At 42.5% G+C, this 288358-nt stretch overlaps 1 protein-coding gene across 2 annotated transcripts; it reads right to left on the reverse strand.

Annotated features, from left to right (window-relative positions):
* Positions 1-27723: 27723 nt before the first annotated feature.
* LOC126237284 (uncharacterized) lies at positions 27724-210250 on the reverse strand. 2 transcript variants are annotated; one of them, XM_049947230.1, is made up of 9 exons: positions 210119-210250; positions 149272-149385; positions 144440-144614; positions 93191-93310; positions 92965-93109; positions 50216-50323; positions 49793-49943; positions 49580-49704; positions 27724-28365 (listed from the first exon to the last, which is right to left on the reverse strand). In XM_049947230.1, exons 1-8 carry the CDS (start codon positions 210121-210123, stop codon positions 49593-49595), a joined length of 930 nt encoding a protein of 309 aa, XP_049803187.1. In that variant the 5' UTR covers positions 210124-210250; the 3' UTR covers positions 27724-28365; positions 49580-49592. The 2 variants fall into 2 exon arrangements, with proteins under 2 accessions (XP_049803187.1, XP_049803186.1); XM_049947229.1 differs by lacking the exon at positions 27724-28365 and adding an exon at positions 44610-46123.
* Positions 210251-288358: the final 78108 nt, after the last annotated feature.

Genomic DNA, 288358 nt, shown 5'->3' on the forward strand with positions numbered 1-288358 from the left:
AGAGTCTAGAAATACAAGCAAGAGTAAACAGGAGGAGGAACAAGAGGAAGCTGGAGGAGGAGTTTGCAGAGGATGAAGATAATCCAGCCTATGGACCTGGAATGCACTAAAAAGTTAATCCAATCTTTGTCGCTCGATTCCCAAAACTTTTATCTTCTCATACTAATTACATGTTTTCTAAGGATCTTCCAAACATATTTGTTTCAAACTTTCAGTAAATGTTACACAGTACCTTCTGCATAATTTAACACAGCCTTTTTCCAAAAAACTGTATATTTTTGAATATATAAATAAAAAATTGCAAAAAAAAGTTGTGAATTTTCATTACAATTGAAAAAAATCATCTTTAATAACTGAACTAAAATTTTGTAAAATCCCTGTGTTAAGTTGTAGCCCATATTCCAATAAATAATCTGTAAAAAGTTCAACTTCCTACCTCAAATACTTTGAGAGGAAAGATGTAATTTATAAGCGTTATTTTAACATTGCAAGTATAGGGCATTCCGGAGCCCCTTAAGTTTTGCTAAACGTTTTCTGCACTCAGATTTAAAATGTCCTTTTTTGTGACAGTAATAACATTCAACGTCCTTTCTAGTGACCATGTTAGATGCACTGTTGTTACCAATATTTAAAGTGAACTTGTGTGTTTTGTCTACATTAACTGTTGCGAGGGCTGTTGAGTTTTCATCATATTGTAAAAGTTTTTGTTTTTCTTTCAATAACCTTACAGTCAAATTGTCGAACGTTTGTTAATCTTTAGCACACGAGCCCCAGGCAGTTGAAAAAATTGCAAACTTTGCTAGCAGACCTCCCAAAATTTTAGCAATTTTGCCAGCTTCTGTACCAGGTTCCCCAATATCAACTAATGCTTGTGCCAAGGACTCAACTTGGTCCTGAGGTAGTGAGTATACAGTGTGAATCGCCTAAAACTTACACCACAAATATTGCGGAAATGGCAAGTGCTGTTGATGTGAGGTTTTCACAGATTAAACTGATAGTCAGGAGCTCGTATTGTTAGCCAATAAACAAATTGTAATAATACTTAACAGTGTATTCCCCGCCGACATTTGTTTTGCTGTTCAACCTGCTAGTTGCGAGGTATGACGTCGTTATGTTTGCTTATATTTTGAGTGTGTGTTCCTTCAGTACATTGCGACTTGCTTGTCAGTTAACAGGTCGTGAGTGGATGATGTAATTTACAAATGCAGATAAAGCCGATATGCTCATGCTGTACGGAGAGCACAGGAAGAATGCAATTCGTTCGTGTACAGTGTTTGCTGCAAGATATCCCAATAGACGCCTTCAAACAGTTACATGAAAGTGGTAGTGTAACACCTAGACAATGTAATTGAAGGAAACAAGTGACGACAGAAGAGGGTGAAATTAATGTTCTTGCAGCTGTTGTAGTTGATCCGCATGTTAGCTCCCACCTAATCGTATGAGGAACTGGCATGGGTCAGGCAAGTGTCGTACACATTCTCCATTGACATAGGTTCGATCCCTATCACATGTCTCTCAATCAAGAGCTGTGTGGAAATGATTATGAGAATCGTGATAACTTATGTACTTGGGCTTTAAGACATTATACTCCAGATGTATCATGTATCTTGTGTAGTGATTAAGCCACACTTACCGATTATAGCTGTGTAAACCACAGAAACATGCACTATTAGTCTGCTGACAATCCCCGTTGGCTTTATCATGTGGAACATTAGCTTCCATTGAGTGTAAACGTGTGATATGGGACAGTGAATTATTATTTCGTAGGCTAGTTTTACACAGACACAACACTGAACATGCACAACTATGGCAGCCTCCTAACAGACCATCTTTCACAGATGCTAGAAGACGTTCCTCTGCAGACTAGGAGGAAACTGTGGCACCAACATGATGGCTAACCAGCCCATAGTACACGAAGTATTACAGTGTGTCTTCATGAACTATTTCCGAATTGTTGGATTTGATGATGACGTTCTGTACCTGGGCCAGAGCATTCTCTGGATTTGCAGCTTGTAGACTTTTTTCTGTGAAGAAAGCTGAAGGACGTTACCTACAAATGTTAGGCAACAATGTATTATTGCAGCCTGCTCAGCTCTCTCCACTGAAATTAGAATGTGTACAACAGTCATTCCATGCCAGGCTCTAAGTGTGTATTGCCACTGCTGGTGGTGATTTTTAGCACAATCTGTGAAGGTCGGTTGACTAGTTACTGGTCAGAAGCCACATAACTAGAGTGTGCTGCAGCAGGCATCGTACAAGTGTCAGTGTGAGAACTTTTCAAAATATGATATCTTGTAAATGACGCACTCTAAAATCCTGCAACAAACACCACTGACATTCTAATTTACCCCACTTTTAGTTTGTTAATGTCACTAGGCATTGTTCCATTTAAAAAGTGAATGTTTGCAGAAAAAATAAACGTTCTAAGTATTATTTCAATCTATTTATTGGTTGCAGTGCAAGTTTTAGGCAATTCACCTAATATAATGTAACGCAGTGTGTTGTGCAGACATTAGCACGGGCATATTTTTGATAAGTTCCGGGAACTGTTTAAGAAGTTATATGTTTGGAGATTCACCTGTGATAGCATGTCTGGAGATTCCCCTGTATCAGTGATACAGCATAATTTTCCTTGGCTGATTAAATTAGTAGTAGGATCAAGGAGACAGTGATGCTAGAGGACTGATAGAAGTCCAAAAAATGTGAAGAAATTGGACCCAGTGGTGGGGTGTCCCATATCTGCCACTTGAACTTACATTATAGATCTAGCTGGAGAAATAATGTTACACAGACATAAGTTTTAATCAAAAATCCATTGGAGGTGAAAAGTTGGTGGTCATCACGGCTACTGCATAGCAGATTAGTATGTGGGTACCCACATCGTCTCTTCGTCATCCAGGTCCCACGATGCACATGGAACTATCTCAGCGATAGTCATGAGTAGTGTAGTGATGAGGTTTTCATCTATGTTTATCTAATCCTCAAATGACACCTGCCCTTTAAGTCGATTCCATTCTTAATCATTAGGTGAAATATCGTCATCTCAGTGATAGTCATGAGTAGTGTAGTGACGAGGTTTTCATCTATGTTTACCTATTCCTCAAATGACACCTACGCTTCAAGTCGATTCCATTCTTAATCATTAGGTGAAATATTGTCAGAATGATCATTTCCACCATGATCATGGAGTTCATTTCCAAATCTGGCTTTCCGGAAACAGTTCCGAATGGTATCATCTGAAACACATGAAGCTGCAATGTAGAGCATTGCCCGTCAGAGGAAACAAATTCATTAATAATGTCTCAAAGTGTTCTTTGGCTCCGGCAGTACAACATGAAATAAATGGCAAGTAAAAATCTAACCTTTAAAATGTCTATTTTAATTTCTTCCTTTTTTTTCGATGTTTACACATCTGATCGCATGTTGCAAGAGCATTTTGCGATAATGCAACCTGAAATTATGTATTACTCCAAGGTCAAGTAGCTGGAGCTGACACGATTTTCGCATCGACACATCGAAGCCAGCTTTCGAAAGCTTTTGTCGTAATCCATCATTTCTTGTTACCAGTATATTTTGTGGGAAATGTGACATTGTTCTCAAAACAACGGGGCTTGGCAAATTTTCCGATCGTAAGTGGGGGGGAGTTTCTCACTCCCATCGCTGTTAGCACATAACAGCACTGTTACACGTTGTTTATTTTGTTTTCCTCCGTGGCAGTTCTCGCCTTTGAGTCCGCCCCTAGTAGCTGAGTGGTCAGCGTGACGGAATGTCATACCTAACGGCCCGGGTTCGATTCCCGGCTGGGTCGGAGATTTTTCTCCGCTCAGGGACTGGGTGTTGTGTTGTTCTTATCATCCTCATTTCGTCCCCATCGACACGCAAGTCGCCGAAGTGGCGTCAACTAGAAAGACTTGCACCAGGTGAATGGTCTACCCGACAGGAGGCACTAGCCACACGGCATTTCCATTTCTCGTCTTTGAATGCCATTGTGGAGTCAGGCATTACATTGTAAAACAAGCCCGTCTCATCTGCATTGACAATGTTTTCAGGAGCATATTGGGATGTCAGTTCTTTCAAACGGGTATCCTTCCAATCTCGCACTGTCTCAGGATCGAAATTTTGCTTTAGCCACATACATTCTGACAGCTGATGCCATGTCTTAGCTTAAATTTGTGCAGTCAACCTGATGAAACACTGAAATTTTCCACACTTGAGTCGAACTGCAAATTCATTTGCATTTTCACAAAGCATTGGGCCAAAAATAGGAAAGCCTTCTGCTCTTGCCTGAACCACTGCAACAATCAATCTTCCATGTCTTCATATTTCCCGCTCTGGATGTGTGTCCACTTACTAGTAGAAATTCCGAACACACATGCTCTATCTTCAATTTACTTTGCCACTATAGAATTCAAACTAGATGTAGAAATTCCTAATACCTTAGCAATATGCACTCTCTTTCGATTACTGTTTTCCTTCACAACTCTCAAAATTCGTAGATTTTCAGCGATAGTAATGCTCTTCTGTTTTCTTCATATTACCGATTCTCAAAATAATTAGAAATACAGTATTATAGCCTATACAGTACGAGGTGTGATGTGTTTAGGGATTCCCGCGTGACATGCAACAATTCTTGTCCAGTTGTGCCCTAGTTCGGCAGAAGTTGCGTAATTTCGGCAAAACAAACGAGTGCTACACCTAATACCAATTTTCCCTATGGCTATCACCACGGCCGTAACAGTAAGCTTCATACGTTATACTGTACTTTCCAGTACTGTACAGTCTTTGTGTAACACCTGGTTTTTGTGATGACTCTATTATTGCAGTTTATACTGTTGTTGCATATCTGTCAATCTATAAAACAATCTCAAGTCTGTCACATTACAAAAGTGTTTTTCTAGCTGGCAGCTGCGGTGCCGAATTAATAGATGGAGCTTAGGCCGGTGTTATACTATCAAATTTTCTTTGACAATGATCTTTGACGTGGCGCAAAAGGGGGTATTACATTGTCATCAAATATTTCGTCAAACTTCCTTCATAATGGCCGACGATGACTCAATACTATTCTCTGCAACTCAACTTTACTTACGGCATCGGCGATGTAGTGTGCTGATGTTGGCAACACTCATCTTCATTTAATGCAAATGTTTTGTTATGAAATGTTCATTTTACGAGTATAACTAATTTACTTAGCGGACAGGGATACATGCAAGAATCTGTCAACCATAGAGCAAGAACAGATTTAATTATGTACTTCGTGGTGAAATGAATTTCCAGTAATGAATGGTCATTGCCAACATCAACACACTACACCAGCAATGCCATAAGTAAAATGATACCTGGTCTGCAGTTGCGTGCACTGCAATTGCAAGAAAAGCAGAGGAAAAGGAAAGGTACTTAATTGAAGCCGTGGACTTCACGGCGAGATGCGAAAGATATACGACAAAATTTGCTACGGGAACTGCAAGTCGAGGACGTAAAGTCGCATGAAAATCCCTTTGGAAATGGACGAGAATAAATTTCAATATGCGTTAAAGAAAGTGGCTCCTCATATTATGAAGCTGAACACTTTCCTCAGAAATGCTACACCCCATAAGACAGACTTACTGTAATACTGCGATTTCTAGCAACTCTAGTTTACAGTACCGGTAAAGCGCTCTAATGCTGCAGTGCACATTGACGAACATAATACCATAAACGTTTGAAGCTATTTGTAACGCACTGAAGGAGAACTATGTGAAGGCAAATAAATTTAATACATGCTGCATTCATGAAAAATTTTTATTTCCACAGAAGTTGTAGATTTTCTGCTTTATATTCTCGGGGGTGTATCCTGGCCGTACTTCAGGGCCAATGGCATCCGCAATTTTTTATTATAGCTCTCACATTTTATTCTGTTTTTGTACTCCGGATGTAGTAAGCTACACAGTGCTTCATCTGCCTCGGAATATTTCTATCAATTTCGTTATATATGCGACGCACCATGCAAATTTTGGTAATATTGATAAACATTTTGTGTCAGACAGCTGCAGCGATGCTAGCGCTCCAAGCGACTGATTTCTCCATACAGTAAACATAAAATGAACGCTTCCTTTGATTAAATCTAAGGCGAGGCGCTAGATTTGAGCAAAGAAATTTTGACCAATGCTAAATTTGACAAAAGTTTCTTATTACAGTATCAAATTTTATTATAGTATAATATCGACCTTACCAATCCACTTACCAGCAACCCACTCTGAAACACTGCACTATAACTTGTGCACACTGTGGCTATTTCACTGGTAGATGTATAAATAAATAACGTATAAGTGAGAAAAATGTATACGTGAAAAACATATAAATGAAGTTTTACTGTACTTTGTGTTTTGTCTTCTATAGTATGGTGAAAATATGTTTGGATGTAATTTAATGCAGTTTACAACATTATTATGAGGGGTATTCAATAAGTAATGCAACACTTTATTTTCTCAGCAAATTTGGCTGAAAAAATGTGGAATTTGTTGTTTGACATCATGGAATATTCCTGCTTGAGCCCCTTTAGTTTCATGAAGTTCTGATAGGTGGTGGCATTATGTGTAGCTTTCAAAATGGTATCTGTAATAGAGGTGTGTTCCAAGCAGGAGGTGTCATTGAGTTTCTTTTGGTGGTAAACCAGAGAACTGCAGATATACATAGGCACTTGCAGAATGTCTATGGAGACCTGGCAGTGAACAAAAGCATGGTGAGGACAAGTAGCCTGTCATCATCGCGAACAGGTCACGCAAACCTTTCCAGTCTGTCACGTGCTGGCCAGCTGCACACAGCTATGACTGCTTCAATGTTGGAATGTGTGGACCTCTCATTTGATGTGATTGAAAGATCACAATCAAGTACCTCACTGCTCAACTGGATGTCTCTGTTGGCCTGTGTGCCAGAAAGGTGCTCACAAAACTTCACTGGACTGTTCTTCCTCTCCATCCTACAGCAAGGATCTCTCACCTACTGACTTTCACCTGTTTGACGCAATGAAGGATGCACTCTGTGGAAAGCATTACATGGATCATTGAGAGGTTATTGATGAAGCAAGACATTGGCTCCAAAGTCAACCAGTAGAGTGGTACCATGCAGGCATACAGGCCTTTCCAAAAAGGTGGCATAACACTGTTACATTGAACGGAGATTATGTTGAAAAACAAGGTTTTTTAGCCAAAAGTTTGGAGGATAATATAGTGTAGCGTAATCCTGAATAAAACCAATTTGCTTTCAGAAGAAAAGTATTGCATTACTTATCGAATGCCCTTCATGCCTTTGGGACTTCAGAAGATGACTGAGTAAAAGCTACAAGACATGCAGAAAAATGACACTCATAAGTAGATAGAGCATCATTCAAATAGAAAGATTTCAAAGGTGGAACAGAAGAAGGCAGTATGTTCTCCAATAGTTTGCAGCAGTAACTGCTAGAATGCAGATGAATTTCCACAAGGTGCCACAACCATTAGCTAATATCCATTCCCAAACTGTGACAGAAGTTTGGCCACACATTTGTCTCTGCTGTACATATTTTCTGTTAAATCTCTTTCCACTTGGGCGACATACATGGGCTGAACCATTTGGAGTGGTAGAAAATACCTTCTTTTCCATAAATATAAACTTGGTCTCAGCATGAAAGCGGATCCTGTGCGTCAGTGTGAAATTTAATCTGGCAGCCCGATGTTGGGGCCTGAATTTGTGCTGGGCTAGTTTAGTTCAGGTATGTGCAGAATTGGAGTCCATGGCACAATTAAATTTTGTAACCTGTATGCATTGCTTGAGCATGAAATTACTGATACCGCGTAGCTATAGAGCCTAATAAGTAAAATGCCTTTTTTCTAGTGAGAAAGAACACTAGCAAAACAAACTCTGCTACATCACATTACTGAAACTGGTGTTCCATAGAGTTAGAATTTCTAGTTGGTGACAAAGTATAAGGTCACTGACTGAGATATGAGGTTTCCAACTGTGCAATGTTTTTCTGAACTGTTCCAGTGCACACTAAATTTAGACCAATTCTTCAAAAATGTGAACTTTGGCAACATAGAATGCTAAGATTTGAGTCTATTGCAATGAAAACAGTTGAAATTCTGAAATACTTTATTCCTTATGCCCCTTGAAATAGGTGATGTTAAGTGCGTCATCTGTAAAGAATGACCATGATAATTAACAGAAAAGGAGTTTTAACATTTTACAAGCATCAATGCTAACTGCAAGTAAATGAAGTAATGTGACACAATTTCTGTTATCAAGCAACATGCTCATCAATTAATTTAGTTGTAATGTAATCAAAGAATAATTATAGATGTCTGATTTTAACATGCAAAGTATTTCCTAGATATGGAAATAGCTAAATAATTTAACAGTTTTTGGGCAACTGCTTCCAAACATCGCCAAAAAGTATTAAATGCTTCCTTTCAACACACCTGTAGAAGCAGCTAAATGGAGAAAATAATAGCAGTAATCGTAGTAGTAATTGGATTATCTGGTAGCTTCACAATCAACAATGGTATTTCTCTAAGTAAGAAATTTGTTGCAATAGTGAAAATTTCCAAATTACTTTGACTCGGGGCTATGGCGGCAAGAGGTGGATTCATATCCTGCTTACATGAGGCTAGCATAATTTCCATGTCAGAAGCTTCCTGGTAATCAACCAGTTAATAGACAGCCAGTTTTTCTTCACTGTGTCTAATTTATAAGCTGTTTTAAATGTTAGTGTCAGAAATTAACTGTAATCGATTAACAACTAAAACTGCCAATAAACTGATCTTTGTGGCATTTCAGTCATTGATATGTGGGATTTGTGGAGGTATTTAGCATATAAAATGTATGTACTACATAGTAGGCATGGCTGCTGAATGTCGATGCGATTGAATAAATTACAACAAAGCCTGGACATGAGTGCATTGAACAGGTTAAAACCCACTTCCAGGAAGTCAAGGGTCAGATTTCTCATACAGTATCCAGACTTCTCCTGGTCAAACATAATAATGCAGCCGGTAAATGTTGGATACTGTGGTCTGGTGTACTAACCTAATTTAATATGTGTGTGGTATGGGTTTGAGTCCCACTTCAGGTGCCCATTTTTAACAGGCATGAACAGATCTCCTGCACCTCTGGTAATGCCATGTGAAGACCATTAAGCTGTACCATACTTTTGCTCTGAATTAAACATGACATCCCTTCACTACCAACTAGAGCAGAGGTGGTTTAGGATGGACCATGACAGAGGTGGAAGTTGCTGCAACTCTGTCACCAGCATGCTTTCTTGCACTAGAAATTTTATTATATTTAATGAACCGATGATCATTTAAGGTCACAGGCTTTTATTTTCAATTGAAATGTTGAAAATTCTGGTGCTAGACTGGGATTCAAATATGGATCTCCTCTTTTGTGGTATTTGAGCTTCACAGAATGATAGCCTACTGTTTGATCGTTTCATTGTTTCACCCTTTTACAAACTCCTCTAGTTCTTCATGACAGGCATGTATTGAGATTTGAATCCTCCTCGAACACAAAAATATTCATAATTTTATTTTAAGCCCTAGTATGTGAGAACCACTTGTATGAATATCAAGAGCTCAGATGGCAACCCAGTTCTAAGCAAAGAAGGGAAGGCAGAAAGGTGGAAGGAGTATATAGAGGGTTTATACAAGGGCGATGTACTTGAGGGCAGTATTATGGAAATGGAAGAGGATGTAGATGAAGATGAAATGGGAGATAAGATACTGCGTGAAGAGTTTGACAGAGCACTGAAAGACCTGAGTCGAAACAAGGCCCCGGGAGTAGACAACATTCCATTAGAACTACTGATGGCCTTGGGAGAGCCAGTCATGACAAAACTCTACCATCTGGTGAGCAAGATGTATGAGACAGGCGAAATACCCACAGACTTCAAGAAGAATATAATAATTCCAATCCCAAAGAAAGCAGGTGTTGACAGATGTGAAAATTACCGAACTATCAGTTTAATAAGTCACAGCTGCAAAATACTAACGCGAATTCTTTACAGACGAATGGAAAAACTGGTAGAAGCGGACCTCGGGGAAGATCAGTTTGGATTCCGTAGAAATGCTGGAACACGTGAGGCAATACTAACCTTACGACTTATCTTAGAAGAAAGATTAAGAAAAGGCAAACCTACGTTTCTAGCATTTGTACACTTAGAGAAAGCTTTTGACAACGTTAACTGGAATACTCTCTTTCAAATTCTGAAGGTGGCAGGGGTAAAATACAGGGAGCGAAAGGCTATTTACAATTTGTACAGAAACCAGATGGCAGTTATAAGAGTCAAGGGGCATGAAAGGGAAGCAGTGGTTGGGAAAGGAGTGAGACAGGGTTGTAGCCTCTCCCCGATGTTATTCAATCTGTATATTGAGCAAGCAGTAAAGGAAACGAAAGAAAAATTCGGAGTAGGTATTAAAATTCATGGAGAAGAAGTAAAAACTTTGAGGTTCGCCGATGACATTGTAATTCTGTCAGAGCCAGCAAAGGACTTGGAAGAGCAGTTGAATGGAATGGACAGTGTCTTGAAAGGAGGATATAAGATGAACATCAACAAAAACAAAACGAGGATAATGGAATGTAGTCAAATTAAGTCGGGTGATGCTGCGGGAATTAGATTAGGAAATGAGACACTTAAAGTAGTAAAGGAGTTTTGCTATTTAGGGAGTAAAATAACTGATGATGGTCGAAGTAGAGAGGATATAAAATGTAGACTGGCAATGGCAAGGAAAGCGTTTCTGAAGAAGAGAAATTTGTTAACATCGAATATAGATTTAAGTGTCAGGAAGTCGTTCCTGAAAGTATTTGTATGGAGTGTAGCCATGTATGGAAGTGAAACGTGGACGATAACCAGTTTGGACAAGAAGAGAATAGAAGCTTTCGAAATGTGGTGCTACAGAAGAATGCTGAAGATAAGGTGGGTAGATCACGTAACTAATGAGGAGGTATTGAATAGGATTGGGGAGAAGAGAAGTTTGTGGCACAACTTGACTAGAAGAAGGGATCGGTTGGTAGGACATGTTTTGAGGCATCAAGGGATCACAAATTTAGCATTGGAGGGCAGCGTGGAGGGTAAAAATCGTAGAGGGAGACCAAGAGATCAATAAACTAAGCAGATTCAGAAGGATGTAGGTTGCAGTAGGTACTGGGAGATGAAGAAGCTTGCACAGGATAGAATAGCATGGAGAGCTGCATCAAACCAGTCTCAGGACTGAAGACCACAACAACATGTGTACACCGAACCACTAGTGAATAACAATTTTCATTTTTAATGTCTCTTCGAGTGTTGTCTACAATAATGATAGGTGCCATTATTTCTAGTCAAACATGTGCACATCTCACTAGTGGTGAACAAACAGACCATACCTAATGTATATTCACAGATAGGAAACAATGTCATTAAGTGCCAGGTTTAAATCCCTGTCAGGCTAACAAGGAAAATTGTATCATGATTTCAGATTCAAAAATATCACTATTGGTGAAAAAATTAATAGCTAATGTCTCATTTTACTTAGTTAACAATCTGATTATGTGCTGGGTTCGAAATTTACATCATGGCATTTCAAATTTAAAAACACACACACTTCGTTGCTTGTGAATGAAACTATATTAAACGTCTTTCATAGTTAGTTAACAGGGAAATAAGGGTCTTGATGGGATTCCCAGTTCAGTACAACAATTTTCATCATTTATTTTCATGTTTAGATTCCTTTACTGATACTTATGAAAACTTTGGTATTTCATGTCTCTTTATCCCTAGGCAGCAATGGCAATTGTTGCTGTAATTGAATCTCGGTCAGGCTAAAAGATTTGCTTAGTTAACAAATGGCTAGGGTTTTAATCCAGCTCCAGAACAATTTAATATTATAAATCATGCCAAAGTACTACAATATAACTGCAATTATATAAACAAATAACATATTCCATCCAAACTAGCCCTTTCATTAGTCAAATTATCTGCCCATATTATGATATAGTTATCTGGCCTCCTAACAATGCCTTTAATATGGAAATAATTTGATAACCCATTTGTATCCCACAAAACCTGTTATTGCATTACTTTTCCAATACTTGTTGTGTAATGTTGTTGAGAATTTTTTCTGGCTTTAATAACGTAATTACCAGAATAAAATGTATGATTGTAACACATCTTTTGAGTTAATTTTGTTGACAATAACATCTTGTAGCCAAAGCAACTGCTTATTTATGATGTTAGCTATTGCGTATAACATTAAGATTATGAATATAATAGGGAAACATTCCACGTATGATAAGTAACATTAAGATTATTTTTACAAAAGATCTTGATGAATACACCATGTACTCCTTACTACTTAGAATCAAAATATACAACAAGAGAAGCAAGATAAAAATATAATCACTGTATGAATTAATTACCACATGAGGCCAATGACAAATCAAGCAGTATCAGACTGATCACATCATGGACCGCTTTGAGAGTAATGGCAGAACTCTTTCACACAGATAATTATGTGAGTTTTGCGTATAAGATATAGGTAGTTCCTGCACAAATACTTTATGTATGAGCTCTTGGTGCTGTGTAGCATTAGATACTTATACTTTAAAAAATGTTCATCAGGCCACATTGTCTCCTACTGCTGAACACTATTGTTTCTTTCTCAGTGTCATTTAGAATTCAGAATAATAGAATAACCTGTGAGAAATCCAAACTGGTCTATCATAAGATATCCTCCCTCCAAGATGTAATTGTTGAGTCACATAAGAAATATTCCTTCAAGCAGCTTACTGAGTGGCTAATCTACAATTGCAGGGGTCTTAAATGTTTTATTTGAGTTTTTGTTGTTGTTGTGATCTTAAGACCTGAGACTGGTTTGATGCAGCTCTCCATGCTACTCTATCCTGTGCAAGCTTCTTCATATCCCAGTACCTACTGCAGCCTACATCCTTCTGAATCTGCTTAGTGTATTCATCTCTTGGTCTCCCTCTACGATTTTTACCCTCCATGCTGGCCTCCAGTACCAAATTGGTGATCCCTTGATGCCTCAGAACATGTGCTACCAACCGATCCCTTCTTCTAGTCAAGTTGTGCCACAACCTCCTCTTCTCCCCAATTCTATTCAATACCTCCTCATTAGTTATGTGATCTACCCATCTAATTTTCAGAATTCTTTTGTAGCACCACATTTCGAAAGCTTCTATTCTCTTCTTGTACAAACTATTTATCGTCCATGTTTCACTTCCATACATGGCTACACTCCATACAAATACTTTCAGAAACGACTTCCTGACACTTAAATTTATACTCGATGTTAACAAATTTCTCTTCTTCATAAACGCTTTTCTTGCCATTGCCAGTCTACATTTTATATCCTCTCTACTTTGACCATCATCAGTTATTTTGCTCCCCAAATAGCAAAACTCCTTTACTACTTTAAGTGTCTCATTTCCTAATCTAATTCCCTCAGCATCACTCGATTTAATTCGACTACATTACATTATCGTCGTTTTGCTTTTGTTCATGTTCATCTTATACCCTCCTTTCAAGACACTGTCCATTCCATTCAACTGCTCTTCCAAGTCCTTTGCTGTCTCTGACAGAATTACAATGTCATCGGCGAACCTCAAAGTTTTTATTTCTTCTCCATGGATTTTAATACCTACTCCAAATTTTTCTTTTGTTTCCTTTACTCCTTGCTCAATATACAGATTGAATAGCATTGGGGAGATGCTACAACCCTGTCTCACTCCCTTCCCAACCACTGCTTCCCTTTCATGTCCCTCGACTCTTTTAACTGCCATCTGGTTTCTGTAGAAATTGTACATAGCCTTTCGCTCCCTGTATTTTACCCCTGCCACTTTCAGAATTTGAAGAGAGTATTCCAGTCAACATTGTCAAAAGCTTTCTCTAAGTCTACAAATGCTAGAAACGTAGGTTTGCCTTTCCTTAATCTTTCTTCTAAGATAAGTCGTAAGGTCAGTACTGCCTCACGTGTTCCAACATTTCTACGGAATCCAAACTGATCTTCCCTGAGGTCAGGTTCTACCAGTTTTTCCATTCGCCTGTAAAGAATTCGCGTTAGTATTTTGCAGCTGTGGCTTATTAAACTGATAGTTCAGTAATTTTCACATCTGTCAACACCTGCTTACTTTGGGATTGGAATTACTATATTCTTCTGTAAGTCTGAGGGAATTTCAGCTGTCTCATACATCTTGCTCACCAGATGGTAGAGTTTTGTTAGGCCTGGCTCTCCCAAGGCTGTCAGTAGTTCTAATGCAATGTTGTCTACTCCCGGGGCCTTGTTTCGACTTAGGTCTTTCAGTGCTCTGTCAAACTCTTCACGCAGTATCATATCTCCCATTTCATCTTCATCTACCTCCTCTTCCATTTCCATAATATTGTCCTCAAGAACATCACCCCTGTATAGACCCTCTATATACTCCTTCCACCTTTCTGCTTTCCCTTCTTTCCTTAGAACTGGGTTTCCATCTGAGCTCTTGATATTCATGCAAGTGGTTCTCTTTTCTCCAAAGGTCTCTTTAATTTTCCTGTAGGCAGTATCTATCTTACCCCTCGTGAGATAAGCCTCTACATCCTTACATTTGTCCTCTAGCCATCCCTGCTTAGCCATTTTGCACTTCCTGTCAATCTCATTTTTGAGACGTTAGTATTCCTTTTTGCCTGCTTCACTTGATGGATTTTTGTATTTTCTCCTTTCATCAATTAAATTCAGTATCTCTTCTGTTACCCAAGGATTTCTACTATCCATCGTCTTTTTACCTACTTGATCCTCTGCTGCCTTCACTACTTCATTCCTCAAAGCTACCCATTCTTCTTCTACTGTATTTCTTTCCCCCATTCCTGTCAATTGTTCCCTTACGCTCTTCCTGAAACTCTGTACAACCTCTGGTTCTTTCAGTTTATCCAGGTCCCATATCCTTAAAGTCCCACCTTTTTGCAGTTTCTTCAGTTTTAATCTACAGTTCATAACCAATAGATTGTGCTCAGAGTCCGCATTTGCCCCTGGAAATGTCTTACAATTTAAAATCTGGTTCCTAAATCTCTGTCTTACCATTATATAATCTATCTGTCTTACCATTATATAATCTATCTGACCCCCCATGAACCATGGACCTTGCCGTTGGTGGGGAGGCTTGTGTGCATCAGGGATACAGATGGCCGTACCGTAGGTGCAACCTCAACGGAGGGTATCTGTTGAGAGGCCAGGCAAATGTGTGGTTCCTGAAGAGGGGCAGCAGCCTTTTCAGTAGTTGCAGGGGCAACAGTCTGGATGATTGACTGATCTGGCCTTGTAACATTAACCAAAACGGCCTTGCTGTTCTGGTACTGCGAACGGCTGAAAGCAAGGGGAAACTACAGCCGTAATTTTTCCCAGGGCATGCAGCTTTACTGTGTGGTTAAATGATGATGGCGTCCTCTTGGTAAAATATTCCGGAGGTAAAATAGTCCCCCATTCGGATCTCTGGGCGGGGACTACTCAAGGGGACATCGTTATCAGGAGAAAGAAAACTTGCGTCCTGTGGATCGGAGCGTGGAATGTCAGATCCCTTAATCGGGCAGGTAGGTTAGAAAACTTAAGAAGTGAAATGGATAGTTTAAAGTTAGATATAGTGGGAATTAGTGAAGTTCGGTGGCAGGAGGAACAAGACTTTTGGTCAGGTGAATACAGGGTTATAAATACGAAATCAAATAGGGGTAATACAGGATTAGCTTTAATAATGAATAGGAAAATAGGAGTGCAGGTAAGCTACTACAAACAGCATAGTGAACACATTATTGTGGCCAAGATAGACACGAAGCCCACACCTACTACAATAGTACAAGTTTATATGCCAACTAGCTCTGCAGATGATGAAGAAATTGATGAAATGTATGATGAGATAAAAGAAAGTATTCAGGTAGTGAAGGGAGACGAAACTTTAATAGCCATGGGTGACTGGAATTCGAGAGTAGGAAAAGGGAGAGAAGGAAACATAGTAGCTGAATATGGATTGGGGGAAAGAAATGAAAGAGGAAGCCGTCTGGTAGAATTTTGCACAGAGCATAACTTAATCATAGCTAACACTTGGTTCAAGAATCATAAAAGAAGGTTGTACACATGGAAGAATCCTGGAAATACTAGAAGGTATCACTAGATTATATAATGGTAAGACAGAGATTTAGGAACCAGGTATTAAATTGTAAGACAGATGTTGACTCTGACCACAATCTATTGGTTATGAGCTGTAGATTAAAACTGAAGAAACTGCAAAAAGGTGGGAATTTAAGGAGATGGGAACTGGACAAACTGATTAAACCAGAGGTTGTACAGAGTTTCAGGGAGAGCATAAGGGAACAATTGTCACAAATGGGGGAAAGAAATACAGTAGAAGAAGAATGGGTAGCTCTGAGGGATGAAGTAGTGAAGGCAGCAGAGGATCAAGTAGGTATAAAGACGAGGGCTAGTATAAATCCTTGGGTAACAGAAGAAATATTGAATTTAACTGATGAAAGGTGAAAATATAAAAATGCAGTAAATGAAGCAGGCAAAAAGGAATACAGACATCTCAAAAATGAGATTGACAGGAAGTGCAAAACGGCTAAGCAGGGACGGCTAGAGGAGAAACGTAAGGATGTAGAGGCTTATCTCACTAGGGGTAAGATAGATAATGCCTACAGGAAAATTAAAGAGACCTTTGGAGAAAAGAGAACCACTTGTATGAATATCAAGAGCTCAGATGGAAACCCAGTTCTAAGCAAAGAAGGGAAAGCAGAAAGGTGGAAGGAGTATATAGAGGGTCTATATTAGGGCAACGTACTTGATGACAGTATTCTGGAAATGGAATAGAATGTAGATGAAGATGAAGTGGGAGATACGATACTGCGTGAAGAGTTTGACAGAGCACTGAAAGACCTAAGTCGAAACAAGGCCCCGGGAGTAGACAACATTCCATTGGAACTACTGACGGCCTTGGGAGAGCCAGTCCTGACAAAACTCTACCATCTGGTGAGCAAAATGTATGAGACAGGCGAAATACCCTCAGACTTCAAGAACAATATAATAATTCCAATCCCAAAGAAAGCAGGTGTTGACAGATGTGAAAATTACCGAACAATCAGTTTAATAAGCCACAGCTGCAAAATACTAACGCGAATTCTTTACAGACGAATGGAAAAACTAGTAGAAGCCAACCTTGGGGGAGATCAGTTTGGATTCCATAGAAATAGAACACGTGAGGCAATACTGACCTTACGACTTATCTTAGAAGAAAGATTAAGGAAAGGCAAACCTACGTTTCTAGCATTTGTAGACTTAGAGAAAGCTTTTGACTATGTTGACTGGAATACTCTCTTTCAAATTCTAAAGGTGGCAGGGGTAAAATACAGGGAGCGAAAGGCTATTTACAATTCGTACAGAAACCAGATGGCAGTTATAAGAGTGGAGGGACATGAAAGGGAAGCAGCGGTTGGGAAGGGAGTGAGACAGGGTTGTAGCCTCTCTCCAATGTTATTCAATCTGTATATTGAGCAAGCAGTAAAGGAAACAAAAGAAAAATTCGGAGTAGGTATTAAAATCCACGGAGAAGAAATAAAAACTTTGAGGTTCGCCGATGACATTGTAATTCTGTCAGAGACAGCAAAGGACTTGGAAGAGCAGTTGAATGGAATGGACAGTGTCTTGAAAGGAGGATACAAGATGAACATCAACAAAAGCAAAACAAGGATAATGGAATGTAGTCGGATTAAATCTGGTGATGCTGAGGGAATTAGATTAGGAAATGAGACACTTAAAGTAGTAAAGGAGTTTTGCTATTTGGGGAGCAAAATAACTGATGATAGTCGAAGTAGAGAGGATATAAAATGTAGACTGGCAATGGCAAGAAAAGCGTTTCTGAAGAAGAGAAATTTGTTAACATCGAGTATAAATTTATGTGTCAGGAAGTCGTTTCTGAAAGTATTTGTATGGAGTGTAGCCATGTATGGAAGTGAAACATGGACAATAAATAGTTTGTACAAGAAGAGAATAGAAGCTTTCGAAATGTGGTGCTACAGAAGAATGATGAAGATTAGATGGGCAAATCACATAACTAATGAGGAGGTATTGAATAGAATTGGGGAGAAGAGGAGTTTGTGGCACAACTTGACAAGAAGAAGGGACCGGTTGGTAGGACATGTTCTGAGGCATCAAGGGATCACAAATTTAGCATTGGAGGGTAAAAATCATAGAGGGAGACCAAGAGATGAATACACTAAGCAGATTCAGAAGGACGTAGGTTGCAGTAAGTACTGGGAGATGAAGAAGCTTGCACAGGATAGAGTAGCTTGGAAAGCTGCATCAAACCAGTCTCAGGACTGAAGACCACAACAACAACAACAATCTGTCTGAAACCTTTTAGTATCTCCAGGGTTCTTCCATGTATAAAAACATCTTTCATGATTCTTGAACCAAGTGTTAGCTATGATTAAGTTATGCTCTGTGCAAAATTCTACCAGGCGGCTTCCTCTTTCATTTCTCAGCCCCAATCCATGTTCACCTACTACGTTTCCTTCTCTTCCTCTTCCTACTGCCGAATTCCAGTCACCCATGAGTATTAAATTTTCGTCTCCCTTCACTATCTGAATAATTTCTTGTATCGCATCATACATTTCATCCATTTCTTCATCATCTGCAGAGCTAGTTGGCATATAAACTTGTACTACTGTAGTAGGCGTGGGCTTCGTGTCTATCTTGGCCACAATAATGCGCTGACTATGCTGTTTGTAGTAGCTTACCAGCACTCCTATTTTTTTATTCATTATTAAACCTACTCCTGCATTACCCCTTTTTGATTTTGTATTTATAACCCTGTATTCACCTGACCAAAAGTCTTGTTCCTCCTGCCACCTAACTTCACTAATTCCCACTATATCTAACTTTAACCTATCCATTTTCTTTTTTAAATTTTCTAACCTACCTGCCCGATTAAGGGATCTGACATTATTTGAGTTAAAGGAAACAATAATGACAGTTTCAAAGAATTTTGGTTGTTTTATTGTTTGTAAGCTAAGTTCAAAAGAATCAGAAAATATTCCTTGATATTGTGCTGTCTTTTAAACCGTGTTGTGAATTGGTAAATTTCACAGCATCCAACATAAATATTTAAATATGTCTACAGTTCTATATTGTTATTCAATTACTGCATTACCCGGCTAGAATATGGTATGATCATAAATGTGAACTAAATTGAAACACACAACCGTTTTCAAATGGGAGCTATCCTGGCTGCAAAATCTGTACAGGATTTGACAGGGACTCTGGAGCCTTGTTTAATTTAGGTGATTTTAGCTGTTTCTCAACACCACTGACACTCATATCTTAATCAGTCACCAATAAGTAAACTGCAGCTGCACTTCTGTATCCTCCATAGTAAAGGAATGTTTGAAAATGGGTTTTAACATGTCTAATTTTGTTATGTTACCTGCAATTTTTGTGCCTGTGTCATCATATCATTTCTATGCCGACGACCTCCAGCTCTACCTATGCGTCAGACCTGAAGATGTAAACACTGCAATCGCTCAGATGAATGATGATCTGTCTTCAGTAGTGACATGGGCGAAAAACCTGGGGCTTAAACTAAATGCAAAAAAGACGCAAGTAATCTTAATAGCCCATCAGAAATTAATAAGTTCAGATTTCCGCGTACGGCTACCTCCTATTCTGCTCGATGGTACTCCAATACCATATCAGAAAACAGTTAAGAACTTGGGTGTAACTTTGGATGAGCATCTCAACTGGGTGGAGAATACAGTCGCAGTGTGCTGAAAGACGTCTGCTTGTCTCTATGCTCTCAAAAAGTTTCGGAACATATTTCCACAGGACTTGAAACGTCGGCTCGTGCAAGCACTCGTTCTACCGAACCTCCACTATTGTGATGTGATTCAACAAGGCATGAGTAGTGAAAACAAAAGATGGCTAGAACTAACCATGAATGCCTGTGTGCATTACACCTGCAACATTCGCCGATATAATCATGTTAGTGCTTCATACTCCGAGCTAGGGTGGCTGCGGCCGGACAAATTCCATGACTACCACACTCTATGTCTACTTCACCGACTCCTTGTCGTGCAAGCACCCTAGTACCTTGCTTCAGAGATTAAAAACCTATCATGCCATCATAATCGAAACACGAGGTCACTCTTATTTGGTATCCTAACTGTGCCCACTCACAAAACAAAAACTTTTGCAAACTCCTTCTCAGTTGCCGCTGTCCGCCTCTGGAACAAACTGCCCCTTACCTTGCGCAAAATTCAATCTCCTGCTGCTTTTAAGAAGAAGTTGAAGCATTTCCTACTATCATCCTCATAACGTTCTCCACAAAATTAATGTACAAGGCCCATCCTCTCATCTGTCAAATAGCAAAGCTAGCGTCTCCTGTCTTGCTCCTGAGATGCCTTCCTCTTCATCTATCTCTATTAGCCACACAATCTTCTTTTCCTTTATATTTCCTTAATTATGTTTCATCATGTCTCTCTATTCTTCTCCTCCCTTCACCATGAGTCTCCCTCATACTCCCTGCTGCTGGCACTCCTATCTAAAATCTGTCTCTTCAATAATGTCTAATTATAACAGTACTTATGATCTACGAATATAAACTCTATATGTATGTATTTTTCCAGGTGTGCCTTTCTAATTGTTTATTTCACTTTTTGTACTAGATGTAGCTTAACATGCCTACTAAAACATATGAATGTAAAATAAGTAGAATGCCTGGTTAGGTGTAAGAGAGGGCCTGATGGCCCTAATCTTGCCAGGTTAAATAAATCAATAAATAAATAAAAAATATTTAGATTAAAGTTCAGTCTTGATCACGTTATGTCTGTTTTAATGAGTAACCGGTTTCGGTTTTTTCTATAAAACCATCATCAGACCCATTGGCTCCCTTGGGTTGGTAGGTGGAGCTCTCCTTGCTGCTGTGCAGTCAACTGATCAGTTGACTGCACAGCAGCAAGGAGAGCTCCACCTACCAACCCAAGGGAGCCAATGGGTCTGATGATGGTTTTATAGAAAAAACCAAAACCGGTTACTCATTAAAACAGACATAACGTGATCAAGAATGAACTTTAATCTAAATATAACAATTAATTGATCACTGTATTCCAAAAATGTTTACCAAAATAAAAAATAAATCTAAGAGAGTCTGGACACTAATTTTGGTGTCACTGACAACCTTAAGATAAGATTCTGCTACAGTACCCTGGAATGCTTCAAGTATTGCCCTCGCCAGCCAAATGTGTATCATTTAAAAAACCCCACAATCTAAAAGTCTTGTGCTTTGTTTTACATTGATTACGCATTCATGTCTGTTTCTTTATAAGTTTCTATACAGTGACTATGTAGCACAGAGGATTCTTCACATCATTAACTGTTCTATAAGGTACACTCAACAGGAAAAAAAAGAAGAATTAAATGGGGCACTGCAGGCAAAACAACAGAAAATTTGAACCATTTGGCAAAAGCAGCACATAGAGGAAGCAAGACAAACATTGATATAGTAAATAAGATACATTCAAGGCTCCTCTCTAATTGCCATTGCCCCGTGTGTTGAGGATAATGTACTTGACTGGCTGGTATAGGGCACGCCAAAACTTCTTGTGGCTACAAGACAGTTTATGGACTTGACAATATTTGAAACACAGGTTTCAGCTCTCACCAATCCAAGTCAACGAGTTGGCACATCCATGGGCAGAGGACAGTAGACACTGCAGCAACAGGCGATCCAACCACCACCGAACTGGCTTGCACAACCGGCAACCCAACACCCGCCGTTCTAACAGTACTGTATGGACAGCAGCAGCTGGCTTGTGCCTTTTGCTGGTAACACACGTGCTTCGGCAATGAAGTGACTAAATGTTGTCCTCCCTGCGTTCGTCCAGACACCAACTGCAACTGGGTCTAGGTGCATCCGACTGCAATTCAGTATCAAGTCTCTTCATAGCTGAATAGGTGGGCAGCATGAAGACCTTGTTCACATACGTTCCAACCTTTTTTTATACCCCCGTTCTATGTTAGGACACCTCAGGTGGGATGAGGCGCTCTCTATCACAGCGGCGAACAATTCAGCAATTAAAACTTATGACACTCAACTGCAATTTAGACCTAAGACTACACCGCAGATTCTCATGGACATTTATGTCAATGAACCAATCCTGGGCGCAGATTTTCTTGGCCACTACAGGCTGCTAGCCAACATCACAAACAGCCAGCTCATTGATGTGACAACAAATTTAAAGATAGTGGGACAATGTAAAATTAGTGAAGTGCCCTGGGTCTTACACTGACATCCTAGAAAAATTCCGTGACCTCACCCGTCCGGCTGCCGCACCGAAGGACATTAAACATTTTATGGGCCACCACATAATAACCACACCTGGTCCTCCCACATCGTGCCACTGATGTCAACTCGTGCTTGATAGATTTGTGGTAGCAAAGGCAGAGTTCGAGGCCATGCTATGGCAAGGCATCATTTGACCATCAAGCAGCCCATGCTCATCGGCGTTACATTTAGTCCTAAGAAAACACAACTTGTGATGCCCATGTGGGGACTATCGTGCACTTAATCCCGAGTGGTGCTGGACCGATACCCAGTCCCACATGCTCAAGACTTGAGCCTCGCCTTGGCACACTGCACTGTATTTAGCAAGAACAATTGCGCAAAGATATCTACCCAAATTCCAGTGGGGCCCTTTGGGCTTTCTGAAAGCCTGTTTACAACGTTTGGTCTTTGGAATGCTGCACAGACAAGACAGCAGTTCCTGGACGTCTTGTAAGGCTTGCCATTTTGTTTTGTGTACCTTGATGACATCCTGGTGTACTCCAAGTTGACTGAGCTCCCTCGCCGCCACTGTCTTTCAGCGTGAGTGAAGCCAGCATTGTTATCAACTCAGTGAAGTGTACATTCCGTGTGATGCAATCCGAGTTCCTTGGCCATTTAATTAACCCCAGCAGATCGACGCCACTACCCGAGAAAGTGCAAGCAATTCAGAGTTCAAAGAGTTACACTGTTACCTCAGCATGTTGAACTTTTATCGTCACCATCTGCCCACCGCTGCCCATCTGCTTGATGCTGCCAACGTCCAAGAGCCCATGACTAAGGCTCTATATGGTCCCAACTCAAAAGGAAAAATCCCTGTGAATCGGACGGACACACTGGAGCAGACCTTCACAGACTCCAGATCGACGCCACTACCCGAGAAAGTGCAAGCAATTCAGAGTTCAAAGAGTTACACTGTTACCTCAGCATGTTGAACTTTTATCGTCACCATCTGCCCACCGCTGCCCATCTGCTTGATGCTGCCAACGTCCAAGAGCCCATGACTAAGGCTCTATATGGTCCCAACTCAAAAGGAAAAATCCCTGTGAATCGGACGGACACACTGGAGCAGACCTTCACAGACTCAAAATGGAATCCCGCAGAAGCGATGCTGCTGGCGCACCCGGTACATGATGTGGACTTAGCTGTAGTAGTGGACACCTGCCAGACCACCATCGGCAGCATTACAACAGCAAGTCGGTGGGAGCTGGCAGCTGCTCGGTTTTTTCTCTAAAAAGCTATTTGAATCAGAATGTGCTTGGAGTGCTTATGACCAAGAGTTGCTTGCGGTATATGCAACAGTGAAATATTTCCACCCGCAGTAGAAGCCTGACAATTCGTCATTTTCACCAATCACAAACCAATCACTCATGCGTTTCAAAATAATCACTCTAAATGTTCACCGCACTAACTCCAGTAATTAGAGTACTTGTTTCAATTTACTACTGACGTCCACCATATTTCGGGGATAGACAATATAGTTGCCAACTGTTTGTCCTGAGCATGGACTGTTATCTCACCCTTATGACTTTGAGGACACAGCCCAAGACCAGGAGAGTGATGAAGAACTGCACAGCTTCTGTCATGACACTTCCAGTGGCCTGCAACTGGAGCTGGTGCCTGTCCCCGGCTCTAAACAGAGATATGATGTGACATCTCAACTGGCACGCATCGACCATTCCTTCCAGATAAATTCTGTCACAGTGCCTTTGACTGTGTCCATGGCCTATCACACTGCAGCACCAAGACCACTGTGATGCTCATGGCTGCGCATTTCATCTGGCCCAGGCTTCGGAACTGCTGCGAATGGGCACACACTTGCATGGCATGTCAGCTTGCGAAAGTCGGGAGGCACACCCACGCACCCGTGGGCACCTTCCCCGACCCGACATGCTGATTTGTGCACATCCACGTGGACCTTGTCAGCCCACTCCCTCTCTCTTGCAGCAAGTGTTATCTCCTGACTGTGGTGGGCTGCTTTGCTTGCTGGCACACAACACTGTGGCACCCACTCTGGCAGAAGATCTGTGCACTCATATGGCCAGCCACTGTGCATGCACAAAGAAGCGGCACAGCACCGGGAAGTTATTTGTGCATGGCAACCTCTACGTGTGTCATGTTGCGTACTGAGACAGTACAGCCAACTCTCCGGCCTCCCTACTCCAGATCGCACCACATCATCACCTGAGGAAAAAATGCACTGGACATTAAGTGCAACAGGAAGTTGTCTACAGTCTCGATCGACCTAGTCAAGCAGGCTTACGTCTTGCCCACTCCAGCAGCCACACACTTTTTCGACCCAGCAGAAGACGTAACAACAGATGACGCTCCCTTTGCCAGCAGTCAGACAGAGCCTGCACCTGTACCCACCGGTGATGCACAGCTCAGCCTGCTGTCATCACACTGCCATGTGTGCCTCCCACCACCCTGCCCAGGCAGCCAATGCCGCCACCTGGACCGCATCCACCATAGTTGCACCAGACAACCCCACCAGAGTTTCCAGTGGACCATGTCGTGTGCCAGCTGCTGTGCCTGATTCAAATGGTTGCTCTGCATTGTCAACATGCCATGCCATCTAAAAGAGCAAACATGCGCCCCAGCTGCTGTACGCCATTAGAATCTGGCGTCCACAAGCCGCTGTCCACTGTAGAGACCCTGTCTCCAGCTGGCCGCTGCTTCATCCACTAACTCCAGTCAAGCTCTGGACAATGCTTCTCATGTGCATCACATCCCTGTGTCTCTGCCATGTTGGGTATCGAGGCCAGATCGGTGTCCATGCCAGTTACTGTAATCACATTGCCATTGGTCTCTGGACATCACCATCCGCACCACTGGTCTTGTGAGTAGCAGCTCCAGGACCCTTGTTCATGTCGCGACAGCAGTGTACTCATGTATACTCTCCAAGTCTCCGTTGTCTCGAGTGTTGAGACTGGATCAAGTGCCACGCCAAGATTCTGCAAAAGAGTCAGTTGGAGAACTTGTGGTACAGTGCAACACATGAACACTCGGACTTCTCATTCTTGATGTCACTATGAACAATTAAAATAGTGAACTTTGGCCTATTGTTGTGCATTAACTGTAGTACTAGTGAACACACTACGTTGTTAGTAAGGTATCAGTGCATCGGCTTCATGACGTCTTCCCAAGTGACTCGCAGTCATGCGCCTATGCCATGTGTTACTACGGATGGTACATAGCCAGCACCTGTTACTGCCACTGTCACTAGCTGACTGCGCTAAGACATGCCCACCCTGCACTTGTCAGTCTGGCAAGCTGACTCCATTGGCCAACGACCTTCCACTGCTGACTGATCTGGGGTCACCGCACCCACAATGCCCCTACACAGCTTGTGAACTTAAAAGACACGCGCACCACGGATCAATCACCACGTTTGTTTCGGAGCTACGGAGCTCTGGTCTCCAAGTGGGAATCTGTGTGGCGGCAACATAGCTTGTGAAGCACAGAACTGCGGCACAGCCGACACAAGCAAACAATTCCTGGCATTTGTGCAGCCCACATGTGTAATTTTCCCATTAAACCAAATTTTGGCAATGGCGCATTGCGCACCAGCCCACACAGGACAAAGCAGGCAGGCAGTGTGGGCTGGTCAACACGATGCAGTACACATCTCTGACCTTTGTTGCTGCAGACCAAGAGTCAAGTTAATATGAGTCCTCACAATTTTTTACATGAAGTCTTGCATATTCGCTGATTTCATGGTGTGCATCTGTTCATTCTGCAATACCTTTTCTCCCACCCCCAAGAGTCATGGCACTCGTAAAACTGAACTTTCGGAGACATGGCCTTTGTAATGCGTGGTCCACACAGTCGCACCATGGCTCATCACTGGAGTGTATACCCTCCAGGATCAGCATTCAAACTGTACCACCACTGCAATGTGCCTTTACGAATGAACATTAATGATAAACGTTATTTGTACCATCTTGCGAGGTATGGGAAAATAAATGAGTTTCTCAGACAAAGATGACTCTATTCATTTCCCATCACCAAGCCATTCCCTTGTGCATAGTGCGTGGCAGTAAAACCAGTTCACTGGATGTGTGATAACCACATCCCCATTTCAGTGTATTGGAATACATATTCTCTACATCAGATGACAGGAGGGTGGCTGTGTATGGAACCTGTATGCCTTTCATGCACTAAATCAATTCTGTGGTGTTTCTTATAGTTCTGTCCTCTTATAATTTGTAGTTTTCTGATAAGATTTTCAACACATATCTTGCAAGTGGGGGCATTTATATAGTTCACAATAGATCTGAGAGGGAGGTCTTTCTTGTGTAGCTTTGGCTGGCATCGGAGGGAAGGCGCATTTGGATTTATTTGTTTGTAGCAGTTTTCTTTTTTCATTTTTTCTGTTGTATGTTCAGTGTCTTTCAGAGAGTTTCTCAACTTCATTTGGAATTTGTTAGTTGGATGATTTTAGTTTTGTAAATTTAATTTTTTGTGATGAATTCTTGTGTCTTATACTTCTTTATCCATGAGAACCAGTCTGTTTCCTTTATCTGGGCTTGTGATGATTGAATTGTGTTGCTGTAGTTTCCTCCTAAGTTTTGTCAGAGTTATGGAATCCGTATTGCTTTGGTTTCCTCTGTTTTCTTTCACCTGTGTTATTACATTTTTGATTTCATTACTGATGAGCTCTCTTGTCAGACCAATGTTTACCTCACTTGTTTTCTTTGTATTTTCCTGTGTAAGAATGCTTTCCGATTCAACCATGGGGTTTTCTATGTATTTTTCGTCTATCTGTTTTGCTGGCATTATGTTTCAGACTTTTTTAAAAGCAGTTTCATTTCTTCTGTATGCAAAAGAGTGTCAGTGAAGTTGACCAATCTTGGAAAGAAGTGATGTTTTTTGTTAGACTAGGTGTAGTTTGTAGCTGTGTTGGGTGTTTGTTTAGCTTTTAAATCTTTGTCACATGAGCATGCATCTTCTAGTGGCATGAAACCAGACATGACTTTTAACACAAAGCATCCTACACCCAATGTGGACTATTTCTTTCAAAATGTGGAAGTTTGTTTGCAGTTGCCCACAGTTTAATAGAATATGCTAATGTAATTTACTTCAGTTTGTGTTTTCTTTTCCATGTACTTCTGTGAATAAATGAACTATACCTGTGTATTTTACTGTGTACAATAGTGTTTTGCAAACTTTTTTGCGTAAATCTCACGGTACATTTACACTGCAATATATGTATCACAACTTGTAGAAGTTCCATACAGATAATTATAGACCACTCTACCATAGGAGCTCTTAGGAAGTGGTACCAGTAAGTAAATTTATTACATTATTTTACGAGTTATATATTTGGTAATATTTTACATATTTACAATAATTACATTACATAAATTAATTATTTTCCGTATTTCCATCATATAGAACCCCAAATACCGCAGAAGATTTCTGTATATTCTTTTCTGTTATCATTCAACAATGATGGTCAACAACCAGTTTTGGGCAGTGGTGCCATTGGAGTACGACTGTCCCTCCAAGACCCAGATATTAAGTTCCTCTCATTCTCTTCGCTGTTGTATGTTCCTGGAGGAACATAGATTTGAGATTTTGTCACCACAGCAGCCTATGGACTCAGCAGCATTTGTTTCCTCAAAACTCTGAAAACAGAGCTCATAATACCAAACACATTTTCAGGATGATGACCTGCAAATGGCTTAATGATATTTTCTTCTAAACAAAAGGCTTCATAGCAGGGAGGGGACCTGGTGTTGGTATTTGTAGAGTGGTGTTCTCTAACATACTGTAAGATGTGAGTTTCTATGTATGTCATCACATGAAAAGCAACATTGTGTGCCAACATTCAAATGTATTATTTTGTAACTAGCATCAGCAATTACTAGCAAAACAATTAAAATAAAGTTCCACTATTGGGTGCTGCCACAAAGTCAATGTGCCTTCCATGTATAGGTCCCAAATGCCTGGGGGGTAAAAATTCCATTTTCTTTCATACCCTTTGACAGTTTCCAGCCATTTGTTTTCACATGCAGTTAGCTGAAAAAAAGAATTGTTTTAATTTCATTTACATGTGGACAATCCAAATAAAATTTTTGAATACATTAAGATATACGGAATATGATGTGAAGCTCATTTTGCCTACAAAATGTGTTATATTTTTTGAAGGTCATCGAAGCCTCACCCCCATAAGCAGAAGAAATTATTTTTCATTTGGAGGATCATGAGGTGGATGATTTTATTTTTATGTTTCCACACGTAGTTGTGGAAATTGAAACAGCTCCTCCTAATGGTAAACATCAAGAAGAAATTGCAGGAGCCAGTGGCCGTGCAGTGCCAGTCCAAGCCAAAGTGCTAATTTAAGTAGTTAGAAAAGAACAAGAAAACAGGTGGAAGAAAACAGTTAAGAGAATAGTTTAAACAGAGTGGGTGAGAATTTTGCTAACAGAAAATTGGATTGGTTTAGGCATTTAGATGAAGTAGTTGCCAATAAATTAAGGTATTTGTTTGAAAAGGGCCATACACCAATAATGGCCATGTTAGGAAACGGAATTTTGTTTGCAGGAGGTAATTGTCGATCTGATGAATGTAATGAAGGCAAGTAATGTATAAGAATGCCTAAAAAACACACTTTAATATTGTTGGGAATGTACATTATGCAAAAAGTGTTGTCAGAAATTTGATATTGTTTTACTGGCTGAAACAAGTAAATCATTCCAAAGCACTAAAAAGTATCTCACTGTTAGCAAATTTTACAAAATTTATTTCCTTTGAAGAGCTTATGAAATATGCTTTGCATTTCAGGAAAGAAATCAGAGTATATTTCTCTTTCTTGAGGTTTGTTATAGCTAGTACATTGCATTTCTCATTAGACACTTCAGTCTCACGTATACAATGTTGATCATGCATTCACAAATTAAGATAAAACTTAACTGAAACTGTTCTCGGAACTATAACAAAAAGAAATGTAAGAGCTCATATTATGAAATCAAAAAGAATAGTTAAGTGATCACTGACACTATAAACAATAAAAATTATAAAACAATTTTTTTTCAAATGCTATTTTATCCATCTATACTAGGCAAAAATGAGGACAAAATTGTAGGGCAAGGTATATCAGGGCAAGGTATATCTGCCAGCTTCACAACAATTAATAAGAGTAAGTTAAAGAATTTCATTACATATTCTTTTATTTATATATTATACATTCTTACATTATTATTTTACTTTCTTACAGTTAGGAATTTTAATAGCTTCCATCCTGGGACAAAACTTGCACAATGGCCTCACAAATCCAAACAATAATATTGCATTTTGAGCTTTTTGATATCCTAAAGTGGGAAAGGAATACCCAATGGCCAAGAATTGAAAATTATTGCCAACCGACCCTCTGGTGGAATCGCTTCCCAAAAGTTTGTGGTTGTTTTGTACACAGGAGAAATTACAGGGGACATCAAACTACCGAAGTCTTAAATGCTCATTCTCACTTAATTTTTGAAATATGCACCATCTTTGAGAGTTAATTATGCATAAGCTCTGCGGGTAGCCCATTTGCGAGGGAACTCTCATTGCCACCATGTGCACTTCCTCTTCCTTTCCTTTGTTTTTTCATCCAAAAGGCAAGCACACCAGCACATTAAAATGTAAAGCCTTCCACATTGATTTGGGAAGCCGTTGCAGTTTCTGAACAAATCACCAGATGTAAATTTTTAGGCTGTCAGAAACACAATGTTGCACCTCCACATTTAAATCTCAGCATATACAGGGTTATTACAAATGATTGAAGCGATTTCACAGCTCTACAATAACTTTATTATTTGAGATATTTTCACAATGCTTTGCACACACATACAAAAACGCAAAAAGTTTTTTTAGGCATTCACAAATGTTCGATATGTGCCCCTTTAGTGATTCGGCAGACATCAAGCCGATAATCAAGTTCCTCTCACACTCGGCGCAGCATGTCCCCATCAATGAGTTCGAAAGCATCGTTGATGCGGGCTCGCAGTTCTGATACGTTTCTTGGTAGAGGAGGTTTAAACACTGAATCTTTCACAGAACTCCACAGAAAGAAATCGTATGGGGTTAAGTCGGGAGAGCGTGGAGGCCATGACATGAATTGCTGATCATGATCTCCACCACGACCGATCCATCGGTTTTCCAATCTCCTGTTTAAGAAATGCCGAACATCATGATGGAAGTGCGGTGGAGCACCATCCTGTTGAAAGATGAAGTTGGCGCTGTCGGTCTCCAGTTGTGGCATGAGCCAATTTTCCAGCATGTCCAGATACACGTGTCCTGTAACGTTTTTTTTTCGCAGAAGAAAAAGGGGCCGTAAGCTTTAAACCGTGAGATTGCACAAAACACGTTAACTTTTGGTGAACTGCGAATTTGGTGCACGAATGCGTGAGGATTCTCTACCGCCCAGATTCGCACATTGTGTCTGTTCACTTCACCGTTAAGAAAAAATGTTGCTTCATCACTGAAAACAAGTTTCGCACTGAACGCATCCTCTTCCATGCGCTGTTGCAACCGCGCCGAAAATTCAAAGCGTTTGACTTTGTCATCGTGTGTCAGGGCTTGTAGCAATTGTAAACGGTAAGGCTTCTGCTTTAGCCTTTTCCGTAAGATTTTCCAAACCGTCGGCTGTGGTACGTTTAGCTCCCTGCTTGCTTTATTCGTCGACTTCCGCGGGCTACGCGTGAAACTTGCCCGCACGCGTTCAACCGTTTCTTCGCTCACTGCAGGCCGACCCGTTGATTTCCCCTTACAGAGGCATCCAGGAGCTTTAAACTGCGCATACCATCGCCGAATGGAGTTAGCAGTTGGTGGATCTTTGTTGAACTTCGTCCTGAAGTGTCGTTGCACTGTTATGACTGACTGATGTGAGTACATTTCAAGCACGACATACGCTTTCTCGGCTCCTGTCGCCATTTTGTCTCACTGCGCTCTCGAGCACTCTGGCGGCAGAAACCTGAAGTGCGGCTTCAGCCAAACAAAACTTTGAGTTTTTCTACGTATCTGTAGTGTGTCGTGACCATATGTCAATGAATGAAGCTACAGTGAATTTATGAAATCGCTTCAATCATTTGTAATAGCCCTGTAGTTAAGATCAGTGCATTGGAGTTTGCACATTTCCTGCAGTAGTTTTTGGGTACATAGAGTTTCTAGTAAAAGGTAACTAGAGATACATTCATTTTCAGTAGACAAATTTTAATCTGTTTTAAGAGCTTGCAGATCTCACTATCTCAGACTGTAGTAGAATGCTGCAGAGCAGATTTTAGTGTTTCTTTATTCTCACCTTATATGTTGCATACATTCCAACCTCAATAGCACCACAGTTGGGTAATTTTCTCTTTTGTGGGGTCTGCTAGTACTTTCTGAGTTAATCCTGACTGCTTTGTTTGTATTTTTTGAGAACTTATACAAAAGTTTTTACACAGTATGATATGGCTAAGGGCTGTGCTTTCAGTGAGCAGACACTAGGAGAACTGGCTGCTTTTCATAAATAGCTGAAGCTATGTTGGCTACAGTCAACAGACTTCTGGCTGATGCTCAAGGCTGTGATGACATGGGGATTCAATGAGACCTGTGACACCTTTGGTGCCAATGGAAGACCCTGTTGTCACTACGTCTTCCAATATGCAACATCTAACCAGTCTGTCCTCCCCCGAGAGTGAGTGGCGGACAGTGGTGGGTTCATTTGTCACTGGACGGAAAATGAAAGACGGAATGGGCCATACTGTTTACAATGTTCTGAATGATCTGGTAGAAAGCGTTGGATGCTCTTTAAGATTTTTGCAGATAATGTCATAGTCTATAATAAAGTAGCAACATTGGAAGACGATATGCAGACGATTGATGAATGGAGAATGCTTTGGCAGTTGACCCAGAACATACACTCCTGGAAATTGAAATAAGAACACCGTGAATTCATTGTCCCAGGAAGGGGAAACTTTATTGACACATTCCTGGGGCCAGATACATCACATGATCACACTGACAGAACCACAGGCACATAGACACAGGCAACAGAGCATGCACAATGTCGGCACTAGTACAGTGTATATCCACCTTTCGCAGCAATGCAGGCTGCTATTCTCCCATGGAGACGATCGTAGAGATGCTGGATGTAGTCCTGTGGAACGGCTTGCCATGCCATTTCCACATGGCGCCTCAGTTGGACCACCGTTCGTGCCGGACGTGCAGACCGCGTGAGACGATGCTTCATCCAGTCCCAAACATGCTCAATGGGGGACAGATCCGGAGATCTTGCTGGCCAGGGTAGTTGACTTACACCTTCTAGAGCACGTTGGGTGGCACGGGATACATGCGGACGTGCATTGTCCTGTTGGAACAGCAAGTTCCCTTGCCGGTCTAGGAATGGTAGAACGATGGGTTCGATGACGGTTTGGATGTACCGTGCACTATTCGGTGTCCCCTCGACGATCACCAGTGGTGTACGGCCAGTGTAGGAGATCGCTCCCCACACCATGATGCCGGGTGTTGGCCCTGTGTGCCTCGGTCGTATGCAGTCCTGATTGTGGCGCTCACCTGCACGGCGCCAAACACGCATACGACCATCATTGGCACCAAGGCAGAAGCGACTCTCATCGCTGAAGACGACACGTCTCCATTCGTCCCTCCATTCACGCCTGTCGCGACACCACTGGAGGCGGGCTGCACGATGTTGGGGCGTGAGCGGAAGACGGCCTAACGGTGTGCGGGACCGTAGCCCAGCTTCATGGAGACGGTTGCGAATGGTCCTCGCCGATACCCCAGGAGCAACAGTGTCCCTAATTTGCTGGGAAGTGGCGGTGCGGTCCCCTACGGCACTGCGTAGGATCCTACGGTCTTGGCGTGCATCCGTGCGTCGCTGCGGTCCGGTCCCAGGTCGACGGGCACGTGCACCTTCCGCCGACCACTGGCGACAACATCGATGTACTGTGGAGACCTCACGCCCCACGTGTTGAGCAATTCGGCGGTACTTCCACCCGGCCTCCCGCATGCCCACTATATGCCCTCGCTCAAAGTCCGTCAACTGCACATACGGTTCACATCCACGCTGTCGCGGCAGGCTACCAGTGTTAAAGACTGCGATGGAGCTCCGTATGCCACGGCAAACTGGCTGACACTGACGGCGGCGGTGCACAAATGCTGCGCAGCTAGCGCCATTCGACGGCCAACACCGCGGTTCCTGGTGTGTCCGCTGTGCCGTGCGTGTGATCATTGCTTGTACAGCCCTCTCGCAGTGTCCGGAGCAAGTATGGTGGGTCTGACACACCGGTGTCAATGTGTTCTTTTTTCCATTTCCAGGAGTGTATGTAAGTGTAAGATCTTGCACATACATGGAATAAGAAAGCCACTATTGTCTAATTACACTATTGATGAGAGATTCTGGAAACAGTATCCACCATAAAACGTCTAGAAGTGAATATCTAGAACAATCGTAAGTGGAATGACCACATGAAACAAATAGTACGAAAAGCAGATGGCAGACAGAGATTTGTAGGAAGGTCTTAACAAAATGTAGCTCATCCACGAAGGCTGTCACTTGTTCAACTGATTCTTCAGTACTGTTCATCTAATGGGGCCCTTGCCAGATAGGATTGACAGAAGTGTTATGCCTCAGGACAGTAGCCCCAGGGGATGACAAAAATTTGTCCAAGTTCTACCTTTGCTGCTCCCACAAGCCAAACTGCCTTCTAGGGGGAAATGCTGAGCCAGTTGACAAACATAGAAGCTATCACAGCACTGGGGAACAACAGAGCACTCAAGTGTGCAAGTGAATCATAGTGGCATTATGAAAGCCAAGAGGTGCCACCATACTAGTGACAAAACAGAGTATGGCAAGGAAGGCTAGGTACAACACAACAACAAGTCTTCAGGTGTCAAACCAACAGAAAACAGCCTCTGAAAGGTTGTTTATGTCTGAAAACCCTAGGAGAGCTGACAGCAAGGGAAAGTGCCCACATGAAAACCCCACCCTTCTTAACAAATGTCTGATTATAAAAACTGAAGGAGGATGGAGGAAAAAAGAAAAGAAATTGAAGAAACTGATGACATCAGCTGCATCGGGACTTGATGCAGTATTGGAGGTGCCTAGTGAAAATGTGTGCCAGATCGAGACTTGAACCCTCACTCTCCTTCTTACTAGTCAGTTGTGTTAAGCACTTTGCCATATGGACACAGTGCTTATCGTAAACGCACAGACTATCTCAGCTAGCTTCTTGCTGACCATCTATGCAACTCCAATGTGAGGTCCACAGCCACGAGGTGAACTTCGTAACAATGTGGTTTGGTGAGAGACTGATATTTCCTTTGCTTTCTTGTTCTGTATTTTCTTATGGCTACATTGAGCCATAAGGACCTTCATAGTACATTAAGAATGTCGTTTGTTAGACCACAGGAACCTACAGACTTGTCTCAGTTCCGTGGGAACACTAAAGAAGTTTACTTGCAGCCATTGAGGCATCCGTACTGCAGTTTATATGGGCATGACTGCCATGTGTTCAAGCAGTGTCAGCTACCTGTAGCAAATGTAGGATTGGTCATGAAGCACAGCAGGGCACAGAATCTCATTGGGCTATGATGCTGCATACAGATTAAGTGTCATTTAATTCCCTTTTTTGTGCCTATTGTGCATGCAGTTTCCTTCTTTTCCAGTATAATGGCAGCTGGAGTTTACTCACAAATGCCACACATGAGTAGCCACTCTGAATGAAACGGGTGAAACTTTGAAGGGGCAGATGGCTGCATTTTACAAATTCTAACAGAACGTGGGCAAAACAATGAAGTATTTTGGAAGAGAAATGAGCAATGAGAAGCTGTTGGGGACTAAGGATTCCTTGATTAAGGAGAGAATAAAACTGTATTGAGTGTACCCACCCATTCCATCAAATCCTGTAGCAGCTAACCTCATAGTGCCATTCTCAGAAAAAGCAACAAGGATGTATCTATTTTTATTAGTGGTGCAAAGGATGCCACCAAACTAGGAAAATGGTCACAAGTAACGTCATTGAATATGGCTAGATTAAGGTAAGCAGGTGATGCAAAAACATACATTATATACCATGATACCTCAGTAAGGTCCAAACATTTGATGAACTGCTAACAGTCTAATACAAAGCTATCAGAAGCAGGACAGCGTGGCATTCTTCCAGGAAAAACTCAATGGACCATCACAGAAGCACAGCGAATTGGTGGACTCCTTCTCTGACAGAATTAGGAAACAGAACTCACAAGCATATGAAATAATGCAGAATGTGGAGTCTGATAGAATGAGTCTGTGTGAGGCAGAGAACAGAGCTCTGGATGTGTTTCTCATAGGTATTCCTGTTGAAATGTCAAGAAGGATCTGAAAGGAGAACCCAAGTGACTTATCTGCTGCCATTAGGATTGCTGCACATGGAAACAGAGTGATCACAGTGTGAAGTGGAGCATTTTAAAAGTGAGCACATGGGCCACATCAGGAAACAATGTCGTCAGCCTGAATGTTATGAATGTGGAGTGGTACGCCGCAAAGTGCGTGACTGTTGGAAGAAAGCATCAGACAAGCAATACCATTAAACGGGAACAGGGATGCCTCATCCTTAGGATGGCATTCCCAGCAGAACACAAGACCACAGAAACGAATGCAGAATGGAGTGTTGCTTGCTAGCAAAGTAAATATTGATGATGAGGTCCCATACTCTGAGGAGCGTAGGGGACGATGCGGGAGACCCGCACCGCTGTACTAGGCAAGCTCCTAGCAGAGGTGGTTTGCCATTGCCTTCCTCCGACCGTAATGGGGATGAATGATGATGATGATGAAGACGACACAACAACACCCAGTCATCTCGAGGCAGGAAAAATCCCTGACCCCGCCGGGAATTGAACCCGGGACCCCGTGCGCGGGAAGCGAGAATGCTACCGCAAGACCACGAGCGGCGGAATACAAATTTCTGGTGGATATAGTAACTCACATGTCAGTAGTCAGTCTGGATCTTTTGGCCAGAAAGACACTGAGGTTGTCACGATATAGGTCACATGGAGTAGGTGATAATGACATGAAGTCATTGGGGACACTGCTTTTCAGTTTTAATGTGGGGAATAAGCCTTTTCGATGGCACGTAGACGTACTGCTGAGTGTTTGTGAGGGGTATTGTGGAAACATCATGCAGAAATTAACCTTTTTCAACGTACAACTGAATGTGGTGGGACATTTTTTCCGCTAGGGGCAACAGCTACAAGTGTTACACTGTCACAGGGTTCACCGATCATTTAGGTGGTACCCAATAAACTGCGAACACTGGCACGAAAGATCAATCCAAGTGATACAACAATGCAAAGAACAGGGTGAGCATGGATACAGATCTACCTAAGGATTTATTCTATGTTGTAGAGCCATAGGAAACTAATTACGAATTGGATAGGTCACACTGTTTTGTATGCAGAAGTATAGTACACGTCAGTGAAGTGGACAGAGATTTTATAATTCCGATCAGTATTCAATAATTTTGACAGGGACAAAGTGAGTCGACCAAAGGGTTTGCTAATTGGTAATTTGCATGTTTTGGAAGAGATGACAGGGATAGGTCAAGTGAGGACCTCTGTTGCAAACAAAATGACAATGTGTCTGCATTACATGAGAAGTGAAACATTTGCAGGGAAATAATAGAGAAGCAATGGAAGCTTTGTTACTGCAGTTCATGGATTTGTTTAATCCGAGTGGTTCATTAGCAGGAATGCCACTCACTCAACACAGAATATCATTGACCATCACCTAGCTAATGGTATTATTGAGCCTAGTCATAGTCCCTGGGGAGCATCTGTAATTTTGGTCCCGAGAAAGTCACCAGATGGCACTAAAAAATAAAGATTTTGCTGTGACTAAGTGATACCTCAGTGTGTGAACAATCACCAGTGCATATCGGTTACAAACAGAGACTCTTGACAACTTGAGTCAGTGTAATTATTTCTCCACAGTGGATCTAAGTAGCGGATATCATCAAACAGAAGTAGTGCCAGACGATGAACCAAAGATAGCTTTTTCTGTTTGCGGGGGCGGGATGAGGCATTTCCAATACCGTAGAATGCCATTTGGGCTCAAGTGTGTTCCCACCACCTTTCAGAGATTATTGGATGGGGTACTTAGGGAACTGAAACCAAAACAATGCTTGACCTATCTGGATGACATAATGATGTTTTCAAAGGGCACACATGGTGGACGGAGGAGGTATTCAGAAGACAGAACAGCATGATTTTCATTAAGAATTGATGAATGTCATCCTGAAGCAATCGAAGTAAATTATCTTGGGCATATAATTAGCAATGAAAGTGTAAGAACAGATCCACACTTGGTCTCAGGAGTCCAGAATTCTTTTTCCACTAATGACACTTAAACAGCTGCAGAGTTTCATTAGCTTCTGTAATTGTTATTGACAATTCATGAAGGACTTGCTGAAATGGACCTTTGAACTGTTCATTATGGAAAGGAGTAAAATTTGAATAGTCTACCAAATGTCACACAGTGTTCGATACTTTAAACCGAGCATTGACATTGGGCCCAGTTCTGATATTCCCAATTTGAAAAAAAGTTATTCTGTTTTGTGATACAAGTAATATGGCTCTGGGAGTTGTCCTAGGACGGGATGCAGATGGTAAAGAGCGTCCTGTAGCATACACATCCCAACAATTGAACAAAGCAGAGCAAAATTATTATATGATTGGGAACAAATCCCTTCCACCCTCAAATCAATTGGAGAACAAAGATAGTTCATCGCACAATTTCAAAGAAGTTGAGACATTATGTTAGCAGTAGCCAGGAAAATTGGGGTGCATATTTAAATTTTATAACATCCGTGTACAATTCTGAAGTCCATATGGCTACCGATCTTTCACAATACAAGGTAATATAGGGAAGAAAAATGCCTTCAGCTTTTGAAGTGATTAAGCCAAAGCTTGGGTCCGATGTCAAATCACTAAAAAAGTTTGCAAAAAATTATGAGACATGTGACAACAAGTAAAAACAAAAGCTTCAGAATGACAAGAGCAGGTGGGACAATGCGTAGGGAGGTTACCGCAATACAGGATTGGCCAATGGGTATTAGTGACGAATCCAAACACACCAAAAGGCAAAATAAAGAAATTCCTGATTTGATACCATGGGCCACACCAAGTAGTGAAAATGTCACCTGTCAATGTTAAAATACAGACACCAACAAAGACTGCAATTATTCATGTGGGACATATTAAGACTTGTAAGCAAGCTGGCAACTTACTGCCACTGATACCAGCAGCTTCTGCAGTACAGAACGTAAAGCCTCGTAGAACAAAAGAGAAACAGATGACTGATTACCAGTGTAAGTCTAAAATGCCTTATGGGGGTTGTTTTGGGGAAGGAGACCAGACAGCGAGGTCATCGGTCTAATCAGATTAGGGAAGGACAGGGAAGGAAGTCGGCCGTGCCCTTTGAAAGGAACCATCCCGGCATTTGCCTGGAGCGCTTTAGGGAAATCACGGAAAACCTAAATCAGGATGGCCGGACGCGGGATTGAACCGTCGTCCTCCCGAATGCGAGTCCAGTGTCTAACCACTGCGCTATCTCGCTCGGTAAAATGCCTTATGCCCTTAGACCATGTTGATAGGTAAGATTTGAGATTGCTGTTTGCCTATATTGCTCTTCATTTGTTCTTGGGTAGATTATTAGGAAATCATCCAATTTTATTTTGTTTTATTTATAGTATGTTTTAAAGTTTTATTTTTATTGACAAGGGATTGACACAATGTTAAGTTTTGTCAATGGGGGTACCATTTGGTCTGGGTAATTTTGCCTACTGAAGGGAGTGGGAGATAGTGATAAGGATTCCTTTCTCTCAGGTCACATACCGGAATGGATACAGGTATGGACCAAAGATGTACTAATAATTTCAGAGTAAAGAGATGCCTTCATTCTAATATATATATATATATATATATATATATATATATATATATATATATATATATATATATATATATATATATATATATATATATATATATATATATATGATGTGACTTACCAAACTTCCATACACATCTGCAGTCTGAGAGATCTGAGACCACACTGCGAACAGCAGCACCAGTACACGATAGGAGTAGCAACTGGGTGGGGGTAAGGAGGAGTCTGGAGTGGGAGGGATAGTATGGTGGGAGTGGCGGACAGTCAAGTGTTGCAGTTTAGATGGAGGGCAGGAGAAAGGTGCGGAGGGGGGAGGGGATAAGTAACGGGAAGGAGAGAAATAAAAGAAATTAAAAGACTGGGGTTGGGGTTGAAATGACGGCTGTGTAGTACTGGAATGGAAACAGGGAGGGGGCTGGATGGATGAGGACAGTGACTAACGAAGGTTGAGACCAGGAGGGTTACGGGAACATAGGATGTATTGCAGGGAAAGTTCCCACCTGCACAATTCAGAAAAGCTGGTGTTGATGGGAAGGATCCATATTGCACAGGCTGTGGAGCAGTCATTCAGATGAGGGATATCATGTTTGGCAGCATGTTCAGCAACAGGGTGGTCCACTTGTTTCTTGGCCACAGTTTGTCGGTGGCCATTCATGCGGACAGACGGCTTGTTGGTTATCATGTCTACATAGAAAGCAGCACCGAGGTTGCAGCTTAGCTTGTAAATCACATGACTGGTTTCACAGGTAGCCCTGCCTTTGATGGGATAGGTGATGTTAGTGACCAGACTGGAGTAGGTGGTGGTAGGAGGATGTATGGGACAGGTCTTGCATCTAGGTCTATTACAGCAGTATGAGCCATGAGGTAAGGAATTGGGAGCAGGGTTTGTGTAAGGATGGACGAGTATATTGTGTAGGTTCGGTGGACGGCGGAATACCACGGTGGGAGGGGTGGGAAGGATGGCAGGACACTTCCCATTTCAGGGCATGACGAGAGGTAATCAAAACCCTGGCAGAGAATATAATTCAGTTGCTGCAGTCCCGGATGGTACTCAGTTACGAGGGGAATGTTCCTCTGTGGCCGGACTGTGGGACTTTGGGAGGTGGTGGGAGACTGGAAAGATAAGGCACGGGAGATTTGTTTTTGTACAAGGATGAGAGGATAATTATGGTCAGTCAAGGCTTCAGTGAGACCCTCGGTATATTTTGAGAGGGACTGCTCGTCACTGCAGATGCGATGACCACGGGTGGCTAGGCTGTACGGAAGGGACTTCTTGGTATGGAATGGGTGGCAGCTGTTGAAATGGAGGTATTGCTGGTGGTTAGTAAGTTTGATATGGACGGAGGTACTGATGTAGCCATCTCTGAGGTGAAGGTCAACATCTAGGAAGGTGGCTTGTTGGGTTGAGTAGGACCAGGTGAAGCAAATGGGGGAGAAGTTGTTGAGGTATCCTCACCTTCAAGCCAGATAGCAAAGATGTCATCAATGAATCTGAACCAGGTGAGGGGTTTAGGATTCTGGGTTTTTAGGAAGGATTCCTCTAGATGGCCCATGAATAGGTTAGCATAGGATGGTGCCATGCGGGTGCCCATAGCCATACCGTGGATTTATTTTTAGGTAATGCCTTTAAAGGAGAAGTAATTGTGGGTGAGGATATAGTTGGTCATAGAGACTAGGAAGGAGGTTGTTGGTTTGGAATCCATAGGGTGTCTGGAAAGGTAGTGTTCGACAGCAGTAAGGCCCTGGGCATTAGGAATGTTAGTGTACAGGGAGGTGGCATCAATAGTGACAAGCATGACACCGTGTGGTAAAGGGACAGGAACTGTGGAGAGTTGGTCGAGGAAATGGTTGGTATCTTTTATATAGGAGTATAGGTTCCGGGTAATAGGTTGAAGGTGTTCGTCTAAGAGACAGAGATTCTCTCTGTGGCGGCACAGTAACTGGCCACAATGGGGCGTCCTGAGTGGTTGGGTTTATGGACTTTAGGAAGCATGTAGAAGGTGGGAGTGCAGGGAGTGGTAGGGGTAAGTAGAGAGATGGGCTCTTGGGAGAGGTTCTGAGATGGGCCTAAGGATTTGAGTAGTGACTGGAGATCCTGCTGGATTACTGGAATGGAATCACTCTGGCATGGTTTGTAGGTGGAAGTATCTGACAGCTGATGGAGTCGTCCTGCCACGTAATCCTTGCAGTTCAAAACAACGGTGGTGGAGCCTTTATCAGCAGGTAGGATTATAAGGTCGGAATCAATTTTTAGATGGTGTCCTGAGGTTCTTTCTGTGGATGTAAGGTTACTTTGCATGTTGAGGGATTTGGGGAAAGATGTAGAGGCAAGGTTCGAGGTTAAGAAATTCTGGAAAGTTAACAGGGGGTGGTTTGGAGGCAGTGGAGGTGGATCACGGTTGGATGGAGGAGTGAACTGAGTTAGGCAAGGTTCAATATTAGTCTTTGGTTGAGTCTGATTGGTCGGGTTGGTAGCGAAAAAGTGTTTCCACTGTAGGCACCGGGAGAAGGAGAGACGGTCTTTAACAAGTCCTGCATGACTGAATTTGGGAGCGGGGCAAAAGGTTAGGCCTTTGGAAAGGACTGATATTTCTGTGGGGCTAAGGCTTTTGGAGGAAAGGTTTGTGATTGTGTTGCGGGTCTGTTTAGGTTCTGTGTGGTGGCGGGAGGGAGTTTTGGAGGGTGGGGTAAATGCAGTAGGTCTGCGAGACAGGGTTTGTCAGCTATGAGGGGACGTGGGAGAGGTTTGGAGGTGGTTGTAGAAGTGGTGGACAGTGGTACTCTGAGGTGGGAGTAGGAAGTGAGTAGGATGGAGAGCTTTTTGAGGTGGCACTGTGCATGTTATTCAAGATCCTGCAGGGCAAGGGTTTCAATGTGTGTTATGGGTTCCAGGAATTTGGGATTGCATAGTAGGAGAATTTTGCGGATGGAGAGAAGGTACTGCAAGGAGGATTGGGGTTGGTTGATATGGTTTTGCAGGACTATGTTGATGAGGGCTAAGGATTGGCGGACTCTGAACATGTGGAGATCATTGTGGAAGGAGGGGTGGCAACCAGAGATGGGTAATTTGATGGTAAGGCCATTAGGGGGGATTTCATGAGCCAAGCAACAACGCAGGAACAGTATGTGGGACTGGGATCTGGCTAGGAATAAGGAAACTTTACTGTATTGACGCAGATGGAAGGAGCATGGATCCATGTTGGTGCAAAAAATCCGAAAAATAACATAAGAAAGTAGAATTACGTATGAAAAATTACATAAGAAAGTAGAATTACGTCTGAAAAATTACATAAGAAAGTAGAATTACGTCCGAAAAATTACGCAAAAATATACACAAATACTGTTCCTGCGTTGTTGCTTGGCTCAACCTTCGTTAGTCACTGTCCTCGCCCATCCAGCCCCCTCCTTGTTCACATTCCAGCACTACACAGCCGTCATTTCACCGCCACACCCAGTCTTTTAATTTCTTTTATTTCTCTCCTTTCTGCTACTTACCCCCTCCACACCTTCCCTCCTGCCCTCCGTCCAAACTACAACACTTGACTGTCGGCCACTCCCACCATACTATCCCTCCCCACCCAAGCCTCCTCCTTACCCCCACCCAGTTGCCACTCCCATCATGCACTTGTGCTGCTGTTTGCAGTGTGGTCTCAGCTCGCTGAGACTGCAGATGTGTGTGCAAGTTGTGTTTGTGTGTGCGTGTGTACTGCTGACAAAGGCCTTAATGGCCGAAAGCTGTAATTGTGTGAATCTTTTTATTGTGCCTATCGTGACTCAGCATCTCCGCTATATGGTGAGTAGCAACTTTCCTTCTCTGGTACTGTTGCATTCCATCCTGGATTTTCCATTGTTTGATTTTTACGTAATGACAGCTATAAATGAATTAACAAATGAAGACATAACTGACATTTGGTTTTGCAAAACAATTACAGGTCTGGATTTTTAAATTTAGGGGTTGTTGTTGTTGTGGTCTTCAGTCCTGAGACTGGTTTGATGCAGCTCTCCATGCTACTCTATCCTGTGCAAGCTTCTTCATCTCCCAGTACCTACTGCAGCCTACATCCTTCTGAATCTGCTTAGTGTATTCATCTCTTGGTCTCCCTCTACGATTTTTACCCTCCACACTGCCCTCCAATGCTAAATTTGTGATCCCTTGATGCCTCAAAACATGTCCTACCAACCGATCCCTTCTTCTAGTCAAGTTGTGCCACAAACTTCTCTTCTCCCCAATCCTATTCAATACCTCCTCATTAGTTACGTGATCTACCCACCTTATCTTCAGCATTCTTCTGTAGCACCACATTTCAAAACCTTCTATTCTCTTCTTGTCCAAACTGGTTATCGTCCATGTTTCACTTCCATACATGGCTACACTCCATACAAATACTTTCAAAAACGACTTCCTGACACTTAAATCTATACTCGATGTTAACAAATTTCTCTTCTTCAGAAACGATTTCCTTGTCATTGCCAGTCTACATTTTATATCCTCTCTACTTCGACCATCATCAGTTATTTTGCTCCCTAAATAGCAAAATTCCTTTACTACTTTAAGTGTCTCAATTCCTAATCTAATCCCCTCAGCATCACCCGATTTAATTTGACTACATTCCATTATCCTTGTTTTGCTTTTGTTGATGTTCATCTTATATCCTCCTTTCAAGACACTGTCCATTCCGTTCAACTGCTCTTCCAAGTCCTTTGCTGTCTCTGACAGAATTACAATGTCATCGGCGAACCTCAAAGTTTTTACTTCTTCTCCATGAATTTTAATACCTACTCCGAATTTTTCTTTTGTTTCCTTTACTGCTTGCTCAATATACAGATTGAATAACATCGGGGAGAGGCTACAACCCTGTCTCACTCCTTTCCCAACCACTGCTTCCCTTTCATGCCCCTCGACTCTTATAACTGCCATCTGGTTTCTGTACAAATTGTAAATAGCCTTTCGCTCCCTGTATTTTACCCCTGCCACCTTCAGAATTTGAAAGAGAGTATTCCAGTTAACGTTGTCAAAAGCTTTCTCTAAGTCTACAAATGCTAGAAACGTAGGTTTGCCTTTTCTTAATCTTTCTTCTAAGATAAGTCGTGAGGTTAGTGTTGCCTCACGTGTTCCAACATTTCTACGGAATCCAAACTGATCTTCCCCGAGGTCCGCTTCTACCAGTTTTTCCATTCGTCTGTAAAGAATTTGCGTTAGTATTTTGCAGCTGTGACTTATTAAACTGATAGTTCGGTAATTTTCACATCTGTCAACGCCTGCTTTCTTTGGGATTTAGGGGGAGTAGTCATAATATGTATTGCAAACAACATATACTGTGGAAAGACATTAATCTATTACATTTTATTCACACATACATACATAAAGTTACTATACATTCTAAGTAAATGCAATTCCAAGTAACAATAACAAAAACTACACACAATTATGTATGGTAATGTCATATAGTAGACGCTGAATCATTTGACACCTCATTAAATGAACTACCGTAAACACCGTTGTATTTCCTGATCACAGGTTATATCTGACGAAACAAATATGTCACATAGAAATATTCAGTGTTATATTATACTGTAATTGGTAGCAAAGGAATCAAAACATTAAATATATGTTTAGTTTTTATGATAAATTCTTCAAAATTATAAAATTAACAATAAGTGTGCTAGTTTTGATTGTTATGACTGTACAAATACTTTGGCAGCTACGTTCATCAAATGAGCTCAATCCAAGTCATATTTTAATTCACTTTTGTACATAAGCAAGTACTGCTCAGGTGTTCACTAAACTTCAGCTGAAGTTCAAAATTATGCGTTCATCTTTTTACTGGAATCTCAAATCAGTGTCTACTGTAATGAAAACTCAAAAGGACGTAAGTGCTGCCAAGGTATCTCATCCTCATTCATGATTTAAATAATGAACAACGCAGTCGCAGGCTTTCCAAAAACAGCAGTTATAATGAACAAAACTGCTCACGTATTAATGAAGATGCAAGATCAATATTTTTTTGTTACTTCTGTAGTTTACATCTAACAATGTCTACTATATGTCATATGATTCATTTTGATCATTTTTAAGAAGCACCACACAAAAGTATAAATTTCGATTTTTTTTTTTTTTTTTGGTGATTGAACTGATAGTATGGAAAATGTTATTGTATGAAGTGGCTGTTAGATATATTAAAATAATTTGACTACATGGATGAATATGGGAACTGGAGGATGGCTTTTATATTAACTAGTGATTTATAGGGAGGTGGAGGGAAGAGAGCCTTCCACCTTAGTTTGAGTTTGAGGTATTTGATGTGGGAGGCAAGACTACCTGACTTACTTCGATTTGTAGGGGTGGACTGGTGGCAAGACTTCCAATCTCGGGCAAAAAATCAATTTGATTACTCTCTTAAGAGCCCTCATGCGAAAGAGTAATTTACAAGACAAAAACAGCAGATGCTTCTGATTCTCTACAAGATATATATCACACAACTTTATTAATTGAAAATATTACAGTTTGTGCATCAGTACTGTCTACTTTTGTTTTCTGTTGTACAGAACGACAGTTCTTGATTGTCCTAAATGTTGGACATGTGATGTGATGAATGAGAGAGAACACTCCCTCTGTTCAGTTCCCTGCAACTGTTTTCTAGAAAGACTAAGCAGAAGATATACTAATGATATAGACAACAGTGTTCATGTTTTATTTCTTCTTCTCCATTTCCTCTTGATGTCAAAAATCTGCATTCACTTGTATATGTAGACATGTAGAGCACAGTGCTAGTATTTATGAACAATTGCCATTTATTTTAAGTAGCAGACAGGAAATTTAGCATCCTCAGCTGGCAGACTGTTTCTATCACTGGCCCTTCCTGTAGCTTGGTCCTATAAACAGTGAATATTGACATTTATTATTTGCTCAGAAAGAAAGTAAGAAAGAGTGGGGGTGGGGGTTTACTGTTTGCAGGTACCAGAACATTATCAATTAAGATAGATTGCTGTTCATCATCAAAGAAGTGCCGAGCAGTGAACAGGCTACTTTCGGGGTACACACACTATTAGGGTTATCTTTTAGCTATCCATCAAAATCTCTCTTCAGAGGAATACTCTCTCTCTGTCATCTCTGTAGGCATTATGGCCCACTTGGGTGAGCAGAGATCTTGACTGGGGTGCATAATGTGTGTACAGAAGACGCTTAGGTCGGGAAGGGGGGACAACAGGGCAGGTGTGGGAGAAGATGCTGTAGGGTTTACTGCAGGAGTGTGCAAAATCGTGGTGTGGACAGGATGGTGGGCTGCTATAATCTGCTCATCATAAGAATAAACCTGGTGTAAACATTGCACTATGTATTCTTCTGCATTTGGTGGAACCGCATTGGATTTCCATTTCAACTGCGACTGTAGCCAAGCTGTCTCAAGTACTGTTCAGTACGATAATAAGGGTATGTTTTGTGCTGTGCATTACACGCACATCAACTTAGCGATAATACGGGACAACAGTGTTACCAGCGCATTTAACTTGGACAGCACTGGCCAGTCAGCTGGTACAGCTAGCCTGCAGTGACGTGGCCAGCTGCAGTTCACATGTAAAAAGAGACGAGCAGAGGAGCAATACAGCTTCGAATGTCATTTAATTTTTAAGCAGAATGAAATAATACACAGAAAATCTCACACAATACGCTCCTTAGACAACCAGACGAAAACCGTAACACATTATTGTTTTTAGCTAACGTACTATTGTAATTAAAAACAAGAATTACGAAAATTCCTGACTTAACCACAGGATACTTTTTCTGCATAAGCTGTGTGTAACATAAGAGAGTATTGAAGAATTTCATCGTATAGTTAAATATTGAAGCCACTGAAGATAGTACTTAGTCAGTTGTCTGGTAATCTCTTAGCTCCTTCCTTATCCGAATCTGAGCAATAAATTTCAGTTCTTGGAGTATCACCTGCTACGTTGATAATGAGCGTATGAACAACAGAATCCACGAAGCCAACCAGGCGCATCATTTTCTCTTCTTCTTTTATGGCGAGCTGTTCTATATCCTGCCAGCATTTGGTAGTGATGTGTGAAAAAGCTGCATACATTAGTTCCAGTACGTCTGGCAGCTTAACAGTCTTGTTACTTCTCAGGCCAAATCCCGCAGCTCGGCTCCAGATCGCTTCTGTTGGGCTCATATTGTAATGGTGTAGTAGCAAATGTAAAAATGCAGCATTTGTATGATGTGCTTGATGCTGTGAAAATGATTGTTTTTAATGTTTCTATGATAGTTTTCTACCTCTGTGGTATAGAATGATGGACGGTCCAAATAAAGAGGATTTGGTTTTTCATTTTTGCCCTAAAAATTAAATTGTTGTTTTCTTAATTTAAACAACCTTTATGAGCAGTCTTTCATAAAACATCGATAATTAAGAATTTGTATTTGAAAGGGAAAAAGGAATTTCACTTCCAATATGTAATTAGAAACAAGAAGACGTTCATTATTCATAAAACATGACAACTAATTTTATAGTTATGAGATGTAGGTATTTCAAGTTGAACAGGGGAGGGGGGAGGGGGGGAAGAAGAAGAAGAAGAAGAAGAAGAAGAAGAAGAAGAAGAAGAAGAAGATACAGGGGAGATTTGAACCAACACACGAATAACCGCACTTGGATCACATGCCATTGTGCTATCAACTGCGCTACACATTCAATGTCAGTTTAATCAACATCTACATTACATACAATGCTAGGAAAACTTCAAAGCTGATTATCTCTGTAAATTTATGAAAAACATTAAGAACAGTCTATTTCTTGGCACTTTTTAACTGTGTTCCACGTATGTGTTACACTATGGAACAGGAAGCAGCCTCAGTCAATTTTATACTGCGCGTTTACAGCACGACAATCAGAGCACAACACTGCAGAGGCTGTGACTGTACACGATTTTTGAAATAAAAACTACATAGCTAAAGTGTAATTAAGAAAAATGTTGATGGCTGTTAATACATTTGAATATCTTAAAGCTTCATTAAATGTAACTTAGCAATAAGATATCTATTACATAAGTACGAACTACTTCCAAGAGCATAACAACACCAATGTAAGTGTGCCACAGTTTCTGACCAACCATAGCATTTGTGTTTGTTTACATCAGGTTTATTCTTATGATGAACAGATCATAGGTGCAGCTGTCCCAGCCATCCATCCACTGTCCTATCACAGGCACCTGCTACTCATAAAAGGCAGCGCCACCTGTGAAAGCAACTATATAGTCTAAAAATGCACCTGCAACCACTGTGGGGCATTCTATATGGTCATGACCAGTAGCAAATGGTCTATCAGCATGAAGGGCCACCGCCAAACTGTGGCCAAGAGACAGATCAAACACCCAGTTGTCAAGCATGCCACACAAAACAGTGTACTAAACTTCAATGACTGCATCACTGCATGTGCCATCTAGATTTTTCCCACCAACACTAGTTTGCCTGAATTGTGCAGGTGGGAACTCTCCCTACAACACATTGTTCATTGGTTTAACCTCCTCGATCTCCACCTTGTTCTTACCTGCCCCCCTATCCTCTTTCTGCTACCATTCCACCTTTGCATAAGCCTGCTGTCCCCCCTAGCCCACCTGTATTATCATTTCCCCTTCTCCCCTCTACTTTTTCTACACCTGCACAACCTCCAGATGCTGCACCTAGCAGCCCTCCATCCTGCCTGCACCATTTTCCTCTGCACTCCCACAGGTTTCAGTGAGCCTGTCTGTTGCTAAATGGCTTCTCATTGTGGTGAGCAGCAATCTGTCCATTTAACATTGTTGTATACACAATATACTTTTCTATACAAAATAAGCAACTAACATTTTGGTCAAGACTGTTCTTTCATTACAAACCAGTTAGCTCATACTTGTTTCTGCGTAATGCTGCAGATCATTGTATGTTACCTGCATAATTTACAGTCTGCCACAGCATCTTTTGGATGGAAAAGTGCTTTAGCTAAAAAACTGAACTATGCTTGACGTTTACCCTTATTTATCAGATTATTGTTAACCCCAGCAAACTACACAGCTAACTGGTGTCAATTTGATACAAATTTCTCACACAACTTCCAACCTTTCAGCTAAAACATCCCCCAACTTGATATTGTGCACAAAATAACATTATGTGTAACTGAACAATGGAAGTGGCAAACAAATGCCTGACCAAAACTGCAACACTGAATTTTGAACCATATTGCAGATCTTATGTTTGTACAGTGTATTAAAATTCATTCCACTCTACTTTAAAAGTATACATACATACAGACAAATGTCACCAATGACCTAAATTGGCTAATTTACATTGTATCATCTACTAACCTGCAGTGTCCAATTAAAACCCAATTTTGTTCAATTGGGAATCTTGATCTTGATGCTTTAGACATAACTGGAGGGAAAGTACCCTGAAGTAACTGCTCACTACTGAAGGCAGGATGGAACAGCAACTACAAAATTTTTAAGAGCATTGTTACTTTTCCCAAGTACACAATTCATTGGACATTACTTCATGTTGTCAAGTAAAATTGAACTTACTCCTTGATAAGACTTCTCAGCTGCACAACTATTGACACACAAGAATCAAGATTTTGTGCTGCATACTTTTGACCACCTTCATGGGGTTTCATAAGAGAAATTATTTCATTGCGAACATTTGATAGTTCATCAATAATGGAGAGAAATTCATCTGCAAAGTAAGCGAATTTTATCTGAAGGTTGCTTGCATGCTAACAACACTGAAATATTTAAGTATGAGAGAGAGAGGAAGGAGGCAGGGGAGGACGGACGGACACACACACACACACACACACACACACACACACACACACACACACACACACACACACACACGACAGAGAGAGAGAGAGAGAGAGAGAGAGAGAGAGAGAGAGAGAGAGAGAGAGAGAGAGGGGGGGGGGGGGGGGGCTAATTTTTAAGCTCAACAACATAAAATGTTACCTCTTGATGCATCTGTCACTTTCAGGACTGTTAATGGCACCTGCCCACTTGCAATTTTCATATCTAGATTTACTTTTTTTAACATTGTCTGCAACTGATACATATCATCTGAAAGCAAAAAAGTCAGGTCACTGTAATACTTAGTGTTTGACAATTTTAAGCTATAATCCAATACAAAAGTAACAAGACATAAGTATTAACCTCAATTTTCTCACAAATGCACAGAAATGCAATGGTGTTTCTAATTACAGAGATTTATAGCTTATGATTTTTGAAAGAGAGACAAAGTTGTCTCCTTGCTAGAAGTAAAGGATTCCTTATATCACATAAACATATTACATCACAAGGATAGCCAACCATAACTCTTTCTTGTCGTATTACTGACAAAGCAGTTAAACTCTGAAATAAACATCCTTGACTGGTATTATTTAATGAGCTATATGACAATTCGGTCATCAATATTAGAACTGTTATGGAGAAATATTACAATTTAGTTGCCAAAGAGTAAACAATGTATTACTCTACGTTGAAGTGACAGATTTTACGACACGTGTTTGTTTCGCTTCAGATAATATTAATTTTTTGCAATTTTCAGCAATTCTTTCCCATCCAGTGTTAAATATGTTTTAAATATATTCTGATGAGAACATCACATTCTTATCAGAAAATGTACTTGTATGACACTACTGACATAGTTATGTTTAATGATATTGTGTGCAAAACACCTCACACTTATGTACTGTGGATTAAATAGAAACTCTAGTTATGTGAGACTTATGCAAATGTAATTTGGGTCAGGAAGGAGGGGAGGGGTTGTCAGCAGATAGGTGATCAGTGCATTAGTAGAAACAATTGTCAAAATAAAATGGCATAAAAAAAGGATGCACTCTTCTCCATTCTCAATCACGGTTATCCACACAACTGCACTAGTTGACATCCTGTTAGATAGTGCATAAATGAGCAGATGTTTTAAAACTTTTAATTAAAACAAGTCACATAAGAGGAAGGCTGAAATAACTACACAAGGACACGTGACTGGCTGACCACTTACAAAAGAACACGGACAAGCTACACATTCTGAGGACAGATTAAAAACCTCTCCCTAAAAGTTTAAGGAGTAAATCATAAATTTTGCACCCTTCCAGTCTTACCACATTCATTTGACTGTCAGCTGAAGTAGAGCAAATCTGTCAGCAAATAAGCTGTTGCCCTCTTTGTCTGAATATACGAGGGTTGAATGAAAAGTAACGCCTCCACCTTTGTTAATTGGGTTTGGATGGGAATATTTTAATAAATCAAACACATAATAATCCTTAGAATGTGATCTCCAGTTACCAATGTTCACTTTTCCACATAATCACCAGACAACTGGATATATTTCTGCCAACTATGTGCAAGTTTTCTGAAGCCGCCACGGAAGAAGTCAACACACTGTTTCCGCAACCACAGTCTCTCAGTTACCTCAACGTCTTCTGACATCAGATGCATAATGATGTCCTCGCAGATCGTCTTTCATTATCGGGAACAGATGGAAGTCAGAGGGTGCTAAATCTGGACTGTATGGAGGATGCCGTACGGTGGTGAGGTTGTGTCTGAAGTTCTGCTGTGGTGGCACATGAAGCGTGTGGTTTGCCAAGCAAAGCAATAATGTGACCCACACGTTATTGTGAAATGCAAATTGTGCTTGAAATTTCTCTCTGAGTTATACGACAATCATCCTGAATCAATCTGTCAACATTTTGCTTATGAAACTCGGTGGTTGCTGTCACTGGACGTTCAACTCTGTTTATCACGCAGGTCAGATGTTCCTGCTTCAACATCTTTAAACTTACTTGCCCAATGACGCACAGTACTCACATCAAAACTGTCCCCATAAACTGCTTTCATTCTCTGATGACTCTCTTTTGGGGTGACACCCTCTGCTGTCAAGAATTCAATGACTGCACATTGCTTAAATCACACTGATCGACTGTCTGCGCAGGGTTCCATACTTTACACTGTAACAACAGAACTGTTCAATGCTAAGGCTTCCTGCCAACTGAAGCTATAGAGAAGAGGCTACTGAACAAGCCAGTACTTGCCGCATACCAATGCTGCCAACTATTCAAGAGTTACTAAGTTGGAAGCATTACTTTTCAGTCAAACCTCATAAAAAAATGTGTCGTGCAGTGATCTATGCCAAGCCTGTACTCACCAAACAAATCTTGAGCTCTTTGAGGTGCCCCCCCCCCCGCCCCCCCCCACTTTGGCTGGCACAAGCAGCGCGGCGGGTAGGGGGGTGGGACAGGTTCACGTAACTTGTCAAATGCCAAATGCTACAGACAGAGTGAGTATTACCTCCTATGAGATTTGCATGACTTTTAGGAACATAATTGTTGACTACCAACTGCTTATCTGTCTGCTGTGTGTTTCACAAGGACATCAATATATGGTGAAGAAAACACAACTTTATTGATGATGTCCAACATAAAAAGGAAGAAATGTTAGGGTTTAAAATCCCATCAACGTGGTCATTTGAGACAGAGCACAAACTTGGAATGTTTTCAAGGATGGGGAAGGAAATTGACTATGCCCTTTCAAAGGAACAATCCTGGCTTTTTCCTGGAGCGATTTACAGAAAAAAATGGAAAATCGAAAGCTTCAAGGCCAGATGTGGATTTGAGCCATTGTCCTCCAGAATGCAAGTCCAATGTGCTGACCACTGTGTCACCTTGCCTGGTACACCCAACATAGTCCTACAAGCACGTACTAATTTTATCTTCAACTTCTGTAAAACAGCACATACAAACATCTACAATTTGTCATTGGTTTAAGTGACAGCAATACTTTTCTATAATGATGCTAACACCAACTGTAAAACAACCTTAAGTTATGTAGCTGTTACTTGTGACCTACACAGGGTTAGGTACAAGTGATCTCGTTGCGTTGAATGTCTCCTTCTTATTATGGTATTTCATTTATGTGTGTGCAAAAATTTTGGAAACACATAATTTTTCACTCAAATATACTGAAACTCTTGTTATGGAAGTACAGACAGACTGAATCATTTCTTTTGAATGATTCCCTAATATCAGCACCCTTGCTAGAACTGTCAGACAAAATAATATAAATTTAAAATGGGCAAAACAATGAAGTTTAATGAGTGAAACAACATAGTAGTTTAATAAGTGAATTCACTCATTTACTTACTCATCCTCAAATGCAGTCACATAGTGTACAACACTTACTGACAATAATTGAAAATTGACAGGGCTAGTTTGCGTGAGCCACCCACCCTTGTGAAACAACACAGTATTTTCTCCAACAATTTAAGAACTGTTTAAAAATAAAATACCTTAATAGTTGCACCACTTATGTCCCTCCACCTGCTAGGACAAATAGGAAGATCAGCTAGTAAATTGGATACTGCCCTTGTCATGATATGAAACATATTCTGCTAAAATGTTGCATAATAAGTTTTACCATCCGCAACTTCTTTTCCATTACTTCCTGGTACTCATCCTCCCAATGGTATATAAGTGTGTGAACAGTGAGGGTGCTGCTTTTAGATGGCTTTCAACAATGCTATACTACGTACAGTGCGTGCAGGGCCCTTTGGCTGTTGTGTTCTCTAGTAGCTCATAGCAACAAGTTCCCATATGCATTTGTATCCAGCAGAATATTATCGCCTTCAGCAGGTAAAGTACGAAAAGGGTGTCTTGGATGAATATGAAAAATTACCTTGCTGGGTAAATGCTCTATGTGGCATGTAGTGGATTCAGGGAGCAAGAGCAGAGGATGAATTCTGTAGCTCGAATATGTTTGATAGAATTTGGTTCAGTGGTAAGACACTCGGAAAATGCAATCACTCTACAAAGGAGAATGTTCACAAAATACTCCTGTGGCTGAGTGCAGAGTATTAGTGAGGTCTGAGAGATCCATAACAGGACCACCAAGAGATATTCAAAGAAGGGCAGCACAAACGCATGTTTAACTCTTGGGAGTGTGTTACTGAAATGCATTTAAGATGCCATTCTTCCTGTGCTCCACACGGAAACAGCATGGCTAGAAACTAATATGTGGTAAAATGAGAAATACCCTCAGTCATGCACTTCACAGTAGTTAGTAAAGTACTGATTTAGATGATGATTAATGATTATCTTTGGATATATTAGTCTTGCTGGTCCTTATACCTCATATCCATAATCCAGTTGAGATAGCACAAATGCTTTACAGGACTGAAGCAATGATGTCCAATACTTCTACGTTGAGTGCCTTAATTCTTCCGGCCTTCAGGTGCCTTATATGTGGTAGTCAAGTGAACTTGTCATCAATTGACTCCCTCATTTGCGATAAATGTAAAAATGCCTTGAACGGTGGAAATCTATACAGACATACTTGCCTAAGGAAAAGTAAAGTCTTCTTTTCATTGTCAATTGTACTAACCTTCTGAAGATGAGTTGCAGCTGGCAAATAACAGTCATAAGAGCACTGAACTGCTCTCCTCTCTTTACCAAGGATATTGTGATGGAAATATATATAACATTCACATGCAGCAATTTCTGCAGTAAGGCCACGGTCATTTCTATCTTCACTGTTGACTGGGCTCAGCTCATTCATGTACCAAAGATTCAGATCAAGGCTTATTGTCAATGCTCTTAGTGCAATTGGATTCACAGCTTCATATATGGAAGCTTCCCTTTTGAGACGTCCTCGACTGTATGACCTGATTCATCCAGCTCATCTCTGGTAACGTTGCTTTTAACATCTGCAAGACTGACTGGTTTAATACTTTCCATTACACGGGAGGAATCATGGTAGTCTTTACCTGCATAACTACGGAGTCTGAGAAGAAAACGGCCCAGGAAAGAAGACGTTCAGCTTCTGAAGTTTTGTCTACCCAAGTGATGCTTTGCAAAGCGGAACAAAGTTCAAATGATCTTGTTGTTTAAAGACACTGGGGTCTTCATCAGACATCGTTTTTGATGAAGATACAAATGCTGCAGTCTGCACAGGAGAAGTTTCTCACAAATAAGAGCAACAAGAACCACTTGATTTTTATGGTCATAAAGAAATTTGAGGATGGAAGTATTCAACTGTTACAGACAAAAGAAGATGGTGATTCATTACTTGTGGAAACAGCTATTTCCTGAATTGCTGAGTTTGACACTGTGACAGTCTTAAGCGAGGACATAGGCGTGTTTGTACTTCTAATGGGTCGAGGAAACAAATCCAGCAACCTGTACTTCCATAACACGGGAAGAGGGAAATCAGCAGGAGTGTGGTACTCCAGCAATTCTTTCAATTTTGATCCTGGATTTGCGCCTTTCAGCCATGCCTCCACAGGATGTGATACCACGTCCTGACCCCCCCCCCCCCCCCTTTTTTTTTTTTTTTTGGCGCCGGGGGGGGGGGGGGGGGGGGCGGCGGTGGCGGCAAGGAAAAGGGAAATTAGTAAACCTTAGGGAGCAACAAGCACACCTCAAAGTGCAAGCTGCTGAATTTGTTAAGCCCTCAGTCTCTCAAGACTTAATAGCTCAGGCAGAAGAACAGCTGATGTTAGCACTGTATAGGAATTCCAACTACATGACTTTGGCCTAGCTTAGGTATGAGCTTTCTGTAAAACCTACCCCCAAGAAAAACTTTCAAACATCAAAGACAACTGCCAACTTTAGACGCAGCAAGATGACACTCATTGTGATCTTACCTTTAAGTGCAATCCTGGCTGGGGAAGAAAACTGATTCATGCCAGTGGGGCTGGAAGAAAAACTCATCAGGCTTGAGGCTTGTTTCCCGTGATGATTATGAAAGATGCGGCACCACACACACAACTGAAGATAGTTTCCTGAGCATTCAATACAGAATGCACAGCAGTGTATGGATGTCGCAAATTTCGATTGAACTGCTCCTCAATGTGCAAAGACTGTTGTGGCTTATACTGCGAGAATGCTCCAGAAATTGGGCATGACAAGGATGAAATAGTTTTTGAGGGTGGCGCTATGGGTCCTGTAGAGTTGATGCTGGACTGTGACCTGCCATAGTCTCCCAAATGACCTCGGTTTATTAAACTGTAATAAAATGTGAATCTTTGATATTTAATGTGTGTTTTTAATGTTGTCATGCCCTTTTATTTGTTCATTTGTGCAAATTTTATATTACTCAAATGTGAATACATATTGGCCATTGCTATGTACTTGGTTTTCATTTTAGCAACCCACTCTTATCAATTAAGACATGGATAAAAACAAAGAAAAATACGCATGGATATACATAGAGAACACATATGTGCTCATTAGGGAGCAGTCTTCCCACTGGAAATTTCATTTCACTGAGTAATTTTGACTTAAAAGAAAAAAATGGAATTACTTTGGTTTTCAAGTAAGTGGACACTTAATAGTACATAAAACTGAAAAACTAGATTCCTTTGTAACATGAAATTTCATAACCTACAACTTTGATAACTTGATACTTTTCATTTGGAGCAGCCATTTTTGAGATACAGGCATTGGAGCCGACTTTTTAGCCAAGTTTGTAAAAATGAACAAACTTTGACATCTCTTAACGGACCGCTAACAGCTCCACCGATTTTGACATCTAAATATGCCATTTGATGAAAATTTAATACTCTTTAATTTTGGTACAGGTAACTTTTCAGTAGAATTCATTGTTCCCAAGACTTAGGCAAAAACCTGAAAAACGTGCCAATACTTCTTGGTTTTTTGATCAGAAAAAGTTGTCCCGAGAGTTTTGGAGGTCGAAAACTTCGATTAAACAAACACTTAACTATATACACAAGATAACAAAATAAAATCTACTATGTCGTTTTTTTGCGAGCAAAAAGTACCCCGTTACTGGATTAACAGACTTGCTTCAGAATCATATTCACAGTAAGATATTAAGATCAGCTGTGGCTATTTGTACAAGAGACATTCGGACATGTCATTAGTATGATAGTAAGTATATGGCCCTTTCCATATTAATACAAAATGCAATGAGATACAAAAATATTACTACTTGTAATTTAAGTAGATGATGATGAGACGGGAGATACGATACTGTGAGAGTTTGACAGAAAATGCAAAGATGTAAGTCGGGACAAGGCACCTGCAGTAGATGACATTTCTTCCCAATTATTAGGAGCCTTGGGAGAGACAGCCATGACAAAACTTCTACCTGGTATGCAAGATATATGATACAGGTGAAATAACTTCATACTGTAGGGAAGAATGTAATAATTGTAGTTCCAAAGAAGGTAAGTGCTGATAGGTGTGAATATTTTTCAAACCCTCAGTTTAATAAGTAATGGTTCCAAAATACTGATATGCATTGATTGCAGAAGAATGGAAAGACTGGAAAAAACTGACTTTGAGGAAGACCAGATTGGGTTCCAGAGAAATGGAAAAATATGACACACAATACAGAATCTATGACTTATCTTCAAATATAGGCTGAAAAAAAGCAAATTGACATTATAGAATTTGTAGATTTAGAGGAAGTTTTTGCCATTGTTGACTGATATACAATCTTTGGAATTCTGAAGGTAACAGGGGAATGGAAGTTTGTCTACAACCTTTACAGAAACCACACTGCAGTTGTATGAGTTGAATTATGTTAAAGGAAAGTAGTGGCGGAGAAGGAAGTCAGACAGACTTGTTGTCTATTCCCAACATTATTTGATCTGTGCACTGAACAAGTAGTAAAGGAAACAGGGGAGAAATTTGGAAAGGAAATTTATGTTCTAGGAGATGAAATAAAAACTTTGAGGTTTGCAAATGACACTGTAATTCTGTCAGAGACAGCAAAGAAAGATTAGTTGAATGTAACACACAGCGACCTGAAGAAAGGTTACCAGATGAAAATCAAAAATGTAAAGAATGGTAACGGAATGTCATTGATTTAAATCAGGCAAAGCTGAAAGAGTTAGATTAGGAAATGAAACATTAGAACTAGTAAAAGAGTTTTGCTATTTGCAAGAAACTGATGTGGTAGACTATACAAAATGCTGACTGGCAATAGTAAAACAAGCATTTCTGAAAGAGAAATTTGTTAACATGAAAGACAAATTTAAGTGTTAGGAAGTCTCCTCTGACGGTATTTGTCTGGAGCATAGCCTTGTATGAAATGGAATGTGGATGATAAGCAGTTGAGGTAAGAAGGGAATAGTGTGGTGCTTTAGGAGACTGTGGAAGATGAGATGGGTAGACTGGATAACTAATGAAAACATGTTTATAGGATTAGGGAGAAAAGAAATTTGTTGCACAATGTAACTAAAATAAAGGGAGGAAGGAGGAAGAGGGGTGGTGGTGTAGAAACAGAACAAGTTTTGAGCGCAGTAAGCATGTTCAAAATAGACAGAGGGCGTAGTAGTTATGCAGAGATGAAGCAACTTGCACAAGACAGGCTAGCATGGAGAGCTGCTTCAAACCAATTTTTATGACTGAGGACGATGACGAGAACAAAGTCCTTTGTACTGTAAGGCATGAGCATGATGCACATCTTGTTTAATACATTTACGATTTGATTGAGCCATGCTGCGGCTTGCATTGGTGCTCTTTGTAGATTTCTGCCCTCTGATGGAGGCCAGACCGTACCCTTTAGTTGGCATGTTTCCGGTTGTTTGTCTGCTTCTTGTCTTCACTGGCACCACTCGTTTCGCATGTGTTGCCTGTCCACTAGTGACAGCAGCGGCAGTTATCGATATGTAGTAACTGTTACCCTGGGCCTGTTCGGTTGGGGACTCAAGAGGAGCCAAGACCGCGCAATGCGAGAACACGCCGGGACTGCTGGCAGCACGCATGGACTGCTGGATGGAAGGGCTGTGGTCACGAGGGTGCACGTCCTCGTCGTAAACCAGATCCTGCAGGCTTTAAGATGAGTGCATTTCAATTCAAGTAGAGAAACCTCCACCACTGTGACATCTCTCGATTCTCCAGTGACTTGGGTTCGTGTTGCTGCTCGTAGTGTCACCGAGGCGAAGAGCAGGGAGTCGAGTGCTTGGGGAAAGCGGATCTGATTAGCTTTCCTCACCGTCTTATTACTGTTTACTGCGTTCAGATTGTTGCAATTTGTTAAGTTCAACCAGTGGTATTTTTCCTGCCTGGTGGCTGCTAACGCCCCAGTAACCTGCCCTGGGGGTTAGTGTATGTAACGGCAGTGTACGTTTCCTCGCCTTGCTGCTGCTGTTCGGTAAGAAGTGTAGTTTTGACAGCTTTCTTGATTGTAGGCCGTTTGCGATTCTTCTAATCCGGTGATAGTGATTCCTTCCTCATTCTGGGCCCTCTAAGCACAGTATTCTGGGGCATAGTGCAGTCCGCAGGTTCCGTATTTGGCGTATTGTTCCATTCTTGCATTTGGTTTATTGGATGTCAGGTAGTTTCAGCAAGATTGTCTTTAGTCATTCGTTAGACTGCCACTACTCTGACTTACCATCTTGTGAAGTGAATGCAACTATTGGCTGCCTATCTCATCACTTGCAAAAGTGTTTGTTGCCGGACCTTCTCAAAGGTCAATTCCTGGAGCACTGTCTGTGACTGGTCCTTGTGTTTTATTATTGTGTTATTTATTACCATACCTTGTATTGCCTACATTAAAGGTTATGTATGTCTAGTTTATTATTCTGGTCACCTTCTGGAATAAATATAGCAGTGTAAGAGTTGTGTTACAAGGTTACCATCATCTTATTTCACCCATTTGGTGGTCAGTTGCTTGTTTCTTTTAATTAATATTGCTTGTATTTGCTGTTTTACAGCAGGTTTTATATAATTGCCATTCCTGGCGTGTAAGGCCTTCAGCTGTGATTGTGGTCATTTGCTTTGAAAAAATAATTCGATATTTGTATTTTAGCAGTAAGCCTTAAAACCTTATTTACTGCCATTCCTGGCACCTGATACCTTCTGCTGTGTTTGTGGCCATTTACTTTTTTAATATTTCAGTACCCGTAAGTTGTAATTGCAGCAAGTTCCTAAACATTTTTAATTTATTGTCATTCTTGGCGTGTAAGGCCTTCAGCCATGACGGCAGTGACTTTTTTTTAAATGTATATATAAAAAAAAAAACCTTATCTGTTTCTATATTTTATGGTGATTTACTAAATTGTAATCCACTGAAAACACTATTATTTACACAGTTGTTTATTCCTTCATTAATAATATTTGGTTTTTTTATTTAAGTTGAGTCTGGGATTACTGTTTTAATAATAAATGTTTGTAACTGTAAAAGGCAACCAATAGTAACTGATTACGGCCCCACCCACAATCGTAACCAAATCCTGCCTTCCCTTGACAACCAGGTTTCAACTGGTAGCAGAACATGGTTATGATTGTACTATCGCCATTTCAGTCACTGTTGCTTTGATTTGTTAAACACTGTTAGTGTTGTATGATTTCTGCCTTTGGTATTGTGTTCTGTTTCAGGGAATAGCGGTCATGCAATGCCCAGGGATCAGCCTATTGGGGAAGGACCACCTCACTTATTAGCTGGCTATACGACGTCAGCCTATTGAGGGTAGTTTTCCGGACTTAGCAGCCCGCTTGCGTGCTACCGTTCTTCAGCCGGTTGACACCACGCCGGATGTTGTGGGTGAGACAAAGGCAGCCACTGAGTTTTGGTTTAAAGCTGTTAGGAGTCTTGAGGACAACATCGGCTTTTTAGAGGGCACTCAACCTAGTGGCAGTCAGTTAGACAAGGTGCGGGCACAGTTGATACACTTAACCGGATATCTGATTTAAGGGCATTAAAGTTAGAGGATTGTGATAGGAATCAACCACTGAATTGGGGTCCTTGGTAAATAAATTGCAGTTTGAGGTAACACATTTAGAGCTTGATGGGAAGAGGATGGGTGAACAGGATTCGTTATCTTCCGGGCGGAGAGCCAGCAATCCCCGGAATGATGCCCGTATGTCCTCCGAGAGGATAGCTGGGGCATTTGCTAAATTGCCTAGTCCCCTGGTGCATCTGTTTCGAGACATCACATAATTAGCTATAGACTGACTCTAGCAAATTGAAAGGTTGTTATGGTTATTGGTTCGTTTTGAGCCACACACTGATACGTTTGGTGTTTCGTATCAGGTAATTTTGTCTCTATTGTATCCTTTAACTAGAGGCTAATTGAGGACTCTGGTATCCAGGGCCATGGCAGAAGGGTTTTCATTGTAGCAGTTGCGGGAGCTTGTGATCAGTGAAAGATTAACCACAGGAGTTCGTAAATTGCTCGAGTGTTGCTATATTTGGCAGCTGCAGCAAGATAGGGAGGAGTTGCATCAATACATGGAAAGAGTTTGGCCTTGTTAGTCAACTTGCCAGAACAGGAGTTAGTTTCGATTGTCCTGAGAGGAATGCGAGTGGCAGATAAGTCACATTTTATTTTTTGTGGTCATCCCTCCACTTGGGAAGAACTTTGTGCCGCCATTGTAGCGATATCCGAGTTGCCGCTCTCAGACAATAGACAGCGTGAAGTTAAAATTCAGCCCGTGGGTGTCACTGAGGGGAACTCCGGATTATCGACATCAGCTGAGTCTGCTAAAGGGGAATCGCAGCATTGTTACAGGTGCGGCTGAACAGGGCATTTATTTCGTACTTGCGTTCAGCCGTGGACAGCCAGGGTCAAGAAATACTGCCCAGCTGGACGACCCCGGAGTCAAGCCTTTAAACCCTGGTGTGCCTGTGTTGCTGCTCCATCATCACTCCCACTGCCTTATATTTGCTTTCGAGTAGGTGGCGAACCTATTTGTGCCCTTTTGGATTTGGTAGCTCCTTTTCGTTATTGAGCTTGGAATGGTTTCTTGAGTTTGGTCATCTTGCGAGACTTAGGCTGGGCCCTTCTTCGGTGCAGAGATGTGGGGTTGCCAATGGGCAGGGGTTGCCTCTGCATGGTTGGGTCTGAGGGAGTACCTCTGTTGGGGATTTCTCGTGGCCCTTGTCTTTGGCCTTGGTTAAGGAGCTGCCGGTCGATTTGATTTTGGGATGTGTTTTTATCAGTAAAACTGATCTTGTCTTGGATTATTTGGGGTACACCTTTTTCTTTAAGTTCCCTTCTGGTCATAAATTTGGGTTCTGTGAGTGTACTAAGCATAAGGTGCATCGAGATGCAGGAATGCTGGTTGTTGATGCTAAGGTTAGCGAGTTCAATCTCACCCATCTTTCTTTCCAGCAGGCCTCTGAACTAGAGGGTTGTTGGAGAGGTTCCCAGAGCTTCTCTGTGATAGACTGGGGGTTACTGATGTTCTTGACTACCATATTCGTCTGTCGGACCATGTTCCCGTCAGGCACACCCCGTATCGTCTCTCACCGCCTAAGATGAAGATACTAAGGGGGTTAAGATATCCAAAATGCTTGAGCAGGGAGTTATTAGGCTTTCTATATCTGCTTATGACTCTCCTATATTCCTCGTTCCTAAGGATCAGGGGCTGGACTCTTGGCCTGTGGTTAACTACCGTCGCCTAAATAAGGTCATCCTCGAATCGGTTCCTTTACCTGATCTTCATAACTCTTACTTGTTTTGCCGGGGCTAATTGGTTTACTGTGCTCGACCTGAATCAAGCCTATTATCAGATTCCCTTAGCATTTTGTACTGATTGGAATCTGTTTGAGTTTAATAGGGTCCCCTTTGGTTTAGCTACTGGCGCAGCTGTCTTACACGTTAGCTGGATAATATTCTTGGAGACTTGAAATTAGTCTGCGTTTACAATTACCTGGATGATTTGTTAATTTATAGTCATTTGTTTAAAGAGCATTTGGAACATATCCAGCAAGTTTCTGCTACGTTGCAGGGGGCCGGTTTGACTGTTAAACCCAATAAGCTGACATTAGCCAAGCAGCAGGTATCCTTCTTAGGTCACCTAGTGTCAGGCAAGAGTATTCACATTGATCAGGAGTGGACTAAGGCCTTGAGAGCCCTTCCGCCACCCACTGATAAGTGAGGAATTGCCAGGTTCATAGGGATGGTGAATTATTTTAGGCATTTTGTACCTAATTTTGCTCAGTTGGCGGCTCCTTTAAATGAACTGCGCTGAAAAGGGATGTGTTTTGAGTGGGGGCCTGCTCAAGAGGCCGTGTTTAAGCACATTAAGGCGGCTATAGCCAATCCTCCCATTCTTGGAGTGCCTGATTTTAATAAGAAATTTATTGTCCAAATCGATGCATCTAATGCAGGAATTTAGGCAGTCTTCCTCCAGGAGTTTGAGGGTCAAAGGCAGGCATTAGCATACGTGTCTCGTCAATTAACCAGCGCCGAGGTTAAATATTCTGTTCACGAATGTGAGGCATTGGCAGTCTTGTTCGTGCTGGATAAGTACCAGTTTTATCTCCAACATAGAGTATTTCAGCTAGAGATCAACAATCAAGCCTTAAGCTAGGTGCTAGCCAGGCCACGTAAAACTGGCAATATCGCGATGTGGGCAGTACGCATTTCAGCATTTCAGTTCGAGGTTAAGCACATTAGAGGCACTGAGAATAAGCTCGCAGACGTCCTCATTCGTATGTTTATTGAATAACCATCTAGTGAGGGTGTCCAAGAGGTTTCGGAAGGCAATTTTAGTTGTGTCGTGTTAGGCGATATTCCTCATTTGTTTAGTGACATTGCCAACCATCAGGATCAGGACCCCACTTGGGGACCCATTAAGAAACAGCTTTCAGTGGAGGAGCATTTGAATGACTACATAATCATTAAAGGGTGGGACTTACCAAGGAGATTAATATCTGTCTACCAGGCACCCTAGTGCGCCCCGTTTTCCATTATTTTCACAACTTGTTGATTGGTGGGCATTTAGGAACCTAAAAGATCTTGCAGAAGATTAAGGAGCATCTGACTTGGCCGTCTATTCACCCAGACGTTAGAGAAATGGTTTCTCGGTGTCAGTTGTGTCCTGCGGCCAAACCGAATAACGCTCTTCAACAGGGGTTCCTTAGTTCCGAGCGTGAATCTTGCTCCCTGGACAAACTCTATATTAATTATGTGGGCCCCTTACCTTGTACCAAAAGAGGCCATTGGTATGTATTAGTTATTACTGACATGTTTTCGAGATTTACCTGGCTTCTTCTGAGTCGTAATGTGACTGCTGCCACCACCATTTCGCATTTAACTAACCTATTTAGTGTTTTTGTACCTCCTAAGCAAATCGTTAATGATAATGCGCCAGCCTTTTGTCGGCTCCCTTCAATGCCTTCTGTTTTCAAAGCAGTGTTAAGCATGTAAGTAGCACTCCATATTATCCGCAGGGGTCTTTTGCGGAAAGGGTCAATCATAACCTTAAATCCGCACTGATTATCTTTCATCAGAACTCTCCCAATAAGTGGGATTCTAGTCTGCCTTTGCCTTCAATACCGCCAGCCATGAGGCTTTGAAGGCCACTCTGGTTTTCTTGATGTTTGCTTATCCTGTTAATTCCCCCCTTTCAAACTTATGGGGGATTCAAGATCTAATCCCTGTGGAGATAACCCCTCAGGTCATCAAAGAAAACTGGAATCGTGCGAGGCGCAATAGTCTCAGGGCCCACAATAGACAAGCTGGTCGTTATAATCATAATCGGCGAGCCTTTAGGGGTAAGCTGGGAGATCATGTGTATGTCCGTAATTTTCCCGGGAGGGAGGTGCGCGTTGGCAACCCTGGAAAGTTTACTCCCCGTTTTCTGGGTCCGTGCACAATTATGCAGATTTTAGGTCTAGTTAATCTTCTGGTTAAGAACAATCGTACCGGTAAGCAATACTGGGTCCACCTTAATCAAATTAACTTTGGTTAGGTTCTTGTTGGGTCTTTTAACACACCCCTGGGATTTCTGCTTGAGAGCGGAAGGTTAAGCTGAGCTGCGGCTTGCGTTCGTGCTCTTTGTAGGTTTCCGCCCTCTGTTGGAGGCCAGACCGTACCCTTTAGTTGGCATGTTTCTGGTTGTTTGTATGCTTCTCATCTTGACTGGCTCCACTCATTTCACAAGCGTTGCCTGTCCGCTAGTGGCAGTTATTGAGATGTAGTAACGGTTGCCCTATCTTTGGGGCGACGTCACCATTTTTCTGTATGTGTGACTGTGGCAGTTCGATTGGGGCTCAGGAGGAGCAAAGTCTGCGCAATGCGAGAACGCGCCGGGACTGCTGGCAGCACGCATGGACTGCTGGATGGAAGGGCTGTGGTCACGAGGGTGCACGTCCTCGTCGTACAAAAGATCCTGCAGGCTTTAAGATCAGTGCATTCCAATTCAAATATAGAAACCTACACTAAAGAGACCTTTGGAGATAAGAGAACGACTTGTATGAATATCAAGAGCTCAGAAGGAAACCCAGTTCTAAGCAAAGAAGGGAAAGCAGAAAGGTGGAAGGAGTATATAGAGGGTCTATACAAGGGCGATGTGCTTGAGGACAATATTATGGAAATGGAAGAGGATGTAGATGAAGATGAAATGGGAGATACGATACTGCGTGAAGACAAAATTGTTAAGGCTTTCGTGGCCACTTGTTGACAAACTGCCTATTGGCTTCTGTCTCGGGTTCTTCGGCCGACGTTCATCTAATGATTTTTCTGACGTTTCGCCAGCACGAGTGGCTGGCATTGTCGAAGTTTCACCCTCCATTGCCGGTGGTGAACTGGAGGCGAGCTCGTGGCCGCAGACTATATGTACCTGGCGCGCCAACGTCCGAGGGCTTCTCCGCGGTCATTTCCGGTGCGGTTCTCCTCTTGCTACCTGCAACGGTCGTTCGCTGCAGTACGGGAAGCCAGGATCTGTTTACCTTAAGGCTTTCCTCTTTCTTGTTGAAACTGTTCGCGTGTTTTTGGATTTCTACAGCTTCTCTGAACAAGCGCGTGTGACAGTGCTTCTCTACAGCCAGAACTTCCGTGTCGGCGAATTTTATTACGTAGTCGGTCTCATTCAGTGCGTGCTCTGCCACGGCCGATTTCTCCACCTGCCCCAACCTGCAATGTCGCTTATGCTCTTTGATCCTGGTGTTAATGGATCGTCCAGTCATTCCGACATAAACTTTTCCGCATGTGCAAGGTATACGGTATATTCCCGACATTGCAAGTGGGTCTCTTTTCTCCTTCGCCGATCTAAGACACTCTTTGATCTTCCTTGTCGGTTTGAAAATCTTCTTTACGCCGTGTTTGCGCAATATACGGCCGATTCTGTCCGTCACTCTGGGAATGTATGGCAGAAAGGCCGTACCCGACATTTCTTTTTCTGGTTCCTTACTTCGCCGAGTGTTTAGCTCTGTTACACTTCTAACGTAATTTGTGGAGTACCCATTGCTCCTCAGAACAGTTTCCAGGTGTTGCATTTCTCGTTTGAGGTGTTGAGGCTCACATATTCGTCCTGCTCTCGTTACGAGCGTACTAATCATGCCTCTTTTCTGGCTCGGGTGGTGGTTTGACAGTTTGTGCAGGTATCGGTCCGTGTGTGTCGGTTTTCGATACACGCTGTGTCCCAGGTTTTCGCCGTCCCTTGTGACCAGCACATCTAGAAATGGCAGTTTCCTGTCCTTTTCTACCTCCATGGTGAATGTTATGTTGGCATGGAGGCCGTTCAAGTGTCTCAGGAATTCACCGAGCTGTTCTTCACCATGGCTCCACACCACGAAAGTATCATCGACGTACCTGTACCACACCTTAGGTTTGCAAGTCGCCGAGTCCAGTGCCTGTGCTTCGAATTGTTCCATGAAGAAGTTGGCCACCACTGGACTGAGAGGACTACCCATGGCGACGCCTTCAAGCTGTTCGTAGAAATCGCCATTCCACGTGAAATAGCTCGTGGTGAGACATGCATGGAAGAGCTTTTTGATGTCTTGCGGGAACATGGAACCAATGTGCTCCAGAGCGTCGCTGAGTGGCACTTTAGTAAATAACGAAATGCAACACCTGGAAACTGTTCTGAGGAGCAATGGGTACTCCACAAATTACATTAGAAGTGTAACAGAGCTAATCACTCGGCGAAGTAAGGAACCAGAAAAAGAAATGTCGGGTACGGCCTTTCTGCCATACATTCCCAGAGTGACGGACAGAATCGGCCGTATATTGCGCAAACACGGCGTAAAGACGATTTTCAAACCGACAAGGAAGATCAAAGAGTGTCTTAGATCGGCGAAGGAGAAAATAGACCCACTTGCAATGTCGGGAATATACCGTATACCTTGCACATGCGGAAAAGTTTATGTCGGAATGACTGGACGATCCATTAACACCAGGATCAAAGAGCATAAGCGACATTGCAGGTTGGGGCAGGTGGAGAAATCGGCCGTGGCAGAGCACGCACTGAATGAGACCGACCACGTAATAAAATTCGCCGACACGGAAGTTCTGGCTGTAGAGAAGCACTATCACACGCGCTTGTTCAGAGAAGCTGTAGAAATCCAAAAACACGCAAACAGTTTCAACAAGAAAGAGGAAAGCCTTAAGGTAAACGGATCCTGGCTTCCCGTACTGCAGCGAACGACCGTTGCAGGTAGCAAGAGGAGAACCGCACCGGAAATGACCGCGGAGAAGCCCTCGGACGTTGGCGCGCCAGGTACATACAGTCTGCAGCCGCGAGCTCGCCTCCAGTTCACCACCGGCAATGGAGGGTGAAACTTTGACAATGCCAGCCACTCGTGCTGGCGAAACGTCAGAAAAATCATTAGATGAACGTCGGCCGAAGAACCCGAGACAGAAGCCAACTGCGTGAAGAGTTTGACAGAGCACTGAAAGACCTGAGTCGAAACAAGGCCCCCGGAGTAGACAACATTCCATTGGAACTACTGACGGCCTTGGGAGAGCCAGTCCTGACAAAACTCTACAATCTGGTGAGCAAGATGTATGAAACAGGCGAAATACCCTCAGACTTCAAGAAGAATATAATAATTCCAATCTCAAAGAAAGCAGGTGATGACAGATGTGAAAATTACCGAACTATCAGTTTAATAAGCCACAGCTACAAAATACTAACACGAATTCTTTACAGACGAATGGAAAAACTAGTAGAAGCCAACCTTGGGGGAGATCAGTTTGGATTCCGTAGAAACACTGGAACACGTGAGGCAATACTGACCTTACGACTTATCTTAGAAGAAAGATTAAGGAAAGGCAAACCTACGTTTCTAGCATTTGTAGACTTAGAGAAAGCTTTTGACAATGTTGACTGGAATACTCTCTTTCAAATTCTAAAGGTGGCAGGGGTAAAATACAGGGAGCGAAAGGCTATTTACGATTTGTACAGAAACCAGATGGCAGTTATATGAGTCGAGGGACATGAAAGGGAAGCAGTGGTTGGGAAGGGAGTAAGACAGGGTTGTAGCCTCTCCCCGATGTTGTTCAATCTGTATATTGAGCAAGCAGTAAAGGAAACAAAAGAAAAATTCGGAGTAGGTATTAAAATCCATGGAGAAGAAATAAAAACTTTGAGGTTCACCGATGACATTGTAATTCTGTCAGAGACAGCAAAGGACTTGGAAGAGCAGTTGAATGGAATGGACAGTGTCTTGAAAGGAGGATATAAGATGAACATCAACAAAAGCAAAACGAGGAAGGGATTGGAAGTAGGGGTTGTGTACGGATGGACGTGTATATTGTGTAGGTTCGGTAAACGGTGGAATACCACTGTGGGAGGGATGGGAAGGATAGTGGGCAGGACATTTCTCATTTCAGGGCACGATGAGAGGTAATCGAAACCCTGGCAGAGAATGTAATTCAGCTACTCCAGTCTTGGGTGGTACTGAGTTACGAGGCGAATACTCCTCTGTGGCCAAGCAGTGGGGCTTTGGGAGGTCATGGGAGACTGGAAAGATAAGACACATGAGATTTATTTGTGTACAAGGTTTGGAGGATAATTACGGTCAGTGAAGGCTTCAGTGAGACCCTCGGCATATTTTTAAAGGGACTGCTCGTCACTGAAGATGCGGCGACCACGGGTGGCTAGGCTGTACGGAAGGGACTTCTTGGTATGAAATTGGTGGCAGCTGTCTAAGTGGAGGTATTGCTGGTGGTTAGTAGGTTTGATATGGACTGAGGTACTGATGTAGCCATCTTCGAGGTGGAGGTCAACATCTAGGAAGGTGGCTTGTTGGGTTGAGTAGGACCAGGTGAAGCAAATGGGGGAGGGGGGGAGGGGGGAGGGGGGGGGTGATGTTGAGGTTCTGGAGGAATGTGGATAGGGTGTCTTCACCTTTGATCCAGATAATGAAGATGTCGTCAATGAATCTGAATCAGGTGAGGGGTTTAGGATTCTGGGTGTTTAGGAAGGATTTCTCTAGATCAGACATGAGCAGGTTGGCATGGGACGGTGCCATGCCGGTGCCCATGCCGTACCCCGGATTTGTTAGTAGGTAATGCTTTCAAAGGAGAAGTAACTGTAGGTGAGGATATAGTTGGTCAAGGCGACTAGGAAGGATGTTGTTGGTTCGGAATCCGTCGAATGTTGGGAAAGGTAGTGTTCAATAGCATTAAGGCCACAGGCATTAGGAATGTTAGTGTACAGGGAGGTGGCATCAATAGTTACGAGCAGGGCACTGTGTGGTAAAGGAGCAGGAACTGTGGAGAGTCAGTGGGGGGGAATGGTTGGGGGTATGTTCTGGGTAATAGGTTGAAGATGTTGGTCTAAGAAAGCAGAGATTCTCTCAGTGAGGGCACAGTAACTGGCCACAATGGGGCATTCTGGGTGGTTAGGTTTATGGACTTTAGGAAGCATGTAGAAGGTAGGAGTGCTGAGAGTGGTAGGTGTGAGTAGAGATGGACTCCAGAAAGAGGTTCTGGGATGGGCCTAAGGATTGGGTAGTGATGGAAATCCTGCTGCATTACTGGAATGGGGTCACTGTGGCAAGGTTTGTAGGTGGAAGTAGCTGAGTAGTAGTAGAGGGGTTTTGTGGGCGCACGACAGCAAGGTCTTCAGCGCCCGTTCAGTATCCTAGTGAGACGGGTGTCAAGAAATAAAAGCTCAGAACATTTACATAAAACGGAACATAAAACACGGGGAACAATCATTGGAAAATATGTGCTCACCCACACCGAAGCGTGGGATGAAGCAGGGCGTCAGCAGTAAAACATGGACAACACAGGAAGAAAATGAGAGAGGGAGCTAAAACAATGTAGCAGATGGAAGTGGCTGGCTGACCGCAAGGAAAAAAAGGGAGGAGTCAGCCACTCTGCAATACACTAAAACCTCCAGCCTAAAAGTTTAGGCCAGAGGCCAGACACATCACAAAACTTAAAAACCCTAGACACACACGTCTCATTGTTAGCTAAAACACAAGGCAGATCCCCATCAACTTGTGCTGCTACCCTTGCATCACGGTATAAAATGCAGTCTGTTAAAATGTGCCGGACAGAGATGTGCACACCACAGGCATCACAAAACGGAGGATCCTCCCGCCGTAATAAATAGCTATGCGTCACAGGACAGTGCCCGATCCGCAGACGTGTGAGGGCCACCTCTTCCCGCCTGAGCAACCGGCAGGAGGAACGCCACGGCCGAGTGGTTGACTTTACCGACCGCAGTTTATTGGCCGTCACCGCCAGCCATTCGTCCTCCCACAACTCCATGCACTTCCTGTGGAGTGCAGCGATGACTGACTGCAAGGGGATAGGACACTGGACCACATCCTGCTCTCTGCAGGCCTCCTTGGCAGCCCGATCAGCCTGTTCATTGCCCCATATGCCGACATGACCAGGCACCCAGCAGAAGGATACCTCTTTACCCCGCTGTTGGAGCAAGTACAGTTGGCCATGTATCAGCTGGACCATCTCCTCAGTCGGGTATAGGTTCTGCAGTGATTGTAAGGCACTAAGAGAATCGGAGCAGAGAATAAATCGATCGCCCCGAACACGATTCATCTGCTCCAGTGCCTTCAGGATCGCGTGAAGCTCCGCTGCGAAAACGGTATATTCAGCAGGGAGGCGAATCCGGGTAACATTATCAGGGAACACCACAGAACAGCCAAGGAAATTCTCCTGTTTGGAGCCATCAGTGTAAACGACAGTGAAACCGTGATGCACATCTAAAATGCTAAAAAACAGTGACTGGAATGTAAAATCTGGCGTGCCATCTTTCTTAAAACGAGTCAAATCTAAAATAAGTTTGGGTCTCCGGAGGAGCCAAGGTGGAGATCTGCTCCAACCGCGACATAAAACACGAAGACCAGCCATAGACATTGCAGCGAGGCAATCCTGTTCGCGAATCCCATAGGGCCGCGTCGCACGTTGCCGGTTATGAAATAACCGTGCCAGAGGAGGCTGAGCAACGGTATGGTATGCAGGGGTGTATGGTGTGGACAAAGTTTTATACGCCTGGCGGACCGTAAGTAGCCGTCGCCGCATATGAAGTGGCGGTTCACCAGCCTCTGCACAGAGGCTTGGTATGGGGCTTGTTCGGAATGCCCCAGTGGCCAACCGAAGCCCTTCATGGTGCACCACGTCCAAAATCTTTAAGTAAGAAGGCCTCGCGGACCCATACACCGTGCACCCATAATCGAGCCGAGATCGCACAAACGCCCTGTAAAACTGGAGCAGACAAGTCCTGTCAGCTCCCCATGTACTGTGGCTAAGACATTTTAAAATACTTAAAGCCTGAATCGACCGCCGTTTCAGGTCTTTAAGATGAGGTAACCACGTGAGCCTCGAGTCAAAAATGAGCCCCAGAAATCTCACCGTGTCTTTAAAAGACAGAATAGTGTCCCTCAAGCGCAACTCAGGAAAGGTGAAAATCGAACGAGAACGGTTAAAAAGAACACATACAAACTTCTCGGTGGAAAACTTAAATCCACTCTTCAGCGCCCAGTCATCCAAACGCCTAATCGTAAGTTGCAACTGACGAGTTGTCGTTGCAAGGCTTGAAGAAGAGCAGAACAAAGAGAAATCATCCACAAACAAAGAACACTGGACAGGACTTTTCACTATGGACGTAATGCTATTAATAGCGATGGCAAAGAGAGTCACACTTAAAACGCTACCCTGAGGGACACCATTCTCCTGCTCAAAGCGATCAGACAGGACATCACCAATTCGGTATCTAAAATATCGTGGCGAGAGGAAAGACTGAATAAAAAGAGGAAGACAACCACGAAAACCCCATTCGTGAAGCTGCTCCAGGATGAGACGCCTCCAAGTGGTATCGTAGGCCTTCTCGATGTCGAAAAATACACCTATAAGGTGATGACGGCGTAGGAAAGCTTGTTGTATAGCCGCCTCCAGGAGGGCAAGGTTATCGAAGGTGGAACGAAACCTCCTGAACCCACACTGAAAGCGACTAAGGAGTTGCCGGGATTCTAACATCCAGACAAGGCGGCGGTTGACCATCCGCTCCAAGGTCTTCCCTATGCAACTAGTGAGGGCAATACTACGGTAGCTACTTGGGCACGTGCGGTCTTTCCCAGGTTTTAAAAAAGGGATTAAAACTGCCTCACGCCACGCGTCAGGAAAGTGACCCGACGCCCAAATGTCATTAAAAAGTGCGAGGAGGAGTTCTCTGTTGCGCATTGTGAGGTGCCATAGCATACTGTAATGGATCCTGTCGTGACCAGGGGATGTGTCACGAGCTCCAGACAATGCAGAATCCAGCTCCCACATAGAAAATGGGCAGTTGTAAACTTCATGAGAGGTGGACTGGAAGTTCAGACTACACCTCTCAGCAACCGCTCTATGGCGCTGGAAACCTGGATCCTGACTGGTTGTGGCAGTAACTGTCGCAAAATATGCTGCCATAGTCTGGGCAATGTCTCGCGGATCTGTGTGGAGAGTGCCGTTATTCATTACAGCAGCTATGGGGCACCTCCCTCCTCTGCCAGAAATTCTCCTAATGGTCTCCCACACAATGGAACTTTTGGTGGAACGATTAACGGTGTTCAGGAACGTTTGCCACGACCTCTTCTTGCTCTCACGAATAATGCGGCGACATCTCGCCCTCGCCACCCGAAAGGCTGCAAGATTCTCAGCAGTCGGCCGACACTTGAACCGCCGCAGGGCCGCACGCCTGGTCCTGATTGCAGAGCGGCATTCGTCACTCCACCAAGGCACAGGTGGCCTTTTCCGGTGGCCTGTGGACTGTGGAATGGATGCTGCAGCGGCGTGGTGGACCGTTTTGGTAATATGATCCACCCACACCTCAACATTCGCACAGTGTTCGAATTGGGCCAACTGGCTATAAAGTGTCCAGTCAGCACCACTGAGCACCCATCGTGGTGGTCTCCTTTCGGGGCCCACGCCATCTGGCAGGTGAATCCAGATTGGGAAATGATCACTGCCGTGCAAGTCAGCGACCACTTCCCAGTGAGCACTAGCGGCAAGAGCTGGAGAGCAAAGCGAGAGATATATGGCAGAGAACGACCCAGTCGCCATGCAGAAATGAGTACTCTGTCCTCCATTGAGCAAGTAGGCACAGGATGACAGGAGAAGCCTCTCAATTGCTCTACCCCTGGGGCAGGTAATTGCAGAGCCCCAAAGCACATTGTGGGCATTAAAATCACCACAAATAATGAATGGCTGGGGGAGCTGTGTAAGAAGGTCGGTGAGGGCCGCTTCATCAAGAGCATCATGTGGGGGCAAGTAAAGTGAGCATACAGTCAATGGATGACGCACGTGCATGGACACAGCGACGGCCTGTAGAGTCGTCGTAAGTGAGAGAGGCGAGGAATGGTAGTCCGTCCTGAGTGGAAGTAGCTGACAGCACAGATCCACAGGTGGATTACAAGGTCGTGATCAGTTTTTAGATGGTGGGCTGCGGTTCTTTCTGTGGATGGAAGGTTAGCCTTCGTGTCGAGGGATTTGGGGAATGATCGTGAGGCAAGGTCTGAGGTTAAGAAACTCTGGAAATTTAACAGGGGGTGGTTTTTGGGCAGTGGGGATGGATCACAGTTGGATGGAGGAGTGAAATGAGTTAGCCATGGTTCAATATTGGTCTTTGGTTGAGTTTGATTGGTCGGGTTGGTAGCAGAAAAGTGTTTCCACTGTAGGCACCGGGAGAGGAGAGAAGGTCTTTAACAAGTCCTGCATGACTGAATTTGGGAGTGGGGCAAAAGGTGAGGCCTTTGGAAAGGACTGATATTTCTGTGGGGCTAAGGCTTTTGGAGGAAAGGTTCGTGATTGTGTTGCGGGTCTGTTTAGGTTCTGGATTAAGTCTGGTGGTGGGAGGGAATTTTGGAGGGTGGGGTAAGTGTAGTAGGTCTGCGAGACAGGGTTTGTCAGCTATGAGGGGACATGGGGGAGGTTTGGAGGTGGTTGTAGAAGTGGTGGAAAGTGGTACTCTGAGGTGGGAGTAGGAAGTGAGTAGGATGGAGAGCTTTTTGAGGTGGCATTGTGCATGTTATTCAAGATCCTGCAGGGCAAGGGTTTCAATGTGTGTTATGGGTTCCAGGAATTTGGGATTGCATAGCAGGAGAAACTTGCAGTTGGAGAGAAGGTAAGCAAGGAGGTTTGGGCTTGGTTGATATCGTTTTGCAGGACCATGTTGGTGAGGGCTAAGGATTGGCAGAATTTGAACAGGTGGAGGTCATTGTGGAAGGAGGGGTGGCAGCCAGAGATGGGTAATTTGATGGTAAGGCCATTAGGGGGGATTCCATGAGTCTAACAACAATGCAGGAACAGTATGTGTGACTGAGATCCAGCTAGGGATAAGGAGACTTTTATGTATTGATGCAGATGGAAGGAGCAAGGATCCACGGTGGTGGAAAAATGCAAAAAATAACGTAAATAATGTAGAATAACACCCAAAAAATTTCGCAAATTAAACACAAATACATGTGAAAATATACGAAAAGGATGCAAAAGGGGGAAATAAGATGAAATCTGAGGGAGTTAATGACAGCAAAATGTGAAAACTCGCTAAAATTGGAGGAAAGTCACAAGGATCAAAGTAAAGATTAACTGATAAAAAATACATACATTACTGCTGTTAGCCATGTCTGTGGGTGGATAAGTGTGAAAAAGGGGGACGGCAGATGTGACTGGATGGTGGAGTTATGGGGTGTGAACTGGGATAGAATGGAGTAAGTGTCGGGGGTTGGTTGGTTGGTTGGTTTAAAAGAGGGGGAAATGGACCAAACTACGAGGTCATCTATCCCTTGTTCCAGGGTGTATACGTGGATGAGGAAAAAAAATTCCTGAGTTTTTCCCGGACTTCACGGTTAAAAATACACTTTCTCCCGGATGAAAATACACTTTCTCCCGGATGAAAATACACTTTTCCCGTGCTAAGTAACAGTATACTTTTCCTCGGAACTGTAAAACTTATCAATACTTTCAATGGTTGTGGTTTTATACACCGGCGTAGAATTTCCCAGCACTTTAGACAATGAAACTTAGGGGGAAAAAACACGTTTGGAAAGATGTCTGATGTGCAGCAACATGTACACTGCATATTTCGTATTACGAAAGTATAAATTCGAATTCCACCAAAAACCACATGTTACTTTCTGAAGGACTGAGATCGAGATTGCGATGCGCTTTTGTAAGCCAGTCGTAGCTCATGTCAAGCGATCTCGCCAGCCGATGACAGCAGATATTCAGAACATGGGACACGTGATGTAGTCAGCCAATAGCAACATCACTGATAAGTAGCACGAACACACAAATAGGGAAAGGTAATGGTTTAAATTTATATACATAGTGTTGCTAAAAGAAAAGAAAAGCTTTCATGTAGCCTATAATATTGGCCTCTGAGATTAATGAGCTGCAAGAGAAGCAAAGCTTTCACATATAATGTTGATCTTTTTCGCGCGTGTTACACTTTAACATACATCACACAAATGTGCCAGTAAAATTTTTAACAACGACATAAATGTCTGATCTTCTGGGCTCGAAAATATTCTAGATGGTCGTTCTCAATTTGAGTTGTCATCTCGGAAATTTAACACATTCGATCTGCTTGTCGTCTTATGTTATACACGTACTGGAAGGAAATCGCTTACGGGTCTTGAACTGCATATAGTTGGTCTTTTCAAAGTGAAATAGCTTTAAACCATTTGAATTTTGAATGAGAGTCTAACGCTCTGTGATTTAAGAAATTCATCGGACATTGGCGGACATAGTTCATCTTGTGTAAAAGCAAATTTACTTTACCTGAAAGTAACGCTTTTCAAACAACCATTCAGAATATTTTCCCCGCAAACTGTTAGATTCGTTTCAGCAGTTGCACCAGATGACAGGCGTCGCCGTGCTTGCGCACCTACGATGACGCAGGAAGCCCGTATGTTCGTACGTGTAAAACGTTAAAAGATCTTACTTTATGTCATAAAAGAAACAAGACGTTAGAGGATACTCCAAAAGCATGGGAATTTTGTGAACCCTACTAAAATGCATAATTCGGCTTAAAGTGCACATTCGTATGTCCATATTTTCTTGGAGTACCAGTACCACATTATCTCATGTTTGGTTCTTTATTATGGCATAATGCCATATGTGCTAAACGATGAAAACGTGAACTTGAAATGTAGCGAACAGCTGAAACTAGGCAATAGTGTGGAATTAAACACTGTGTTTCAAATAAATTGACTGCCTCAGTAGAAAAGATTAATAAAAGGCAAATTTCTTTAACAAACCGTCAAAGATAACTTCATTGTCCTGCAAGGCGATTAACACTTGACTGACAGAAAGGTAGAAACAAAATAAAATCTGAAACTAATAGCTTATTTTAGCCTTCCGTAATTATGTGAATATATTTTAATTCACTTGATAGCTCCTGACCACAGAAATCCGTTTTGTTTTCATTTGACGAGAGAGCAATAAACGAAGAGGAAACAGCAAAATCACTTAACGTAAACACGGGTCACGTGGAGTCTACCACCTCCCCACTACAACTCGGACTGCTCTGTGAATCAGGTCCGGATCTACGATATTTCCGAACCGGGCCAATATTAGATAGTGACGCTCCCCCTCCCTCGAGCGTTTGAGGTAAGAGGCAAAAAATTTAAAAAATCGACTTTTCAAAAATATCTTCATATTGTAGTGCACATCTTTCTGAAGGGTCTGATACATAAAACATATATGATCGAGGGAACGTAAGACATGTTACACTCCTGGAAATTGAAATAAGAACACCGTGAATTCATTGTCCCAGGAAGGGGAAACTTTATTGACACATTCCTGGGGTCAGATACATCACATGATCACACTGACAGAACCACAGGCATATAGACACAGGCAACAGAGCATGCACAATGTCGGCACTAGTACAGTGTATATCCACCTTTCGCAGCAATGCAGGCTGCTATTCTCCCATGGAGACGATCGTAGAGATGCTGGATGTAGTCCTGTGGAACGGCTTGCCATGCCATTTCCACCTGGCGCCTCAGTTGGACCAGCGTTCGTGCTGGACGTGCAGACCGCGTGAGACGACGCTTCATCCAGTCCCAAACATGCTCAATGGGGGACAGATCCGGAGATCTTGCTGGCCAGGGTAGTTGACTTACACCTTCTAGAGCACGTTGGGTGGCACGGGATACATGCGGACGTGCATTGTCCTGTTGGAACAGCAAGTTCCCTTGCCGGTCTAGGAATGGTAGAACGATGGGTTCGATGACGGTTTGGATGTACCGTGCACTATTCAGTGTCCCCTCGACGATCACCAGTGGTGTACGGCCAGTGTAGGAGATCGCTCCCCACACCATGATGCTGGGTGTTGGCCCTGTGTGCCTCGGTCGTATGCAGTCCTGATTGTGGCGCTCACCTGCACAGCGCCAAACACGCATACGACCATCATTGGCACCAAGGCAGAAGCGACTCTCATCGCTGAAGACGACACGTCTCCATTCATCCCTCCATTCACGCCAGTCGCGACACCACTGGAGGCGGGCTGCACGATGTTGGGGCGTGAGCGGAAGACGGCCTAACAGTGTGCGGGACCGTAGCCCAGCTTCATGGAGATGGTTGCGAATGGTCCTCGCCGATACCCCAGGAGCAACAGTGTCCCTAATTTGCTGGGAAGTGGCGGTGCGGTCCCCTACGGCATTGCGTAGGATCCTACGGTCTTGGCGTGCATCCGTTCGTCGCTGCGGTCGGGTCCCAGGTTGACGGGCACGTGCACCTTCCGCCGACCACTGGCGACAACATCGATGTACTGTGGAGACCTCACGCCCCACGTGTTGAGCAATTCGGCGGTACGTCCACCCGGCCTCCCGCATGCCCACTATATGCCCTCGCTCAAAGTCCGTCAACTGCACATACGGTTCACGTCCACGCTGTCGCGGCATGCTACCAGTGTTAAAGACTGCGATGGAGCTCCGTATGCCACGGCGAACTGGCTGACACTGACAGCGGCGGTGCACAAATGCTGCGCAGCTAGCGCCATTCGACGGCCAACACCGCGGTTCCTGGTGTGTCCGCTGTGCCGTGCGTGTGATCATTGCTTGTACAGCCCTCTCGCAGTGTCCGGAGCAAGTATGGTGGGTCTGACACACCGGTGTCAATGTGTTCTTTTTTCCATTTCCAGGAGTGTATTTGGTCTTAAGTGCGCCGAAGTGCAGTGCCATGCCTTTTCACAGAATTCTTCCATCGCATGTCTCTGTATTTCGCTCTGTGCAATTCAAACGTGTAATATTTTGTAACGGATGCCATAAAACTATACTCAGGACAGTGGAAATTAAAATGTTCTGTGGTGCCTCTCCTGTCCCAGTCGGCCGGTTTGACATCATGCCCTCTCAAAAAAATCTCGCAATTAGTAGTGTATGAAAGGACAAGAACTCTTCAGAAAATTTTCAGTCTTTACTGCGTATCAGCTAATAACTTGCTGTTCTGTGTGACATAAAATTAAATATAGGATACATAAAATGAGTAAAGACGAGAGACAAGCAAGACAGTACACATTTCTTCAATCTTTAAGTCCTAGCTCTCTAATCTGGCCACAGCTTTATATGGCGTACTTTCCTTTCTGAGAAAGAATCTATGACACCATCAGAGTTTGTCAACGTTTTGCTACATGAAAAAACGCAGAAAAGCTGTTAATACAAATAGTACCCAAGACTGGTGTGGTTTCTTGATGTGATTACGTGTATTTTGTCACTATCTGCTAGATAAAACGAAATAGGCCTGCCTAATATTGCAGCAATTGTTACACACACCAAATAAACAAGACTGTTTTGGCACAAATGGTCATTTTTATAATACAACAGAAGATAATTCATGAAGTACCAACATCAAAGGCCTATTAGGCCTACAACAAGCAAAAGGTTTTATGTTACGAAATAGCAGTAGTAGTAAATTTTTATTTAAATTTGGAATCGTCATATTCTTCCCTAATTTGTGAGAGTCTCCATTTCTTCTCCTTCCTCGTTCTAACAAACAATCTTGTCATCACTAATTCTGTAACTATTCCTACCAGTGTCAAAATTTATTCTGTGATTAACTTCACTAACCCTGCCACAATCACCGGTTTAGTTATCCCGCATTTGTTCTCCGGTTAGGCGTTATTAAGTGTTCGTACAGCGTGTTTTCCACGCTACTCCCAGAGTAGAACTTTAGCGGCTGCTAGCTGGGGACTGTATAACTGGCCTTCAGTAGTGTACTGGTCTGGCCAACAATTTTCTGTCAAAATTTCATTTTCTTGGATACAAGGAGAAGACAATACGTAATCTTAGTTACCTGTTATTCCTGTTGGTCGTTTATTTCCACTCTGGTAGTCTGAATCTATGGAATTCGCTAGTAATTATAACAATGCTGATCATTTTCAAACCTAGTCAACCACATAAACAGCGATTGTCATTCACCCTTTCGGCTTTATTCACTCAGCTCGTATAGACCCGTCCCCCTTTCGTCTGCAGGACAGTTTATTTCTAGATGCGATGGGGATTCCCCCAGGCAAAGGCATCTCATACACTATGCACGCATTCAAAAATCAACTTATGATTCATTCAGAAATCAACTTAGAATTTGATCAAAAATGTTCAAAAACCAACACAGACGCATTCAAAATCATATGAGTAATCGATAGACCAACGTGCGCTGGATGCTAGGCGCTTTATGAAACAAGATCTTTTTCCTCAATAATATGAATTTGGTGCCCCCCCCCCCAACCCTCCACCCCCACCCCCACCCCTCTGAAACTTCCGCCCGGGACAGATAGACACCCCAGTTTGCCCCCACCCCCTAGTTCCGGGTCTGTTGCGCATACATGAATCTGTCGGTTTGGTGCACCAGTAAAATTTTTCCGGATAGCATCTGGCTGCTTGCTGCTATTGCTTAATACAGCTAACTGCCACACTTCTGTAGCCAGAAGCGGGAGAAGGTACTATTCATACGCGACTCAACTGCACATGCGCATAAGCTCGCTCGCAACCACTCAAACGAATCTAATGTAAACAGTTGTGACGTCACGCTCATCAGAGGCAATTTGTTGTTATGAAATATTGCACAGTCTTCCTAAAGCCTTTGACACATTTTGCTGTTGGCAGGCGCTTGTATGAGCACTGTGTTTTGTTCCTGTATATGGCACATTTCCTTCGCAACATGGTTTTATTTTCGTTTTTTTTTTCTCTCGTTCATGTTTTGTTGCTGCATTATATTATTCTGCAGTAGCGAGATACAGTAATATTCTTTGTTAGAGTATTGGTTCTTATTAGTCAAAGTTACCAAAATGTAACCAAACACTAAAACAATCAAAAATTCCCAGAATTCTAAAAAATTCCCGGGTTTTTCCCGGATCTCCCGGGTCGTATACACCCTGTGTTCCTAATAAAACAATGCCACAAGTGTGAGAATAAAATAGACAAGACATATAACACAAAACGGAAAGAAAGGAAAGACCACAAGAACGAAGGAAAAGCAACGAACACTAAAAGGAATAAAAGAGGGCATGAGAACAACAAAGAGATGCAAGAAACAGAAGAGAGTAAAACAAGGAAGCAGATTGCAGTGGCTGGCTGACCACGAAAATAAAAAGGAAAAGCCAACCCACCCTGCAACACATTAAAACCTTCACCCTAAAAGCCTAGGGTGGAGGACACAGAGGTGACGAAAGACAGGCGCTAAAACTCAGATTGAATGATAAAACCCACTCTTACGGATGTAACGTAAAACCAAATCAGCTATTGAGGCATTCATCTACTAAAATCAATGATAAAAAGTCCAGCAACCGAAGATGAAGTCGCAGGGCAGCCAAAGGAGGACATAGTAGAAGAATATTGGCCGCTGTCAACCGGGCGCCACACCGACACTGAGGTGGGTCGTCCATGCATGGCCAATGCAGAGCCTGCAAAGAACACAGAGAGACAAAGAACAAGCGCTAAAACTCAGATTGAATGGTAAAACCCACCCTCACAGATGAAACCTAAAACAAAATCAGCTGATGAGGCGTTCATCTGCTAGAAGTCCAGAGTCCCTGCGAGACACACTTCCACACATTCGTGGTCCCCTTAATGGCTCGCAGTTTGTTGTGCGTACTGAGATTTTGCCATTCCATCTACCAAACCTGAAAAACCTTGTGGTGTAATAACGAACACAGGTCAGTTGCGGAGATGCCCATAAGTGGTTTCCGTGTAGCCTATTTGGCCAACCTGTCAGTAAGTTCATTTCCTGGGATTCCGACGTGACCAGGGAACCAGGCGAACACCACTGAATGACTGGACCGTTCCAGGGCATAGATGGACTCCTGGATGGATGCTACCAAAGGATGATGAGGGTAGCACTGGTCAATAGTTTCCAGGCTGCTCAAGGAGTTAGTACATAAAAGAAAAGACTCCCCAGGGCACGAACAGAGATACTGAAATGCACGAGAAATGGCCACCAGCTCTGCAGTGAATATACTGCAGCCATCGGGTAAGGAATGCTGTTCAATATGGCTACCGTGCACGTAAGCAAAGCCAACGCGACCATCAGCCATCGAGCCGTCGGTGTAAACCACTTCAGAGCCCCGGAACACGTCAAGAATCTAGAGGAAGTGAGAGCAGAGAGCCACAGGGTTAATGGAGTCCATAGGGTCAGGTGAAAGGTCCACACGAAGTAGCGGCCAAGGCGTACACCATGGAGGTGTACGTGAACGAACCGCAAGTAGAGATGGTAAAGGCAAGAACTCCAGTTCGGAGAGAAGGGTCCACACGCGAACTGCAATCGTTGGCCCCGACCTGGGCCGCCGATGCGGGAGATGGACTGCCGCGGGTGGGAAAAGAAGACGGTAATTTGGATGCTCAGGGGAACCACGAATGTGTGCTGCGTAACTGGTGAGCCATTGCGCATGTCTGATTTCAAATGGAGGGATACCAGCCTCCACCAGTACGGCGGTCACCGGACTCGTCCTAAAAGCTCCTGTCGCTAGTCGAACCCCGCAGTGATGCACAGGGTCGAGTAAATTCGGGATTGGACAAGGGCTATGTAGAGCTGCAGCAGCATAGAGCGATCAGCACCCCAATTGGTGTTGCTCAGGCAACGGCGCGCATTGAGGTGCTGCCAGCACTTCTGCTTAAGCTGATGAAGATGAGGGTGGCAAGTCAATCAAGCATCAAAAACCAGTCCTAGGAATTGATATGTCTCCAGTACAGTGATTGGATTGTCACTGACGTAAATTGCTGGTTCCGGATGAACGGTATGACGCTGACAGAAGTGCACGACACATGACTTTGCGGCTGAAAACTGGAAGCTGTGGGCTAGAGCCCATGACTGCGCCTTGTGGATGGCTCCCTGTAGGTGCCGCTCTGCAGCACCAGTACTGGAGTAGCAGTACGAAATGCAGAAGCCATCTGCATACAGAGAAGGTGAGACGGAGGGCCCGACAGCTGCTGCTAGACTGTTAATGGCCACTAAAAAGAGAGAGTCACTTAATACAGAGCCCTGCGCGACTCCATTCTCCTGGATATGGATGGAACTATAGTAGGCACCAACATGGACACAGGAAATACAGAGCCACAGGAAGTTGTGGATAAAAATCGGAGCGCGGGCCCCAGAGACCCCACTCATACAATGTGGCAAGGATATGATGTCGCTAGGTTGTGTCGTATGCTTTACATAAGTCAAAAAAGACGGCAACCAGGTGTTGCCGTCTGGAAAAGGCTGTTTGGACGGCAGACTCGATGGACACAAGATTATCAGTGGTAGAACGACCCTGGTGGAAGCCGCCCTGACATGGAGCCAGCAGGCCACGTGACACCAGAACCCAACCCAACTGCCGACATACCGTACATTCCAGCAGCTTAGAAAGAATGTTGGTGAGGCTGATGGGATGATAGCTATTCACATCAAGTGGTTTTTTACCAGGTTTGAGGATCAGAATGATGGTGCTCTCCCGCCATTGCGATGGCAAGACGCCATCGCACCAGATCTGGTTGAAGATGACGAGGAGATATCACCTGTAGTCACATGAGAGATGTTTAATCATCTGGCTGTGGATCTGATCAGGCCCAGGGGCTGTGTCAGGGCAATGTGCAAGGGGGCACTGAGGAGCTCCCACTCTGTAAATGGGGCATTATAGGATTTACTGTGGCGTGTAGTGAATGAGAGGTCGTTCCCTTCCAGCTGCCGTTGGAGTGTGCGAAATGCTGGAGGATAATTCTCCGATGTAGAGGCTCGAGCAAAGTGCTCAGCAATCGTGTTTGGATTGGTAGATAACACGCCATTTATGGGAACACCTGTTGGGGCCTGGTACCCGAAAAGGTGTTTGATCATTGCCCAGACTTTGGAAGGTGATGTATGGCACCCAATGGTCCTATCTCTCCCAACACTCCTGCTTCCGTTGTTTGATAAGGTAGCGAACACGGGCACAGAGCTGTTTAAAGGCTATGAGGTGCTCCACGGAAGGGTGCTGCTTATGCCACTGTAGAGCTCGCTGATGCTCCGTAATTGCTTCAGCGACTTCCGGCGACCACCAAGGGACTGTCTTATGCCTCGCGCACCCTAAAGAGTGAGGGATCGCGGTTTCTGCCGCAGAAACAATTGTTGTAGTCACCTGCTCAACCATCACATCGATGTTCCCATGTGGGGGAGATTCAATGGTGAAAGTTTCCCAGTCAGCCTTGTTTAAAGCCCGTCTGGGCAGGTGTCTGTGGGCCTGATGCTGGGGCGGTGACAGGAAGATGGGAAAATGGTCACTATCATACAGGTCGTCATGTGCTCTCCAGTTGATAGATGGGAGAAGTCCTGGGCTGCTAATTGATAAATCAATGGCCGAGTAACTACCATGGGCCACACTGAAATGTGTGTCGGCCGCAGTGTTTAAGAGGCAGAGGTCGAACTGAGACAGTAAAGTTTCGACATCTCTGCCTCAGCCAGTAAGCATGGTACCACCCCACAAGGGGTTATGGGCATTAAAATCTCCCAAAAGTAGGAAAGGTTTAGGGAGTTGATCAATCAGTGCAGCTAATACATTCAGGGGTACTGCATCATCTGGAGGAAGATATACAATGCAGACAGTTATTTCCTGCATCGTCTTTATCCTGACAGCCACAGCTTCAAGAGGGGTTTGAAGGGGCACATGTTCACTACAGACTGAGTTTAGGACATAAATGCGAACTCCACCTCACACTCGATTATAGTAGCTACGATTCCTGTAATATCCTTCTAGCCACAGAGGGCTGGGGTCCACATCAACTGCCGGGAACCAAGTTTCCTGGAGGGCAATGCAGATAGCAGGTGTAAAACTTAACAGTTGTTATGGCTCAGTCAGGCAGTGGAAAAAACCACCACAATTCCAATGGAGGATGACATTGTGAGACTGGGAAGGCATGGAACATTCAATGAGGCAGTTTACGCCTCAGAGTCATCTGCCGTCACTGACTTATTGCGTGAGCAGTCTATATCCATTGTGTCTGAGGGTCTGGCAAGATCTAGGTCCTTCGCAGACTCCAATATCTCCACCCCATCCTCAGACGCAGAGCTTGTAGGTAGTGTGGGTACCACTGAAATTTCCTTGGTCTTAGGGGTTATCTTTTTGGATTTCTCTTGCTGCTCCTTGAGTTTTCCTGGCTGGGAGGACTTCACTGGCTCCGGCTCCGGGACTGAGGATGAGCGTGAAGCCCAACGGCCAGCTGCTTTTGGACTCTTCAGCCACCGGCGGGTGTCGTCTTTCCCACTAGCAGAAACCTGGGAAGGGAGTGACCCAATGGACCCCTTCCTAGCGAGAGAAGCCAAAGAAGACTTACGCTTCTCCGGCTTAGAAGTGGGGACAAACGACCCCGATGGTTAGCGGGGAGGGGGTTTGCTCCCGAAGTAGGTGGTGCAGGAACAATAGGGAGGGAAATTCCCCCCACAATCAAGGGGGCAGGTGTAGTCTTCCGGCTTTGAGAAGTCACTTGGGTTGGCGGAGTTGACTGTGCCAGAACTGTGTAGCGGTGGCGTAAGACGATGTCAAATGCACAGGATGCAGGCATTCAAATTTTCTCTTAGCCGCAGTGTAGGTCAGTTGGTCCAGGGTCTTCTACTCCATGATTTTCCTTTCTTTCTGGAGAATCCTGCAGTCTGGCGAGCAAGGTGAATGGTGCTCTCCACAGTTGACACAGATGGGAGGCGGGGCACATGGAGTATTGGGATGTGATGGGTGTCCGCAATCTCGGCATGTGACGCTGGAAGTACAGCAGGAAGACATATGGCCAAACTTTCTGCACTTAAAGCACCACATTGGAGGAGGGATATAGGGCTTTACATCACAGCTGTAGACCATCACCTTGACATTCTCGGGCAATGTATCTTCCTCAAAGGCCAAGATGAAGGCACCGCAGGCAACCTGATTATCCCTTGGACCCTGGTTGACACGCTGGATGAAATTTACACCTCACCGCTCTGAACTGGCGAGCAGCTCATCGTCGGACTGCAAAAGAAGGTCCCTGTGAAATATGATACCCTGGACCATATTTAAGCTCTTATGGGGTGTGATGGTTACATAAACATCCCCTCTTACAACAGGCAGGAATACGTCAGGCCTATTCTAACCCTCGACTCGCAGGGGAGAGTGTTGGGGATGGGGAAGGGTTCATAGGATGAGATACAATATCGTGTGGCACTGGAAAGGTGCGGGAGTAAACACACAAAAATGGATGAAATGCAAGGATAGTGATCAATTTGAAAGTAGAGGATTAATTATATTGGCGGAAGTAATTAGGGACATAAGATGCTGCACCAACAATCAGCGTGGTTTTGTAGCTGTCTGTTGTGCACGGCCAAGACAGTTGATACAGTGTGGCTTGTAAGTAGAGCGTGCAGTGCTGTTAGGCAACAAGAGAAACACAGGAAAGAAAAGAATCAGGACGAACATTGAGTATAGTGATGCAAAAGAAGATAATAACAAAGGAGAACAGCACTGGGTTAGGATTGTAGAAAAGCAGTCAGGCCAAAAACAAATCCGGGGTACACCTATGGGCACCTGCATGGCACCATTCTACGCTAACCTATTCATGAGCCATCTAAAGGAATCCTTCATAAACACCCAGCATCCTAAACCCCTCCTCTGGTTCAGATTCACTGATGACATCTTTGTTATCTGGATCAAAGGAGAGGACACCCTATCCACAAGCCTCCAGGACCTCAATAACTTCTCCCCCATTTGCTTCACATGGTCCTACTCAACCCAATCCAACAAGCCACAAGTCTAGCCACCCGTGGTCGTCGCGCATCTGCAGTGATGAGCAGTCCCTCTCGAAATATACCGAGGGTCTCACTGAAGCCTTCACTGACCGTAATTATCCTCCAAACCCTGTACAAAAACAAATCTCCTGGCCTTATCTTTCCTGTCTCCCACCACCTCCCAAAGCCCCACTGTCCGGCCATAGAGAAGCATTCCCCTCATAACTTAGTACCACCCAGGACTGGAGCAACTGAATTACATTCTTCGCCAGGGTTTCGATTACCTCTCATCGTGCCCTGAAAAGAGAAATGTCCTGCCCACTATCCTTCCCACCCCTCCCACAGTGGGATTCCACTGAACCTACACAATATACTCATCCATCCTTACACAACCCCTGCTCCCAATCCCTTACCTCATGGCTCATACCCCTGTAATAGACCTACATGCAAGACCTGTCCCATACATCCTCCCACCACCACCTACTCCAGTACAGTCGCTAACATCACCTAGCTGTGAAACCAGTCATGTGGTGTACAAGATAAGCTGCAACCAATGTGCTACATTGTATGTAGGCATGACAACCAACAAGCTGTCTGTCCGCATGAATGGTCACCAACAAACTGTGGTCAAGAAACAAGTGGACCACCCTGTTGCTGAATATGCTGCCAAACATGATATCCTTCATTTCAATGGCTGCTTCACAGCCTGTACCATATGGATCCTCCCCACCAACACCAGCTTTTCTGAATTGCACAGGTGGGAACTTTTCCTGCAATAATTCCTATGTTTCCATAACTCTCCTGGCCTCAACCTTTGTTAGCTGCTGTCCTCACCCATCCAGGCACTTCCCTGCTCTCATTCCAGCACTACACAGCTATCATTCCACCACCACACCCAGTCTTTTTTTTCTTTATTTTATTTCTCTCCTTTTCTGCTACTTCCTCCCCCCCTCCCCCCACTGCCCACCGCCCAACCTGCAGCACTTCACTGTCTGCCATCCCCACCATACTATCCCTCCCCCTCCATGCCCCAGCCTCCTCCTTTGCCCCACCCAATAACCACTTCCATCATGCACTGGTGCTGCTGCTCGCAGTGTGGTTTCAGTTGCCTGAGACTGTAGTCGTTTGTGTGAGTTGCATTTGCTGAGTGTGTGGGTGCATATGTGTGTCTATTGTTGACAAAAGCCATTGGCAGAAAGCTTTAAGTGTGAAAATCTTTTTGTTGTGCCTATCTGCAACTCAGCATCTTCACACCCTTCAGACAATATGGGTGACTTCTTGTCTAGTTAACTGGGAGTCTATTTGCTCAGCCTACACTTCTCTGTACCTTTTCACCATCCCATGAGGAGGCAGTCATTAGTGTAGCTGAAGAAACAGTGTACAGCATAGCTCCTTTTTTGGATGGCATTATTACTTTGTGTTACAATGAGTCTCCCATTACCTCCACTCATTATCCACGAGTGGGATATGGGAAATGGCATGAAGTAAAGACTGCCTGCAGTGGTATTGCTTGCATTGGGGACTCTGTGTTCCAAGGCTGATACAGTCACTATGAAGGTCCAACAGCAACCTCAAGAAGTAGCAACAAACAGGGGTGTGGTGAACATCTCGATGAAGCACCTATGGAATTGAGAAGTTGGCTGAGGGGCACTGCTGTCCCGCAAGGAAGACAGGTCTTCAAAGCCTAGGGAATAAACCCCGAGAGAAAATCATACCAACCTGAAGACATTTAGGTGGCAGCCCCACGAAAAGGGCTAATCTTGTGCCGTACCCATAATGTTGTTGAGGGACACTTTATTTACTGGCAATTCTAACAATGAAGTCTTTTGCTACCTGCAAAAACCAGGAATGAAAAGGGGACAATAGTTTTACCGTAAAATATAATTTTAAAATCATGAGATGGAATGAAACGAGGATAAGCAAGACTGAATACTTACTATGTATACTGAATGAAATAAAAATAGATATTGTTTCAATAGCATTAAAAAATGAAGGACTTGAAACAGACTATGACATTTTTACTTTATGCAGATGACTCTTGCTTTTGTGACTGGATGGCAGCAGCACATGACAAACTATGGTCTAGGTACTATTGAGAGGACAGTAGGGGATTACACTGTTTGCAAGAGAGAAGATGTGTGAAGTAGTTGGTCTGCAATTTGGGAGACATTCATGTAAGGAATCATGAGTGTGATTTGATGCATTTTGTGTACGTTATTTCTTTGTTAAATGAAGTAAATTGTGACTATATTTAAAGAAGTTAATTACTAACAAAAATATGTGAACTGAAATGATTATTGTTATAATGGTGCCAGCCGGCAGCTTTCAGTTTCTTTCGATAACTGCTATTGTACAATAATCTATTGTTAAACAGACATCAAGGAGGAAAAACTGGACAGACTTAATGTAACAGTGAAAATTTTTGTATTATTTTCATTTTTTCAAAGACTTATTTATAACAAAATCACTTTTCATTACATTATTGATAACAGAGTAACAATTACTGATTCTTGAATTTCATGACCAGCAATTTATTGTAAGCAACAAACCTATTTAATATTTTCAACACACTCCCAAAAGAACTAGTAACTGAAGAAAATATAAACATAAAAGAACATGAGAGGTTTTTGAGTAGTTTGTTATGTGTGTTAGTTATTGGTAGTATTTGCACGAATGATAGTAATTTTCAGGGAATTTTGACCATAAATTTGATTGAATTAATTTTTCATTGCATATTGCTGTAGGAAAATGTGGTATGAGCCTTAACAAGAGTATCAATATGAATACAGGAAAAACACAGAAGTGATATGTTTACACAGGTGACTCAAGGTATAGTAACCAAGAGATTTAATGTGCAATCAGGATAGTTAATTACGGACAGTACATCTATATACCAAAAGGCATCTTATAGTGTGTGGGGAAGGGAACTTTGTGTATCACTGTCACCCCCCACCCCCAGTCTGCCTCCTTAGCTCAGTGCATCTGACTGCCATGCAGCAGGCCAATGTTCGATTTCCAGCCATGTTGGAGATTTTCTGTGCACTTTGGGACTCAGTGTTGTGTTATCATCATCATCATTATTATTATTATTTCATCATCATTGACACACAAGTTGCCCAGTGTGGTGTCACATGAAGAGACTCGCAATTTTGTGGTCAAATTATCTCAGGTGGGGTCTCCCAGGCATCAATGCCCCTTTTACTATTCCAGTCACAAATTGTTCATGGAAAGAATGATTGTTGACAAGGCTCCATAACAGCTCAAATCTATCTAAATTTTACCCTCATGGTCGTTTTGTGAGATGTACGTAGGAAGTATCAATACATTGGTTGACCCTTCTAGGAATGTATACTCTCAGAAACGTAACAATGACTCACATCATGATGCAGAATGTACTGTATGTGCGACTTGAGTTGTCTGTGCTTCTCAGGGATATTTTCACATTTACTAAACTAATCCGTAACAAAATGTGCTGCTATTCTTTGGATCTCCTACATTTCGTCTAACAATCCCATCAGGTATGGATCCCATACTGAGGAGCGATGTTCAAGAGTAGGTCAACTGTGGATTTGTAAGCTACCTCCTTTGTGTGTGGACTACACTTTCTGTCAATTCTTCCAATGAACCTCAGTATGGCATCTCTGTCTTACCTGCAACTAGCTTTATGTGGTTGTTCCACCTCAAATCACTCAGTGCAGATGCATGTACTTTATGGATGCAACTGCTTCCAGTGACTGTTCTGCAGTTGTGTATTCATATAATAAGGGGCCTTCCTCCCGATTTATGCAAAATAAGTTACATTTGTTTAAAATGAGGTTCAATTGCCAGTGTCTATTCTCTGCATTTCACTACAATTGTGTAGTGTAGAGAATTCTCTGTATGCAACAGCATTATCCATGCAAGGCCTCATGAAACTTTTGACATTATCCAGTACATCCTTTACATATATTATGAAAGATAATGGTCCTTTAGTGCTTCCTCAGGGTACACCAGAAGTTCCTTTTAAATCTGAATATTTCTCTTTGTGCCAAAAAACACACAATGTTTTTGTTTCTTAGAAATTCTCCCATTCAATCATAGAGCTGACCTGATAGCCTGTAAGTTTCTATTTTATTCATTAGATGGCAGTGCAGAACTGTACTGACCACTCCAGGAAAGGAATGGAAAAAACCACAAAAATGTTTTTGAAACCTTACAAAAAACAGTAAGCACTTTGAACAAGAATGACTACATTATTATTTATGGCGAAATTAATTACAGGCTGAGAAATGTCCCAGTACATATTACGGGGAATAACGGAGGACCTGTTTCAAACACTCAACAGCTCCTTAAAGATTTTACAAGCCTCACTAACTTTTGTGTTATTAACACACATTCCAACCATAAATAAATAGTCAAAACAGTCTGGCCAGACCAAAGATGGCAATAAGTAACAGACTATTTTCTGGCTAATTAGGAAACAGTCTTGAAACAGAGATGTGACAGTATACAGAGAGGTAAAAGATGAATTGAATAATTAAGTGATGAAGTAAAGGAGAGTTAAGATCTGCAACAAAGTGGGAGAATATCAAAACCAAAATACGAAAAGGCCCATGACAGTTATTTGGATACAGAACACAAAGAGAAAGAACGCAAAGAGAAAGAAGAAAAAAAAGTACTGAAATTATGATATAGACAGGGTGGTTAAGTAGAAAAAGGTTAAATATCTGGGGTCAACAAGAAAAAACAGATCAGTACAAAAGAATGACAACAGAAGTGAAGAAACTGTGCAGGATACTTGAACGTGAAAACTGGGAGAGATTCATTTCTGAAATAGAAAATAATGTTCACTGAAGACAAGAATCTGCGCATAAAATGATTTACAACAAAGATACAAAAGGTCACATAAACATCAAAGTGATGAATAAGACAATAGCTGAATTAATGTGGGCAAAAGTGAATGAAGCAAATGGAAATTCAAAAGATGATGATGTAATGGTTGAGAGTAGGAAGAAACTAGCCCAGACAGAATAGAAATGACAGAATAAGAGTATGTAATAGGAAAAAAGTGGGAAATCAGTAAATACCAATATAAACTCCAAAATGATTGAATACGCATATCTTCTCTTATGAAATTTAAATTACTTCTCTTCATTAACAAATGCTACACAATAAGGACTTCCCAATGACTAGAAATAGGATATAATAATACTGTGTTTATAAATGAGTACTGGAAGCACTGTGAGAACTGGGGGTGGTGGGGGGTATTTCTTTGTGTTATCTTCAAAAATATTTTTATCCAGAGCTGAACAATAGACACACCATAATTTAAAAAAAATATCCTGCTGTAAGATCAGAGTGGAACTGGGAAGGGTAGGTTCTGTCTGGATAACACACAGATCAGATAAATAATGGAGACTCACATAGAGTTCAACAGAGAACAACATTTGATGTTTCTATACTATGTGGAAATACATTGACAAAGTATGCTACATCACTTAATAAAAGTAATTCAACATATTTACAATGACTCCAAAATCAACTTTAGTGGAAATGAGAACATGAAAGTGAGAACAACTCTTACGTTCGAAAATGGCTGCGCTTTGACTCCTGTTTTTTTAAAATACCTATCTTGAAAACATACTGAGACAATGGTCAAAGGAAACAGTTTTACACTACAGTCTTAACAAACTAAATTATTGTCTGGCAAGTGAATTTCTCATTGCTTATGGTTGATGGTGAGAACCCCCCCCCCCCCCCTAAAAAAGGGCTATACATTAAATATAGCTGCCAAAAGCCATAATTTAACAATTTAAACTTGAAAAAATTAATATCAAGACCTAGTTCTACAAGAAATTGTATAAAATATTAAAATATCAGGAAACTGACAGTATTTACCAAGCAACTGAATTCATTTACTATCTCCTTCAAAAACAAAAAAAGGCACACTGGGAACAATACAAAGATTCAATTGAGCAAGTTGGCCAACATCTAGAACAGTGAAAAAAGCTGAAAAAAACTGAATAGGGGAAGAGAAAGCAAGCTTTTGCTGACAGCAACCTCTGCTAACGATGAGCAGAAAAAACATTTGTTTTCAAAGCCTGTAAAGGGTAAATAAATGCCCATTACCAATAGCAATGTTTTACAAATAAGTGGAAAATTTCAGGTGAAAACTTTTTCTAATTTGTAATACACTAATGACAGAAAAGAAAACAATAATAATAACTGTTATTTAACAGCAGCTGCCAATGAAGATAACCAACCAATTCAACATCTCTTACACAGGTTGTACTGCTGTTTGTGAACAGCAAGATATAGACAACTTCCATCAGCAATCAGCCAAGGCAGTGTTAATTCATGACATGCAGGTAAATCTCACCTTTCACTTCCATAAACATATTTTCTAGTTCTTCAGTCCTGGATTCACTTTCTTGCAAAGAAGACACTTCCTTCAACCATCGTTTAACAGTGGAAATCTCATTATCTAGCTTAAGTTTTTCAGCTTCTAGATCACTGAAACAAATCTTTTCAAAAATATAATGTATTAATTGAACATCTATTTCCCTCTCAGTACCAACAAATAGAAAGCTGCAATTTATTCCCACCTCAGTTTCAGATTTTATTCTCCGAGTCTGCAAGCTGCAGAAATACAACTTCTGGATATAGGATGCATATGCGATCTCAGATTTTTCTGTGAGTGTCATAGCTTTTGGCTTGGGTACCACCTAAAAAAAATAATAAAAAAAAATAAAAATAAAATGTGGGGGCTACCGCACTGAGGGATAAAATTTCAAACCACTTTGAGCACAGAACTAACACTCTGTAATGATAACATTAAAAAAAATTGATATTCTGAAAACAACAAGATCTGAAGCTAACAATACCAGAGAAGGAAAGTTGCTACTCACTATATAGCGGTGATGCTGAGTCATGATAGGCACAACAAAAAGATTCACGGATGTATAGCTTTCAGCCATTAAGGCCTTTGTCAGCAGTAGACACACACACACACACACACACACACACACACACACACACACATGGTGAGTAGCAACTTTCCTTCTCTAGTATTGTTACATTCCATCCTAGACATGAAGCTAATAAGGAGACTGAATTTTATATGCTTCACCAGCATCCAATACGTCCCTGGGAAAGCCTTGTGATACTGAAAATACGGTAGTGACATGCTACAGAAGTCTTGAGCTTTGAAAAGTTCTTTACAGTTAACTCACAATGACAGCTGCACAGCCTGAGGTTTACATCAAGCTCCAGAAATACCCTGAATATACACGCCTTAATATGAGGGCTATTCAGAAAGTAGGGAAGTTTTGACATTAAAAAAAAAAAAAAAAAACTAAGTACAAGAAAGACATTTTATCATATACATCTAAAAGAGCGACTGACCTACTACTTTTCCACATAGTCACCAAACATTCAGGCACTTATCATATTGGTGGACAAGCTTTGAAAGACCATCACCATAAAATTCTGCCACCTGAGACTTCAGCCAGTGAGTCATGCCCGCCTGGATTACGTGTCATCATCAAAGCGCTGTGTTGCAAGCCAGTTCTTCATCTTGGGAAACAAGTGGAAGTCGCTTGGTGCAAGATCGGGACTGTAGGGCGGATGAAGGAAAATTTCCCATTTGAATGAATTAAGGAGTTCTTTAGTGCAGTTTGCCGTGAGAGATCAGGCCCTGTCAACAAAAACCGTATCACGTATCACAGACCACACACACAACTTGTGAGATTTTTGATTGCAGCACACATTTCAAATTTGAATATCGAAAAAACCAGACGTGCAGAGACATTCCCACTGTCACTGATGGATACCGACTGAGCTGCCGAGCACGTACATATCAAAATATACGCGATCGGCGGGTACCTAGTGACGTCACACAGAAACATTCCCTACTCTCTGATTAGCCCTCGTAAAAGAAAATACAAGGGTGTATTTCAAAACTGTAAACAGTAGCATGCATCCCTCATACTGCACTATTGATTGTATTTTTATACAGCCTCCTCGAAAATTTATTTCTCTATTGTTTTCAATAAGATAAGCACAATTTTGTACACGCTTTATCAGATTTTTTTACTTTTATATAAAAATATATGTCACATGGTTGAACAAGTGGAGCACAGTTCCAAGAAATCACTTTAATTGTACAGATTGGCGATTTCTTGTCATCCTGAAAGATTTTGTCGTATAATTCAGGCTGTGCTTTTCTACCCCAAGAGTCAATAATTAACAGAAACCATTCTTGACCCACATAAGACTTGGAACATTGTTTGAGAAAATCAGTATACAGTTCTGTCATTAGCTTCCCAGATTTGGAAGCCATTCCAACATCTTTCTAATTTTGCTCATATTCTTTTACTTTTTTTTTTTTTTTTTTTTTTAAACTCAGGGACCAAAGTTACTGGTTGTCTCTTGTAAACAAACACTTGACGTAGGTTGTTTCCAGACAGAGTGAGTGTGTATTGAGCAGTATATGTATGCATTACTTTATTCATGTTATCTCTCTTGACAAAAATAGTTTTGCTTCCTTTGACAGCCAGTCCTGTTGTACACCGACTGATACTGACATCTTGGAAGGAAAAAACAACCGAAATTGAACATTTTGTCACAGAATCATAAAAATGGAAAGCAAAATGAATTTTAGAATACCTTGCAATAAATACCAGCCTGGTCAATGTTAATAACAAAAGCTTTGTTGAAATTCGTTATCAATTTTAACGTCTAGGTTCGAAAAGTGTCTGAAGCAGCCAAGGTTTTTTGATCGTCACTGCTTCTTTTCTTGAAACAAACATTGTCACTTTTCTCTGACGAATTTCGTGCTTATTTTTGAATCTATGAACGCATCTGTCACAAGTGTAAATTCAAAATCTGTGAACTGTTGTGCTGCTGCTACAGCCCACTGTTGTAAATTCCTTGTCACGATTTGCTAATTATTCTCTAAGGATTCAACAAAACGGTCACTCGTCCAGGACTAATTGCTGTGTACTTATCAAACTGATTGCCTCCTATTTTATTTCTTCTTCCCATTCTTATTATATTTGTAGTTTCCACATGGGGTGAGCCAATGCTACATTAACAATGTTAATTTTGTAATCCAAAGGAAGATGGTCTACTTCTCTTGCTTTCTTTTCTTCTGGTTCACATTCACCAGATGAGCTGTGGTCTTCGTAGTTTTCGAAAGGTTCACTTTCACAGTTTTCATGTCTGTAGCATGTTAATCATCAGTCGTAAGTATTTCTTCAGCCAACATTTCCACATTCTGTCTGTAAATTTCTTCACCTATTAACATTGCTTCAAGAGAAATTGTCGTCGAAGATTCTGATGCAGTCAAATTATTTGCAGCAAGTAAGCTTTCATTTTAAATATCTGCATCTTTTAAAATCACCTTAGACGCTTCACTGTATAATGAATCTGCAGCTTCTGATACTTTCACGATGTTTTCACTGGCAGACATTTTTAATTCACAATATTGTAAAAATTCCAATAATATTTAGCAGTACAGAACACTACAATCTCTGCAAGAATCAGGAATGAACAGGCACTGTAGCAGGTAAGCTCATTGTCTGACAAGTTCTGTGAGGGCCTTAACACTTCCCTGACAGTCTGACTGTATATACAGTAGAGTAACAGCTATATTCTGCTTTTCCACGAAGAAACTGGTTCCTTGAATTTACAATGCATATTTATAATCTTTCCACAACTTATAATATCATCCAATTTTGTAGTAACATTATAATGACAGAAATTAATGATTTAATTTACCTCCATTAAAATGCATTTTGAAACTATTTAACATTTTAAAAAGAAACTATTGACAAGTGTAATTCACATTTTAAGTAGCCTGTGACAGCCATTTAATAAATAAAATAAAGTTATTTATAATTTATTGATAACAATTTAGGTCAATAAATTTAATTAAAGTTTTTATAATTTTTAAACAATTAAGAAAACAAAATAAAAATTGAGCGTGCAGGTAGGATCAAACCTGGATCGTCTGTATGACATTCCAGCACACTTCTCACTGAGCAACTTCACCTGTACACCTGAATGCCACTTCTGACCATATATTAGGTGATTATGAGCTACAATTAAAACTCTAGAGCCCTTTTTTTTTTTTTTAAATTTTCTGGATAGTGCCTTTAAGACTTCTTTGAGTGGACACCCTTGAGGTATACTACCAACATTCAAAGTCTCATTCTGAACTGAATTTCTGAGAGCGGGAGGTCCCCTTCAAAGTGCTCTATTACAGTAACATCTAAAAGTAGTTGACATCCACATAAAGCAAATTCGAAGCAACTTATTGTAGGAGCTCCTTCAACTATGACAGCAAGTCAAATGAAAGCAAAAAATGGATACAAAACAATGAAAACACATAGTTATTGTAATGGTTGTGAAAACTCTCAACTTTTCTGATCAAATTCAGGTACTTTGTAAGTGCATTTAGCACAAGGGAAATTATACAGTACAATGACATCTATGTACCATGTCAATACATGAATAATATTAAAATTAAGTGTTCATCTGATGCTCCCTCACATCTCACACACAATTTATTCTACTAAAAGACCCATATCATGTACATTTACTTTAAAACTAAAGACAGAGTGAAGGCACAAAGCTGATCCCTGAATTAAGTTGCACTACTGGTCGACAAACTTCTATGAATCAACAATATTATCATTTACTGATGAGGTAAAATGAGTTTATATGCTCATTGCTACTAAATCAGCAGTAACCCACTGAAACAGACAGAAATGTTAAAGTTAGTAGTTAAATTATGTTTCATATCCCAAAAACTAGCATTATTTTCAGAATGAATCTTTCAATCTGCACTGGAGCATGCAATGTTTCGAAACTCCCTAGTACCGGTAAATCAACACTGGGTGCTGGATTAGAACCATGTCTTTCTTGGGAAATGTTGTACTTTACTGAGCTATACAGCACAAGACAACACGCGCTCACAGCTTCACTTCTCCAGGCATCTACCTCCTCATGACACTTGGGTTTTACACACAGGTATAGTAACAAGTGCTCTCCGTAAACAAGACCTTCAAAGCCTTAAAATTTTGTACATGGCTCAAACACCAACCACAGAATGAAGTCCTCTTGTAAAAATAGTAAACAGCCAATCAGCTGCAAATTGAGAAGGTTTATTAAAACCCCTTTACCAGGGTTTTAACGTTTACAAAAACGTCTTCTTCAGAGGGAAGTACAGACAACTGGATTACATATTGTGGCAGAGGCACGTTAAAATATAGCCAAAAGGCATCAATAAAATATAAAATTTCATCTCCATATTACATTAAAACATGCACAACAGGGTTGTTGTCACGTGATATTTCCTCAGCAATGTGCAGCAGAAGGTGACACTAATGACACCCATAGTATCATATACCTGTTTAATAATGCCCACAAGTAAATAAATTTCACAGCTGAAGTACACACACACACACACACACACACACACACACACACACACACACACACACACACACATACAAAATTAATTTTCTACATTTGTGGGTAGAAATTCACAGACAGACATAAAGATAACATGAGTAGCAGAATATCTGCCAGATCATGTTATCCAGATGTACACAAGAAAGCTGCATACAAAACTGTGGTACACAGGGCAAACAAAATTCCATTGAACGAAGAGGACAAGGAGAAATAATTACACATAATTAAGAAAACTACACTGCTAAAGACTTCCTCAGCTAAATGACAGACAAAATGTAGAAACAAATACCAAAAAGAAGGAAGCAATTCCTGGCTCCTTAGAAGGAAACAGTAACACAATTCAAATGTACGTCCAGCAGGAACTTTCAAATTAGGTACACTGAAAACATCACCTGTTACAAGCACAACCAATTCATAAAATCGGCAATAGCAATACCAATACACATAAACATTGGACACCTATTTGAAAACATAGATCTTAAGATACTTCCAAAAATGAAATAGACTTAATTGAGAAGCTGGAAATTTTTGTATCTCCATTAGAAGCAAGGGAGAGGGGGAGAGGAGTTCTCAATGACAAACTAGATAGTGAATCAGTAAATTTCTTTCAAAAGTTTCTCCTGTATATGATTACTGTAGTCATTACCATAAACACGTTCATTTTCTCATATACTGCACCCAACATCTACAACAAAACAGAATACAAACATAATCCATAATTCACCCGTCAATAATAGTAAAATAAATTTTATAATTACCCACATAAAATGTAACACCTCTTAGTGTATACAAGCTCTTTGTGAAACAATACTGTCATATCTCTGTAACATGTTTTGATTACAGAAGCAGTGTTGCTGGAAACAAATGCACTTGACAATGAGAATAAATTCTTGAAACATGTGTTAAGCATGGAAAAAAATACACAGTTGCTGTAGTTTTTCATTATTTAAATCATGAATGACACAGTTGCAGGCTTCCCAAATGCACAATAATTTTCTGAAACAGCCTTGCAAAATAAATATATACAGTATATACATGGGGGAATTTCGTTTGTGTGTATAAAATGTAAATCGACAAGAACTCTTCAAATTTAACTTCTTAAATAGGAAAAATATTTAAAAGCATGAAATGTGAAAGGTACAAAATCTTTCACTAGTTTATCAATTACTGTGGGGTAGCTGTATGTTTTTGGTATGTCTTAAGACACAGCACTTAACCAAGAAACGGTCATGATATGAAACTGCTCTGAAGACATACAAAGAAAAGATCTGAGATGCAAAAACAGATAACATCATCATGACAAAGTAAACCCTGGAGACTTGTGAGCCTTACGGAAATAGGTGCACATTATGACAGCCTCAGGTGTCAAATGGTCAGTGTCGCTGCTTTTGATATGGAAAGACTCAGGTTCAATTCCTGGTACCTCCTCCATTGTTTTCTGGGGTACGGAGGTCCGGTACAGGAATCACTCACCCCTTGTGAGGCTAAATGTGGAGCTGCTTGCATGAAGAAGGGACAACATTAGCAGGATTCATTTACTGCCAATAACGGGTGGAGGGATTGGTAACATGCTGATCACATGTCCCATGATCATACTGCCTAGTCGGCCAGTTGGAAGAGGCCTAAGGCCTAATCTATGAGTGGTGGTTACACTTACATTACAAATACATATTATAGTCAACCTGCCATATCAATTAAATGAAATTTCGACATATTTTCTGCCAGTGACTTCTCAATCCATAGCTGCTAGTGATACTGCACTGTACTGCAAGGATAATGGGATAATGAAGCCAAGAAGTGACAAAACTTAATAACCTAAAAATACAGCATTAAAAACTCCAGATGGCATGTGCTGAATATAAAAGGCCACATATTTGAGGCCACTGAAGTCAAGTTAAATTCATATGACAGAAAGTACATTGCATTTCGTTATAGAAACAGAAACCCACAAATGCAGTCAGTTGGGTGTTGACACTAAAAATACTTGATATGATTAACAATCATGGAGAATTTTTACAAAGGCTATGTAAAATGCTGACAAGACTTTTCACAATGACAGATGCATTAATTGATATTACTTCATATACATGTAACAGTAGGTTATCATAGGTACAGGAAGACTTCTTTGCCAAGCAAACTATTAACTACCACAATTTGTCTAAACAGAGACAAACATATACACAAGATAAGCCAAAGTCCAAACCCAAAGATGATCCACTACATTATTGTGGATAAGTGTTCATAAGCTTATGGTTTGGCTTTTCCACAGCAGTACACAAGCCAGCAAACTGACAATCAGAATTTTTTACTTTTCGGACTGTATTAAGCAGTGTGAAGTAAGATAATAGGGGAACTAATGAAAATACACTATAGAATGACCATGCAGTCAGCCAGTATATGGTAATAGTTTATTTAGTGAAAGACATATAAATTACCCACACATGTAATCTCACTAATAGAAACATCAGGCTGCATTAATCGCGTAAGGAAACTTGTAAAATAGCTGTTCTATTGAAAATTGATGGTGTAACTGAAATGTTGAATAAAATTCCTTAGGAATCTGACGGAGAATTTGAAGGCTTTCTCAGTGAGACAGGTCATGTGACACAGAAGCTGAATATTGCCACTGAGGAGACAAATACAATATCAATTACTGTTGCGAGGTTGCAAAATATAGACAAGATTTGCTTTAGACTGTTCTTTTGTTTTGTTTATTACTTTCATACGAAGCTTTTCTAGCAATAAAAGTATGTGAACTGAGAACTGTCTCTTTGCCTTTAATTTGGGGTCTGCTATGGTGAATTGAGTCAGTGACACTGCAGTTTTTTTGCAAAATAACCTATAATGTTTGCAACAATATGTAAAATAAGGGAAAGGCAATCATTCACCTAGAGTGGACTGATACACATAACATACAAGTGGACACTGAGGAGGCCACAGCAAGACTGCTGCAATGACATTTCTCAACCATTTGTCTGCACAGTGACAAGTGATATTGTGGATTAAGCGCGTGTGTGTGTGTGTGTGTGTGTGTGTGTGTGTGTGTGTGTGTGTGTCAAACTGCTGAGGTCATCGGTGCCTAGACTTACACACTACATCAACTAACTTATGCTAAGAACAACACATACACCCATGCCTGTGGGAGGACTCGAACCTTGGGCGGGAGGTGCCGCGCAATCTGTGACATGGCACCTCAAACCGTGTGGCTTGTGGATTAACAATAAGGATCCATCCAAAGAAAATTCACTTCACAATTTAATGGCAATTAGCAGTAGCAGAACGATTAAAGGTGAAATGACAGCCAAGCCATTCCTTTTAAGTATCGACCGTGAAATCGGAAAGTTAAAGACTGCAAGCTCTTGGAAAGGGTGAGAATTACTCTCTTAATTTTTACGTACCATGCAAGTGGCCATTTTGACACAGTGCAAGCCAGCCAGAAACTAATCCAATTTGACTTAGCTCTTTTCACAATATATAAACCTCGATAAACTTCTTTGCCTTCTCTACAGTAAAAAGTACCATAGGACAATAATAGTTATGTATACCGATTTCTTCATGTGAATGGTTATTAATAAATAGTCAATGGACATACTCTCATCTGCTCAAACTCTATTCAACACTAAAAAGTGAAGATACCAGAATGTGACAAAACAAGATCAACCTTAACATATCTAAAGAGATTACAGTAGTCCATCTGGCACCAAAATTATTTATGTAACATTTCATACTGCGGTATATGATTTTTCTTAATATAGCAACATATCAACTGTAATGACGAAGATGTTCATGGAGAAACATGATCTTAATTAGTAGTGTAGGAAGAACATCACACTGTGTGCACATTTTTTAGATTTATGTGCAGATTTGAAGGGCAAAATGGGTCGGTCGGTCGGTTTGGCGGATTAAAGGGACCAGACTGCTACGGTCATCGGTCCCTTAGTCCAAGTACTAAAAAAACACCCACAGAGAATAAAAAAGTGTAACAGAATAGAGCACAGACGATACAGAACAAGAGAAACTGAGACAAAGACCAGACAAAACGAACTAAAAGCACACAGAGTGTGACGGTGGTTGGCCGACCAGAGAAATAAAAAAGGAAAAGCCAACCACTTGAAACACATTAAAAAGTCAGTTGAAAACCGGAGGCCAAAGGCCAGAATCAACACAAAACAATAAGATAAAATAGAAACACTCAGATTAAAGAATAAAAAACCCCTGCCCGAATAAAACGTAAAACTAAGTCAGCCACAGCCGAGTCATCTGTTAAAAGGGCAGGGAGCGAGTCAGGCAGTGCGAACGACTGCCTGAGCGCAGCTAAAAACGGACACTCCAATAAAATATGAACCACTGATAAAACGGCGCAATAAGTGGCCGTGCGTAAGCCGAGTGTGCCCAATGCGCAGCCGGCAGAGGACAACAGACTCCTTGCGGGAGACCCGCAAGGACGACCGCCACACAGTCGTCGTCACCTTGATTGGACGGAGTTTGTTGGGCGTGGGCAGATTGCGCCATTCAGCGTCCCAAACCGAAAGAACTTCACGGCGTAAGACTGCCCGCAAATCAGTCTCTGGGAGGCCAATCCCCAGAGACAATTTACTAGTGGCCTCTTTCGCCAGGCGGTCAACATTCTCATTGCCAGGTATCCCAACATGGCCTGCGGTCCACACGAAGACCACAGAGCGGCCGCAACGCGCAAGAGTATGCAGGGACTCATGGATAGCCAGCACCAGACGAGAACGAGGAAAACACTGGTCGAGAGCTCGTAAACCGCTCAGGGAATCGCTACAGATAACGAAGGACTCACCTGAGCGGGAGCGGATATACTCTAGGGCACGAAAGATGGCGACCAGCTCAGCAGTGTAAACGCTGCAGCCATCCGGCAAGGAACGTTGTTCGGAATGGTCCCCTAGAGTTAGCGCATACCCGACACGACCAGCAACCATCGAGCTGTCGGTGTAAACAATGCCAGAGCCCTGATATGTGGCCAGGATGGAATAAAAACGGCGGCGGAAGGCCTCTGGAGGGACTGAGTCCTTCGAGCCCATTGCCAAGTCTAGTCGAAGGCAAGGGCGAGGAACGCACCACGGGGGTGTACGCAGAGGTGCCCGGAAAGGAGGTGGAACAGGGACGAGCCCAAGCCCGGAGAGAAGCTCCTTGACGCATACGGCGATCGGACAACCCGACCGGGGCCGACGGTCTGGCAGATGGACGACTGACTGCGGGAACAGGACACGGTAATTTGGATGCCCGGGCGAGCTAAAAACATGGGCAGCATAAGCAGCCAGTAATTGTTGGCGTCGGAACCGCAGTGGAGAGACACCTGCCTCCACTAGGACGCTGTCCACAGGGCTGGTGCGGAAAGCACCAGTGGCAAGCCGTATCCTGCTGTGGAGAATTGGGTCCAGCACCCGTAACGCAGATGGGGATGCTGAGCCATAAGCCAGGCTCCCATAATCCAGGCGGGACTGGATTAACGCCTGGTAGAGCCGTAACAGGGTAGAGCGGTCGGCGCCCCAGCGGGTGTGGCTCAAACATCGCAGAGCATTGAGATGCCGCCAACACGCCTGTTTGAGCTGCCGGATATGAGGCAGCCAAGTCAACCGGGCATCGAAAACCACCCCCAAAAACCTGTGGGTCTCCACCACAGCAAGCAGTTCGTCGGCAAGATAAAGCCGCGGCTCAGGATGGACTGTTCGGCGCCGGCAGAAATGCATAACGCAGGTCTTGGCCGCCGAAAACTGAAACCCATGCGCTACAGCCCAAGACTGCGCCTTGCGGATAGCGCCCTGTAGCTGACGTTCAACAGCTGCAATGCCAGTAGAGCTGTACTAAAGGCAAAAGTCGTCAGCATACAGGGAAGCAGAGACAGAAGTTCCCACGGCCGCAGCAAGCCCGTTAATGGCTATTAAAAACAGACAGACACTTAAAACAGAACCCTGTGGCACACCGTTCTCCTGGACGTGGGAGGAACTATACGAGACCGCGACTTGCACGCGGAAGGTACGACACGACAGAAAATTGAGGATAAAAATCGGCAGAGGACCACGAAGACCCCATCCATGAAGCGTAGAAAGGATGTGATGACGCCATATCGTATCGTACGCCTTCCGCATGTCGAAAAAGACAGCGACCAGGTGCTGACGGCGGGCAAAGGCAGCACGGATGGCCGACTCCAGGCTCACCAGATTGTCGGTGGCGGAGCGGCCATTACGGAACCCACCCTGAGACGGAGCCAGAAGGCCCCGAGACTCCAGTACCCAATTCAAGTGCCGGCTCACCAACCGTTCAAGCAACTTGCAAAGAACGTTGGTGAGGCTAATGGGACGGTAGCTGTCCACCTCCAGAGGGTTCTTTCCAGGTTTCAAAACGGGGATGACAATGCCTTCCCGCCATTGCGACGGAAACTCCCCCTCGACCCAAAGACGGTTGTAAAGATCGAGAAGGCGCCGCTGGCAGTCCACTGAAAGGTGTTTCAGCATCTGACAGTGGATGCCATCTGGCCCAAGAGCGGTATCAGGGCAAGCAGCTAGGGCACTGCGAAATTCCCACTCACTGAATGGAGCATTGTAAGATTCTGGGTGGTTGGTGCGAAACGAAAAGCTCCGACGTTCCATCCGCTCTATAATGGAGCGGAAGGCCTGGGGGTAATTCGCAGATGCGGAACTCATAGCAAAATGCTCTGCTAAGCGATTTGCAATGACGTCGGAGTCAGTACAAACTGCTCCATTCAGTGAGAGCGCAGGGACGCTGACAGGTGGCCGATAGCCGTAGACGCGTCGAATCTTGGCCCAGACCTGCGATGGAGTGACATGGAGGCCAATGGTGGACACATACCGCTCCCAGCACTCCTTCTTGCCTTGGCGGATAAGGAGGCGGGCCCGCGCACGCAGCCGTTTGTAGGCGATAAGGTGGTCTATGGAGGGATGTTGCTTGTGACGCTGGAGCGCCCGCCGGCGATCTTTAATCGCTTCAGCGAACTCAGGCGACCACCAAGGCACAGCCTTCCGCCGAGGGGACCCAGAAGAACGGGGAATGGCAGATTCGGCGGCAGTAACGATGCCGGTGGTGACCGATTGAACCACCGCATCAATGTCATCAGTAGAGAGAGGCTCAAAAGCGGCAGTGGAGGAGAACAAGTCCCAGTCAGCCTTATTCATAGCCCATCTGCTAGGGCGCCCAGAAGAGTGACGCTGTGGTAGTGACAAAAGGAGCGGAAAGTGGTCACTACCACACAGGTCGTCATGCACACTCCATTGGACAGACGGTAAGAGGCTGTGGCTACAGATTGAAAGGTCAATGGCGGAGTAGGTGCCATGTGCCACACTGAAGTGTGTGAAGGCACCATCATTTAACAGTGAGAGATCGAGCTGCGACAATAAATTCTCAACGATGGCGCCTCGACCTGTTGCCACTGACCCACCCCACAGAGGGTTATGGGCGTTGAAGTCGCCCAATAGCAAGAAAGGTGGCGGCAATTGGGCGACCAGTGCAGCCAGGACATGCTGCGAGACATCACCATCCGGTGGAAGGTAAAGACTGCAGGCAGTAACAGCCTGTGGCGTCCACACCCGTACAGCGACAGCCTCTAAAGGCGTCTGGAGAGGGACAGACTCGCTGTGCAGAGTGTGAAGGACATATATGCAGACGCCACCAGACACCCTTTCATAAGCTGCTCGGTTCTTATAATAACCCCGATAGCCACGGAGGGCGGGGGTTTGCATTGCTGGAAACCAAGTTTCCTGGAGAGCAATGCAGAAGAAAGGGTGAAGGCTGATAAGTTGGCGGAGCTCAGCTAGATGGTGGAAGAAACAGCTGCAGTTCCACTGGAGGGTGGTATTGGCCATGGCTGGGAAAGGCGTGACGGGACTGGGAAGGCAGATTACGCCGCCGGGTCACCTGCTGCCTCCGATTGAGCACCCGCGCTAGTGCTATTCATGGCGTCTGAGGGACCGCCGAGATCGAGGTCCTCAGCGGACGCCAGAATCTCCACCTCGTCCTCAGACGCAGAGATGGAAGGTTGCGGTGGGGTGGCTGCCACCGCGAGTTCCTTGGGCTTAGAGCTCTTCTTCTTTGGTTTCTCACGCTGCTCCTTGGGTTTAACTGGCTGGGAGGGCTTCACCGATTCAGTCTCTGGGACTGAGGAGGATCGTGAAGGCCTGCGACCAGCTGATTGTGGGCACTTACGCCACTGTCGGTTGTCAGCCTTCCCGCTGGTGGAAACTTGGGAAGGGAGGGACCCAAGGGACCCCTTGCGAGCGTGAGAAGCCGAAGAAGTTGGACACCTCTCCGGCTTAGAAGCAGGGACGGACGTCCCTGATGGGGGGGATGGTGTTGCCCCTGAGGTAGGTGGCGCAGGAGCAACCCGGTGGGTAGAGCCCCCCACTGGCAAGGGGGCAGGAGGAGTTGTACCACTCAGCGATCCGGCCGGAAGTCGCGAAACTGATGGGGCGACCACAGGTGTTGTAGCAGCGGCATAGGAAGATGTCATTCTCACTGGATGTAATCGGTCGTATTTCCTTTTGGCCTCAGTATAAGTCAGTCTGTCCAGGGTCTTATATTCCAAGATTTTGCGCTCTTTCTGGTATATTCTGCAGTCTGGCGAGCAAGGTGAATGGTGCTCCCCACAGTTGACGCAGATGGGAGGCGGGGCACATGGAGTATCGGGATGAAATGGGCGTCCGCAATCTAGACATGTGAGGCTGGAAGTGCAGCGGGAAGACATATGGCCGAACTTCCAGCACTTGAAGCACCGCATCGGGGGAGGGATATAGGGCTTGACGTCACATCGGTAGACCATCACCTTGACCTTTTCCGGTAACGTATCACCCTCGAAGGCCAAGATGAAGGCACCGGTAGCAACCTGATTGTCCCTCGGACCCCGATGAACCCGCCGGACGAAATGAACACCTCTACGTTCTAAGTTGGCGCGCAGCTCGTCATCAGACTGCAAAAGGAGGTCCCTATGGAAAATAACACCCTGGACCATATTCAAACTCTTATGTGGTGTAATAGTAACGTTAACATCCCCCAACTTGTCACAAGCAAGTAACCTGCGTGACTGGGCGGAGGATGCCGTTTGTATCAGTACTGACCCAGAGCGCATTTTAGACAAGCCCTCCACCTCCCCAAACTTGTCCTCTAAATGCTCGACGAAGAACTGAGGCTTTGTGGAGAGAAAAGACTCCCCATCAGCTCTCGTGCAAACTAAGAATCGGGGCGAATAACTGTTACCTCCAGCCTGAGACTTACGCTCTTCCCACGGCGTGGCCAGGGAGGGGAACGTTTTTGGGTCGTACTTCTGAGCATTAAATTGAGCCCGAGAACGCTTAGAGACTGCTGGCGGCTGGCCACCAGCGAGAGATGATGTACCACGCTTCATTGCGGGTCATCCGCCCTGATGCCACCTACTCCGACCAAGGGCCCTCCCCACGGGCGCCACCCAGCCACAGCAATAGCCACCTGGCAGGACGGCCATTGCCGGGAGTCCTGATGCCCCAAGGAGATGGGCATCTACTCCTTGGCATACGTGGGGAGTTAACGGCGCAGGCATCAGTAGAGCGATCCCTGTGTTGTCAGGGGGCTACAACCAAAAGGGTACATGGCGGCCCCACCACAACGGGCTGGCTACCGTGCTGGATCTTAGGTGCAAAAATGTCCAAGGTCGTCGTCGCAGTTAAAAGAAACCGTGCAGAGTGCAGCGTGGTAATCGCCCAAGAGATCGAAAACGAGCGGGACACCATTGCAACGACGAGAAAGCCGGCTAAAGGTCTAATTGCACGACGGATACAGTGCACCATGTAAGGCGCCCTTCCCCAATTGGCTCGCTCTTCGGAATAATTTAGAAAGATGGAGGTCAAACCCGAGAGGGGACCTGCACATAAGGCCGAAACAGTTGAGACTCCTTTTAGTCGCCTCTTACGACAGGCAGGAATACCGCGGGCCTATTCTTATCCCCGAACCCGCAGGGGGAGGCAAAATGGGAACAACAAGACATGACGACGAGCGAGTGTCTTCACTTGTGAGGGGAAAGTTGTTTACACTTTGCAGTCACACTTTGGAGATTCTGTGGACTCTAGAGAAGAAGGGCCCTGATGACAACAGTCTAGCCCCAGAAGAAAGGAAGCTATATCATGTAATCTCTTACTTACCAACAGTCATTCAGTGAGCCACCAGGTCCTGACTGGTTACGAGCATGTAGTAAGTAAATGATCTGTTCACTCAATGTTGCTATTGGTGATAAATACACTAGAGGTCTTTAAAGAGTAATTACCTATTTCATAGCTAGAGGGTATAGATATGAGCCCTTGCCCCTCTGCAGAAAGGAAAGTAGTGCTGTGGCACAATTAGTAGTGCTGTGTAGGAGGACCACTGCATTGAGAATGCTATGAGAAGTGAATCATCAAGTTGGAATACAGTAACACTGATTGTAAACAGATAATGGCACCAGATTAATTCATGAAGTAGGTACTGTCTGGAATGCAAATACAAACACGAGTGAACCGTACCACTTCATTATGGCACCCCAGGTGAAGGATGCGAATACACAGATTGTAAAATAAGAGAGCTTTTATGATATAAAGAAGAATTTGACAAAATATCACAAGTTTGTAGGATGTTGCCAGGAGCAAATAAGTAAACATAATAATAGTAAAATAAATACGTGTACACAGTGGTGCGTCGCTGAGAGTAGTTATAATATTTAAGAAAAAGTATTTCTGGTTTGACAACAACCAAATAAGTATGAATTATAATGACATTCGACGTAAAGAAGATCAGTTGACTATAGCAACCTAGTCAACAACCCTGATTATTTTCATTTTTGAGTAACTTCACAGCACATAAGTCACAAAGCACAAAGTTAACAAGATGGAAGATAGCTGCATGCGATTTTGGAGGCTATGAGTGGCTGCAGCTTTTGATGCCTCTGGCCACAGCGGTCAGAAATAGCCATCATATACGCATGAGGAGTGCCTGCTTGTGTGAATGAATGTGTGTTTTCCTTTCTTTTCTGAAGGAGGCTTTGGCCAAAAGCTCAGTGTGTAACAGTCTTTTCTTTGTGCCTGTCTGCAACTCAGTGAGTCATCTTTATGGTGAGTAGTGATCTATCCTTTTCACAATAGTTGATGCTCCAACCTGGACTTTCCTTTGTTCCTAAATTAATATTATATTAATACACAGGTTTCTATAATATGCAATAGCTGACTGCCCAAGAAAATAGTAAGACTGATACTAATAAGACATGAAAAATGTAATTTAAATACCATGTTCTGTTCTTCAGTCCGAAAACAGGTTTGATGCAGCTTTCCATGCAAGTTTAAACTGAGCAAATCACTTCATCTCTGCATAACTACCAAAACCTACAAATATTAGAATCCGCTTACAACAGGAAACCCTCGGCTCGTCACCTTCTATAATCCCCTGCTCCCACTCCCTCCTATACCCAAACTGACTATTCAGAATGAGATTTTCACTCTGCAGCGGAGTGTGTGCTGATATGAAACTTCCTGGCAGATTAAAACTGTGTGCCCGACCGAGACTCGAACTCAGGACCTTTGCCTTTCACGGGCAAGTGCTCTACCATCTGAGCTACCGAAGCACGAGTCACGCCCGGTACTCACAGCTTTACTGGTGGTAGAGCACTTGCCCGCGAAAGGTAAAGGTCCCGAGTTGGAGTCTCGGTCGGGCACACAGTTTTAATCTGCCAGGAAGTTTCAAACTGACTATTCCTTGATGCCTCAGGATGTGCCCTGTTAACTGGTTCTTTTTTAGTCTAGTTGTGCCATAAACTTCTTTTCTCCCAATCTGATTCAGTACCTCTTCATTAGTTATTCATGTATTCATCTTATAACCCATTTTTGACACACTATCCATTCCATTCATTGGTCTTCCAAGTACTTTGCCATCAGAATTACTGTCATCGGTAAGCCCCAAAGATTTTATTTCACCCTCTGAAATTTAATTCTTTTTCAGAAATTTCTCCTTGGCTTCCTTTATTGCTTCCACAGAGTACATGTTCTTAACTATGGCTCCCCTTTCATGTCCAACTCTTGTAACTGCAGTTTGGTTTCTGAACATGTTGTAGATTTTTTGTCCCTGTATTTTATTCCTGCTACCTCCCGAATTTCAAGGAGACAAACAATGGAAAACCCAGGATGGAATGAAATAATATTATGAGACGAAAAGTTGCTACTCACCATATAGTGGAGATGCTGAGTCACAGATAGGCACAACAAAAAGACTTTCACAATTAAAGCTTTTGGCCATTGGTCTTCATCAACAGTACACACACACACACACACACACACACACACACACACACACACACAAAAACAACTCACAACCTTACCCCCATGTAGTCGTCACTCCCATCATGAACTGGTGCTACTGCTCGCAGTGTGTTTTAAGTTGCCTGAGACTGCAATCGTGTGTGTGTTGTTCAAAAATGGCTCTGAGCACTATGGGACTTAACATCTGTGGTCATCAGTCCCCTAGAACTTAGAACTACTTAAACCTAACTAACCTAAGGACATCACACACATCCATGCCCGAGGCAGGATTCGAACCTGCGACCGTAGCAGTCCCGCGGTTCCGGACTGAGTGCCTAGAACCGCTAGACCACCGTGGCCGGCGATGTGTGTGTTGTTTTTGCACGTGTGCGTGTGTGTGTGTGTGTCTATTGTTGTTGAAGGTCAATGGCCAAAAGCTTTAATTGTGAAAGTCTTTTTGTTGTGCCTATCTGCGACTCAGCATCTCCGCTACATGGTGAGTAGCAACTTTCCTTCTCATAATATTGTTGAATTTCAAGGAGTGTTTTTCAGTCAACAATATCAGAAGTTCTGTCCACATTTGCAATGCTATGGATGTTGGTTAACTTTTCTTCATTCTACCTTCTAATGTAAGCCGTGCAGCCACTATGGCTTCATAAGGTCCTAGATTTATCTGGAAGCCAAAGTGATTTTCTCAGAGATCAGCTTCTAGCAGGTTTTCCATTCTTCCGTAAATAATTTGTGACAGTATTTTGCAACTGTGACTTAATAAACTGATGTTTGATAGTAATCACACCTGACACCACCTGCCTTCTTTGGAGTGGGGGTTATTACATTCTTGTCGAAATCTAGGACCACTTTGCCTGTCTCATATATTGCGCACTGGATGAAATAATTTTGTTGCAGTTGGCTCTCCCAAGGATCTCAATAATACTGAGGGAATGTTGTCTACTCCATGGAACTTGTTTTGACTTAGGTATTTCAGTGCACTGTCAAATTCTTCTCATAGTATTGTATCTCCAAACTCATCTTCATCTACTTCGTCCTGTGTTCCTACAATGTTGTCTTCAAATCAATTTCCTTTGAACAGCCGTTTCCATCTTTCAGCCTTCTCTTTGTAGCTTAGTATGAACTTGCCATCTGAGCTCTTGTTACTCACGCATGTGCTTCTCTTTTATCTGTCTGTCTCTTTAATTTTCCTATACATTGAGTCTATCTGTCCTATAGTAATGCATGCTTCTACAGCTTTGCATTTTTTTCTCTAGCCATTCCAGTGTAGCCATTTTGGATTTTCTGCATCTCATAACTAATAAATTAACATTTGAGTGCACACCTGCCCCTGGAAATGTTTTACCATTTAAAATATGGTTTCGAAATCATTGTCTTACCATTTACATTCTTCAGGTCTCTTCCACATATACAACTTCCTTAAAATGATTCTTAAACCAGTAGTAGGCATGATTAAATTATGCACTGGCTCCAATTCTACCAGGTGGGTCCCCTTGCATTTCTTTTCCCCCGTCAACGTTCTCCATCTTATGCAGAGCATATAAACATTTACTACTGGAGTGGGTGTTGGCTTTGTGTCTGTCTAGGCTAAAATAATGAGTTCGCTATGCAGTTAATAGCAGCTTACTCACATTCCTATTTCCTTATTCTTCATTACACCTAATATAGAATCACCCTTATTTGATTGTGTGCTGATGAGCCTGTACTGACCTGATCCAAAGTCTTGTTCATCCTGCTACCACACTTCACCAGTTCCCACTATACAAAACTTAACCTATCCATTCCAGTTTTAGGACAGCTGTTCAATAAATCATAATTTTGTATCGTCATAGTTTCTTGCGCTAAAATTTAATCTCATGTCATTCTGTTAGCTTAATGAGCAACAAACATGTTGTAGTAGTTTCATTGTTGGGACTCCTGGTTCCCACCTGTGACAGGCAGGCAAGGTCAGACGTGTTCAGTATCGCCTACTGCTGCAATGGAGGTAACACGTGAGGAACAATATGTGGCTTTGAAATTCTGCTTTCGTCTCAACAAATCTTCAGCTGAGGCCTATACAATGTTACAGGAGGTGCAGTAGCCAGCAGAAAGATCGTGGGAGGCGCACATCGGCGCGGCGCGTCACAGACGGTAGTTGCCGCAAATAGAGTCCCGTCTACCAGAGAGCACGCGGGAATTCGGCTGCGATCTCTGCCAGCGGAACAACAACAACAACTCAGGCAGCACGGGCCGTGCCCAGTCTGTTCACATCGGGCATGCCTATGAGACAGTTCCCGGTCTACTCGGGAGTGCGACGGAAAACGTGAACCGTGTTACTACACAATTGGCGATGAGTAGGGTCGTTCTTTCGCGTGTTGCGTCGTCGTTCCGGTTTCGCAGCTTATCCGCGGCAGGGAGGATTTAGTGTGGGTTTTGGTTGAGCAGCAGATGGAGCTCATGGCCACCATGAAACAAGTGCTTCCGGCGTTGCTCTCCACGCCGTCTGCTCCAGCGCTGTTCCCTCCTCCCTTTCCCCCGTATGACGAGACGGCGGAGGATTGGGACGCGTATGAACATCGCCTTCGGCAGCATTTACAGGCGTTTCATGTTGCCGATGCGGAGGTATGTCGTGCTCTTTTCTTGTCTTGGATATCTCCCTCGCTGTATCAAGTTTTGCGGCAGCTAGCGCCGTTGCAGGAACCCTCGTCCTGGTCTTTTGACGCATTGTGTTCATTACTGTCTTCATATTATCGCCGCCGCACGCATGTTGTGGCGGCTAGGGTCGAGTTCTATCAATGCAAGAAGCAGCCCATCAGTCTTACCGGGCGTGGGCCGCTACCCTGCACGGTCTTAGTCGCAAGTGTCATTTTGTCACGGAGCAGTCGTGAGAGTCGTATGCCCACATTATGGTGCGCGACGTCATTGTTCGTTCGGCCACTGATAGGGAGGTCCAGCAACGGGCCCTGCAGTTAGAAGACCCTTCCCTCGAGGAAGTCCTGTCCATTGCTCAATCGTATGAAGTCTCTCATGCCACCAGTCAACAGTTGGAAGCGTGGTGCGACGTCGCGGCGGTTCAGGGCGGCGTGGCCGCGTCCGGGGTGGACAACGAGCGAGCGGTACAATCCGGCCTTTACGGCCGCTCCCGCACGGTGCGTAGACAGAGTTCCGGCCGCCGGCCCCTGTTACCGTCCTGTGCGTCGTACTATATACATCACGATCGGTCGGAGTGCCCCCAGCATTGGGCCGTCTGTCGCAAATCTAATAAAAAAGGACACATTGCTAAAGTTTGCCGCTCAGTCTTGAAAGAATCGAAGGAAGCAGTTACAGAGGACATAGATGTTGACATTCAGGAAGTTTCATCGGGCCAGGCTCCCGACGCATCGGCCCCCAAACTCTTTATCGAGGTGTCGGTTCGGTCGCACCGATTACAACTGCAAGTAGATACGGGTGCGGCAGTTTCTATGTTGAATGCACAAACTTACTCCGACCTTGGGTCGCCCCCGTTGGCGCCAGTTTACCGGTGTCTACGCGGTTATGGTAAACAGTTCATTCCCCTACTGGGTCAATTCACTACTGACATGACTTAATAATCAGTCACTCGGCCTATTACTTTTATTGTTGTCAGTGATGCGAGCTCCGCTAACCTTTTTGGCTTGGATGCCTTTCAAGCTTTTGGGTTTTCTATCGCTGACACCATACATTTGGTCTCCAAAGACGTTCCATATCAATCATTAGAATCTTTGATCTCTGACTTTCCGGATATCTTTGAGGAGGGCCTAGGGCGTGTTTCAGACTTTGAAGCTCACTTAACGTTGAAGGAGTCAGCTTGCCCGCATTTTCTACGCGCAAGGCAGATCCCCTTGGCTCTCCGCCCTCAGGTAAAAGAAGAGCTCGACCGGCTGACAGCCCTAGGGGTCGTTCTTCCCATTTCTTCTAGTGAGTGGGCTTTGCCCCTCGTTATTGTCAGGAAACCCTCGGAAAAATTACGTCTTTGTGGCGATTTCAAGGCCACCATCAATTCCCAATTGGTGGTGGACACCTATCCTTTGCCTCGTGCTGATGAATTGCTCTCCGCCGTAGCGGGAGGCCAATATTTTTCGAAAATCGATCTTTCGGAGGCTTATCATCAGATACCTCTTGATGAGGACTCCAAACGGCTGGCAGTTGTCAACACCCCGTTTGGCCTTTACCAATACCAGCGGTTGGCCTTCGGAATATCCAGTGCCCCGGCGATATTCCTGTGTTATCTGGAGCACGTCACGTCGACAATCCCTCATTGTATTAATTACCTGGACGACATAATTGTCACGGGCCGCAGCACGAAGGAACACTTGCACAACCTTCGCAACCTCTTTCTCAAATTCAGGTCCGTGGGCTTGCGTTGCAACCTGCGTAAGTCAGCCTTCTTCCAAATGTCCATCCAGTATGTGGGCTACACAATCTCTCGGCACGGCGTCAAGCCGCTACGAAGTTTGGTCCAAGGTATCGTCGACCTTCCGCGGCCCGCTTCGCTGAAGGAGTTACAAGCTTTTTTAGGCAAGATTGCCTATTACCACCGGTTCATTCCCAGGGCTTCCACAATAGCCCGCCCCCTGTACTGCCTTCTGCGCAAGGGTGTTCCTTTTGATTGGTTGCCTGCATGCGAGCGAGTGTTCACCTCGTTGAAAGGCCTCCTCACGTCAGCGCTGTGTTTGGCTACTTTTGACCCCCATAAGCCGTTGGTCCTGGCTACAGATGCTTCGCAGTATGGGGTGGGGGCGGTCCTGGCCCATTGCAACGCAGATGGTTCCGAGCAGCCACTGGCGTTTGCGTCTAAAACTCTTAGTCTCGCACAGGCCCATTACTCCCAGGTGGAAAAAGAGGCTTTGGCCATTGTCTATGCTGTTACCAAGTTTCACCCTTTCTTGTATGGCACGAAGTTTCAGTTAATCACTGACCATAAGCCGTTAATATCGTTATTTGGCCCCACCTCTCAGATTCCGGATAGGGCGGCCCACAGACTACAGCGCTGGGCCTTGTTCCTCTCTAAGTACCATTATGACATTCATTTTCGCCCTATCGGACAGCATGCCAACGCAGACGCTCTTTCCCGTCTTCCGGTGGGCCCGGATCCTAAGTTCGATCGAGAGGAGATTATGTGTTTTCATTTGGATGTGGCGTCCCGCCAAGCGGTTGATGGCTTCCCGATCACTAGTTCTCGAGTCGCCAGGGAAACGGCGGCTGACCCGGTTCTCCGGCAAGTAGTTCGCCTCATTCAGCAGGGGTGGTCATCCCGACCTCCAGGCCGGGCCTCGGACCCTCTTCGTAATTATTTTGTTCTACGAGACCGCCTCTCTGTCTTGGAAGGAGTTCTCCTTCTGGCTACCGATGATACAACTCCTCGCGTGGTTGTTCCTGCAAGTTTGCGAAGGGAAGTCCTCACGTTATTACATGAGGGGCACTGGGGTGTTTCCCGTACTAAAACCTTGGCTCGCAGACATGTGTACTGGCCTGGTATTGACAGAGAAATTGAGCATTTGGCGGCCGCCTGTTCCCAGTGCGCGAGCCAACAGGCATCTCCCAGGTCAGCGTTCTCTTCATGGCCGCCTGCAACCCAGGCATGGGAACGTGTTCACATCGATTTTGCAGGCCCATTTCTCAATGGCTTTTGGTTCATTGACATTGATGCTTATTCCCGATTTCCATATGTGGTTCGCTGCTCCTCAACCACTTCAGAGGTTGTAATCCAGGCACTAGCAAAATCTTTTCTGTGGAAGGTCTGCCAGTCACCCTGGTCTCGGACAATGGACCTCAGTTTATGTCGCAGACCTTCCAGGAGTTTTGTAGGCGCTTCGGTATTCGGCACGTTTGCTCTCCCCCCTTTCATCCACAATCGAATGGGGAAGCCGAGCACATGGGGCGCACATTTAACACACAGATGAAAAAGTATGTGCACGAATTTCCTGCGGAGGAGGCGTTGACGTTTTTCCTGACGGCATACCGGACCACACCTATGGGAGAATGCAGCCCCGCAGAGCTCCTCCACGGGCGCCAACCTAGGACTCTGCTGCACCTTCTTTGGCCCGGTCCTCGCCAGTCTTTGCAAAACGGAGTGCCCGGCTTTCCACCGGGTATGTCGGTCTGGGCACGTGGGTTTGGTCGCAATCCACGTTGGATACCGGCGGTGGTCCTGCGCCGAAATGGCCGCCGGCTCTATACCTTGCAGATGGAGGACCGGGAGGTACGTCATCACCAAAATCAGCTACGTCCACGGTTGGGCACCCACCCTCCGACCCCTCGGGCACCAGCTTCCCCATTGCCGGCACCTGTGTTGGTTTCTCAGGGGACGCTACCACCCCTCCCCCCTGCGATTCCGCCACACTGCGATGGCTCTCAGCCTTGGCAGCCTCCAGTAGCTCCAGCACCAGCATCGCCATCGTTCGCGATGCCCCAGCGAGAGCCGGCCCCCCTCGCAGGCCTGGTTTCTCAGCAGGCTGGTTCACCTGTGGTTGTCCCTTCCCCATCGTCCCCACCACTGGGTCTTGCCCCTCCCAGGGTGGACCAGGATCCAGAGTTCGACGGCCTGTCTCCCGTTCTGTCCTGGGTTCCGGTGGTGGGCGACGGGGGCCTCTTCGTGTGGGTCACTTACAGCCATATTCGAAGGTTCCGGCTCGAGGGTTGGCAGATCCCCTCGACTCCAGCCTTCCAATGGACGTGGAGGTCATCACTCCTGCACGACGCTCCGCCTTCCGACGCAGTGGATCACAGTGGCTTCACCCCCCGAAGGAGGAGGAGTGCAGTAGCCACCAGAAAGATCGCGGGAGGCGCACATCGGTACGGTGCGTCACGGACGGTAGTTGCCGCAAATAGAGTGCACGTGAGAATTCGGCCGCGACCTCTGCCAGCGGAACAACAACAACAACTCAGGCAGCACGGGCCGTGCCCAGTCAGTTCACATCGGCCATGCCTATGAGACAGTTCCCAGTCTACTCTGAAGTGCGACGGAAAACGTGAACCGTGTTACTACAGGAGGCCTATGGAAGTCTAGTCTTCCCTACAGCACAGCTCAAAGGTGGTTTAAAATGTTTAAAGAGGGGAGACAATCAATTTCAAAGAAAGGTTGACCCGGTGCTCCAGTTACTGCTCTTACGGAAGAATTCATCAACACTGCTTCTGTCATTGTGAGAGAGGATCAACGAATTATCTTAAGATCACTTTCTGAAATACTGTTCATTTCATTGGGTGCCTTATGTTAAAGGAAGATCCGGAGTTTCAAATGTAATCACTGCTCAAGAAATTTGGCTACATCATTTTGATCCTGAGAGCAAACAGCAAAGCTCGGTGTGGAAGCCTCCTTCAACAACCACCCCCAAAAAAGCAGAAGTGGTTGCTTCTGCTGGGAAAGTTATGGCCATCTTCATATTTGATATTCATGGAATATAAATTTGAGAAGGACCATCAAAATTATGAGGATGAGTAAAGGTATGTTGTCAAAAAAAAATTATGATCATTCTTTATTGAACAGCCCTCGTAAATTCTCTAACCTACCTACTCCATTAAAGGATCTAACATTCCACACTCAGGCCCGTAGAATGACAGTTTTGTTTCACTGATGGCACCATCCCTCTGAGTAGTCCTTTCCAGATATCTGAATGGTGGACTGCATTACCTCCAAATTATTTCACCCAGGAAGTTGGCATCATCAATGTCGTCGTTCTTGTTTTTGGGGGAGGAGACCAGACAGCGAGGTCATTGGTCTCGTCAGATTAGGGAAGGAAGTCGGCTATGCCCTTTCAAAGGAACCATCCCGGCATTTGCCTGAAGCAATTGAATGCGAGTCCGGTGTAGAAACCGCTGTGCCACCTCCCTCAGTCTGCTATCATCAATAAGTCATACTGCAGTGCTGAATGTCCTTGGAAAATAGTGGCTATAGTTTCTTCTTGTTTCCAGGCATTCAAAGAGCCAACAGAAAGCCAAGTTGGTTAATGTTACAAGGCCATATCAGTCGATAAAACTGACTGTTGCCCTTGGAACTACTGAAAAGACTGCTGCTATTCTTCTGGAACCACATGTTTGTCAATTGTTACAAAGAATAACTATTTATTCCCTTTATTTTGAAACCAATTTTGAACAGCTACGTGTGATTACTTTCATTTTTATGATCTATTTCGAGTATCTGGTGGCTTCACCCTAAGGCACACATCATTACAACCAAACTGCTGCACACTTGTAAAGATGGAACTGCATAATCATGGAAATAGTGTATACACCTTAATTTGCCACATCAACCATAATGCCAGTTCAACCACAATGGAACAACAACAATATGGAAAGGACAGGTTTCTACTCACCACGCAGTGGAGGCATTGAGCAGCAGATAGGCAGAATGAAAACAAATACTATAAATACTTCAGGTCTCTGACAAAATCAATATTCAGAATTACAAAAAACATACATTCATCCAAAAACTGCGTGCGCACGCAGACATGGTCAATGACATTTAAGATGTAAACAAAGTGCACAAGAACACTTACAGATACATTACTTTTAGTAGCAGTGATAATTTACTTTGTATGAAAAAGGATCAAAGAATTTTGCCGTAAGAATGGGATGAAATGGAGCAAAATGTTAAACATTGCTTTTGGTGAGGCTGCTGTGAGTAAAACAAGGATTGACAAGTGGTAAAAGTGCTTTGAAGAAGTTCATAAAAATATTTAAGATGACAAGTGCCCTGGATGCCCAAACACAATGACAATCAATGGAATTGTGGAAAAAGTGAAAGAAATGATTATGAATGATTGATGAATCACAATCAGAGAGGTTGTTGGTGGTGTTAGCATATTAGATTGCTTATGTTATGACTTTTCTTCTCTCTGGAAAAGAACAAATTTAGCCTTGTTTTATTTTACATACGTATTCACTCTTAAGCTTACACGAATGTAATACATATAGCAGTATGAGGACCTGATTATAAATGAGTTTCATTGTTACCGAGATTCGTATTTTCAGTCTACTGTGCTGGCAAATGGAAAAGAACAAATTTAGCCTTGTTTTATTTTACATATGTATTCACTTTTAAGCTTACACGAATACAATACATATAGCAGTATGTTGAGAACTCATCAAACATCTTTACTTAGCAGTGAAGTAATAAATCACTTTACTCTGCTGCATATTTGCCCAATACACATTTTCAAAATTACACTCTATGTTCATTATTTCATTTGCAATTTCACTGCTCCCTCTCCTATCTTCTGAGAATGTGTTCACAGTTCTGATGGCTTCTGAAGTGTCACTCACAGTAAGATAGGCACTCTATTGCTTTACTCTCTCCCCTTCTTCTTCTTCTTCTTCTTCTTCTTCTTCTCCCTCACTCACTTCATGTGCACTGTGGCCTGATTCTTCACTTCATTTGCAATTTTATCTTTAGTTTGCACTTTGGTTGAAATACGGTGATCATCTATGGTTGCACAGATTGCATAGTTGCACTGATTGAAAATATCACAGTTGATTTCTAGCAGCGATGTAGATAGCAGCAGATCATTAGTGTCATTGAACATGTCTTCAGTTTCAGGGGCATTTATTCCTTCAGTTATGATTCCTGCATGACGGAAATAGTTCTTGATGGTATGGGCTGAGAAACAGCTCCAAGTATTGGTAATGAATCCGATAATATCTATCAGTGTAACAGAATAATCCTACTTTTTCTCAATGCACTGTATCATTTTCAGTAATTTGAGCTTACAATAGCAGCATCTCAGACTCTTAATTGCTCCTTGGTCCATAGGCTGGAATAAGCTTGTCTTATTTGCAGGATGTGCTGGACAATTGTCAACAAGAACCAGTATCTTCCTTTTCTGATTTCTAAGCTCCCAATCCCAACACCCTATTTCCAGTTCAAAGAGTTTGAATGTCATCTAGGGCTTTTTATTAGCATTATAGTGCACTGACAAACTTTTTACATGCTTGAAACACCTAACATTTTTTGATTTACCTATGGTAAGAAACTTGTTCTTCTCAGTTCCATCTGTGTTAGCACAAATCAGAACTGGAGTTATTTGTTCTTTAGATAAGTTTCCACCAACACATTCTTCAAGTCTTGAATTTCAGAGTTTTGTCAGTGTCAGTTTAAAGAAAATGCCAGTCTCACCTGAATTAAAGAAGTCACAGTATGCATATACTTGGACTGCTTACTTTGCCAAAAGTAGTGCTGTTATGTTGCTTGAATCTGTAAATCCAGCCACTGCTACACACAAATTCCTCATTTTTTAATGGTTTGGCAAATTCTTCTGCTTTCACCACAAGGAGAGGTCCACTAATAGGTACATTGATGCTTCTCTGTTGCTTAGACCACTTAAGCGGCAGTTCATCCATGTCCTCAGCTTTATGTAAAAGCTTAATTTTAGATCAATTTTGTTCAAACATATTAACAATTTTATCCTTATTCTTCCAAATCATTTGAACTGTGCAATTTATGAGGCCAAATTGATGACACTCGTCAACCTTTTTAGCTCCATTCTCGATTTGATGAACCACTTTCACTTTTCCTTTCACCGTTAAAACTTTTCTTTTACTGGCCATGCTGTTCTAAAATGTGTACACATCGTAACAAATTGTTATGGAAATTGACATCACTTGTACTGTTGACAAGCTCTGTTATTGTCAGCAATACGAATGCACTAGGGTAACAATGACGTGAGGAGTCTACACTACACCTATTGTTGTTGGAAGGGCAGAGAGAATATGACAGACTGTCATAGTACAACAACAGATTTCCTTCTACAGTTCTTGGAAAATTTTGATGGTAACTCAGACTGAAAATGATGTTATGTAAGAGGTACACGCTTATATATTTGCCATATGTATGAGAAGTATGTTCCTTATTGAGGAATATGCTCATACCACTGAAATTATGACGACATGGCCAAGTTGTTGTAACTGATGTAAAACAAAAAAAAAAAAAAAAAGTGCCCTGTTGACTGCTGTGTACTACTTTTAAGACACACTGGCAGCTTCCACAACTTGTGAGAGAGCCATGAGTCAATGGGCAATGTCCCAGTCGGTGCGAGTTTTGTAAGTGCTACTTCTTCAGCTTGCTGCAGTGGGAAGAAGGTATGCCATGGTCGCACTGAGTGTTTCGTTGACCGCAGCTGACCTTTCTTCCAGCAACTGATACTCAAAACACATGGTCCTACAGATCACATATATGGTGACAACCAGCATGGTGAATGAAAAATGAACAGGTGGAAGAGAGCACACCTCCTTGGCAGCCACATCAGTGAGTTTGTTTCTCCAGAACCCTACTTGCCCTGGACCCGAGCAAAAAATTATTTCCTTTTCCTGTCTTTGCAAAAGAAGGAGAGCATCCTGCACTTCTTACACCATCTGATCTGCTGGGTACATACGACCAATAGCAAGAAGCACACTTTGGTAATCAGCCAGATGAGGAATTTCTTCCCATGATGCTGTCTCATCAGCTCACCTTCAGGACAGCAAACAATTCTGCATAGTAAAACAAAAACTGCCCTGTGAGCTCTCTTAAGGACGATGTCAGGGAACATGACAGGGCAGCCAATAAAATCCCCTTGCTTAGACAACTGTATAAACACTAATAAAATTCCGGTAGTGATTTAAAATACTGTTAAATTTAGTTTTAAAAATATAATTTCGGGTCCAATTCTTCCCAAGCTCATTCAATTAAATAAGTAACTGGGTCAGCTGTAGTATTCAGGGTTATCTCCTACTTCACCTCCAGCTTTTACTCTTAGTGCTTTCAATCTGCAGTAATGCCCTATCTAGAAGGGGAAGAAGAAGAAGAAGAAGAAGAAGAAGAAGAAGAAGAAGAGGGTGTACAGCTTGCTGATTTGGAACTTAGTGCCTGGAAACAGTGGCCATGTGTGCAAGTTGTTCTTGCATGAGTTTTTTACTTCTGAAGCAGGACTCTGTCCAAAAGCTGATACATTCTCAATATTCTTTTCAATTGTGCCTGTCTGTGACTCAGTGCCACCTCTATATGGTGAGTAGCAGTCTAACCTTTCCATATTGTTGATTATTGTGGATAGTACACACAAAATACACATATATGCATATGTAGCTGCAACTTAAGTGTCGGTACAAATCAAAATGGCAGGGATTCTAATCTACATCTACGTCTACATGGATACTCTGCAAATCACACTTAAGTGCCTGGCAGAGGGTTCATCAAACCACCTTCACATAATTCTTTATTATTCCACTCTCTAACAGTGCGCAACAAAAATGAACACCTTTATCTTCCTGTGTGAGCTCTAATTTACGTTATTTTATTATGATAATCGTTTCTCCCTATGTAGGTCAGTGTCAACAAAATATTTTTGCATTTGGAGGAGAAAGTTGGTGACTCAAAGTTCGTGAGAAGATTCCATCGCAAAGAAAAAAAGGCTTTGTTTTATGGGTGTCCAACCCAGATCCTATATCATGTCTGTGACACTCTCTCCCCAATTCCCCGATAATACAAAACTTGCTGCTCTTCATTGAACTTTCTCAATGTACTCTATTAATCCTATCTGGTAAGGATTCCAGACTGTACAGTAGCACTCCAAAAGAGGATGACAAGCATAGTGAAGGCAGTCTCTTTAATAGATTTATTACATTTTGTGTGTTCTGCCAATAAAATGCAGTCTTCTTTTTGCCTTCCCCACAACATTTTCTGTGTGTCCATTATAATTATCCGGGCTGTTATGCTGTGGTTGGTTGATGAATTCTGTGGTGATTCCCAACGTTTCGTCTCCGACTGCGGGAGACATCTTCAAGGGGGTCCGTAGCTCGATGGAAGGTCCAACACACACACCAGAATGGAAAATGCAAGAATAAATGTTTATCTAATCTCTCCACAGATCTCTCTCCAACATGACGCACATACAGTAGGGCCATCTTTATCTTAGAGGCACACACAACCAGCCAGTGTGTGTGTTGGACCTTCCATCGAGCTACGGACCCCCTTGAAGATGTCTCCCGCAGTCGGACACGAAACGTTGGGAATCACCACAGAATTCATCAACCGACCACGGCATAACAGCCCGGATAATTATAATGGACATGATATTTCCGGCCGTGAAAGTCTACATTTTAGTATTTTCTGTGTGTTTTTTTCCACTTTCAGTTGTTCGTAATTGTAATTCCTAGGTATTTAGCTTAATTTACAGCTTTTAGATTAGACTGATTTACAGTGTAACTGAAGTTTAACAGACTCTTTTTAGCACTCGTGGATGAACTCTCACTTTTCATTATTTAGGATCAATTACCAATTTTTGCATCAGTCAGATATCTTTTCTAATTTGTTTTGATCTTCTGATGAGTTTACTCGAGGATAAATAACAGCATCATCTGCAAACAACCTAAGGCGGCTACTCGGATTGTCTCCTGTATCTTCATCAAATACAGTTGTTTGGAATTAATTTCAAAATAAAGAGAAGAAATATTCACTCCATGCAACAAAAGTGTATCAGCTGTCATGTTCATATCTTTACCAGAATGGAAAATGCAAGAATAAATGTTTATCTAATCTCTCCACAGATCTCTCTCCAACATGACGCACATACAGTAGGGCCATCTTTATCTTAGAGGCACACACAACCACCCCATCTTAGTAAGGTTCAAGGTGATGCAAAATGTCATATGCAAGGAAGAGGAAACAGATTATTACGAATAACAGAGATGCAGAGCTGATTACATAATACACGAAGTACTGTGTTGTCTTAAAAAGTGGTTAACAATCAAAAACACTCCGCAAAATGAATGAAATCAGTAACTGAGATAAAATTGTTTCCATATGGGTAATAATTAAAAAAGAGAAACCAGGAAATCAGTTATCAATGTGAGGATAATGTTATTAAAGAAAACAACAAAATAATAAATGACAGCAGTTATGTAACTGACATGTTATATTATTTGAAAATATTATGTAATTGGGTAGAACAAAAAATATACTCACCGAGTGGTGGCAGGAAAAGTACACATAAAAAGGAATAGAATTCTGCAAGCTTTCTGAGCCAGTGGCTCCTCCTCTTGGGAGAAGGGCTGAATGGGAAGAAAGAGGGGTGAAGAATAAGGACAAGTGAGATTTAGGAATTGGCGAGAACTTAGAAATGTTGCCTAGAAACCCAGGTCAGGGGAGATACTGGGTGGGACGAGAAGGGAAGACTGGTTTTTGAGATGTGCGCCAGATGAGGTCTGAAAACCTGAGATGACATCATCCACACCAAGAGTCAGCTATACACTTCTGTTCACATTAAACCTACTACCAAACAACAGTGCTTATATTTTCAAACAATGGAAAATTCAGGATGGAATGTAACTATACTATGAAAAGAATAATTGCTCCTCACCATATAGTGGAAATGCTGAGTCGCACATAGGCACAACAAAAAGACTGTCACACAATAAGCTTTCAGCCAACAAGGCCTTTGTCAAAAATACACACACACACACACAGAAGTCAAAAGACAATATGCGTTGGTTGAATAGAGGGCTTCGTAGTGCGGGAACGGGAACAAAGAAGGTACTAGATGGGTGAGGACAATGACTGATGAAGATTGCGGCCAGCAAGGTTATGGGAACTTTGGATATATTGCAGGGAGAGTTCCCACCTGCACAATTCAGAAAAGCTGGTGTTGGTGGGAAGGATCCATATGGCACAGGCTGTGAAACAGTAGTTGAAATGAAGAATGTCGTGTTTGGCAGTGTGCTCGCAAAGGGTGGTCCAGTTGCTTCTTAGCCACAGATTGTTGGTGGCCGTGCCCACATACAATGCAGCACAGTGAGGCAGTTTAAATGGTAGATCACATGACTGGTTTCACAGGTAGTCCTGCCTTGGATGGGATAGGTGAAGTTTGTGACTGAACTGGAAGAGGTGGTGGTGGGAGGATCTATGGGACAGGTCTTGCATCAAGGTCTTTTACAGGGATATGAGCCATGAGACAAGGAATTGGGGGAAGGAGCTGTATAGGGATGGGCACGGATATGGCGGAGAAAGTAATTCAGTTGCTCCAGTCCTGGGTGGTACTGAGCTACGAGGAAAATGTTCCCCTGTGGCCAGATGGTGGGACTTCGAGAGATGGTGGATGACTGGAAAGAAAATTCGTTTTTGTACAATGTTGGGTAAGCAGCCGTCGTCGCCGTCTGCAACTGCCATTCACCATTGCTGACCTCATGTCCACTCACCGATGCTGTCGCCGCAACCATCATTCGACGCTGCCAGCGCCTGTGCTATTCACTGGTGCCGATTCTACACCTCCTTGGCGATGCAGCATATAATTCTACGCCGGGCGAGTGTGAAATAAAAACTTTATTATTCTAGTAAGAGGTGTTACAAAATACTGTGGGGTGAACTTTTACTGTGTAATTGGTATAATTGAAATTAATATTAGATCCTCACAAGAGAGAAAGTCTATAAAAACATGGACAGTATACAACCAGTTGGGGAGAAGTCAGAACCAGCCATGGCTATGAGAATTGCTAAAGAAGGGCCTGACTGGTCTGAGTTAGTGAATTTGATCAAAACTTCAGAAGATAAAATAGACAATAATTTCAAGAAAACCGTAGACTTGATACACTCAATAGGTACTAAAATAGATACCCAGACTGAAACTATAAAAGCTCAGACTAAAGTTTTATGTGCAACTCTAAGTAAAGAGGTAGACTCTGTAAGTTCTCAGTTGCATGCTCCGAATGAAATTCGAAAAAGCCAAACAATAAACATGGATTCGTTGTACGTCAAAGTAGACACTCAGAACAAAGAATCTAGTAATCTGTGCGAAGGCACGATTGCTTTGGAAACTAAATATAATAATAATGACCCCGACCTTATTGAAAAATTAGAATCTTGTGAAAATGTACGTAATGTTAAATGTAATTCTGTAAGACAGAAAATGAATATCTTGAAAGAGAGTGCAGATCAACCTAAGGAATTAATAGCCATTATTCAATCAAAAATTACAGGTGTTAGTATATGACTGTCAGTTCGAGTAAATAATGTAGAACAAAGTTTCAAAGAAAAAATAGTCGACTTTGACATTATAAATGTAAGTAGTCTGTCGGAACCTTTTGAGCTAATTATAGAACGAGAAATTTCCAAGAATATAATATCCGGAAATGTTGCAACTATTGCTTTTTCCAAACCTAATGATGATAGAAAGGTTATGGACGAAGAATTCAAACATGTCTATGACAAAGTAGAAAATACACTCCTGGAAATTGAAATAAGAACACCGTGAATTCATTGTCCCAGGAAGGGGAAACTTTATTGACACATTCCTGGGTCAGATACATCACATGATCACACTGACAGAACCACAGGCACATAGACACAGGCAACAGAGCATGCACAATGTCGGCACTAGTACAGTGTATATCCACCTTTCGCAGCAATGCAGGCTGCTATTCTCCCATGGAGACGATCGTAGAGATGCTGGATGTAGTCCTGTGGAACGGCTTGCCATGCCATTTCCACCTGGCGCCTCAGTTGGACCAGCGTTCGTGCTGGACGTGCAGACCGCGTGAGACGACGCTTCATCCAGTCCCAAACATGGTCAATGGGGGACAGATCCGTAGATCTTGCTGGCCAGGATAGTTGACTTACACCTTCTAGAGCACGTTGGGTGGCACGGGATACATGCGGACGTGCATTGTCCTGTTGGAACAGCAAGTTCCCTTGCCGGTCTAGGAATGGTAGAACGATGGGTTCGATGACGGTTTGGATGTACCGTGCACTATTCAGTGTCCCCTCGATGATCACCAGTGGTGTACGGCCAGTGTAGGAGATCGCTCCCCGCACCATGATGCCGGGTGTTGGCCCTGTGTGCCTCGGTCGTATGCAGTCCTGATTGTGGCGCTCACCTGCACGGCGCCAAACATGCATACGACCATCATTGGCACCAAGGCAGAAGCGACTCTCATCGCTGAAGACGACACGTCTCCATTCGTCCCTCCATTCACGCCTGTCGCGACACCACTGGAGGCGGGCTGCACGATGTTGGGGCGTGAGCGGAAGACGGCCTAACGGTGTGCGGGACCGTAGCCCAGCTTCATGGAGACGGTTGCGAATGGTCCTCGCCAATACCCCAGGAGCAACAGTGTCCCTAATTTGCTGGGAAGTGGCGGTGCGGTCCCCTACGGCACTGCGTAGGATCCTACGGTCTTGGCGTGCATCCGTGCATCGCTGCGGTCCGGTCCCAGGTCGACGGGCACGTGCACCTTCCGCCGACCACTGGCGACAACATCGATGTACTGTGGAGACCTCACGCCCCACGTGTTGAGCAATTCGGCGGTACGTCCACCCGGCCTCCCGCATGCCCACTATACGCCCTCGCTCAAAGTCCGTCAACTGCACATACGGTTCACGTCCACGCTGTCGCGGCATGCTACCAGTGTTAAAGACTGCGATGGAGCTCCGTATGCCACGGCAAACTGGCTGACACTGACGGCGGCGGTGCACAAATGCTGCGCAGCTAGCGCCATTCGACGGCCAACACCGCGGTTCCTGGTGTGTCCGCTGTGCCGTGCGTGTGATCATTGCTTGTACAGCCCTCTCGCAGTGTCCGGAGCAAGTATGGTGGGTCTGACACACCGGTGTCAATGTGTTCTTTTTTCCATTTCCAGGAGTGTAGAATAACTTTGACTGCTGTTTGGTTACGTAGTAAAGTGGTGATTGTTTTGTTGTGGGGAGACTTTCACACAAAATTTAATGAAAAGTACTGGTTTGCATTTCCTCAAGTGAAGTTAATGTCAGATCCATGGGATCTGGGCAGAGTCACATCTGTACCACAAGGATGTTAACATTCTGTGTTAACTGGTGGGGTGACGACCGTCGGATCCTGAGTTTTTTTCTGTGTTACTTCCACATTAGTTTTCCTAAACCGAATTCCGTTCAATTCTTCAACTATTCTAAAATCTATTCTTGAATTCTTAAACTATCCTACAATATAAGTAAGTAAAAAACCGGATATGACTACAAGATTGAGACATATTTAAGAGACTCACGGATAAACAGTGGTCTCTAAACATGGAATGGTTGGTTGGTTGGTTGTTTGGGGAAGGAGACCAGACAGCATGGTCATCGGTCTCATCGGATTAGGGAAGGATGGGGAAGGAAGGCGGCCGTGCCCTTTCAGAGGAACCATCCCGGCATTTGCCTGGAGTGATTTAGGGAAATCACAGAAAACCTAAATCAGGATGGCAGGATGCGGGATTGAACCGTCGCCCTCCCGAATGAGAGTCCAGTGTCTAACCACTGCGCCAGTTCGCTTGGTCTAAACAAACACGGAATGAAACAAATAGAAAATAGTACTAGTATAAAGGTAATGTCGTGGTACTATTCCAACAAAGTAATATCTAGATGTCATAAACTGAACAGAGTACTTTATGTGTGTATGAAAAATAGTATAAACTGAATAATTAAACAGCCACATTATCGTAGTGTATAATTTTCTATTTTTGTAGAATAATTTTATACCTTTTGTGAGATGTAAGATAAATGGGAGGGTTTGCATAACTTTTGGAAAGGGTGGGTAGTGTAGGTACAAACATGACTGACACTACAGACACACCACACCTTTCACAGACAACCCTTGCAGACAAGTGGAACTGATTCTTCACCATTTGCCATTCCATAGGAGTTGCTAAGGTCTTTCTTCGGGGACTTCAAAGGTGAAGGTGAGAATGTCCATTCTGTAGGAGACGTTTAACACCATACCTCCTCCGGCTTCTCACTCAAGTGCCGGCAAGGTAGGGATCCTGGGGAAGAGGGGTGGGAAGGGTTTTCCAAGTCTTTGGGGCTGTCTTCTTTTTCTCCTTTGATCTTAGCAACCATCTATATATTTTTTCAAATGGTTCAAATGGCTCTGAGCACTATGGGACTTAACATCTGTGGTCATCAGTCCCCTAGAACTTAGAACTACTTAAACCTAACTAACCTAAGGACATCACACACATCCAAGCCCGAGGCAGGATTCGAACCCGCGACCGGAGCGGACACGCGGTTCCAGACTGAAGCGCCTTTAACCGCACGGCCACACCGGCCGGCCTATATATTTTTTCCTTTCTTACTTCTCATCTGAGTACTGGTCTATCTTTCCCTGTTTCCATATGCATAAACTTCTATTGCTTAAGTCCTTAATTCTACGTGGTTCCCTATAACCCTCAATTTATTTCAAATAAGTAGGCCGAAGAATCAGGCTGCACGAACACACATCGGCATACACACAAAGAAACACAAAGACACAAACAAGAAAAGTACAGTTTGAGAGCTTGTAAGAACCATCAAATGTTGTAGGGGGAAAGTACGTCCACATGGGAAAGCATGAGCACATGGTATTATAGGTGATGGTTCTGCATTGACTGATTCTAAAAATATATATGTATATAAATAAGAATGACTTGACAACTTGTTGAATAGTGGGGCTCTCTGATAACCTAAGTAAAGATGATATAACCTTTGATAAGCCAAGTATATACAATAAGAAACGAATGGTATAGAGAGGTATGGTAGAGAGGTTGAAAAGTAAAGGACTCTAGGATACAAAACGATGTATTAATAAGCAATATTGGAAATTGAAGTAGATTTTTAATTTTACCAGATAATATTTATTGATATAAAAATGCAGTAAATGAAGCAGGCAAAAAGGAATACAAACGTCTCAAAAATGAGATCGACAGAAAGTGCAAAATGGCTAAGCAGGGATGGCTAGAGGACAAATGTAAGGATATAGAAGCTTGTCTCACCAGGGGTAAGATAGACCACTTGTATGAATATCAAGAGCTCAGATGGAAACCCAGTTCTAAGGAAAGAAGGGAAAGCAGAAAGGTGGAAGGAGTATATAGAGGGTCTATACAAGGGCGATGTACTTGAGGACAATATTATGGAAATGGAAGAGGATGTAGATGAAGACGAAGTGGGAGATATGATACTGCGTGAAGAGTTTGACAGAGCACTGAGAGACCTGAGTCGAAACAAGGCCCCGGGAGTAGACAACATTCCATTATAACTACTGACAGCCTCGGGAGAGTCAGTCCTGACAAAACTCTACCATCTGGTGAGCAAGATATATGAGACAAGCAAAATACCCTCAGACTTCAAGAAGAATATAATAATTCCAATCCCAAAGAAGGCAGGTGTTGACAGATGTGAAAATTACCGAACAATCAGTTTAATAAGTCACGGTTGCAAAATACTAACACGAATTCTTTACAGATGAATGGAAAAACTAGTAGAAGCCAACCTTGGGGAAGAACAGTTTGGATTCCGTAGAAATATAGGAACATGTGAGGCAATATTGACCCTACGACTTATCTTAGAAGAAAGATTAAGGAAAGGCAAACCTATGTTTCTAGCATTTGTAGACTTAGAGAAAGCTTTTGACAATGTTGACTGGAATACTCTGTTTCAAATTCTGAAGGTGGCAGGGGTAAAATACAGGGAGCGAAAGGCTATTTACAACTTGTACAGAAACCAAATGGCAGTTATAAGAGTCGAGGGGTATGAAAGGTAAGCATTAGTTGGGAAGGGAGTGAGACAGGGTTGTAGCCTCTCCCCGATGTTATTCAATCTGTATATTGAGCAAGCAGTAAAGGAAACAAAAGAAAAATTCGGAGTAGGTATTAAAATCCAGGGAGAAGAAATAAAAACTTTGAGGTTCGCCGATGACATTGTAATTCTGTCAGAGACAGCAAAGGACTTGGAAGAGCAGTTGAACGGAATGGACAGTGTCTTGAAAGGAGGATATAAGATGAAAATCAACAAAAGGAAAACGAGGATAATGGAATGTAGTCGAATTAAGTCGGGTGATGCTGAGGGAATTAGATTAGGAAATGAGACACTTAAAGTAGTAAAGGAGTTTTGCTGTTTGGGGAGCAAAATAACTGATGATGGTCGAAGTAGAGAGGATATAAAATGTAGACTGGCAATGGCAAGGAAAGCGTTTCTGAAGAAGAGAAATTTGTTAACATCAAGTATAGATTTAAATGTCAGGAAGTCGTTTCTGAAAGTATTTGTATGGAGTGTAGCCATGTATGGAAGTGAAACATGGACAATAAATAGTTTCGACAAGAAGAGAATAGAAGCTTTTGAAATGTGGTGCTACAGAAGAATGCTGAAGATTAGATGGGTAGATCACATAACTAATGAGGAGGTATTGAATAGAATTGGGGAGAAGGGGAGTTTGTGGCACAACTTGACTAGTAGAAGGGATCGGTTGGTAGGACATGTTCTGAGGCATCAAGGGATTACCAATTTAGTATTGGAGGGCAGCGTGGAGGGTAAAAATCGTAGAGGGAGACCAAGAGATGAATACACTAAGCAGATTGAAAAGGATGTAGGTTGCAGTAGTTACTGGGAGATGAAGCAGCTTGCACAGGATAGAGTAGCATGGAGAACTGCATCAAACCAGTCTCAGGACTGAAGACCACAACAACAACAGAACACGTGAGGATGTATACTAGGGCGATGAACCATGGGGCCTACTCACAAAGGTTAAAGGGGGGGGGGAGGGGGGGGACACCCACGCAGCTTTTAGTGAATGGAAAAAAGGGCAGATAGGCAGACCAAAGAGAGGCTGACCTATACTGTGCGGGCAGGGGCACCAAGTAGGGGACTGACCTATACTATAGAATATAGGAAAAAGAAAGGGGCGTACCTACCAGAATGGCAGGAGAAAGGTTACCCATAGGATCAACCCATAGGTAAGTGATAAGTACTGTTCCTAAGGGAAAAAGGGAAGTATAGTGATAGAAATCACATAGTAATTATCCTGGTAAGTTTGAATTCTTAATACCTCTAGCATTATTAAGGGGCTCCGGAAAGGCTCAAAATCATGAAAAGTTCAATTTTTACTTTTTTGCGTCTTCTGAATCTGCAGACTATTACTTTTTAATAGATATATAATTTATTCAATTCCGAAGACTACAACTATTTTTACATTTTTTTTGAAATGTGTTCTACATGGGCGTGACCCACTGTGGCGCTGTTAAACTGCTGTCAAATGGTGTTATTATTAACGTCAGGTACATTTTAGTGATGTGAGATAAAGTATGTGTTGTGGCTAACCTGTGATGGTTCAATATATATCGCTGGTGTGATTGTCGATTGTTTCATGTTTATTTACTCTGTCATTATCTCGAAAATATTCGTAATTAATTCTGTTTCTTGAGTCTCTGTTTTGTTGAAGTATAATAATGAGTAAAAGTAAAGTTATTAGAAATCCTGTGAAGGCTTTTAAGAAAAGGAGAAATGTTGGAAAGCCAAAGGTATGTGTTATTACTGTAAACAATAAAGACGATAACCAAGTGAGTGAACCTAACCTCTCAAGTACACCTGCCCATAACAGTCAAAGTGGGAAAGAAAACACTTCACAGAAGAAGCTTGGTTCAATGAGTGAAAACTATGAATGTTTTATGGGCGAATCGGATGTGAATGAAATATTTGATATGTCGGTTCTCAAAGGAATTTTTTCAAACTGTGTAAGATGTATTCATTGTAGTGAAGTTGGTCTGGAACTCTCCATAATAAAGCACGTAGGACTTGCTAGTGAAATACAACTGAAATGTGATAAGTGTTCATACATGACCACCTTTTGGAACAGTGTTGCAGTAACTGCAACTGAAGAAAATGGTAGCAAAATCTACAAACACAACATTAGATTTGTTTATTCCTTGCGTTCAGTTGGTAAGGGTGCTACTGCAGGTGCAATTTTCTGTGGCATCATGAATCTTCCAAATCCCCCAACCAAGTTTACGACCTATAATAAATTAATAGGGTCTAAAGTAGAAGATGTCTGTATAGAATCTATGAAGAACGCTGTGGAAGAGGCAGTAATGGAAAATAATGGTAACAGAGATTTGACTGCAGCGTTCGATGGTACCTGGCATAAACGGGGACACACATCTCTTCATGGTGTAGTATCTGCCACCAGTATGTATACAGGGAAAGTTTTAGATGTAGCAGCAATATCAAAGTATTGTAGATGTCCACAAAAATATAAAGGTACACATGAAAATAATTGCAAAGCTAACTATAGTGGCAGTAGTGGAGGAATGGAAGTGGCTGGTGTTGCCAGTATATTCCAGCGTTCTGAGGCGTGTGATAAAGTGCGATATGTTAATTACCTTGGTGACGGTGATTCTAAAAGTTTCCAACATGTTCAAGGACTGAAGCCCTATGGTGATGATGTTGTAGTGCAGAAATTTGAGTGTATTGGACACGTACAGAAGCGAATGGGAACAAGACTTCGGCGACTGAAAGCTTCGTACAAAAACTCAGTGATGGTAAAGGGTTGGATGGGAAGGGAAGGTTAACTGGCAGTGTAATTGACAAAATACAGAACTATTATGGAATGGCTATTAGGCAAAATACACAAAGTGTCGACGAAATGAAGAAGGCTGTTTGGGCTCTTTTTTTTCATACTTCTTCAACCGATGAAAATCCCCAACATAGCTTGTGTCCCAAAGAAGAAGACAGTTGGTGTAAATATAACAAAGGATTGCTAACTGGTGAAGTGTACACTCATAAGCATAGTCTGCCTCATGCAATAATGGAGGTGATAAAACCTATTTTCAGAGACTTAGCAGCACCTGAACTGTTGAAAAAGTGTATTCACGGAAAAACTCAAAACCCCAATGAAAGTGTAAATAGTGTTATATGGTCGAGAATCCCCAAGACTGTATTTGTTGGAATAGAAACACTTCACTTTGGTGTGTATGATGCTGTTGCAACTTTCAATGATGGCAACATTGTAAGGTGCAAGGTATTTAGAAATATGGGAATGAAGATAGGTTCTAACACGGTACGAGCTATGCTTGGTTTAGACAAGGAACGCCTTCGGGCTGCAGACAGGGCTGTAAAGAGTCTAGAAATACAAGCAAGAGTAAACAGGAGGAGGAACAAGAGGAAGCTGGAGGAGGAGTTTGCAGAGGATGAAGATAATCCATCCTATGGACCTGGAATGCACTAAAAAGTTAATCCAATCTTTGTCGCTCGATTCCCAAAACTTTTATTTTCTCATACTAATTACATGTTTTCTAAGGATCTTCCAAACATATTTGTTTCAAACTTTCAGTAAATGTTACACAGTACCTTCTGCATAATTTAACACAGCCTTTTTCCAAAAAACTGTATATTTTTGAATATATAAATAAAAAATTGCAAAAAAATGTTGTGAATTTTCATTACAATTGAAAAAAAATCATCTTTAATAACTGAACTAAAATTTTGTAAAATCCCTGTGTTAAGTTGTAGCCCATACTCCAATAAATAATCTATAAAAAGTTCAACTTCCTACCTCAAATACTTTGTGAGGAAAGATGTAATTTATAAGCGTTATTTTAACATTGCAAGTATAGGGCGTTCCGGAGCCCCTTAAGATTTATGGATGTTGGAAAGAACCGGCTCATAAATTTTCTCCAGAGTTCCTCCAGACCACAGAAAGTTGTATAGGATAGTACTAGTCCGTATGAACAAAGGAAGGAGTAGCTTGAAGGATTAAAGGTGAAGGATAAAATGTTTCTGTAAGTTACCAAACGACAGCGTTGGTACATTGATAGAGACAATAACAAACACAAACACACACACAAATTTCGAGCTTTCGCAACCCACGGTTGCTTCATCAGGAAAGAGGGAAGGAGAGGGAAAGACGAAAGGATGTGGGTTTTAAGGGAGAGGGTAAGGAGTTATTCCAATACCGGGAGTGGAAAGACTTACCTTGGGGGGAAAAAGGGACAGGTATACACATGCGCGCGCACGCACACACACATATCCATCTGCACATATACAGACACAAGCAGACATTTCGACGCAAATTCTAGAGACCCTCCACTTTCCACCATCTTGAACATCCGATATTTTACATATGAGCGTGAAAAATGGCAGAATGTCTACCTCGCACCGGTTTTTTGTGTGCGCAGGGTGGACGTGAGTCAAGAGAATGGCACAAGGTGAATGGTTGATTGGCATGGGCAAGTGGTTGCCTGTCTCGTCACTGAAGTTACATGACCAGCACTAGGAGCAAGCACGCCTTACTCCGTGATGGTGCTACATCAGTCATTATTAGGAACAGTTGAATTGAGTAAAAGAAAAGACAAGACACTTACTTTTACTTAATTACTTACTGACTCTGTAGAGTTGCAGATGGTGGACTGGTAAAAACCTTGAGAGATTTTTTGGGACTGTATTTATTGTAAAAGTAATCAATAGCTTCTGACGGACCGGCAGTCATTGGATTTACGTAATATGATTCATTGGTGTGAAACTGTTATGTGGTGCTCTGTTTGTGGAAGTGAAATGTAGGAGGGTTGATTTAAAAGTATCCTGAGTGTACGCAATAATTTTAAGAGTAGAGAAAATTCCTGCAAACAGCATCATATCTTCGGAGAAGAAGTTGGGCATATCGTCGCAGTTGGCTATCCTGAGAAGAAGATCAGCAAAGCAACTCCAAGTAAATCCAATGAAGAAGGGGACGTGTGAGTCTTGCACACTAGCACCACATTGCTTCCTCTAGTCGCCGGGAACTGCCAGAAAGGACCAGAAAGGATAGCAGGGCAGGGGTGGGGGACAGCGAAGTGCTGCTGGGGAATGTGCAGGGATGAGGTGGAGAGAGGGTAGATCAGCTAGGTGCACTTGTGAGGTTGGATGGTGGGCAGGGGGGAGAGGTTGGGGAGGGGGGGGGTTGTGGGAAAGGTAGAAAGGCAAGAAGTAAAAAGACTGTGTGCATTGGTGGCATAGAGTGCTGTGTAGTGCTGGAAGAGGACAGGGAAGAGGTTAGATGGGTGAGGAAATGACTAACGAAGGCTGATGCCAGAGGTTTATGGGGACATAGGATATATTGCAAGAGAGTTCCCACCTGCACAGTTCAGAAAAGCTGGTGTTGGTGGCAAGGATCCACCATCCTACAGCTAACCTCCCGACTACACCTTGCTGCCCTACCCTCTCTCTGACTTGTCCTTGCGTGCTTCCCAGCATCGCTTCACCGTCACCCACCCCTACCCTGTTACCCTCCCTTTCCCCGCCCTAGCCTCCTCCTTACCCCCACCTAGTTCCCTCTCCTATCATGCGCTGCTGCTGCTCGTAGTCTGGCTTCAGCTGCCAGAGACTGTGGTCGTGTGTACGAGTAGCAGCTATCCTTTTCATAATGGTACTTACATTTTGACAGTTTCCATCCTTTCTATGTCAAACATTTCCTCCCGAACAGCCTTGATATTCAAAGCAAATGTGATGTCTGCAAGCTCTTTATAGCCTTCACAGGACAGAGTTACTGCATCAGCCTATTTCAAAAGCAGATTTTCCAGGTCATCACATCAGTTGCTGTTTCTACTGATCCCTTCAAACACAACTTATGAGTACACCTCTTGTCACTTAGTATTACCCTGGTTTTGAGTGTATTAATCAGCTACTTCAATAAGGCACTATAACTGAAATGAGGTGCAGTCTTCCTGACATCATGCCCGACCATCTCTGGCTGCCACCATTCCTTCCACAATGACCTCCATCTGTTCTGCCAATTCTTAGCCCTAACCAATATACGCCTGCAAAACCATATCAAATCACGCCTAAACCTCTTGCAATACCTTCTCTCCATCCTTAAATTCTCCTGCTACATAACTGCAATTTCCTGGAACCCATAACACACACTGAAACTCTATCCCTCGAGAAACTAGAGCAACATGCACAACACCACCTCAAAAAACTCTCCACCCTGCTCGCTTCCTACTCCCGCCTTGGAATACCACTGTCTGCCACCTCTACAACAACCTCCAAACCTTCCCCACATACCGCAGAAACCTAGAATAACTTCCCATTACCCTCTCAATCTCCTTAATATCCTTGTCAGATCCCCCCCCCCCCCCACACACACATATGTCCCTACCCTATGGCTCCTCCCCTTGCGACTGTCCCTGCTGTAAGACTTGCCATATGCACCCTCCTACCACCACCTATAAAAGCCCTATAACTGATAAAACATATAGTATCAAAGGGAGAGCCTGGCATAACTACCAACAAGCTATCAGTTAAGATGAATAGGCATAGGCAGAGGGTGTATACTGGCAACACACAATATCCTGTTGCACAGCCATGCTCTAAAACATGACAGTCGTGATCATGGTGCCTGCTTCACTGAGATGTGCCATCCGGATTCTTCCCCCAGACACCAGTTTCCCAGAACTCCACAGGTAGGAACTGGTGTTACAAGATGTCCTTGGCTCTTGCCACCTACCTGGCCTTAATTTACTTTAATTTCTTCGGTCTCAGAATACCTTTATTCGCTTCCTTTTATTCGATGATCTGTTGTTGTTCCTCCCCCCCCCCCCCCTTGCCCTCCTGTACCACATACAATGCAATTAGCTTTCTGCTCTTATCAATTTGTGGACAATATTTTGTCAGTAATCTCTGTTTTGCATGTTACCCTATCTTCCATCTTTAAGCTCAGGCTTTGGAGTCTCATCTGATGCAGTCCCTAGTAATCAGTTTTTCTTTCTCACCCCGTTCAATAAGTCTCCCCTCACCCAGGGTTCTGGGCTACTTTTCCACATTTTCCCCCTTTTCCCGAACCTCACCAGTCCTTTTCCTTCCCAGCTCCTCCTTACCCTTCATGCCTTCTGCCAGAAGAATGATCCACTGGCTCTGAAAGTTTGCAAATTTCTATACCTTTATATGTATTTTATCACGGAACTCTTGGTGAGAAGATTTTTTATCTAAACAATTACACTCTATTTTCAAAAACTGATTTCTTTATCGATATATTCTGTTATTTCCTTGAGGTATCTCAGGAAATTGGCATGAACAGTTTTAGGGATAAAACAATAGGATATATGCAATAATCAATGCCTCATACATACAAAGTACAATTACTCCATGCTAAGACACAGAAATTAAGGATGCCATTAACACTCTCAAAATTGAAAACTCCTCTGGGATTTATAATATCTCAAGTGAAGCGATAAATTCCAATTCTTTACACATATGCTATGTATTCAGTCACATATGCATCTAATCGCTATCACAGGGGATATTGCCAGACAGAAAGAAACATACTTTTGTCCGACTTCCTTACAAATATGATAGTAAGACAGATTTAAATAATTACTGACTAGTCTCACTAGTTACCTCCTCCTCAAGAGCACTGGGCAAATTTAGGTATGCAGACCTCTCCCAAAATAAAACACTTTCTCAATTTGGATTTGAAAGGGTATCTCCACAGAACATTTTATTTTTCTATTAGCAAATGACATTATACATAATTTATGTGACAAAATACTGCAAACTGGTACTTTTGTTTACTTGTCAAATGCATTCGATGTGCACCTTCAAGTATTCTCCTAGAGAAGCTCAAATATTTGATAGCATACATGCTGCTGAAAACTGGTTTTCACCCAACAAAAAACACAGTGTGTCACATTAAGAAACTCAGGGAATGTACACAATGAGCTGGCATCTTCAGATCGTAGAGTATTCACTACCAGTGCAAAAAGGTGTTCAGCGCTGGGTCACAAAAGTTATGGTACCGCGGCCATGGGCAAACAGGGCACAGAACAGCCAGATAGGTTAACACAAGATGTGGAGGCTGCTAGTGCAGGTATGAAGTGTACAGTCAACAGGAAACTCCTGAGGGTGTGAATAAGGTGGTGAGCTTACTGAGTGCAGGAAGATGATGGCTCCAGTGATTCAGAATATGAAAGTTAAGTGTAATATCTGTGGAAATTACATAAAATGTCTTACATACATGCTACGTGAAAAGTAAATTCATCACATGAATTGTGGCAATGCAAACTAAATGTTTTTTGTAAAAACATTATTTAAAAAGTTATTACCTTTTGCAATTATTACAGTTTATAAAATTTAAAACTACTGAACCTATCACTCAATTTGTGTTTATGGTAAGTCATACGAAAGTCAGTGACTCCAACAATCACAAGTTCCTTGTGGTATTAAATTTGTCCTTGATTATAACCAATTTAATTAATTATATGCAAACAGTGCCATAACTATGGATTCCTCCATATGAATACGCATTATGAGATCAGCACAAGTAACCAGTCCATTATCCAACTGATTTATATGTTTAATTAACCATAATTCATTGTTTATAATATATTCCAGTTCGTTATTTGACTAGAAATACACTGCAGCAATGGATGTGAAGAGACTTTAATGTCATTGTAGTAATTAAAGTAATGTAACAGTTTTATTTTGAGGTTGCAAACTAACTATAAAAATTTGTTCTGTTTTGGCACGTACATCTGTGATATTTAATGCCGAAAATTAGAATGGCGGTCTTTTTGAGTACGGTAGCAGTCATATGACCAAGTGCACGAAGAGTCATGCAGAACCAAGCCTGTAGTCTTTTGGTCAGTGTTTGTCATTGAGTTAAGGTTTTAACGTGCAATAAGCCATTTGGACACTATTATCTGGGCATCATAACCTTCAATAAATGATACTAATTATGGGACCTTTCCTTGGATGCTCCTGCCATTTACTGATACCATATTAACATTTTCCACATCTGATCTACATTCACTGAGAACACTGTGGCTAATGTAACTTCAATTAAGGCCGGAAATTCTTTGTGATCTGAATTGGGGGTATCTCTATAATAACACAAAAAACCCCAATTCACATGCCACATGTACTCCGCGCTACTCTTGTAGCCATTTCCTGCATGTAGTGCGCATGCGACCTATTAAAGGGAACTCCAAAATTCTCCACCTGATAGCGAGTCGAGTAATTCGCATTCAAAACTGCCCAACACAATAGAGTCATCTGAGCCTCTGATGTAGACCTTTTGCTCTGTTCCAAACCAGAGGACCGTGAACGAACCTAGGTAAGATGCTACAGACAGCTTAGTGTGCACCCCACATGCAATGCTAGTTGCCGTCATCAAATCAGCCATCCACATGAAGTGGAGGATGGCAGGCGTCATTTGTGCCAACAGGTGTCATTTGTCACTATTTGCAGCCAACTGCATCCAGTGTGCTCAACAGACACCAACAAGTTCTCCACATTGCAGATGAGATCTGTCCCAGCAAACATACTGATGCACACTCACATTCTTTTTGGACCTGCATGCTATTTCCCTGAGGGGCACCATCACCCACCTAATGTTGTAGCTCCCAATGAATAGCAAACCCACCCTCTGCTCTTGTCCAGACTGGGCAGGAAAATTCACTACTTGTTCAACAAGAGACACATCTCATGCTGGCTCAAAATTATTATCAACACCGGGTAGCATCTCGTTTCTGTTGCTAAGGTATAAGTAACCAGCCATATAGCCTGTTCCCTCTTTCACCTTTTTCCCAGTGACACATGTAACCAGATCTACCTGCCACTCACTCTTGAGTGAGGATGGACTGGTCAGATGTTGGTGTATCTGAAGACACAACAAGAATGATGTCATGAGGGATTCCAATGGCACCAAAGGTGTCACAGGTCTAGTCACTGACACCTCAACGTCACTGCAGTTTTCAGCATTAGCCACAAGCCTGTGGACCGTAGCCAATGCAGCTTTCAGCTGTTTTCAGAAAACAGCCAATTCTCCTAGTGTCTGCTCACAAAAAACACAATCCCTAGCCATATCATACTGTGTAAAAAATCAATATAAGATCTTAAAAAAATAAATCAGTCAAGATTAACTCAGAAATTACTAGCACACCTTGCAAAAGAGAAAATTATCTGACTGGTGTTACTGAGGTTTAAATGTACCCAAAATGTAACGAGGAGAATAAACAATCACTAAAATTTGTCCTGCTGTGTTCTTATTTATAGCTCGAGTCCACAAGATCTGTAAGCTCTTAAAACAGATAAAAATTTCTCTACTGGAAATGGATATATGAACAGTCGCTTTTTACTAGAAAGTTTGCTTACCCAAAGGTACTGCAAGAAATAAATATGCAAACTCCAAAGCAATGTTCTAAACTGTATGCTGTATACTAACACAAGATTTTAAAGTAGAGACGTGACAAGCTGCTTCTGATGGCAGAAAATTATATGAGGAATCCACGTCACACAAGGATACACTTACTTTTCAAACACTTTATATACGTACATGGACAAAAATTTAATACCAGCAAATAGAGAGATTGAAGCTTTTCACTGGCTTGATTTGTTGATGAAAACTGGAACAGAATATGGACTGAGAATTAAGTTTAGCAAACTTCCAGTTCTTGAAGGCAAATGTTTGGTTTCTTGGAGATGTCGCATAGTATGTACAAAGACAGCCCTCTTCTGAGAAGTTAGAAGCCATTTATAATTTCCCACAAGCAAAACCGATCACAGCAACACAATGTTTCCTAGCACTAACTGGATACTTTAGGAAGTTTGTCCAGAACTATTCTTCTAAGGCATAACTCATGAGTGATATATTTAGGAATTAACAGAAATATAAGTCCAAATAAAAAGAGATCCTACCGTTTCACTGGACCAGGTTTTAAGCGTCTACAGCTAAAAATACAAAACTGAACTGCATACAGATTCAAGCAATGAAGGCCTCACAGCTGTGTCATTACGAAAATCTGTGTATCATAATAAATTTCAACCAGCTTACTTGAACTAAAAAAAGGCACTTGAAGAAGAAAGTACAGAAGCTATGAACTCCAGTCTTACCTGTTGTCAGTATCTCATAGAAATCCTGGATATGAATATAATAGGGAAACATTCCACGTGGGAAAAATATATTTAAAAACAAAGATGATGATGCCTTTACAAATGTCTGCTTGTGTCTGTATGTGCGGATGGATATGTGTGTGTGCGCGCGCGAGTGTATACATGTCCTTTTTTCCCCCTAAGGTAAGTCTTTCCGCTCCCGGGATTGGAATGACTCCTTACCTCTCCCTTAAAACCCACATCCTTTCGTCTTTCCCTCTCCTTCCCTCGTTCCTGACGAAGCAACCATTGGTTGCAAAAGCTAGAATTTTGTGTGTATGTATGTGTTTGTTTGTGTTTCTATTGACCTGCCAACGCTTTTGTATGGTAAGTCACATCATCTTTGTTTTTAAATATATAAATCCTGGATATATTTATTTTAGGTAAATATTAAAATTGCACAGAACCATGATGCACTCAAAAATACCTCAGCTAAGGATGGTCTACTAGCAAGAACAGCAAGATAGGTCTTAGTCCTAGAAAAGTAATACTAAACCATCCAACAATTATTCATGTAGACACCATGTCACAGAGAAGATACTGTTTGGTTACACAGACAGTTTAGTAGTGAGCAGCAGGGAAGCCCAGATAAGGATTACCAGTTAACAACAATCAGAAACATGCTCAAAGCTTTTTAGCAAGAGCTGCAAGTTTAACAACAAAGAGAAAATTTGCTATGTAATATGAAATCATAAACCCTGCATGCAGAAAAGCGATTAAAACAATATTATATTCCAGATTTGGCCAACAAGGTGAAATGAATTATCCTTAACTGTACAAAATGTTTTAAAGTGACTCTACGCCTTCTCACCCCTTATTCAAAGAGAGTGAGCCACTATATGGTTATCACATGCATTGTACTGGGTCTCTTGCATCGATTTACAAAGTATACAACCACATTTAAGTATCAGTGATGCATTCACCAAGTTTACTTAGTTGCAATTTGTAACAGTAACATCTCAAAGGTACATTGTTGCTATCTTTTACAGTTATTTCAGTTTGGATTTCTTTCACACGAATTTTCATAGCTTATTTTAGTATCATTAAAAAAAAAACACTGAATATTAAAATTAAATGTACGATTACTGAGGAATAGCCATAATAAATGGCAATACTCAAAAATACTGTCAAGACAGACAGTAAAATTTCCTAGCATGTAGTAATTCCATGGAAACATTTTGATTGCTAAGAAGTTCATCAAGGTGTCTGCAGATATTCAGAGGATCAAATTCATGACTTTTTGATTACTTATTTAGTTATATTCATGACCTCTTAAAATATGTGGTATACAATGACAAAAATACATTTTTATGAATGTGAAAGCTGGCTGAAATGAAAGCTGAATGTAATAATTCTTATATCACTTGAACTGTATGTTAGCATCAATAATGTAACTATGTATTACTTATGGTACACCATTCATCATATGCTATAAAAACATTTAAGTCCTACATAGGATGGGGTATGATTATTTTCAGATACATTTACTATCATATGAATTCAAACACAAACCGTTTTAACATAGTTAAAACTTACAGTTCTCCTTAAGACAAGAAATAATTTTTAAGATGCAAAATTTATGTCAAATGTTGAGCTTACAAGAAAAATATTCAGTGTTTAAGTTTCTTAGCTAAACATGAAATTTAAGCTTCTTCTTTTACCTTTCTATAATAGCTCTTTTTTATTTTTGTGCTATTTTATTTCTTGAACTGTTCTTCTTTTAAGATTGGCCACTTCATTTTCAACAGATTTATTCCTTTTTAAGGTTTCTATTCATTTGATGAAGCATTCTTCACAGCTAGTATAACTGATTTTATAATTTCCACATTCAGTTGTTTCTCACTTTTAAGTAAACAACCGAATAATTGTATTGCATTGTGAACACTTCTTTCTGCAACACCTGTGTCTTGTTCTAAGTTTTCAACTAAATTTTCTTTGTTAACAAAAAAGCCTCTTTCAACTGCAACATTCCCATGAAACATGCATAACAATTTCTGCATGAACATGGTGAAGTCAAGGTTCGCACTTTGCAGTAAATACATCATAAAGTGATCAAATTTATCCTTCTTAGGATTGATCTGTTTCAGTTGTTTTTCAGAATATTCACATAATTTAAAGTATTCTTTTTTCACTACGTCAGCTGCTTTTGGAGTCATGTTTTTTTGACACAATGAAGTCACACTCTCAAATTTCTCCACATGTGCACCTGAACTGTGCCTGACTGACACCCAAAAAAATATTCGTGAGCGCCCACTCAATTTCATTACCATTTCATTTCATTCCTTTCATGACCACCTGTTAATTTTCATTACTTTTTCATGAATTTCATTGTTTCCATGACCTGTACAAACACTGTTTATCGAAATGCAACATAAATAAAGTTTTTAGAAATTGAGGTGCTACCATGGAATTGCTACACACCAAGGCCAGATGGTCGCATACCTTACAAATGACTTTATCAGTCAAATGGAAATAAAATTTCATACCTTCTTTGCTGCTTTATCTTGGCCTTTGGGGCACTGAGTTTGGTTCCTTATGTGAGGCTTCTCTATATCACTGACGTCACACATCAAGTCTGTAGTACTGCTCCCTACTGAGGAATTGGCTGTTGATGATAATATCTGATCTGCCTTCTTTCCACAAATGGACCCCACTTTGGACCTGTTTTTCAAAATCGGCATTAAAAGCACATTTTGCAAATCCAGTAAATAATTAAAGGCACAAGTTTTATACAGAGCCATTATCAAATGTATTATTTGATTAAGGGCAGATTGTATAAACATCACTGACTGGAGGTAAATTCTGACCTTAGTTCAAAAACTGAACTCTGTTCATGACTCTGCTCTATTGTGTAACACTTAAGCTGGATCCAATGCAGGAGGTTCAATGTTGATCTAAGTAAGTGCAAAACATGCTTGGCAACACTGTTAAAATCAACTACTTACAAGATTATCACATTTTGATTGCACATATCGGTTACACATCATGGATACACTGTATTTATGAGGGAGAGTTGGAAAGTGGCACACAGAAATTTTGTTTCTCCCCTGGTATTGGCATCTGAAATGTTGAAATCTCATGACAAAATAGTTTGAACTTGCGCAATAGAAGGTCTTTTGTTTTCACGTGCAGCTCTAGTGAGAGAAGCCTGAACTACAAAACAAACATGGCGTGCATATTACTGTCGTCAACTTGTGATGAGCAGGAAAGTGTAGTTTGACATTTGTAGGCCAAAGGGAATAAACTGAGTGAAATTTACTGAGACATGTGTGGTGTGTATGGGGACAACTGTCTGGACCGTAGCAATGTCTCCAGGTGGTGCCCATTTATCCAAGAGGGCTGTGTGAACCTTAGTGATTCGCCATGCTGCAAGTGGCCGGTAATAGCTGCAACCCTACAGAATGTTGGAGCCATTGAGGCAGCAATTTTTGAACGACCAGCATGTGCAACTGCAAGCCGTATCACAGCAATTCAACATTTACTATGGTGTGGTGTACGATATTGTTCATGACACATTGAAATTTCGTGAAATTAGTGCTTTCTGGGTGCCTAAGAGCCTGACAAACAACAACAAGGGCCAGCGAATGATAAGAAGCTTGGATCAGTAAATGGGTTTTGCCTGAGAAGAGCATGACTGTATGAAAAGAATTGTTGGAAGACTTAAGTGTGTATGTATTGATTCAAGTGGTCCAATGTAGGTGTTAAAATATACAAAGGGAGGGTTTGTAATGAATCTACGATTTGAGTAGAAATGACAGCCGCACTTCTGTAAAATTTAGAAAAGCGGATCTCAAACCCTTAAAGGGGACTTAAAGTAATAAGGTTAGAAGTTTGACAGGAACGTTGGGAGATGAGCTAACACTGACAGGCATCCTAATAATAGCCCAATCATCAATGTAAAAGGTTGACTAGGTGGAAGACTAACTGAATCTTACGACAGGTATGGAATAACCACGAGTCTGCCCCCGGCATCACAGGGGAGAGTAAATAAAGACAGCCACTTTAAATTAAGCAAGGCTTGGGAACCATCATGGTCAAAGCACAATGGCATTCTATGTGGAAATCTGTTTCCATCAGGGCACTTAAAGAAGATGAGGGCACATTGTTGCCATGCAGGTATAGACCAGAATTGAGTGCCGGCTGTGGTGCGACTAAGGACACTGGCTCGAGCTCCAACTTCATGCTTCCCAGACCACCACACTAGATCAATGTCTGGAGCTGGCAAAATGGGGTTGAGGGAGGATGTAAAGCTAGTACCCAGCACAAATCCAGTCATCAAGAATGCCTGGAGACAGCACGAAGTTGGCTTGTCAAAATATCGCACATGCCAGATGACACCCCCCACCCTCGTTGAATACCCAAATAATGTTTAAAACTATCAGAGATATTTAGTGAGACTTTTTACTGATATATCATACGCTAAACATAGTTTAAGTAACTCAAGGGTAAGAATATCCATAACTAAAGTTGCAGTCTACCAAAGCTACAGTTTGGTAGTTTCAGTACAGTACATAAATGACATAGTAAATGGTAGGATTACTGGTGCATGGTAAGGAAATAAACATAAATGGATGTGTAAGAAAGATGATTACTTCTCCTTGTTTGTTTATCTGCCTGATTATTGTTTTACACATAATTAGATCCGCATATCATTCAATGTTAGTCCACTGTGTATTTTATGTCCTTAAAAAATATAAACTGCATTTTATTGTAATAAAAATTAATTGATCACATAAATCTTGCACTTTTATGTAATCAAAGCAATTACTTTTGACGCAAGTACAGTTTGAATGCACAAACATAAAAAACCTATATAATTATTGTTGTTATTTTGTACTCAATAGAATGTACTTCATCATGACTGAAGGCAAGAGTTTCCTGTTATTATTGATAAATGAGGAAGTTGTTTTTAAATAATGAAACATGTTTTACATTAGCTCAATGAAGTACTGAGGCAATGTTTGATACATTTTTGTTTTGCGCCTCTTTTAAGGAAAGTGTCTTTTCAAGTGCTATGTGATAGATATGTATTGTTTTTACTTTTACTACAACAGCCCTCTGTTCCATGTTACAAATCAAAAATTTTCAAATAAAACCCAAATTTAACACTGGCAGATTCAATCTAACTCTAAATATTGTTAATTTTTAGGTAGCAGGCAGAACGTAGCTACGTAGAACAAAAATCTCTAGGTTACACAGTCCTTTACATATTCCCACTCTTTTTCTAGATGACTCACTTCTTCCGGTCTCTTGGGGAATCCAAAGCAGTTGGTCTGATGTAATGCCCAATAGGTATGCAACATACCTAACTCACAGGTACCATGGGTATTATCTTAAGTAACCAAGGCTACTACAAAAATATCACAGTCTACACTTACTTATGATAGTCTATGGTAGTGTTAGAGATCTATCCATAACTATGACTGGGATGACAGCCCCCTTCCCCGGCACACTATTTTAGCATTACTATAATAAAATAAACTGTCCCTGAAGCATTGTAATTTCATGTGAAAATATTTTATGCCTTAAGTCACCACCATCTATACTAACGCATACTGAGGCGTATGAGCATGGAATCAGAATTCATGGTAATGATATTGCCATCTGGTATCAATTTCTCAAACCAGTTTTAATCATCATGTTGCAACAAAAACAACTACTACCACTGTTTAGCTGGGAATGTTTTATCCTCTGTGCTGCAAACCAGTGGTAGTTTTTCTCCCTCCCCAGTGATGAAAACTTCAAAGAAGCAATCACTATTCATCTTGGAACCTTGGTGGCTGAGCAGTATGAAAATACGGGGTGTTGTCATTGTCGTCGTCTTCTGTCCAAAGACTGATTTGTTACCACCCATCACACTACCCTATCCTGCACAGACTTTTTCATCTCCACGAACTACTGCAACCTACTTTCACTTGAACCTGCTTACTACATTCATCCTTCAGCCTCTCCCACGAACTACTGCAACCTACTTTCACTTGAACCTGCTTACTACACTCATCCTTCAGCCTCTCTCTACAATTTTTACCCTCCTCTCCACATATTCCTTCCTTTAGTAAAGTTCTGCCATAAATTTCTTTCTTCCTCAATTTTGTTCAGTATTACATAATCACTCTGTCAACCCATCTAATCTTGAGCAGTCTTCTGTAGCACTACATTTCAAAAGTTTCTACTGGCACTGTTTTCTTGGCTATTTAATGGATTATTGTCCACATTTTACTTTTGTATGAAGCTGCACTCTAAACAAATTCATTCAGGAAAGACTTCCTAAAACTTAAATCTATATTAAATTTTACGAAATTCATCCATTTATAAAACTGTTTATGTTCTATAGCCACCCTGCATTTTGTACTGTTTGTGTGTCAGCCATCACCAGTTATTTTGCTGCCCAAACAGCGAAAATCCTTGAGAACTCGTCTACTACATTTAGTGTGCAATTTCATAACACCCATACAGTAGAGCTGCTTGCCGTCGGGGAAAATAATAGCAGTAGTTTCCCCTCCCTTACTTTCGACATTCGCAGTATCAGCAAAGCAGGCAATGATGGCTAATATTATGGGGCCAGATAAGTCAGTCGTTCAAATAGCTGCCTCTGCAACTTCTGAAATGACTGTCACTTCTCTTCAGGAGCCGTAGGTATTCTGGCCTCTCCGCAGGTAGTTCTCAGTTGTGCTCCATGGTTCATAGGGGGCTATATGAAATATGCACCCAAAATGCCTTTACACAGTATGATGGTATTTGAATTTGTTCATGGTAACTTGGGAGAGAGAGGTAATTGACCGGCCAGGGTAGCTGAGAGAGCTAATGCACTGCTTCCTGGACTCGGTATGCACACCAGCCCTGGATTGAATCCGCCCGGTGGATTAACAATGAGGGCCAGTATGCTGGACAGCCTAGATGTGGTTTTTAGGCAGTTTTCCACATCCCACTAGGTGTATATCAGGTTGGTCCACACGTTCCGCCTCAGTTACACGACTTGCAGATATTTGAAAACGTTTGCACTCATCCATGGCTTCCACTAGACACAGACAGCTTGGGTACATTACTTCAGTCCGTGAGGGGTTCAGGGTGGCGGCAGGAAGGGCACCCGGTCAGCCTCTGCAACTAACACTGCCAAATCAACAGTAACACAGCTGACCTCGAGTGACCCGGGACAAAGGCCCTAAGAAAGAAAGAAACTAAGGAGAGAGGTAATTAAGACTGAAATGTATACTACATTTGCTTCCTGAAAAAAATATAAGCTGTCCGTATTTCAATTGAGCACAATAGCTATTACTTCGTGGATAATTCTGGCAACCAAAAGAATATGATAACTCACCCAACAGCACTGCTGCTGCAACTGCTACTGTTGCAACTGCTACTACTACTACTGTTGCTATTGTTCTTGCTCTTGCTGTTGCTACTGAAGGCCTTCCTGGCTTTGGATGGGCAGCTGTGAGCAGAAAATTAATAAAAGTCATACAACGTGACTAACAAAAGGAAACTAATAAAATGGTTGGAACAGAAATTTCTATCTCCCAGGAAAATACATTTCAAACTCTCCAATTTGTGTAATTTCCATAAGCAATTTACATTCCAAACAAAAGGATGATTGGTAAAAATGAGTGTGAGTAAAATAAATAAGAGAAAGATAACATATATAATACCAAATACTTTAATTCTATCAAAACACTTTTGTTAAATCCAATAAAAAATTTACGGAGTTAGTTCTATTGGTGGGTTGATAGTTTCTTAAACCTCAACAAAATAGGGATACAAAGACACCACAAACAGTGAAACATAAAAGCAGCTGGCTGATAGATAGGAAGGATGATACAGGCTTTAACACTGCAGTTTCTTCCCTCTTGCTATAAAAAGCAGTCCTGATACTCCACAGAACTCCAAAATTAGCATCAGACTGACCCAAGTGTCATGCAAGTTGTGTGCATGTATAGAAGGAAGGACCATTTGGCAACAATTAGTTCCAGCACACTATGAAGAACAAAATTATGGTGTAAATAGGCAAGATTTTGTTTTGGTTTATGGTATACAAATCTTAACAGCCTTTTTACTTGTTAATAGTAACAAGCAAGCTGTACCACATAACATATTTATCAACATGCAACAAAGACTCCTTACCCTCTCCCTTAAAACCCACATCCTTTCGTCTTTCCCTCTTTCCTGATGAGGCAACAGTTTGTTGCGAAAGCTTGAATTTTGTGTGTATGTTTGTGTTCGTTTGTGTGTCTGTCGACCTGCCAGCACTTTCATTTGGTAAGTCACATCATCTTTGTTTTTAGATATATTTTTCCTACGTGGAATGTTTCCCTCTATTATAACCATATCATTAATTTGAACCCAACAATTACGTTTGTTATTGTCACTGTTGCATTTCGAAATCTTTCCTGTCGTCTTATTTTCTCTTGAAACTTTAAATATGTCTGCTTGTGTCTGTATATGTGTGGATGGATATGTGTGTGTGTGTGCAAGTGTATACCTGTCCTTTTTTCGCCCTAAGGTAAGTCTTTCCGCTCCCGGGATTGGAATGACCCCTTACCCTCTCCCTTAAAACCCACATCCTTTCGTCTTTCCCTCTCCTTCCCTCTTTCCTGATGAGGCAACAGTTTGTTGCGAAAGCTTGAATTTTGTGTGTATGTTTGTGTTCGTTTGTGTGTCTGTCGACCTGCCAGCACTTTCATTTGGTAAGTCACATCATCTTTGTTTTTAAACAAATTATATCATTTACAAAATTCTGAAATAATGTATTATGGGTTTATATTTGTTTAACATAAAATTGCTATATTTAAAAGAACAACAACTTAACTACATAAAGTAACTATTTTTTGTATGAAAATATCATTCTGAAAGGTCCAGAATACTAGCATGAAAAAAAAAAATCAAGACTGTTTCGTAATGTATAACATAATTTACTAAGTAACTTGTTCAATGAAAAATGTGACTTTATTAAGAAATTTAGTAAAAATTTACATTTTTTAGAAGTCAATTTTTACAATTCATATCTTGCAAAATTACACATAAAAACAAATTTATAAAAAACCCAACTTGGGTCATTTTCCTCATTACTGTAAAACATACAATTATACCAAAGTTTTTGTGAAAATGTAATTTTTCATTGTAGTTTTATAACTTATTTATCACTGTGAATTGTTAGCTTTCTATATGTGGGTTGGCATTAACCCAGAGCAGTAGTCCCAATTCATATTAGTTGTGAGTCAGTGCAGTTATTTTTAGTTGTCAGATCTTTCTTGTTGGTTATGTGAGTCAGTTGACAAATAAATGAAGAAATTTTGTCATTATATTTGAGTCAGATGTTTTCATTTTAAGAAGGCACTCTACAAGAATCATTAAAGAATTCATAGTATTGTCAAAAATAGCATTGAAACTAGGATATCTGCAGCAAACAAACATGAACAACAATGCACATCAACCGCAAATTATTCAATTCAAGTAACATTTCCTGTTCTAAGACTTCTGCAGTATATAAATAAAAATCAGCAGTAAACTTTTATGTATTTTTGGAGAGTAGGGATGTTGCAAGAGGTGGAGGTGAGCTGTGACCACAATTTGGGGCAGGCATTCCAATGCCATTCTTTCTGAGTTTTCAGACAGTACATGTAACAGCAGAAATCTTTTGGAATCAAAGATTGGAATTACATAAAAATTTGGGCATCACAGTGATTAGACTCAGTGTTATGGACCACACTGCTCACTGGGTTATGTTTCCAAACAGATAAATATTGAAAATTATTATTCTTTTATTCTGTGCTTAACCAAGTGAAAACTTTTAGAGGAAAATGTTGTGTGACGAAAGTTGCTTTTTTCAAACTTGATAATGCTTCAAAATATGATGAAAGGAAATTCTTAACTGGGACCAAAAACAATGAGGAAAGATAATTTTGGATTGACTCGAAAGGAAATTGAAATACTCAAAGGATTGAGGGAAACAAAAGATTTGCTAATAGAATAAAAAAAGAAAGAAACAAATGGCTAATTGGTAGAGGAAACGAATAACAGAACAGATGAAACAAAAAGTGAACTGAGTAATCTTGTAGCTGAAACAAATGACAGAATTTTGCACGTAACCAGCAAATTAACAAATGAACTTAAGAACAATAATATTCATTGTGATTTACTAATCCCAGAATTAAAAGCGACTGTTGAATCAGGGAGAAAAAGTCTAATGGTCTGATGGAAGTGGGTTACAAACTGAGAAAATAACTTATGTTAACAACTTTTGTGTGCCTTATGTAGTTAAAATTAATGATGGTGTAATTAATTTACATGATGGTTATGTGTAAGTCAATGTTCTGAGTGAAGTAGCTCATCATTCTGAAATGACGAGTATTTGTCAGAGGAAAGTGAAAGTGTTGTGTTTGAGTTGTTAAAAGCAGATGGATTTTCACCAAAATGCATGAAAAATTCAAAGCAACTGTTTTGGCAAAAATTATCTAAATTTTGAAAACTGCAGTGTGACTGTTGGGAGATGTGTCAGAATGATTTTTATAAATAGTTTAAAGGTAACTGGGAACAATTATGTGGTAATGTAGTAAATGAAGATTATTTATTTCAAAAATGGAAAATCCAGGATGGAATAATGACAGTATTATGAGAAGGATAGAATGCTACAAAAAATATAGAAGAGACACTCAGTCACACACAGGCACAATGAAAAAACTGCTATACATTTGAGATTTCAGGTAAGACACCTTCTCCTAAAGTAGAACAAAAACAAACAAACAAACAAACACACACACACACACACCTGTCTCTGAGGCTGGACTTCAAACAACAAATGTGCATATTGGGAGAAGCAGTTTGTGGGTGGTGGAGATGTGGAGGAGGCTGGTGTGGGGAGAGGGAGGGATAACAGGGTAGGGTAAGAGGAAGGTGTAGTGCTGCTTGTTGAATGATGCGAGGTCTAGGTGAAGACAGGGTAGGGCTGCTAGGTGCATTTGGGAGGTTTGGGGAGAGGGACGTGGAAAAGGAGACAAGTAGAGCAGGAGAAAAAGACTAGTGAGTGAATTGGTGGAATAGAAAGCTGTGAAGCACTGAAGTGGGAGATGGAAAGGAGGCTAAGTGAGTGAAGGTTAGAGACAACCAAAGGCTGAGACCAGGGGCATTATGGGAAAGTAGGATATATTTCATGAAGAGTTTCCACCTGTGCAATTCAGAAAAGATGGTGCTGGTTGGAAAGATCCAGATGGCACAGGTTGTGAAGCAGTCATTGAAGAGAAGCGTATTGTGCTCGCAGCATACTCAGTAACTGGATGGTCCAGCTGTTACTTGGTAGCCATTCATGCGGACAGGCAGCTTGTCAGTTGTCATGCCCATGCAGACAGTACAATAGCGGTTGCAGCTTAGTTTGTATCTCTCACAACTGCTTTCACAAGTAGCCCTGCCTTTGACAGGATAGGTGATGCCTGTGTCTGGAATGGAGTAGATGATGGTGGGAGGATGTATGGAACAGGTCTTGCATCTAGATCTTCTACTGGGATATGAGCCATGAGGCAAGGGATTGGAAGCAGGTGGTGGAGTACGGATGGACAAGGAGACTGCATAGGATTAGTGGGTGGTAGAATACCACTGTGGCAGGGATGGGAAGAATAGTGGGTGGATATTCATTTCAGGGCACAACGACAGGTAGCTGAAAACCTGGCAGAAAATGTCATTCAGTTGCTCCAGTCCAGGGTGATACTGAGTCACAAGGGAAATTCCAGAATTTGTTAACCACAAATCCCTCAATGTGGAAATTAACATTACATCCCAAGAAAGAACCAAAATTCACCACCTAAAAACTGATTGTGATCTTATAATTCTACCTGCCAACAAAGGCTCCACCATTGTGGTTTTGAAATGCAGGGACTACCTGACAGAGAGACTCTGCCAGCTTTCAGATTTGTCTACAGTGACTCCATTCCAGAAATGTGGAGGGAGGGGAGCGGAGGTTAGGTTAGGGTAGGGTGTAGGGTAGGGTAGGATCTGACCCATACATCATCCCCCCACCACCACAAACTCCATTATGGTCACAGGCATCACCTTTCCCATCAAAGGCAGGCTACCTGTGGAAGTAGTCATGTGATCTACAAACTACGCTGCAGCCACTGTGGTGCTATCTTTGTGGGCACAACAACTAAAACGTTGTCTGTCCACATTAATGTTCACCAACAAACTGTGGCCAAGAGACAGTTGGACCACCCAATTGTTGAACATGTTGTCCAACACAATGTTCTTCTCTTCAATGATTGCTTCACAGCCTGTGCCATTTGGATCCTTCCAAAAAACACAAGCTTTTCTGGACTGTGATGAAGTCAAATCTTCCTGAAACAGGTCCTACATTCCTGAAACCCCTCTGACCTCAACCTTTGGTTGTCTGTAACATTCACTCACCCAACTCCCCCCCAAACTTACCAACTGCACCTAGCAGACCTATCTTGTCTTCACTATATTCTTGCATGCTCCTACAAGCAGAATTATACCTTTCCCTTCACTGGTATCCATCCCCCTTCCTGCTCCAGCCTCCTCCATACCCTCATTACCCACAAATTGCTTGTACTATGAGGCACAGTCACTGTGTCTTGGCCGAAAGCTCCCCACCTCTCTGCAATATGTCTTTTCTATATGGTAACTGGCAGTGTATCCTTTTCATAATGATACCGATTTATGCAAAATTTCAAGTTAGTCTTATCAATTTCATTAAGGTAAGAAGTAACTGAAGTATTTGAATATAAAGGTCTCTGTTCACAAGTTACAGCTTTTTTTTTATTGATTCAAGGGAAATAATTTTAAAATGTAGAAGTAAGATTGTGTTTAGTTACGAGATTGTTATGTAAAAGGTGTCACATTACAAGATTGTTATGGAAATGGTGTCACACAAAGTATTAATTAAAAGAGTCGAAAAACCACCAGATAATTTAAAGAATGACAGAGACAAATTTGTATACATCACTATTGTTTTTCCAAGGGAGAATCAAAAACCTTTTTCTTTGCTTTATTTACTGAATTACCTTTCAATTTTTGCGATATTATGGTTCATGCTAAGATTTACACTGCACTCTGAGTACCTAATGATTATTTGATGCTTCAGGCTATATTGTACTACAACTGCAACCTACATCCTTCTGAATCTGCTTAGTGTATTCATCTCTTGGTCTCCCTCTACGATTTTTACCCTCCACGCTGCCCTCCAATGCTAAATTTGTGATCCCTTGATGCCTCAAAACATGGTTGTTGTTGTTGTGGTCTTCAGTCCTGAGACTGGTTTGACGCAGCTCTCCATGCTACTCTATCCTGTGCAAGCTTCTTCATCTCCCAGTACCTACTGCAACCTACATCCTTCTGAATCTGCTTAGTGTATTCATCTCTTGGTCTCCCTCTACGATTTTTACCCTCCACGCTGCCCTCCAATGCTAAATTTGTGATCCCTTGATGCCTCAAAACATGTCCTACCAACCGATCCCTTCTTCTAGTCAAGTTGTGCCACAAACTCCTCTTCTCCCCAATTCTATTTAATACCTCCTCATTAGTTATGTGATCTACCCACCTTATCTTCAGCATTCTTCTGTAGCACCACATTTTGAAAGCTTCTATTCTCTTCTTGTCCAAACTATTTATCGTCCATGTTTCACTTCCATACATGGCTACACTCCATACAAACACTTTCAGAAATGACTTCCTGACACTTAAATCTATACTTGATGTTAACAAATTTCTCTTCTTCAGAAATGCCTTCCTTGCCATTGCCAGTCTACATTTTATATCCTCTCTACTTCGACCATCATCAGTTATTTTACTCCCTAAATTGCAAAACTCCTTTACTACTTTAAGTGTCTCATTTCCTAATCTAATCCCCTCAGCATCACCCGATTTAATTCGACTACATTCCATTATCCTCGTTTTGCTTTTGTTGATGTTCATCTTATATCCTCCTTTCAAGACACTGTCCATTCCATTCAACTGCTCTCCCAAGTCCTTTGCTGTCTCTGACAGAATTACAATGTCATCGGCGAACCTCAAAGTTTTTACTTCTTCTCCATGAATTTTAATACCTACTCCGAATTTTTCTTTTGTTTCCTTTACTGCTTGCTCAATATACAGATTGAATAACATTGAGGAGAGGCTACAACCCTGTCTCACTCCTTTCCCAACCACTGCTTCCCTTTCATGCCTCTCACCTCTTATAACTGCCATCTGGTTTCTGTACAAATTGTAAATAGCCTTTCGCTCCTTGTATTTTACCCCTGCCACCTTCAGAATTTGAAAGAGAGTATTCCAGTTAACGTTGTCAAAAGCTTTCTCTAAGTCTACAAATGCTAGAAACTTAGGTTTGCCTTTTCTTAATCTTTCTTCTAAGATAAGTCGTAAGGTTAGTATTGCCTCACGTGTTCCAACATTTCTACGGAATCCAAACTGATCTTCACCGAGGTCCGCTTCTACCAGTTTTTCCATTCGTCTGTAAAGAATTCGCGTTAGTATTTTGCAGCTGTGACTTATCAAACTGATAGTTCGGTAATTTTCACATCTGTCAACACCTGCTTTCTTTGGGATTGGAATTATTATATTCTTCTTGAAGTATGAGGGTATTTCGCCTGTCTCATACATCTTGCTCACCAGATGGTAGAGTTTTGTCATGACTGGCTCTCCCAAGGCCATCAGTAGTTCTAATGGAATGTTTTCTACTCCCGGGGCCTTGTTTCGACTCAGGTCTTTCAGTGCTCTGTCAAACTTCACGCAGTATCTTATCTCCCACTTCATCTTCATCTACATCCTCTTCCATTTCCGTAATATTGTCCTCAAGTACATTGCCCTTGTATAAACCCTCTATATACTCCTTCCACCTTTCCGCCTTCCCTTCTTTGCTTAGAACTGGGTTGCCATCTGAGCTCTTGATATTCATACAAGTGGTTCTCTTCTCTCCAAAGGTCTCTTTAATTTTCCTGTAGGCAGTATCTATCTTACCCCTAGTGAGACAAGCCTCTACATCTTACATTTGTCCTCTAGCCATCCCTGCTTAGCCATTTTGCACTTCCTGTCGATCTCATTTTTGAGACGTTTATATTCCTTTTTTCCTGCTTCATTTACTGCATTTTTATATTTTCTCCTTTCATCAATTAAATAATTAAATTCAATATTTCTTCTGTTACCCAAGGATTTCTATTAGCCCTCGTCTTTTTACCTACTTGATCCTCTGCTGCCTTCACTACTTCATCCCTCAGAACTACCCATTCTTCTTCTACTGTATTTCTTTCCCCCATTCCTGTCAATTGTTCCCTTATGCTCTCCCTGAAACTCTCTACAACCTCTGGTTCTTTCAGTTTATCCAGGTCCCATCTCCTTAAATTCCCACCTTTTTGCAGTTTCTTCAGTTTCAATCTGCAGTTCATAACCAATAGATTGTGGTCAGAATCCACATCTGCCCCTGGAAACGTCTTACAATTTAAAACCTGGTTCCTAAATCTCTGTCTTACCATTATATAATCTATCTGATACCTTTTAGTATCTCCAGGATTCTTCCAGGTATACAACCTTCTTTTATGATTCTTGAACCAAGTGTTAGTTATGATTAAGTTATGCTCTGTGCAAAATTCTACAAGGCGGCTTCCTCTTTCATTTCTTCCCCCCAATCCATATTCACCTACTATGTTTCCTTCTCTCCCTTTTCCTACTGACGAATTCCAGTCGCCCATGATTATTAAATTTTCGACTCCCTACACTACCTGAATAAGATCTTTTATCTCGTCATACATTTCATCAATTTCTTCATCATCTGCAGAGCTAGTTGGCATATAAACTTGTACTACTGTATTGGGCGTGGGCTTCGTGTCCAACTTGGCCACAATAATGCGTTCACTATGCTGTTTGTAGTAGCTAACCCGCACTCCTATTTTTTTATTCATTATTGAACCTACTCCTGCATTACCCCTATTTGATTTTGTATTTATAACCCTGTAATCACCAGACCAAAAGTCCTGTTTCTCCTGCCAGCGAACTTCACTAATTCCCACTATATCTAACTTTAACCTATCCATTTCCCTTTTTAAATTTTCTAACCTACCTGCCCGATTAAGGGATCCGACATTCGACGCTCCGATCCGTAGACTGCCAGGTTTCTTCCTCCTGATAACGACGTCCTCCTGAGTAGTCCCCGCCCGGAGATCCGTATGGGGGACTATTTTACCTCCGGAATATTTTACCCAAGAGGACGCCATCATCATTTAATCATACAGTAAAGCTGCATGTCCTCGGGAAAAAATACGACTGTAGTTTCCCCTTGCTTTCAGCCGTTCGCAGTACCAGCACAGCAAGGCCGTTTTGGTTAATGTTACAAGGCCAGATCAGTCAATCATCCAGACTGTTGCCCCTGCAACTACTGAAAAGGCTGCTGCCCCTCTTCAGGAACCACATGTTTGTCTGGCCTCTCAACAGATACCCCTCCGTTGTGGTTGCACCTACGGTACGGCCATCTGTATCGCTGAGGCACGCAAGCCTCCCCACCAACGGCAAGGTCCATGGTTCATGGGGGGAGTGCAACCATATCAGCAGCTTATTGGCGAGGCATTCGTCTTTATCGATGACAATTTGCATCCTGATCATGCACATCTTGTGAATGACTTCCAGATAATGACATCGCTCAACTAGAGCGGTCAGTGTGTTCTCCACACAAACCCTATAGAACATGCCTGGGATAGATTGAAAAGTGCTGTTTATGGACGACGTGACCCACCAACCCCTCTGAGGGAAACTACGCCAAATCGCTGTTGAGGAGTGGGACAATCTGGACCAACAAGTGCCTTGATGAACTTGTGGATAGTACACCAAAACAAATACAGGAATGCATCAATCAAGAGGATGTGCTACTGGGTATTAGAGGTACCGGTGTATACAAAAATCTGGACCACCATTTCTGAAGGTCTCGCTGTATGTTGGTACAACATGCGATGTGTGGTTTTCGTGAGCAATAAAATGGGCAGAAATGATGTATATGTTGATCTCCTTTTCAATTTTCTGTACAGGTTCCAGAACTCTCAGAACCGAGGTGATGCAAAACCTTTTTTTTTATGTGTGTATATGAAGTCTCCATACTCTTCGTTCAGTTCCACTGCAAACTGTTGCAACTGACAATGGACTAATGTGTGCGACTTCAGAAATTCTCCTGTTCGCATCACCAACTTCTTCATACCCTGCATGCCTACAAATTTAGTACAAAGTGCTTCTTGAAGTACAGAACAATAATCCCATCTGTCAACTGTTATAATTTTTTGCTATTTCATTTTCAGCTATACCTTTAAATTTTTTTCTGCATGGTACTATAATGTCATTTCATTGCAAATACGCAGTACCCATCTCTTATGCAAAATGAGAATTTTCATCCTTCTCTTCTGTCATTCCCATTCATTTTTAAAGATAGTGTTGGTAGATCACTAGATTGCTTTATTTTGTGCATACAGCCACTGCATCTATTAACGTCCTTTGTATTGCGAACAAACAGTGAAGGGTAATCAGTGCTGACATTACGATTCACCCGAACTCAGAGAGTTTTGCTGACTGAAAAAGTCACACTGAGAAGCTAAGTGAAATGTCCCACTGTTCTGGGTATTTCTGAGAAATATCGAGAAAAGCTGAGGCACAGGCCAGGCCTTGACCCGCATGTGGCCCGCACACGCTGCACGTGTGAAGTTCGCCATGCCTTGACCCGCATGTGGCCCGCACACGCTGCACGTGTGAAGTTCGCCATGCCTTGACTGGCCCTGATCTAAATCTTTAACAACACAGCTACATCCATTCATATCTATTTCTAGCATCTGAAAGACACATCAGTTTTATGCCATATTCAGCAGGTTTTTTAGCATGCATAATTTGAACTTACATCTACAACAAAAGTATCTCATCAGTGCATGATGAGGAACCTTTGGTATAAGCAGCTTGGAAATTACCGTATTTACTCGAATCTAAGCCGCACCTGAAAAATGAGACTCAAAATCAAGGGAAAAAAAATTTTCTTGAATCTAAGCCGCACCTGAAATTTGAGACTCTAAATTCAAGGGGGGAGAAAAGTTTTAGGCCGCATCTCCAAATCGAAAAAAAGTTGGTCCATTGTAATATGAGACACAATTTAGGTCGAACGAATGACGATACAGCTACAGTAATTTGGTTCGAGTCGTAACCTTAGCAGTTAAGCTTTACCAGGTAGCCATTGCTATGCGTCAGGCGCTCCGTCCGTATTTGTACGGGTACCCTTCCTTTTTCACTTGCTTCGTCTGGTTTGAATTGATTGCTTACTTTTCTTTGATCTGATAAGTGCCGTTTTCTTTGTTATAGGTGTTTACATCACTCTAAGCTGAAAATGCATTACTGTACTGTGTCATGCATTGTTTGTCGCATTCTGATAGTGCGTGTTTACGGCCTGTCGCGGCTCGCGGCATGGCTTGCTTTTGTGCGCACTACCGCGGCTTACAATTAAAAAAAAGAGAGAGGAATCGTCTCATTAGCGAAACAATGGCAAGAGACTGCAATTTGTTGTTACTTACAGTGCTGCTTTCTTTGATAATGATCAACAAGAACCAAATAATACACTGCGTATGACAGAAGATGTTCGGAACGAGAGTTTAGCGAAAATTTTTCTCTGTTTGAAAATCTTTGCAGACACCTCTTTAGTACATTACATTCTGCACAGAAATTAGAGTCATCTTAGATTTAAAAATCTAGTCAATTGCTGTGCTTCATTTCTGACTGTATCACTATTAGGCATAAGAATAATACGAATATAAACATGACATGATATGTATATTCTTCCGCGTTTGCTGTTGTCTCACTCTAGCTTCGTAGTTTATTAGGCAGACAGGATTTAAATGAGAGAGCAGCAAACACATAACAATACATGGCAAAATGTTTATATTCTTATTATTCTTATGGTGAAGAGAATACTGCATGTGATTCACAATTCATAGAAGTTCCTATCTTCTCACAGGTAGGAAAAAATTCAGAACGTAGAGTTGGCCATATTGACAAACATCCCAAACAGTCTTGCCAGTCGGATTTTCATAGTACATTGAAATGCTGCTACATTCGAAGATGAACAATACGGAATTTGTATTTACTTCGTTGGATAATGTATGAAAATGCAGTGGTCGAAACTTGGGGCGGAGAAAAAAAGCTCGTCTTCCACCTTTTTTTTTTTAATTTATTTACTGACGCAGAGGATTTAGTGCCAGTATTTATCTTTGTGCCTACAAAGCATGCCTGTGTAGCGCTACATATATTCGACGGCATAAGTTAGTTGTGGCGGCACCCACCAACATTTTTCAGAACTTCCGCTTGCTTTGCACTCGATTCTAAGCCGCAGGCGGTTTTTTGGATTACAAAAACTGGAAAAAAAGTGCGGCTTAGATTTGAGTAAATACGGTATGCGCAAACTTCAAAAATAGTTCCAAAACTCCAACCGTAGGATCCATTTTCTTCCTTTCTTCTCTGCTTGCAGCATTGTCAAAGAGTAGCATTGAAATACGCATATTGCGACAGAGGAACTGCCTGGATTCTAAGACCCAGGCAAGGTGACAGTTCACCATCAATTCCAAGGTCTTCCTCATGCAATTAGTGAGGGCAACATTACAATAATTACTCGATGGTAGTCACTGCAGTGGGCACAGAGTATATGGTTATTAAGGACTGGTGACACTAGCAGTCCTGGCTTGGGCATCCCAGGCTCACCAGATCTGTACCTGACATACACTGGCCACGTTAACTAGGGTGTGCACTGGGAACAACCCAGTATGCATGCATGGCTTATCAAAATCCACATATGTATAGTTCATACAACCCCCCACCCCACCCCCTCCCGAATTCAATTACACCTGTAGCACTATTGACAGTACCAAGAATCAGAGCTGCAACTGGTGTTGTTATGGAAGATTTTGAATGAATAAGTATGTAGAACTAAATGCTAAAATAATGTCAATGTGTGATCAGTTCATGAACGAGTTGCTGTAAACAACTAGGCAGGTGTCTCCACTTAACAGACCATTATCGACTCAGAAAAGACAGGTGTAATACATGCATTAGAACAGTAATGAACTGAACAAGATAACATTGCAGAACACTGATTAATTGGTGCATGTACTGCTAAGACATAACACTGTATGTACTATCAACAATGTTGAATGCATGCCCAAAACTACTTGAATCAACAGTAAGCAAATTTAATAACCCAAAAACAAAAGTGTAAGTTTATACTGGGGCCACAGTTATGGTGTAGATATTGCCCTGATAAAAAAAAAAAGCTTTAATGTTGAAATTATTCTAGGTGGTGATTTTAGTAAGAATTTTAATCTTTTGATTCCTAAAAAATGATTTAAATACATACTTTCCTTGAAGATTGAAACTTGAGGAAATTAACAGCAGCATCAATGTGAATGTAGGAGCAACTGCAACAACAATTAATATAGGGCACTAGCGTCAACAGCAGTCAAGTGGAGGCATTTTTTCAGCATTTAATCTTATTTCATCTCATCTACATCTACACTCTGCAAACCACGGTGAGGTGCATGGCAGAGAGTACGTCCCTTTGCACTAGTTACTAGGATTTCTTCCTGTTCCATTCACTTAAGAAGAATAGGAAGAATCATTGATTGATTGCCTCTGTGTGTGAAGTAATTATTCTAATATTATCTTCACTGTCCCTATGAGAGCAATACATACAGAATTTTGGTATATCCAAAGAGTCTTCATTTAAAGTCAGTTCTTGAAACTTTGTTAATAGATTTCCTCAGAATAGTTTATATCTATCTTCAAGAGTCTTCCATTTCAGTCCCTTCAGTATCTCTGTGACACTCACTCATGGATTGAATGAAGCTGTGACCATTCGTGCTGCCTTTCTCTGGATACATTCAATACCCCTGTTAGTCATATCTGTTGCAGGTCCCACTCTCTTGAGCAATGTTTTAAAACTGGTCGCAAAAGTGATTTGTACGCAATCTCCTTTGTAAACTGATTGCACTTCCCCAGAGTTCTACCAATGAACGGTCTGCTTTACCCACGACTGAACAAATGTGATCATTCCATTTCATATCCCTACAAATTGTTTCATCCATGTATTTGTATGAGTTGGCCGATTCCAACAGTGACTCATTCATATTATAGTCATAGGACACTACATTTTTTTCTATTTAGTGAATTGCAAAATTTTACATTTCTGAACATTTAATGTAAGTTGCCAATCTCTACACCACTTTGAAATCTTATCAAGATGTGACTGAATATTTATGCAGCTTCTTTCACATAGTAATGCTTATAGATAACTGCATCATCTGCATTAATATACAACATGAACAGCAAGGGCCCCAACACACCTGAAGTTACTCCATCCACAATAACATGTTTTGTCATCCCTACCTAAAAGTACTCAATCCAGTCACTAATTACACTTGATAATCCATATGATTGTACTTTAGACAATAAACTTAGAGATGATAGTGAGTCAAGTGCTTTTCAGAAATCAAGAAGTACTACATCTCCCTGATTTCCTTGATCCGAAACTTCCAGTATGTTATGTGAGAAAAGCGCAAGTTGGGTTTCACATGATTGATGTTTACGAAATTCATGCTGGTTGGCATTGAGTAGATCATGCTGTTCAAGATACCTCATTATGTTTGAGCTCAGAATATGTTCTAAGATTCTGCAACAAACTGATGTCAAGGGTATTGGATAGTACTTTTGTGGATCACTTCTACTACACCAACTGAAGTGGCACAGTGGTTTTCACAATGGACTTGCATTCGGGAGGACGATGGTTCAAACCTGTGTCTGATCATCCTAATTTAGGTTTTCCGTGATTTCCCTGGATTGCTTCAGACAAATATCGGGATGGTTCCTTTGAAATGGCACGGCTGACTGCCTTCCTCATCCTTTCCTAATCTGATGGGACCAATGACCTCTCTGTTTGGTACCCTCCCATAAATCAACCAACCAACTTCTACTACCCTTCTTGTAGATGTTTGTAACCTGTTCCTTTTTCCAATAACTGGGCAGGGTTTTTTGTTCGAGGGATCTATGACAGATTATAGTTACAAGCTTATCTGAGCACTTACAGTCTAACTGTTTAAACAAGACCAAATAATAAATACAAAAAGGAAATAAACAAAAAAGACAAATCCAAATGGCATCTTGCAATAGATGCTTGAAAAAAATTTAGTCAAGTCCTTAAACATAATCCAGAGACAGTGATAATGAGGAACACATCAAATTGAACAACTTTCTGGACATATTTTTTGCCAAATATGATTTGTACTTCCTGCAATAATTTGATAATTTTGAATGGGAGTGTTTGCACTTTTATCCATTTCTAGGGTTCTGTACCTCAACTGGTAAAAACGGAACTCTTATAGGATCACTTTTGTGTCCACCCATCTGTCTGACAATCTGTCCAACCGTCAAGACCCTTTTTTCCTCAGGTATCACGTTAAATACTAAGGTCAACGGTCCTTTGTCAGTATAAGTAATTTAAACTTTTAAGTCAATGCAATCAAAAGATACAGCCATATATGTCATATATTTTGATATTTGCAAACTCAGTCATCAAAACCTAGATATGAACTATCTAGATACATGTCAAGATCAGTGGTCTAGCAGTAAAGCACATGCCTAGACACCGAGAGGTCGCGGGATCGAATCTGGTTTGTATCACAGATTTTTCAGTCTTCATTCTAGCCTAGCCTTCACCTCTCAATGATGTGAGGAGATGCCGGAAATAACACTTGGTTTGGAGTCCACATTAAACTGTAGGTCCTCTTTTCCCTGTTGGATAAATGGAGTGGGTTAGGGACACATAAGTCGCCTAAGTGGCGGCCAATAGAAAGACTTGCACCAAGCCATTGAGCTACACAAAATTATCATCGTCATTATAATCTATATACATAATTAAATTTGTGTGGAACCCACAGAGCACAAGTCCTATTGGCACTAACCTGGTTTTTATACTATTATAACACCCCCCCCCCCCTTCCCCCATGAACTATGGACTTTGTCGTTGGTGGGGAGACTTGCGTGCCTTAGCGATACAGATAGCCATACCGTAGGTGCTACCACAACGGAGGGGTAACAGCTGAGAGGCCAGACAAACGTGTGGTTTCTCAAGAGGGGCAACAGCCTTTTCAGCAATTGCAGGGACAACAGTCTGGATGGTTGATTGATCTGGCCCTGTAACATTAACCAAAACAGCCTTCCTGTGCTGATACTGCGAATGGCTGAAAGCAAGGAGAAACTACAGCCATAATTTTCCCGAGGGCATGCAGCTTTACTGTATGGTTCAATGATGATGGCATCCTCTTGGGTAAAATATTCCGGAGGTAAAATACTCCCCCATTTGGATCTCCGGGCAGACTCTGCTCAGGACAACGTCATTATCAGGTGAAACAAAACTGGCATTCTACAGATCAAAGTGTGGAATGTCAGATCCCTTAATCGGGTACGTAGGTTAGAAAATTTAAAAAGAGAAATGGGCAGGTTAAATTTAGATACCGTGGGAATTAGTGAAGTTCAGTGGCAGGAGGAACAAGACTTCTGGTCAGATGAATACAGGGTTATAAATACAAAATCAAATAAGGATAATGCAGGGGCAGGCTTAATAATGAATAAAAAAAAATAAAGGTGCAGATGAGCTACTACAAACAGCATAATGAATGCATTATTGTAGCCAAGATAGACATGAAGCCCACACCTACCACAGTAGTAAAAGTTTATATGCCAACTAGCTCCACAGATGACAGAGATTGAAGAAATGTATGATGAGATTAAAGAAATTATTCAGATAGTGCAGTAGTTACTTGGAGATGAAGAAGCTTGCACAGGATAGAGTAGCATGGAGAGATGCATCAAACCAGTCTCTGGACTGACGACCACAACAACATGACAACACAGTTCAGAAGTTTCAGTGGCCATCTTGCCAATCATTCTAATGCACCCTTCAGGTTAGTAATCATGAAGACTGGTGGTCACTCATAACAGAGACCAGTCTGCCCTGTAACCAGGGTAGGAAGTTACTTCACCCTTCATTGCTCAGAAGGGTGCAAGCCTGATTTCCACAATTTAAAGGTAACCTCATATTCTTCTGCCTGCAGGTTACTTATATTCATACAAGTTAATCCCAAATGCATAAAAAACCTTCGTAGTATTCAAAATAGGCTCCTATCCCTTGTTCAAATAAAATATGCTATTTACACATACCCTACCAGCCACCACTGCCATCTGCTGGGCAGCGGATGTTCATTTGAAGGTTCTTGGACATTGAGTCTGGACTTCACCATCACCTGTGCTGCTCCGAATCACCATTCCCTCTAGCACTGTGGGCAATCCAGTACCACATGGCTCCTGAGTAGTGGCCCTGACAAGAGGAAACCCAATCATCTTCAGCTGGCACCTGGCAATGCAGTGTAAGAAGCAATCCCCTTTTCAGCACCTTCCTGAATTTTCACTACAACTGCTCTATCCCATAACCAATAGCATCAATGTTTATTTCTATCCTGGCATTCATGCCAAAAAGTGCTAGAACAGGGGAAAAAGTCAGTGCCTCCTAATGGTATAGAAAGATCTCTATCATTCATCAGTCAAAGAAAATTGTGTGTCTTCCTGCAGCAGTTTTTGTAGTTATGTCATGCTCTGCATCTGAAATCTTTCATGTATCACATGCATTTCTGGAAAAGCCTCGTATCAGTAATATGCCAGAGAGCTGGAAAATTTGTTCTTACTTTTTCTGAATCACTACTGACTATTTTAACAGACGTACCCAAAATTTTATTTCTTGGGTGACAAATACACATTTTCTCAGAACACACTTCAGCACGGTTGTCAAGTGGCTTAGAGGCTCTTAAATGTCTTCAAGAAACAACAATGTCAACTAGGTAGCAACTGCACACCGCCATTTCAGATGTCTAAGCACGTTGTACATCACGAGATCAGAAGTGGATGGTATGTTAGACAGACCAAACATTGTAACTTTATACTGTCCATGGTGTTATCAGTTCGTAGCAATGTGTGTACATTTTTAGTGACTGTTCAGCTGCAGGTAACAGACACAGACAAACAATTTGTCATTTTTTTTTTCTTTATGAGAACCACAGGGCAGGACCGAGGACTCTGCCATTTACTGTCATTGTCTTGCAGCATACTCTCCACTTCCATCTAAGTTATCAGTCATTTAGCAAAAGGCACATTAAATGAGCACCCAAATTTATTTTTCTGGGGGTGGGGATGTTCCCCAGTGTTTATCACTTGGCGATCTGATCTGTCTCATCTCCACTCCAGGGCTTGAACAAACCCAAAAACTGACACAGAATGGCCAACTCTTACCAGTGTTGTTCCTCGGTCACATCAGGGCCTATTGCAAGTTGGATAGCAGATTCCTCTGATAGCAGAGTAGCTGTATTCTCCATTGATGGCAGTGCTGACCTTCCTGGATAGTTTGGCTTTCCCATGCACACAGCCTTGACAACTTGAGGCTTTTCATGGCATTTGGTGACTCAAAGCTCTCCTTGACCACTCAATAGCTTATAGATCTCTTTCCTGAGGCAGGGTACTTTTTTTCATTCTACTAGGTTTCACAGTTTTAATGAGAGTCCAGACTTGACTAGAACTTGTTTTATTGTTACAATGGGATAAGTGTGTCTTCAATGCTAAATGATCGGCCAGAGCAATTTCGTTGCATGAACTAGCTGCAGTAGCTTTGTCAGTGTGCAGCTCCAATCTTCCACAGTCTATGACTGCTTGAGATGTCTGGAAGAAGCCCCACCCAGTGGCAAGATCATGACAATGTTGTGGGAAAACTACAAATTCAGAATACTGTTTCTGTCATTAATTATCTTATTATCCTCAGAACAGTTGCTGCAGGTGGATGTATTTGCAATCAGCAACTTTTGGCTCAATAGCCTTCAAATCTCTGAACATAGTCTTCTTCAGTTAGCAATAATAATCATACAGTATCACAGATGATGATGCCCCGGATGTGATTAGTTTTTCGTTGATGATGACATCAATGTGATTCTCCAACATCTTGACAATTGTTTCCCACTGAATTTTGTCATCAGCAGCAGCTTTACCTAGCTAGATGCTTGCTATTTTTAGTTTCCTTCACCATGGCATCTGATGTGAGGGTACAGAATTTAGCTAAACTAAGTTCATGATAGACTTGCAAAATTCATTGTTTACAACTGAGCAGGCATGTCTCCAACTAATTTTATTATAATTTCTATGGCAATTAGCAAGTCTCCAGAGATGTTTGTATGTAGCTGATATCCTATATATGTTCAAATATTTATTTTATATTTTATTATTTCTTTGAGGTACTCCTTAGGCAGCATGTGTCAGATGTTTGTCAGTGGACGTCCCTATGTCACAGCAGGTGCTGCATGGAGCTGCAAATGCCATACGGGTTGTCCAGGAGGGCCTCAGAATATGGCTTGTTATGGATGACAAAGATAATAAAAGCTTTAGTTTCAGTTTCCGCCTGTCTCTGGCATGTCGTCCAAACAAGACACAGCCAGGGCAAAAGCACCAGAGACACAATGATGCTAGCTGGTGCTGGTGCCAAGGGGGGATGCTGAGGATGAAGATATAGACTTTGCCTTAGCCAACTGCCGGCCAAGCGCAATCTGCCAATGACCAGACGACAATGGACAGAAGCCTACTCAGAAGATAGAAGAGCAGCTCTCATCCATTTGGTTATAGAGCATTGATCAGAGCTGATAGACAGTAAACTCTTAAAAGTGAACAGACAGTAGTTGTAAATTGCATCTGCTGTGTACTGGTAAGTTTACACACAATTATTTGCACTTAGCCATTGAGGGCTTTTTGTGTGTTATATTACATGCAGTGTTGCAGACTTCATTATTCAACAAATCACAAAAGTAAAACTTTTTAACTCATTTGTGAGGCTTAGATACTAATTTGTTGGAGTGTTGTAGAACCTTCATTCTCCTATCCTGTCACCTGACCCTAGGGCATAGCTGTGTAATAGTGGCAGGGAGAAATTGTTTTAGTGGTGTACTGCACCAGAAGCCGTTCACAAACTCATAAACTCGGTCTATTGTAACAACAGTGGTAACTCGGCCTCCACAGCAGTAGGGACGAGGCCTTTACAAAACTGGCAATGAGCATTTGCAAAAGTCCCTTCTCAAGACAGATATTTGTAATTATACCCCTAATAAAAGTTAATAGTCATTTGTACTGTTTAAGATTGTTTGGAAGAAAAGAATAATTATTTAAGATTAAAAGTGAAACAATATAAGCCAGAATTGGTGCCACCTTATACTGGAATCTGTGCACAGCAATGTGGAGCATTGGAGAGCAAGCTCAATCACACTGCAATGATGGGCTTCATACTGAAGGGTGGCTGTAACCCTCTTCTGATGCCTGGCAGATATAGAAATGTCCTGTAGTTTACAGTCTTGTGGTGTAACAGTCACTGAATGCACTTTTCTTTACTTTCAGAAGCACACAGCAGGCCCAGGACATTCACTGTGGAAAAATACTGGATCTCCAAATGTCAATTTTTCTGGATGACAATCAAATATGCAGGGAGGCTGTCTGCGTTACTGACTGTGAGACCCTTGGTTGCTGTCTGGCAGTTTTAATGTAAGTCCAGGTTTCCATCTCTGTTCTTCACTTTTAATATGGCTTGTACAGATTGACACTAATGACTTTCAAATCACTCCTATGCTACCTTCTCCCATGTGGGTTCAAAATTTGATGCAGCTACTCCCCATCTTATGGATTCGACAATAACATGTTTTAAACCCATGTATTTGACGTATTAGCCATACAAGGTCCTCATGGTCTTCAGCAGCTATACCATCAATAGAACATTCAGAAGATCTTTTCACAACCACTATTCTGATGTGCTGGCACCACTGGATGATGTCCTCTGCTGTGGTGACATATTTTAACCCTAGGATGGATGGTGTTGAAAATGTTCTCTTTTCATATACCCATCTTCTGGAAGTGACTTTATTTGTTTAAAATTTATTGAGATACTGTAATGTTCTTAAGTATTACTACAAGAATATGGTGGGCCTTAGTAATATTTTATTATTTTTTTAAATAAAGAACTCTCAGAGTTTATTTTTATCAGTTACAGTCACTCATGTACAACACATGCAAGTAATTGTATTAATGCAATTATAAGTTGCGGTGCTACGTGTCATAAGAGTTATTAAGTACAATTCCTTACCTTACAATACCCTTATAGCCCACAATATAGTAATTATAAGCTATATTTTCACAAACAATTAAGTGTTTTCCATAAAATTCTGCATTTTTCTTAGTTTACAATACTGGCAAACGAGAAGCACAAAGAATGCCACTATGTTCTTTACACATTTTGTACAGTTCATAGATATCATGGTGCCTTTCCTATGTTTGTTACCGTATTTGCATCTTTTTCTCTTCACTGGTGCAGCTAATTGGCTCAGTGATAAGAAATCTTCTTGCACGCCACATTTGTTTGTGGCATCAGCTGTTTTGTTTGAGAGATTAGCGATCTGAATTCAGAGCTACATTGGTGGTCTTACAATTTCCTCTACTAAATCTCTGGGAACTAATTCTTTCCATGTATCTTCCACTATGGTATGTCAGATGGTGGTCAGAAAATAAAAGATCATTTTTCATCACTGCAAGATCCTTCATATTCATCCAAAATTCAAATGGCCATCTCATCGTTTGTTTCTTGGTGGTGTAAGAGCGAACCTTGTGATCCATTTTATCTAATCTACCCTTAGTGGAGTTATAGAACTTTATTATATCTGGTTTATTCATTGCCTGAGTTTGATTTTGACATCTTTGTAGTGATGCAGTTAATAGTCATTTGTACTGTTTAAGATTGTTTGGAAGAAAAGAATAATTATTTAAGATTAAAAGTGAAACAATATAAGCCAGAATTGGTGCCACCTTATACTGGAATCTGTGCACAGTGATGCAATGTGCTACTAAGAACTACTGTTTTTTTTTTTTTTTTGGCAACATAACTCACAATTGTGACTGCACCTCTATAGGTAAATAATGAAGAATGCATTGCTCTTGAAGTGGACGGTTCTGCCTCATTAGGGATTTCTGGTTTATTTTGTTTGATTGCCCCTGCCACAGTAATTTGCTTCTGAAGCATCTCTTCTGTCGGCTGAATACTAGTGATGTTAAGAGTAATGTTTCTGGATGATTCTCCTTTGCTTTTAGCAAGGGCTTTCACCACATTCAATGCCAGATTTTTCTGAACAGGTTCACGCGGCATCCTTCCTGTGCACATAATTCCACCTTAAGCATATGCAGATGTAGCATCACATAACCAAAATATCTTTATGCCATACTTAAAGGGTTTAGTAGACGTATATTGGATAAAGCCGCACCTTCCATGGAATGGGAGTAGCTGATCATCAACTGTGAGTGAATCATTAGGAATCATTGTGTTCTAAATTTGTCGAGAAACAATTCCAATACACAGAAAACAGCTGCAGACTGAGCTTTACATGTGCACCAGTCTTTGAATCTTATTATTCTCCTTATATCCTCAAATCTGTTTACTGACAATGAGGCCTTATATGTAGGATTTGCTTTTTCTCCCATGAATAATTATCTTACAGGCATATCCCAGCTCTTCTCAACACCAGCAAGTAGTAAAAGACCAAGAAAATTCTCCATCTCAACAAGTGAAATGTTTTTCCAAGTTTCACCAGCTAAAGCAGCCATTCTTCTGCCTTCTACATTTGTGCAGTTGGTGACTTCATGTAACAACAGTGGTAACTCGGCCTCCACAGCAGTAGGGACGAGGCCTTTACAAAACTGGCAATGAGCATTTGCAAAAGTCCCTTCTCAAGACAGATATTTGTAATTATACCCCTAATAAAAGTTAATAGTCATTTGTACTGTTTAAGATTGTTTGGAAGAAAAGAATAATTATTTAAGATTAAAAGTGAAACAATATGGCTTGTACAGATTGACACTAATGACTTTCAAATCACTCCTATGCTACCTTCTCCCATGTGGGTTCAAAATTTGATGCAGCTACTCCCCATCTTATGGATTCGACAATAACAGATGTTTTAAACCCATGTATTTTGCTGAAGAGGAAACAGTCCAGGCACCCTTAAGTTTACAAATTTTCAATTCACGAGCTGGATCGACTGCCTTCTTTATGTTATTGTGAATAGGCGAACAAGAAGTTGAAGGAGGATCTGAATTCCAAATGGCTCCATTGTGATTAATGTAATATGTATTGTCATCTCTGAGTAGCTGATGTAAACCTTCATTTTCAGACTCTGATGAAGTAGTATTATCTAAAGTACTGTAATCTTCCAGAACATTTTGATTCACTATTTCTGTCTTTAAAGATGCTTCCTTCTTTGAAAAATCAGCTTCTTCATATCACTGAGTGACAAAACTTTCAAAATTAGCTGCGTTTGCACATACTGACTGTTGTTTTTCTTGACAGAGCCATAGCAAAATGTGTGTCACTCGAACCACACCTGATACAAAACGTAACTCACCACAAGAGTGAACCAGAAGCAGCACAGAACAACAATACCGTACAACAATAAAACATGTGACAAGAGCACTGTCTCTACTACAGTTACTCTTGAATTAAAGGAAGTGCTGTGCTTTACGGATATCCTCTTCCATGCCTTCTGTTAAGTGTGAAACTTTGTTGGCTTCCATCACATTCAATTGACAACTTTACAACACTATATGACTGTTGTCTCCTCCTGGCATTGGCCTCTGTGCTACAGTTCTTCATTTATGTGGCCAGGTTGTTGGATTGTAGCCAAATTCCTACTTCATTTCCAGCTGAAATCTGTCCCAACTATTGAACTTTTCCTTATTCTCTGTACCATCCAAGTAAAAGTAGATGTCAAGACATGCTAGATGCCAAAAGTGCATCTGACTCATTGATGCTTTTGTATCCATTGGTACCTAGGCAACGCAGATCAGAGAAATCTATTTATTGTACTCAGGATGCTACCCAAGAAGGCAAAGGCTGTTACACAGCCTTATTGGAGCCACTCTGTTAGTTATGTGACAGATGTGGCGTCTCCACCTGATTATTTCACACAGAACCCAGAACTAAAAATTAATGAAACCAGGGTCATCATCAACAACAATTAACACTTCACACTGAAACCATGTTTACTGCATAAACAAAGAGTTGAAATGTTTATCACTGTAGAATAGCGATATCCATAAATAAGAAAGTCACAGAATCTTCCAGAAATCACAAATTTTAAGTTGTAAATAATGCATGTGCTGAAACTTCCTGACAGATAAAAACTGTGTACCAGACCAAAACCCGAACTCTGGACTCTTGCCTTTGAAAGGAACGGCATTGGTCCCGAGTTTACGTCTCGGCCTGGCACACAGTTTTAATCTGCCAAGAAGCTTCTCATCAGTACACACTCTCCTGCATAGCAAAATTTCCTTCTGTACTACAGGTACTGGTAATCAGACTGGCAACCCACAGGTCACTAGTCACCAAGTTGGACACTGCACAACCTGTAACAATACAGGGCAGTCACAAATTCTCGATCCGTTTCTAAGAAATCATGGGTGCATCTACATAATGCATAATTATGTGATCATGTGGCATGTTGTTTCATTTAGAGGATAATTGAGAAAAATTCCCACAACAGAAAAATGTGTGGCAGCTGTTAGTGCTTGATTGCACTGTTTATCTTATCTGGCGATCCAACAGGATACATACACCCTTCATTTTTGCGGAGGAGACAATTACAGTCTGGAAACATTTACATTTATATGCTGGAGAAATTTCTGGAACCACAGCTTCAGCAAGAAGGCATTGCTAGTGTTCCGACAAAATGGAGCACCCCTTCATTTTGCGCTTGCTATAGGGAAGTATCTAAATTAAAGATTCACCAGCAGATTGGTACACAGAGGTTCAACAAGACTGTGACCATCATGTTTGCCTCATTTGACACCCTTCAATTTCTTCATGGGGGGAGAGGGGTGGCATGCAAAGTCTAGGGCGTAAAAAAAAGGTAAATGGTATTCAGGATCAAAGGGCTGGAATCTGGGATCCAGCATCGGCTATTTCACAGGATATGTTTCAGGATTTGATTATGGCACCATACACAATCATTAACCTGGCTCCAGGGAGGTAGGGTGCCCTTCCCTATTCCTCCACTGGGGTAATTCCTGCCTGGCGCGTCCACGTCGCGGGGGTGGGCATCCTACACTTCAGTAGGCCGGAGTGCTAGGATGGCTGAGTTCAGGCAGGGACCCAATCCCGTGGGGTATAACACGGAACCCATGCCCAGGGTTACGGGTGAAGACCTTAATGGCAGCGACGGCGGAGAAGGAAGACTTCGGAATGGCGTAGCTGGCAGATGAGGCAACCCTCCTTTCTGGGGATTAAATGAGAAGGGAACCACTGCCTTGTGGTGGAGGAGAAACTCCAAAGGCTAAGGGAGACAACCCCAACAGAAAATCCTTCCTTGCGTTAGGCCTAGCAAGCCAGTAGGAAAGTCTTCATATATTGCCTTCAAAACACAGACGAGCCTCGGAACGAACCACTCAGGATTTGACCCCACTGCTTCTTCAAGTACTGGTGCAAATGATGGGAGACCTGATGATATTCATCAGTACAAGAAGATGAAACCAACTGGACTAAAAAATAACCTGAATATTGGCACCCTTAATATATTAACCCTCAATGGAAAAATGGAAGAAATGACAGATGTACTAACAGAGAGGAAGTTAGATATATTGGGATTAAGCGAAACAAAGTGGAAGGGAAAAGGTGAGAAGAATTTGAGAGGAGGAGGAAAACTGTACTGGAGTGGGAATAACAGGTATGGAAGAAATGGTGTGGCAGTGATGGTGAATAAGAATGTACAAAGCCGTATTGAAAATGTGAGATATACAGGGTGTTTCAAAAATGACCGGTATATTTGAAACGGCAATAAAAACTAAACGAGCAGTGATAGAAATACACCGTTTGTTGCAATATGCTTGGGGCAACAGTACATTTTCAGGCGGACAAACTTTCGAAATTACAGTAGTTACAATTTTCAACAACAGATGGCGCTGCAAGTGATGTGAAAGATATAGAAGACAACGCAGTCTGTGGGTGCGCCATTCTGTACGTCGTCTTTCTGCTGTAAGCGTGTGCTGTTCACAACGTGCAAGTGTGCTGTAGACAACATGGTTTATTCCTTAGAACAGAGGATTTTTCTGGTGTTGGAATTCCACCGCCTAGAACACAGTGTTGTTGCAACAAGACGAAGTTTTCAACGGAGGTTTAATGTAACCAAAGGACCGAAAAGCGATACAATAAAGGATCTGTTTGAAAAATTTCAACGGACTGGGAACGTGACGGATGAACGTGCTGGAAAGGTAGGGCGACCGCGTACGGCAACCACAGAGGGCAACGCGCAGCTAGTGCAGCAGGTGATCCAACAGCGGCCTCGGGTTTCCGTTCGCCGTGTTGCAGCTGCGGTCCAAATGACGCCAACGTCCACGTATCGTCTCATGCGCCAGAGTTTACACCTCTATCCATACAAAATTCAAACGCGGCAACCCCTCAGCGCCGCTACCATTGCTGCACGAGAGACATTCGCTAACGATATAGTGCACAGGATTGATGACGGCGATATGCATGTGGGCAGCATTTGGTTTACTGACGAAGCTTATTTTTACCTGGACGGCTTCGTCAATAAACAGAACTGGCGCATATGGGGAACCGAAAAGCCCCATGTTGCAGTCCCATCGTCCCTGCATCCTCAAAAAGTACTGGTCTGGGCCGCCATGTCTTCCAAAGGAATCATTGGCCCATTTTTCAGATCCGAAACGATTACTGCATCACGCTATCTGGACATTCTTCGTGAATTTGTGGCGGTACAAACTGCCTTAGACGACACTGCGAACACCTCGTGGTTTATGCAAGATGGTGCCCGGCCACATCGCACGGCCGACGTCTTTAATTTCCTGAATGAATATTTCGATGATCGTGTGATTGCTTTGGGCTATCCGAAACATACAGGAGGCGGCGTGGATTGGCCTCCCTATTCGCCAGACATGAACCCCTGTGACTTCTTTCTGTGGGGACACTTGAAAGACCAGGTGTACCGCCAGAATCCAGAAACAATTGAACAGCTGAAGCAGTACATCTCATCTGCATGTGAAGCCATTCCGCCAGACACGTTGTCAAAGGTTTCGGGTAATTTCATTCAGAGACTACGCCATATTATTGCTACGCATGGTGGATATGTGGAAAATATCGTACTATAGAGTTTCCCAGACCGCAGCGCCATCTGTTGTTGAAAATTGTAACTACTGTAATTTCGAAAGTTTGTCTGCCTGAAAATGTACTGTTGTCCCAAGCATATTGCAACAAACGGTGTATTTCTATCGCTGCTCGTTTAGTTTTTATTGCCGTTTCAAATATACCGGTCATTTTTGAAACACCCTGTATATCAGACAGGATCATAATCTTAAACCTGAGATTCCAAAAAGAAACACTAAAAGTAATCCAGATTTATGCACCTCAAGTGGGATGTAGCGAAGAAGAGAAGATGGACTTTGAAAATGTGTTAGAAAACCATATAGAGAGTGCTAATATAGTGATGGGAGATTTTAATGCACAGGTAGGCAAAGACAGAAAGGGATTTGAGCAAGTATTGGGATGTTTTGGATATGGAAGCAGAAATGAAGAAGGGGAAAGACTCCTGGATTTGTGCCAGAAGAATGGAATGAAAATAGCAAACAGCTGGTTTATGAAGAGAGAAAGTCATGTTATCACCAGATACAGTTGGGATGGAAGAACGAAGAGTGTAATTGATTATATTCTAGTAGATAGAGAATGGGGAGAGAAAGTAACAAATGTGAAGGTAATTCCAAGTGTGAGTGCAGATGGAGACCATAGATTACTGGTGGGACAATGGAAAATGAATCAGTGTGTGAAAAATAGAAAACAGAAGAAAGTGATGAGGATACGGGATTGGAAATTGAAGGAGAGTGAATGTGCTGAGAAGTACAGGGAATTAATAACACAAAAATTTCCAAAAGAAGTTTTCTGCGATGTAGAAAAAGAATGGAGTTTATTCAAAGACACTTTAGTCGAAGCAGCACAAAAAGTATGTGGCAGAACATCTGGAAAGGAAAAAATAAGACAGACAAGTTGGTGGGATGATACCACAATCCAAGCAGTTAGAAGAAAAAATGGAGCATGGAGAAAATGGTGAAAAACTAAAAATGATGAAGACCATAAAAGATATATAGAGGAAAAGAAGAAGTGCAAAGAAATAGTGGAAACAGCAAAGAAAAAGGCATGGGAAGAGTTTACAAAAAAACTTGAAGAAGATGTGAAGAGCAATAAGCAAATTTTCTATAAAATAATGAAAAATAAAAGGAAGGCTTCTGAAGTACCAGTAAAGATGGAAACAGAGGACAGTACCATTATTGAAGATCCAGGGAATATAAAAGATCTCTGGAAAGAACATTTTAAGAAGCCGTTAAACGCTGAGGAGCAGGTACATGAGGAAACAACAAATAATGAAGAAACTGAGAGAAGTTGGGAAGCAGAATTAGGACAAATTACACGGGAAGAAATGGAAAAAGCTGTGAAGAAGATGAATGGGGGGAAAGCCCCAGGACCTGATGAAGTATCAGTGGACATGATAAGAGCAGCAGGTCCAGTGGGAATGCAGTGACTGTATAGAGTACTATCAAGCGTGTGGAGAAATAGTAAAATACCTGACGACTGGAGAACAGGAGACATTGTTCCCATCTTCAAGAAAGGCAATAAAAGACTTTGTAAAAACTACAGAGGAATAACCCTCATGAGTCATACAGCCAAGATTTTTGAAAGAATTTTACTAAATCGAATAAGTGAAAAGATAGAAAAGGAGCTGAGTGAAGAACAGCATGGGTTTAGGAAAGGAAGGAGCACGATCGACCTGATATTTTCTATCCGTCAACTGATGGAAAAAAGTTGGGAGTATAACAAAAGGGTGATAATGGTTTTTATAGACATAGAAAAGGTATATGACTCAGTTGACAGGGAAAGACTCTGGGAAGAACTCAAGAAGATAGATATAGAAGATGGATACATTAATGTTATGAAGACAATGTACAGAGGCCACAATTGTAGAATTAGAACACCATTGGGGAACTCTGAATACTTCGAAATAAGACAAGGACTTAAGCAAGGAAGTATTCTATCTCCTGCGCTTTTTAATGTTGTGATGGAGGGAATGAATAGGGCAGTTAAAGATATAGTAAAAGAAAAAGACAAAAAGATGATTTTTGCAGATGATATGGTAATATGGGGTGATAAAGAGGTAGATGTACAGTTACAGCTTGATGCGTGGAAGGAAATAATGAAAAGGTATGGATTAAAAATAAATAAAGATAAGAGTGAAGTAATGGTATTTGGAAGGGAGAAAGGAATCAACAGAAATATTACCTTGAATGGAGAACCCCTCAAAGTGGTAGAAAGTTTCACTTATTTAGGGAGTGAAATATCTAGGGATGGAAGAATAACTAACGTAATTAATAGGAGGTTACAGAAGGGAGGCAATTTCTACCAAACAATAAAACATCTGATTTGGAACAATGAAGTTTCAGAAAGAGCAAAACTCCTTATGTATAAGAATTATTACATCCCTATTGTCACCTATGGTGGAGAAACATGGACAATGACAGAAAGGGACTGGAGCAGACTGCAAGCAGGGGAAATGAAATTTCTCAGAGCAGTTAAGGGAAAAACAAGAATGGACAGAGTAAGGAATGTAGAGATTAGAAAGGACCTCAAACAAAAAAGTATGAGAGAAGAAATTGAAAGAAAGAGATTAAGATGGTATGGGCATGTTAAGAGGATGCATGGGCAGAGACTCCCCAAAATTATGGAAGAACTAAAGATGGATGGGAAAAGACCTAGAGGGCGCCCAAGAACACGGTGGAAAATGGGAGTGAGAATATCTGTTGAAAGGAGAGGTGTGACCTGGCAGCAAGTGGAGGAAGAAAAGTGGTGGGAGGACCGAGCCAAATGGAGAGGACTCGTCAGCACCCAGACCCAACAGTAGCTGGAGCGTTGGTTGGTTGGTTTGGGGGATCAAAGGGACCAGACTGCGACGGTCATCGGTCCCTTTTTCCAAAAAAATTAAAACCACCCAAAGAGAATAAAAATGAACAGCAGGAAAGACGTCAGACGACACAGGACAAGAAATACTCCTACAGAGATCAGACAAAACAAATTAAAATCACACAGTGTGACGGTGGTTGGCCGACCATAGAGATAGAAAGGAAAAGCCAACCACCGAGAACACATTAAAAACTCAGCGTAAAATCGTAGGCCAATGGCCAGAATCAACACAAAAGAACAGAACAAACACTCAGAGTAAACGATAAAAACCCCCTGCCCGAATAAAACGTAAAACTAAGCCAGCCATAACAGGGTCATCAGATAAAAGGGCAGGGAGCGTATCTGGCAGCGCAAATGTCTGCCTGACCACAGCTAAAAGGGGGCAGGCCAACAAAATGTGGGCCACTATCAAAGCCGCCCTGCAGCGACATAGAGGAGGGTCCTCCCGCCGCAGTAAATAACCGTGTGTCAGCCGGGAGTGGCCAATGCAGAGCCGACAAAGGACGACTGAGTCCCTGCGGTTGGCTCGCATGGATGACCGCCACACAGTCGTCGTCTCCTTAATGGCACGGAGTTTATTGGGCGTGATCCGATCGCGCCATTCAGTGTCCCAAAGCGCAAAAACTTTTCGGCGGAGGACTGCCCGCAAATCAGTCTCTGGGAGGCCAACATCCAGAGATGGTTTACTCGTGGCCTCTTTCGCCAGGCGGTCAACATGTTCATTGCCTGGGATACCGACATGACCGGGGGTCCACACAAAGACCACAGAGCGGCCACAACGGGCAAGAGTATGCAGGGACTCTTGGATAGCCATCACCAGACGAGAACGAGGGAAACACTGGTCGAGAGCTCATAAACCGCTCAGGGAATCGTTACAGATAACGAAGGACTCACCTGAGCAGGAGCGGATATATTTTAGGGCACGAAAGATGGCGACCAGCTCAGCAGTGTAAACGCTGCAGCCATCCTGCAAGGAACGTTGTTCGGAATGGTCCCCTAGAGTGAGCGCATACCCGACACGACCAGCAACCATCGAACCGTCAGTGTAAACAATGCCAGAGCCCTGATACATGGCCAGGATGGAATAAAAGCGGCGGCGGAATGCCTCTGGAGGGACTGAGTCCTTTGGGCCCTGTACCAAGTCGAGCCGAAGGCAAGGGCGAGGAACACACCATGGGGGTGTATGCAAAGCGGCCCGGAAAGAAGGTGGAACAGTCAAAAACCCGAAGCCCAGAGAGAAGCTCTTTGACGCGGACCGCGATTGTACAACCAGACCGGGGCCGACGTTCTGGCAGATGGACGACCGATCGCGGGAACAGGAGACGATAGTTTGGATGCCCGGGCAAGCTTAAAACATGGGCAGCATAAGCGGCCAGTAAACGTTGGCGCCGTAACCGCAGGGGAGGGACACCGGCCTCCACTAGTATGCTGTCCACAGGGCTGGTGCGGAAAGCACCAGTGGCAAGCCGTATGCCGCTGTGTAGGATTGGGTCCAGTACCCGCAGCGCAGATGGGGATGCTGAGCCATAAGCCAGGCTCCCATAATCCAGACGAGACTGAATTAACGCCTGGTAGAGCCGTATCAGGGTAGATCGGTCAGCGCCCCAGCGGGTGTGGCTCAAGCATCTCAGAGCATTTAGATGCCGCCAACACGCCTGTTTAAACTGCCGAATCTGAGGCAGCCAAGTCAGCCGGGCATCAAAAACTACACCCAAAAACCTGTGGGTCTCCACCACAGCATGGAGGTCGTCGGCAAGATAAAGCCGCGGATCAGGATGGACTGTTCAGCGCCGGCAAAAATGCATAACGCGGGTCTTGGCAGCCGAAAACTGAAACCCATGCGCTACAGCCCAAGACTGCGCCTTGCGGATAGCGCCCTGTAGCTGACGTTCAACAGCTGCAATGCCAGTAGAGCTGTAGTAAAGGCAGAAGTCGTCAGCATACAGGGAAGCAGAGACAGAATTTCCCACGGCCGCAGCGAGCCCGTTAATGGCTATCAAAAACAGGCAGACACTTAAAACAGAACCCCGTGGCACACCGTTCTCCTGGACGTGGGAGGAACTATACGAGGCCGCGACTTGCACGCGGAAGGTACGATATGACAGAAAATTGCGGATAAAAATCGGCAGAGGACCCCGAAGACCCCATCCATGAAGCGTAGAAAGGATGTGATGACGCCATGTCGAATCGTACGCCTTCCGCATGTCGAAAAAGACAGCGACCAGGTGCTGACGGCGAGAAAAGGCAGTACGGATGGCCGACTCCAGGCTCACCAGATTGTCGGTGGCGGAGCGGCCTTTACGGAACCCACCATGAGACGGAGCCAGAAGGCCCCAAGACTCCAGTACCCCATTCAAGCGCCGGCTCACCATCCGTTCAAGCAACTTGCAAAGAACGTTGGTGAGGCTAATGGGACGGTAGCTGTCCACCTCCAGAGGGTTCTTTCCAGGTTTCAAAACGGGGATGACAATACCTTCCCACCATTGCGACGGAAACTCCCCCTCGACCCAAAGACGGTTGTAAAGATCGAGGAGGCGCCGCTGGCAGTCCACTGAAAGGTGTTTCAGCATCTGACAGTGGATGCCATCTGGCCCAGGAGCGGTATCAGGGCAAGCGGCTAGGGCACTGCGAAATTCCCACTCACTGAATGGAGCATTGTAAGATTCTGGGTGGTGGGTGCGAAACGAAAGGCTCCGACGTTCCATCCGCTCTTTAATGGAGCGGAAGGCCAGTGGGTAATTGGAAGAAGCGGAACTAAGAGCAAAATGCTCTGCCACGCTGTTGGCAATTTCGCCGGAGTCTGTACAAACTGCTCCATTCAGTGAGAGCGCAGGGACGCTGACAGGGGTCCGATAGCCATAGAGGCATCAGATCTTGGCCCAGACCTGCGATGGAGAGACATGGAGGCCAATGGTGGACACATACCGCTCCCAACACTCCTGCTTGCTTTGGTGGATAAGGTGGCGGGCCCGCGCACACAGCCGTTTGAAGGTGATGAGGTGTTCAATGCAGGGATGTCGCTTGTGACGCTGTAGCGCCCGCCGGCGATCTGTAGTCGCTGCAGCGATCTCAGGCGACCACCAAGGCACTGTCCGCCGCCGAGGGGACCCAGAGGAATGGGGAATGGCAGACTCGGCGGCAGTAACGATGCCGGTGGTGACCGATTGAACCACCGCATCAATGTCATCATTAGAGAGAGGCTCAATAGCGGCAGTGGAGGAGAACAAGTCCCAGTCAGCCTTATTCATAGCCCACCTGCTAGGGCGCCCAGAAGAATGACGCTGTGGTAGTGACAGAAAGATCGGAAAGTGGTCACTACCACACAGGTCGTCATGCACACTCCATTGGACAGACGGTAAGAGGCTAGGGCTACAGATTGAAAGGTCAATGGCGGAGTATGTGCCATGCGCCTCACTGAAGTGTGTGAAGGCACCATCATTTAAAATCGAGAGATCGAGCTGCGACAATAAATGCTCAACGGTGGCGCCTCGCCCTGTTGCCACTGACCCACCCCACAGAGGGTTATGGGCGTTGAAGTCGCCCAATAGCAAGAAAGGTGGCGGCAATTGGGCTATCAGCGCAGCCAGGACATGCTGCGAGACATCACCATCCAGTGGAAGGTAAAGACTGCAGACGGTAACAGCCTGTGGCGTCCACACCCGAACAGCGACAGCCTCTAAAGGTGTTTGGAGAGGGACAGACTCGCTGTGCAGAGTGTGAAGGACATAGAGGCAGACGCCACCAGACACCCTTTCATATGCTGCCCGGTTCTTATAATAACCCCGATAGCCACGGAGGGCGGGGGTTCGCATTGCTGGAAACCAAGTTTCCTAAAGAGCAATGCAGAAGAAAGGGTGAAGGCTGATAAGTTGGCGGAGCTCAGCTAGATGGTGGAAGAAACCGCTGCAGTTCCACTGGAGGATGGTATTGTCCATGGCGGAGAAAGGCGTGACGGGACTGGAAGGCAGATTACGCCGCTGGGTCACCTGCCGCCTCCGATGGAGCACACGTGCAAGTGCTATCCATTGCGTCTGAGGGATCGCCGAGATCGAGGTCCTCAGCGGACGCAAGGATCTCCACCTCATCCTCAGACACAGAGCTTTTAGGTAGCAGTGGAGTAGGTGCCACCGCAGGTGTCTTGGACTTACGGGTCTTCAAAGTCGTTTTCTCTCGCTGTTCCTTTGGTTGCCATTGTTGAGAGGGCTTATTGGAGTCAGTCTCTGGGACCGAAGAGGATCGCGAAGCCCGTCGACCAGCGACCTGTGGCTTCTTCAACCACTGGTTGGTGTCTGCTGTGCCGCTGGTAGGAACCTGGGAAGGGAGTGACCCAAGGGATCCCTTCCGAGCGAGAGAAGCCGTAGAAGACTTACGCTTCTCCGGCTTAGAAGTGGGGACTGGTGTCCCCGATGGTTTAGTGGGTGCTGCTTCCGAGGTAGATGGTGTGGGAGCAACAGCGAGAGAAGGGGCCCCCATCGTCAAGGGGGCAGGTGAGGTCCTCTGACTCTGAGAGCTGACTGTATATCTTGCAGCTGAAGGAGCTGGAGCAGGAGTGACAGTGGAGGCATAAGATGACATCATGCACATGGGATGTAGCCGTTCAAATTTCCGCTTAGCCTCAGTGTAAGTCAGTCGGTCCAGGGTCTTATATTCCATGATTTTGCGTTCTTTCTGTAAGATACTGTAGTCCGGCGAGTAAGGGGAATGAGGCTCTCCACAGTTGACACAGACGGGAGGCGGAGCACATGGAGTATCAGGATGAGATGGGCGTCCACAATCTCGACATGTGTGGCTAGAAGTACAGCGAGAGGACATGTGACCGAACTTCCAGCACTTAAAGCACCGCATCGGGGGAGGGATATAGGGTTTGATGTCACACCGGTAGACCATCACCTTGACCTTCTCTGGTAAGGTATCACCTTCAAAGGCCAAGATGAAGGCACCGGTAGCTACCTGATTGTCCCTCGGACCCCAATGAACACGCCGGACGAAATGTACACCTCGGCGATCTAAATTGGCGCGCAGCTCGTCATCAGACTGCAAAAGGAGGTCCCTATGGAAAATAACACCCTGGACCATATTTAAACTCTTATGTGGGGTGATGGTAACGTGAACATCCCCCAACTTGTCACAAGCAAGTAACCTGCGTGACTGGGCAGAGGATGCCGTTTTTATCAAAACTGACCCAGAGCTCATTTTGGACAAGCCCTCCACCTCCCCAAACTTGTCCTCTAAATGCTCTACAAAGAACTGAGGCTTCACGGATAGAAACGAGTCACCATCAGCTCTGGTACAGACGAGATACCTGGGCAAATACACGTCACTGTCATTCATTGCCTTTCGTTCCTCCCATGGTGTGGCCAGGGATGGGAAAGATTTGGGGTCATAAACGTTAGCTTTAAAATGAGCCCTCGAACTCTTAGAGACTGCTGGTGGCTGGCCGCCAGCGAGAGATGATGTACCACGCTTCATTGCGGGTCATCCGCCCTGATGCCACCTACTCCGACCAAGGGCCCTCCCCACGGGCGCCACCCAGCCGCAGCAATAGCCACCTGGCAGGATGGCCATTGCCGGGAGTCCTGATGCCCCAGGGAGATGGGCATCTACTCCTTGGCATACATGGGGAGTTAACGGCGCAGGCATCAGTAGAGCGATCCCTGTGTTGTCAGGGGGCTACAACCAACAGGGTACATGGCGGCCCCACCACAACGGACTGGCTACCGTGCTGGATCTTAGGTGCAAAAATGTCCAAGGTCGTCGTCGCAGTTAAAAGCAACACTGCAGAGTGCAGCATGGTAATTGCACCCAGGGACGTATCTTCGCCCAAGAGATGGAAAACGAGCGGGACACCATTGCAACGACGAAAAAGCCGGCTAAAGGTCTCAATGCACGATGGATACAGTGCACCATGTAAGGCGCCCTTCCCCAATTGGCTCGCTCTTCGGAATAATTTAGAAAGATGGAGGTCAAACCCGAGAGGGGACCATCACATAAGGCCGAAACATTTGAGACTCCTTTTAGTCGCCTCTTACGACAGACAGGAATACCGTGGGCCTATTTTAACCCCCGAACCCGCAGGGGGGTAGCTGGAGCGGGATTCGGATATAGATAGATGTTTCAGGACATACTCAGGTCTGCTCTTCAACAATGGGGGCAATGCTTCAAAGTGCACAGCAGCCATGTTGAATTATGATGAAAGTGTAGGCCTAGATTGACAACAAACATACGTGTGTGTTATGTAAATCCATTATTTCTTAGAAATAGATCACGACTATGACTACCCTGTATATTCTAAGTAGTAGTGCAGAGGTTACTTTGTAGGTCTCTGTAACTAACTTTAAGTGATGAACACAGACACAGTATTTTCATATTGTCTGCGCAATGGATCTGTAACTGACAACTACAGTAGGTGGAACCTTAATGGTCTTTTATAAAACTATAACAGCATGACCTACGTGGCACTGATAAATTATAGAACATAAGTTCTCAGTGGCCTCAATACAGAGCTTTCAAGTCTTTATTGCTACCATTATGTATTTCGACAGTTACATCATCATAAAAAGAATCATTTTTACTACCGTTATTTCACTCGACTACTATTTATAATTAGCTAGTGCTTATCAAACATTTTCAAATATGATCACTAACAAATGACATGAGACAGTAAAAACCACTGCTTGTAAAATGAATGTAGGAACAGTATTACTTAAAATTTGTTCTGAGTCTGCAATGAAAAATTACTGCAACTTGCAACCAAGGTGTTGTCTCACTAGTTCCTCATTGTTTTGAAAGTCTATTGTTCAGTTGCCGACAGAGCCACAATAACAAAAACATCTTTATTTCCAAAAAGATATGTCTTGTGGATTCCTTTGTAGAAATAAATATGCTTAACATCAGCTTGACTATATCTTCTGTGATAAGGAAATGAATAGGAACATCACTGATATCAAGGCAATACCATTAAAGGCCTTGGATGGCACCCATCAACTGCTAATGGTTAGTTGGTTGGTTTGTTGGAGGGAAGAGGAAGGGGGGAGGCAAGAGGGGACCAACAGTGCGGTTTTCAGTCTCATGATCCACAGTGGCAGGAACTAAGGGAGAAACAACACCAACGAGACAGTCCAGCCAATGGGAAAGGAAAACAGGCAAACATAGGAAGACAGGAAAAGTAAAGAAAAGGAGGGGAGGAGGGGGTGAGAGCAGCGGGCCCCACAGAAACTATACACAACATGGCGCTGGCACTGCTGCCGACCCACCCTGATACCAACACCATACCATACTAAGGTTGTGACACAGTGAGGACAACAAGAAGGCACAAGAAAAGGGGGACAAAATGGCACATAAGACCACACAAAACACTGGAAAAGGATGGAGGATCAACAATGCTCAATGCTAACCGAGGAACTTCAATTCCAGAAGGAAATTCCAGTACTTAAATCTGGGAGGACAAATCACTTTCGCAAAGAAAACCGAGGGTGGATGTAAAATGCCAGAGTCATCCGCTAACACCTGTGGCAAGGAGAGTGTATTAGTGCGAAGGACCGAAAGGTGGGGACAGTCCTGCAAACTATGGATCACTGTGAGGGGGCACTACAAAGGTGAATGGGGGGCGGGGGGGAGGGGCGGGGCAGCTCTTTACGGAACATAAGGCTATGGGTCAAACTGGTATGGCCAATACAAAGACAGCAGGGTTGGTAGATTCCCACTTGAGACACAGAAGGAACAATACCACAGGGTGGGAGTCCCCTTAATCACACGACGTTTATTAGAAAGGGGATTTGGGGGGGGGGGGGTGACCCCCCAAAGAGTCTGCCCACAACTGAGAAAAAGGGGTCACGGAGAACAGGAATGGGTGGCTGCCCTCCCCACCTTCACCCCCCTAGCCAGTCGTTATGCGGGATACACAGGTAGCCAGGAACCTAAAGGTAGTCAACCGAACAAGTAGCACAGTCGAGATTGGCAAGAAGCTCATTGATGACAGACATCAACAGGTGGAGGGAAACATGCTGGACGATAGCCTGAAGGCCACTCTTTGAGCCCATACATAACAAAACTTGGATGAGGGAGGAGTATTTAATAAAACGTAGGGCCCCGTAAATAGTTATCAATTCAGCAGTAAATTCATCACATGTGATAAGGAAGAGATAGTGTCCCATGTCAACAGAAGACAGCAAGTTTTATCTCACATGCTTGGTGGATTTACAACAATAAGTGTGAGGGGAAAAAAAACCAATAGATCCCGAAAATGTCATTAAAGGGGATGGAACAAACTACAGAACACCAATGGAGCAATGGAGGCCTGAGGAACTAACCAAGAGCATAGCATAGGAAACCAGGAGCTGGGACCACCAAACTGAAAGCGGAGGTATCCCAGTGTCAAGCAGATTATCGATAGGGTTAGTGCAAAAGGCACCAGTGGCCAAACAGATATCATGATGGTGGACCGGGTCATAGAGGAGCACTGTGGGAGGAGCAGCTGAGCCAGAAACTTGACAATCATAGTCCAGAAAGAAGAGAACAAAGGCCCAACAAAGGTGAAGAAGAATCTAACACTCTGCGTCCCAAGAGATGTGGGCAAGGAAGTGAAGGACATTGAGTTTATGGAAACAGCCAATCTCCAGATGGTGGATAAGGGGCAACCTTGGTGTAAATGGAGGGAGGGAGGGAGGGAGGGAGGGAGGGAGGGAGGGAGGTGGGGAAGAGGGAGAGAGAGAGGTGGGGCAGGGGGAGGGGGAGAGGGAGGGGTGGGGGAGAGGGAGAGAGACAGACAAACAGTGAGAGAGAGAGAGAGAGAGAGAGAGAGAGAGAGAGAGACAGTCAGACAGACAGACAGACAGAGAGAAACCGTCAGATGTTGGACACTGAGGTAGAAAGAACGCGTGATCAGGATGGACTGTTGGATGGTTACAACCCACGATTTAAAGGGAGATAATTGAAAACTGTGTGAGTGTGTCCACGTAGAGGTGTGCCAGATGGCACCTGGAAGCTGTTGCTCTGCAGAGGCCACCGAGTGGAAACTAGCCCAGATACAGAGACTATCCACATACAGAGCAGAATGATCAACAATCCAACAGAGGCCATGAGTCCACTAACAGTGATAAGGAAAATGACAATATGGAACCCTGTGTGAAACCACTCTCCTGAGTCCATGGAGAACTGAAAATGGTGCAGAGTTGATGGCATGTTGCAGGCCTTGCAGAGACCAAAGAAAACTGTGACAAGATGGCGGTGTTGATACAAGGCCTGCCAAACTGCATTTTCTAACTGAAGCAGATGATCAATCGGAGACCATCCCTCCCAAAAGCTGCAATGGTAAGGAGACAAAAGGTCCCAAGTTTCAAGGACCCAAACAGCCAATGAGCCACCATCAGTTCAAATAACTTGCAGGGAGTATTAGTCAGACTGACTGGTCAATAACTTTCAATGGATGATGGATCATTACCAGGCTTAAGGACAGGAACTACAATACTGTCCCTCCATCGAGCAGGGAAAACACCTTGGAGCTTTATACAGTTTAACACCTGGAGGCGGTATTGTTGTTGTTGAGGAGAAGAGGAGGAAGAGGAGGAGGAAGAGGAGGAAAAGGTGATTAGTGTTTAACGTCCTGTCGACAATGAGGTCATTAGCAACAGAGCACAAGCTTGAATTAGGGAAGGACGGAGAAGAAAAGCAGCCATGCCCTTTTGAAGGAACCATTCTGGAATTTGCCTTAAGCGATTTAGGGAAATCGTGGAAAACCTAAATCGAGAAGCCGGATGTGAGTTTGAACGGTCGTCCCCACAAATGCAAGGCCAGTCGGTGTCATCGGGGAGAACTGAGGCGTTGCAGCAGTTGGTTATGGATGGAATTGGGCCAGGAGCTGATTTGTTGGAACAGGAGAGGTCCATAAGTACTTTGCATTCAGCAACAATTTCATTGTAGGATTCCATCTGACAAGGGGTAAAACTTAAGTGGGAAGCTACGGGCCACTGTTTCTGGTGGAGGAAGGCAGCTGAGTAGGACCTGACGCCGATGCCATCACAAAAAGGGGCACAAGGCATTCAGCGAGAACTGGCGACACAAAAGCCACCCGGGAGGGCAAGGCCCAGGAAGGAAGATGGCCGTTGGCAATCTTGGAGGGTGGAAGCTTAGCCAACACCCCTGCCGGAGGGTCAGAAGAAACTAGGGAGGAGACAAAGTGTTTCTAACACAAGCACTTGCTCTGTTTGATTTGTTAACAGGCTTTGGCGTGAAAGCATTTAAAGGTAATAAGACGTAATAAGATTAGAGGATGACAAGATGCTGCTTAAGGCATTGCAAGGCTTGTTAGTGATCATGGAAGGCAATGGCAATGGCTGTGCTACAACTCAGGACCAGACAGTGGTGAAAGGGGCCCAATGATTAAGAAAGTAATTAAAAAAGTAATACAAAGATAGAAAACAAATTTAAAGATAACTAATTTAAAGATAACGAAATTTCAAGAAGGACAACTAAAATGTACCAACATTAACAAATAAATCCGCCCACCTCCCCAAGGGACGTAACCCCTGCTACCGACTAGAAATAAACAAATAAGCAACGCAAAACAAATAATTCTGCAATGCCGGCCTAGTAATACTAGGCCCCGTGTTGCGTTGCAGACCCGCCTGCCGAGCGGCTAGTGTCTCCAAGCGGCCAGCAGCGCGGCGGAAGTCCTTATCGGTGCTCATTAAAAACAGGAAGTTAATTTTTCTTGTTTATCGAGCAAGAGTGCTTTAAACTCCATAAGAATAACACAGGGCGGAAATGAATTTTTGAGCAACACGGGTTAAGTAAATATACTGCACGCTGAAATTTCTAAGTCCAAATCAAGGACACACGCAGTCACGACTCACAGCGCCGCGCTGGGAGACAGGCACACTAAGAGTCCTGTTGTCTCTGCTATACTCCATGTCTTCCATGTAAGAATATTTGCATCTGGGAAAGCTTCAAGGCCACCATAATCACAATGATTGCCCCATACTACAGCAAGTGTGAGCCATGTACTACCTCCAAACACGGCTTGTACATCACATGTAAATTTCAAACGGAGTCCACGAAATACCTTTGGTCATCCAATTAATTGCTGTTTATTGAACTGTCCAGAAAGATCAATGTCTATCGCCTTCAAAGCACGATAGACAGGAACGCTGCGCCGCCAGCGACGACGGTAACCATGTCGCCGAGGCATTGCTGTTGCACGTTAATACAGGTAAACGTAAAAACAGGTAAACACAGGGCGGAAATGAATTTTTGAGCAACACGGGTTAAGTAAATACACTGCACGCTGAAAATTTCTAAGTCCGAATCAAGGACACACGCAGTCACGATTCACAGCGCCGCGCTGGGAGACAGGCACAGCACAACGAGTACGCGAACAACAATTAATTGGAGGTCCAAACGTATTTCGTGGACTCCGTTTTAACTTTACATGTGATGTACAAGCCGTGTTTGGAGGTAGTACATGGCTCACACTTGCTGTAGTATGGGGCAATCATTGTCATTATGGTGGCCTTGAAGGTTTCCCAGATGCAAATATTCTTACATGGAAGACATGGAGTATAGCAGAGACAACAGGACTCTTAGCAAAAGTTCCATATGGTACACTTGTTCCCAGTATGCCATTTGTGTTGAGTACTAGAAGGAAGAAGAAACTAAATGCCGATGAGTATCTGTTTATATGGGCTAAAGATGGACAAAGATGGAGCAAACAGACCTGGGAGATAGATAGAGGCCAATTAACACGATGGAAAGCCCAGTGGGGTAAGCTGGTCATTAGTAAGCAAGAAGGGGTTGAGAGAATCAAAGGAAAATGGTGACTATCGCAAAGACCATTATGCAGCTAACTATGTAATGACGGGAAAAGGGGAGGGGGAGTGAGCAAAAGATCAGTGGCAGGGAATATGCCATAGGTGGCACTAAAACAGCTAGGGAAACCACCATTAAGAAGGCACAGGTCATGGTCTGCAAGAAACTGATCTATGAAGAGACCCTGACTATGCAAAAAACGCTCTGCCCCAGAATGGGAGATTGGCATTAAAATCCCCAAGGAGGAGTGAAGGGGGGAGGAGTTGCTGAAGGTGGGCAGTTAGGGCAGTGTATATATGTGGCCTGTCAGGATGGAGATAGAGGTTGCACACAGAGTCCAAGTGGACCAGGACAGCAACCACTTCCAATGTGGTGCATAGGGTGTCCATGTACTAACTGTATCTATATGGACCAATGTGCAAATGCCAACAGAAGCCCTCAAAGGGCTACTCGGTTCCAGAAAAGTATGGAACCCGTGAAGGGTCAGTGAGTGAGCATCAGTAAAAGGAGATTCATGTAGAATGACGTATGCTGCGGAGTAAAAGGATATAAGGAATTGTAGCTCTAGAAGGTGACAGTAGTATCTGTTACAGTTCTGCTGAATAAGCAAAGAAGCCAAACAAGAGGTAAAAGGGCTGAAGCTATTCGTGCTGCCAGGTCACCAACCATCACCAACAAGGATGGAGTGACATCCATAAACAAAAGGTTGGACTCAGGTTGCATGGGGGGATTCAGTACCTATGGGAGAGGCCTTTCCCAGGGATTTACGTTTCTTCTCCTTCTCCTTCGCAGGTGAAAAAGGGCAGGGACTGGAGAGCTGGAGGGAGGGAGGGAGGGAGGGGAGGGGGGGAGGGGAGGGGAGGGAGGGGAGGGGAGGGGTAAACCGCTTCATGGCCTTGGTATATGTCAAGAATCGAGAGGAAGTGACAGCGGAGAGCCGCAGGATGAACTGAGTCCTTTGGGCCATGTGAAACATCCAGGTGAAGCTGCGGCTTAGGTGTACACCAAGGAGGTGTACGCGAATGGACCTTGAGAGTATAGGTGATAAAGGCAAGGACTACCTGGGCCGCCGATGCGGGAGATGAACCGCCGTGCGTGGGAAATGGAGACAGTAATTTGGATGTGCAGCAGAACTACGAACATGTGCAACGTAACTGGCGAGCAGTTTTGCATGTCTGACCTGCAATGGAGGGACTCCAGCCTCCATAAGGAAGCTGGTCACTGGACTCGACCTAAATGCTCCTGTCAGTAGTTGAACGCCACAGTGGTGCACTGGGTCGAGTAAACGCAATGCTGAGGGTGCCGCCGAACCTTAAACCACATTCCCAAAGTCAAGGCGGGATTGAACAAGGGCTCTGTACAGCTGCAGCAGCCTAGAGCAATCTGCACCCCAGTTGGTGTTGCTCAGGCAGCGGAGGGCATTGAGGTGCTGCCAGCACTTCCACTTAAGCTGATGAAGGTGAGGAAGCCAAGTCAATTGGGCGTCATAAACCAGTCCTAAAAATCGATATATCTCCACTACAGTGTGGGGATCGTCAGTAAGGTAAAGTTCTGGTTCCGGATGAATGTACGACACCGACAGAAGTGCACTACACATGACTTTGCAGTTGAAAACTGGAAGCCGTGGGCTAGAGCCCATGACTGCCTTGTGGATGGCTCCCTGTAGGTGCCGCTCAGCTACACCAGTACTGGTGGAGCAGTAAGAAATGCAGAAGTCATCTGCACACAGAGAGGGTGAGAAGGACGACCTTAAGGTTGCTGCTAGACTGTTAATGTCCACTAAAAATAGAGATACACTCAACACAGAGCTCTGAAGGACCCCATTCTCCTGGATATGGGGGGAACTATGGGAGGCAAGAACTTGCACATCGAAAGCACGAAGCGACACGAAATTCTGGATAAAAATCATACAATGTGGCAAGGATATGATGTCGCCAGGTAGTGTACTTTTGTAAATCAAAAAAGATGGCAACGGCATCTGGTAAAGACTCGAGGAACACAAGATTATCAGTGGTAGAGCGACCCAGGCGGAAATTGCCCTGGCATGAACCAGTAGGCCACATGACTCCAGGACCTAACCCAACCTCTGACACACCACCCATTCCAGCAGCTTACATAGAACATTGGTGAGGCTGATGGGCTGACAGCTATCCACATGAAGCAGGTTTTTGCCGTGTTTGAGCACTGGTATGTTGGTGCTCTCCCGCCAGTGCGATGGAAAGATGCCATCACACCAGATATGGTTGAAGATGATGAGGAGACATCACTTGTAGTCAGATGAGAGATGTTTAATCATCAGTCCATGGATCCAATCTGGCCCAGGAGCTGTGTCGGGGCAATGTGCAAGGGCGCTGAGGAGCTCCCACTCCATAAATGGGGCATTATAGGTTTCATTGTGGCATTTAGTAAATGAGAGGACTTTCCTTTCCAGCCACCGTTTGAGAGTGCAAAAGGCTGGGGGGTAATTCTCCGACGCAGAGGCGTGTGTACAGTGCTCAGCAATCGTGTTTGCGTCGGTAGATAACACGCCATTTATGTTAACACCTGTTGGGGGTCTGGCACCCAAAAACTCGTTTGATCTTTGCCCAGGCTTGGGAAGGTGACGTATGGCACCCAATGGTTGAGACATATCTCTTCCAACACTCCTGTTTCCATTTTTTGATTAGCTGGCGAACACGGGCACAGAGCTGTTTAAAGGCTATGAGGTGTTCCAGGGAAGGGTGCCATTTATGCCGCTGTAGAGCTCGCTGAAGCTCCTTAATTGCTTTAGCAACTTCCGGCGACCACCAAGGGACCGTCTTTTGCTGGGGGCACCATAAAGAACAAGGGATGGCATTTTCAGCCGCTGAAAGGATTGTCTGTAGTTACCTGCTCAACCACCACATCGATGTTACCATGTGGGGGAGATTCAACAGTGACAGCAGAGGCGAAAGTGTCTGCCTTGTTTAAAGCCCATGTGGGCACGCATCCGTGGGCCTGACGCCAGGGCAGTGATAGGAAGATGGGGAAGTGTTCACTACCACACAGGTCGTCATGTGCTCTCCAGTGGATAGATGGGAGAAGGCCAGGACTGCAGACCGAGAGATCAATGGACGAATATATGCCATGTGCCACACTGACGTGTGTGGGAGCACATGTATTGAAGAGGCAGTGGTCGAGTTGACAGTAAATTTCCGACATCTCTGCCTCGGCCAGTAAGCACAGTGCTACCCAACAAGAGGGTTATGAGTGTTAAAATCTCCCAAAAGTAGGAAAGGTTTAGGGAATTGATCAATCAGTGCAGCCAACGCATTCAGAGGTACTGCACCATTTGGAGGAAGATATTCGTTGCAGACAGTTATTTCCTGTGTCGTCCTTGTCCTGACAGCCACAGCTTCAATAGGGGTTTGAAGGGGCACAGGTTCACTGCATGCTGAGTTTAGGTCATAGACACAAACTCCACCTGACACTCAATTATAGCCACTATGGTTCTTGTAATATCCCTATAGCCACAGAGGGCAGGAGTCCGCATTTCCGGGAACCAGGTGTGCTGAAGGGCAATGCAGAAAGCAGGTGCACAGCTGAAGAATTGCCGTAGCTCAGCCAGGTGGTGGAAAAAACCGCCTCAATTCCACTGGAGGATGATGTTATCGTGAGGTTGGGAAGGCATGAAGCGCACAAGGAGGCATGTTATTCCTCAGGGTCACCTGCTGCCACCGATGGAGTATTTGTAGCCATTTCAATGCTGGATGAGGCATCAGTGAGATCCAGGTCCTCAGGGGACACTAAGATCTCCACCGCATCCTCAGATGCAGAACTGATAGGGAGTGGTGGTGTTGGGGCCACCAGAGGGTCCTGTTTCTTAACAGACTTCTTCCTAGTTTGCTTGCTCTATCGCTTCTCTTTAAGGGCTTGCTGGAAAGATTTCTCCAAAGCGGCTTCAGGCATGGAGGAAGACCGTGAAGCTCTTCGTCCAGCAGCTTTTGGCTCCTTGAGCCACTGGCGAGTGTCTGCCGTGGCATTAGTGGAGACCTTGGGAGAGAGGGCCCCAAAGGACCCCTTCCACACGATAGGAGCCGGAGGAGGCTGTTGCTTCTCTGGCAGGGGGAGGGGGTTGATTCGCCTGCATCAGGAGGGGGGGAGGGGAGGGGCTTGCTCCCAAAGAAGGTGTTTGGGAGCAATGGAGGAAGATTTGCCCCTACCACCAAGGGGGCAGATGTATTCTGGTGGACCGGAGGGCCCACTATTCGTGGCACAGCGTGAGGAGCCACTGGCACTGGGGACAGTGATGGTGACGTAGCTGCAGCATATGTCGACATTAACTGAATGGGTGTAATCTTTCAAATTTATGTTTAGCCTCTGTGTAAGTCAACCAGTTCAGGGTCTTGTACTCCATCATTTTCCACTCCTTCTGGAGTACTGGGCAGTCTGGCGAGCAGGCGGTGTGGTGCTCTCCACAGTTGATGCAAGTGGGAGGAGGTGCACATGGAGTATCTGGGTGCAGTGGATGTCCACAGCCCCGACGCGTGGCTCTGGATGTGCAGTGGGAAGACATGTGTCCAAACTTCCAGCACTTAAAGCACCGCATAGGGGGACGCTTGTATGATTTAACGTCACAGCGGTGAACCATCACCTTCGCATTTTCAGGCAATGAATCACACTCAAAGACCAAGATGAAGGCACCAATAGCAACCCTGTTGTCTTTGTGTCTCCTGTAAACGCGCCGGATGAAATGAACACCCCGTCGTTCTAAATTGGCGCAGAGCTTGTCGTCAGCCTGCAAGAGGAGATCGCGATGGAAAGTGATTCCCTGGAACATTTTGAGATTTTATGGGAAGTGACGGAAACAGGAATATCACCCAGCTTGTCACAGGCAAGTAATGCTCGGAATTGGGCTGGGGATGCTGTCTGAATCAAGATTGCATCGTTTTGCATCAAATTGACGCTTTGTAGGTAGAAAGGAGTCCCCATCAGTTCTGCTAAGACTAAAAATCGAGGCAAATATGGCTCTCGCAGTTCTGTAGCCCCATGTTTCTCCCATGGTGTAGTGAGGGAGGGAAACGGTTTAGGGTCATACCTGTCGGCATTGTATTCGATCTTGCCCTTCTTAGAGACTGCTGGTGCCGCATGGTCACCAGCAAGAGATGACTTAGTCTGCTTCATTGCGGGTCATCCGCCCTGATGCCACCCACTCCGATCAGGGGCTCACCCCACCCGTAAGGCGTCCTTCCCCATATGGCCCGCACTTCTGTAGAATTTTGAAAGTGGCAGGTCAGAATGGGACCTGAACTCATAGGGCCAAAAAGTGTGAGACTCCTTTCAGTCGCCTCTTACGACAGGCTAGAATACCTCGGACATGTTCTAACCCCGGTCCTGCAGGGGGTGAGGACACTAGTAAGTGTAGCAGAAGTAGTTTGTGGTAGGAGAAGCAGCAAAAAGAGAAGGAAGCAAACACCATGGTGGAATGAAGAAATGAAAGATACAGTGCAGAAGCAGAACTGAACCTTCATCGTGTGATTATAGAATACAAAAGTACAGATGAGAGAAGAGTACCAGACAAGATAGAACAAAAAGAGTGGTGGGAGAGAAGATACAAGGGTGCAAGGAACAGTAGACTAGAATGATGGAGGACGATAGTGAAGTTTCAAAAATGGTCTTACACGGAATGCTTAAAAAAGGCAGAATGATATGTTGGACTATGTTTGAATGGCAAATAGAAGTGGCCAAGATACAGAAAGTAATGAGGAACTCAAGATCATGTGGAAGGATTGTTTTCACAAGTTCTTAAACGCTAATGGATACCTGTACAAGGAGGAAGAAGAGGAGCTCAAACAGAAAAGGACTTATTGTAGTGGCTAGTGGAAGGTGCAACAAAGAAGATGAAAGGCACCAAATTTGGATGAAGTAAGTGTATAGATAGTGACAATGGGCATATTGAGTGACGAAAATTTCGTGGAAAGAGAGAAGAACCACAGAAGACTGGAAGAAAGGAATAGTTGCCCCAATCTTCAAGAGAAGTAATAGGAAATAGTGCAAAAACTATCAGCGAATTACATCGATGAGCCAGTGAGCAAAAATGAGGAAGTTTTGAAAATGTCAATTTGGACAAAAACAGAAGGTACAATGAGGGAAGAACAACATCGGTTAAAGGTACGAAGATGCACACTAGATTTAATTTTCACTGTAAGACAGTTACAGAAACACCACTATGAACAGGGAATAGATGGACTGATGGCCTTTCTGGGGACAGAAAATGTGTATGATACTGTATGCAGTAACAAGGGACGAAAGTCCCTGGAGAACGGAGGAATACCAAATCAGACTATATGGAGGATAAGATACATGTACAACAGAGTTTGAGCTGTCGAAGAAGGAGGGGGTGAGATACAACTGACTGCAACAGAAGTAGAAGGAAAGTGCATTTTCCCCACTGCTCTTCATTGTGGTAATGGATGACACAATCAACAGAGTGGCACCATCCTGGAACATAGAAATAACGATAAAGAAAGGAAGAGAGAGAAGCAAAATACAAGCTAGTGAGATGAGATTCTTGAGAAATAGTACTGAACTGACGAGGCACAGGCTAAAGAATGATAAGATCAGGGGATTAGTGAAGAAACAACCATTGCAGGATAGGATCAATGAATCAAGACTTAGACAGAAGTAAGATTTCCAGTTTTCTTCGCGTGAAAAAATGGTTATTCACTGATGAATTAAGTCTACATTTGCTTCACGAACAATGAACTAATTAGCAAAGATTTTGCTGATACAGAAAATTTTAAGAAAATGCCTGGATTATAAGAAAATTTTCAGTACATAGAAGAATCTTCTCATAAGGCAAAAACCAAGCCAAAGCTCAAGATCTTGAGCTATAAAGAACACAGCATATGGTAGGCTGCAACAGAACTGGAAACATTTTGGCAAAAGGATCATGGCTAGCACCCATTATTTTCAGGAAAAGCCTTAAGAATACTGTTTCCATTCACCACAACATGTAGGTGTAAAAGTGGAGTTTCGACTATGGTAGCAATGAACACAAAACTGAGGAACTGAATGAACTCTGAACATTATTTTCATTCTTGAAATTAAAATGAGTGGGAAAAGATTGTAAAGAGTAAGTATTGGCTGGTATCTGATCTTATTCGGGTGTAACAGTGTATGAAAGATTAAGGACCACTGCCCTAGAGATGTTACTAGCCTGGATCAGTTCAGCTGAAAGGGAATTCCAATCTTTGTAGCAGAAGAATCTGCTGGGAAAGGAAGATTTTTAAAATGTTGGCACCTGTCCATGAGAATCTCAGCTGAGAAGTTTTCGCACAGAATTATACCTCTGACAAATCTTAGTTTTCTTAATGTTAATAAAGAATCCAATAGCATGTTGAGCAAAAATTGACTTCTGTACCACAGCCTCCAACTGAGTCAGATTTTCAAGAGTTGAACAGTAGCCTCTGAACACCATTTCGAGAACACTTACCACATGATGGTTCCCCTTTAGTTTCAGTGTTTTCCTTATGTTTCTTATCAAAGAAACACCATATGTCAAAATCTTGTCTTCCTTCAGAAGAGAAATTACAATTGCCTCTTGCTACAAACCAAGGTAATTACCCCTTGTCACTGAGTGACTGTAGGAGGACACTAGATTTGTGACAAAATTTCTAGTTGGAGCGATGAATGACAGCCAGGTCTGAATGTAAAAAAAAATTAAGTTAATATGGATGAGTAGCAAAAACAATCCTGTAATGTTCGAATACAGCATTAGTAATGAGACGCTTAACACAATAATGTCAATTAAATATCTAGGCATACCGTTGCAAAGCAGTATGAAATGGAACCAGCACATAAGGATTGTAGGGGGGAAGACGAATAGTCGACTTCAGTTTATTCTGAGAATTTTACGAAAGTGTGATTATCTGTAAAGGAGACCACATATAGGACACTAGTGCGACCCATTCGTAAGTACTGCGGGAGAGTCTGGGATCTCACAAAGTCGGATTAAAGGAAGGCATCAAAGCAATTCAGAGGCAGGCAGCTATATTTGTTAAGATAGATGCTTTGGGAACTAAATGTGAATTCCTGGAGAGAAGGTGAAGTTCTTTTCGAGGAACACCGTTGAGGAAACTTAGAGAACCTGCTTTTGAAGTTGACTGTAGAACGTATCTACTGCTGCCAATGTAGATTTCTTGTAAGGACCTTGAAGACAAGGCAAGAGAAACTAAGGCTTGTATAGAAGCATATAGACAGTCATTTTTCCCTCGCTCTATTTGCAAGTGGAATAGGAAAGGAAGTGACCAGTAGTGGTACAAGTTACACTCCTCCACGCACCATAGGGTGGATCGCAGAGTGTGTGTAGACATAAAAACACTTTGTGATCTGTTGACATTGCATGGCAACGCACCTTATATAGACAAATTTGAGTAGCTACCTTTTAGATATTAGATGTGCAATCATATTAACTGTAGGCCATAAGGTTTGGTCACTTACAGTTGTTTGCAGATCACAGTTTAATTGTCTGCATTCTCTCTCTACCCTGATACAGGGGCAACTGAAAACAACATGATTGGCAGACCCTTCCTCTTCACATTCACGGATTGACGTGTAACTACATTCCACTCGATGCATTTGAAATTTGGAACATGACCTGGTACACAATACCTCCCGTAAGGAGGTACAATTTGAGCCTATTCCTAATGTTTCGGAATATGCTGTTACGTATATACTGCATTGCTTCTAGTATCCCAGTCAGACTGTCATTCATCTAACTTCCAAGCTCTTATGTGGCTTATCAGTAATATGAGTTCCTGTGATCTCATATACACGATCATATTGTTCCCACCCCAATCAATACAACACTGCCCTGTAACATACCATGATATCCACTGGACACAGCCCAAGAATCAGCAGTAAACCCTCAACAGATGTAGTACAAAAGGCAGTGATGAGCCTCAGACATGTGCTTTTTTCATTGCAGTGTTTTTCTGTAGCTCTCCAGTCGAAGACAAAGCATCCAAACGGTGGCAGCGAAGCCCACAAGAGTGTTGAAGATAGCTTCGCAATGTGACTGCACTGTGTACTATGGTAATTAGACACCTGCAAATAGTGTTCCATTTTATAGTGATTCCCTCATGCCTCAAGGAAGGATTTCTGGTAGGAGAAAGTCTTTTCTTCAGAAATATGTATATGATTTTATGAACATCTATAGTCAGTCTGTTGCCCGTGCACCAATGCTGCATCTGTACAAACACATCATTCGTCTTCAAGTCTCCCAGGGTCCGCGGACACAATTATTAGGATGTCATCTGTGTATCTACCCCATCTAACAGATATAATAGGCATGCAATACTACCATCCCAGAATGATGGCTCACTTATGGAGCCTTGAGGACAGCCATTGATAATCTTCTTGATTACCTTGCTCTGTCCTGCAAGCCACTGGACACTTTGCCCACAACAATAATTGACAAAGCTCTTGTACAAACATTTTTGGACTCCAAGGTCTCTGAGGTGTGCAAAGATTGCAGGCCACCGAAGACTACCGAATGCACTTGCAGTCTCTGTCATTAACACATCTGCATTCTTCAAATTTTCTATTACCTGAAAAGCTCTATTAACCGCACTATCAATAGACTTCCCTGTTCTCAATCCATACCTATACTAGTTCAGACCAAAGAGCTCCATGTGTGTCTGCAGCTAGTCACAATGCAGATATTCCTGAACTCTGGGCATACAATGGGACATACCTTCTGCCATGCACCTCATGATTGTTTGTAGAGTATGGATACAGAATGACATTTAATAAGCAAATAGATTTATGGCTTTTCACTCTTTATTCTTTTCCTTTTTCATCACTACTGCCCTAGCTGTTTCCCAGTTTGCCAGGATCCTATTTATTCGCAATGCCTCATTCAGTAATGCTGTCAAATAAAGCACTATCAGTGGACCTACCACCCTCACGAACTCAGGATACATGCCCTCCAGGACACATGCCCTACCAGTAATGAGTTCGAAAACTCCAATAGATGATCTTGAGTGGAAGCTAACATCTGATTGTCGTATTAATTACGTAGTTCATGTCATAGTTGTGTGTGTTTATTTAAGCATCTATTTCTTGTCATCAGAAAGTATTCTGCCGACTTCCTCCATCCAGCAGTCTTTGAGTCATTATCTCTATGAATTTTGGACATAACAGTGGGTCCATTAACCATTTCAGTCAATAACTTATACAGTCTTCCACATATGTCAAACTGCATTTGCCTTTGTAAAAACTTCTTCCATTGCAGTCATAATCATAGAGCATCTTAACTGCCCTCTGTTCATGGAACCTCGCAGTTAACTCTTATTGGACTAAAGTGCATTGATAAACCACTTCTTGATCTAACCCTTAACTCAGCATGGAAAGTTCTGGGCTCCATAGGACTGTAACTTGACAGCAGGACTACAGGAAACTAATGTTACCTGTTTTCAAACAAATCTATGTACAAAATGAGTATTAGTATTTAAAATATGCAATACAGTCCGAGTATGTGGCTTTCTGCTTTGCTTTATTTTTATTTTTTAGGGCAGTGCTCTCTTACACGTTCTGGTAACAAAAATGTTCACAAACAAATATGTTGTGTCTATATAGTCTTCATAATCACAGGAAGAATATAGTGGCATTCAGTAGAAGTGAACTACAGGTAACCAAACATGAACCCTGATTCATAACCATTTAACCTGACAAATCATTCCGCTGAACACTACTTTCGAAAATAACAAAAATTTATGCACAGAATTGCAAAGGATTACGGAGACAGACTTCTGTGAATAGCTTTTGGTCAGATTAGAAACTACATCGAAATTACAACTTCATTATGTTATATAGTGCAGAAGAAATTGATAAAGAGGAATTCTTGGCAGATTAAAATTGCACACTAGATTGTTCCATAGGCTCAACTACACAGATATGACTTTCGACAGAAATAAGTACTCTGCATTGTTGTTATGAATAGAAAAATCATCAAAGATGTGACCAGTGGTTCTATTATTTCTACGGAAATCATTAACGTAAGTTGTTCTACTATTTGTAGTGGCAAAATATGTCATTATGGAGCATCAGTAAATTATATATTTAGAATACCATGTTCAAAACTTCAATTCTACATCAGTGTAGGCATGTCGGGAGGGGTGTCAATTAATGGAACATATAATTGTTTATTGTTCCACTTTCTGACATGCTCTGTAAATCATTGATACACCAGTTTTTCAAAAAAGTGTAGTAATATAAATGAACAAAAATGTCCCCTTTAATCACATTCATCGGCACCTTGAAAATGTATTTCTTTGTTATAACTGACCAGTGTTTGACACGATGTCAGTGACAGGCAGAAATGGCTGTAGATTATTGGTAAATTAACTTATCTTACAGATAATGGGACCTGTTGTTGTTGTTGTGGTCTTCAGTCCTGAGACTGGTTTGATGCAGCTCTCCATGCTACTCTATCCTGTGCAAGCTTTTTCATCTCCCAGTACCTACTGCAACCTACATCCTTCTAAATCTGCTTAGTGTATTCATCTCTTGGTCTCCCTCTACGATTTTTACCCTCCACGCTGCCCTCCAATACTAAATTGGTGATCCCTTGATGCCTCAGAACATGTCCTACCAACCGATCCCTTCTTCTGGTCATGTTGTGCCACAAACTTCTCTTCTCCCCAATCCTATTCAATACTTCCTCATTAGTTATGTGATCTACCCATCTAATCTTCAGCATTCTTCTGTAGCACCACATTTCGAAAGCTTCTATTCTCTTCTTGTCCAAACTATTTATCGTCCATGTTTCACTTCCATACATGGCTACACTCCATACAAATACTTTCAGAAATGACTTCCTGACACTTAAATCTATACTCTATGTTAACAAATTTCTCTTCTTCAGAAACGATTTCCTTGCCATTGCCAGTCTACATTTTATATCGGGGGTAGTAGTAGTAGAGGGGTTTTGTGGGCGCACGACAGCAAGGTCTTCAGCGCCCGTGCAGTATCGTAGTGAGACGGGTGTCAAGAAAAAAAAAAAAGCTCAGAACATTTACATAAAACGGAACAGAAAACACGGGGAACAATCATTGGAAACTATGTGCTCACCCACACCGAAGCGTGGGATGAAGCAGGGCGTCAGCAGTAAAATATGGACAACACAGGAGGAAAAAGGTAGAGGGAGCTAAAACAATGTAGCAGATGGAAGTGGCTGGCTGACCGCAAGGAAAAAAAGGGAGGAGTCAGCCACTCTGCAATACACTAAAACCTCCAGCCTAAAAGTTTAGGCCAGAGGCCAGACACATCACAAAACTTAAAAACCCTAGACACACACGTCTCATCGTTTGCTAAAATACAAGGCAGATCCCCATCAACTTGTGCTTCTGCCCGTGCATCACGGTATAAAATGCAGTCTGTTAAAATGTGCCGGACAGAGATGTGCACACCACAAGCATCACAAAACGGAGGATCCTCCCGCAGTAATAAATAGCTATGCGTCAGAGGACAGTGCCCGATCCGAAGATGTGTGAGGGCCACCTCTTCCCGCCTGAGCAACCAGCAGGAGGAACGCCACGGCCGAGAGGTTGACTTTACCGACCGCAGTTTATTGGCCGTCACCGCCAGCCATTCGTCCTCCCACAACTCCATGCACTTCCTGTGGAGTGCGGCGATGACTGACTGCAAGGGGATAGGACACTGGACCACATCCTGCTCTCTGCAGGCCTCCTTGGCAGCCCGATCAGCCTGTTCATTGCCCCATATGCCGACATGACCAGGCACCCAGCAGAAGGATACCTCCTTACCCCGCTGTTGGAGCAAGTACAGTTGGCCATGTATCAGCTGGACCATCTCCTCAGTCGGGTATAGGTTCTGCAGTGATTGTAAGGCACTAAGAGAATCGGAGCAGAGAATAAATCGATCGCCCCGAACACGATTCATCTGCTCCAGTGCCTTCAGGATCGCGTGGAGCTCCGCTGCGAAAACGGTATATTCAGCAGGGAGGCGAATCCGGGTAAGATGGTCAGGGAACACCACAGAACAGCCAAGGAAATTCTCCTGTTTGGAGCCATCAGTGTAAACGACAGTGAAACCGTGATGCACATCTAAAATGTTTAAAAAAAGTGACTGGAATGTAAAATCTGGCGTGCCATCCTTCTTAAAACGAGTCAAATCTAAAATAAGTTTGGGTCTCCGGAGGAGCCAAGGTGGAGATCTGCTCCAACCGCGACGTAAAACACGAAGACCAGCCATAGACAGTGCAGCGAGGCAATCCTGTGCGCGAATCCCATAGGGCTGCGTCGCACGGTGCCGGTTATGAAATAACCGTGCCAGAGGAGGCTGAGCAACGGTATGGTATGCAGGTGTGTATGGTGTGGACAAAGTTTTATACGCCTGGCGTACCGTAAGTAGCCGTCGCCGCATATGAAGTGGCGGTTCACCAGCCTCTGCACAGAGGATTGGTATGGGGCTAGTTCGGAATGCCCCAGTGGCCAACCGAAGCCCTTCATGGTGGACAACGTCCAAAATCTGTAAGTACGAAGGCCTCGCAGACCTATACACCGTGCACCCATAATCGAGCCGAGATCGCACAAACGCCCTGTAAAACTGGAGCAGACAAGTCCTGTCAGCTCCCCATGTACTGTGGCTAAGACATTTTAAAATACTTAAAGCCTGAAGCGACCGCCGTTTCAGGTCTTTAAGATGAGGTAACCACGTGAGCCTCGAGTCAAAAATGAGCCCCAGAAATCTCACCGTGTCTTTAAAAGAAAGAATAGTGTCCCTCAAGCGCAACTCAGGAAAGGTGAAAATCGAACGAGAACGGTTAAAAAGAACACATGCACACATTTTATATCCTCTCTACTTCGACCATCATCAGTTATTTTGCTCCCCAAATAGCAAAACTCCTTTACTACTTTAAGTGTCTCATTTCCTAATCTAATTCCCTCAGCATCACCAGATTTAATCCGACTACATTCCATTATCCTTGTTTTGCTTTTGTTGATGTTCATCTTGTATCCTCCTTTCAAGACACTGTCCATTCCATTCAACTGCTCTTCCAAGTCCTTTGCTGTCTCTGACAGAATTACAATGTCATCAGCGAACCTCAAAGTTTTTATTTCTTCTCCATGAACTTTAATACCTACTCTGAATTTTTCTTTTGATTCCTTTACTGCTTGCTCAATATACAGATTGAACAACATCGGGGAGTGGCTACAACCCTGTCTTACTCCCTTCCCAACCACTGCTTCCCTTTCATGCCCCTCGACTCTTATAACTGCCATCTGGTTTCTGTACAAATTGTAAATAGCCATTCACTCCCTGTATTTTACCCCTGCCACCTTTAGAATTTGAAAGAGAGTATTCCAGTCAACATTGTCAAAAGCTTTCTCTAAGTCTACAAATGCTAGAAACGTAGGTTTGCCTTTTCTTAATCTTTTTTCTAAGATAAGTCGTAAGGTCAGTATTGCCTCACGTGTTCCAGCGTTTCTACGGAATCCAAACTGATCTTCCCCGAAGTTGGCTTCTACTAGTCTTTCCATTCATCTGCAAAGAATTCGTGTTAATATTTTGCAGCTGTGACTTATTAAACTGATAGTTCGGTAATTTTCACATCTGTCAACACCTGCTTTCTTTGGGATTGGAATTATTATATTCTTCTTGAAGTCTGAGGGTATTTCGCCTGTTTCATACATCTTGCTCACCAGATGGTAGAGTTTTGTCAGGACTGGCTCTCCCAAGGCCGTCAGTAGTTCCAATGGAATGTTGTCTACTCCGGGGGCCTTGTTTCGACTCAGGTCTGTCAGTGCTCTGTCAAACTCTTCACGCAGTATCATATCTCCCATTTCATCTTCATCTACATCCTCTTCCATTTCCATAAAATTGTCCTCAAGTACATCGCCCTTGTATAGACCCTCTACGTACTCCTTCCACCTTTCTGCTTTCCCTTCTTTGCTTAGAACTGGGTTTCCATCTGAGCTCTTGATATTCATACAAGTCGTTCTCTTCTCTCCAAAGGTCTCTTTAATTTTCCTGTAGGCAGTATCTATCTTACCCCTAGTGAGATAGGCCTCTACATCCTTACATTTGTCCTCTAGCCATCCCTGCTTAGCCATTTTGCACTTCCTGTCGATCTCATTTCTGAGACATTTGTATTCCTTTTTGCCCGCTTCATTTATTGCATTTTTATATTTTCTCCTTTCATCAATTAAATTCAATATTTCTTCTGTTACCCAAGGATTTCTACTAGCCCTCGTCTTTTTACCTACTTGATCCTCTGCTGCCTTCACTACTTCATCCCTCAGAGCTACCCATTCTTCTTCTACTGTAGTTCTTTCCCCCATTCCTGTCAATTGTTCCCTTATGCTCTCCCTGAAACTCTCTACAACCTCTGGTTCTTTCAGTTTATCCAGGTCCCATCTCCTTAAATTCCCACCTTTTTGCAGTTTCTTCAGTTTTAATCTACAGGTCATAACCAATAGATTGTGGTCAGAGTCCACATCGGCCCCTGAAAATGTCTTACAATTTAAAACCTGGTTCCTAAATCTCTGTCTTACCATTATATAATCTATCTGATACCTTTTAGTATCTCCAGGGTTCTTCCATGTATACAACCTTCTTTCATGATTCTTACACCAAGTGTTAGCTATGATTATGTTGCGCTCTGTGCAAAATTCTACAAGGCGGCTTCCTCTTTCATTTCTTAGCCCCAATCCATATTCACCTACTATGTTTCCTTCTCTCCCTTTTCCTACACTCGAATTCCAGTCAGCCATGACTATTAAATTTTCGTCTCCCTTCACAATCTGAATAATTTCTTTTATTTCATCATACATTTCTTCAATTTCTTCGTCATCTGCAGATCTAGTTGGCATATAAATTTGTAATACTGTAGTAGGTGTGGGCTTTGTATCTATCTTGGCCACAATAATACGTTCACTATGCTGTTTGTAGTAGCTTACCTGCATTCCTATTCATTATTAAACCTACTCCTGCATTACCCCCGTTTGATTTTGTGTTTATAACCCTGTAGTCACCTGACCAGAAGTCTTGTTCCTCCTGCCACCGAACTTCACTAATTCCCACTATATCTAACTTCAACCTATCCATTTCCCTTTTTAAATTTTCTAACCTACCTGCCCGATTAAGGGATCTGACATTCCACGCTCCGATCCATAGAACGCCAGTTTTCTTTCTCCTGATAACGACATCCTCTTGAGTAATCCCCGCCCGGAGATCCGAATGAGGGACTGTTTTACCTCCGGAATATTTTACCCAAGAGGACGCCATCATCATTTAATCATACAGTAAAGCTGCATGCCCTCGGGAAAAATTACGGCTATAGTTTCCCCTTGCTTTCAGCCGTTCGCAGTACCAGCACAGCAAGGCCGTTTTGGTTATTGTTACAAGGCCACATCAGTCAATCATCCAGACTGTTGCCCTTGCAACTACTGAAAAGGCTGCTGCCCCTATTCAGGAACCACACGTTTGTCTGGCCTCTCAACAGATACCCCTCCGTTGTGGTTGCACCTACGGTACGGCTATCTGTATCGCTGAGGCACGCAAGCCTCCCCACCAACAGCAAGGTCCATGGTTCATGGGGGGAATGGGACCTAGCATGACTATTCAGTCAATGCAATGACGAAAGCCATAGAACAAGTTTTGGCAGCCATGCCACTAGCAAAAGCAGCAGTAGCAGCAGTCAAGCAGTTCGCTGTTCCTCTAACTACACTTCTTTATAAAATATCTGGTAAAGCCCATACGTACGCAGAATAGGACCAATAATTATTCTGACTCATGAAGAAGAGAAATTTATAGTAGAATGGTTGTCAATGGCAAAACTATAGTATCCAGTCACCGAACAGCAAGTTCTGGACAGTGGCGAACATCTTACGACAGAAATTCAGAGACCTATCTCCTCTTACTAATAGCGGGCCTGACAAAATGATATTCTGCCTTTCTGATATGATGTCCTGAACTCACTGAAGGAGTAACACAAAATCCGTCTCGGTGAGACACATCACAGAAACTCATATTCGTACCTGGCTTCCTGCTCTAACAGTTTATTTAATTACAATTAACCTTCTTGATAACACAAATGATCCAATTTGTTTGTTTAACTGCAATGAAGGCACTTTCTTTCTCCATCCCAAAGGTGACGGAAGATATGGAGATAGTACACTGTGTATGAAAAATGATGAAAAAGCAAATTTAACAGTTTTAGTGACAGCCAATGCAGCTGTCTCACTAGTACTACCAATGACAGGTTTTAAGTATGTGCAAATATCAGGTCATGCTGCTCATAGTACCCCCAAATTGTAGCGTACAGGCCATTCGGAGAGTGGCTGGATGTCTGGTGCCACTTTCTTCCGGTATATAACAAATATGTTTCTCCCATTGCTAGCTGAAAATCACTGCAATGCCACAAACTTTTTCACTGATGCCAGGTGACAATACACGTCACAGTTTTGTTCTGAAAATAAAATAATTCTAACTGTCTTTTGAATTCAACCCATTTGATACCAACTATTTATCTGTCACTTTTTGTCCATTAAAATTTGCTTAGAAGAAACGTTTCAAAAAGTGGCATTGTTCAAACCCAAGGAGCAAACTTAAGAAATAACACTTTGGTCCTGTCCTTGATGAAGCACTGAACTCCCTTACAAAAGAAAGGATACAAAATGGATTCTGAGCAAGTGGTCTCTGCCCGTTTAATGCTGACAATGTAAACTTCAATAAGATAGCTCCCAGAGAGCTGATAGCTCCTTCAGCTGTATCATCACAACCCAGAAGTATTGTGCATAACTCTCAAGATGGCTTTAAGTTTTATAGAATCAAAAATATCAGTTATGGAGTTATTGCCCCCATCCTGGCCAATCTGTCAGCTTGTTCACTGCCACAGATCCCTGAGTGGCCAGGGACCTACTCTAGGTTTACCCTATTGCTTCCCCATAACTCCACCATAGCCCTGTGGCAACCTGCAACAATCTTAGATCTTGTAGGAGCTGCCAATGATTTCAGGGCTGTCTGAATAGATGTATATGTTATGGTCATTGTAGCACCTACGCATATTCTCCTCCACACAAGCCCTGATTGCAGTAATTTCAGTTTGGAATGCAGAGGCCAATTTTCCTAGAGAGATGATGCCCTCCAGTCTTGGCTTTACCCTGTACACCCCTGCCCCTTGGTCTGATTTCAACCCATTAGTGAACTAAACAATGTCTGCCGTATGGCGTTGAACTGTTTTTTCCCACTGCTGCCTCCTTCCAATTATTATACTGTAAGGCTTGTTGAAGCAGTTGGGAGTTGTTATTTAGTCAGCAGGCATTTCCCCAGCCATTCCTATATTTACCTCACTCACTATGTTAGTGTGTGACTCTGGATATCTGAATGAGACCCAGTTTTTGCCAGTTTTAAGTCTGTATGCCCCAAATGCTGCCTCCATCCTGAGCCAAAGGTGTGGTGGAGCCATGCCCAGCATGGCTTCCATTCCAGTGTCTTGTGTGGTGCTAATTCCGCCTGTTATGGAAGTTGTTACAGATGGAACGTCTGCTATTTCCGATATTTAACAAAATTGTTGCATGTCACATTACCAAGTGAACAAAAAATTTATAAATCTTCACAATGTTAGACCTGCAGGACTCAAAGGTTGTCACACAACTTGATTTACAAATGAGTCACAAATATTTCGTAAGTCAATTTCAACAACCAAGCCAAAAAGGGCTATCACTGTGAAATAGAGGCATTTCGACAGGACATGATACACCACTTTAGATGGGAAACATTTCTACCAACTAATTTCAAAACTTTTTCTTTTGATAATTTTGGCAAATCTACGATCAAGGCATACGACTGATATAAAACAATATCGCCTATAGAAAGCGGCTGATAATGGAGCACGGAAACTTATAAACAGGAGTCATTTAAACGTCTAGTTTAAGAGAACAGCATATAAAAGATGCGACAACGATCTATTTCTAGTAAGTGATGGAAGTTAATCTGAAATTTGAGGAACTGTAGTGACTGTGCTCTGCCCCACGTTCCTACCGACCACAATGATTCTTTACCGATAGGTGTATCTCATTTAGACTACATCTATTTTAGGTAGACATTCAGCATAAAGCCAGTCAGATATTTATAAACATGCAACAGATGTTTCGATCAGGATTCACATTCGCCACTCTACTTTCTCACAACGCTTCTACAGAAAATATAGCGGGACACTTACATCGATTACTCAATTTATATTTATACGAACCTCATTTTCTAGACGAATCATACACATTGGCGCCAAAAGTTCGAATGTTGTCAATATTTCAAAGAAATACAATCTCTTGACGCGTCGAAGATAATGCATTCACTCGATAGCATTATTTTCAACTGGTGCAACTAGAGGGCCCCGCAGTCAATCCGGAATGCTACTTGTTTTCAAACGATGCTGTTCTTTGAACAAAGCTATTCTTTCCTAGATTCTTTCCAGGTACGTCTGAAGGACCCCGAAGAATTGCTTCACGACGTCCTTGGTGAGCGCGTTGTACAACAGCACTTTCTTTCCCCGGTTAGTTATAGCTGCTGTAGCGTTCCCGTCTAGTTAATTTGACGACAAATGAAGAGCGCGCTGAGTATTTTCGCGTACGTCATTTCACATTTATTTAATCGTCGTCTGCATGAGCGATAGACTTGAGGATACTTTGAGGGTGGTTAGTGCTGCAAATGAGTTCAAGAGCGAAGTAAAAACAAGAAAACTAAATATGTCTCAAGCAGCGAAAAGACCAGCGCAAAACATGTAACTAAACTTTTGAGATACTTGTACGAGTAACATAACGATCTATCTCGAACTTAGTTAATCGATCAGGTATTAAAAAGCCCCCTTTACACCGAAGGGTACACGAGCGAACGCAAGGGAATGCGAATTAGCGTTTACCCTAGAGCATACGGAAGAGAAAGCATACGATGTGTCGTTTTGCGGCTCTAAAACGTTGTCGCGGTAAAGTTGCTGAAGCTACATTCAGTATAGTGTGACAGAGTAAAGTAACACTCAACTTCGTTTATTTGGCATAGCGAGCCTTCTATTGGTCTTGAAAGCAAAATGGCGTAGATATAGCTGCAGCAGCGTTCCCGTCTAGTTAATTCGACGGCAAATGAAGATCACACTGAGTATTTTCGCGTACGTCATTTCACATTTACTTAACCGTCGTCTGCGGTTAATATGGGCCTTATTAGTGACATTCCAAAACTACGCCTACATGTCGGAGGACTATTTTCGCCTCCTTCTACAGTTCGCTTCATGTAGGAAGGCGGCCCAATTTTCAGCCGTTCTGCGCATCCTCCTCCATTGACTGCAAGACTTATTCTCCCTCCGAACTGCTAGTCGCGATTTACAACTTGACTGCGAGACTCACTCTCCCAAAACCTGTACTGCTGACACACTTCGGGACATGCACTGTTGACGTACTCAAGGACAATACAGTTTCACTCACAGAGCGACCGAATTACGCATTCAGTTGTCGATGTACTGTCTTGTTCCAGCGTAGCTGTGAATGTGTCTCTGTAAAGGTTTTAGTGTGACTGCCAAACAAATATGTCAAATGACGGCAATAAACATGAAGTACTTCACAGTCAGGCGAGTAGATTTATTTACCACGCTTACAACTCTTTCAAAAGAGGACCTGAAAGTGGTAATCCTATTCTTGACATTCTGAAGCCACAAGAGCTAACTGCAGAAGCGTGTGTTGGCAAGAGAACTGTAAAGAGAATAGTAAACAAAAGTATCAGAGCTGTAGACACGTCAGGAAAACTTGGTTTCGTGTCGCCTGGAAAGCATCGAAATCGCAGGAAACCTTTAACACAAATGGATGGTATGGACAATGATATTTTAAAGCGCTCCATGTTTGAAATGTATAAAGGAGTAAATATCTGACATCACAAAAGCTTATTACAGTTATGCACGGGAAAATTGGCTTCAGAGGTAGCACTTCGTCTATACAAATAATTTTAAAAGAAATTGATTTCAAATAGGTGAAGAAGAGAGTTTTTGATTGAAAGAAGTAACATAGGTGCAGCATGACCCACATCCCTTATAAAGAGGCACGATACCAGAGGAGGAGGTAATTTAAAATGTATTACCTTGATGAAACATGGCTGAATGAATCAGAATAATTCCAAGAATACCTGCTGGAAAATGAGTGATGGTATTGGCGACTTGAAGTTCCTATAGAAATGTGTTCTCGGATAATTATTGTGGTTGTTCCTGCGATTGAACTGGTATTTGGGTGTAAGAACAATGACAGTGACGATCATTCGGAAATGAACACGGTCACTTTCAAGATGTGGTTCACTGAACAATTCTTGCCATACTTTGCTTCGAAGTCGGTCATTGTAATTATCATGCCAGTTATCATTCAGCAGTCACAGAGAGTCGGCCTCGGTGGCCGAGCGGTTCTAGGTGCTTCAGTCGGGAACTGCGCGACTGCTACAGTCGCAGGTTCGAATCCTGCCTCGGGCATGGATGCGTGTGGTGTCCTTAAGTTAGTTAGGTTTAAGTAGCTCTAAGTCTAGGGGACTGATGACCTCAGATGTTAAGTCCCATAGTGCGCAGAGCCATCTGAACTATCTGTTAAGAGAAAACACCAAGTACAAACACCAGGAAAGCAGATATAGTACTCTGGCTTAAATAAAAGTGTTCTGCACATTATAAGCCAGACTCTTGCCGAACTTGTGCAGATTGTTAATTTATACAAGTCACACAATAAGAATGTACAAATCTGACTTACATGCACATGAATATGGTCACAAAGCATTACATTTACCCTCATATCACTTTCAGTATATCCCGATACAATTAATTTGGGAACAAGTTAAAAGATATGTGGGGGAAAAAACAAAATATTCAATATAAAGAACCTGAATCGCTTGTGTATGAAGCAATAGACAACATACCCCTTCAGTGTCAGCACACTGTGTGTGCCCGCGCTGAAAATCTTCAGAAAGAAGACTTTGTTAGGGAGCTGAAGACGGATATAAGCCTTGAACATACCCTAAATTTACAATTAGGTGGTTCACACAGGGACTGAGATAGCAGTGACGATTGTATTACGATGTAGACCTAGGAAAAAAGTAAAGTAATATTATTTCTTGATTTTAAAGGGCCATGGTTTAAAAAATCAGTTTGTCAACATCTCAATTGCATTCATGGCATATAAGAACTTCCTAGCGTTTATTGATTCAGAACATGTATCTCATGAAGTATGTAGAATATAATGTTCCATACACTGCCCAAGGAGAAGTTAAGATTTACCCAGCATGTTATATGCTCTAATTACTAGCGAGAATGCTGCTGAATAAATTCCTCAAAAACTCCAATATTGCTATGGGTACGTCCCAATCATTTTCAGGGCACGAACTGAAAAATGCCTTAAATGATGAGAAGGGTTACCTGTCGAGATACCAGTGGTTTTCGACGTTGTCGGTCAGCACTATTCATAGAAGACAGTCAACTGTTTGCCTGTTCAATGGATCATAAATAGTTCTCGCGCTGTAATGTCGAGTGAGTTAGTTTCCACTCATAATGTCCACTGACAACGAAAAATGTGATAACGTACGGACAGTTTTTATGATAGTCTTTTGCACTAGTCTTTGCTACCAGTTATTCCTTTTCACTCGTCTTTTGCACTAGTCTTTGCAATTTACGTTTAACTACAGTGAGACACATGTACACACAGACACAAATTATACACATTTTTCTAAAAAAAAAAAAAAATACGTGGGATCGGAAGTTGTCAAGGACATATAATGATTTTGATTTGAGTCTGAAGTTAATTTTCTTGGGTATTACATTTTTTGCTTATAATACAGTCCAAATCGCAATAAATGACAACTGTTACAACCAGTTTGGATTATCTTATTGTTACAAATTGTCATTTTGAGAAAAGTTGTATTTGACATCTTCACAAAGCTGCGTCAGCTGTTCTTGCCTTCCGATGTCACACAAACTAATGTTCTGGAGCAATGGGTGCAACGTCAAAACGTGAAGTAAGATTTCTCCCATGTGGACCACTGACCGAAATCGGTTTTAAAACGTACTATTCCTCTCATAGATTGGATCGCAGCAGCGCAGTCCAGTAATGCAGACTTTGTTTGCCCGCTCTCTGCCGCCACACATGTGCAGATCGCATCCATTCCACACTAGGCTATGGTCTGCCTACTTGCACAGAGGCGCCATCCTACGTGAGACGGGCTATAGCTGCAATTGAACAGAAGATTTCAAAGCAAGACACAAATTATCGACGATTCTTAGCAGCAAGTGAAGGTTACACTAGCAGCAAATCAACTGCATCGGTTTCTCAAGTAATTCCTGAAGTATTTAGTGCCACATGCGAAGCACTCTTGAATTTTATAAAGGTAAAGGCGGTGGAGTTACACTCATTAGAATGACTAACGTAATATAAAAATATATGAAATACTAGCCACATCTAAATTGGAGGGAAAACAATTTTCATTTATTCTGTTCCTGTATTTAAATTTCGTAAAATAGTTGCTAAACTGTGACATAAAGACAAATCTGGACAACTCTGTGGGGTCGAGCCAGGTCTTCCCAATATGATTCTAGTACATTAAGCCCAATGCTACTACAGTCAGTGCTATGGTACAAACAATAGGCGAAAATTATAAGATTTCGTGAAAGTGCAGAATAAAGACGTTTGTTTTTACAAATGATACTTATTAAGAATATGAAATTAAATTAAGCGTGTTGTAAGAATGTTATGTCGCTAAGATTGGCAATGGCCTGCTACTTCGCGAAGTTTACCGAGTTTTGCCGACACATAGGCATGTTAGTTTCAACTATAGCTTGTAAAAGTTTTGTTAGTACTTCTAAACGGTAAAGTCGACTGTCGACGTGCCGTTTGCGTCCTGTTTGAAGTTCCCACCAACTTTAGCAGTCAGCTGAATAATTAACTTAATTTCATCTTCATCCATTCATCGTAAGAATAAACCTAATGTAAACATTGCACTATGTATTCTTCTTCGTTTACTGGAATCTCATTGGATTACCGTTTCACACGGGACTGCAGCTAAGCTGTCTCGAGTACTGTCAAGTACGATAATAAAGGTTCGTTTTGTGATGTGCGTTACGCGCACGTCGACTTGGTGATAATACGGGACAACAGCTTTACTGGCGCATTTAACTTGGTCAGCACTGGCCGGTCAGATGATATAGCTAACCTGCAGTGACGTGGCCAGCTGCAGTTCACACGTATAAAGAGAGAAGCAGAAGAGCAATACAGCTTCGAATATCATTTAATTTTTAAGTAGAATGAAATAATACAATGCAAATTCCCTACAATAAGCTCCTTAGACGACTAGACGAAAATCACAACACGTTATCGTTTTTAGGTAACGTACTACTGTAATTAAAAACAAGAATGATGAAAATTCCTGACTTAACCACAGGGTAATTTTTCTGCATAATCTGTGTGTAATGTAAGAGAGTATTGGAGGATTTCACAGCGCAGTTAAATATTGAAGCCACTGTATTACTTACAGTCAGTCGTCCTGTAATCTCTTAGCTCCTTCCTTATCCGAATCCGAGAAATACATTTCAGTTCTGGAAGTGCCCCCTGCTACCTTGATAATGAGCCTGCGAACAACAGAATCCACGAAGCCAACCAGGCGCAGGATTTTCTCTTCTTCTTTTATGACGAGCCCTACTATATGCCACCAGCGTGCAGCAGTGCCGTGTGAAAAAGATGCATGCGTTAGTTCCTGTACGTCTGGCAGCTTAACAGTCTTGTTACCTCTCGGGCCAAATCCCGCAGCTTGGCTCCAGATCAGTTCTAGTGGGTGCATTTTTTAATGCTACAGTAGCAAATGTAAAAATACAGCATTTGTATGATGTGCTCAATGCTGTGAAAATGATTGTTTTTCATATTTTTACAATACTTATCTACCTCTGTGGTATAAAACAATAGACATAGTCAAATAAAGACGATTTGGTTTTTCATTTTTGCCTTAAAAATTAAATTGTTATGTTTTCTTAATTTAAGCAACTTTTATTAACAGTCTTTCAGAAAACACCAATAATTAAGAATCTGTATTTGAAATGGAAACATGAATTTCGCTGCCAATATGTAATTAGAAACTAGAAGACGTGCATTATTGATAAAATTTATGATGATTTTATAATTACGAGATGTAGGTATTTCAAATGAAGGAGGAAAAAAATATACTGGTGAGATTTTAACCAATGCACTAATAACGACAATTCGTTCATATTCTATTATGCTACCGACTGCACTACAGATCTGTTGTGAAATTCTGAATGAACTGCAGTACATACAAGGTGGAAAAACTTCAAAGCCAATTATTTCCGTAAATTTATGAAAAACATTAGGAACAACCAATTTTTCGGCACTTTTTAACCATGTTCCTCGCGTGTGTTTCACTACAGAACAGAAATCAAAGTCAGCCATTTTTATACTGCGCATTAACAGCGCGACAATCAGAGCACAACGCTGCAGGGGCTGTGACTGTACACGATTTTTTAAATAAAAACTACGTAGCTAAAGTGTGATTAAGAAAAACGTTGATGACTGTTAATACATTTGAATGTCTTAAAGTTTAATTTAACGTAACTTAGTATTAAGATATCTAATACATAAGAAGGGCCTACTTCCAAGAGTGTAACAATACCAGTGTATATGTGCTACGGCTTCTGACCAATCATCGCGTTTGTGTTTGTTTACATCAGGTTTATTCTTACGATGAATGGATTATACAAATAAGCACCACATTTGAACGTGAATGTATCTATAATGCAGTCTCAGGAAACGGAGTAACTTCCACATTACACCAGAAATCGCTAGTTTTCCACCTTTCGATAAAGACTTGCTCTGTTACCAAAAAACGTCGACTGTCTGAGAACTGGCCACTTTGACGAAAACATATCTGAAAGAAAAGTAGTAGTGCATTAAAATGTCTTCAAGAAGTCACAGAAAGTGTCAAAAAACCAAGGTGGTTAGTAAATATCGCTGTTTATAAGTTTTATGGAAATTGCATGGTTAATGACAGTCAATTTTTTACATTCCATTCAGTATTTTTTCCAATATTCACTCTTGTTGATTCATTTGTAAATCAATACAATCATTCTCTAGATTTAGCTGCTCCGCTGTCGAAAACGTGTGCTTTCTGTCGCATGTTTTATTGACAACAGCTAAATCTGGCAGTGGAGTAGTCATCAGTCGTTATCTGATCATTGCTTAATTACATTTGTCAGTGGAAGTCATAACGACACCTGAAAGATTTATTTGTGATGAAATGGTTGGAGAAGATCTAACACAATGAAGAAAAAAAGTGTACAAATATGTATTGAAGGGTTCAAGACGAGAAATGATGGAAAACAAGTTGTTTTGGTTGGTTGATTGATTGATTGATTTTTATTGCCCAAAAACAAAACATTTACAGTGATGTAAAGCTTGTATAAGCAACATCAATAAATGTACAAATAACAATGACAATATATACATAAATAATTAATCTATGTTAGAAATTACGCTCACAGAAATTTTCCATTGTATAAAAACAATTATGAATTAATAAAGTTCTTACAAATATCTTAAATTTTTTCAGCTCCAGACTCTTAACTGACTCTGGTAGTTTATTAAATAGCTTTATAGATGTGTGTTTGAAGCTGTTTAGAGTTTTGGTAGATGAGCAGTAGTATTTTCTTACATCATTACAGTGTGGTGTGTTATAACTATGTACATCATAATTCAGATCAAAACTAGACAAGTTCTTTTTAATGTACAAGAGGCATTGAAATATGTATATACATGGGAAGGTCGTAATACTAAGTTTAATAAATAATTCTCTACAATGAGTTCTAGGTGGTACTTTACGTATCAGTCTGACAGCGTTTTTCTGGGCTGTAAATAAACATTTTGAGTAGCAATGATTTCCCCACAAGATTGTCCCATACGTCAAATGAGACTGAATATAACTATAACAGACAGAAAGCAAAATTTTCTCGTCTACTGTTGCTTGTAATTATCTGAGCATAAATTTTCCTTAAGAAATTTTTGGTGTTAAGTAATTTACATGTGCCTGCCAGCCTAAATTATTTTGCAAAACAATGTCAAGAAACTTTACAGGAACTGTCTCTAAGGTGATTCTATTGTTATAAGAAATGTTTAATTCCTATGTTTTATTTATGTTCATAGGCAGGCTATTGGCATTGCACCAGTTAGAAAGTATATCTACCTTGAGTGAGGTAGAGTTACTTATGTTATTGTTCGTAGGCACTGTAACACTTAAACTGGTATCATCAGCATACAAGTAACAGTTCGTAGTATCATCTATTACATTGCTAGGTAGGTCATTCATGTATAATATGAACAAGAGAGAGCTCAAGATTGACCCTTGAGGAACACCGTGGTTAACAGGTAAGAAACTAGAATATTGGTTACTGAAGTAAACAGTTTGAGATCTATTAGGTAAGTATGACTGAATAATTTTAACTGCAGAAACTGAGAAACCTACAGTTTTTAATTTCAGCAGCAGAGTGTTGTGGCACACAGTGTCAAACACTTTTGATAAATGAAATAACTTTGTACTTACAATAAATTTTTCTTCTTTTGCTTCAAGACAGTTACATATGTAGCTCATAACAACATCACATGTTTATAGACTTTTCCTAAACCCAAACTGGCTATTTGAAAGTAATTGATGAGAATCTAGAAAATTGATTATTTGAATACTCATTAGTTTCTCAATGACCTTGGCTAAAAGTGGTACAAGAGAAACTGGCCTATAATTGCTAGGCAAAGTATTGTCACCTTTTTTGTGGACTGGGATTACTTTAGCTACTTTTAATTTTTCAGGGAAACAACTTTCATCAAAGCAGTAGTTTATGATGTGACAGAGAACCTCTGCTATATTATGACTACTAAGTTTCAATATTTTAGAGCTGATATTGTAAATATCCAGTGAATCACTTTTGCTAAGAGAAAGAATGACAGAGTGTACATCTTCTACACAAATGTGTTCAAAATAAAATACATTTTTCATAGCATTTTGGTTTTTATAGACAACATTCAAATAGTAGCTGGGTTCATGTTTACTATCAGATATCTTAGTAACTACACTATCTACACTGTTTACAAAATAACTGTCAAAACTATCAGCACTAATTTTGGATCTAGATACAAATTCTTTGCTACCCAATACTAGATTCTCATGAATGATTTTCGACATGTCTTTTGGTTTATTAATAGCTTGTGCAACCAATTTGCAATTTCATTCTAATTTAGCTTTCTTAATACCCATTCTGTACAGCTGCTGTTGTTGATAAAAAGTGAGGTAATCTTATTAGAAAGATCTTTATGCTAGAATGGTTACAGTAGAAAATCAATCCCACGTTTATCAGTCGTCACTTCAGAAATTTTATCTTAAAATAAATACTCTATTTTGTGGGAAGAAAGCATCACAGGGTTACACGAGAAACGAGATGGAGAAACTGATTTTTCTCTTGATGAACTGTTGTTCATAATGTTACAAAGATATTTTCAAAATCGATATTGAAAATGGTGATGAAACAAAATAATGGCCAGAAAACTCAAGTAAAATTTTGAGTAGGGCACACTGAAGATCTTCTTGTTGTTGAAGTTAGATACCAAGGTAATTGAGGGAAGAGAACTTTTCAAATCTAGTGTTGCACTTCACACTAGTGTTTAATGACCAAAGATGATGAGGTATTTGTTTTTGGTCAACTTAATTTGTGAGCATTTGGAAGGAAATCTAGATGAATGATTGTTTGCACTTTAAGACAGTATGAATAATTATAATAGATACTTTCCAAAGTTAGAGACGTTACAAAAACTGCCAGTCTATAACATCTATGTAGATTTGTAATTCGTTGGAAAAATAAGTCAGTACAAGAAAAGCATGATATGCTTTCGAAATGTAGGCTGTTTCACCTTATCTGACATATGGTATTAGAATAACAATAAAGTTGTTTGTATGTGGTATGGGTCCATAAGAAAAGACCAACAAGAAGAACACATCTGAATTGTTGAAAGTACTGCTGTAATCTGGAGGCCATTAGATCATGAGTTTATAAAGCAGAAACATATCGTCCTTCACACATGCTCTTGGATAAAGTTGCAAGTGACATCCAAAGTCACTGAAATTAAATATCTTCAACATTTTCGGCCCTGTCAGCAACTGTTTGTTATTTAAATTAAATTTCCCTGAAATTACTTCATTTGTGTAAAAAAGAAATGAGACCATTCAAAGCTAAGGACGACTCTTAACTGCTTTCAAACTCTGTTATTTCAGCTGCAAGACTGAGATCCTTCATTTCTATTAGACAGCTAAGTCTTGAGATAATGGTACATGAAAAATATGAATGGTGAGGCATTCAAAATTAATGTAACAAAAGGAAAATTTACAAAGTTGCTTTTATTTTGCAAAAAAAAAAACAATATAAACAGGTGACAGTAAGTAGAAACAATGTAAAGAATACAGAACGCAAACAACTGCAACATGCATATCGGTAGACAAAAATGTTCTTCGTTTTTTCCAACTTAACAGATTTCCACTCACATTTCAACAACTGGTTAACGTGCTCAGTGTGGGGCATGATCACCTCTGTCAGCAATGCAGACCTGACAATGACGGATCATGCTGTGTATGATGTCATCAATCTCATGTTGTGGCAGCAACACCCATTCTTTCTGCAGTCTTGGAAAGTTGTTGGTGGATGCTGACATGATGCAAGCCCACCTCCCTAGTGCATCCCAGACATGCTCTATGGTATTCAAGTCGGGAGAGCGAACAGGCCATGCCATGGGTGCAATATCTCCCGTTTCCAAGAAAGCTTCATGACTCACAGCACCTCGCAACAATTGCAAATAAGGTCCCAAGATCTCGTGACGATACCTGACAGCAGTTAAGCCTTGCCGATTCACAGGTACAAATTCATGAAGAAGGGTCAAGTAATAAATATAATCCCTGCCCACACCATTAGGGATCCTCCTCGATCTCTGTCTCCTTCCACAATGTTGGGTCCCGAAATCGTGTTCCACATTCCTTCCAGATTCAAATCCATCGAGAATCACCTCCAGACTAAATCGGAACTCATCTGTGATAACAACATTGGCCCACTGTTCGACCATCCAGGTGGCATGTAGATGATTCCACTTTAGCTCTTCTGCTCTGTGAAGACACATCAGAGGCTGACATACGGTAGGTCTCCAAAAATAAGGACCACTCTGTCGAAGCCTTCTGCATACCCCCTGCTTCATTACGACACGTCCATTGGATGCTGTGTGCTCACATGCCAGTTGCCGTGCAGTGTTAAGGCGGTAATGTCGTGCCCTTACAGCCATCTAATTGTTCTCTCTTCTGAAGTCACACATGGTCAGCCCTGAACTGGTCTTCCGGATACAGTTTCAGTCTCTTTAAACTGTCACCAAATCCGAGAAACAACAGAATGATTCACATTACGCCATGGGGCCAAATCAGTTTGCGACTGTCCTGCTTGCTTTCTTTCTCTGGCTCTCCACCACAGAGAGTCTGGTAATCATCTTCTCTGTGGTGTACTGCATGGTCTGTAACTGTACAAAGTGATTGTGGATGTGGGACTATCCAGAAAACACTACTTCGGTTCATAGCTGCCCTGACATCAGTAGTAGGGCAACAAGGACGCCACCCCAAGTTGCATTGATGCCAAATTTATTCAAGATGGCGCTTCCAAGATATTGGCGATTGATATGGCAACGTCACACTAACGTTATGGCGGCAAATTCGAATTTTGATGTTAAAATAGGGCAATTGGCCTACCTCCACTAACCTAACACCTTTCCCTCCCCCGCCCGCATCTCGTGGTCGTGCGGTAGCGTTCTCGCTTCCCACGCCCGGGTTCCCGGGTTCGATTCCCGGCGGGGTCAGGGATTTTCTCTGCCTCGTGATGGCTGGGTGTTGTGTGCTGTCCTTAGGTTAGCTAGGTTTAAGTAGTTCTAAGTTCTAGGGGACTTATGACCACAGCAGTTGAGTCGCATAGTGCTCAGAGCCATTTGAACCATTTTTTTCCCTCCCCCAAAAGGTGGTAGGGAGTTCAAATTTTGGCGGGGTTAAAGGGCAATTGGGCTACCTCCACTAATCTAAGAAAATGGCGGGAAAATAGGTCACTTAGGCTGCCTCCAGTAATATAAGTCATCCGGCTGCCACCACTTCCTAGGAATTTGTGGGAAAAGGACTCAGCCTGTGCTGAGCTGCTGGATAGGATGGATGTAGGTCTTTATTTTGCTGGAAGTCTTTATTTAAGCAACCTGAGGCAGTACCTCCATCCAGTGTTTTCACCACAAGGTCTGGAGTCCAACTGACCTAGTACACAGTACTGCCACCAGAGAGCACTGTCGTCCCATGGCGGTCTGGGGGGACAAGGGGGGTGGGTGGTAAAAGGGCGTAAAAGAACTAAGCCAGTTCTGGGCTTCTGGAGAGAGGAAGGAGTGTACTTTATTTATTTTGGAACAATTTATTTGGTGATGGATTTCACATAGTTTATTTATTACACTGCTACAAAACACTTGCTCTGACATGCTTGGGGTCACAGTACACAACTTAAAGACATGCAAATTATTCATAAATTATCTAAATAATGCAGCAAACTGATGAACAGACACACAAACAACTGGTAAATCACCGAAGTAATGGAGTACACTGATCCGGACACACGAAAACAACTCGTAAATTATCAAAATGCCGCATGTAAAACGCTCAGCAAACAAGCTCATTAAATCTGAACTGTCCAAATAATGCAGTACATAGCGTACAGACCTGCAAACTACTCGTAAATCACCGAAATAATGAATATATAGCACTCTGCCAACATGCTCACAATGTTTAAACAGCTGAAAATATTGTAGTGCATAAACACTCAGTGCACATAAAAACGCTTTCGAACTATCGTCAACCGCAATGTATCAGAGGCTCCAATGCACGTGCAGGCGGATGCTGCTGTGTGCCTCTGGCGCACAGACAAGTCCAGGGGCATCAGCAATTCCTCTCAGGCCGCTATCGCCTACAGCCAGCAGGTGAAAGTCGCTTCTATTTTCGAATATACAGTTAGAGTTCTTCGGGTTTTTACTGATGTCACATGCCTATGTAAATAAGAGCCAAGTCACCCTCTGGGCAACTTGTGTGTGTTTACTGTTGTTGGAGTGATACTTCTCTACCTGTGGCCACGCTATAGAAATCTGTTCCAATGCTTCCCAGAATAGCACAGGGTACATTGTTCCTAGCGATCCTAAAGGGACATGCGAGCTGCGTCTAGCCATGCACGCGTGTATACCTGCTCAGTGTGGCTGGCGCATCATCGGAAAATGTTAGAATAGCGACTCACCACCGCAGGTGCATCTAAAAGGGTCTCAATATTATACTGATGTCACATGGCTAGGTAAATGACAGCTAAGTCGACTTCATGGAAATTGTAAGGTGTCGCAGAAATAGTTAACGGTCGCTTTTGTAGGAGCTTTGGTGATGTCTCAGCTTGTCTGCATGGAAATTCTGGTCCTAACAGGACCTGTTAACGAAAATAGCCCGGAATAACACCGACCGATTTCTCCCTCGCGACCCTAATGGGACTCATTATCGATGTATAGTGACAGATTTGCAAGTGTTGTGATGTAATAGCAGACGGTTAAGAAGAACAAGGAATGGGTGATTTTTGTGCATGTTGGAGCTCCAGATTGATGGAGTTCGAAGCATTTTTACATAAATCAACCACACTATCAATTTTAAAGCATTGTTCTAGTGTCTAGGATCAGTACCAGGAAATTATTGGTAAGAGAAAACATAAACAAAAGCACTCCTAAGGCTACATGCTTCTGCACTTAAAACAGGCACTAATGTTAGATCACTTGAGTTTCTAACCTATCAATCGCGTGGAATGCAACGCTATTAGTATTTCAATCTAAGAAATATATTTCCAGCGCATGACATACACCCTTCTTGCAGGTCTCTCTACGATAAACTATGATAACAAATTGTAAAACGAAAAACTACTTTCTTAAAACAGTGGCTCTGTGTGATACATGCACAATATAGCTTTCCAGAGATGTATAGCTTCCACTGTTCACATTCGATCACGGTTCAGAAATTATCCTATGCCCCCGTCAGTTCTATACAAAATGATCGTTAGTAGCGGAGAATACCTCGTACGAGGAAACAGATAAAAGCATAGCAGCAGCGTCCGACATGTGAAATTACAAGTCAAGCCGCCTCTAACGCTGTAAACAGCACATCTGTCAAGCAGATGCATACACGGAGATTGCAGTGTCTCACAAACACCTATCGCTAACTGGATTATGAAACTGAAGTATCGATTTTACACCCAAGATGTGACAGTGGAATGGAGTACATCGCATAAATCTTCGTTTGTGTAGAGGAATGTGTCACATTTCATCACACATGAGATGGAAGTCCTCTGATGACCAAGAGGTTTACTGTTAATGACCGCAAGTAGACACTGCTCTAAGACCCACACAGAACACGTGACTGTATACAAATCGAAAGCAGTCCATGTCACACAACTGATGCATCCTGACAGAGCATCGGGAAAAACTGGTGAAATGACCTGCAGCAGCTTCTCCCTCTCTCTTTCTAAAAGGCGTCATCAGTCTACCATTAAATCGTACCTCGTTGCAACTCCATCTCAACCGACCACTCCAGCCAACCTATGCGAGTAAGTTTAGAGGCAAATGGTTCTCTGTCTACCTGAAAAAATCAAATACAGTAGTCAACTCTGTGTATCACTGTTACCTCAATAGAGATATAGTAGAATGCTGCCTCGACAGAAAAAAGTGACTGTTTCCCTAGTTCTATTCGCTTTCATGTCGACGTTTTCTCGGATTCCTCTTGCTGATGCATACTTGTCCCCGTGTACAAACTGTTCTACGCCAACCAGAATACATGCGAGTACTTCCTCAATTTCCCCGCATTTTGGTGTATATTCCCTCAATTTATACGTATTTTCCGAAATTCTATCGATTTTTTATGTCAGTTCTACCTTTGCGATCACAACATAACCTCTTGTTTCATATTCTAAAATTGCTCGTAAATGTAGTACAGCTGCCAACATCTAGCGCAAATGCACTGATTGGGGGGCATAGTATAGCACTGTACTTGATTGTATCCAGTCGCCTCCGCCCAACGTATTTCACATTTGCAGAGCATCTGCTCTGTTTTCTGTATGTCTGTGTATGAGCATGTGTCGCAGATGGCTACCAGGGCCCACAGTAGACCCGAGGTAGCGTTCGAGTATGGATCCGCTGAGCGTTATATCTGGAGTGATGTTGGGATGCGGATCCACAATGTGCCATGTCCGGGAAAGGGTTTGAAGGTGGATCTGCCACGTACAATGTACAAATGGATGTTGGGATGCAGATCCACACTATACCACATCTGAGTTAGCGTTTGAGTGTGGATCTGCCACATACTATATATCCAGATCGATGTTCAGAGGCAGATCCACCACACATCACACTAACAATGAATGGATGTACTGCACTGTCATCTATTTACATTCGAAATGATACTCGCAAAGTAGAGAAGGGGCGGTTTAGCTATGATACTGAAATTGGGAAACATGCTGTAGCATCATTGGTCGATGTTGAAATTACTGTAAAATTGCCCTATAATTGTTCGCACTCTCAACTGTGATGCTTATTATTACAGTATATTGACGATGTCTTTTCCGTCCCATCCATCCATTGATACACTGTTGGTTACCACATAATGACTGACTGACATCGCTTTTTTGGGTTGGAGAAAGAGTTTTGAAGATGTGACAACACATTCTGGGATGGCTAGCACCAAAACAGTTATCGCGTACATGACTGCAATATGAGGAATCAGTCGAAATGAAACGCAGAGCCATCAGTTATTCTGTCACTGTGACAGATGAGTTTAAATGTAGAGGTCATCAGTCGTCTTCAGACAGCAGTTTGGAAACTCTACAAAACGCCGCCAAATACTTCCAGTTTCTTTATGTTGTAACTGTCTTTTATTTAAAATCATCCAGTGTGTGTGTGGCGTGTTATGGTAGCAGCAGTAACAACATGACTTATACCGTGTGACATCTAGTTTTATGTGGGAAGCAATGGATTAGAACGTGTTAATGTCAGTTTAGAACCTGACGCAGACCTCAAAGTCGTTGCAGGAAAAACAAAATGTATGGCAGTGTACAAAGCGTGTTACAGCAGAAAAAAAACTGTTTCAAACGACGACGCAGGGTCACACGGAGGGTCTCTTCGACTTATAGTATAGTTTGTGGGATTCGGTCATCCTCCTACAGTACAGACGATACAACTTTACACTGGTCCGTGCAGTGGATCAATAGCTATATATTTAATAGGATCGTCAGGTGTGCTCGATGCTGGCATGCAGACGGTATTTGTTTTCGATATATGGGAGGAGAGAGATGTAGTAAAAATCTTATCGAGTTCTCTATCGGATGAAGTTAGTGGGGCTTTTATAGTTCGTAATTTTTCTCTGTTGTATGGTACAGAATAACGAAGATAGCATGTTGGGGTTATGGACGTGAATGGGCCATAGGGACGTGGATCTGTTTCGGACAGGACTACTTGTATGTAGTTTGCGAACACACCACAATGCAGTAGCAAAATCCTCGTCCTTCCCCTCAGTTCCCGTACTGTCATTCGTACTACCTCGTGTTGTGGTAGCAGGCTGCGTTTGGCACTGACCTTGCACATTGTAGACTGTTTGTGGAGCTACGACAACATGTTCCCATTTCCGCAGAATGGTCCAAACATGGTCCTGTCGCACTAACTCAGGTCACTCTGTTTCTACACGGGTTGCAGAAGGTGGTAGATACGTCTCTCTCAGACTTCTACTCAGTTCCTACTTAAAGGGGAACGATCACATGCGCAAAGCTGCAGAAATGGCAGCAGTTTCATGAGGCACTTTACTATAGCAGGCAGGTTCGAAAAAAGTGACTCGTTTTGAGATATGAGAGAGCCAGAAATATAATTAACTTGTCGCTGTAATGATTAAAGGACTTCTCCATCGGATACAATGCAGGTATGTGATTGAATGGAAAGACTTGATTCCAAATTATAGACATCATTTCTACCAGAGAGTGTAACACTAGAGATCTGAAAAGCCTGTGTACTTTTCTTATGACCTCAATCAGAATACCATCTACTGTTTGTGATCATTCTCAATCAACCTTCACCTATAACCCAGTGGATATATCACAGAACCCCTGACATGGCATAGAGACAGAATGTGTTACAAATACTAGAGAAATATCTAGCAGTGGCATGAGGAAGTTACAAATACCAGTTTCATACCACGTTCCTTAGCTGAATCACTATCGAAATTCTGTAATTTTATCACGAGATTGCATCGTAGTCACTCGTAACCGCACTGTTTGCCTGATAATATACACTCCAGCAATCACCGTCTGCATTCAGCGTCGCAGTATTTGTCTGGAAAAACTACTCCATTCGAAGGTAATGCCATACCTCGATTTATAAAGCCCGTATAGCTTATAACATGGTACTTGTGTGCACCTGTAGAACCAAGACCGATTGTGATAGTAATACGGTCATTGTGATCACTTTTTGTTTAAACGTATGGTGGCTTGTAAAACAATTATGCCACTCGCAAGAAAAACTTATGAGACATGTCCAACCATCGCTGATTTTCGGCCAGTATTATTTCATATCGCCTGCAATCAGTTATTGGCCAAGTATTATACTTAGTAGTAGGGAATATGTGATAGGTTTGCCTTGAGCATCACGCTTATAAAGTATGTGTGTGTGTGTTCCGACATGTGCAAAAGAAATTACTGTGTCCTGTCGTAAGGAAGATATTGATTTGATTTTGAATATTGTGACAGCAAAGGGAAAAGTATGTCAATTCATAAGAATGGTACTGATATTTCTATTTCCGGAGTCAGGGCGGTCAGCAGGATGTATTACCAATACTTCGCTCATTGTCGAGTGTCATCCAATTGATACTGCAATCGCAATATTTCATTGCAAGTACAGTGATAAAATACATGTGACTGGTCTCCTAGGATGATTCTGAGTGGGGGTGCATGCCGTGCAGCGCCGATGGCCCGTGGTGAGAATAACTCACGGTTCTGGTTAAGGGTGGGAGCTGTCCAAATTGAGAGACCTGCTGGGATGCAGGAATGTCGCAGTACCATGTCGTCCTCTAGACGGCCGATTAGCGAACTAATACTTAGTATATGTTGGACAGCTTTCGTGATTGGGTGGAAATTTGAGAAGTTTCAATATGGCCGTGCGTTTGCACTAGACCATTATTCTCTACCATGTAAATTGTCCGATTGACTGCTTCTGCAGGTTTCGCCCCTTTATTTAATTGAGAGAACATCGATTGTGGTGTGCGCATGTAGGAGGTGAAAGACGGGTGGAAGACATGTTTACTGGTTCTCTAGACATGAGAAACACCTTAGCTGTCTTTGTAAATTATAGGAATGATTTGGAATCTGTTACATCACCGACATCTGTATTCGCGAGTGCAACTATCAGTTTCCTGTATTTTTTTCCAGTTTTCACATGAAGGTCTTTACAGATGGGATAAGTTTAGAGTTACCCAGTGGATTACGGCATGCTCTACCTCGCTAAACTTTCAGGTTTTTAGAGAAATAATTTTCACTTTATATCTTCGGAATTATGTTGTATGAGTGATACTGGTATGCAAGCGGTATTGCTATGTGTTTGATATCGCGAAGTATCACGTAAACGGTGTAATATTCTGGCAAACCACGTGAAAATACATGTGTTCTTGTGAGCCAAGAGTCTGGAGATTGGTGTAGAAAACAAGCAAGCAGTTTGGGACCAGAAACAATGACGACCTTGTGCTGAGAGCAACCGATCCAGCTTTGTACAACAATCTTTGCGGTATATGTACGAGTGTCTGGCGATCGATAGCTATATGCATGATGCAAAAGGGGCCATTTTGTATGGCACAGGGTACAAATTGTATGTTTACTACATCGACACAGTACGCGGTGATATATTGCCGGGTTGGAAATTGGTTTCACACTCTAATATTCAAGCTTCTGTCATCAGTGACAGAGAAGTGTAATTGAGCAAGAGTCTTTCTATATTTGACGATATGTAGGCCACTTTAGCAGGGTTTAACTGTCAGTGCAATAGGGCGATCTGTACAAAATAGTTTTGTTGCTGAAACTTTCATCTGCAGAAAGAAAAAGGCAGACAGTGTGAAACATCCCCTTTGAAGAATTTTACAGGACTGTGCTTATACTGACACACAATATTTTGTTAGCGCAACGCAATCTGACTTTCAAAATTCCCTACAAAAGAATGGCCCTGACTAACGTTAAACTATACCTTTCACAAATCACTTACCTCACAAAAATCTTCGCTGCTCAAGCTACTGCAATACAGCGAGCGCCACTAATGCCAGCTAAATAAAAGATTCAAACTATGGAAGGCACTAACTACTGATAGGGATAGTTAGCAAATGAAAGATATTAATAGAGAACAAAGAATGTATTTACCTTGATATCATCATATATATATAGCAGTTCATGACAAATTACAAAACTCCGCCATCTCTCTCCCCACATCCACCACTGCTGGCGGCTCACCTCCAACTGCCCAACGCTATGCGCTGTTCACAGCCAGCTGCCTAACACTACAATGGCGAGTATTACAACAATGCAAAGCAGCCACAGACTGCACACCGCACAGCCAGTGATTTTCTATACAGAGGTGGCGTTACCAATAAAAAAACCTAAACAGCCTACTTACACGTGCTTCCAAAACACAGCATCAGAAATTTGACTGGTAAATTCAGTAACAGCCAATCACAACACTCCATTCATTCACAAGACATCCTTTGTGAAGGGACGTACGAGCCTCACGTAGCAGTTAGAATGTTTGCGTTTCAAATGGTACAAATGGCTCTGAGCACTATGGGACTCAACTGCTGAGGTCATTAGTCCCCTAGAACTTAGAACTAGTTAAACCTAACTAACCTAAGGACATCACAAACATCCATGCCCGAGGCAGGATTCGAACCTGCGACCGTAGCGGTCTTGCGGTTCCAGACTGCAGCGCCTTTAACCGCACGGCCACTTCGGCCGGCCTTGCGTTTCAGAGATGCTCGTTGAAAGCAGGAAGGGCAGCACATGATAGGCGGTGTGCCACATTAGGATCATCAGGAGGAATGCATTCGGCGTTATTCTGTGCTATTTTCGTTAACAGGACCTATTAGGACCAGAATTTCCATGCAGACAAGCTAAGACATCACCAAAGCTCCTACAAAAAGCGACCGTTAACTATTTCTGCAACACCTTACAATTTCCGTGAAGTCGACTTGACTCTAATTTATGCAGACATGTGACATCAGTATAACATTGAGACCCTTTTAGATGCACCTGCAATGGTGAGTCGCTATGCTAACATTTTGCAGTGATGTGTCAGCCACACTGGGCAGGTAAACTCCCGTGTGCAGCTAGACGCAGCTCGCATGTCCCGTTAGGATCGCTAGGAACAATGTACCCTGTGCCATTCTGGAAAGCATTGGAACAGATTTCTATAGCGTGGCCACAGGAAGAGAAGTATCACTCCAACAACAGTAAACACACACATGTGGCCCAGAGGGTGACTTGGCTCTTATTTACACAGACATGTGGCATCAGTATAACACTCAAAGACCTCTAACTATATATTCGAAAACACACGAGTTTTTCACTTGCTGTCTATAGGCGATAGTGGCCTGAGAGGAATTGCTCATGCCCCTGCACTACAATATTTTCAGCTGTTTAAACGTTGTGAGCATGTTGCCAGAGTGCTATATATGCATTATTTCGGTGATTTACGTGTAGTTTGCACGTCCGTATGCTATGTAATGCATTATTTGGATAGTTCAGATTTAGTGAGTGTGTCTGCAGAGCGTTTTACATGCGTTATATTGATAATTTACGAGTTGTTTTCGTGTGTGGACACCAGCGTACTCCATTATTTTGGTGATTTACGAGTAGTTTGCGTGTCTGTATGCTGTGTACTGCATTATTTCGGTGATTTACGAGTTGTTTGCGTGTCTGTTCATGAGTTTACTGCGTTATTTAGATAATTTATGAATAGTTTGCATGTCTTTAGACTGTGTATTGTGACCCCAAGCATATCAGAGCGAGTGTTTTGTATCAGTGTAATAAATAAACTACGTGAAATCCATCGCCAAATAAATTGTCCCAAAATAAATAAAGTACACTGCTTCCTCTCTCCAACAGCCCAGAACAGGGTGAGTCCTTTTCCGCCATTTTTCCCCCCAGACCACCATGGGACGATAGTGTTCTCTGGTGGCAGTACTATGTACTAGGTCAGTTGGACTCCAGACCTTATGGTGAACACACTGGATGGAGGTACTGCCTCAGATTGTTTAAATAAAGACTGCCTGCAAAATAAAGACTTACGTCCATCCTATCCAGCAGTCCAGCACACGGTGAGTCCTTTTCTCACCAGTTCCTAGGAAGAGGTGGTGGCCGGATGACTTAGGTTATTGGAGGCAGCCGTAGCGACCTATTTTCCCGCCATTTTCTTAGATTGGTGGAGTTAGCCCAATTTCCCTTTTTCCCTGCCAAAATTTGAACTTCTCGCCTTTTTTTTGGGGGGGGGGATGGGGGAATGGGGACGGGGGATGGGGGTTTAGGTTAGTGGAGGTAGCCCAATTGAACTATTTTTCCGCCAAAATTCGAACTTGCCGCCATGACGTTATTGCGACATTGCCATATCAATCGCCAACATCTTGGAAGCGCCATCTTCATTAAATTTGGCATCAATGCAATGTGGGGTGTCGTCCTTATTGCCCTGCTACTGACGTCATCGTTGGCGTGGTTGCCCGTTGACTGGAATGCCATCCTCTGTGCAGAAGAAGTATGTACAGACAGCTGGTTGACAGTTTGTATGATTATATTGTGAATTAGATACAGCTTGGGGAAATAGTGGTTTCATTAATTAAAACTTCCGGGCTGAATTGCTGACTCACCTCAGAAGATGTTGCCCACAGTAGGCAACAAAACGTCAGGAAGGAGAAGTAGTTTTATGTATGGACCACGGCAATTCAGCCCGGAAGTTTTAATTAATGAAGACGCCGGCCATGAAAGCTTACATGTTATGGATAGTGGATTGTTGCTTTAATTTTGAACACCACTGCAGGTGTACTATCAGCTTTAGAATTAACGATATTTGATGTCAGGCGTTTTGAACTACCCAGAATCCAAAATGCAGTATGAAATTGCAAGACATTTCAATTATCCAGTTTATGTTAAACAATGTGGACACCCATATTGACAAAATTAATAAAAAATAACCACTATTTATGTAGTTAAACGTTTTGCCCTTTACCTAATCTCATTCTGTTAATTTTATTGTTCCCAAAACCACTATTTTGATGCATGCAATTTCTATTAAACTGTTCAGTGGCGATATATTCTGTTACTTTCCTATGCTTTTTGAAAAGACAGTTTGATGTTCTATAACTTTTCTCTTCCATAATTTGGCGTCAGATTGGTCTATTCTTAGACATTCGATTTATCATCTAAATGTAGAAAAGCAAGTGCAATAAAAGAAAAAAAGAAAACCAGAGTGATTATCATAATGCTCACACCAATCGTCACTCTCTCCTACATAACGCTAATTACACATAACATTTAAACAATACCATGACAATAACAACAATTTCCGCAGTTTTCAGGACGTGAAGGCTGTAAGCTTCTGACTTGAGAATGCGTGTCTTCTCACTGCAGATAATCAGAGTAGCCTTACGCATGGGCAGTGCTACTTAGACTTTCCATGACTCCAGAGAAACAACAACAACATTCCTATGAACCCAAGTCCACACTCTGGTGCTAATATTGTCACCAACACTGGCTCATCATAGCCGCGGTTTGATTACAATGGCGTTATTTTATGATCATATGTCCCCCTCCTTTTTGTAGCTTTGTCAATATTTTTGATGGGTTCAAACCCCTTAATCGCCCCCCCCCCCCCGTCTCCTCATTATCTGTTACTTATGCAGTATCTGTAGTTATGGAGGGGGAAGAAGGTGAACAACACTGACCTGAAATTAGCTTCGTTTTCAATTTTGTTTTCGCTTCCTGGGGGTAGGGGCTTCAACGTGTGTGTGTGTGACTGATCGCGGATTACTCTCGACCGCGTTCCGAGTCGCGCGACTGCGGCTCCCATGTTCAGAAACCCATAATTAAATTTATATCCATCGTAGCAATATGCTGCTTGCAGTGTGTACAGTGTACTTCCTCTTTAGTTGCCAATAGAACATGAAGCAACCGAATATCGCAGAAAATACATGATGGAGCTTTCGGTCGCTAATTTCGGAGGTCAATAACTAAGTAAATATCGGCATAAATAACAAAACATGAACTGAGATTAACTGTCCGATTAGGAGTGTTCTCTGGATGCTGAAAGTGCGATATTTCGAATCCGAATACTTATTGAATTGTTAAGTTTTGAAGTAAGCAGCCGAAGGCACCAAGCGCGTATTTTATGCCATATTCAGCTGCTCATATAGCCTAATGGAACCGTTAATCTGGTTTCATGTTTTGTTATTCAGCTAAAAAACGAGTGTTCACTGGATGCTCCAAGTGGGATACTGCGGCGGCGGATATTTATTGAGTTATTGCTCTCCAAATTGGGACATCGACAGAGCACATCCTGTTGGTTCTTCAGTATTTTGTTACCGGTACGTTTTAGTTGTCTCGTTAACATAGTTTGTCTTTCACACTATAGTGAAGACTGAGTATTCTATGGACGCCGGATTCAGTTTGTGGTATTGTAATTTTGTGGTTACAGCTCTCCGAATGTAATATCTGGTGAATACCATACCTGGATGTGTATCTTCTTGTGCGTTCGATAGGTTTCGTTTGAAAATTGTTTTATGTTCGCAACTATGTTTGTGTGGCAACGATTCTGTATCTTCTGTTAACTAAGTACAGGGTGTTTATAAATGAATATCGGGGTTTTAACGCTTTATAATATTTATTATATTAAACTTACAGGTCTAATGATATGTCAAATGAAAGAGCAACTCAAACGGTTTTACCAAGAACCTTATAAATGTTCATTGTCAGCACCATTTATCATATGGCACACATCAAGTCTATAGCCGAGTTCTTCCCAAACGTTGATAAGTGTGTCTTCAGTGATTGTAGCAATACCTGCTTCAATCCAATTTCATAAGTGTGTCTTCAGTGATTGTAGCAATACCTGCTTCAATCCAATTTCATAAGTGTGTCTTCAGTGATTGTAGCAATACCTGCTTCAATCCAATTTCTTAATTCAGGGAGGTCTGCTGGTAGCGGAGGCACGTACACACGATCCTTGATGAAGCCCCAAAGGAAAAAAATCGCATGGCGTTAGGTCGGGTGAACGTGGAGGCCATGCAAAGCAAGCCCTGTAATTGGGCCCCTTGCGGCGTATCCAGCGCTTGGGTACAGTGAAGTTCAACCAATTGTGTACTTCGCTGTGCCAGTGAGGTGGCGCACCATCTTGCTGGAAAATGAAGTTCTCTGGCTCATCTTCTTCCAACTGGGCTAAGGGCCATTGCTCTAGTGTATCTAGGTAAGAAGTGCCAATTTTAGTAGGTTCACGAAAAAAGAAAGTCCCATAAAGTTTACGCTGGGATATGGCACAAGAAATAGTCACTTTAGGGGAATCTCGTTTCATTTGTACCACCTCGTGAGGATTTTCTGAGCCCAAGATGCGCACATTCTGAGTGTTAACATGTCCACTAAGGTGAAAGGTAGATTCATCACTGAAGACAACATGATCCAAAAAATCTTCATCATCATGAAACAACACTTCGTTTGCGAAGTTGGCACGCAATCCATGGTCTGTCGGCTTTAGAGCCTGTAATAACTGTAAACGGTAAGGACGTAGTGGTGCACGTTTTCTTAAAACTTTCCAAACAGTCGCCACAGGAACTTGTAATTCACGACCAGCCTTCCGGACTGATTTCTTTGGGCTACGAGTGAACGACTCTCTCACTCGCTCAACAGTCTCTTCACTAACTTTTGGTCGTCTTGGGGTCTTCCCTTTACAAAGGCAGCTGGTATCTTCGAATTGATGATACCATCTACGAATGTTTTTATCACTTGGAGGATCACAATCAAACTTTACCCGGTACGAACGTTGGAATTCGATTATTCGATAAATAGTACAATTCTCAAGGCTGTCAATTCAACTAAGTACCTGGGTGTTAAAATTACGAACAACTTCAGTTGGAAAGACCACATAAATAATATTGTGGGGAAGGCGAGCCAAAGGTTGCGTTTCATTGGCAGGACACTTAGAAGATGCAACAAGTCCACTAAAGAGACAGCTTACACTACACTCGTTCGTCCTCTGTTAGAATATTGCTGCGCGGTGTGGGATCCTTACCAGGTGGGATTGACGGAGGACATCGAAAGGGTGCAAAAAAGAGCAGCTCGTTTTGTATTATCACGTAATAGGGGAGAGAGTGTGGCAGATATGATATGCGAGTTGGGATGGAAGTCATTAAAGCAAAGACGTTTTTCGTCGCGGCGAGATCTATTTACGAAATTTCAGTCACCAACTTTCTCTTCCGAATGCGAAAATATTTTGTTGAGCCCAACCTACATAGGTAGGAATGATCATCAAAATAAAATAAGAGAAATCAGAGCTCGAACAGAAAGGTTTAGGTGTTCGTTTGTCCCGCGCGGTGTTCGGGAGTGGAATGGTAGAGAGATAGTATGATTGCGGTTCGATGAACCCTCTGCCAAGCACTTAAATGTGAATTGCAGAGTAGTCATGTAGATGTAGATGTAGAACGTTGCACAGTAACTACAGATTCGGTGTTTGCAAACTGCAAAACACAAAACGCTTTCTGTTCACTAGGTGCCATCTTCGCTACTACCGGTGTCTAGGGGATTGCGGCGGAAACATTGGACGCTGCGCATACACACTGGTGCCAAACACAACCGTTTGAGTTACTCTTTCATTTGACATATCATTTATAACTGTAAGTTTACTGTAATAATTATTATAAGGCGTTAAAACCCCGATATCCATTTATAAACAACCTGTATTTCGCTGGAAATGTACTCTTAATCTTCGATATGTTCAACAGTTTGTACAGAGTCGTTTTATGCTTTCCAGTTTTACTGTTCCTCAGGGAAAAACCAAGCTGATCTCAGGCCAGTTATAACACAGCGGTTTGAAGGCAAACCATTTGGGATTATACTTTTCGACTGCACCCATTCCCGAGACTATGCAGCATTTAGAGGTTCCACGCTTACAAGAAGATAGTAGTGAGTTCATTTTCTTATTAACTTTCTCAGCTGGCACTGACAGCACTTCGGTAATTTCTTGCCAAGCATTGGTTTTCTTTTTTTATGCTGTGGATTTTTAGGATACCACAAGCACCTGTGGGGTCTCTACTCTTCCATCAACAGAAATACGCTTTCATCTAACCACTCCATCACCACAAAAACCCCAAAAGACGTACAATAAACAAAACTAACAACAGTTCACGCTTGAAGAACAAAACACTGCGGCAAAGCGAGTAGACTACAGACATATATCGCTAGACTGCTAATCTCATGGAGGTCGAAAAAGAGGGGAGGTGGCATTACGCCACAAACTTGAAGCCAGTGTTCTCCATCCTAACTAGACCAAAACATTAGGTCACTGCTTTCATTCCCCCATAGTTAACTGTGATGACACTTCCCCATACGTCACTCTGATTCTGTTGTATTACTAGAGCAAATACACATTTAAGAAGAGAAGAAAGGTTCGAAATTGCCTTCCTGGCACTATGTTATTCCTGTAAGCTCTATCATTTTTAGTATTTAAAACAGTTTCAGCGTGCTCACGACAGACGTAATGAACAAGAAGCAATCGTAAACAGTAATCTGGTAATGTTTTGGACTACTTAATATCGCACCAGGTCCTGTCCACTCTGTCTTCAAAACAACGTACACCATAAGTCTGTAGAGCCAGGTCCATTCTTTTTTTACCTCCATGGGGAATCCCGTATAGACTGTCATTTGTGTCACTGAAGCCAGCACCTAGAATTGTAACATGATGGCTAGCGCAGAGGACGTGTAAACAGCAGTTTGTTTACTGATAAAACAGTCGTAATACATGGGGATGAACTGGTATATCTACTTTACCTTTAAGATTTCGACATAATGTTAAATATGTAGGATTTGGGTAACGTATGCGATGTTCATGATGTTTAATGACTGTCAACGTTACTGACTCACATACACTATGTTTATTTATACACATTATATGGACAGATACAACTTAAATGCTTGGCGTCACAGAACACATTGCCCAAGGTCCAGAGATACTGTTTTTGCAGCGATATTCTTGGGGACGGAAGTCCATAGAGGTTGTGTCCCCACAGGGCTCCCCCCGCCCTCCCCCCCCCCCCCCCCCAAAAAAAAAGCATGGAGTGCTGAAGTTGTGTTGCAGTGAGTTGTGGGTCATCTCTGGAGATGCTGTCTAGCTCGTACTTGCCTACATGTCTTGGTCCGTGCAGCAGTCTGCCTGCTTGTGATGTCGGTACAGGCTGAGTAGGTGGTACTGGAGGTGCCATTGTTAGGTCGCCCGCCAGTGGTTGTAGGTGATCCTGTGGTGGGTGTGTAGGCAGATCCTGTGTCCGGTTTTCTGTGTTGTGTTCTGGGGCTGACACATGTAGGATGCCATCCCTGGATAGAGTGGACAACAGTGCAGCTGTATAGAGTGACTGTGGTATCGGTGTGGGGTGGGACAGTGATCGCGACACCATACTGCTGCCGACCTGTCGGATTTCGTATGTGGCAGATACCATAATCATTGTGTCGTATAGAATACTGTGGTATCTTCTGGAAGGTAGTGCTTCACATCGACTATGTTAGAAAAGGGAGTTGTGTTATGGCTTGAAGTCAAAGGGGCAGTATTGTTCCTCATCATCTCCACCAAAGTCCAGTCTATTGACGGACACAGTAGTGGGTTTGCCAGCTAGTATGATTGTGAATGTGTTGGGTCCCCATCTTAGTACTTCATATGGTCCATTGTGCGCTGGGTGCCGCATTGGCTTGATGGCGCCTGAGCATAGCCTTACATGAGTGCAAGTCTGTAGGTTTTTGTGCACACATATAGTGGGTGTTGTGTGGTACGACGGCAGTGGGACTCCGATGCTGCATAACCCTTCTCTGACCCGTTGTATGAGATCTGGGACGTCCTCGTTGCCTTCGTCCATTGTATGTGTGACAAATTCCACTAGGAGGCTAATAGTTTCGCCGTAGAGGATCTCCACTAGTGAAGGATCGAGGTCCTCCTTGTGGGCCATTCTGATACCCAACAGCACCCAGGGCAGGACCTCTGACCATTCGTTGTGGCACACAAGCGCTGTTTTCAGTGTGTGGTGCCACTGTTCCATTAGGCCCTTTGACTGTGGATGGTAGGCTGTGGTATGGAATCGGTGGCAGCTGCAGAAGTGGCACAATTCCGTAAACAGGGTCGATTCGAATTGTCTGCCCTGATCGATTGTCAGCGACTCAGGAAGGCCAAATCTCGCCACTGTCTCTGCTGATAGGTCCCTGAGCGGAGAGGCCTCCACCCGCCGAGTCGTTCGGTCGGCGACTGATAGGATATAACGTAATCCGTTAGATTCAGGTAGTAGCCCAACTCAATCTATATGTCCACGGCAAAAGTGGGTGAAGCTCCCTACTGGCGGCTGGTTGTGTCGTCCTGTCTTCGCCATCTGGCAAGAAATGCATGCTCGTGTCCAAGTGGCACAATCCCTCTTCATGTTCGGCCACACATAACGCTCCAAAGCTATTTTCGTCGTGGGGTGCACTCTGAGGTGAGTTAAGTTATGGAGGAAGTCGAACATTGTTCAGTGATGGTTGGCAGGGACGAAAGGTGTTTGCCTCCCCATTGACACATTGCACCAAACAAGTTTGTTGGTTCCCAGCACTAGGCGTTGTCGTAGTTGCAATCCCGTGTCGTCACCCGGCAAGAATAGTTCTAGGTCCATATTTGTTGCCTGTGTGTCCATGAGGTTATTGAAATCCAGTTGAGTGGTCATGCGCGCTAGGCGGGACGTGTAGTCCACAACTATATTGTCCGCTCTGCACACGTGTGAATGTCTGTTGTGAATTGTGAGATGTGGTCCAAGTGCCTAAACCTGCATGGTGTGGCGTTGGCAGACGAACTCTTTACTGCGTCAGCTAATGGTCGACAGTCTGTATAGATAGTAAGTGGTCCCCCTTCAATATCGTCGCACCGCTTTGTACACGGCCAGTAGTTCGTGGTCAAAGGTCGACCACTTCATTTGAGAGTTTGTCAGTTTCCTTGAGAAAAACGGAGAGGTTGTATCATCCCTGGTACTTCCTACTGTAATACAGCATCTCTCACTTGGTCGCTCGTGTCTGATGTAATGATAAGATGAGCATCTGGTGAAGGAAGTGCGAGTGTGATGGTGTGGGCTACTTGAGCTTTAATATTGTAGAATGCAGTTTGCATCTCGGCTGTCATGTTAACTTCCTCTTCCCCAACGTATTTTCCCCCTGTAGAGCTTCTGTTATGGGAAGTAAATGTTCAGCTGCATGGGGTAGGTGTCGTCAATAGATATTGACAAAGACAAGAAATTTACCTAGTTCTTGGTAATTTGTGGGAGGGGACCAGTTAATAATCTGCCTAATGTTGTCCTATGTTCCCATATGCCTGTTGTGTTGACTAGATGGCCAACGAACGTGATGCAAAGGTCTTGCAGTTGTCATTTGTCAGTCTTAATTACACCCCATGTTGTGACAGCCTGTCATATACCCCACGCAGGTGTCGTTCGTGTCCCTCTGTGGATTTCGAGAATATAATTAAATCGTCTAAATAGCAGTAACAATGTGGCACGTTGCGAAACAATCCATCAATGAATCTTTGTCACGTCTGTGAGGCGTTTTTCAACCCAAACGGCATGAATAAGAATTCATATAAACTGAATGGAGTGATAATGGAAGTTTCGTGAACATTCTCCAGGACCATAGGTGTTTGGGAGTACGCTCTTTAACAGTTCAGTGCGCTAAAGATGGTTGCCCCTGCCAACTCGTGTGCAAAATCTTGTATATTCAGGGCCAAGTAGCTATTTATAATCGTTCTGGCGTTGAGGTACCGGTAGTCGCTGCAGAGGCGCCATTTACCATCTTTCTTTGGCCGCATAGTGACAGGTGATGCCCATGCACTCTCCAAAGATCTGATTATACCGTCCTGGAGAAATTCTTCAGTGACTGCCTTGGCTGCCTTGAGTTTGTGGGCGGCTATGTGGTGGGGGCAGTAGCATAGGGGCGGTCCCAGATTCGTATTAATTCTGTGGATGGTGACGTCTGTAACTCTGCTGTTTTGTTTGGTAGGGGTGGTCCACGGGGTGGAATACTGTTGTCTGATCTGTCTGCAGGGATGGTAGTCTTGTCGCTGGGTAACCCGCTCGTGAGAGCAGAAACACTGTCGCTATTCAACCCGCTCATGAGAGTGTAAACACTTTCACTGTTCAAAACGCTCACGTCTGTTGCATCACCAAATATAACAGGCACGTACTAACTTGTGCATCCATGCTATTGGTTGTACAGTTGTCCTGTGGTTCTTGGGCGCCCTGGGCCGTCTGTAATTGCTGCCCGGTTCGTTGCAGTTGGCTGTCCAGTTCATGATGGTGGCTGTATAGCTTCTCGTTCTCTGTACATGTTTTGTTCTCTTTGCAGATGTTCTCACAGGCTGCGATCTTTTTGTGGAATCGGTCACAGTGTTGCACGTGGTCTCCATGTCTTGTGGTGGAGGGGGAGGGTCTGTTGTGGATGACAGACTGTCACTGCAGACGCCCCCTATAGGGTGTAGTCCACTGCCTTGTAATAACAGACCACTGCTAAGATCCGGGATGAAGCGGTAATGACGGAGGAAGTCTGCTCCGAGCACTGGTTCTACCGTTTCAGCCACAAAGAAAGTCCATGGATGTAGTGTGTGGTCGTCTAGCCAGAGCGTTGCGGAGGTTGTCCCCATTACCGGTATTATTGAATCATTTGCTGCTCGGAGTTGTAACGGTTGAGGGCATGTAATCTCCGGTGGTGAGATGTGGGTGTAGCGTGCTGATGTCTGCGCCCATATCGTACAGCAGGTACCGGTGTAGTCGGCGGTCGTAAACAAGTAGTCGCACGCCGTCTGCCTGCGTGTGTGTGGCGTGTTACGTGCTGTGGTACCTCCAGTAGAAAGGCAGCTTGTTGTAGGGAGGCGGGCTGGTGCGCCCAGGCCAGTCCATCATCGTAGTTTGGGTTGCCTCACTGCTGTCGGCAGCGGCGTGCGTCGGCGCCGAATCGCGCGTGAAACCAGCATTAGACGCTTGTCGTTTTGATTTGGCTGGGCTGTGTTGTGGCGGCCCGGGCGTCGGCCATATCCCTTGTTTGTTTATTTCTTGCAGGTGCCGGGTCCGTGTCCCGTGATTGTTTCGGCGCTGCAGTGGTCAAGGCCTGCGAGACGACTGGGGTGCAGTTGCGGGGCAGGAGGAGGTTGCCCAGGATCTGCGCGCAGTGTTTAGTGCTGTGTCTGCCACTGATGGTCGAGCGGTTCTAGGCGCTTCAGTCGCGAACCGGACGCCTGTTCGAATTCTGCCTCAGGCATTGTCGTGTGTGATGTTCTTAGATTATTAGGTGTAAGTAGTTCTAAGTCTAGGGGACTGATGGCCTCGGGTGTTAAGTCCCATAGTTCTTAGAGCCATTTGACCCATTTTCTGCCACTGCTGTCGTCCTTGTCTGTTGTGCTCCGTATCCATCGCTGGCGGGGTGGTCGTAGATAGGTGTCCCGGCACTGTACACTGATGACTTAGAACTACTTAAACCTAACTAACCTAATCAGTGTACAGTGTCCGCAGCTCGTGGTCTTGCGGTAGCGTTCTCGCTTCCCGCGCACGGGGTCCCGGGTTCGATTCCCGGCGGGGTCAGGGATTTTCTCTGCCTCGTGATGACTGGGTGTTGTGTGTTCTTCATCATCATTTGATCATCATTGACTCGCAAGTCGCCGAAGTGGCGTCAACTGAAAAGGACTTGCAATATGGCGGCCGAACTTCCCCTCATGGGGCCTCGCAGCCAACAATGCCATACGATCATTTCATTTCAGTGTACAGTGGCGTGTGAGCTCCAGCATCCTATTGGCCGGTTGTAGGTGCGTTTCCAATGGTGTGTCCGCATGTACTAGGAGTACTGTCTGTATTTGCACTGAGAGCTTGAGTAGCAACAAAGACCATAGGGCCCAGTCTGGTAGTAGGTTCTTATCAATTTTTAGCTGTAGTTTGTGCCATAACGCCGATGGTGTATCGTGGCCCAGCGTCGTCTCGTTGATGGTAAGGTGCAGTTGTTGCTCTGGGGTGTGTGATAATCGTTGCAATATTAGTGACTACATCACTCATCCTTGTGCACAGTTGGAGTATTTCGCAATAGATCCGCTTGTTCACTGAGATGGTTGAGAAGTATTAACAGCTTTCTCTGACTGTCCTCGATCCCTGCTGTCCTCATCATACACTCACATAAAGCAAACCACATTTCTGGTGAGTCTGTGTGAATGGGCAGCAGGTGGAGTTTGATAGATGGTCAATGGCTCTTTTCGTGGTCGTTTTGTGTTGGTTCCACTGAGTTTTCGCCGTGAAGTAGTTGCATGGTGTTGCTCGGACCGACTGTGGTGGCCTGTCAGGTATGACCACTGTTTGTAGTACCTGTCGGCATGGTGAGGTGTGATATTGCGGTTGGGGTTGTGGTCCGGCGTGCGGCGCGGCCGGCCGGGCGGTTACATCAAGCCCATGAGTGGCGAGTGTCGCGGCGCAGCTGTCATCCCTGTGACGCATAGAGGCATTGGAGGACAGTGGAGAAATATAGCTCTGTTGGATATCGCTGTTTTCTGGCGGTGTTTGTGCATGTGACGACTGTGCACACTGTTCTATTAGTTGCGTCGCCGCCGTCGCGTTTGCTGTGGTGGGGTCGGTGTAACGAAACGTAGCGCACGGCGTGGGTGATGTAGCAAGTAAGTCCGTAAGCACCCTTCGGTCGTAACGCTCGTCGCAGTAGGTAGGGTGAAGTCACAGTCAGTTGGAGGCCATTGCGGCACGGGAAGTCCGTGCGGTGTGCCCATAGGATCTGCGGCGTGTCGCGTAATCATCGTCGGCTGGATAAATTCGTGGTAGATCGTCGGCCCACGTGGTGTGGGGTTCACTGTAGGCGTGGCAGTGATGTCTGGCTCGAATTTGACGCCCTTCGTTGTCAGTGCGGGTGGTGTAGCAGTCAGGTTGTAATTCTAATATCTTGTGGTCGTAGTGCTGTTGTTGTGTGTCTTGTGGCATCCTGGTAGCTGTTGATGTGTGGTCGTGGTGAAACGGTCGTGTCGTGCATCCATACCAGCATGTGGCAGGCATCAGCGTATTCCAGTGCAAGCTGGGTTATGAGGAGTGGTACGACCGGCGGGGCCGTAACGCCATGCCCGAGGTGTATCATGGTAGGCAGCACAGCTGTTGTGACATCAACCGCGTGGAGTGTGAGAGCGAAAGCGATTTGCGGAAATATGTTATTCTGTTCAAAATCACTGTTAACCGGCATTATCTGTCCCTGAGACCATCAAATACAGTGACCTGCAAGTTCGCTTATTGTCACTGATTGTTCGGCGTTTGTTACATCACTGTGGTTGGTGTCTGTAATTAGCCTGTCAATGCGTGACATCTCAATAGTGGTTGAGTGACTCGGCTGATAGGGAGACTTTCGAGTAGCGTTAGTACTAGATGAACGTATATCAATTGGAATATTGCACTCGTGGATGGCGGGGGCGGCAGGATAACGCCATTGTTCATTATCGCCGATCGTCGTTGTCCCTTCGTTATATAGTCTGATGAGGTTAGTGTCCGCATAAGCACTCACAGCACTATTTTCATTGTTCGTTAAAGGCAGTGTGGTTGATGGAAGTTCAATATCGTAGTCCTGAGGTGTGACAATGGCTGCATTGTTGTACGAGTATTAAACACAGAAGTATTACAATTTCCATCTTGTAGCGGTGAAAAGACGTTAGATAAAAGATCGCAACACTTGCTATTAGTGATGGGCTAAACTGCGATTTTCCGATATCAGTGATTTCAGTGAATGCTACTTGTCAGTATCTGTTATTCTTAACTGCGATTTGTCGCAGTTAAGAGTCGCAGTTAAGGAACATAGGTCGTGTATCCCTCCGCCACTGCTATTTCTGCGATTTCTGCTACTTCCACGATTTCTGCGACTTCTGCTACTTCTGTGACTTCTGCTACTTCTGTGACTTCTGCTACTTCTGCGATTTCTGCTACTTCTGCGATTTCTGTGACTTCTGCTACTTCTGCGATTTCTGTGACTCCTGCGATTTATGCGACTTACCACCATATGAAAAAGTTACATCTGTCAACACAGAAAATTGCATCGTTACAAACCTGTCATTGGCAAGTATGTTTTACGTTTTTTCTTCCGTTGGCTTTAATTTTGTATTAAAGAAACAACTGTGAAAATATTAATAGTGTAATTAATATGTAAGTAGCCGTACAGTACCGTAATAGTTTGTGTTTAGAAAATGAATTCTAACATATTGTTATGTTCACAGGTACCTGAACTACATTTCAGTCACTCAGTAAAGTGATAACTCAAAATATCATTGTCAGCAGATCTGAAGAAATTTGCCACTGCGTCTTTAGACCGTTTTTGTCAGACGAGAGGTTAGTTTCTAAGCATTTCGATGGACTTAATTACTTCAGTGAGATCGTTCTTGCAAATGTGACATTCATTATAGCAAATATTAGCAATCTACTCTGTCAATTATATTGCTAGTAATTAGTGACAGCAAAAATTGTTTAATAATCCTTGTGTTTTTGCAGACGCAGTTCTGACTCTGATTACTGGTTTCTGTACGTATCTATCCACATCAAGGCTGTTGAGAGAGATTCGTGAAGATTCAAGACAGCTCTTAGAGGATTTGCTGTTTAAAAGTGAAATAATTGTGAAATAAGTGTGTGAATGATTAAACTGTGTTTTATTGAAGTTGTTGTGCGATTTTAAAGGCATAATAAATGTTAAATACAGTGAGTGAATAATAAAAATCTCATTTTCCACATGTTAAGGCGTCCAATACCCGTAACTTTCCGCCACTTACTTATTGGTAAACACTTGTTGGAGAGTGACATGCCGCCCCCCCCCCCCCTTTCTCCCCAATCTTGGTGTGACACTGACCTGTAACATATCCCGAAGTCTACAATATGCGTTTTGAGGCTTTTGATGTGAAAGTGGGAAGTACAGATCTTCCAGTTAAATCGGGAATAGCTTAAGTGCGTTACTTGAAAGTAACACAGTAAAAGCTTACTTATGTAGGTGGTAGTAGTGTCGGCAAAAAGTTCTTGTGTGTGAAGTTGCCATGTAGAATACCAGGTGTAAAACTTTTCTCCCGAGTCTTGAACTGTGTCGGAACAAAAGTGAGGCATTCATATGACTGTTTTCATTTCACTACACTTATACAGATGTCTGAGTTCTGTTGTGTTAACATTGCAAAGTCCTGTAGGCATGTGGAGTATTAACCAAAACTGTCATATTGGAAGCAGAATCAAACACATTTGTTACGTTACTTGATATTTTCAGGATAAAAAGGCAATGTTGCTTCTTATTAATATAATACATTCAGAGTCACAGCAGTATTTGACCAACCATAACTGATGCTGAATGTGCATGTCGTCATATAATATGAAAGGCTTATTTCAATAGTGGTACAAGTCCATTACCTCCACTTTTCTGTCTATAATGCTTCTGAAATTAATGATCCAAGCAAACATAAATAAAGGTTCATCTCTAGCAAGAAGCCATATGCTTGAATATTTCTGGTATCTCAACTGCAGATTTTTCAGCGCTCATTTACCTTTACGACTCTGTATCTCAAAATGAACAAAAATGGACTTGTACCACTATTGAAATAAGCCCTTCATATGCACACATAGCACATCGATCTCGTGAGACACAAGGATCTCATTACGAAGTACGTCCGTCGGTCAACAGATGGCACTAGGAAAAGTATGTTAACTGCGCTTTTTAGTTGCTACTTGCGACTCTTAGTTGCGATTTGTCACAGAAGTCGCAGTTTGACTCGGTAGCGAACAGCGTAGTATGAACTTTGCTCAACAGGTGGCAGTGCTAACTGCGCTTTTTAGTTGCTACTTGCGACTCTTAGTTGCGACTTGTCACGGAAATCGCAGTTAGACTCGATACCGTATCGCAGAGATGGACGTAGTACGAACTTCGGCCAACAGATGGCACTGTTAACTGCGCTTTTTAGTTGCTACTTGCGACTCTTAGTTGCGACTTGTCACGGAAATCGCAGTTGGACTCCATAGCGTACCGCAGAGATGGACGTAGTACGAACTTTGGCCAACAGATGACACTGTTAACCGCGCTTTTTAGATGCTACTTGCAACTCTTAGTTGCGACTTGTCACTGAAATCGCAGAAAGCAGTGCTAAATTCGACCAATAGATGGCTCACGTCTTTGAATGTGAAATACTACTTGCGACTGCTAACTGTGACTGAAATCGCAGTTAGATTCTGTAAAGTTGCTACTGTGATATCTGTGACTCCTCAGTCACTGTGATTTCTAACAGATACGCGATTTCCTGCCCACCACTACTTGCTATCGTTGACTGTCTGTGTGTGTAGGATCCACGTCGGTAAGATGTTGGATCCTCACGTCGGGTTGAGGTGGAACGACGAACGGGTAACACGAAAACGTCGACACGCGGTTGTCAAAAAACACGGCGTCACCAATGTAGAGTTTGCGTAACGAACACTATGTTCATGATGTGTAATGACTGTCAAAGTTACCGATTCACGTACACTGTATTTATTTATCGACATTATACAGACAGATACAACTTAAACACTTGGTGTCTCAGAACACACTGCCCAAGGTCCACAGCAGGGTTGCCAGCCATAGTACTTTTTTACTCGTACATAATCAACTAAAAATCTCGTACTTTGGCTTTCAAACCTCGTACATTTATCAAGCATTTAAAATGTTATAAAACCAAAAATAAGACATATTAAATGAGTGTGAATTTACCAGGCATTTTTAACTTATAAATTTTGAATTAACGAAATAAAATGTTACAATGGCCATATTTTCTAGACCCAAATTCTGGACACATTAGAGGCTGTGAGATGGGACAGACTGGAATGCGTGAATGCTTAATATCTATTAACAACTATGATATGATTTATTTCTCTATCAGAAGTAACAAGGATTCACAAAAGCGCATTATACATTGAGGTTAAATGAGAATGTACATTACTAAATAATTTCACCATGAGATATAATAATTAGGTGATAATTTATTAGTTTATAAAATTATACAGGTACATGATATATTAATATTATTTAGATGATCTTTATGGCACTTTAGTTAACTGTATTGTTAGCTGAGTGGAATATATTCCCCTCTTATTGGCGGGAAAAGCCTCTTCGTCGCTTTGGCAAGTTTTTGGTGATGTTGAAGCGTTTTTCATTCCTGGTCTGCCATTAGAGGTGCGTCTTAGGCCACGACACCGCCACAGATTACTCAACTGTGGCGCCATCTAACCTACGTTTGCGTACAACTATGAAATTTTTTGTGGTATTTTTTAGTCTTCGTTTATGTCTCCAAATAAAATATCAGGTACATCCTCAGCCTCACTGACATCGTTCTTATTTATGATGCTGTATAATTTTTCTCTAGTCATATGGCTATACATGTCTTTTGTTTGACCAAATTTGATGCAATTTCCAGTACGTGTTGGTCATTTTACGCTCTCTGCAGCAAGCAGAGTTCCTTTCACACTTTCCATAGTTACCCGGTTTCTTATGTCTGTTTTTATCAAATTAACCTTACTGAAAACTCGCTTGCAGTCAGCATTTGTATGAGGTAGGGACTGTGCAGTTAGAGCAAAAAGAGTGAGCTCAGAAAAAGCTTCAGTTTTCAGTACAAGATCCCAAAAGGTATCTGGCTCACTAATGTCATTAAATCCTTCAGGATACCGAGCTTGTGCGTTTGGCAGCCGTCTCCACTGACGTCTATTTTTCTTTTTTTTCTCTTGGTCATCTAGTGCAATTATAAACGGAACCGCTTCAGTAAGAGTTCAGTGTTGGGAAACAGCTCCTGAAATTGTGAGAGAGCTCTGATTCAGGTTTGAAAACTTGTAACTGTGACAAGACAGGGTCCTCCATGTTGTATCGTTTTTTTTCTGTGGCAGCAACTTTGTAGAAATTTTTGCAGCATGAGAAGAATTGTTCAATATCTGCAGGATGTCTGACCACATCTGGATGCTTTAGTGGCTCGTACACTTTGACGCCAAGATACAGTTCGGTGTTATGGAGTTGATGTCGCTGATTTTCAGAGTCTATTTCACCTGGCTTCATGACATATTCGCGTTGTAAATAACGCAGTAGGATTTTCTGGTAGAGTTCACGTATTTTCTCGCATAGATTGCAAATAACTACTTTCTCGCTTTGAAATTCCAGATTGAATTTATTAAATAAAGGGAGGGACCATTCAAGGAAACAGAAATAAAGTTTGTAAAATGGATTGCTGAGTTTTTCAGAAATAAATACTGCCCGATTTTGCACATCGACTTTGGCTTTATGTACTCGATTTGTCGTGAAATCGATAAAAACTAGACGTTGGGCTTCTCACTGCTCTAATATTCTTTCAGTCACTGCTCTTGTCTGAGATGGCTTAAGAATTTTGTGGGGCTCCACCTCAACAAATGAGTGGAAGTTAACGAAAATCAAACTGGCGCTTATCACTGCGTTTAAAAAAGTTATAAATATCACGAGAGAGTTGCCCTTCATTTTCAGGTAAACTGTTGACATGCTTCACTGGAACACTATTGTGATTCCTTTAAAATTGCGTTGTAATCTACTTTTTACGGAGCCATTTTCACCTGTCATGACGTTACACCTATCTGAGCTAAAGCCTATAACATTTTTCAGCGGGACATTACAGCTGATGAATGAATCGTAAGATATCTGTATAAAATCTCGGCACTGGCTGTGGGAATATCATCAGCATCGTTTCTTTCCTTAAAAACTTTGTGCAACTCCCAAAATGGGCTACATATTTTTTGAAATTCTTGATCAAAATAGCGTACCACAACGCAAGCAGTTTCGACCATTGAAATGTCGGTTGTCTCGCCCGTCACGACTGAAAATTTATTTTATTGTAGTTGTTGGGCTAATTCTGCTTTATGACCTTCAACAACGTTCTTTACCACTGCTGTTACTTTAATTCGTTTGAACTCTGCTTCTTTAATTAAATTGGAATCCGTCACAACTTCTTTTAATAAAGGTATCAAATGGTCAGCAACCGAAAATGCAACGTCATTCTCTGCACAAAAAAAAGCAGCAAGTTTAATTTCTGCACGCCTGTTTTCTTTATTTTGTAGAGTTACTCTTTCTTGGAATCCAAGCGATTTTAATGTTTGCGTTTTTACACTACAACCAGGTTTGTTATTTTTATGTTTTTTGGTAGTTGCGTGAGTTTTAAAATTAGATATTTCAGCTACCATCGATGTTCTTGGGCAAAATTCACAATTAGCTTGAGTTGAGTCATTGGTATCTGGCAAGAGTCAGTCCTTAAAAATCGGATACTTTAGCCATTGATATCTAAAATTTTGTGAGCTATGCAGTGATGGTGTGCTACCTTCCTTTTTTCTTACCCAGCCGCCTTGTTTGGGTATTTTTCTTTATGGAGTAAGAGTACACAAACGGTCACTGTCCTCCTCACAATCACTCATAATTGTAGGTAAACAGGTAGCACAAACAACTACACTAGAGACACAATACCACACGTATGGAACAGAATAGCAGATACTAAATACGGCGAGGCGGGCTATTGTCAGTGCCAGAAACACTGATCTATTGATGCACTGTGAGTTCAGAGAGCGTAACGATCGCCTGATTTCATTAAAGAGCGTTGCATATATGTGGCTACTTCATTATGAAATACCTACGGTACTTTCACTTTCGTGTTAGAGATGACAAATATGAAGAACGCAATTTGTTCCTTACATATTCCTGGCTAACCAGTCACAGAGTAGACTGTTTTTTCTTTTAAGTGATGCTTATTTAGGGATAGCTTAGACTAGACTTTCAATATAGGATTTTGTTTCATCAATTTTTGTGTGACTGAAGACCATTGTAACGAAAATTAATATCAATGAGAAAAAAATTATTTTATGTCCATTGTACTTTCTCGTGCTCATTGTCATGTACTCTAGTATACCAACTCCGATACTTAGTTAAAATGACTTCCAGAGATAGGCTTTATCAATTAACTATTTTTTTATGAATTGCAAATAAATAAAGATTGATTAATGTCATTATTAGAATAAAACATTTAATTTCTTTGGTAATAGGAAAGTCAGAGGCATGTTGCATTTATGTCAAAATTTTAGAAATTTAAATGGTAACTAAAAAGTAAAAAATCTACCAACAGAAGCGCTAATTGTAGAGAACATTGTGGACTGTTTAGGAAATGTACGAGTCTAATGTATTACCATGGAGAATAGATCTACTCTCCTTTAGTATTACATTTAACAGGTTTTTAATTGCTGAGTAACAATCTGTTGTGCATGTGTCATTTCCGTGAAAATTAGATGTACAGTTTGTAATACGCATAGGCATGGGCCACTATTTCTTGTAAAGTTTTTTAGTTTCCTGGGATGAGGGGGAAGCGCTCGGCAAGGTGGAATGAAAGCAAAAGCCAACACATAACAGCGGAATGGCTTCTTCACAATATTGCCAACGGGCATGCAGTGGCCGCTTATTGGGGTGTAAACAGCACAAAAGTAAACACAGTTGCTGAAAGAGTGTATTTATGCAAGTTAATATTAAGCTATGGTACTTTTACATTTCAATGAATATAAACTATAGAAAAAAGTAAATCAGGATGTGACACAGTTATTCAATGGGCGAAACACGAATTACACTGAAAACGATGTAAAAATTTATTTTAATATTCAGAAAGATATAATCACTATCAAGTCAATTTCAGGCACTGCATTCTTCTGGACTCTAGATTTCAGTATCATCATCATCATCATCATCATCATAGTCATTAACACTTTCACGTCCATAGCATGCTGAATATCTGTTCTTTGTAGTGCTGCACATTGCAAATCGCATTTGATGGCAGCAGTCTGTAGAACTATGGAACGTTCCGGACTCTGCCAATGAGCTCTGAGGAAGCTAACGCAACTAGGAAATCTTTAAAAGGTACATTAAAATGAAAAAAAAAATCCACAAACATACCCAATGCATCTACTTTTCATGTAGCACACCCAATGTAGCCAAAGTGTAAAGACCCATTTACACTATAAACTGTTGCCCACAATAAAAAACATGTTATAAAATTTCCTGTGTCAGAATCTCATACAAAACTGTACAAGTCTGACCGTGTCCTTGTACCTCGTACAGCAGACCTAAATCTTGTATTTGTACAAGGAACCACGTACATTTGGCAACCCTGGTCCACAGATACTGTTTTTGCAGCGATATTCTTGGTAACAGAAATCCATAGAGCTTGTGTCTCCACAAATACATGCATCATGTTTGGCTGCAATTATTCGTACAGCAGATGGAAGATACAAGGAAAGTGTTCTGACACTGTTGTCGTGTTTACAAAAATGGTCATTCCCAGCAGAAAATGGAGTGGAATAACATTTTCTGCTATTGACATAATGAGGCTGAATGAAAGTGGAACACTACCGTTTTATCAAAACGTTTCGCAACATGAAAGATCAATGTTATTGTCTAAATTTGAAACAGCTGTTAATACACACCAGTAAGTTAGCCTACTATGCCTATTTTCATTCACTGCTTTCACATGGCATTAGAAGAATGGATGATCTTCACTATTCTGGGTTAAATCAGACTTTGGCACAGAAAGGGGTGAATTATGCTGCCACAAAAAACTTGGTCATTTGCCAAATAGCATTAAAAGTCTGACAGATGGCTAACCAACATTTAAAAACAAATTAAAAGAATTTATGAATGACAACTCCTCCTACTTACTAAAAGAAGTTTTTGATATGAAGAAGTAACTGTAAAAAAAAAAAAAAAAAAAAAAAAAAGGATCGTGAAAAGAAAGCTTATGTTAATCTGGCATGCTCCACGTCATTACATAATGTTGTATTCATGATCTATGGAACAAGCATTAATGTAATGTACAAATATTACACCCAACTGCTGTGGTTTTTTGGTTTGGTTAAGTTTATTAAGACACTCGTAAATAAAACTAAACACTTCTTCTCACTACTGTAGGAACTGTAACACACGCCAGATACGATCGTCATTGTAATGTGCCTGTGTCAATAAATATCACGACTGAATTCACAGAGTACTGAAATCAAATGCATATTACTACAAATAAACAGTATTATTTTAGAAACGGAGGAATAGTGTTACCTGTCTCTCATATGTTCCAGTTTCTCGCGAACAAGATTGAAAAGATGAAGTATAAATTCCTTTTGATAAGCGAAATCTGGATAGAAATTCGGAATCGGCGTCGTCTAACTTCCTTCTTCCTTCTTCATTCTCATGAACATTTCAGACAAAATCTCGGCACTGCTATCTGCAACTGCATCTGTCCCTATTCCTGCCATCTTGAAAACTTGTAAACTGGTAAACGATTATTTCGAAGCATACTGACCAGCAGTCAAACTGAGAGGGGTCTAGAGCTAACAGAAATGGGGACACTCGACTACCAATCAATCTGATAAATTTCTCTGCAGTCACACTACCACGATCCTTTGCGAGTCCAGGGTGCTCGCTTCTGCTGTTCAGCTTGTAAAGGAGGGAACAGCCAATTCAGTTGCTCGGAAATGGTTACCGAATGGTTAATCGTCTGTACGACAGCAATTAATTTATTGTTGGTGGCGAGCACATTGCTTGAAAAGAAAGGGAAATGGAAACAATTGTGAATGAAACCAATGAAATCAAGAAAACGACAAAATGTTCACCAGGATTAGGTCCATGAACGACTGTGTGTGGACATAAAGAACTACAAAATCATTTGAGAAGGCTGAATAAACATTTCAATTTGCTCTTATGAAAGTAGCCCCATATTTCCAAAAAAGGCACCCCTTTAATAAATGTCATTTCTTTATTTCATTCATCATAATCAAAATGTCTGGAAGGCCTACAACTGTCATTCATGATTTAAATAATGAAAGACTGCACTAATTACTGATCATTTGAAGCTTAACATGACGTGTTCCGAGAAATTACTCTCATTATCAAGAGCAAATATTTACATAGGTACTTTGTGTTATGTTTATACAGGGTGTTACAAAAAGGTACGGCCAAACTTTCAGGAAACATTCCTCACACACAAATAAAGAAAAGATGTTATGTGGACATGAGTCCCGAAACGCTTAATTTCCATATTAGAGCTCATTTTAGTTTCGTCAGTATGTACTGTACTTCCTCGATTTACCGCCAGTTGACCCAATTGAAGGAAGGTAATGTTGACTTCGGTGCTTGTGTTGGCATGCAACTCATTGCTCTACAGTACTAGCATCAAGCACATCAGTACGTAGCATCGACAGGAACGTGGTTTTGCAGTCAGTGCAATGTTTACAAATGCGGAGTTGGCAGATGCCCATTTGATGTATGGAATAGCACGGGGAAATAGCCGTGGCGCGGTACGTTTCTATCGAGACAGATTTCGAGAACGAAGGTGACCCGACAGGAAGACGTTCGAAGCAATTGATTGGCGTCTTAGGGAGCACGGAACATTCCAGCCTATGAGTCGCGACTGGGGAAGACCTAGAACGACGAGGACACCTGCAATGGACGAGGCATTTCTTCGTGCAGTTGACGATAACCCTAATGTCAGCGTCAGAGAAGCTGCTGCTGTACAAGGTAACGTTGACCACGTCACTGTATGGAGAGTGCTATGGGAGAACCAGTTGTTTCCGTACCATGTACAGCGTATGCAGGCACTATCAGCGGCTGATTGGCCTCCACGGGTACACTTCTGTGAATGGTTCATCCAACAATGTGTCAATCCTCATTTCAGTGCAAATGTTCTCTTTACGGATGAGGCTTCATTCCAACGCGATCACATTGTGAATTTTCACAATCAACATGTGTGGGCTGACGAGAATCCGCACGCAATTGTGCAATCACGTCATCAACACAGATTTTCTGTGAACGTTTGGGCAGACATTGTTGGTGATGTCTTGATTGGGCCCATGTTCTTCCACCTACGCTCAATGGAGCACGTTATCATTATTTCATACGGGATACTCTACCTGTGCTGCTAGAACATGTGCCTTTACAAGTACGACACAACATGTGGTTCATGCACGACGGAGCTCCTGCACATTTCAGTCGAAGTATTCGTACGCTTCTCAACATCAGATTCGGTGAGCGATGGATTGGTAGAGGCGGACCAATTCCATGGCCTCCACGCTCTCCTGACCTCAACCCTCTTGACTTTCATTTATGGGGGTATTTGAAAGCTCTTGTCTACACAACCCCGGTACCAAATTTAGAGACTCTTCGTGCTCGTATTGTGGACGGCTGTGATACAATACGCCATCCTCCAGGCCTGCATCAGCGCATCAGGGATTCCTTGCGACGGAGGGTGGATGCATGTATCCTCGCTAACGGAGGACATTTTGAACATTTCCTGTAACAAAGTGTTTGAAGTCACGCTGGTACGTTCTGTTGCTATGTGTTTCCATTCCATGATTAATGTGATTTGAAGAGAAGTAATAAAATGAGCTCTAACATGGAAAGTAAGTGTTTCCAGACACATGTCCACATAACATATTTTCTTTCTTTGTGTGTGAGGAATGTTTCCTGAAAGTTTGGCCGTACCTTGTTGTAACACCCTGTATGTGTGTTGTTCTGCCCCTCTGGCCCTGCAGTTGTCTTATTATGGTTTACTGCAACCGGAAAACAGGATAGATTTATCACAAAAAATACATATGCAAATATTTTTACATGATTATGAGAATAAACACTTCAAATGCGTCGTGCTAAGCATGTAAAAATACGTAACTGGTCACGGGTTCCCCTTTTAAACCATGAACGCCATTTCTCCCAAAGATCATCTTAGTGTTAGGTTGAGATCTTTAGCAAGAGGCGAAGGCTGTTCCAGTTTGCAGTATAGAACTTGAAACCCACAGTACCATTTCACGTTTTCTTCCAGAGACATGTGAACCAAAATGTATATCACTTAAGGAGGTATTTATGAAAGTGCGTTGTCAGAAGTGTCTACTCAGATCACATTTCGTCACATTTTATGTAAGTGCATGTGATGAGAAGTAGTGAGCGGAAATTTGTGAAAAACTGAGTGGAAGCAATGCACTAAATAGCAGCTGATTGAGACACCAACCAGGTACACGAAACAGGATGGAAATGTTTGCAGATGACATGCTGTAAAAAAAAAAGAATGAGCACTAAAATCGATATATAATAATACAGTTCAGTCAGCGATGTAATTTTAAGAAATAAAAAAAAATTGAGCCACAGAAGATGACACATTGGTGTCGAAACATGTCTGGATAAATATAAAATAAACTAACTGTGTTTGCATAAGGCTTATTTCCAAAACAAGCCAGTTTTTTCAGAGTAGGTTATTTAGAATACAAATCAATACATTTATCTCACTTATGCAGCCTATAATTTATTGATAACACTTTACATTCCACACTTCAATAGACTCCCATTTAATGTCTTCCTTAAATCAATCACTGCGACCCCACTTCGAATACAGCTGATTGTTGCAGCTATTTCTTTACAATATTATAATCGACTACTGGAGTTTTTGTAATGGATGCTTTAAGTTTTGAAGAGTGTCGTGTTTTTGATACTTTGAAACGATCAGTGTGGTGGTAGCCACGCAACACTTACCCTTCGACGTCATTTTGTATGTCAGAGGCACTACAGCAAGTGAAGTGACAACTACAAAGTGATGAACTGAAAGCTTTTTAACACCAATAGGTCATTAACTGAAAATGTATTTATAAAAATCGTAAAAAAGAGCGATGCATTTGTAACAAATCTTCAGTGGCCCGTTCTTTCGAATTGGCACCTTGACTCCCCAAGTTGAACAGTAGCTAGAGCGACTAGCTAGAAATGGTTACCCTGGAATCGCTAACGATCATGGTAGCTTGACCGCAAAAGCATCTATCATGTTGATCGGTAGCCGAGTATCCCCGTTTCTGTTAGTACTAGACGCCTGTCAATTTACCTGCCAGTCATTACGGTTGGTTGTTACGATTTTGTTTGTTTTGTGGCTACTTGCATGGCCTGTGTTTAATTCGCAACTGAGTTCTTTGCATTTCAAGTATTTTTCGTTACCTTCATCATTACTGAGCTTTTAAAAAATGAACGACGAAATGTTAATGTGGAGCTCTATGATATGAGCAGGAAAAAGTACAGTGACACCTTGCTGAAGGAAGACATGTGGAAGGAAACTGGACTAGTTATCGGTCGCTCAGGTAAATAACTTAATTAAAGTAGTAGACCAACAACAGATTGTATTAATGTTGGTGTGTAATTAATGTAGATGTATAATATCACACATGCATATGTTTATGTACTAATCAGAAACAAAAGTTAACTTGAAAGACGCCTTCACAGAGCGTCCCCACAATGAAGCAGTTACCCCACTATAAAACAAAAAATACAGTGACAGCAGAGCCTCCCTTCTTTACAAATTCACAATTATTTTTCTCATTTTGCAAGTCATAAACATTCATTGCAACCACACTTATGTGTAATGCTTATCATTCAGAAGGAAAAATGAATATTGTACACTACACAGTCATTTTGACTATTTATTTACTTGTGTGTAGTATTTGTTTACATACTTTCTGTTACTACATCTCCCTCACAATTCTGTACAGAAATTATGTATTAAAATACAATTGCAATAATAAGTTCAATGTCTCACATATTCATGTAATCTATGCAGCTGGCTCTGCAGTACCTGGCAAGTTACATTTGCTTAGGCAAGATAGTTTATAGTGCAAGTGCTACTACCACTGCTTTTTCATGTATAATACCTTATATCTATCACTGTGAGTGTGATAGTTTTCACCACACTTTACCAGAATAGTTTATAACTGAAATTCAACACAACACGAAACACTGGCAGTCCAATTAAATAATTATTTGAACTGTTTCTTATGTCCCAGCCTGAAGCTACATGCTTTATTATGTACAGGTATTCCAATTAGTCAAAAACCTAGAAGATAAAATAGTGTTACCAGTGAAACTCAAATTCCATGTACTTGTGTGGAAACAAATAGAAAACCTGTATGTTGCAGCATTTTATAACAGACAACTATTGTATGATACACCAACAGACACCCACACTATCTTATAACAGACATCAGTGGTTCCTTTATGATGCTATCAATGTTTGTAAATAAAAATGCATGTATTCTGCTTCATTAAATCTACGTTTATATTTTATTTATGGTTACAGGAATTGAATGTAGTCGCCAGATGGTCTCTCTTTTGACCAGGTCAGGAAGGTGATTCGAAACAAAAAGAGTGGGCAGGATGCTGCTTCAGAGAAAGAATGGAAATATAAAAAACAGATGAGCTTTCTGAAACCATATTTCAAAGAGCGTGAGACACATTCAAATGTGTCATATATACAAGAAGTAGAGACATTCGAAGATGATGAATGCTGTATATTAAATTTAAATAGCCCTCTATATAACATTTCAGAATCAGTTGTGGGGACTCCCACACATAGGAAAAATATGGACAAACAACATGAACAAAGAAGTGCCTCAAGTTGGCTTATGCAGTATTCGTTAAAAAAATGAAAAACTGATACAGGTGGACTAAAACAGTTCTTCTTGAATGTGACAGAGACAGCAGCAAAATTTTCGTCAATGTGCCAAATGGAGGAGAAAAAGAAAGTTTTTCAGATCATACATAAGTTTACTGGAAATCCAAGAAGTGAGAAGGAATCCAAACACGCCAAATAACTTTGATCATTTTTACACAATGCATTCTTAAACTGTAAAAATATTTGTAAATAAATGATTATTCCCTTCAGATGTATTCCTCATGAAGTAAGTTCCCTCGTTGTTTCGCAGAGCTTTCAGGAAATTATTTATGCTGCAGTACATTACCGAGGCATGTTCAAATCTAATTTAAAGGCATTCTGCCATTTTTACCACTAAAATTGTTCTGGTGGTTTATTACTTTGATTACTTGTATTTGAGTGTATACATGTATATGCCATAATGTAGCGGGAAATATTAGTAATTTGGGAGATATTGTTCTTAAGATTGGTTATGTTGAACAGTGTCAAAATCATCTATTACGTTATTTCAAATAAAGTGCCACCAGGAGGTGAAGTTTTGAAATTTGTTTCTGACTATATCTAGGCTGATTTATTAACACTTTTAAAGGATTTACTTCTGTGTCGATAAGGATGTTCCAGAACTTCAGACTGTTACAGATATTATGGTATACAATATATATGATGGCAAATTTCAAAATGTAAGGGGTTTCTCTCCAGTTTTAAACACTATGGTAAGAAGTGATTGTTTCCCTTTTTTACTATCAACAATTTATTCCTGATAGAGGCATGGTGCTGTAGAATTGTATAAATATCTCTGTATTCAATGTAGGTGGATTACCTTATGTAAAATGTTGCAGAAGTCTGTGTGGCACGTTGCACACCCATTTAATGTTATACATGCCTATGAGAATATCAGGTTATGTTTCAAATTTGGATGTGGTAAACAATGCTAAAAGAAAATTAAAGCATTTATGACCAGGCCATCAGCAATGAAGGTAGGCTATTGTCCTAACAAGTAACGAAAACATGTACCTGGTAATTATTGCATTTTATACTAATTGGTGGTTGCCCTATGAGGCCTATTGTTCTGTCATATGAAGAGTGCGTTAGTAACTTGTACAAATAGGAGAGGGATGATGCTGCAAAATCTAATAAAAACTGAAATTCATTTACTTCTTCGAAGTTGCTAAGGATTTAATGCTGGACATTCATATTTGCCTTTCTTCTCATGTGTTACAGTACAAATAAATGGTATTTGAAAGCAAGCAATATTTTCAAAATATTTGAAAGCCAGTATTGATGTGATTTATCAGTACAGTTTATTACCATGAGGATAATCTTGCCCCATCAAATGGTCCTTTGTGCATATCTGCTGTGCAAAGGACTGCAGTATTGGGTGAGAAGATTGCTCATATGTTTCAGTATTAAGGTTTCAGAAATAGTAGACCTGGAGCATTTGCTTTGGTAGGTGTGACAAGAATATAAAGTATGATAGTGTTATAGTGTTATAGCAAAACAGAACATTACAGTACAGTAATACTGTTGGAGGTATACACAAGATCAAACACTGCAATGTATGGTGTACATGAAACTTATGTGGTTTTCAGCCTGGTACTTGTGGGTGCTTCAGTTAAAAACAGCTAATACTCGTTAAAGGTTTCTTTACCTGAATTGTTATTCAATATCACCCTTCTTTCTACTTCAATACTGATAGAAAATAGGGTGTCATACATAGCTGTCTGAAGAACCACAAGTTTCAAGATTACAGTTTTAATTTGGTGGAAGGTCTATTGATAACTATATCTACCATTGGCTAGCAGTTCATTTAACTGCATGTAATAAACTTTATTTTCATACAAATATTTTAATTTTTACAACAAAGCAACGATGAGTTAGTATTACACCTAAAATTCTTATTTCTTATTTCTGTTTACATTCAAGCATCACCAGGCAGATCATTCACGCCAGACCACTTATTCCACCATGTAATCTGATGCTTGTAACTGTGTAATCCTGCTTTCCTCGTTTTCTAGTGTGCGTTGTCCTAATGTAGCCTATATGTATGTCACAACTGCTAGCATGAAATTGCCCTGTTAATGAAAACTACATAGAATCAGAATTATATAAAACTATAGATAAACATTTTGAAACATGAATAAAGTGTTTTGTTCAGCAGTTCTAGAGTAGTATTAACTGCAATGTCCAGTCTATTCTGTCTATGTTGTAATTACAAAGGAAAAAAGGGCCCACTCGTTCTGAAGAAGATATGTTTAGAAATACGAAAACTTTGGTAACTCCCCAAATAAACCTTTGGTTTGCAATTGTTTGATTGATTTTTTCAACTTGTTCAAATTTATAGAGTTGCTAATTCGAATCCATATTTAAAATTTTGAAATATGTGCCTGCCAGGTATCAACAGTTGTCACCGAGTATATGGATATTAGTTTTAAAATTTTAAAAAGTGATATTGCCATTCATTTAGTAAACAATGTAAAAAGTTTAACCTGTTGCCAGACTGTGAAATCTTTCAGGAACATTAAGCAGTGTGAGAAAAGGCCTTCAGTTAAGAAGAAATTAGTGCAACAAGTTTTAGCTGACAGAACAGTGGAGCTGTATAAGAGAGAATATAGGTTGAATCTAGAAGCTTACGATTTATATCTTGTTTTAACTAAAGCTTTTAGAGAAAATTTAATTTTTCTAATTGATGTTATCTGGAAACTATCAATGATAAGTTGTATAATGATAAATCTGAAATTGAAATTAGACACAAAAAGAAATTGTCAAAACTGAAGAACAGGATACTGATAAATATTAATAAAGTTACAGTAAATAACATAACACAGCATCAACTTTTTGAAAGAGTATTAAACAAAACTCAAATTAACTTTTTGGAGGAAGCAGATGTGATTTTACAAAAAGGTTAAAGTACAATGTAGCTCCTAGGCTTACTGACACTACAATAATGGACGATTATATGGTTGACTTTAAAATTTGTCTGGACAATGCCAACAAGTTAGGATAGCTCATGTATGTTACAACACCACAGAAAAAAATGGTGACTGAGCAGCATTTACACAAAAGAAACAAAAGTGGTTTATAACATTAATCGGAAATTGGAAAATAATGAAGCTTTAATAACTGATTCTGATAAAGGCTATATAGTTTTAATAGCCTATGATAATGTGTATGTAGATGAAACATTACAATTTTTTGGAGAAAATTGGCAATACTGAAATTAGTACAAATCCCACCGTTAATCAGCAAAAAGAAACACGGAATTGTTTAAATAATGCTCAAAACGTGTTCTGGAAATTTCAGAAAAAAATCTTTAGTAACTTGAATCGAAAGCCCCCCAATTTAAGAAGCCCATTTGTTTCACAAGAACCAGCATCCGATTCTCCAGATCGCAAATAGTATAGAGTGCTCACCAGAAGTTAGATAGGCATTTGCAAGGTAAACTCAAGGTATCTTTTACTTTTTAGTGTAATTTTTACATTAAAACTAAGCAAAATTTGATTAGTAAAATAAAATGCTCAAATGCATTCCTTGTACTAAGTTTTTGTCCTTTGATATTACAAGCCTTTACACGAATGTTCCTGCTGATGTGAAACTTGAAATCGTTGAAGAGAACCTATTACTGTATAAAAAGCTAACTGAGATGTAAATTACAGAACTGATGAGTATATTAAAGGCAGTGCTAAAATACAATTATTTTATTTTTAACAGTAAATTGTATGTTCAACCCTTTGGTCTTGTCATGGGTAATCCCTTAACTGACATTTTAATTATCCCTCCTGAAGATAGCTTCTTCAAAACCAAGTCAAAAGTAGTGAGTGAAATGTGGTTTTATGCACTTTGAGTATATGACTTAATTTTTGCATTTGACAGAACTGACTAAGAATTACATTTATTTCTTAACAACGTTAAGGGCTTCCACAAGAAATTAAATTTACAAAATAAATTCAAAATGAGAAAGGTGACCTAAATTACCTTGATCCAAAATTACACATGCAGAATGGCAGTATCACTTTCGATTTTCATCATAAAACCACCTACTACGATAATATTTTTCCATCAGATTCTTCCCACCCACACACTCATAAAGCTGCATTTTTCCATTCAGAAATAAATCACACTTTAAGAACGTCACTTTCCCTATATGATTTTCAGAAAGAAATTAATTTATTTAAGACTATTGCTAGCAATAATGGTTATAAACAAGACGTCTTCGACCAGATACTTAGTAGCAAAAGGGAAAATAGGTAATTTTCAATACTAGATGACAACAAAGTGAAGAGTAATGGTGAGGGAAAGGCAATTTCATTTTAGTGTAATTTTCAGGTAATATGTCCTACAGGATTGGCCATCTTCTGACTAGAAAGTACGGTCATAAAGTTACCTTCTCTACTAACAACAGTTTCAAGAAAAATTTGGTGCATACTTTAAATACTGAACAAGATCCTTTACAAATTCAGGCCTCTATATTATCGTCTGTAAAAGTTGCCCTTGGTATTATGTAGGGCAGAATGGTGAAACTATTAAAGCCAGATATATGGCGGTATCTGTTGGGTAAGGAAGGGGAAAATGTTCATAATTCTTCCTTTGCTAAACATTTACTTATTTCATACCATTCTCTGAGGGAATTAAAAGGAGTCGCAATTTTGTGTAAGGAAATAAAAGGCTGGAAATTAGATTTATTAGAAGAGCTTGAAAGTTGTAACACAATAGCATTTTGAACGATCAGGTGGAACTCATGGTAGATGTAGACCACTGCTCACAGCCACATATGTGTGTTTAGCGATCTCTGCTATATTTTCATTAAAATATTTCCTCTCTACTGTTGAGCTACTGACATTTAATATCACTGGGTTCGTATTTCGTGGCCTTTTCAACACAGGTTCCTACCGTTCGTTTTCCAAAAAATTGTAGTTTTACAGTTAAGCGTAATGTTCTCATTTTTTACGTTATGGTGTAACTTAAAGCATTTTATTTTTTCCTCCACCTTTTTGTAATATAAGTACCTTTTTGTAATGGAATTGTTATCTTCTGTATACTAAAATTACGAGCAGTGTCACTCTGCTACATAAATTTCTTACAGATGACTTTATATTGAATGCTTATCTCTAAAATTATTGCATTTATTACTGGATTTCTCTAACAGATTGTCATTTTGCTTTAAAGTAAAATTTCGTTACTTAACACCAACAAGACACAGCGCTTATGGACATGTATACAGCACCCACCGCTTTCTAGTTTTATTTATATGGAGGCTTGAGCCTCTGTAGTGTTAAGCGGAAGTTTTCCTTTTTAGTGAAGTTGTTTTAGCTCATATTTGCTCCTCTTTCCCCATGCACTTGGCACAGTGGTCTTTTGTAAACAGAACTCTAGCTGCTGCACACTGAATTTATGTACAGTATTACTCTGTCAGCAAATATATTAGAAATTTTATATGCAACTTAGAGCTGTAAATCTATTGCATTTTCGTAGGCTTGTACAGGAAATTTCATTATTACTTTAATGTAAAATGCAGTTATTCAACACAAGCAAGAGCTAGTTCTTATGCCCATGTATTTAGCACCCTCTGCTGCTCAAGTTTTCTTAGTTGCTTGAGCCTGTATCTTTGAACAGTTGGCCTTTATCTCTGGCTACGCTTATCTCCCAAATATTTTTCTATTTTTAATATCGTTTATGTATGTAAGATAATTTTTGTAACTGGGTGTATACATTATTAGGACCCACTCCTTCTGAAGAAGGTATTTTTAGATATTTCGAAATCTAGGTGAAGGGCTAAATAAACCTTTGATTTGCAACTGGTTGGGTGGTTTTTCAACCTCTATAAAAAAAACAATTATATATTACCTCCATGGAACTGAGCCATTGGGGAAATTAAGAAAGTCTGAATTTTTAGCGTACCCCAGAATGCCGCATCACAAGCACTTCCTCCCTGTCCTCAAACTTGATGCAATATTAGGTGTGTCAGTATGGCAATCTATTACATTATTATATTTCATGTAATTATGCAGAATACATGCACTCAACATTATTGTATCTGCATTTTCAGGAAGTTTCTACATCTACACGGATACACTGCAAATCACACTCAGATTGTCGCCAAAATCATTTAGACAGGTAAGGAACAGCGGAGGGCCTATAACATTACCTTGAGGAAAGACAGAAATCACTTCTGTTTTACTCCATGACTTCCTGTCAATTACTACAAACTGACTTGTTGTGACAGGAGATCATGAATCCAATCACATTATTGAGAAGATATTCCATAAGCATACAATTTCACTACGAGCCACTTGTGTGGAACAGTCTCAAAAGTCTTCCGGAAATCTGGAAATATGGAAATATGGAATCAATTTGAAATCTCTTGTGAATAGCACAACACTTCGTGTGAGTAAAGAGCTAGCTGTGTTTCACAATAGTGATGTTTTCTAAATCAGTGTTAACTGTCCGTCAATAGACCTTTCTTTTCGAGGTAATTCATAATGTTTGAACACAATATATGCTCCATAATCCTGCTGCGTATCGACGTTAGTAACATGGACCTATAATTTAGTGAGTTATTCCTACTACCTTTCCAGAATAGTGGTGTGACCTGTGCAACTGTCCTGTCTTTGAGTACAGAGCTTTCGTCGAGCAATCGGTTGTATATGACTGTTAGGTATGGAGCTAATGCATCAACATACGCTGAAAGGAACCTAGTTGGTATACAGTCTGGACCAGAAGACTAGCTTTTATTAAATGATCTGGGCTTCTTCACTACTTCGAAGATATCCACTTTTAAGTTGCTTGCGTTAGCAGCTGTACTTAATTCGAATTCTGGAATATTTATTTCGCCTTCTGTATTGGAAAACTTCGACAGGCTGCATTCAGTAACTCTGCTTTGGCAGCACTGTCGTCGACAATATTTCCATAGTTATCGTGCAGAGAAGGCAGTGATTATGTCTTATCGCTAGTATACTTTACACACGACCTGAACCTCTTTAGACTTTCTGCCAGATTTCGAGACTTTTATAAGCATCTCTCATAGAAATCCACGCTAAATTTAGAGCCTCTGTAAAAGATCGCCAATCTTGGAGATTTTGCATTGGTTTAAATTTGGCATGCCTTTTTCGTTGTTTCTGCAACAGTGTTCTCACCGTTTTGTGTACCAAAGGGGATCAGATCTGTTGTTTGTTAACTTATTTGGTATAAATCTCTCGATTGTTGTCGATACTGTTTCTCTGAATTCAGGCCACATCTGGTCAACACTTACATTGTAAATTTGGAAGTAGTGGAGATTGTCTCTCAGGTAGGAGTCAAGAGAATTTTTATCTGATTTTTTGAATAGATATATTTTTCGTTTATTTTTGGAGGATTTGGGGGTTACAGTATTCCGTCTCGCTACGACAACCCTGTGTCCCCTGTATCCGTTTGGGTGCAGGATGATTTGTTGTTAACACGCAAATCTCTAGATGTCAGACACTCAAATCGTTACCAAACGTTGTATGTCGATACAGTATCAACCAAAACACCTATTTATTTTGTGCTGTGTGCTGTCGTCCAGTAGAACATGCGTTCACGGTAATTAAAAGTAACACCAGAACTATGGAACAAAGGAAAAGCTTATCTGTGGGCGAATGCTAAATAGATCTCGCATTGGTGAGTTAGTAGAGCACGAGGTCATGGAACCAAAGGTCTTGCTTTCAAACCTCACCGATGACGGTCTTTTAACCTTTTTAAATGTGAAACAGTTGTATGGGGGAACATTTTCCTGAGATGATGTTTGGTTTGTGGGGTACTCAAGTTCCAATGATGATGAAATGATGAGGATAACACAAACACCCCATCCCCGGACAAATAAAATCCCCAACACGGCCGGGAATCTAATCTGGGACCTCGTGAACCAGGGGCAGCAATACTAGCCACTAGACCACGAGCTGCAGACTCTTTTTGTTTCTTTAGATGTAAAAGGACTGTCCGGAGTTCGTAGCAATATTCTTTTGGCAGTCTTCACTTCATCAGCTGAAAGTAGCAAACATATTGAGTACATTTGTATAGATAGGTGTAGTGTTCCGTCACACAGCCGACAGAACATCACACCTATCTATATAAATTTGGGCTGTTGATAAAATCATCGATATATCTACATATTTGCCAAAAATGACGATATATAGGTAATATTCTTCCACCGATATATCGATACCAAAAAGGCAGTGTCTAGTGCCGATATTATTATTTTATGATATAATTTATTCACAATTTTCGGTAAATATTTGAAATTGTTGTTTGCAAATTGTAGTAGAACATAATTTTACTTTTACTGAGTGAAGGAGTCTTATCACTTTTCGGGGTTTCATCGCGTGCAGTGTTTCTCTTTGACTGTGTGAAGCAAGCATAGATTCCCGATGTAAAGAAATATTACACTTGTTGCAAACAATTTTTAACGCAGTTAGTGTACTATTTCTTCACATCGGCATTCTTCAGAAACAATTCCTGAAAATAATGAACAAAAATCTAAATGACCAGAATGGTCTTTACGGTGGGCAGAAACGTGTATGATGATGTTTGGTTTGTGAGGCACTCAACTGCGCGGACATCAGTGCCCATACAATGTCCCAATTTGTTTCATACTTCAAATTTTTTTATGCAGTCCAATCTAGCCACTATCACGAATGATGATGATGATGAAATGATGAGGACAACACAAACACCCACTCCCTGGGCAGAGAAAACTCCCACCCTGTTGGGAATCGAACCACAGACCCCGTAATCCAGAGGCAGCAACGCTAGCCACTATACCACGAGCTGCGGACTGAGACGTTTATGGGGAATGTTGACGTTATGGGGGCTCGGCGGTAGCATCAGAAACTGCAACGATGAACTTCATCACACTGTTTTGACACTACAACTGCTAGTTCACTGGCTTTGGCAGAAACAAGGGTAGTCGACGTGAAGTGTTACGGACAAATCCGATATATATCGAAACCGAAGGACTGGCTCATTCGCATACCTCTTTTTAGTGCAGCTTACATGCAGCTACCATTGTTAGAAAAGTGGTTGCCGCCAAGCGTGAACGTGCGTCGTTTTCCTTTCAGTTCTTGCTCTAAGGGGAATAGGCAGGCTGCTAGCTTGTTGATGTACAGAATATTTAATAATAAATAAATGCTTAAATATACGGCTATAAAATCTGCAGTATGTTTATAGTGTGCAGTCGATATTTTTCTTTCCATATATCGATAACTTTTCCGATATATCGATAGCCGAAAAAGGTAACTTTTAAAAAATTGATATATCAGATTCCCAATTTCCCATTAATTAAAAGACTTTAACAATACTGACCCAAATGTGATCTATGGGTTTGCCACTATCAGCTAACGAAGCGAAAGCAAACTGGCAAAAACACATTGCTACAAACTCCGAAAAGTCCTATTACGTGTAAGGGAAATGTTCTTCACTATAACTGTTTTACACGAAACAATTAAAAATCGTCATCAGTGAGGTTTGAACCCGGTACCTTGGATAAAAATAAACCAACTCACCTACGCGAGATCTTCAAGTTATTCTCTGACAAATTACCTTCTCCTTTGCTCCGTAGTTCTAGTGTTAGCTTTAGTTACCGCTTACGCGTGCTCTACAGGACGACGGCAGTCAGCACGAACTATATTAAGAGTTTTGGTTGCTACGGTATTGATATACAACGTTTGGTGAAGATCTGAGTGTCTGACGTCTGGAGGTTTGGGTGATAGAGGCCGAGTGTGTTTTCACGACCGTTTGCTATTTGCTTGAGGGTCATGAACGAACTGCACAAAATAATTTTTCAGAGAATGCTTTTAGCACAGCTTCGGATGATGTTTTATGCATACGCCCGGATTTAAACACGTATTTTCGCCAACATATCGAGAGTAAATACCAGTCACCACCAACTATAATTGTATGAGGTGGGTATGTCTCTGAAATTAAACAAGTTTTCTTTGAACCTTTCAGCAATTTATCAAGTGAGCTGGGAGGTCGGTAAAAGGATCCAATTATTATTTTTTCCTGTTACTAACAATGACCAATGCCCATACTAATTCACAGGAGCTATCTACTTCAATTTCGCTACAAGATAAACTACTTCTAACAGCAACAAACATTCTGCCAGAAACTGTGTTTAGCCTGTTGTTTCAGAACACCATTAGGTTTTTCGCAATAATTTCGACTGTACTTATCTCTGGCTTTAGCCAGCTTTAAGTGCTTATAACGATTTGAGTATCAGTGCTTTGTATTAGCGCTTGGAGCTCTAGTACTTTCCCAGCACAGCTACGACAGTTTACAACTGTTATACCGATGGCCGCCGTATCTTCTTGTGTACGACCTGCACCCATTGAGACTGAAGCCCTTTTTGTGTTTCCCCGAGACACTAACGTAAAAACAGACCAGTCCATGCCATGCCATGCCATGCCATGCCATGCCACATAGAACCTGCTACCCGCATACCCACATCCTGTGTGTAAAGGACTCCTGACCAATTCAACAGAACACGAAACCCAACCACCCAATGGCGCAAGTCGAGGAGTCTGCAGCCTACATGGTTGCAGAACCATCTCAGCCTCAGATTCAGACCCTCCAGTCAGCTCTGTACAAGAGGTCGGCAATTGGTGCTGTCGACTATGTTGCAAATGGTGAGCACTTATTTCGTTTTGCAAGCAAGAATGGCAACCTTTACCACTTCCATTAGACGCTCAAAACCAGAGAGAATCTCTTCTCATCAAGAGCAACACATTGTTGGTACCGACATGAGCCACCACCTGCAGTTGGCTGCACTACCGACATGAGCCACCACCTGCAGTTGGCTGCATCCTGTGCTCTTCATGGCTTCGGGAAGAACCAGTTCCATGTCTGTAACAACTCCACCTGGTATGCACACGGAGTGCATATTGCATATCTTCCCCTCCTTGGTGGCCATGTCCCTAAGGGGCCCCCTAATGCACCTAATGTTGGAGCTCCCAACTACCAATAATCCCACTCTCTGTGAGTGCCCAGATCTTGCAGGCTGGGAGGTTTCCTGTGAAACAGGACAAGCAACTGCATCTGGCTGAGGGACAGTGTCAGCCACAAACAGCACCTGGAATCTGTTTGTCAGACTAACCGGGGAGGCCTGATGTATGGCCAGGTGGGAAGCCTTTCACTGCCTGCAACGCCCCGATGCGACCTCCCACTCGTCCACAGGTGAGGGGTCAACCTCTGTGTGAGCAGTAATTGCACTTTCAATCAGTGTGGACCAATCATGGACTCAGATGTGCTGGACATATGTTGGATCCCGCAGCTGGCCCACAACAGTGATATTTGTCCACTGCAGCTTCAGACTGGGTAAGTGAATCTGTCACAGCCTGGAGCTGAGAGTGAAGTGTCACCACCTCAGCTCACATCTTCGCACTACAATCATAGTCCCTATCCATACTAAAGACTTGGAAAACTACACTACACAGTCAAACAAGGACAATCAACATGTGCTACATAACTCTACTGTAGTCATGGAGGAAAATGCATGTTCAATAAATTCAATTAATACACAGTGATTCAAAAACTGAACTACCAAAGCTCTCAGATGAGACTAAATAATTTGCTCCTGATAAGAAACTTGCAATATGTCACAAAATCAGTTTACTTCACGATACAAACGAAAAATATTTTCCTAAAATATATTCTGAACTTTTATGCTAACTGACCAAACACAGTTCCAGAAACTCAACTGGTTTTGTTTTCTGGGCTGTCACTCAGGTGTACTCGAGGATATGGCCCCATCAGATATTTTTTAAGAGGGAAAGCCTCGTCTCTCACAATCACAAAGGGTGCTTGTATGTCTATACCAGGCAGATTCCTATCAGTGGGCCAACCTAAGCTGTTGTTTTCCAATGCTTTGCCTAGATCTGACTGAGCGTAGATCCTTCCATCATTGTTTTTGCTGTATACTCCTATATCCACTGCAATGAATTGGTAATTTGCACGCTGTGGCCGAGCGGTTCTAGGCACTTCAGTCTGGAACCACGCAACTGCTACGGTCGCAGGTTCGAATCCTGCCTTGGGCATGGATGTGTGTTATGTTCTTAGGTTAGTTAGGTTTAAGTAGTTCTAAGTTCTAGGGGCTGATGAAGTAACATGCAACAGTCTGCTTCCAACTTTTATGTGTGCCTCTGACCATGGTCTACATATACATTCAACTGGAATTTATGTCCTAAATCCTGACACACTGTGATTTGTTGCTTTCTCAAATCATAACACAAACCTCTTTCCAAAGACATTTCATCAAACAACAAGCACAATATTTATCACTGTGGAATATTGCCTCAACTTTTGTGCTCATTACATTCATCACGGCAGGATTCAACCTGGCTCAAAAGGTACAGCAGACGACAGAGTTCAGATGCCTCACAGAAGGTCGGGAAAAATGAACTGACAAATACCTGTGTAGGCAAGGGCTCTATTTGTATAAGGACTGAGCAAATACATTGCATTAGCTGGTTGATGGGAACTCGTTCACTGGCTGTTTGTGAAACCTCTGGCAATAGAACTTAAATTCTATGAAAGAAGAAGTATTGCTGTCATATAAATCTTTGAGTGCTTTTATCTCATTTCTTCCATTATGCAGCTTTGCTAGCCTTGTTAAAGTATTCCTATGAATCTTATATATTTTCAATTTTCTGGAGTTTAAGTCTGCTTTTGAAACTCCAGTAGCCAAAACTTCAATTTCCTCATTAAAAGATGTTTCAGTGAAACATGCATACTCACCCTCTGTGGATGTACTGTTTTATAGAGAACAAAAAATTTATGATGTGTATTAGTCAAAAAATTAGGCTGTTCAGCACAGCTAGTGCTTGGTAATTCACTAACACCTGTTTCACCTGATCCACTTCTGATGTTAGCAGGTACATAATGAACACTTGTCAGAAGTTCTAGAAACACACCTGTGTTTAGCCAATGCCAAGTTTCATGCATAAAGTCTTCTTCAGAGAAATGGTCCTCACAAACAAAAGCACTAGCATAGTTCACGTCAGGTTACAGTGCACAAACACTAGTTCAGAATCAATGCAATGCTTGAGATTGTTTGGGAAACCTGTAGAAATCCTTGTTAACTTTCTCCATTGAACCTACATAATATCCAGGAGAACAGCCAAGGAATTTAGAGGAGTATTTCAGTGTCAATTTCTCATGTTGAATATTCTGAAAATCCTTAACATTCTTAATTACTTTCACTAGAACAAATGTTAATGCCACATCAATCATATTTAAATAAATGAAAAGAAGCCGCACGGCTTAATTCGTGATAAAAGATAATACATTTCAAAATACTGTAAATCAGATAACTTACCTCAGTATTAATTTTGAACATTTTTTTCAGCAGCAACTGTCTCCAGTTCAATTGTAAAGCTTATGAAATTTTAAGTATACAATCCTATTATAATGAAGATGTAACGAAATATAATTCACAGTATGCAGATATGAAATGAGAAAGAATATAAAAATGAACAAAACTGCAGATTGCAGTGAAGAACGATACAGCTGAATCACCCATCATTGGGTCACATTGCATAGCTCTTGTGGGTCCGTTCTGTGGGCACCAATCAACCAATTAGATGACTTCATGACTCTTCTACTGCTTCTAGTGATAGAGAGAGACGAGCTTCTCTGTGTGTTGCTAGATTTTCCTTACAGCCTTCACCACTGTGTTTACAACTGCTTGCTACACACACACACACACACACACACACACACACACACAAACAAACCCCCCTCTGCCTGATCTTGATGTAATCTAACGAGAATCTTCCTGTATCTTCTAGCCTTTTCCAAGCTCACGCCTTCCTCTTGCAGGTCTTGAACTGAGTATTCACTATTACTAACTGAAATTTATTGCAGAAAATTAACCATTTTCCTCTCTCATTCCTACTACCAAGCCCATACTCTTCTGTAACCCTTACTTCTACTCCTTCTCCAACAACTGCACTACAATCCCGCATGACTTAGATTTTCATCTCCCTTTATTTACCAAATTACCCATTCAATATCCTCATGCACTTTCTGTGTCTCTTCATCTTTTGTTTGTGGCATCAGCATGTATAACTGAACTATTGTTGTTGGTGTTAGTTTGCTTTTGATTCTGATGAGAACAACCCTACCACTGAACTGTTCACAGTAACTTACCCTTTTCCCTAGAAGCCTGCGCCCATTACACCACTTTCCTGCTGATTGTGATATTCCCCTGTAGTTGTCAGGCCAGAAATCCTTGTCTTCCTTCCATTTCACTTCACTGACACCCATTGTATCTACACTGAGCCTTACTCTTTCCCTTTTCAGATTTTCTAGTTTCCCTGCCACATTCAAATTTCGGATGTTTCACACCCTGACTTTTAGAACATCCCTTTTGCTCATTACTCAATCCTTTTCTTATGGTCACCTCTTCTTTGGCAGTCCTCTCATGGAGATCCAAATGAGTGACTAGTCCAGAATATTTTGTCAAGGGAGAGATCATTATGATACTTTATCAATTACAGACCATCTACCTTTGGATACACATTGTGTGTCTTCAGTTCAGTGATTTCCATTGCCTTTTGTATCCTCATGTATTGATCATCACTGATCTTTCCACCTTTTAGTGGCAGTTTCCCACCCCCATGGGCAAGAGAGTGCTCTGAACTTTTGTCTGCGCCTTCATACCCTTTGACAAGGCCATTGGCATAAAAAAGGTGACTTCTTATATCAGAAGTCATCAGTCACCATTGTTGGTGATTTTTATGCAAAATTTCAGCAATGCCTAGGTTTGAACCTGGGACCCAGTATGTTTTGATTGCTAGTCAAAAATACTACACCGTTTTTTTTTTTCTTTTTTTGGGAGAATACTCATTTATTTATGGGCAAAAATAAATCTGCCTTTTCCATGACTTGTTTCTGAAAGAAAGAAAAATAAACAAAAATCTACACTTCTGTAACAAGCATATGTGGCGCTGATACTTCACGGATGCCGCCGCCCCATTTTCGTGGCATGTCTTCTTGTAATGTCAGGTAGATACTTATCTGTTCATCTCCTTGTGTATATTTATCAAATGTATCTCCTGTGATGAATAATTCAGCAATGGGGTGGATCATGGAAGATGCTCCGCAAGAAGTTAGAAAAGTATTGACTGTACGTAGGGTTTTCACAATAGCCCAATGACGATCATTTAAATAGTTCCAAAAACCATGGGTTCTATGACACCACCTCCAAATAAATAATGAATCACATGACCTATGATCCACATGACAGAGTTGTGTTTTGTCCTCAGGTAATAAGCATTGTCCGGTTAGAGTAGAGTGTGGGAATTGACATAAGAGGGTGACATTCATAAAAAAAAAGAGAGCCAAAATTTGATGCACAAAATACCAGATCTTTTCCGCTGGCCCACAATGGAGCTGGTATTCATCTGTATCCTGGATGTTGCAGTTCACACAGAAAGGCGAATCTGGAAGTGGATCCTATGGAGTTTCTCTCAAGTAATTTGTTATCTGTTCACTGTCAAGTACCAGGTTGGACGTACATCTGCATCAAGCGGTGCCACATTGACAGTGTGCCATACTATGTTCCAGTGCATGGTAGGACATGACAGTTCAACGACATTAGGCGACTGGTGGCAAATTAGTGTGCAGTAAATGTCACTGGCCGTTGGTAAGCGAGAGACAGGAGAACGTCCCGTAGGTAGCTACTCCAGATAAAACATCCGAAAGTGGGAAAAGGGCACCAATATCTCGGTAAGTGCCACAAGAGAGTCAAGGGAATATGGTGCCAGAGCCTCCATGAGAAGGCCAGTGTGGCTGATCGGGCAACGTCGCCAAAGCTTGAGGTGCATACTAACGTATAGAGATACTGCTCAATCATTAACATTGACAAGGCCAAATCCACTTCATTCTTTAGGAAGAATGAGGAAGTCCTATTGAACCTTAAATATCATTCCAGCGCTGACAAAGGAACTGAATCCCACCATGATGCTCTGAGCTGTGTGTTTAGGCATCAATAGTTTTTGCGCCATATGCGGAATTCATGATGCCCTATAGATGTTAACAAATTCAGTCCATTGATGGAGGTCCAATGCATGAAGACCGTGATCCACAGGTCCAGCCCGAATGTGTTGCAAGAGGCTCCGATAATTAATGGTCATTGTGCATTAGATGTCGTGCATGAAGTTGAAACCAAGACAGCGGATTTTGTCGCGCAGTCTGAGTGGAGCAACACTTGCAGGTATCACAGTGCCAATATTCAAATCCATCAATTTGTGTACATTTATATGGCTCCCTGAAGCTTCACCATAAGTGGCTAACCAATCCAAGGCTCTGCAAACATCATGTTCATCATGAAGCGTTAACACCAGATCATCAGCATACGCAATGCACCTAAAAACAAAGCCACCAAGAGTCAAACCCATGAGGCGGTGTCGCAGCCTGCACAACAAAGGTTCTAATGCTCAAGAGTACAGTATTGTTGATAATACCAAGAGACAAACCCATGAAACGGTGTCACAGCCTGCACAACAGAGGTTCTAATGCTAAAATGTACAGTACTGTTGATAATGGGCATCCCTGCCTAACAGAGTGGCAAATTTGTAAGTTGTTTGACAATATACTGTTGACAAGCAATTTCAGTGTTGTGCCACATAGGAGACATAGTACCCCCTCAACAAAAGTGCTCGGGGAATGCATATTCTGAAGAACAGCAGTTAAGTACATATGATCGATGCGATCAAATGCTTGACTGAAGTCTATCGCAGCCAGAGCTCCTGGTACACAATGCACCTTAACGAGAGCTATCAGGTCCCTGTAGTGGCACAGGGCAGAGAGGGTGCCTGATCCATTGATAGGATGCCAAATTCGAGCTGCCAGTAGACGTGTGATTTTCTTATCACAGTTCAACAAAGTTAATGGTTGGTAATCTGTAATACATGAACCTCCATGTGGTTTACGTATTGGAATGATGATACAATCCACAAATACAGCTGGAAGTTGTACATCTGGTGTCATGAACTTTTGACACATAGTAGTCCAGTACAGCACCAATAGTCACCAGAACATCCTATAAAACTCCAGGGGTAACCCATCCGGTCTTGGTGACTAATTTGGTGCCCCTTTTCCTATGTCATCCAACACTTCTTCTTCAGTCACCGGTGCTAGCAGTTCCTGTTGGAGTATCGGAGTAACCGTTGTGTGCGTCAAACCAGTGACAGCAGTAATGATCTCTGGGTCAGATCTCTTCTCCGCATACAGTTGAGAATAATGGATAAAGTACAAATTGCTTATGTCTCTTTGAGTGATGTGACGGATGCCATCTTCTGTTGTCACCTCATGGATCAATGTTATGTGTCTGCGCTTTCTTTCCATGGCTATGGTACGTGGAGGGCCATTCATTGGCGATTACAACCGTTTGTCGTGTACAAATGATGGTCCTTTCCAGGTGTTGATGTGTAAACTTCGAAGTCTTTGCTTTTGCTTGGTTGACAGTCATCTGGTGGTCTGGAAATGGGGGCACAATGGAATACTCCCCGAGGATGCCGTAGTAGAACTCTGTAGTGCTGCACCTCCATGCTGCAGCTGCCCTACTAAAAATCTTCAAGGTACATTGAAGGCTCTGCTCGGCACAGTCCAGCCACCACTGCAAAGCAGATGTATATGCTCCTTGTTATAATAGGCACAGTCTCCATGTGTCTCCCACTGCCACTTGACATTCCAGTGAAGCCAAGTGAACTGTGTTAAATTTCCGCTGGCTGCAGCTTCACCACACTTGTTGGCATCGAAGCATGATGGTACAGATGTAAGCAGTGTGGTCAGTAAATGCTGTTGGCCACAGCTTGGCTGCTGTGGCAGCATCCCTGAGAGAGTGGGAGGCATATATCCTATCAATTCTGCTTGACAAATGTTCTGTAAAGTGCGTGAAACCCTGTCTATCAGCATAGATGATGTGCCAAGTGTCCACCAAACCGAGCTCACGAATGACAGTGCCAAGTGGTGGGCGTGGTTAATACCGTGGAATGTGGTCCTTGGGAGACTGTGTATAATTAAAGTTGCCCCCAATCACCATATCGTCTAGCCTGCCTTGGCATAATTGTGTTAATCCCTCAGTAAAGAATAGTGAACGTTCACACTTCTTGCTGGTACTGGCTAGTGTGTAAACATTGATGAGGTGTATCCCTTGGACTGTAAGCGCCATGCCCCTGGCATCTGGTAGGTAACATATACCAATGGCTATTAACTGTTCTTTGAGAAATATTGCTATGCCACTGCCCATATCAGACACGTGTGATATGCATGTTGTGTATCCCATGATGTCCTGGAAGCCAAGAATGTATACCTCGTACAATAAGGCCACATCAGTATTGGCTGCATATAGTGTGTTGCATAGTAATGAGATCTTTTCACGCTACCACATGGTATTGATGTTAATTGTCGGCTGCATATAGTGTGTTGCATAGTAATGAGATCTTTTCGCGTGACCGGGTGGTATTGATGTTAATCGTCGCGAATTGATATGACTGTCATTCACCCTTGAAGGCAGCGGCAGTCACCCCCACGCCACCCTGACGTTTCCATTATCATGCTGTCTGCAGGAGATGGGGAGGATTATGTATCTCCCCCTCTTTTGTATATGATGTTCCCGCCAAAGAATCATCTTCCACATCATCTGCCCATGAGTTACTGGGGAGAGGTTGTCAGTGTGGTTCATCGGCTACCAAAGAGGCCCTTGTGATTCCTTGTAGATGTGATGGTGTTCCATCGTCCCCTCCATCTCCACATGGGTGTCCAGGAGGAGAAAAGTCCATCGTCTCAGTTCTTAAAGAGTGAGCAGTGTCGGTCAACATCTCCAGAGCACGGGCATCCCCGACACTGTCAAAATCAGTATGATCATTTGTATCTGTCTGAAAGAGACAGTCATCAGATGGTGTCTGTCGCTGTTTCTTGTGCTTGCAGGGTGAACACTTCTTCTGGACATGTGTCTCCATGTCAGAATGTGAGTGTAGATCCAACTCCTCTGTGCCTTCAGAGAGGAAAGCTCAGTTTGGCATGACTCGTGTATCAACATCCATTCGCTCATTGTGCGGTGGAAATTGCTGTTCGGTGTTTGGGTTCATCTGGTGACTCCGTCTGCATAGAGTCGATGGTATGTGCCTCATCAGTGTGTCCTTCTGTCTGCAGTAGTAACCAATCTTGATCCTCACCACCCGATGTCACAGGGTGCCGCCACTTGTGCGCCAGACACCATAGGTGCCGTGACTTGTGCATAAGTAATGGGTAGAATCAATGGAGGAACACATTGTATCGCTTCTCCCGATGGAATCTGGCTGATCCACCACTGCAAACAATCAGACTGAACATGAACCTCCTGTCCACATCCTGTGCATGTGTGCGGTTGTCCACCATACATGATAAGTCCACAACAACCGATAAAGTTCAAGTGTGAAGGAACATGCTTCGTCAGTTCTATTTTGACCTGTCTTACTCCGGTGAGCATGAGAAACATTGTAAAAGACTGCCTCTTCTCAGCCACATGGTTAAGGACAGTCCTGTATGCCTTAAGAGTGGAGATAACAGACTCGGCGGGTACTTCGAAAGGTAGCTCGTATACCCAAAGGGTTCTCATGCCTAGGCCTGCATGTTCTGCAGTAACATCGCTGACATGTCCATCGGAGTGCTTAAACTGTGGTTTACCACCTTCGTGCATGCTTCTTCATTAATCGTCTTAACACTGACTACACTGGACATAATTGAAAAGTGAATACCAATTATGTCCTGTGGATCTAGACGTAGTTCATCACAGAAGGAGTTTTCTTCTTCATATGCTCGCATTCTCAGAATATTTGGCTTGGAACGTAATCTTGATAGTGTTCTTTCTAAAGCAGTTTGCCAAGTTACTGAAGTGAGCTTGTAATAAGTGCCTGGCGCTCGTGCAAAGTAAACAAACTCGCGTACGCCACTAGACTGGCGGGACCTCAAGCATGAGTCCTCGTCGCTCCGTCGCTGATGGCCAACTGCTCTGACCACTAAGCCATCTGGACCCCCCCTAGATCATGGGTAACACATGAGAACAGTGATAGAAGCATGAACAGATACATGCTTTTAAATTTGATGATTCACTTTTGGTTGCTAATGCTTGTGTTTCCTCAATACATTTCGCTGATTGAGATTATGAAAGGAATTTGAAAGGTGAACTGTTGAAGACCTGTACTGTTCCAACTCTCCATCTTCCACCCTCCAGAACTGATTTAAAGGGAATCTTTCAGACTTGTTTGATGCAGCTCTCCAGGCTACTCTATTCTGTGCAAGCCTCTTCATCTCCGAGCAGCTACTGCAACCTACAGCTGTTTGAACCTGCTTACTATATTCAGGCCTTCGTGATCATTCTTTACAATCCGTCCCCCCCCCCCCCCCCCCACACACACAATCCCCTCTAATACTAAATTGATGATTTCTTGACATCTAAAACTGAGTCCTATAAACTGTTCTGTTCTCTTACTCAAGCTACTCCATACATTTTTCTTCTCTCCAGTTCTATTCAGTACTTATCTGCCACTCTAAGCTTTGGTATTCTTCAGTAGAACCACATTTCAAAAGCTTCACTACAGACAAATACGTACACAAAATACTTCTTAAGACCTTAGTTTATATTCAGTGTTAACAAATTTCTCTTCTTCAGAAATTCATTTCTTGCCACTGTCAGTCTACACTTTATATCCTCTCTACTTTGGCCATCATATTTTTACTGCCGAAATAAGAAAACTAATCTACTACTTTTAGTGCATCATTTCTCTCAGCATCACATGTTTTAGTCTGACTACATTCCATTATCCTATTTTTGCTTTCGTTGATGTTCATCTTATATCTTCCTTTCAAGACACTGTCCATTCCATCCAACAGATCTTCCCAGTCCTTTGCTCTCTCTGCTCTTGGTTTCCTTTACTGCTTACTTGATGTATAGATTGAATAACATTATGGCTAGGCTACAACACTGTTTGATTCCCTTCTCAAACACTGCTTTCTTTTCATGACCCTAAACTCATAGCTGCCATCTGGTTTCTGTGCAAGTTGCAAATAACCTTTCACTGCCTGTATTTTATGCCTGCTACCATCAGAATTTCAAATATTCCAGTAAACATTGTCAAAAACTTTCTCTAAGTCTAAAACTTGTAACCATAGGTTTGTGTTTCTTTAACTTATCTTCTAAGATAAGTGATCAGTTCAGTCCTGCCACTCATGTCCCTATATTTCTCTGGAATCCAAACTGATCACTCCAAGGCACTGATCACTCCAAGGCAGCTTCTACCAGTTTTTTCATTCTTTCATAAATAATTTGTGACAGTGTTTTGCAACTATGACTTATTAAACTGAGTCAGGTAATATTCACATCTGTCAACACTTGCTTCCTGTGGAGTTGAAATTATTACATTCTTCTTTAAGTCTGAGGGTATTTTGCCTGTTTGTACATATTACACACCACTAGAAATGCTGCAGCATTTGGCAGCAGGCACCGACAAGTAGGGGTGGAAGTGATGAGGGGCAGTTTGACGTGTCATCCCCCCCCCCCCCTCCTCTCTCTCTCTCTCTCTCTCTCTCTCTCTCTCTCTCTCTCTCTCTCTCTCTCTCTCTCTCTCTCTCCACAGGGCAGGACCAGGGATGGTGTCCCCATAGCAATGTCCTTGTAGAGGTCAGTGGTTGGTGCCGGAAGCGTCAGTGGGGGCATCAGAGATGGCCATAACATAGGACCCTGCAAAGGAGGTGGCAGCTGCTGCAATGCCAGATGCAATGGGGGCTGCACTGGTGATGGCAGTTGAGGAATGGGGGTGGAGGCAGGAACCCCAGACAGTGATCTGCCAGGTAGAGACCCCCCACTGTGCTGCCAAAATGAACTGTCTGTGACACAGGAACAGGCATGAGCGGCAGCATTTGTGAGCGAGGTGGTGGGCCCTCTGGAACCAACCCAACTGCACTTGGCCACAGCTGGTGACGAGACGTTCACCTGTCCGGAGTGTGGAAGATGCACAGGCACTGGCCCCAGCAACACTTGATCATGGAAGGAACCCAGTTCAGCTGGCGGCCAAAACCACAAGCCCAGAAAGGTGGACCCAGCGGGAACCATTGTGGAGTTGGCGATGCTGGTGGACACAACGTCAGATGCAGCAGGTGAAGGGGAGTCCACGGTTGGCATCCACGTAGCAGCTCCATTGGGTTGTTGTCCTCTATCTGAGTGAAATGGTATGAACTCAGAAAATGGTGTATACACCTTCAGAGGACCTTCTGGACACAAACTTTTGCATCTGGGTTTTAAACACCTGTACCATGTGTTCGGCCTCACCATTAGATTGAGGATGAAATGGAGGGCTAAGAGGTGACAAAAATCACCAAATTGACAAAAATATGCAAATTGTCAAGAAATAAACTGGAGGGCCATTATTGGTAACCATGGTATATGATGGTCCTTGAATTGCTAAAAACTTAGAGCTGAAATAGTGGTTGTTGCAGACATGGACAGACGCGCCACATAGGGAAACTTGGAATAGGATCCACTACAATCAGCCAATACTGATTTAGAAAGGGCTCAGTACAATTGACATGTAGATGCTCCTACGGGCACTGGGGCATTGGCCAGGAGGAAAAGACATCCTCAGGGTCACCTGTTGCTGAACACAGTGAATGCTAGTGGCAATACAACCAATACACATGCCAGCAGGCCAAAGCTTCAGTGTTAGAGATCCCCCTATGACTGACGTGCAGAAGCCGCAGTACTTTGTGGCATAGGGAAGCGGGAATCACAACCTGACGAGCAGTATCTTCCATAGCTAACAAAAGAACTCCGTCAAAGACAGAAAAGTGGTGCTGGAGGGAGAAATAATTATGCAAGAGGATCTGAGGCGTGGCTCAGGTGTTTTTCTGATCAACTGTGCTCCACAAAAGAGAGGGCCTGACTAAGTACAATCTTTGTGGCAACATCTGATGCTATCATGGCTTTAGTGATGGGTAAACCATTGACCGCATTCTGGTTCTTAGCATAAAAATAGAAATAAAGCAACTCATCCTGATTAAATGGCGATCCTGCCCAATTGGGGGGTGAGATAATGCACTGGCATTGGGATGTTGTACTGTCTGCTGGTAATGGATCTGATAATGATAACAGGGGAGGCCCACTACTGTACACAGTGTACTGCCTTGTCTGGCACAGAAGCTGAAGCCTTCAAAAGAGCAACCAATGTCTTGCAATCCATGATTTAATGGAACTTAGAACCTTACAAGAAGACATTAAGTTTCTTGTGGGTGAACACTATCTCTAAAACCTCCTTTTCAGTCTGAGAATACTGCTATGGAGTGGGAGTTAAAGTCTTAGAAGCATAAGCAATGGGGTGTTCAGACCCACTGCATATTTGTGCTCTAACACCATGCCAAGACTATGCTGAGAGGCATCTGTAGCCAAACAAGATGCTGACACAGCTGAAAAGTGGCCAGACACAGGGCAGATTGAAGCTTAGATTTAAGCAAGGTGAATGCTCTTTCACAAGCTGGGGACCAGAAAAAGGCACACTTTTACACAAACACATGCAGGGGCTGAGCAACAGTGGCTGTATCTTACAAAAGCCTATGGTAGTACACAACATTACCTAGAAACGCCTGCAGTTCCTTGATGGAGGTTGGCCACGGCAAAGGTGCAGTTGTATCAACATGATGATGCAATGGCTTGACCTCTGTGTGAGAAACCTCAAAACCTAAGTCTAGGTACTCAATTGATGGCTGAAGAAATTGAGATTTGGCAACCATCTGCAGATTGCAAAACAGAAAAAAAGTCGGAGATTGCTAAGGTGGTCTTCAGTGGAAGAACCCAAAACAGTGATATCATTGAGGTAATTGATAAAGCCAGGCACAGAGGCTGTCAGTTATCCTAACAAATGCTTAAAAATTTGGGCTCCCTACCAAAGGTAAGCGTTAATATTGGTATAGGCCGAAAGACGTATTGACAACAAGAAGGAGCCTAGTGACTTGAAGGTACATTCCTGACAAATCAATTTTAGAAAAGTAATGGCTGCCTGATAATTTTGTGAGCAACTCATCAGGATGGAGCAAAGGGTATGTTTCTATCATGGACTGTGCATTAATCGTGACACTGAAATCATCACAGAGGTGAAGCTTACCCTTTGGCTTCTTAATGATGACCAGTGGTGTAGCCCATTCACTGGAAGAAACAGGCTGAGTGACATTGAGTGACTTCAGGTAGTCTATTTCAGCCTTGACAGAGTTGCGCAACATGACAGGCACCTGCGCTACCTGAAAGCGATGAGGGCGGGTGGACTCTTTCATGGTGATGTGGGCCTGAAAACCAGTAACATAACTGAGCCAAGGGGAAAAGAGAGACGAAAACTCAGAGCAAAGAGACTCCAATTACTGATAAGGAACTTGAACTTACACTAAATTTACCTCATTGGCACTGGAGAAATTGAAAGGATTAAACACATCAAACCTGACAGGTCTGTGGTATGAGAATGATCCACAACAAGGAAAGTGATAGGGCAAACAACAGGTTTGTTGGAGACTGGAGCAGAGAACTGACCTAGGATCAAAATCTGCTGTTTATTGTAGCTAATTACCTTCCATGAAATCTGAGTGAGGGGAGGGGAGGGGAGCCCAAGTCCATGTACATTCGTGCATTGAGTAAAGTGACTGCAGCTCCTGTGTCCACTTGCATTCTTAGCAGTTTCTTAACCACATGCAAGTCAATAAATGATTTGTTTGGGGAGATAGCCATAGTACAGATACAGGTTATGTCCATCAGTACTACTTTGTCCGCCACATTTGAAGAGGAGTTACACACTTATGCAATGTGATCTTTCTTTTGACACTTGTTGCAAACAGCCTGATGCTTAGGGCAGCATGCTCATGTTGGTTGAAGCAGTACAGGTAAGATGGGAGGGTGCATGAGGCTGCTGTTGTGACATGGCCTGTTGCTGCTGTAGCCATAACTGATGCTGTCCCATGTGACGCTGAGCCGAAAGTTGTACTGCTGCAATGTCTTCCTTTTCATCCTGAATACTTGCAGCATACCTAACAGTAGTTGATTGAGCAACTTCTGATACCTCCCCCCATGCAGCAATCTGATTGTCTGTAGCCTGTGACACTTCAAAGGACTGTGCTATGTTGAACACATCCGTAATCATCAGATTCTCACACTGAAGTGCTCACTTCCCTATGTGGGCACAGACGAATAGTAACATCATGCACCCTGTGATCAGCACAGGGTTCTCGATGGGCACTAGTGACAAATTAATGACAATGGCTCAACCCAAATTATTCTGCAACCCAGGCATTGTAAGGTTGATTTGAGAATTTCTTACAATGGTAGAATTCTACGTGTTGCAATGACATGTGTTCTGTCATAGTAATAGGTTGAGAGAAGCATGCACATTTAATCAAATGATAAGCTGGCTGGTTCTTGGAAAGGTGCAAGTTAGCACAGCAACTGATAAATGCATGGCAAAAGTCAGCAAAGAAAGAATGCCCTACACAAGTTTGCATCATCTATGTGAAAAAGCTGGAAATACTGGCACAACTGTGTCATTGTATGTCTGAAAGGGTGATGGTTGCACTGATGGGAGTGTAACCTACCACAAACATGCAGATGCCACTTGATTTAGAGTGGTGTTGAGATCCTGCTGTTGTTCTGCAAAAGCTTGCTGCTGAACACTGAGACATTGGAGTATTTCTTCCATCAAGACGTTTGTCAGGTGACTTAGCACTGACACTAAAGGCAGAGAAAACATAACCTTCACTCATTGCCAAGTTTGCTATAGCAAGAACACTTGCTCATTACAACTGGAGAAATCGTGTTCTTTGAAGGTTGCCAGGGAGGAGTAAAGCTGCCAGTCAACCTTAGTAAGCTGCCATTTGGGTGTGCACACAGATGGTGTAGGAGTCAGCAAACGGATAGCACATGGGAAATTGTCACTCGAGTAGGTGTCTGAAAGAACAGACCACTCAAGATGATGGGCAAGCTGGGCAGTGCAGAAGAATAGGTTCAAATGGGAATAGGTGTGCGAGGAGTCAGAAAGGAACGTGGGTGTTCCAGTGTTAAGGCAGAAGAGGTTAAGTTGATTAAGAATATCAGCCAAGAGGGCAGCTCACTGACAGGTTCTGGGAGAACCTCAAAGGGGATGACGCACTTTAAAGTCACCAAGTAGCAGAAATGAGGGAGGAAGCTGCCCAATAAGCTGAAGGAAGTCTGCCCAGGTGACACTGAATGATGGCGGTACATAAATGGTGCAGAGGGAAAAAGTCAGGTGGGGAAGGAAAAGCTGAACTGCAACAGCTTGAAGATGGATAGTCAGGGAGGTGGGTTGACTATGAAGGTCATCCCTTATGAGTGGCATGACACCCGCATGGGGTTGGATGCCGACCTCAGGTGGAAGGTCAAAACAAACCGGGAAGAAATGGGAAAGCTCAAAGTGGTTGTGAGGATGCGATTTCGTTTCCTGAAGACAGAGTACAAGTGGACACTGTGATGCTAAAAGCAGCCATAAATCCTCTTTGTGGGACTGAAGGCCATGAACATTCCATTGGAGGAGAGTCATGATGATAAAGAGGAGAAGGGGTACCACCTCGGCAGCTGTCGAGTGACAGCCTGTGAAGAGTCGCTGCTGCAGGGCACAGAAGCAGGAAGATCCTGCTCCATGGGGTCCACAGAAGCATCGGCTTGCTTGTGCTGTCAGTCTGTGGAGTCCAACACTGAAAAATGGTTGGTGGTGTGCACCGGCGACACGGAGGCCAGCTTGGCTAAGGTATCATGTGGCAACACCATTGAAGAGGATCTTCGAGTTGGCGAAGGAGAAGACTGTTTGCCTTTCTTCTTTGCCTCTAAACAGAAAGGCTCAAAGAAGAAAGGCAGACTTGGGTGTTGTCTGGCTGGAGGCACGTAGGAAGTCTTCACGGGAGTACTCCTTCTGTCTTCTCCGACCTGCTGGTTGTGTAGCTGGTGGTTTTGCCCCTTGAGGCAAGAGTTATGTAGCTTGTTCCACAGTTGGACAGGGGCATGCGATGCTACCTTGACAATGGGCGATTTAACAACCTCAGAGCTGAATTTGAGGTCACATGTCTGCGTGGCCATGTCTTTCATGGAGTGAGGGGTAACAAGAACAGAACGGTAGGTGCCAGATGGGGGAATGCAGGGTTTGCAACTAGCCAATAACTTGCGAGCGACAGGGTAAGGCACTTTTTCCTTGACCTGGATCTCTTGAACAGCCCATTCATCATCATACACGGGAAAATTCCAAGAGGCGGCTGCATGGTTGCCATTGCAGTTTATGCAGCAGAGAGAAGGAGGCAGACAGTCACCCTCGTGCGCATCCCTACCACAGGTTACACATTTGGGGGTGTTGAAAAGACATTCTAGTGTGGTTGAAACACTAACACTGGTAGCAGCGCATTGGGTTTGGAAGGTATGGCCATACTATGATAATTTCATAGTCTGCTTTGATCTTGGACAGATGCACTACTCTATCAAAGGTGAGAAAAATAGTGCAGGTGGGCGCTAAGGAGGAATCTACCATTTTCATCACCCAATAGATGACAGTGACATCCTGATTAGAGAGTTAAGACTGGATGTCAGCCTTGGTTAGACCATTGAGCAGCCTAGTGTTAATAATACCACAGGAAGAATTCAAAGTTCTATGGGTCTTGACACGAACAGGGTAGCCATGGAGAAGTGAGGTGACAAGCAGTTGTTGTGGTTGAGTGTCAGAAGTAGTATCCAAAAGCAAAGTGCCCTTCCATAAATGAGAGCAGGATTTCCCAGGGCCGGCAACTGCATCAACACCTTTCTGAATAGTAAATGGATTTACTGTGGCAAAGGACTGACCGCCTTCAGTACGCGAGACCATGAGGAACTGTGGTGCAGCGGGAAGGGTCTTTGAATTGTTAGCGTCATTATGTTTGCATTTCGTAGTCTTTGATTGTGAAGATGATTGGCTCATTGCGAGAAAATCCCCCCGTGACTGCTAGCATCTCCAATGGCGTGTTCCATCCAACTGGGGGCCCCCTTCACAAGGGGGTGCACCTGCCTTAGGTGACTGTTCACATGTCAGGTCACACCTCCCAAACACCTGACAGGGACCAATCAGCAATTTGGGAATGTAGCAGTTCAGGCAATCACTCTTCCCTGGGCCTAACCTACACCAGGGGTACATGTAAACCCTACCTGTGGACCCGGGGCTGGGAATTACAAATTACCTAGTCACCTGTTATGTGTCAGTTGCATGGCCCAGCCTTCAGAAGTGCACAGGGAGGAAGAAGAAACAGAGGAACCTCCAATCCAAAGTGGAGGAAAGAGAGGAGAAGGGAAATAAAGAAAGGAAAAGGGAAATGGGAAGAGAGAAGAAGAAGAAGAAGAAGAAGAAGAAGGAAAAAAAACAAAGGTGAGACTGTTCTTATGTCAGTGACAGACAATGCAGATCGTTCCCAATAACACAATACAGACATGTTCCCTGAGGGAGAGGAAAAAGAACAACAAGAGGATAGACATGCAGCACGGAAGGGGAAAGATGCTGCAAAGGCTGGGACACCATGGTAGCCAATCACGAACCCACCAAAGAGTGGTGAGCCCCCTGGAGGGGATGGGAGGGAGAGGGGGGAGGGGGTACTTGGCTGACTTATAGTCATCTGCTCTGTTGGAAGGACCAATTCTGCTGTTGTGGTTTCTGTTTGATGGTGGTCCAGACTTTGCTGTACTGTCCCAGCTTAATCTACCCTCCCTGTGGGGGACTATCAAAAAAATGTTCAAATGCGTGTGAAATCTTATGGTACTCAACAGCTAAGGTCATCAGTCCCTAAGCTTACACACTACTTTAACCTAAATTATCCTAAGGACAAGACACACACCCATGCCCGCGGGAGGACTCGAACCTCCGCTGGGACCAGCCGCACAGTCAATGACTGCAGCACCTTAGACTGCTCGGCTAATCCCGCGCGGCAGGGGGGGGGGGGGGGACACACTCAGTCTCCCTGACTCACTACCCTCTTGTGTTAGGAGATGATGCTTAATCAACTGAATGTTTTATGTTTTATTTGTGAATGGAGGTTTTAACACTGTCTTTAAGAGAGGGCCACATAACTGCCCATTAGGGGATGGTGGAATACTCTGTAGCCTCCTCTGCCTATAATGGGCTGTGACTGTCTGCGCATGGTGGTCCATCTCTGCCTTCACTCTACCTCTTGCATGGTCTGTTACTAGTGTTTCATAGGAAATTTCTGAGTGCGGTATCTCTGGTAAGTGGTGGAGCATGGGGAGGGGGTGTTTATTTTTATTTTTTTTATTTATTTATTTTTTTGTTATGGTTTTAGGGCGCAAAACTGCTACGGTCATTAGCGCCCAGTCTGTGACTCAGGAAAAGGTAAAAAAACGAAACTGGAAACCAGCAGCAATGGGAACAAAAATCAAAAATTGGAGAAACTAAAAACTGAAGAAAAGCTTAAAAAACTACTATAGAAGGGGGTTGGTTGTCCCCAAAAAGAGCTTCAAATGACTGATGTCATCTCACTGGCACTAATAAACTCGAGAACGTGAGTGGCTGAGAGCTTGTCATCTGCTAAAATGGAAGATATATCAGGCAACAGCTGTAGACGGGTGCGTAACGGAGTAAAATAGGGGCACTCAATTAAAAGGTGTCTTACCGTCCACAGCTGAGAGCAGTGGGAACAGAGTGGGGGAGGATCGCCACTTAAAAGATGTTGATGGCTAAAATGACAGTGCCCTATCCGGAGTCTAGTTAAAATTACCTCCTCCCGATGACGCGTTCGGAAGGAAGAGGTCCAAGCACAGGGAAGAGCTTTCACGTCCCGCAATTTATTATGGGGAAGTGTCGACCAATGTGCGTGCCATAAAAGAACAACACGACGACATAAAACACTCCGTAGATCGGCAAAGGGAATCGATCGAATAGCTGGCCGAAGAAGAGAGACTGCAGCCTTGGCCGCTATATCAGCCACCTCATTTCCACAGATACCAACGTGTCCTGGGATCCAGAAGAACGCCACAGAGACACCCCCCAAGTGGAGCCAGTCCTGAATCTGGTGGACCAGAGGGTGGACAGGGTAGAGAGCTTGGAGAATGAGGAGAGAGCTGAGAGAATCTGAACTGATAACATACTGTATCTGCTGATGGTGACAGATGTATTGGACAGCCTGGAGAACAGCGTAAAGCTCTGCAGTATAAACCGAACACTGGTCGGGAAGCCGAAATCGAGTTGGGGTGTCGTCAACAATATAGGCACTCCCTACACCAAACGATGTTTTTGAGCCATCAGTGTAAATAAATGTGGCTCCCTTCATTTGTGCACATAGAGCAGCAAATGCCTGACGATAAACAAGTGACGGGGTACCATCCTTGGGAAACTGACAAAGGTCACAGAGCAGGCAGGTCCGGGGACGGAGCCAAGGCGGTGCTGTACCCCAAGTTGTCAAGAAAGTTTTAGGAAAGCGGAAGGAAAGAGAATGGAGCAGTTAACAGAAGCGGACTCCCGGTGGTAGTGAGGAAGAGCGGCCTGCATACC

Source organism: Schistocerca nitens, chromosome 2 (genome assembly GCF_023898315.1).
Source record: "Schistocerca nitens isolate TAMUIC-IGC-003100 chromosome 2, iqSchNite1.1, whole genome shotgun sequence".
NCBI lineage: Eukaryota > Metazoa > Arthropoda > Insecta > Orthoptera > Acrididae > Schistocerca > Schistocerca nitens.

Excerpts from the sequence above, each read along its gene's own strand:
- LOC126237284 (XM_049947230.1), bottom strand. Across the intron at positions 50,324-92,964 it reads TATGTTTATGGAAGTGAAAG|ATGATATGTATCAGTTGCAG; the intron begins GTGAGATTTACC and ends TTTTGCTTTCAG. Across the intron at positions 49,705-49,792 it reads CTGAGAAGTCTTATCAAGGA|TTGCTGTTCCATCCTGCCTT; the intron begins GTAAGTTCAATT and ends AAAATTTTGTAG.